This window comes from Lissotriton helveticus, chromosome 4_1 (assembly GCF_964261635.1).
Source record: "Lissotriton helveticus chromosome 4_1, aLisHel1.1, whole genome shotgun sequence".
Taxonomy (NCBI): Eukaryota; Metazoa; Chordata; class Amphibia; order Caudata; family Salamandridae; genus Lissotriton; species Lissotriton helveticus.
The window spans coordinates 1,944,971,920-1,945,260,277 of record NC_136063.1 but is presented as its reverse complement, the minus strand read 5'-3'; the positions used below and the strand labels follow the sequence as shown (position 1 = coordinate 1,945,260,277).

The 288,358-nt window shown below is 44.3% G+C and overlaps 1 protein-coding gene across 1 annotated transcript; it reads right to left on the bottom strand.

Moving 5' to 3' along the window:
- Nucleotides 1–159,717: 159,717 nt before the first annotated feature.
- Nucleotides 159,718–166,077, bottom strand: ZIC3 (Zic family zinc finger 3). Its single transcript, XM_078685958.1, has 3 exons — nucleotides 164,928–166,077; nucleotides 161,962–162,125; nucleotides 159,718–160,616 (listed from the first exon to the last, which is right to left on the bottom strand). The coding sequence occupies exons 1-3, from the start codon at nucleotides 165,931–165,933 to the stop codon at nucleotides 160,413–160,415; spliced, it is 1,374 nt and encodes a 457-aa protein (XP_078542084.1). The 5' UTR covers nucleotides 165,934–166,077; the 3' UTR covers nucleotides 159,718–160,412.
- Nucleotides 166,078–288,358: the final 122,281 nt, after the last annotated feature.

Sequence of the window (288,358 nt, the reverse complement as noted above, 5' to 3'; positions counted from 1 at the left end):
GCAAGGGACCCACGTCTGGGTATACCCTTCCCACATAGGGTGAACAGCAAAACAAACAAGATGATGGACGGAATGTTGCACAATGGCAAAACATTCACCCCCAGTCACAGATCTTGGTTTAATCCATCGTTATTTTGCTCACCAAGCCACCCCAGTTCAGACATGGCCATATGCAAATCAGTCTTGGCCCTGTGCCTCAAGGGAACAGTCGAGCCCGAACTTCCAAGCCATATCTTTCCTGGACCGGAATCAAGCATAGATTATGTTGGAATTATAGTCAACTGTACTGAGGATGACAAAGGAAACATTTGAGAGTTAGAATACAAACATCAACATCACTAAATATTCTCACAGACTTCAAACCATTCAGTTGATGAGTTCATGTTTTGAAAAAAGGAAAAACTGAATTTGAGGCTTACATGAAATACAGCTCATACACGATGGGTTTGTACTGAATTATGGATCTCAGATTAATGACAAGTATTAGTATCATGAATTAATACATTAACAAACACTTAAATCAAGTCATAAGTAATTCATATAAGTATAAGGTACGCATAACATTTTGTAAATGTGAACATTACACATTTAGAAACAGTACATTATTACATACATGCTATTAGGCACACATATTTAATATGTACAGTTCTCACATGACAAATAAACTACTACTCATAAGATTTCTTGTATTCATCAATATCACGTCATCAATTCATAAGATCAAAATCATTAATAATTGTTAATAATTCACATCTATTAAAGCAAACACAAATATACCATGACCTATTCTAGCAGCTGCATGCCTTTACGATGCAGTATATGAATCAAAGTTGCATTTGTCATTTTGCAAAACAATTTGAAGCTTAATCCACATTTGTCATCATATATCTAATGTGTTGTCAAAAAACCTTTTCTTTTTGTCGCAAATTTGTTAAATGAAATCTGTGCTCTATCGGGAAGACTTCCAGCCTTCAGACGTCCATAACATTTTATAAGGTCTATCTTTATCACACTCTATATTTGTGTGTCTCTTTTTTCTCTTTCTTTCTCCAATCCTTTCTGCCTCTCATCTTCCATTCTGTCCTCTTTCTTATTTCTCACATTCTCTTCTCACTCTTCTTCATTTTTATGTCACTAATTTAAAATTTCACAAATTAAATATACTTCTCTATGTGTTACATTCCCCCTGTCATTATCCCTCTATCGTTCTTTCTCCCCCATATGTTTTGTATTCTCATTCTCTCCAACTTTCTTCTCCTTTTGTTCTATGTACCTCTGTTCTCTACCACACTTTCTCTCTCCATATGTTCTCACTCTGTTACTCCCCACCTCTGTCTATCTCTCTATGTTTTATCTACTTTCTTCTCTCATTCTCACTCACTTGCTTTCTACCTTGTTTCTCTCACCTCTCGCTCCTTCTTTTTAGATCAAGCCTACCAGAAAGCGCAAGCTGTCAGGTTGCGCAGGTATGTTATGAGCATGATCAAGAGCATAGAAGGGGCTTGCACCCACATATTGCTTATTAATGGTTGGCTTTACCATCACTCTCATTTGCCTCCAATTAGATGACTTCACTTATTCATCTGGTATTTGTACATTCCCAGGACCGTTTCCAACTTACTTGTTTCTTTTCACTGCTAAAATTTAGGGAACTGCTTGTTTTCATTTGTCTTACACACTCAATCAGAGTGCATGTATTTCCAGTTGTCTCCCTAATGTCCCTCTATTCCGCCCTCCCCTTCTGAGATATACTTACTTTTGTGTGCTTCTAGCCCTGCTTGTCTTTGTCACCTGTATGCTACCCCCGGGCTCAATGTTCTCTCTTTCTCTCCTGTTCGATTTTCCCTGCTACCTCCCACACTCTCTGCACTGCTTCCCTCCACCCAAGTTGCTCCCCCCACCGGGGCCCCTTGTCTTGCTACTGCCCCACCATTTTGATATCCTTCACTTTAAAAAATAAACAGTTAAGCTTTTTTAAATGTGCCGATCCAACTCGTATTTATAACTTTAAAAAAACGAAATTGCCTGTGTCATTTTGTAGGCACACTGGCTTTTTTATTCTTCTGTAGCCATGCTGTACAGCATCACAAATGTAGTACAGCATCATTACAAATGATAGGCAAAGTTGATAGGTCCCAAAGTCGACGCCTATCAGCTTTGTCAATGCGTGTTCATGCCTGTAGCTTTACACTGGTCAGGGTGTGTTAAAGATGCATAGATAGCTCAACATAGGTATTCCATCACTTTTGAGACTTCAAGTTTTGACCTTCTTTAAAAATCAATGTAAAAAATGTGATAATTCCCGGAGGCACAGTGGATATGCTGTTCTACTGCAACATTGATCTCCTAGTATTGTCATTCAAAAATGGACAGTATAGATTTACTGTTCTTAACTTCACATCTATGCACCGTGCAGCATATATAGTGGCAGTATACATAGATGTGGGTTTAAAAATTGTAATTGTATTCTTAGCTACATATACTTACCTTGGTGTTCTTGTGGTAGTTGATATTCTAAAGTTGATCATTTTTGCAGGACAATACTTTGTACCTCAAAATTGTGGTACTCAGTTTTTGCTATTCTACCAGTTGCAATCTTAACACCCTTGAACTTGCCTTGTCAAAAATGTAGGTGAGTTGACCTTCTTTTTTTTAAATTGACCTGCATGTCCTCATGTGCAGCTACATAATGAGGACAATGGAACAGTCAGTGTGGATCTACTGTGTGCTGAAATTCCATCTCATTAATCTTCCAATTACAATTCCACAAGCATTGAGTGAGTCTGCACACATGTACGTGCAATCACAATAAAAAAGATAAACAGACAGGACCCACAGCCAGTTTCTTATTCCACGGCCACTGAAGCAGGCCGTGTACTGTCACCTGAATGGTTGTGGCAGTATGGATTCAAAGTTACTTAAGTGAAAGAGAAATTCTACCACGGAAGATGTAATGTGAGCTTTATCATCGATTCCTAAGCTAGTTCTTCTATGTTGTCCCAAACAAAATGGGTGCACCTTCAAAGCAGGCTACGTGGCAGTTTATTAACAACATGATGAATATGATGAAGGTGTTAATTTATTTTATTTATTTGTTTAATATTTATTTCAGATTCATGTATGTATTTTTTAGCATAGACATCTCCCATGGGCAGCAAACCGCTTTACAACATAGCAAGTTGCACAGCTACATTAAACAATATGAGGGTGCAAAACATAATTTTTAAAGGGAGATTGGAAAAGTGAACATCTCATGAAGATCAAAGTTTTGGTATCTTACTCTGAGGGAGGATTATTCAGGAGACTTTATCTTTGATGAGTAGTTCTTGGGCAATAGGTCGTAAAGAGAAACTTATTCAGGGTTGTTAGGGTTCACAACAGAAAAATTGATTAAACAGGAGTCTTTCAAATTTCTCCCTAAATGTGTTGTGGAACTGAATTGTTCTGATGGCTGACAGTATGGAGTGCTAGAGATTTGGTACACTTCCTGAGAAAGATCGTTTGAGTGTCTTGTTTTACCCACAGATCAGAAGTTGAAGCAGGCTTGTCTGAGCTTCAAAACAACAGTAGACTACCTGAGATGACTAGGGTTTTGTTTATTTAGTTGGGAGGTTCCGATGAAGGGATTTGTGAATGATAAACACCAGTTTCAGGGTGCTCCTAGCTTCAATCAGAAGGCATATCAGTGAGAATCGAATGGGACTTATGTGATTAATTTTTCTGGATCCCAAGATCAATCTGGCTGGCAATCTTTCATATGCACAAGGTGGATTTTTGAAATAGCAGCTGCCATAGCAAAATATTAATCAATAGGCCCTGGCAGTAAACTCCGGTCCTTTTCTGGAGTTTTCTACACTGAGTGCCCTGTGGAGCTCGAGGAGTGCAGAAAACGCCACTCCGAAGTAGAGCAGCACAGTTTTTTCCCCGCTCGAGCATGGTAAGTTCGCAAGTGCGAGATGCCACTCGGGTAGAAATTCTTCCCCAGCAGCAGGCAGACCAGCGTGAATGGCAGTTTGCACTGCACTCCGCCACTTGCGGAACTCCGCAGAGTTTTTTTGTCACTTTGCGGAATTCCACGTAGCGAAACTTCACAAACTATGCCCAGGCCTATTAATAAGTCCAGGATCTGAACCACTTTTTGAAGCCTTCTTTGGGTATAAAGTGTTTGCCATCCAGCAGTAGTCTAATCTGCTTTTGGACCATTCATCAGGGTGTTTATGCATAAATGGAGATTTATATTCTTGTAAAGAATAAAACCTAGTAATGTTGTGCATTCTGCGATGGAAGGTTGGCAATTTAGTATGCTAATGGAGTTCAGCAATGGTTGAGCTGGTATTGAGCACTAGGGAATGGAGGGAAGATCAGTAAGAATTCTGTTTTCAAGGGCTTTAGATTCAAGGGATGGTGTGACATTCAGAACTGTATTTTTTCAAGACCCGGTCTACTCTGAAGATATCATCAGATGATGATACTTTCCTATAATGTTCAGTATCTTTGCTTAGAATTGGTATCAAATACTGGGATTTTTAGAAGAGAGTACAATGGTTCCATGTATACATAGAAGAGGGTGGAAAGGAGAAGTGAACTTTGTGTATGCCCTGCTAAAGTGTGGAGAAGAAAAAGCAGGAGTGAGCCCTTTTTACACATGGGAAGCAATAGGTCAGGTATGAAGAGAACCAGTTGAGAACCATTCCTTTCACAACCATTCTCCCATCTTGGATTTTCAGGGAGCACGATTGTTTAGTATACTGAACGTCGCTGTGCGATTAAAGAGAGCAAAAAGACAGGAGTCCATTTTGCATCATTAATGATTTGAAACTTCACTGATTTGGGTTTCCAGGTGCCCCTAAAACATAACTGGTGACCAGGAAAGATGTAGTTTTCTGTGATGAATTGCTTGAGTGTTTTCTCAATATTGCCCTTCAGTTCTTTGGAGAGAAAGTGTAGGTTCAAAATTGTTCTGTAGTTCTTCAAATCTTCAGGGATGGCATCTGTTTTTCACAATTTGAGTGGCTTATCCCATCTTAAACACTGAACTGCTGATGCTTTTTCACCCCACGCTGAGCTCTTTTTTGGACTATTTGGGCTATTCTGCACTCATGTAATCATAATCTTTTTTTCACATATGGTATGCATGCCAAATTTTAATTCTTTTTTACCAACATCATGCGGATTTTAAAGGTACCCAGGGTTTATATATTCCCCTGTAGGGGACTGAGAAAATAGTCAAAATATAGCTATGAGAAAAAATGTTCTCTTCAAAAAAGTGTCCGTTTTTTTCCTATAATGACAAAAATTAAAGGCTTGCATTGTAAAATCACCCTGATTCCAGCTTTCACAAACATAAAGTGCTGTGCCCCAAAAATGTTTTACCACAGTTTGGGTAGTTTTCTAAGAGATAGCCCACTTTTACTCATTTGCGTACTTTCAAACTACTTCCAGTTTGTGATGGAAATAGGTGTGAAATCCCATGAGTGATTCCAGATACCTATACATTTCTGAAAAGTAAACACAATCTGAATATAGAATGGAGCCATTTGTGTAGATTCCTCAAGGTTTTCCCAAAGAAACTAACTGTTAAAATAATATGAATAAATGAGTAGGAAAAAACACCCTTTGAGACAACGTTTTTATCTGCAACTTCGTGTCAAAATGGCCAATTCACACCAGCAATACACCTGTACATTCACTAGACCCTTCTTGTCACATGGTTATATAGTGTTTGCAGGTTCCCCAAGAATCTGAGGTACGCAGAGCCAACAGCTGAGCTGCATCGTACAATGGTTTTTTTGTGCGTACCAATTATAGAGTAATTGATACTATAAAAAACTGGGGATGAAGAAAACCTATGAATTTCTGAAATGTACACCAGATGCTGAGATTAGGAGCAGTAGTTATTGGTACATCTCTGAATCTGTGGAGTACCCATAATAGCTTGTGATTCAGAGGGCATTTTAAAAAATGTCTTCTTTCTTTACAGAGAGGCTTACATTTGGATGGCACAAATGCAGAGAATTCCAATAGATAATAACAAATGTTTTACTATTCTGTCTTGCCATATGACTACTGATAAAAATGGCACCCCGCTTGTGTGGCTGGGCCTAGCACATGGGATCACAAAATACCCCGAAATGTGATATGGAGGCATTATATTTTACCCTGCAGAATCCATGCTTTTTACAACAAGAGTAGAATTTCTTTCACTGGTTAAAACTGGCAATGCCGCTCCTTCATTACTGAGCAGACCTAGCCTAACGTTTTCTGTTGTATGTAGGAGGGTGCCTTTATTCCAATTTATATGTTCTTGGTAAGTGAGGGGAACTTATATTTCCTCATTTGGAATATAGATATATGGTATTTAATTATCTGTGTAGGTGTAAAATAATTGGGTAACGCTATCTGCAGCTGGGAATGTAACCCAACAATAGAACACCTTTGTCCTAAATTCTTTGTGTGCCACAACCACGAAGGGAACATCTCCACCCCTGGATGTGAGACCATGGTGTAATATTTTCAGAGTATCCGCATGTCTGCAGTACTCTGCAATGTTTAATGCCCGAGAACCTTCCTCCCCGGACATAATAAGAAATTAATTACAGAGTTGGTGTGCACAGTTGTATATGCACAGTTGGAAGTAGATCCTTTTTGAGTTCAAGCTTGAACAGCCTACAGCTAATACATAGGGGCTACCTACTCAGTTGAGGAGGATTTTCCCTACCACCATGAATGTCTCGTGTTTGGAGGTAAGCAGGGGTCTCTGGGAAGGCACAATTGAACTACTTAGGCTATCCATTAAAAGAAACACCTTACCAACATTGGTGGAGCAATGTCATATAGTTTCCACCCTACGGCAGGCACTGTGCATTTGTGAACAGCATGACCTTTCGGGGGTGGCAGACTGATTCTATGCACCCCCTTAAGCTATGTTTCCCTTTAGGCCAGCTAGCTCACCGTACCAGCATAAGCACCCCTTAAACTGGACATATAGCAAATGGTTCTGTCAACCACTGAACATAATAACCCTGGCCCCCCAGGTATCGTGGTCACAGATCTAGAACCTTATACTCAGTCACTTGTGCTCTCTTATTCTCAGAAAATTTACAAGGAACCCACAGTGGGACATTGTCAATATTTATTGAACCAACATGATTTTTGTATGTGCTGCAATATTCATTACACAGATGCAGATGAAAGTTATTACAACTATCAGGACAGTGAACAGAATAAAAAGTTACACACTCCACCATTGTGCTAAGGCAATGTATATATGCAGGCATTTAAAACTATATAAAAATTTGGTGTACTCCTACAATGCCGTCTCTAACCTAACTGTTTAGGGTGTGTGTGTTCTCCCAAGAATCCCCGTACTGGATGATCCAACCCTGGTCACCCGAAGGGAAAGAATTGGAGACACCCTTTGCAGAGATATCAGCAAGGTACTCGCCCAAAGCTTCAGTATAAAGACCTTGCCAATGATAGGGAGGCGCTCCTCAAACAAATCCCTGAAATGCTTGTTTATTTATAAAGAAAGGCATCCTTGTCAGTCCTGGGAAAGCCACTATTGTTATGGTCCATAAATAACTGTATCGCCTCATGGATGAAAAATAGAATGACATTGGCAGAATGTGTGTCAAGGCCTTCTACATGGTGTTCAAGGAGTCATAATAATGGTCTTACGAAGTGGAATCTGTAAGTGAAGCAGTTTCAGAGAAACTAATCCAGCATTGTCACACATGCAAATGTGTGCAAAAGTTATTGTGTGAAAGGGAAGGCAATTTATGAAATGTGTTCATGGTGACAGATGGCATTGTTTCTACGTGGGCCCAAATAAGACACATGACAAGCTGTCAGGTAATACGCCCTTCAAGCCCTCCGGCGTCACTAATTGTCAGCCAAAAACTTTTGACAGATGGCGGGGCACTCTTACCCCATTATTATCCAGTAAGGTTTATATTTTATTCTTATCAAGGAAGACAAGAATAAACGTATTGAGGCCTATTCACAAACTGCATTTTGTAGTCTATATTATTAATAAACATATGGTTATTTAAATAGTTAAAAATATTAATAAACATATGGTAATGTTGAAAAATATTAAAATAGTACACATTTTTAGTTTAGGTATGAAAATATTTCAATAACCTTACTACACAAATTTTATAAAATATATTTAATTAACTTTTACTTTAATTAAATATATTTTCATTAATTGAAATTTACATTAACTTAATATTTCTGTAGCTTTCATTTACAAATTATTTTATTGACATTTTTATTAAAAATATTTGTAAATCTTTTTACACGTTTCATAAACGTATTTACTTTTATTTACTTTACCCTATACTTTACCCTGGGGCGAATCAGTCGCCTTATGTTAAAAAAAAAATCAGTGGACTGGGAAACTAAAAGTCTGTGTTTCTACAGCTTAGCTTTTCTTCTTTACAACTCAATGTGGGACATGCATTTTAAAAGGATTAAAGCCCTTGCAAGACACCTGGTAATCAAATGAGTGACTGTTCTGAATTATCTCACCCATTTCCAGATGAAACTCATCTCAACAGCAACTAATCACAGCCATGTTTATTTATTTATTTATTTATGAAACCTGTAATGCACGCAAATGCCCGAGGGCATCTCGGTGCTGTGGACGTGACAGTGGGGGGAGACGTTATTGATTAAATAACCAGGTTTTTATTTTTCTTCTGAATGCCACCAATGTTTGGCAGGATCTGATCACCAGGTCAAGGAAATTCCATAGGTTTGCTGTGGAGACAACAAAACGTTGATCGCCCCAAGAGGCGGTTTTGGTCCTTGGCACCGACAGTAGGTATGGGTTGGAAGAGCGTAGTGGCCTAATGGTGACATGAAAGGCTAAAGAGTTTAGGAGAAAGTGCGGTCCTAGATTCCGAGAAGCTTTGTAGGCGATGCACAGTGCCTTAAACTTTATTCGGTTCTTCACCGCAAGCCAGTGGTAGCTTTTAATTACATGGGCAATGGGTTTAAATTTTGGGGTACCTGACAGCATTCTGGCTGCGGCATTCCGCACTGATTGCAGTTTTTGAATGACTTTTTGTTGAGCGTTAATAAAGACCCCATTACAGTAGTCCAGAGAGGACATCACAAAAGCTGTGACCAGCGTTCTTCCTGAATTAGGAGGGAGGTATGGGAGGATCTTTTTAATGGTTTTGAGTTTGTAGAAAGAGTCGGAGACGGTTGCGTTTGTATGGGATGCAAAGGTCAGTTTATCGTCAAAGATAACTCCCAGGTTTCTAACCTTGGGGACGGGATTGGGTGGGGGACCGAGATCTAAGGGCCACCAGGAGCTTGACCAAATCGGTGAGAGCTTGCCGAAGATCATATCCTCCGTCTTATCAGAATTAAGTTTAAGGCAATTGTTGGCCATCCACTTACTGATGGCCAACATGCCATGCTGGAAGTTGGCTGCTATCCTTTCTCCATTGTTTTTTATCGCCAGTACCAGCTGGGTGTCATCTGCGTATGATGTTAGGCCCATCCCATGCGACTTGAAGACTCTGGCTAGATATTAAAAAGCGTCGGACTTAGGGATGAGCCTTGAGGAACACCGCGTGGTAACGTCATTTGGGCAGAGTCGAAATTGCCCAATGTGACCGTCAGGGTACGGCCGGAGAGAAAGGAGAGCAGCAGGTCTCTGGCTTTGTCCTGGATACCCATTGCAGTGACACGGTCGATCAGGATGTTATGATCGACCGTGTCAAATGCAGCCAACAGATCCAACAGAATGAGAACTGCCGTTCCTCCTTGATCAAGGATAGTTCTTATTTCATCAGAAGCCTTGATCACAGCAGTCTCAGTGCTATGGCTCTTGCGAAAACCAAATTGGTTATCGTCCAGTTGGTGATGGTCTTCAATATACTGGGAAATTTGGGTATTCATTAGTTTTTTTGACACTTTGGCCCCAAAAGGCAGACTAGCAACAGGCCTATAGTATTTAGTGTCCTCAGGGTCCAAACAGGACTTTTTTAGGAGGGGTTTGAGAAGGGTATTTTTCCAAATAATCGGATGGATATCAGTGTGAAACATTGAGTTGTAAATTTCTGTCAATACGGGGGCTATGATTTCAGAGACTGGGACAAGGACCGCAGGGGGGCACGGATCATTGGCTGAGCCAGATTTAATATCAGTCATGATGTTGATAACTTGAGGTGTGCTAACCTTTTGAAACTGCCCAAAGATGGGCTCAGGGTTGTCAGTGTATGAGAAAATAGGTGACCGATTTCTATGATCTGAAAAGTTGATGTAAATATTGTTCACTTTATCATAGAAATAGTCAGCTAGGGTGTTGCGGAATGCTTGCGAAGGTAAAGGGATAGTTTGCGATATTTGTTGTGAGAGTTTTGTTACTACTTGGAAGAGTTGTTTATTAGAGTTTTTTGCACGTTCGATCTGTGTGGAATAATATAAACTTTTATCTTGAATAATCATAGTTTTGTATTTCGTAAGTTCAATTTTATAAATAAGTTTCTCTTCAGTAGTATATGACTTTCTCCAGTGCCTTTCCTGGTTTCTGCATTTCTGCTTTTGGTCTCTAAGAGAATTGGTAAACCAAGGGGCAGATGGAGAACTTCGATTTTTAGATATCGATTTGGTGGGCACTAGCTTGGTCGTGGCGTTCGAAAGCCAATTTGTATATGCTATAGAGCTTATGTAAGGGTCATCTGGAACCTCAAATTGTGAGGAAGACAAAAGCTCCAAGAGCTTTTGACTATCCAGATTTTTCCAAGACTTGAACATGTTAGTGGCATTCGTAGCGGTGATTGCAGGCAGTGGAGTATTGAGAGGAATCTCAAATATTACCGCATGGTGGTCCGATCAGGCGAGGGGTAGGATTTCTTTTATCGAGATATTTTTGAAGTTGGAAAAAACACAGTCAAGGGTGTGACCCGCTTCATGAGTGCTCTTAGAGACTAGTTGAGTAAGACCCAATGATTCTAGATCTGATAATAGTGTTTTAGTGTCTTTGTCAGAAGAGTTTTCTAAGGGGAAATTGAAATCACGTAAGATGGTAGTGATGTTTTCAGTAGCTAATGACTCCACTGTGTCGTAAAAAGTGGTTAGAAATTGCGCCCTGCTGCCCGGTGGTCGGTAAAGTAAGATACCCTTAAGGCATTGCGAGGGACCCAGAGCAATAGAAAAATAAATCGCTTTGAATGTAGAGAGTGGGACTTGACATAAAGAGGTCGTAAGATTGCTACGGTAGATTATGGCTAGCCTACCCCCTGTTTTAATGGCTCTATCCTGTCTTAAGATGTTGTAGCCCTCTGGGACAGCCACTATCAAATCTGGCTCAGAAGAGGGATTGGTCCAAGTTTCAGTAACAAATAAAAGATCTAATTTGTGATTAGTGATTAGCTCTGCTATCTCCTCTTTGTGCTTGACGAGTGACCGGGCGTTAATAAGAGCAGCTACAATGTTGATAACTTTTTTATTCTTAGTGGGAGGGGGGGTGGTGGTTTCTATCCTCGAGTCAATGTCTACTTTAAAATGACAATGGGTGCAGAATTTGGTTAGTGAGTTGAGCACTCCGTCGAGTATGAACTGGGTGCATGAGCAGCTAACTGATGGGCGAAGTTGTAGTAGGGCCATGCTGGAGTAGCTTATCCTCGTGGCTGAGTGCTTTAGGCCAGGGGGTATGGCCCTGGGCCCGGTCCTGGCGCGGAAGGGCGCAGACGGGCTTGCCATTGGCGCGCCCGCTGCGCGCATCCACTGCGCGTGCGCTTTCTCTTGGCCCTAAGTAGTTTAGATGGTGCCAGAGACTGGAGCGCTGACTCCGGCATCCGCCGGAAGTGTTGCAAATCTCCCGGCTCAGCCCACCGAACAATCAGCACACGCCGTGTCGGACCGGGGCCACGGGAGGATTTGCCTGCAGTAAGGTAGGGGCAACCAGTAATAACGAGCAACGAGTGATGTATAAAAACAGTGATTCTGTGCAAAGTAAAAACCTTAGGCATGAAGCAGCTAGCGGCGTCTAGGAGGTATCAGGCTGCCGCGTCTAAGAAAAGAACACACACAACAATTTTCTGTTAATGCCTTCACTATATTGGTGAACATTTTTTTAGATTAGCCCCTTCGCTTGAGGAGGAATTTTTTGAGGAGATGGAGAGAGAGAGGGATTATAGGCAAAGGATCAACATCTTTGGCATGCCCAGTGATTCTCTCATTGCCAGATACCACTTCCCACCTGATGTGACCCTGGACATGATTTTTGACAAGGAAGCAGGGGCTGGATTCACCTACAGCCCAATCCTAGGCTATCCAAATCTATGTCAAAATAATGGCTGCACTCCATTTCATAGCCAATGGACCTTTTGAAAGGGTCTCCTCTGACAAGATTGGTATCTCACAGCCAAGCAAGTCCGAGACTTGCCTTAGGTGCTGAGGTGCATCAACAGAAGAGTGCACCAGTTTATTGACATACCACACTCACTGGCAGGAAGGCAAAGGATGGGAAGGTAATTCTATGCATTTGCCAACTACCCTCATCTGCTAGATGCTAATGACTTCATCCACATGGAAACTTTGCCACCTCATACACCTTTTACCCAATAGACACCTGTGGCTCTCCATCAGTATATAAGCTATCTGAGATTCCAGGGCTGCTTCACTTGTGTGTACGCTGCCTTTTCCTAGAGGCACATACAACAGTTTCATTGTGTGACAGTTGACACTTGCACATTGCTTGAATACTGGGGATTTTGGTGACACATGGCTTATTGGTAAGTAACATCTCACACTAGGCCTACATTTATATCAGGGGGTGGCATATCAAATATAACAATTCATCACTACAACACAATCCTCAAACATTACCTTGGCACACACTGCATGTAGGGAGGCATGGCATATTACAATTAGAAAAGACAAATTTCTTTTTTGCTGGGTATGCTCTCACCTGTTGGGCCTGCAATACGCACATATGCCCACAGGATGCGGAGAGTAGCTTGACCCAATGGTCAAGAGATGAAGAAGACATTTGATCCTCATAATCCTGAGGGACAAAAGGGAAGCACAAAATAATCCATCAATAATAGCCCTAACGGGCCTTGCACATACTTTTCTGAACTCTTAGTTAGAGAATTTCCTCTGACCCCTTCCTAAAACCCCACCTGAACCTAAAACAATTAAACCTAGCAAGATTTCTAGAAATGTTGCCACCATCTTGGGCACTGCTTAGATTTGAGTCATGACCATGCTGCTCTGAGACGCTTGTCATCCTAACATTTACTGGGGAAGGATCCTAATGGACTTGGATACTGCTCCAGTGCAACAAAAACTTGAAAGAGAACAAGAAGAGACACAGTGAAGACCAAGCATTACTGCAGTAATGCGCTGGTATATCTAAGAGCTAAAATCTCCGTCAAATCATGAAAACCCCGCCCTTCCAAGAGAGTAGACATTCTTCAGGAACATGGTATTCCCGAATTACTTCCCAGATGGGACAGATCAAGAACTAAGCTATTTCTGGGGCCAACAACTTTTGATTATCCTAGGCAAGGCTCAAGAACTTAGGAGACCTCGTGCCATACAGTCAGTGGGTCATACATGTAACAACCCATCTAGCTGTACCTGTAGCCCATCCATAATGATATGTAGGAGAACCTGCAAAATTTACTATGTTTATCAATCAGTGCCAGTTGCACCTTATGTGTAGACACACTTATATCCTAGACGAACAGTCAAAGGTTGTATTTGTGTTATCATCTCTCGGAAGCACAGCAACCTTTTGGTCAATTTTCCAGGTTGGATGAGATGACCCGATTCTTTGTGATTATCACACATAACTTTGGCACACACTGCATGTAGGTAGGCATGCCATAGTACAATTAGAAAAGACATATTTTATTTTGCTGGGCATGCTCTCACTTGGCGGGCCTACACCACACACATATGCCCACAAGATGCAGAGAGTAGCTCGACCAAATGGTCAAGTGATAAAGAAGACATTTGGGTCCCAAAATCCTGAGGGACAAAAGGGAAACACAACATAGTCAAACAATAATAGGCCTAGTGGGCCTTGCACATACTTTTCTGAGCCCTTAGATAGAAAGTTTCCTCTAATTGCTTCCTAAAATCCACCTAAACCCAAAACAATGTAACCCCGTAAGATTACAAGAGATTAGTGGCCATCTTGGGTGCTGCTTATTATTTGAGTCATGCCCATGCTGCAATTAGCCACTTGTCATCCTAACACTCACTGGGGAAGGATCCTTGTGGACATGGCTCCTGCTCCAATGCAGCAAAAACTTGAAAGAGAACAAGAAGAGACACGGTGAAGACCAACCATTAAGGCAGAAATGCGCTGGCGTATCTATACGCTAACATCTCTGACAAATCTCTGACAAACCCCCCGAGAGTAGACATTCTCCAGAAATAAGCTGTTCCGGAATGAGTTCTCAGATGGGGTGTATCAGGAACTAAGCCATTTCTGGAGCCAGCAACTTTTGATTTTTTTAGGCAAGGCTCTACATCTGAGGTGACCTCGTTCCGAGTGCTGCACAGTTGGTGAGTGATAAATGTAACTACTACTCTAGCTGTACTTTTAGCCCCTCCAGAGGGATTTTAAGGACAACTTGCCAAACTTCCCATGTTTATCAAAAAGTGTTAGTTGCACTTTATGTGTAGACGCGCTTATAGCTCAGACAGTCAGAGGTTGCATTTGGTATATCATATCTCGGAGGCACAGCAGCCTCGTGGTCAATTCTTCTGTTTGAGAGAGATTCTTTGTGATTATCACACATTTAAGGCAGAGATGAAAAAGCTATTTGACTACCATCCTTTCATGTAGTTGATGGACTCCGAACTGCTGAACCTAAAACTAGGTAGTAAAGATCTACTTCCTTATATTACAGCTTTTTATAGGCTAGTGGCAGAGTCAGAGTGACTCGAGACTAAGTGAAGTTTATTGTTTTACTGAAGACTCAAGGAAGAGTTGAAGGAATCTGAGCCAATGCAGATCAGGGGGAATCAGAGGACCACTCAAAAAAGAGGAAATACAGCATTGTAGAGATTTGAAATGTTGTCTTTACTGTGGTAAGGGCAGGTATTTCCTATGGAAGTGTTCTGTTTAACCCAAAAAGTCAGTCAAAGTAGTAGCCAGAACCAAATCTGAAATGGAAAACGAGGCAACTTGTGGGGTTTGGAAACTAGCCTTTTGTATGAGAGAAGTACAACAATCTCAAAAACCCTAGTGCAAAAAACAGTTCTGACCAGGAATTTTGATGCTTTTATGTTCAGGTGATGTTAGATTGGGATAAAAATAACACAGTGTCTGTTGGCATCCTTTGAGACTCCGGAGCCACTGGCAATTTCTTGGATATAGCTAATGCGATGCATAGAATATCTTTTTATTCCAAGGAACGCCCTGAGTTAGAGAGAAACATTAATGACATTGGATTGTTGTCTGGCCCAATTGTGCATGCGAGTGTGGAGTTAGTGTTAACTGTGCAAGGCGTTCATGTGGAAAGATTAGGTTCGACCTCATCAGAGCACACCAGTTTCAGGCCAGATTGGGAATTCCATGGCTACAGACTCACAATCCCTGCATAAAATGGAGTAAGCGTCAACTAACTTTACAGCTGAAATATTGTTTGGAACACTGTTGGAAAACCTGCAATCTAAGCAAGGAAGTGGTAGCACATGCCATTCAAAAGGATCTGGATCCTGCCCAAAAACTTCCACTACCTCATGGAAAATTATGGTGTTACAATCATGAACCATTATTCCTTACCATTGATCTTAACCCTTTTGAATCAGGTAAAAAATGCAGGAATCTTAACCAAATTTGATCTCTGGAGCCCGTACCATCTGGTGTGAGTCCGAGAGGGTGATGAGGAGGAGATGGCATTTCACACAAAATTTGGCCTTTACGAGTACCTTGTTATGCCTTTCGGGCTATGCAATGCCTCCACAGCCTTCCAGTATTTTAAAATGAGGTACTGCAGGAGATTTGGCATTCTTGTGTTGTTGTTTACATTGATGATATTCTCATCTATTCAAATCCCCTCCCTGAACATGATCAACTTGTCAAAAAGGTACTCCAAAATGGCGCATAAATCACCTCTTAACAAAGCTAGAAAAATGCACCATTCGCATGCAAGAGGTGAGGTTTTTATGATACCTTTTATCCACTGGAGGAATTGAAATGAGTCCCAAAAATGTCAGAGCAATTGTGCACTGAAATCTCCCCAGAATGATAAGGAAGTACAACGTTTTCTGGGATTCACTAACTTTTAACAGAGATTTATGAGTCTCCACCTTGGTGTCTCCCATCACTAAGCTACTGTGTAAAGGAGCTAAATTTCAGTGGGGGAAAGAGGCAGAACAAGTCATTTAATAGCTAAAAGAATTCTTTGTATAAGACCGCATATTGCGACGCCCAAACCCAACAAAACCATACATCATAGATGTGGATGCTTTTCAATTAGCAGTGCATGGGGTACTATCACAGAGAGATAACATGTACGGAGAGTTACATCCAGTAGTTTATTTTTCACACAAACTAAACCCAGCATAAGTGAACTATTTAGTGGGAGACCATGAGTTATTAGCGATTAAAAAGGCCTCTAAGGAATGGAGGCATTACCTTTCAGCCAGTTTACACACAGCCTCCATACTCATGGATCATATATAGCTGAAATTATTAGTATCAACTAGGGCTCTGCCCACCAGTCAATTGTGGTAGATGCCAATTTGTCTGATTATGACTCATTTTCAGCCAGGTCAGGGGCATGAGAAGGAGGATGCCCTTTCACACTATGGGCATAACCTTACTGAGAACATTTATGAAGCTTCATACATTATTACATCTTAACACTTTCCTAGGGCACTGATGTCTAGTACTGTCAAGTCAAGTCAAAAGATCTTTATTCGGATTATGATACTTCTATAAAAGTACATGTCAAAACACACAAAAGTAATGACACAAACATAGAAGATGAAACATAGACAGATAGCAGCCTACAAAGTTGCAAATTCATAACAATAAATAGCTTTGTCATGTAAGAAAAAGAGACCGCTAGTGCAAAATGTACAATGTGCAAAGGAGCTTAGTGCAAATTTCTCAATCAATAAACAGAGAAGCAATAACGCAGTCATGAAAGATAAAATGTAAACAGATAGCAGCCTGCAAAATTACAAATTCATAGCAATGGATAGCTTTATCATGTGCAAAAAGGCAACCGCTTGTGCAAAATGTGCAGTGTGCAAAGAAATGCATAGTGCAAATTTCTCAGTCAATGAGCAGAGAAGCACGAGACCGGACAGCTGCTTTAAGAAAGCAGCTCACTCTAAAAGTTGCTTCGTCCGTCTTTAACATCAATAAGTCTTTAAAAGCTAATTTAAAATCCATCAGAGCATTTTTCCTACAGTACGGTATTAGAAAGTGTTTAGTGTGCATTCCATAAAAACCACAGAAAAAGGTGAAGTGGAGCAAACTTTGTTTTCCACCAAGGTTACAGGGACAGCTTAGATTTTCCACGTGTTTATTAAAGCCTATCGGGAAGCAGAGTAGATTTATAATGCTTCCATCCCTGAACCGAAATAACAAGCTCCTATTCCACCTGCCTAACTTTATGCGGAGATAGCCCTGAGGCAAGGCATGAGGCTTGTCAGATGGCTCCATAAGGGAAAAATACCTTATTGTGGATGGCTTTGCCAAGTCACACCTTTCCCTCTCATTACAATAAAAATCATATAAAGCCCTTTTTATTGAATTCTTGTGCGTGCAGTCAATCAATTGGGGGGAGGTAAAAAGATGCCCCTGCCCCACGCTTAATAATTTATTTTATTTTATTTTTGGTTTTTGTATAGCGCATAGTCACCCTTGAGTATCCCAGCGCTGAAACCTCGAACTCCTAATGGGGGCACAGGAAAAAGGAAGAAAAAAAAAAAAAAAAAAAAAAAAAAAAAAAAAAAAAGGGTGGGTTTACGATTTACTTGGGGAACATCAATAGTTAGATTGCACAAGGAATTACTCAGTTCATTTATATACAAGATAAAAAGCAGGGGGGCCAAGACACAACCCTGTCTGACCCCCCTGCCGATTAAAATATCGTTAGAAACTTTGCCGTCATTGTTAATACAAACGCGGGCTTTCAAATTGCTATGAAGATGGGCCAAAAAATAAACTAAAGATTCATCTAAACCATAATTCAACAAGACTGACCATAAACGGGAGCGGTTTACAAAATCAAAAGCAGAACTTAAATCCATGAACCCAAAATATAAAGGGGATTTTTTAGCAATTGTGTATTTAGCCATAAGCAGGTTTAAATTTAGACACTGCTCAACCGTACCCACTTTACTTCTGAAACCTAGCTGGAACGAGTGTAAAATCGTATTTTCTTCCGCTCAGGTTCTGATTCTGTTAAAAAGGACCCTGCCTAGAACCTTTAGCGTATTATCGATTAAAGATATGGGGCGGTAGCAACCAGGGTCAAGTCTGTCACCTTTTTTGAAGATTGGCACAATGGTACTACTAGACCATGTTACCGGGACAGGAGTGTAAAATAAGTTATTAAAACATTGCATAACAAAGGTGCCCAAAAATCAGGTTCAGATTTGATTTGATCGATGCATAGACCATCGGGTCCGGGGGCTTTGTTCCCAGCATTTTCGATAATAGCATCCTCCACCTCCAACAACGTAATAATCAAGGGCCTAGCTGAAGAAACGGTTTCAGTGGGGTTGCCAGAAGCTTCATAGATCTTAGAGAAATGGTCAACCCACACCTCCCCTGGTATGTTACAATTTATAGGGGTAATATTAGAGCCTAATGATCTTAGGTTTTTTACCGCCCTCCAAAACCCGTCAACATCTCTTAAAGCTGCTGTGCGAACAAGGGACTCCCAGTGATCTTTTATTAACTCTTCAGATCTGATTCTTAAGGTGTATTTGTATCTAGATCTCAGAGTCCTTACCAGGGCCAGATTGCGCGGTCCAGCTGTAAGAGCGGCCCTAAGTTCCCGATTGGCTTTGGAGCATGAGGTGTCAAACCACCTTGGATTACTGTTGTTGTGGGCCAGGACAGGTTTGTAAATTTCCATTTTTATAGCTTTACAAAGTTCAACGAATGAGTTAACAATATCAGGCCCAGGGCTGTCTGTTGATAAGCAAACCGGGGCTAGCGTAGGGTTTTTTTTAATAACACGAGCTAAAACGCCCTGGTTGTCTATCCCCTTCCACACCACCCTTGGCCTGTCTGTCGATGCCGTAAGGTTTTTTGCCCCGATTTCTCCTATCTTCCCATGTTTTTTAATTGATTTAAGACAGATTAAGATTGGGTAATGGTCACTGTATACGGTTCTAACAACCTCTGATTTTAATAGAAGATCCCCGAGAAGAGAAGAAATAAATACATAGTCTATGGTGGTTGAACTCCCACGTCCAATATAGGTAGGAACGGGTACATTATCCATGCCAGTAACAATGTTCTCCATTACATCAGCTAGATCGCGTGTAGCTAGCAGATCTAGTAATTCATCTCCTCTTTTACAGGGTGGAGTTCTGGGGTGGATATGTGCATTAAAATCACCTCCTATGCAAATGCCATCAAACCTACCATATTTTTGTCCATCCACAACTTCATCAATGAAATTAAACAATCTTAGGAAGTTAGCGTTGGGGTGAGTTGTGAAATCGTTATTATAAAAGTTAATAAGACATAACTTTATCCTGCCAGTATATCTCAACGCCATGAAATTTTTGTCTGTAAGGGTTCGATTTTAGCTGCAGCGGTGATTTTAACCCAAATGGATAAACCCCCGCTGGGACGACCCATAGGCGGGGATGGTACAATCAAGTTATGGCAGCTGTATCCTTCAAGAAGCAGAGAACTCGTGCACCAAGTTTCCTGCATCATTAGGACATCAACATTCGATACCCAATGAGTCCAGGTCTTAATTTTCATTTTCGCGTTGAGACCTGCAATGTTCCAACTCAAGATAGAAAAATCGTCTGACAATATGGAGGAAATGTGACCCTGGGCACCTGTTGTGAAATCGGATAACGCCCAGGGCCCACTAGGTGAATTGGGTATTATTGCACTGGGACAGATTGACAAATTCTCTGCAGGATCATACATATTAATGTGCTCACTGACTACAATGTCAGGTGAAATAGCTAATGGTCAGTCCAGGCTACCTGTTTCAGCTAATGCAGTGTATCTATTGTGAAGTAGAAAAGGCGGTGAGGCTGGGCGAAATGGTCTTGGTGGAGGCCTATAGAAGTAACTCAAGGGGAGTGGAGTAATGACAGTGGATGGACCCGGGTAAATATTGTTGTTATTGAGTATGAATTTGACAGTGCCAGGGTGTCTAAAATTAACAACAATGCAGTCCCCATCGAAATATTTACATAAGGGGCCAACCCAGCTCACTCGGAGGGCAGACAAGATTTCATTTGAGATGTCATGGCCTACCCCCTTATGTTTGGTCAGCCAATCAATGCACTTATTGTGCAGCTGAACCCAGGACTCGCCTTGTCCATCCCTAAGTGGTGGTGTGCCTGCCAATACTAGAACATATGGGCAGGCATCAGGGGGTAGGTGGAGGGCGGGTTCCTGATGTTTTATGGGTCTGCTAACAACCGGTTGTCCCCTACCACCCTTGCTGCTACTGGAGGCCACAGATTTCGCAGTAGTTGTAGTGGGGCCCTCCTTCCGTGTGTTACTAACTGTAGTAGTGGTATAAAAAGTGCCAGCTGATGCAGAAGGGATGGGCTTAGCTTTTGTAGCAGATTGAATTTGCTCTACTGCGTCACATCTGGGTATGGTGTTAGGTGTTAGTGTGTTACTTATAGATTTAGGCCCACCCTTAGATGTTGAACTGCAGGTGATGATAGGCCCACCACACAAGATAGCCTTACTAGCGGACTCTAGGTCTTTCAAAAGACGATCACCCCTCATTTGATCAAGGCTAATCACTCCTTTCCTTTTTACATCTTCCTTTTTAACGAGATTTTCCAATTTATCAAGTCTTTTAAGAACAGTATTAAATTGTTTGATCAATTGACTTTCCAATTCTTTAAAAATAGTATCAACAATTGTCTCAATAAAGTTTCCATTAGGCTTAGGTTGGATGATACTTTCAGTTAAAAACTCCGTCTGTGTTCCCACTGAGTTATGGTCTTCTGTATGGGCAGTTGGGGGAACAACCACCTCTGCAAATTGCAAGCTTTCCTTATTAACTGGATCACCCCCAGATTTTTGGCGCTTCCCTCTGGTCCACATGGAGAAGTGTGGCTCACTGGTTAGAAGCGGCAGACCCTGAAGCAGAGGTCAGCCCGGGACCAGGGTTCAATTCCCGACGCGGCAGGGTCTTGGGTCAATGTCTGCGGACTCGATAATTCTCGCTTAGGTGCCTACGCTAATCATGGGTCCCACTCTGCAACTCTGGGCAATAGCTTGCTTAATCTCCACAATGGCCCCAGCAACGCCGGGGATGCCTGGCTTCACCTTGGGGTGCCCTCTCACAGGGAAAGTCAGGACGGGTTCCCCAGCGGTATACAGCGCCAGGACACCACGTAACGAGGTAACAGTGCGCTTTACAAGTATACATATATTACATATATAGGCTGTGGGGTTTTAGGTTTAAACCTATAATAACTGATAAAACCCCACTGAAAGAAAAATAGCCCTCACCGGTGAAAACATATAAACACTGAAAAAACACCTGCACAACCACAAACTAAATGCCATTCAAAGAAAGGAAAAAGAAAGTGAAAGAGTTATTTTGTTCTTACTGAAGGGATCAATACAATGTAACTTTGTTATACAAGCTAGCAGTAAGAAAGACTGGCTAACATTATTCTGCTTGAGTTTTGTTCTTTAGGGATGCCACTTAAATATTGTTTCTTCTTCCTTTTACTTTTTTCAGTTTTATGGCCTTTGGTCTAAAGATGCAGGGTTTAGTTTCACGTCTTAGGTTTAGTTTAATTATTTTATACACTGTACAGAATCAGGACATATCAAACTCACACTTGATATTTTGGCTGCATTTGATTCTTTCACTGATAGGTAAAATGGCTATTTTCATAAAAATCTTTCCTAATATGTGTCATCACATTTACCCACAGAGAATGGGTAAAACCCTTAATACATCAGACCATAGTTTCTAGTGGGTCAGTATTGATAGTAGGCGAATTGCCAACACCTCAGGCTTTAAACATTAATTGCAAGGTATAGCATCTGGGATAGTGGTGAAAACGTGACACCAGACTTTTGGAAAACATGGAACGCAGTGTCACTTGTTATGCTCTGCAAAAAATGTTCTGTCCAAGTTCAACAAAGATTGGAGTGGTATTGTTTGTATTTGTAGTGATTCAGCTACATATATAAAACATTTGTGTGATGACATGTCAAAATTGATACCCGAGCTGAAGTGATTCCCTGTAGAAGATCCTTGACACTTGTTAGATGGTATGCTGAAAGCATCTTTACAATCTTCAGAGTTAATGAGGGATGCTATTGACTTTTTAGTCCATTCTGGTGCACTGTTTTCTTATGCCCAGGAACTAAAACGCAAAAATTTATCATTTCGTGCTTTATGTGGCATCAAAGAAAGAGTCATCCCAACTGTGTCCCTTAGCTGCCGGTTCTCAGCCCAAGGTGCTATGAATGCTGAGAAGGCCTTTTCACAGAAGTTTACATGGGAAGGAAAGCACGAGCGCACATGACCAAAGACTCACTGAAGAAGTATTGTATGGTGTACTACAATAAGATTAATTTGCAAAAATCTCTTTGGACCTCATATACACTATACGTACACTGTCTATATACCATGTTCAAGCAAGCAATGATAAAAGCAAAACGTTCCATAAACACCGGAAAAACACTTTTTCTGTTGTTTTTAGTGGTGTGAAAATGTGTAACCACTGATAACAACTGTTTTTTAAAATATTGAAAACACTGAAAAAAAAACACCAGAATTTACCAAAAATAGAAACTGAAAACAGGACAGCCTATACATATATTACATACTCTGGGGGGTTGGTTGATTCTTATTACGGGTAGGTTGCTTCCTCTTATTTACAGTAAGTTTCAAGGGACCCCTTTTCCTTTTTCCGTCGACAGTCTTGTTGTTAGGGGACGGAGAAACAATAAGAGTCTGTACAACGGGGTCAGGCTGTGAGTCAATAATTGTAACTGAGCTACTACCCCCGGGCAGCGCTTCCAACGGAGTAGTCTGGATAGTAGGCTTCAAGATGGTAATTACTGGTGAGAGCGGAAAGATATTGATAGGGCTTACTTGTGATGACTGCCGATGACTGGTATTGCAGCCCAATGACACCTCCTTTCAGTATTTGCAATTTCGTTAGTGATCATGTTAAGGGCATTCTCCAATAAGCAATCAAAGGAAGAGGGCAAAGCAGAGGGGTCTACAGGAGCGGGCAATGTGGAGTTGATATTGCGTTTCCCCATGATAACTTTGTGACGTCTTAAGGGTGTGGCCCGCCCGACCTCTGATGTCCTCTGAGGGCCCGCCCTTTGCCTGGGCTTAGCCCGGCGTGTCCCGCGCGCGTCCTCGTGGGACGAGGAAGCACTCGTTGATTTATGCGCCTCCTAGCGCTGGCTAATGACGGGGGGTGGCGGCGTCCCAGGTGCAAGGCTGCTGGGGGTTGAAGTCTTGACCGGCGGAGCCAAACCCGGCCAGTCAGGAAGTAGATTGATGTCGTCGCCGCTCGGCGAAGCAAAGCCCGGCCGCCACCCACAGGCAAAAGATTGCTGGTACGCCTCAGCGGAGCCCAAGTCAGCTCGGCCGGCGTAGATTTCCCTTTAGGTCAGCCACTGACTTTATGACTCAGTTAGTACAGCACCAGGGAAAGAGTTAAGCCATGCAGATAGCTCAAGCACATCAAAGCCGGAAGGTGCAGGATCGAATATATATGCCAATGAAGCATTTATTTTTATTCACTGCACATCTTCAAACACAGGATCTGGAGTGATGTCATTCCAGTATTATGGTAGGACATCGAGAAGAATTTTTGGTGGCGATCCATTTCCACAGACACAGAGAACTTTGTAAATAACTGTACCATGTGTGCTCAGAGCAAAAGCCCTCATCAAGCGCCCACAGGGTATTCAATGCTGTTACCCATAACATCAAATCCAAGGCATACTATCTCCTTAGATTTTGCAGTAGATTTGCTAAAAACATTAACTGGGGATACCACTGTGTCAGTAACAGTGCGCCATTTGATAAAAATTTCACTCCCATGAGGGCCTTGCTCACATCCAAAAAAGTGGCCACTAGATTTCTTTATGCAAGGGTTAGGTTGTACGGACTTCCTTCAGTTCTTATCTCTGAATTCAGGGCACACTTTATTTCAAACTTCTGAAAGGCTCTTTGTGGACTTTTGGAAATGGATGCCCATCTGTCCTCTAGTCACCAGTCCCAAACGGATGGACAGGCGAAAAAGGTAAATCAATGTATGGAGCAGAATTTAGAGTGGCAATTGTTGCAAGAAGATCAAGATTGGGCTGATTATTTGCGGGTGGATGAATTTGCCTACAATAAAGCTGTAAATGTATCTATAGGATACTGTCAATTTTGTTGCAGCTTCTTCTACCACCCAAGAATGTTAGGAATCAACACTCTCTTTGTCACCAGTGCATTACTTTGTTGACTAGTTGTCACAGATCCACAAAAAGCATAAGTGAATTTAAAGGTTGCAGAGATGCAATACAAGACAGTAGCCAACAAACATTGGAGACCAAGTCCAGATTTTGAAGAAGGGCACCTAGTATGGTAGTCCACAAAAACATCTGCCTAAAAGGGCCAAAGAAGTTCCAGCCTTGATTTATTAGACCGTTCAAAATCACCAAGGAGGTGAATGAGGTAGCCATGAACCTAGACCTGCCCAAAACCTTATCTATACACACATTGTTCCATGTATCATTACTGAAACCAGTTTCACCAGAAATGAACTCTTCACCCAAGGCCTTGCCTGTGCTGATAAATGATGATACAGTAACAACAATATTAGACTCCAAGAGGGTGCTCAGTAACCTATATTATCTGGTAGACTCAAGAAGGTTTGACCCAGAGGATCCCACATGGGATCCAGCAGGGCATGTTCACGCACCCCAAATGCAGAAAACTTTCCATCACAAAAATCCACCTAAACCAAAACCTGTGGGAAGGACCCAAGGAGGGATATGCTGTCAGGTCTGAGATATGCATGTACACCCACAGGATGAAGAGAGTAGCTCGACCCAGTGGTCAAGTAATGAAGAAGACATTTGGGCCCCAAAATCCTGAGGGACAAAAGGTAAGCACAACATAGTCCCGTAATAACTGCCCTAATGGGTCTTGCATGAACTTTTCTGAGCCCTTATTTGGAGTGCTTCCTCTAACCACATCTTAAAACCCCACCGAAATCAAAAGAATGAAACCCTGTGAGATTTCATGAGATAAGAGGCCATATTGGGTATGGCTTACTATTTAAGCCACCCCCATGCTGCTCTGACCCACTTGCTGTCCTAACTCCCACCAAGGAAGAATCTTTGAGGACTTGGGTCCTGATTCAATGTGGCGAAAACCTGAAAAAGAACAAGAACAATACCAAGCATTGAGGCGGTAACGAGCTGATGTATTTATGCGCTAAAATCTGGGACAAACCTCTGAGAAATCCATGTTCACGAACTTACCTGGAATTCTTTGACCCAGCGTGCCAGCTTAGACCCTGCAAAATGAATGAGACATGTTACAATAGTATCGGAGTGCGTTGCTTGGCTATAGTTGATTACAATGTTTCATTGGATATTTGATTCTTATGAACTGACAAATACATGTCAGTTCAGAACTTGTTTAGAACTCGATAATTGAGTGCATGCACATGTCAATACCAGAAACACTGTTACCTATTATTTGGATGTTGCATATTAAATGTTTGTTTTATGGAGTCTATTTTATATTGCTTGAAATTTATGTTACTTGAAAGCCTGATCTAAAGTAATTGGAGAATCTTTGAGCAAAGGTGGCAGCAGACAAGTAACCACAATTATTCACCTTGAAAAAGCACATATTTACATGGGTACAGTTTGAAGAAGGTATTCAATGAACAACACTGCGAGAATTGAGATATGTTGGAGAACCAGTTTCTTAGTTACTTTCTTTGATTGCAAATGTAAAAATACCTGGGAATGTGTGGTAACATCTTATTTTTGTTCTTAAAGGTGTGTTTTCCGAAATTCCTTACTTGTGGAACCAACAAGTATAACACTTGAGTAAGTGGGAATACACATGTGCATGTACATTTCTCCAAAAAGGCAAGGGATAGGGTTAAACTATTCTCACAAATGTATTGATTGTTCAAGTTAATTCCACAGATGCTATCAAGGGACCACACGGTCTTAACTTTCTGAATATCAGACGACCTTCTGAGGAGATCTGTACCAGGTGTGGAAGCAGTGGAGGACCTCTTGCTCATCCAATTCATCATTCCCCTATTGGTTTTGGTCCTCCCCGGAATACCTGTATTTTCAGGAAGGTTAAACTTAGTGTCAGAGTTGGGACCTAGAAGCTCAGAATTCAACTCATCCCCACAGGAACATTCAGGTTAGTGCTTGACAGGATCTCACACTCTACTGACATCCTATCACAGTATCTCAGCAGGTACAATAGGGCACTAATAAGTAAATGAACAATATTTAATGACTCACATGTCTTGACTCTCCCGGAGGGCTCCTGGTGTAATTCTCAGAGATGATGTGGAATATGTTGCAGCCTATTGTATGTTACACAACATCGCTATCTGAAGAGGCTCACATATAGATATTTACCCCGACCTACGGCAATATCCGGGGACCCAGGATGGGGACCGCAATAGAGGCCACTTTATGTAGATGTCAGGCTCTTTTCTCTTGAGCTGCTAGTTTGGTTACTTAACTTATGTGGTTGGGCTGCCTCTTGTTAAGGATGAATGGTGGACGTCTAATATACTGTCCATACATTACATTCAGAGGCAACTCTGTTTACTTTGCATCATTTTTCTAAGATCCTGTGCTCAAGTGAAAAATAAGTTGACTTTATTAGTTTCCAAATATTGCATCACGTCTTCTGACCAATATTTAAATACCATATCTCATGTACAACACTCAGGGTTCAGGGCACACGTATATTAGCCTGCTTATATGGTATACCTCTTTAACATTTCTATGTCGTGGACTACATGTATGTAGTCTCTATCCCACGTGCAGTTTCTCTGCCCCTTGTGCTCACGTTCTACTCTTCACACAGCGAGGACACTCTGCACTCAGGGCGGATATCTCTGCCTACTGCAAATATACAAGAAATGATATACAGGAAAAGAAAGTCTGCCACTTTTATTTTATTCTCCATCATCCTGTCCTCCAAGTAGTATTCTCCTTCATCCTGCTGCTCGTTGCCACATTCCTGACCCTAACTTGACTGAGGGACTTGAAGAGAATGCCCTCACTTCTTGTTAATCAGAATTAAACATCATCATGACATGGGATGTAAACAAGTACACTGAACTTTATGGGGAACCAGAAACACTTCTGAGCAATAAAGATTTGGCAGGACATTACCCTACACTTTGGTACAGTGGTGATCAGATGGAAGTTATAACACAAATGCTGGGAGAACCTATGTGACTGTACCTTTATAAAGGCCCAGGACATTATAAGCTTGTTCCCTCAGCCACATATACAGCACTCCAGAGGTCCAGGAGCTCCGAGAGAAGGTCTCCAGGCAGCTAGAAAATGTAAGTGGGGTCATTACCGCCTTGGCTGCAGCAAATATGTCTCATCTGCTTCTTAAACCTCCTCGCGTCCTTTAGTCCCATTTCACAGTTAGTCTTACCTCACTGTACCCCCTGCTACGCTTCATGCTCTTTCTTTCTGTGGAGTAGCTGAAACCAGCCAACTTACAGCTGTGTCAGAGGAGGATTTGAACTTTACTATAAAAAATGAGTGTGACGATAGACAGTGACTTATGCCAGGTACCTGAGATGGGTGGGCAAATTCTCTGGCTTGGGGACTCTTGGTTTTGTACTCTTTATGAACTATGGAATTTGTTATTCTCCTTTGTATAGAGACTGGTTTTCTTGATGCTTCCTGGACTGTTTTAATTATTTTATGAACCCTATTCAAGTTAGAATTCCCCTATGAGTTAAGACTATATTTTCTTACCTTTTGGCCCCTTAGCAAGGATAGTTTTCCTTCAACCCCACAATATATTTCTTTGTTTTAAACAAATTATACCATTTAAATAAATCTTTTGAACTCAAACAAAAAACTCTTTCTTGCATTTACAAATCATACTGTATTATGCATTGTATGTCATCCGAGGGAAAAACTGTATGATTTAGAATATACTTCATAGAACAAAGTGCAATTTAAAAATGAGTTAGACTTTGAAAATGGGGAAGAGAATAACATAGATAGCATTAATGTGTGTGATAAGTTCAACATAATATATTCAACACAAAAGAAAAGTTAACAGGGGTTTGTTGTGTACAAAGTGTACATAGTATTGTATTTAAACAGTGAGAATAATAACTGAACACACTTATTGCAAGGGTTTTGTCTTGCTACTCCACCTACTGAATGCTGTTGTTTGTGTAACTTAAAAGTTACTCAAAAGTGTAGGAGTAAATTACACAAGGAAATCTACTGACAAGTGTAACGTACCTTTGTAAATAGCCCTAACTGAGTTAGCCTATGTCATAGACATTATTTTTTAAAAGAAATCTGATGCCTATTTATTAGGGGTGGGCAAACTGGTGGAGTTTCACTCTGTGGAGTTAGATGAATCTCGGCAAGATTCTCAGGAGTTCCACAATTGGGCATAAATGGGCATGTTACTCTGCTCGTGCTGATTTTTAGTGCTGGGAGCTTGTTCATGCTTACGCCACCACATGGCAGGCCAGAGAGCGCTGCATCGCAAGTTGGTTTTGCTGCAGCACAAGTAGATTTATTACTTGAACTACAGGTTTCTCACCGTGAACTGTTGTTACCGCTTGCATTAGGAAATCTCTCTGGGTGCCCTCCAGGAACCTGGAAATTACGCATGTAGGTGCCAATTCTCATTCGCGCTCACCAACTTACCGTTAGCGAGTAGTGAGAAAAAAACTCTGCTTTGCAGTGGTTGACAGAATTTGACCAGAATGCATCACGCGGAGCAGCCAAAATGCCATCTCCACAGGCGGAGCTGAATTGATCAACAATCTCTACTTTTTATAATACCATGAGCTCCTATTATGTAGTAGAGCCCATCCCGACATAATGTTGTGCTGAGGAAGAGGGAAAAGCCTGATGATGATGCATGGCATTAGATGTTGATGAGGGCTTCTTTCCAAAAAGAGAGTTCTCCTCTACATACCCCAAGTGGTCTCACTGTACCTTTTTTGTGTGATGATTGTTAATAACAGGAGAAAGGAATAGTGAGATTTATAGACTGAAGAGCTCTCTCCTTTTTGTGAATGAGAAGGACCCATCTATAGCATTGGATAAATGGGGTCATGGCAATTTCTCATTCTTGTGCTTCTTCAGGAGATCATGGGAAAGATTATCCAGTCTCAAGACCTGGATCAGGCACATTTCCAAATAATGCAGTTTCTTGCATTAGTGTTATTTTAATTGCTATAGATTCTATTGGTGGTGCCCATGAGATAGCAATTGCAAAAGTAGCAATTATTGAAACAGCAGCAGCAGGTTCACTTGTTGAAGATGATTCTTACACAACATCCTGATAATTACAGAGGGCCTGGTCACAAGTTGGCCAGTCCATTCACCGCAGTACCTGTGGTGGCAGTTCGACCACTGCTGCAGTATTACCACTGCAGAAGCTGAACCTCCACAGGACCGCTGCAACCGACACGGATCCAGGACACCACGGCTTCAACCAATGGTCAGAGGCAGAAATATGCTGGCAGTGCCACAGCGGCACCGCCGAGCATGTTTTGAGTTACCTCACCACCCTTCGTTCATGATGATGAGCCTGCCATGAAAAGGTTGGTAGTGAGGCAACGGCCCCATGCAGCCTCAGGGCCCAGGTGTGCATGCAGGAGGCACATGTAGTGCCCCCCTTGACTTGCACCCCCAGTTCCTGCACACGGTGGCATGTATGCCACAACATGCAGAAACGTGCAGGCGGCACTTTGAGAGCGGCGGTCTTCACGGTAGGCTCTTCTACGGACCTACCAGGCCACCGTAGTCAGACTGCCAAAGGACCACCTGCCAAACAAGGAATAAACTCCTTATATGGTAGGTGGTCGCACCACGGGTTTGGCAGTCCTACAGCGGATGGAGCATTGCACTATCGCAGTAGGACCTCCAAATTTGTAATCAGGCCCTTAAGGTGATTGGTATCGGGTTTAAAGTTGGAGACACAGCAGACTCATCAGTCCCCAGAACTGTGCCAATGATTTCAATGTGGCTGTATTCTTCTTGAAAGTAAATTCACAATAGGGAGGGGGGTGTACTGGACTAATCTGGAGGGACTTTGGCATCAGTGGGAATCCACTGAACAGAATCATCAAAATAAGGCATTTTGATTTGATCGATCAACACTTTTTTGTTCGGTCTTGGCACAATAAAGTGGAGGCAGAATTTCAGTCCACATGCCTGCTTGCCTCAAATTGTTGTTAATTACTTTTCGTTGGCCTAAGGACTCTGAGCACTTTACCACTGCTAAACATTGCTTAAGTGTATCTGCTCCCCTTCCCTAAAACATGGTTTGATTGACTTATCCACGATTGGCATATTTAATTCACCTGTAAGTCCCTAGTACAGTGCACTGCATGTGCCCAGCGCCTCTGAATTCAATGCTACTAGTGGAGCTACAGCACTGCTTGTGCCATCCACTAAAAACTGCTTTAACATGTCGCAGATCTGCCACTGTGGACCTGTGTGTGTAGCTTACACTGCCATATTGGCTTTCCATTTACTACCCCTCACCAAGCCTACACTCCCCTTTTACTACATATAAGTCATCCCTAAGGCAGGCCCTAGGTAGCCCATAGGCCAGGATGCTGTGGAATAAAAAGGTAGGACATGTGCGTTTAGGTTTTCCAATTCCTGGTGATGAAAAACTTCCATATTTGTTTTCCAATATTGAGAGGCCTACCTTTCTCATAGGTTAACTTTGGGGATTTCACATTACACTTAATTAGCTGTAATTCCTAACTAAGAGAAAATAGAGTAGTTATGTTTAGTACCTATGGAATATTAATTATAAATTCTCTTTAATGGAAAAGTTGGATTTAGCCATTTGGTGTCTCCTGCCTGTCTCTGATCACTGACTGGGCTGAGTGAAAGTTTACTTTGCATATTCCCTCTAGACAGACACACACAAGAGAAGGCTGGGTGTGACCTCATGCATCTTCCTGAGACGTAGGGAGAAATTAGCTGGACACAGCCTCACACTTACACTGAGTAGGCTGGACCCTGTCCACACACAAAGGGCTGCATACTACCCTGTAGTTAGTCTGGAGCCAGGGCAGGAACAAAGGGTCTCTGTGCACTTCAAAGAACTTTCTTTGGAATCACTCCCACTTCAAAGGCACAACTGGGTATAAGTACTGGACCTCTGACCCCCCAACTATGTACACTTCTGGAACCGAAACCACCTTGCCAAGAAGAACTGCTGTGCTACGGACTGCCACTCTGTTGGACTGCTGCTCTGGAAGACTGCTGCCTTGCTGCTCTCTCTCACTGAACCATCATCACTTGTCCCAGAATGACTTTCAATGGCTAGCTGACTAGTCTCCTGTTCTTAGAGGACTCAGGGACATCAAAGTATTCCAACCTGTGCCTTTGCCTGGTTCGTTGGAAGAGGACCCAGGCGCTTGCTCCAGCAGAACCAACACATCTCTGCTGCGAGAGCCGAAATAACTCATTGCAGTTCTTGCAGGAAAAGAACTAGTGCATTGTCATTGGATCTGCTGCAATGGAACCACTGCATTGCCATCACTGCAGAAGGACGATTGGCATATCTCTTCGACTGCATGGAGAAACCCGGCGCATCGGCTGCAGAACCAATGCATCTTTGAACTGACCTTTAGCCTTTGGATCCGGTGCATCAACATCGTTGCCTGGAGAAACCAATGCATTTCCTTGACTGTGGCAACAACACAGATGCATTGCTTGGCTACACTCTGCATCTCATTGTTTGCAACCAGCATTCAAATACTTTTGCTCAGTGGGGCCTGCGTGTGTCTTGCATACGGCCTGCACTCCATCATGGTCAGCCTGAACTCTTGACTTTTTCCAGGTCCAGCACAACCAATTCACCCTTTAGATGCTTACTGATACTAAGTGCTGTTTTTTCATTTGATCATTAAAAAAATTATCCCCTTTGAAGCTATTGGCCAAAGTGCTGCAGAGGGGCGATAGGCTCAGTGTGGTTTCAGAATATAGACTTAATCTATCAAAGACTCATATTTTGCTTAGTTATCATGCCAAATGCCCTATTCCTGGAATCAGCCCAGTGGCCACCTATCTTGGGGTTAAGATCTGAGCTAACATGGACCACATTGTAGGGCTTAAGTATGAGTCCCTCTTAAAGTCTAGTAGTATTAAAGCCTCCACTCACTTAATCTTGTTAGGGCTCTGGTCAACCCAACTTCCCCAATTTAGATGTGTTCTGGCTGAATCTCCATCCACAACAGCGTGTTTCCCGTCATGTAAGCGACTGACTGCTGTTGGCATGGCAGACTCCTCTGCTGGCTAAAATTACTCCATCGCCATCAGGGTGGTGGGATTGCACCAAGCCTATTTAGATTTCACAGCTGTGTGGCATTGATCTAGAGGCGAATTGCTGACAGAGTAATTCTGTTGTGGGACGCGTTCAACATTGTACTATTCCTGTGTCTTTTGGATGGATGCTAGCATCACACATCTAAAGTTTTGGCTAATTGTTTTCACCTGCATACAACACTTTAAAACACATTCCATTTCAGACCACAATCCTTTACCCTTCCACTGCAGCACAACATTGTCAAGCCGAACTTTTGCAAGTGACCTCAGTTTTTTTTGGCTTTCTCTGTTTCCTGCCCCTTTTTTCTTCCTTCATATTTTGTCTTGTGGGTCATAACATTTCTTTCATTATTTTTTGGATCATAGCAGGGAGGAGAAATTTCTGTTTTACAGTGGGAGAAGTATCAGTCATGTTGGGTGAAATTATTTGAGTAGAGCCACAAGTGTTTGGAGTACAAAATACAACTATAGCTCGGAAAAGGCAACTGTGGACCAGAACAGTTGACATTGTGAATGCTGTAGCAAACCACCTGAACACACCGAAGGAAATTAGGAAGAGGTGGAATGACCTGTGGGGAGAATGCATTCCCTGGCCTATAAGCATCACCTGGAGGCCCATAGGCCCCCCTTACAACTTTTTCCCTGAGAGGAGAAGGTCTTGCAAATCATACATCCTGAAGATTTGTAAGGAATCCCTGGAGATTGATAAGTTGTACTTTTGAATGTGTCACTAAGCCAAAATCTCGTTTTTGCTTTTAATTTAACTCTTGCTAATGCATTTGGTACCTTTTGAAAACAAAGAAACGTATATATATTTGCATGATTTTTCTGTGTCTTGTGTATTTGTTTGAATGTATTTTCTTGTATTTAAGATTACATGTTCCAATTCCTATTACATTTCACATGATTTTTTACACCAAATAACAGATTCCAAATATGTATTTTAAATTGTAAATGTCTGTTCTATTTTTACTGAATATTTACAATAGGTATGTTTAACCTACAATTTCGCAAGTGTTGTTAATGTGCAATTGAAATGACTACATTTACCATGATGCGTTGTTTTTGGTTTGTGAAAATACTGCAATGTTCTCTTGCTAATTTTCTCTTTTCCGTCATAATTTTTATATAAGTTAAAGTGTTATTTATTTATCAATCTCTTTTTCATTCTGTGGGAAAGCATGTTCTCCTGCCTGGTGGCTGATCAGGTAGGGGTGGCCCTCCCCATCACTACCCAGAGAAGTGAAACCTCTCAGGTCCCTAAGGCCTATGGAGACAAGAGTAACCTGTAGTATAAGGCCAAAAGAAATCCGGAGATCAAATGCAACAACCTACCATTACCACAAAGAAGCATGCAAAATGTTTTACCTGCTGTGTATTACAAGTATGGAACACGGTTCCAGGTATTTTAGGATGTGTTACTGAACTCATTGGTTTATAGGATATGTCATGTTAGGAGTTCTTTCCCTGAACTCTGTTGCTATTGTTTTTATCTTAAATGTTATTGAAGGTCCACGAATGGGGGCGGTAATGCCGCTATCTCTTCTTCAGCCGCAGTTTCTCCTTACACAGTTGCACTCCATGAGAGAGGGCTTTGTGATGTGGAGGCCAGGGCACTGCTCCGGTCCTCGGTGGGGTAATATCAGCACACAGCCAGAGTGCAAGTCAGTCAGGGCTGTTTGCATGTCTCCAAGCTGCAACCACGCCACACACACACCATCACTCCCATTACCCCATGGTGTAAGCACCAATCTCTCCATACTACTGTGCCTCCACCTGAAAACGGCATCCCAGCTACATAAAAAAAACAAGAGTACTGTTAATTTTAAATATATTTCTGCACCAGATGTGGGCCTTGCTCTTGGCACACAAAGTTAGGCCTCTGTTATCAACACCGCAATTCAAGTGTGTCTCTCCACCCTACTATGGTAGGAAGATCACATTACTCCCTGTCACTACGGACAACATGTTCTCAATTTGGCTGATGGGTTTATAAGGCACTGTAAAGTAGCTCATGAGACCATCGCTCTACCTTCAACAAGCCACTATATTTCAAAAAGGTGTTCTTAATGTGTTCCTTTTTGGTCCGGTCAGTGCCAGCTAATAGTTGTTGGCGGCATGTCTGCCCCCATGCCCTGCCACATCAAACTCTTTCTCCCTCCCATAAAAAACAAAACAAAAGGGTGCTGGGCCTGCAGCCAATGTCCTGGGGTGTTTTCACAACTCTTAATGGACATCAGCTGCTTGCACTGCTCGAACAATTTATACCTTGCCTGACAACCTCTCTGAGGGGTGCTGGAGGGTCTCTGCAGAGACGGCGCTCTCAGCTGCACTTGTTCAGCCGTTTCTGATTTCTTTTAGCAGCCCCTGTGCACTTCTGACTCAGATTTTAGAGGAGCACAGAGGTGGCAGGAGCATTTGTTTTGTAAGTATTTTCCCGTTTGTATTATATAAATACAGACAAAAACCAAAAAGGTTTCTGCCTATATTTATATGTAAAAATCAGTTTAAACAGAAATCTGGGAGCCTTATGTATAATCCATACTTTAACAATTCTAAATTTTTAAAATCCATAATAGGTGCAACACAAGTACAACCATCTGCCACTGACAATACCTCCACTCCAGGACATGAATAATCCGTCAGTTAGGACTCCACTCCTGCAACTCCGTATGATTATGGAGCTGCCTGGTCCAATTGGTCTGCCTGGACAGACCGCTCTATTGAGTCTCACTTAGCCCATACCTACATCTCCCGCCTCAGCTGTTACCATACCTTAGCCTATGGATACCTCCACTTTCTGTATCCAAACCAATATCATCTCAATCATGTGCCCCCCTGTCCTATTTGCTGTTGCTCCAACACCACCACCACCACCTTCAGTATGAAGCAGTTGCTGTGTCTCATCATTGAAAAAAGAGCTTCTTATAGCACACCACTAAAAGTTGGTCGTGACCTTACAAGAGATACTGTCACAGTGTTATGGAATGATCCTGTGGCCACAAACTGAAGTATTGCCATTCTGAATATTTCTGTAATTGATTTGGGATCCCTTTTGTGAGGCAGACAATCTGCCTCCAGCTGATGACATAAGCAAGAATAGTTTGACTATTTAATTTGAATTTGTTCATAATATCCAATCCTTCCATGTTGGCAATGTCTGGAAATGGTCTAAAAACACCAGGATGTCATCTCCTCACTCTCCCTTAGTTCACGTGTCTGTATTTAAAATAAAATAAAAGGTACATTTTTGCAAACATGTTTTTCAAACACAACACATTTCATCGGGCTTCAAAAAGAAATGTTTTTTAAACATATTTATACACAAAATTAAATGTTTTTATTTAAACTTTTTTGAAATGGCATTTTTTACATGTAAATTTTTGTGGAATGTGTTAATGATACATTTTTAAAATGTATTATTTACACATTCTTATATATTTTTTGTAATGTTGCTATCGAAGATTTTGCCTGTGGGGTCATCCTGAGCCTGGGACTCCATCTCCCAGGCCCCTCCATGTGGCACACACCAACTACACCACAACAAGCGCCTGGAGGCGCGTAAATTGAACCGGCGCCTCCCACAGCGCGGGGAACGCGCGGGCGTGTCCCGGCGAAGCCCGGGCCCGCCCTTGGCACGAGCTTCGCCTGGGCACGCCCGCGCAGTGGCAGGAAGAGGCTGGGCTGGGCACCCTCCCCTAACATTTGCACTCCATGCCCTGGACACCAGGTTCTGTCTATTACCCTATGTGGGAATATCCTTTTGAGTTTCGACTACCCTATTTGTAGAGTCTTGTGGCGTGGTACTAAGAAATACCTAATCAGCGACACCCCTACAAAGGGTTAATACTGTGCGGACACATCTTGGTTTGACTGTATAGTGGGTTAATTACAGAGTACCTGTAAATTTGCAAAATGGGGAGACGGGCTTGTGTGGAAAAGAAACAAGCAGTCCTCGTGTCAAAATCAAACCCTAAACCCACTTCTATAGATCGGATGCTAAAGAAAGCCCTGGGAGCTGTGGCCACAGAAATAGAAAGGACTGAGAGACGCCTATCTATAACTCCAAATTTAGATTTAGCGACACCGGTACATAGCCCTATTATAGATACAGGGGCTTCATCATTAGCGCTCTCCAACAACCGAAAAGTAGTTTTAGAGTCCACCACTAAGTCACCTGAGGTGGTTACCAAGAAGCAACCGGGCAGAAATAACAAAGCCAAACCCAAGCCTAAAGTAAAACCGCCCGTTAGGCGGAAAAAACAGCAAGATATTACCACAGAAGAAGGCCATATAGATGAATGAATGAATGAATGAATACTCTTTTCTATAGCGCATGGCTACCCTAAGGCATTCCAGCGCTGTTAGACCAGAGGACTGGTTGAAGACAATCAATGGAACAGAAGTGTCTTCAGTCGCTTCCTAAAGGCGAGATGGTTACTTTCAAGCCTGATGTTATCTGGGAGATTGTTCCAGCACTTGGCTACTAGAAAAGAGAGCTGGCGACCACCCATTCGGGCTCGCTTCACCCTTGGTACCACCAGTAAATTACGCTGATTAGATCTCGAGGATCTGAGAGATTGGTGTCGGCGAAACAGAGGATAAAGAATAGTGAGACCATAATTCCAGACGGACTTATGTGCCATGCACAGGGTTTTGAACGTGATTCTTTCATGAATCGGCAGCCAATGAAGATGTCGCAATGCGGCCTTCGCAGAGCTGTGTCTGGGTACGTTCATAAGCAGCCGAGCTGCGCAGTTCTGCACCGATTGCAAAGTTTGGATGGACCCTTCAGGGGCCTCACAATAGACAGCATTGGCATAGTCCAGCCGCGAGAGAATCAGCGACTGTACTAGCATGCGTCTGGCCTCAAACGGAAGAAAGGTCAAGACATTCCTGAGGACCCTAATCAGTCCATAACAGGTCGCAGCAACCTTCTTTGCCTGGACTTGGAATCCCAAAGAGGAGTCATGCCACACCCCCAGGCTCTTTAGCTGGTTCTTAGGGAGGGGTGGAGGACCAAGACAGTTTGGCCACCATGGGTCGAGGTTGATAGGGACTTTGTAGCCCAAAAGCATAATATCAGATTTTGACCCATTTAGTTTTAAAAATGAGGAGGTCAGCCACTCCAGCACTTTGGGGAGGCATGGGGTCAGATTGTTAATCCCTTGGTCTATGGCGTCATCCCTCGCTAGGGAGACGACCAACTGTGTATCATCGGCGTAGGAGAAAAGCTGCATTCCCCAGGGAAGCACCACCTCAGCCAATGGTCTCATGTAGATGTTAAACATGGTAGGACTGAGTGAGGATCCCTGGGGAACGCCGTGATACAGTTGAAGTTGGTTGGGTGACACCTCCTCTTCGAAGACGGAGAAAATCTCTCCGACAAGAAGGAATGGAGCCATTTGAGGGCCATTCCAGAGACCCCGGCGAGGCGGAGTCGGTGAAGTAGGAGGGGATGATTGACAGTATCGAAGGCTGCGCTGTGGTCCAGAAGGACCACCGCCGCGCAGCCTCCGGCATCCACGATACTCCTGGTCGCCTCTACCACCGCCACCAATGCGGGCTCCGTCCCCTGTTTGGCTCTGAATCCCGTCTGGGTGGGGTGGAGGGCTCCTGTAGTCTCTATAAACGAGGAAAGTACCTGATTGACATGTTTTTCGGCTATTTTGCTAAGTCCAGGTAGAAAGGAGATAGGCCTGTAGTTGGCTAAGTCTTCAGGGTCCAAATAAATTTTTTTTAGAAGGGCCTTGACTTTCGCCAACTTCCACGTAGGGGGCACTACTCCCGACTCCAAGGATGCATTAATGACCTGCATTATAACGGGACAAACAGTCCTCAACACCTGTTTAAGAGCAGCCATCCAGAGGGGAACCTGATTTAAGGTTAGCAAGGAGTCATTCCACAGTTGCCAGATCCAGCAACGGGAACGCATCAAGACGTCCGGAAACATCTAGGATAACCTCCTTGGCCATCCGCTCGCTCTCGTTGATGCTGGAAGACTGACCTATTGGAGCAAAACCAGAATAGATGTTAGTGACCTTAGCAGCAAAGAAGGAGGCCAAATCTTCACACCGTTTTAGGCGGTCGGGTGCGGCCCTGATGGCCTGGGGAGGAGTGACTAACTCTTAAAATATTTTGAAGATTTCCCTAGGCCTATTGGCCGCTTCCGAGATTTTTACCTGGAAGTACGTAGATTGTGTATTTTTCAGTTGGTTTTTATACAATCTAAGCACTGATCTATATTCCTCTTTAGCAGGGGTGGACCTCCTCAAGGCAGCCTCCCATTCCTCCGCTGATAGCCTCGACCATGTCCGGCTAAAGTTCACCATGTCTGGCCAAAATTTAGATGGCAATAATACAGGGGCGTCTATTGGCCATAATAATGATCAGCCTGGGTGGGTGTCATTATTGGTGACCAATCTACACATACAACTGAGGGCTATTTTTAAGGAGGAACCTAGGGCCAGATGTAGGTCGGTCGGTAACGGCCGAAAATCGGTATTTTCGGCCGTTACCTACCGGTAATTCAGAAATGGTATGTAGGGCCCTGAATTTTACAGAATCGGTAAATTTACCGATCGGTAAATTTACCGATTCTGTAAAATACCGAATCGGTATTTTTACCGATTCGATAAATGTGAGATGTAGGTGGGACTCTTCTGAGTCCCACAAGCCTTACAGAATCGGTATTTTACCATCAAATCCAATTTGATGGTAAAATACCGATTCCGGTGTGCATGCACATGTGTGCATGCACACCTCTGCCATATGACAGGCAGGCCTGCCCTTGGGGCATGTATGCCTGCCACATGGCACCCGAGCCTATTTTTGGGATGCCAGAGGGTGTCAAAGTGACACCCCCTGCACCCTTGCTAAAATCGGTAATTACCGATTCTGTAATTACAGAATCGGTATTGCCCATTGATTCCTATGGGCTTCACAGCCCATAGGAATCAATAGGAAATACCGAATCGGTATTTCCAGATTCGGTAAATACCGAATCTTAAAGATTCGGTATTTACATATCTGGAAATACCTACATCTCCCCCCTTCATATTTACCACTTCTTAAATACCGAATCAGTAAAATTCTGTATTTAAGAAGTGGTAAATAAGAATTACCTACATCGGGCCCTTAGTCCCCTAATAGAAACATAGATGGGCTATCAGCAAACTTGGACCAATGGCTAAAACTTAGAGAGATAACCGAGGCTACTGCTAGCTTAGATAATAGAATATGCCAGCAGGCTAATATGGATGAATATTTGGCAAACTCTGACCCAATAGCTAAGGAACAAGCCCCCCCACAATTCAGGCTAGTGTTCAACAGATTAGGAAGCAGAATGACTCTACACATCCCTCGGCACAAGCGAGCGTAGTGAACACCAGCCAGCCAATGCTTACAAAAAATAGGGAAGCACAGAAAACCCCGAGAAAGGATGTCCAAGGAATCCGATTAGCTCTGGACCACAGAAACAAAATTTATGTCCCACCAATTGTAAATTTACCACCTGCCTCAACCCACTATGTGGTGGTGCTCGCAGGGGCACCGGTTTTGAGGGAGGGTCTGTTGGAATCCCATCAAGAACTGAAGAATAAATGCGTTAACTGGCTAGCGAACAATAGCAACCAGGGGTATGAGATTGCAGATGAGATCCTAACAACCAGAAGGGTGGGTTGGATAGGCGAACGATGCAAAGACATACAAGGTGAATGCATAATAATGAATTTTAGAAACCCAGAGATAGCTCATAGCGTTTTAGCTATAGAGCATTGGAGGAACTCGGGCAGCATTTTACCACTTCATTTAAGTTATTTTTATCCTCCACACAGGCCTCATCAACTTATCCATCATCAGGGGATGGAAAGGAGACCTGTATTTAATAATTGTGTACCATTTAAACGAGGACCACAATGGATTACCCACCCTAGCTTTAACATCCCAACTGGAAACAGATTCAGCCCACTAGAAGGAGTGGACTGACTAAATGGAGTCCCCCTTCTCAATGAGAATAATCCTACCCTACACCTGCAGCAGCGGATCAAGGGAAGACGGGCACACCCCCGCAATAAGGATGGTCTAGCTAGTAGGAGCATGAGCGGCTTCACTAGCACTAGTAGCACCATCCCTAAAGGAGTTTGTGCCCAGTGGGAAAATTCTGAATATCACCCAACTACAGGGTCATCTGTGGAGGAAGATACTGGTCTGAGAATAACTCCAACAAAGTTGCCCATCTTAGTGTCGTCCAAAACCTTTCCACAAGACTGGCAGGTAACTCAGGTCCTGTCTTCGAGTGTGGCAGGTATTAATAATAAACTGGGTGACCCTGACTGGGTATCTTTTATCATGAGGTTTGCATGTTCCAGGAAACGTGGGCATGTGAGGAGGTAATTACCCATGGTTATACCACTTTTAGTATCCCAGCTATATCAGGCGGTGTAGGGAGACCGTCAGGAGGGCTCATGACCTGGATAGGTGTATCCCTAGGCTGTAAGGCTGTACAAATTGAAACAGGCTCTTTGGACATTTTATGTGTCCAATTGCAGTTCCCCTCCAAGCCTCCTGTTGCTCTAATCAATTTATATTCAAGGCCGACCCCTAGCGGTAAAGAGGCTAACACGGTAGAGGCGTTATCTACATTTTTAGACCTTTTAGACCCAAACCAAATGGTTATTGTTGGAGGTGACTTCAACTGTCAGTTTGAGCCTTTTGAGGGTCTGTCCCTTGAAAATATAGGTGAAGAGGATCTTTTTCTGGCAATTCCAGAATCCAGATGTCCAATAGTAAAAAATGGTCCCCCCTGGTAATTCAGATGAACTGCCTCATTTTAAAACACTCAATTAGAGCCTGTAATGGGAGATCACACTCTGACTCCTCAAATGGTTACACTTTCTTTAGTAAGAAACACGGGTTTCTATTAGATTACATTTTAATTGATTCAAATTCCTGGGACAGGATGATTGATTTTAAAATTATTACACGACTGGATAGTGATCATCATGCCCTAACAGTAGAATTAAAAGCGTTAAATCCCCAAAATACTTCCACAGCTATCTCTACTGACCCTAGGTTGATCATCTCAAACTGTAGGAGGAGAGTACGGTGGACACATTTTCTTCAATCACAGGATAAGATGAGTAATCTGTACGAATCCCTAATTCCTGTGTTTGAAAATGCGTCGGCCCTATACCAAAGTAGGGATGACCTAGATCTGGATGCGGTTGAGATGAACTATTGTAAACTAAGGGAGGTATCATTGGACTGCTTCTATCCTAACACGTCCCCTAGATTGGTTAGGCCACCAACCCATCCGTGGTACAACAGCCAATGTCATAAGGCCAAAAAGGCACTTGTAGTATCTACCAAATCTAAAAATTGCCCCTATATTAAAACTACAAGAAAGACATATAAAACCACGGTCCAAAAAGCTAAACAGCGGTGGGAAAGGGAAAACTGGGATTCCTTGAAAATGGCATTGGGGGATAGGGATATGAGGACGTTTTGGGGTATTGTAAATTCAGGTTCTTCTACCCCAAAATCCGCGGTCGAACCGAACCAGGATGAAGAGGTGTGGCAGGTGCACTTTGAAGCCCTCTATGCCGAGGAAAAGGAGCTTGAGGGAGTCCCAACTGCTTGTTGCTCTATGGAAATGGAAGGGGATGACACCGTAAGAAATAGAGAACAAGATGTATACTCAGGTAGTAGTTTAAGTATACCCATAACCCTAAAGGAGATTGAGGGCGCATTGTTAAAAATAGCACCGGGTAAAGCCCCAGGTTTGGATAAGATCCTCGGGGACCTATATAGGAGCAAACCAGCTATCTGGATTCCATATTTTTGTGTCCTTTTTAACGCCATAATGCAGGGCTTGAAGATACTCTCCAGCTGGCTGGGTGCGGAGATAATTCCGATTTTTAAAAAAGGTTCCCCACTCTTACCAACTAATTACAGACCTATTAGCTTAATAGACATATCCCAAAAATTATTTGCTGGCCAGGCTACAATCCCGGATGGAAGAAAATGAGGTAATGTCCCCCCTCCAGGCAGGATTCAGGGAAAAGCTATCAACCCTGGACCCAGTACTAAAACTACAGCTCTTGTACTGGAAGACTGTTTGCCTCCAGGGGGTAGTCTATACTTAATTTTTGTAGACCTGAGGTCGGCATTCGGCTTGGTGCCACGGGAAAAGCTATGGTCAGTTCTTAACGAGATGGGGGTCCCGGTGTATTTTATCCAACACCTCAAGAGATTGCATGAAGATAATTATGCACAAATAAGATTTGGAAGGGATGGGAAACTTACAGCTCCAATACCTGTCAAACGTGGTGTACGCCAGGGATGCGTCCTAGCGCCGACATTATTTAGCCTTTACATCAACGGGCTGGTCGATACCTTGGCAACAGAAAAATACCTCGATGCCCTTAAGTTAGCATCCCGCCGAATTTCAGCAATGATGTTTGCTGATGACACTCTTTTGGTATCTAAATCTCCCATGGGGATACAGAGGGTTTTGGGTAAATTCGAGCTGTTCTGTAAGGAAAGAGGCCTAGATATAAACTTACAGAAAACTAAATTTATGGCGTTTAACAGCCCCAAAAGCACTCGAACAAATCCTCTACTAAATGGGAAACCCCTGGAAAGAGTCTCATCCTTCACCTACTTAAGCCTCACCATTACTGAAAATTTGGATTGAGGGGCTCACATTACCAAGTCTATTTTAAAATTAGCGCAATCGTCAGGTGGCATAATGAAGGTCTTTAGTAGATCGAGCAAGAGAGCAGTCAGCCCAGCACTAGAAATCTATAAGGCCCAAGCCCGACGGGGCGCATTATATGGCGCCGAGTTATGGGGACATTTCAAACTAGATTCCCTATTAAAGGTAGAAAATCAATACCTCAGACAGCTTTTTAGACTACCAATGAGTACCCCACTGATCCCGTTGCAATTAGATACAGGTTTAATGACGATCGCAGATACATCTAGCTTTAGACCTTTGTTGTATTGGCGTCGCCTATGGTCTACTCCTGAATTGCTGTCATATAGGGAGGAGCTACTTGACGTTATGTCAGTCCAGGGTGCAGTTAAACTCTCTTGGTTTGCACACATTAAATCTTTACTGATTAACATGGGCTTGGGTGATTGTTGGGCTGATCCAGACCGTGCCTGCCTCCAAATCACAAGGAAGCAAATGAAGGTCCACTATGAAGAGTATAGAAGGTCACAACTCTATTCTTGCCCCAAGACGGGCACATTATCGCTAGCCTTTCTAGAAGTAAAAGATGTTGCCCGCTTTGAGCCAATATTGGATCTTATCATACCAGTGGAGGCAAGAAAGCTTTTTTTACAATTAAGGTTTGGGGTCCTTCCACTACGATGTCATACAGCAAAGTGGAGCAAGGACCAAAGGGTACAGTGTCCTGCATGTGATTTTCCAGGCGAAACAGTGTTACATGTCTTTTTTTAGCTGTCCCGGGTATCATAAAGCAAGGAAGCGCTGGTTGGTCCAGATCCGTAGGAATGTTGGTAGCAGGCACTGCCTCGAGGTATTCCGGATACTGAAATCTGATCTCACTATCCCGATTGTGTTTTCAGTCACCGGATTTCTGTTTTCCATGTGGTGTACCAGAAGGGCTCTACTGAAATTATCCAACAACGCTTAAGTCTTGCTACAAGGACTCAATGTATTGGGATAGTTTGGGACCGGTCGACCAAGAAGATACCCATTTTGAACATTCCTCACAGGGACTTTACCTGGAGGAATTGGTGGCAGCTAATGGTCTGACTTACCCAAAACCAACTGGGGGAGGCCTGGTGGTACCAACCTTCAAGGGTAATAGCACTGGGTCAACTATTGATTATATTTTTATTAGTGCCACATTACTTACCAGAGTAACGGGGTACATGGTATCCTGGTCCATATTTAGTGACCACAATCCTGTCTTATTGACCGTGATGGACGATTTAAAGAAACGGGGAAAGATCAATAGAAATGTAGGCACATTAGATTTATGGCCCACAGACCAAGCCCGAAGAATTAAATGGTGTCGGGTGGTACCCCAGGACTTTCACGCCAATTTGTTGGCCATGGTGGGCCACGAAATGTCCATTTGCATGAATGTATGTAATGGGGATGAGGTAGTCTTGACGGCCATGTAAAGGACAGGATATGGCTGGGGAGAGATAGTTCGACCATAGCTGTTCATTAGCTCACAGGAAGTTGCTGGCTGCTTTGAAACAAAACCCACCAGACAAGCTCACAATAGCTGCACTAAGGAAAACGTATAAACTGGCTCAAACAAAACGGAAAAAGGAAATCAGAAAGGAAGCATGGGAAGAATTACTATCAACTGATGTTATTAAAAATAGTTCCAAGTTCTGGGAAGTGGTAAATAAACCTTTCTTTCATGAGTCTCCTAATAGTCAGCTTGATTGTGGTAGCCAGGAGCAAATCTGGCATAACCACTTTAAATCAGTTTACGATGGGGATGACATCTGTGTCAATCCAGATTTTAAGATTGAGGCGTATTCCCTATCTCTCTCAGATTCGGAGGTGTCAGTGGCCATAAAACAGATGACGAGCAATAAGGTTCCGGGACCAGACGGCGTACCTGCCGACCTCTTTAAATCTGATATTAAGACATGGTCCAAAATACTGTGTAATGTTTTTAACAAGGCCTGCAAATCTGGCCTACCTAGCACATGGTCAAAATCTGTTATAGTGCTAATTTTTAAAAAAGGTAATAGAGGGGATCCCACTTGTTATCGTACGATATCCCTCATTGATACCGCAGTTAAGGTGCTCGGAAGGGTGGTGCTTAGCCAACTCACAGAATGGCTAGAAGAAACTAAAACCCTTTCAGATCTGTAATATGGGTTTAGGAAGGGTAGGGGCACGTCAGATCAATGCCTCAACCTAAACCTATTGATTGGGAAATACACAGTGGCCAAGAAGGGAGCACTCTTTCTGGCTTTTATGGACCTTTCCTCGGCCTTTGACTGAGTGAATAGGTTGAAACTGTGGGTCATGCTCCTGAAATTAGGAGTTGATAGTAATATTGTTTATTTCCTTGCAGACCTACATAGGGGTCTATCAGCCACCGTGTGTTATGATCAATTGGACAACTGTACTGGAGGAATACGTATTACAAACGGTGTCAGGCAGGGGTGCATTCTGGCCCCTTTATTATTTACCCTTTACATTAACAGTTTGGACTCTGCACTATGTGACTTGTGCAAAGATAACCCACGTGTTGGGCAACGCCTGATCCTGGCATTGCTCTACGCGGATGATGCCGCTCTTCTAACACAAACTGCAGTGGGCCTACAATCACTTTTAAATTCCTTTGCGGCCTTCATGAAATCACTGGACCTTAGTGTTAATTTCTCCAAATCCCATATAATAAAAATTGTCCCGAATACCACAAGCGATAAAACCTTTAATTGCGAGGCGAACGTATTGCCTAAGGTTTCTACCTTCCCGTATTTAGGGATTACAATTGACGATCAAGGCTCTTGGTTTCCACAAATTTTTAGCAAAAAGCAATGCCTTGGCGAGATCGACTTCTGCTGTTTTGGGATTTGCACGCAATTTAGGAGCAAGACCCATGCAAGCCCTTTTGAAAATATACGGTGCGAAATGCGTCTCCCTCACAATGTATGGCGCTGATATTTGGGGAATTAGGAATGTGAAAGCAATCCAGGCGGTGGAGGACAAGTTTCTTAGAAAAATGTTATGTGTCCCACAATCTACAGCTGGCTATATCATTCATCAAGAGTGTGGTGCTAGTTTTGTGGAGGATCAGATTACCATGGCACCCCTTTTAAAATGGATTTCGACCTGGCTGAACCCAGAACTGGGGCTAAATCAGGAAATCTTTAAAGATTGTTTAGCCCTTGACCATGGGAATCATATCCCGTGGCTCAGATATGTCTATAACATGACAGTGTTATTGGGTCGACCTGAGCTATACAATTCGCCCGAAAAACTGTAGAAGGTGGACATTAAATGGGTTAAGGATTCTTATCTTTTAATGGCCGCTACAGCCAGAGAGGGTAGGGAGCTGGTTAAGTCGACGTTAAGAGCCCATCAATTGCGGAAAACTACCCTGACCATCGAACCGTATCTGGTTATTGTTACAAACCCCAATCATCGTTTTTTACTGACCAGATTTAGGTTGAATCAAGTTTATTCGTTGTTCGCAGAGTTACCTGGTTGGAAGAGGGTGGAAGAACTGGGGGTTTGTTCATGCGATGACTCCTCCACTCAGGATACAATGCATTTTATTCTTTTCTGCAAGCACCTGACCGTCATCAGGAAGCGTTTCATCCTCCAAATCCTAGCTAATAAAGGCTTTCTTCAGGCCAAGCCTGCTCTTCTATATCTCCAGCTGTTATCAAATGTGTGGGAAATTGTTAATGTTGCTAGCTTCCTCACCGCGGCCGTAGGAATTATGAGAAAATTTAAGTTAAGTTTAATTGCCCCAAATGCACTTTAACTGAATTAAATGAATGTCTGCAACGTCTCAGTTTAGTAATAAGGTTTTATGAAATTTGCCCAACGTGAGTTTGAATATATTGCACTGTGTTTTACATTTTATGTAAATTGTTACCATTTTTAATCTGTAATCAACTATTTTATAATTTTTTGGTATAACATGATAGCATGCTTTTATGGTTTTAACACAAACCGAATAAAGTACTTTGACTGACTGACTGACTGACTGACTGATTGTTGGGCTGATCCAGACCGGGCCTGCCCCCAAATCACAAGGAAGCAAATGAAGGTCCACTATGAAGAGTATAGAAGGGCACAACTCTATTCTTGCCCCAAGACGGGCACATTATCTCTAGCCTTTCTAGAAGTAAAAGATGTTGCCCGCCTTGAGCCAATATTGGATCTTATCATACCAGTGGAGGCAAGAAAGCTTTTTTTACAATTTAGGTTTGGGGTCCTTCCGCTACGATGTCATATAGCAAAGTGGAGCAAGGACCAAAGGGTACAGTGTCCTGCATGTGATTTTCCAGACGAAACAGTGTTACATGTTTTTTTAGCTGTCCCGGGTATCATAAAGCAAGGAAGCGCTGGTTGGTCCAGATCTGTAGGAATGTTGGTAGCAGGCACTGCCTCGAGGTATTCCGGATACTGAAATCTGATCTCACTATCCTGATTGTGTTTTCAGTCACCGGATTTCTGTTTTCCATGTGGTGTACCAGAAGGGCTCTACTGAAATTATCCAACGACGCTTAGGTCTTGCTACAAGGACTCAATGTATTTTTAACAATCTAATATTACCCAGCCCATGATTAAGCTTATTATTGTTTTACGGTTCTAGTTCCTCTCATGGAATACTCTTGTTCCTAATCAAATTACTTATTTATTTATTGCATTATGCACTTTTTGATATGTAATTGTATACTTCGCCTACGCTCAGCACCCTAAATGATACTTTTTTACCCACTAGGCTTGAAGACTGTTGGTATGAATTCCCTGGTGAACCATGCCTTTTTAATGTTTTAAATCGATATCTGTAACCATTTGGGTTTAGAGCACACAGCACGTTGCATGAAGGAAATGAAAGCCACTGAGGGCATATACAGAGAGAGATCTGAAAGCAAAGTCAGTTCGGAGAGTGAAACAGTTTGTAAAGTAGGGGACAAGAGTAAAGAGATTAATCGCAGCAAGCCCAGTTCCACAGTGTGTTACAAATGTGGTAGCCCAAATCATTTGGCAAATAACTGGAAGTGTCCTGCAAGGAATGTACAGTGCAGGAAATGCAACAGGTGGGGGCATTATTCCAAAGTATGTAAAGCCACGGGCAGGGCTGTGCATGTCATTGAGGAGTCATCCCAGGAAGAGGAAAGGGAAAAATCATACATTTTTCAAGTGGGGGATGAGGAGGACAACAGTGATGAGGTTTACCCTAAATGTGATGTTTTACTTGATGGAGTGATGTTTAGCATGTATGCTGATTCGTGTTCCCCTTATACCTTAGTAGATAAGAAAGTGTTTGAAGATAAGTTTGCCAACCATCCTGTGAAATTGTTACCACCAGACATTAGTCCCAAGGGTTACAACAAAGGGAAGATATCCCTTGAAGGAATGGTGACCATGAGAATCTCATTCAAGGATAGACACACTGTAGGGAAGGTGTATGTATCCACGAAAGGCTCAACCCTATTAAGCTGGAAACATCAGAAGCAGTTAGGAATCATACTTGATCCAAACAACAAAGAGCAGGTGTTGTTAATTGACCAGGAAGGCATATCAGAGAATCTCACCCATGAATTCAAGGAAGTGTTCAGTGATGGATTGGGGGTATTTAAGAACTACATGCACAAGATTGTGCTAAAGGAAGGGGCGGTGCCGGTGGTGCACAAGACCAGGTCTATACCGTTACGCATGAGAGAGCCCCTCCAGCAGGAACTTCAGAGGCTAGTCAAGGAGGGAGTCATCACAGAAATTGAGAGTTCAGCCTGGTTGGCCCCGATTGTCATCATGGCCAAGGATAAAGGGAACAGCATAAGACTTTGTGTGGACCTGAGGGACCTTAACGCGAATATCCTTGTGGACAGGTTCCCTCTTCCTAGGATAGGGGAAATGCTAAGCACGATCAGGGGTGCCAAGTATTTTAGCGTGCTGGACCTATCCTCTGCCTATTACCAAATCAAACTTCACCCAGATTCCCAAATACTGACAGCGTTCACCACCCCATTTGGAAATTTTAAGTTCCAGAGAATGCCATTTGGATTGGCATCGGCGGCTGCTGCCTTTCAAAGAGTCATGCAACATGTGTTAAAAGACTGCAGGAACACTATCTGCTTCCAAGATGACATCCTGATTTTTGGAAGTGGAGAAGAAGAACACAATGAAATGGCTAGAAGGGTGTTGGGAAAGTTGAAAGAAGTGGGCTTCACCACGAAGCCTTCAAAATGCAAACTAGGAGTTAGCTCAGTGGATTACCTGGGACATACCCTGTCTGAAGATGGCATCAAACCCAAACATGATTTAGTGAAGGCAGTGGAGGATGCTCCCATTCCCAAGAGTAAAGAGGACATTCTATCTTTCCTAGGTCTGGCGGAATACATGGCCAAATTCATAAGGAATTTTGCAATGGTGTCACAACCATTAAGAGACTTGATAAAGAAGGACAGTGTTTTTGAATGGGGAAAAGAACAGGATGCGTCGATGAAGTGCATAAAGAAGGCCATCATTGAAGCCCCGTATGTAGGGAAGTTTGATCCCAATGGTGAAACCATCATCTCTACGGATGCCAGCAACAGAGGCATAGGGGCAACACTGGCACAGAGAGAAGGCAACCAGACAAACGTGATAGCCTTTGCTTCAAGAACTCTCACAGCATCTGAGAAGAATTACTCCACCATAGAGAAGGAGGCTCTAGCCGTCTATTGGGCCATCTGTCACTACAAGTTTTTCATTTGGGGTATTTCTTTTGAAGTACAGACCGACCATAAACCCTTGGTCTCACTGTTCACCAAGAAGGACATGGAAAGCATGACGCCTAGGATAGCTAAATGGGCAGTGGGTCTACAAGCTTACAACTTCAGAGTATCCTATATACCTGGGCAACAAAATAGAGTTGCTGACTTCCTATCAAGAGCACCTGCAGACGGAGAAGAGGTGGAGGAAACGAAGAGCGACTCAATCCTGGAAGTGCGTTTAGCGGCAGTGGAAAAGGCGTCATGGGAAACCCAGATGGAACAGGATGATGTAATGAAAAAGGTTAAGAGTTATATACTATCTGGATGGCCCAAGAAATGCAAAGACATGGAGACAGAGATCCAGCCATATTGGAACGTGAGGGAGGATCTTTCGGTGGAAGGGGACCTAATACTGAAATCAGGGAAAGTGGTCCCACCAGAAGCATTAAGAAGTAAAGTAGTGGAGTTGGCTCACGAGGGACATCTCGGCAGAAGTTTGTGCAAAGCCAGACTTCGTGCGGACTACTGGTTTCCTACCATGGACAGAGAAATGGAGGACAAGGTGCGTGACTGCTATGCATGCGCCCTGAGTGACAAATCCAAGATCACGAGGAGAGCACCGTTGTCACCAGTTGAAGTTCCGGAGGTGCCGTGGAGCAAGTTAGGCTTCGACATAGCGGGTCCAATCCATGGCAAAGGTCCCCAGGACAAGTACTTATTGGTCCTAGTAGACTACTTCTCAAGCTGGATAACCTGCAAGACAGTTCACAATGTGAGCACCAAAGCCATAGTTGATTTCTTGAAAGAGGTGTTCACCCAAGAAGGCATACCCTCAACATTGGTGACAGACAATGGCGTACAGCTAACCTCAGAAGAGATGAAGGGTTTCCTCAAAGACTGTTCGGTGACCCATGTTCGCACGCCGCTGTATTGCCCCAAAGCAAACGGAAAGGTGGAAAGAGTGAACCGTATGTTGAAGGAGTGCATACAATTGGCTAACCAAGTGGGGGAGAACATTGAGGAAGCTATAAGGGACATGTTGTGGGCATATCACACCACGCCGAAATCCACTACTGGATGCACACCCTTTGAGTTGCTGAGGGGAAGAAAAGCTGGCACAAAACTCACACCCAGTTGGATGGGGAGAAAACAAACCAAGGAGAACGATCACAAGGAGATCAAGAGGAGAATTGAAGACAATCAGCAGAAATACAAGGAATGGTATGATAAGAAGTGGGGAGTGAAGGAGAGAGAAGTTCAGGAAGGACAAGGTGTTTATGTAAAGAAACCAGAGAGACTGTGGAATGGTGGCAGCAAGTTTTATGCACCCAAGACCATCCAGCAGCGAAACAGAAACTCTGTGGTCGTGGATGATGGTAGCCTATGGAGTCATGATCGAGTGGTTCCAGCAGAGGTGGGAGAACCAAGGACAGTAATGAGAGGAGCAGGAGGTAAAGAAATCAGAGAAAACATCAGGCTAGACAGAAGGAGTGACAGGTGGAGGACCTCTCCTCAGTGGCACAAACAGTACATAATGAGATAGACACACACATTAAGTCATAGGATCACAGGAGCACCCATCCTTAGTTCCCCTGTTCCTAAATGTCAGTTTCCTTAAGGAGGATGATGTGTTGTAACTACTGTTAACCCTTATCTACTTCCTGTTCTCTCCATTTTCCTCCCCCCTCCCTCTTATCTCAAATTGGTACATTCCCCTGGTCTGCCAGGCGCTCGCTCTGGAATGTTGACAGAGCGAGCCGGCGTCCAGGTTGACAAGCTGACGGCATTACGAGTAGTACTTAATCTTAATACATATATATCTTGAACAAGACTCACGCTTCCTCTTCACTACAGTATGTTATACATGATTTTAAATGGTTGTACTTTTTTAGGTCATATTGACCGAAATAAAGTTTTTCTGAACTGAACTGATTTCTCAAAATTGTGGTACATCACTAGATACAAGCAAAAAGTCACAAAGCATTTTAGTTTTCTTTTTTTTATCCGTACTGGTCAACGCCTATCAAAATAAGACCATCTAGAAGCCCATTACAAAGAAGGTGCAGCCTCTTGGGGTCTACAATCGATGCAGCATTCCTTGCTGAAAGCGATGGGAGGACCTATGACACTGGACCAAAATATCAGCTGAAGCCCAGTCCTCCCAACATCCGAAGCATGTGTGACGCACACTGATACCCCCCCCCCCTCCCCATGGCCTGCGTACTTTCGGTGGCCTATCCACAGCATGATTGGAAATTTAGAGCCTAACACCAGCATCAAGAGGATATGTTTTTTTTTTTTAGTTTGTCATGTTAAATAACTATTTTGGGGTGTTATAAACAGACACTAGTGAGCATGTGAGCCCCAAAAACTAGAAATATAAGAATAAATGGCTACATTTTTTGTTAAAAACATATTACAAATATGTTTTTACCAAAAATATAATTCAATGTATGTTAAAAGCAACATATTTGCTTGATGTCTTACTCATTCACAAATGTGCATGTAAGCCTGTCGGTTTTTTGAAAAATGAATTTGAGAGGCAAACATAAAAAAAAGGAATATGAACACATTGGTGACAAAGTAACACACACCCAAAACATGATCTTCATGTCCTTAGTTATGTGCAGATGATAAATCACAAATTAATAAAAATAGAGTTTTGCAAATGGAATTTTCCATCACATATATGTTGAAGTATCCCATCTGGAAAACTACTAATCAGGCACAATATATGACTCATTAGGAGATCTTAGAAATGCATGAAGGTTAAATATTTTTCATATTGTGAATAGCAATTTTTTTATTCTAAAAACATATCTGAATTAGTCTCTCTAAAATGTATTGTAATGTTGTACCAATATTTACCTAAAATGAAAGCCAGTATATTTTTATACTTTTTTCTCAATGGTAAAACAAACTGAAAATAATGTAAACTATTTTGGAGTCAAATGTAACAATTTTTTCTCTCTTTAATAAAGTGGGTTAGAAATGTACCAAGCTCTATGTATTCACTTATGCTGTGGAAGTCATTTGAAAATGCCAACAAAACTGTTTTTGAATTTCTTCAACAGAATAAGTAAATGCATAGGGCGTGATACATTAATTAGCAAAAATTTGTTTTTAAACATTTGAAAAATAATTAAGTTACTTGAAGTAATTGTTACCATTGTGAAATGCCCAAACAAAAGAAACAGGTTTTCAGTTTATACACAAATTGATAAAACATTTCAGTAAATATTAACACACATTGATTCATAATTTCATTTTATAAAATAATAATGAATCAGCTATTTTTGCCTTGTTCACACTGTGTACAAAGGGATAATTCCTTCATATTGATTTTTGTGGCATAAGTTCACTTTTCAAAACAACCAATTAGAGCGATTCGGAGGTGTTAAACAGTTCCTGGAGAGATTTAAAAATGGTTCCGAAGAATGATCACCAATAAGATACAAGCATTAATGGGAACATACAAAACTGTGACCAAATGGTTTATGAAGATTTCCCCTACATGAATGACATATTGATAAAACTTAAACCAAAGTTTGAAAGCCTTGAAGCATATGAAATATGAAAATGTGGAAATATTTTGAGAGATTTACACAGATAAAATGTAATTATTGTATATGTCTTTACAGAATGTTCAGAATCAGGCAAATGGGACCATGGCCATGTAGCAGGAAGCAGATCGCCACTGTGCTTTGGTATGTAGGACCTCAGACACCGATGGACACAGAGGCACGAAGGTTGAGGGAAGTGGAATGAAAGCCACCAGCTCTTCATTATCCATGGAGGCCTCCACAAGTGACCAGTCCCTAGTGGTGGTGGACCCTAAAGGAACTGAACCACCATCATCCTTGTCCACCACCTAGAGACCCATCTCCACCATGCCTCTTACTCCCCAAGGTTGGCCAAACCCCACCTCCTAAAAAGGCTAGGGTATCCGTGGTCATTTTTATGTATTTATGTATTTATTTATTTATTTATTTAAAGGGTTTTATATAGTGCTGGCTGGACCCAGGAGTATCAGAGCGCTTTACAACATATTGAAGACAACAGAGTTTCAAACTGAGTAATAATACAAAAAGGTAATGAGGCAAGGCAATTAGCAAAATTTGGGGATAAAATACAAAAATAGTTAAACAAAAGACAAATACATATTAAGGTAGGTGGAAATGGATGAGAAAAACGAATTGCATAGTAAGGGCGGATAGAGGGGAGCGGGGGAGAGAAGGCAATACAGTGATAAGTGGTTTGATAAGGGGAGAGGTGATTGATGGAGGGTGGGTATGTTAGAGAAAAGGAAAAATAAAAGGTAAAAGGTGATATCTGGGAAGAGAGAAACAAAGGAAGAGCATGGGGATGGATAATGACCATGTCTGGAGAAAGAATCAAGAGTTAATAAACAGTGAAGCAATAAATTAAGTACCCCAGTATTTGTTGAGAAGGAGCAGCTTGAGGTCTTTTTTGAAGCAGTCATAGGAGGGGTTGCAACGTAAGTCTTTGGGAAGGGCATTCCAGATAGACGGAGCATTGCCAGAGAAAGAGCGAGAATGCGTTGATTTCTTATTTAGTAAAGGAGGGACCAGTACAAGTGCGTTAGTGCTCCTCAAAGTTCTAGAGCAACCTGCTTTGTGGAGTTTGTCCGAGAGGTAGGAAGGGGTATTTTGGTGGAGGGCTTTATGAGTGATGCAAGCAGTCTTGTAGGTAGATCTGCCTTCAATCGGGAGCCATTTCAGGTTTTTGAGAACAGGGGAGATGTGTTCAAAGCATTTGCAGTCAGAGATTAGCCTGGCTGCAAGATTAAGGATCGATTTGAGAGGGGCTAGGTGAATTTTAGGAGTTCCGTTAAGCAAGGTGTTACCGTATTCAATTTTGGACAGGACCAAAGATTGTACAACTGACTTAAAGTCATCAGCAGGAAAAATGGGTTTGATTTAAGATGGTGCAGAGTGAAGAGAGCACCTTTGGCTGAGTTTTTTATGTGGGGAGTAAGACTGAGGCTCTGGTCGATGCTGATGCCGAGGGACTTGCCCAAGTTTGAGATGTTGAGAGAGCAGTTAAGAGCATTAATGTCAAAGATCCAATTTTGGATAGGGAGCAGGTTGTTTTTAGGAGAGAATAGAATGATTTCTGGTTTTTTAGGATTTAGTTTTAGGTGGTTGTAATGGAACCACATTTGAATCTTAGTCAGAGTGTCATTTAGATGAAAGACGTCATCATGGGATTTGATTCTGTAATATAGTTGTGTATCGTCAGCATAGAGGTGGTAGCTGATTCCCATTTGTTTAAGAATAAGAGTAAGGGGTTCCATGAAAAGGTTGAATAGAGTGGGAGAGAGAATAGAGCCCTGGGGGACACCTAAGGTGATTGGCTGAGGTTCCGAGAGGCAGTTGCAGACTTTAATTTGTTGGGTTCTGTGTTGTAAATATGAGGTGAACCACTTGAGTACATCGCCACCCAGACCAAAACGTTTTTTTAGAGTATTGAGTAATGTTAAATGGTTGACGGTATCGAAGGCAGCAGAAAGGTCAAGTAGAATGAGAAGATTCACCCTTATCTAGGGAACCATGGATGTCGTCAATGATGTTGAGCATTGCAGTTTCAGCACTGCAGCCCTTTCTAAAGCCAGATTGTAAAGCGTCCAAGAGATTGAAGGTGTCAATATGTTTGTTCGATTGGAGCAGGGCACATTTTTCCAGGGCCTTAGATAGGAAAGGGAGGTTGGAGATAGGACGTAGATTGTTTAAGTCGGTTTGGTCTGCCATGACGTTTTTGATGATGGGAGTGATTTGGCCTAATTGAAGGGATAGAGGGACAGAGCCATTTGCAAGGGAAGAGTTGATAATAGATGTCCAATAGGGGGCGATGATGTTTTTTAATTCTTGTACCAGATAGGCCGGGAGGGAATCTTTGGTGTGCGAAGAGGGTTTGAGCTTGGTAATGATGTTGAGGACATCAAGTTCAGAAACTGGGCTGAAGTGGTTCCAGGAAGCCTTGTTTTTAAGTTCAGAGCCAGAGAGGAAAGGTTCGAAGGGGGTGACAGCGTGGATGGGTTGGGCAGGACCAGTCGGATTGGTGAGAGAGGAAGAGGACAAGAAGTTGAGGTTAGGGAGGGGAGGTAGATAATCTTGAGGGGGTGTAAGGGCGAAGGTTTGTTCAATCTTAGAAATTTTATCAGAAAAAAAGCTAGCAATTTCTTCACATCCTTCAGTCGTGGCCATTAGTCTAGGGGGGGGCTGAGGACGTCTGGGATTTGACAATGTTAAATAGTTCTCTGGGACGATTTCTGGCCCGGTCTAGTTGTGAACGGAAGAAGGAGGCTTTCGCATTAAAGATATGTTTTTTGTAGTTATCCCTTGAAGTTCTAAGGAGGATAAGATTAGAGTGGGAGGGCTGTTGTCTCCATGTGCGTTCAGTCTGTCTGAGAGCACGTCTCTCATAATTAAGGTCGGTATTGAACCAGGATCTGGAGGGTTTATTTTTTTGTAGTTTTAATTTTGCTGGGGCTAATTGATCAAGTGCTTTGCTAATTGAATTATAGTAGTGTTCAGTAAGATCGGTGGGACTTTGAGATGGAGGAGTGACCTGTAGAAAATCTTTTATTTTCGTCACAAGCTCGCCAGGGGGAATAGTGTGAAGGTTTCTGGATAACTTCTTTAGTTTCGTTCCGTTGGAGGGAGGGCACAAAGTTATTGATTGTGAAAAGAATGAAGTGGTGATCAGACCAATCAATGGGGGTAATGTGGGAGAGAGATGCCAGGTCCCTGCTAGTGATCATAGCGTTAAGGACGACACCTTTAGAGTGGGTTGGAGAATCACAGAGTTGTTTAAAATCATTGATGTCAAGTAAGTTATTGATGAAAGTAACCGAAGGGTTATTGCTTCTGTTAAAGTGGAGGTTGAAATCTCAGAGGAAGATGTTTTTAGAATTAGAGATAGATGACTGTATAAGAAGATCAGATAGCTCTTCAACGAAGGAGAGAGTTTTGCCAGGGGGGTGATAGATATTATGTAGGAAGATGGAAGGAGAACCCGGGACTATGGACCAAGGTATTCATAGGTAGTCGGATTGTTATGGTTTGAAGGGGAGAGTTGAAGTTCGAATTTATAAATTATGGCAAGGCCACCTCCAATTTTGCCAGGCCTGTCTTTTCTGAGAATGGAGTAACCAGGAGGGAAGAGCATGTCCAGGTTTGGTGTGGAGAGGGGATTGAGTCAGGTTTCAGTCAGAAAGGCGATATCAATGCATTCGCTGAGGATGGTTTCGGCGATTTCAGTAGCGTGACATGAGGCCTGACGACAGTTAACCAGCATGCCTTTGAGGGAATTGTGAACAATTGGCATAGTGGAGGAGAAGGGGTGGATACTAGTGAGTTGCTGAGGCGGTCTAGGTGAGACTGGGGAGGGTGAAATGCTACTAGTGCCCATGATCACTGGGATAGATGAATGGGAAGGAGAGGAATTCAAAGTGGGGGAGGTGTTGTGGGGGTAGTAATTTTTTAGGTCAAGGAGAGCGTTTGGGGGCGGAAGAGACGAGGGGAGAGGCGGATTAAAAGAGCTGAAAATGCTTTGGAGGTGTAGGAGGGGAGTTGTCACTGGGGGAATTATTCTCTTGGATAAAGGGTGCAGGGGGTATTTGCGAGGGGTCTAAGGGATAAGAGCAACAGGAATGGTTCCTAGAGGCGAGCGAGGTGACTTCATTCTTCAGTGAAGAGAGTTCTAAAACTATGGTTGAGAGATGAAGTTCAATATTGAGGAGTGTTTGGGTAAGCAGTGTTGTAGGAAAGTGGACTAGGAGATCTGTTGGAAGGCGTGAAAGATCCAGGTTATTAGCGGTAGAAGGACTGGGGTGAGGAAGAGGTGGGAAACCGGGCAGGGGGAGTAGAGTGATGCTACATTTTTTGAGGTGCAGGAGGAGATGTAGTGTGGGAGAGGGCATTCTGAGTAGTGAATGTGGTGTCATGGAGGAAAGACGGGTCTGGGAGGGGAGTTGGGATTTGTTAGCAAAGAGGAAAAGGGGTAGAAGGTGGCTAGGCGAGGAGATAGGAGGAGTTGGTGGAGCCATTGTGGGGACAAGGAAAGGTGTTACAAGAGAATGGGTAAGGGTTTGTGTGGCTGAAGGTAGAGTAGAGAGATTACCAAGTTGGGGTAGTTTAGGGGTAATATAAGGGGCATTAGTGATTCAGGAGAAGAGGGTGTCAGAGGGGGGAGACTATGGGAAATAAGGGGAGTAGTGGGAGAAGCAGGGGGTGAGGAAGCTATAGGAGTCGTGATGGAGGGCATCAGAGAGGTGGGGTATTCCTTTGAGGTTTGCACGATAGGGGATGGCATGGGAGGGGTAAGAGTGTTAAGGGGCACGACGGCATCATGCAGTTGGGAGGCTGGGCAATCGACGGAAAGTGCAGGAAGTAATTTTTGTGATAGGGAGCTAAAGTGGAGTTAAAAAATAGAGAGGTGGTGTTCGGAGCCTTGAATGAGGATATTTCCAGATTTGAAAATAGAGATGTCGATTTCTCCAGGAAAAGTGGGGGAAGGAGTGGTGGAAAGTTTATGACCGTAAGGAATTTTGCACGATGTCGTGACAGGAAGAAGTTGGAGAAAGATGCTTTTTCATTTGGAAGGTCTTTTAGTGAAGAAGATGTAGTTCGTTTTTATAATGGCGTTTTGGGTATGGTTGTTGTCAACGAATAGGGATTCGTGATGGCAGATAAGAAGTTTGTGTTTGAAGTTTCTCCTGCTGTTTTTGGAGAGGCTTGAGGGGTAAAGGATGGACCAAGAGTTAGGGCCATGTCTGCAGATGTGTGAGCCCGGTGTCAGGAGAGTATTGTTGAGGGGAGGCATGTTGAGTTCGCACTATAGATCAGAGAGGAGAGGGCAGTACACAGGTATTATATTAGGGGGTATGGGGGAGAGTAAAGCAGGGGATAGAAGTTGCAAAGAACGTGAGGAAAAGGGAGACGGAAGTGGGGAGAGTAGGACTGAAGGGGATAGAAGGATAAAAATCAGTAAAAGTGGAATAAATCAATGAGGATAAGGTAGGAGGGAGTGTAAGTGCCGTTAAAAGTCTAAAACAATATAGAATAACAAGTTTCAGAAATTACACATTTTGGTAAAAATATACCGTGGGGTAAAAACAATATAACTGTAAGTATATTCAGGATAAATAGTAGATAAGACCGTAAAAAGGCTAAAATGAGGAAGATTCCTAAGAATGCACACAAAAGCATTAATGAATAACAATTAGAGCTGTTCACACTAGAATTCAGACAGGATAGAAGCAATATCACAGTAAGTATATTCAGGATAAATAGTAAGATAAGAACGCATAAAGGCTAAATGAGGTAGGATTCCTGAAAATGTACTCAGAAGCATTAATGAATAACAATTCGAGCCGTTCACAATAAAAATTCAGACAGGATAGAAGAATCATACATTTAAGTAAAATAGAGTGGTAGAATGAGTAACATGGAGGAGATAGGTTAATAAGCTTGAAAGTAGATGTAGGTTCGGGGATAGAATTGCAAGGGTTAGGGGGCTATTGACCTCTTACACAGCATCTCTGTAGGTCAAACTGTGATTGTAAATGGCATCCAGGGCCTTAGTTGCCAAATGCAACAAATGGTTACATTTCTGGATGCCATTCATAGTTTAATGCCTGGCATGCAGAGATCACTTACAAAAATAGCCACCCCACTGACCACAATCTCCCAACCATCCCAACCTTGTGCCCTTAATCAGGCCCCTTCATCATCCCAAATCCCAGCCCTATCCCAAGCATACTCACTTCTTTGCAGGCACCCACTCAAACAGACACACATAAACATGTACACAAAAAGAAACACAAACAAACACCCACACAACATACACACACTATTGAAACTACTCCCACAGCCACCACAACTACCAACACACCTACAATCACCACAACCACCACCATACCCCCAAGCAATACAACCACAAGCCCACCCAGAGTACAACAACCACCACCACACCCACAAGCACCACAACCATCACGTACCCACAACTACTAGCACACCCACAGACACCACAACCATCACCACACCCAAAAACACCAGCACACCCAGCAGCACCAAACCACACCAACCACCTGAACAGCACAGTGATCCAAACCAACACACTCATACACATGCACACCTACATGCAAAACAACACACATCAAACTCAAACTCACACACTGACCAGAATACCAGACACCAGGCATACCACACACATCCAAACATACACAACATACACCAGGTCAAAATACATCAAAAACATACAGACACGTGCACCACAACCACACCAACCACCTCAACAGCACTTTTTACAATACAACCTGCATACACACAAGCACATCTACACAAAAAACAACACCCACCAAGGCCAAATACACACACACACACCTGAACACTAAACAGCTGCCAAGAAACACACATCAAAATATACACAACATAAACTAGACCCACATGCAACTACAAAACAAACAGACACACACACCTCACCCACTACAGCTCCCTCTACTTTACAACCCAATCCTCTCCACCCCTCATATCTGTACTCCTCCTCCTTACCTGTCCTTAACCCATTCAAACCTAAACCCACCCCTCCCAAAGAAATATCACTGAGGTGACTGCTCTATGCCCATTAGATGCCCATTCCTGAGGAGGTAACTCTTTGGCAGTCCGTTTAGGAGGTATGTTTTTTTGCAACAATCCCACAGGCTGTTGCTGTGTACCGTGTTTGTCTTCCCTTTATACATTTTCATGTAATGGTGGAGAGAAGTATCTAATCTATTAATAAAATATTTAATTTTTACAAAGGTTGTCCTGACATAGTAATTCATTTATAAGTCAGTAATTATTAACAATGTTCATAATGTAAATGTGAGATACATATTTGTACTTTTGACCGTGAAGACAAAATCTTTCTTAAATAACATATTTGTACAGTGCAAACATTAGTGATTAAAATGTGTCATGTACATAGAATTTTGGAGTAGTCACCAGGACAGGAAGTCCTAGCAATCAAGAACAGAGAAGAGTGAAGAAAAAGAAAAAATATTTTTTTTTCTTTTTCTTCACTCTTCTCCGTTCTTGATTGCTAGGACTTCCTGTCCTGGTGACTAATCCTTTCTTTGTTTATTGATATATTCTTTAGGGGCCTAAGGAGTAGGTACCTACAAAATACCCTTACTCTCCCTTTGGTATAAACATAGAATTTTGGTGCAAGCATTCATCATGATAATGGGCACTTAAAAAGGATGTTTTTTTCAAAAGTTTTAATACGTGTGTGTTTGTTTTAGCTCAATAACTGTTAAAAATAAACACATATGCAATTCACCTTAAAAAATTTGAGTAAATTAAAATTGTATAATATACAGAAAGTGCACTTAACATGGGGAAATGTGAAATTAATAAATATATAAGATGTTTTAAGTTTAGAACTGACATTGTTTTACATTTATTGAAAAACAAACATTTTGCCTTGTCTAGTGGAATTTCTACATTTTATTAATTTAAAATGTTTCCAATAATGTGTAATCAATATGTATATAATTTGATAGCTTACGAAAAATGATTAAATACAATGTGTGGATACATTTTGAATTTTGGATTAAGATACATTTTTGTGTAGGTGTCCATTATCATGAAGGCAGCCTGTACCAAATTTGGAAATTAAATAAAATTATACATGCATGTTACTTTGAATTTCTTAAATGACCACATTATACACATATGCATTACACATTAGTAAAATATTACTTGTAAGAGTTATTTAAAAATCCACGAGTCCTGAGCTAATGTAAACAGACAATTCAAAAGGTAACAAAGAAAAAAGAAGCCTACCTTCGATTCCGGTGACAACTTGGTTGATTTGCTATGTGGTCAAGTAGCAGCAGCACAGGCAGGACATTGACGATCAGATCCATGAGAGAAAAAGAAGTGGAAAAAAGAAAAAAGGTAAGTTTCTGCCTTATATCCCTTCAGTTGCATCAACTCAGTTGGGGAGGTTTACCTTCCACAGTTTTGTAGGCGGGAAGGCACATTGTGATTGGCCTGGCAGAAATACTGTGTTCTCATTGACAGACACTTTTGCCTATGATGACGTTAAAGTGGGTGGAAAAATCTGTCGGAGTCGGCGGCACTCAGAAGGACTCTCATCCATTAACCCACCGGCATATAAATAGAGTGGGCAGACCGCCTAGTAGGCAGACTGAGAATCCAATGGAGAAGCGATGGCAGGACCAGATCCGCCAAGATCTGAATCAGGCCCTTAGTCTGATAGGGTGGTGCAACATTTTTAAAATGAACGTACTCCCCAAATGTCTCTATTTCTTTCTGGCGATCCCACTGTGGGTCTCTGACTCATTCTTTGAGCAGCTTGCAGGGGTCATTGGTAGTTTCATCTTGAGGTACTGTAGTGTAGTTCCTATATTCCCAATAGGCTCTGCGCATTGGAACAATATATCCTATAAATTTGACGTAGGACTTATGTCTACTAGATCTCTATCGAATATATTAGACTTAATTGTGAGTACGCAGTTCCCAAAGAGTGCGGTGGGGAAGTAACCAAGCTGATGTAAGACAGTGCAGGGGGTGGGGGGATCCCCCTTTCGGAACTAAAACCCTCACACACCCAGCAAGCTAGGTGTCATGCTTCATCATATGGGTTCTGCTCCTCGTCAGACTGGCGCTGCAATGTCTGACGGGCTCCCAATGATGGGGCTCTTTGTCGGAGATCTTCTGTTCCTGCCAGTTGGTGCATGTGGTTGTGAGGGCCTAGGGGAAAGTTTAGACAAGAAGTGGGTGTAGGAATATTAAAAAAGGTTAGCAAGTCCACAGCGGGGAATTTAATGAAGTGGTATGCCACCTTATTAAAAAACAGTGAGTAGACACTAAAAAGGCTGGTGCTAGGATCCAGCAAAGTTCAGTCTACTTAGCGGTCGACATGTTTCATGCAAAAGTGCAATTCGTCAGGACCTAAGAGAAGTGAGTGCTACACTAGGAGGAAGGGGAATACTACCTTCCACCTTGGAATGCTAGGCAGGCCGGATGGTCCTGCTCAGTCTTAGTGGGACCTGTAAAGAAACCCAAAACAGAAATGGGAGGAATTACCATCAGTGTAATATAGTAACAGGTCATCACTGTTTGTTTACTAAATGCTGTCAACAGGGGAGGGGGAGGAGTAGCAAGGTGACTGCCGCACAGTGGATAAAGGGTTACAAACCATGGCAAAGCTCATGTAAGAGTATTAAGAGGCAATCAACGACAAAAGTAAAAGGGTCTCACCCTACTAAGACTGTGTTCCGGCTTCAGCGGTCTTCTCAGATGTGCTGGTACCCAATTGTAGGCACCTAAGGGATACGATGGGTAAAAAGGAAAACCACAGGGCGAAATTACTGAGTGGAGTATGGTATATCGTGACAGGACACGTGGTGTCGCACTCAGACCAGAGGTGGAGTAATTGTAACACCCAAGGCAACGGGCGCTGGGGACACCCATTGCTCGATGGTTAGTCCACCCCCAGTGGTGTGGAAAGGTAATGAGTATCAGGTGAGCGCGTGCGTCACCCAGTGCCTCCTGCCCACCCAGCAGAGCCCGGGGAACCCGGTCAAAACGGAGTGCACGGTGGCAATGGGGCGCCCGCACTCGGACCCAAGGGCTCAGGGACCAGGATCGACTATGCAAGAATCAAAGAGCAGGCGTGCACACAAACACACGGGAAGCCCGGTATGAACAAGAGCTGCTCCCTTGAGAGTAAGCTGCGAGTCAAAGACAGTAGTACATCATGCTTCACCATGGACCCCATAGGGGACGAGCTTACCTGTCCGTCAGTCGGACGCTAGCACAGCACCTACCCACACGGTGAGGAGAGGAAGACCGGAGCGGTTGTGGCAAAGGAGTTTGCCGGTTATAACCTATCGCGGTGTGATCTACTTCCTCACACGTGACAGAGGAAGTGGGCGTGTCCGTTTGTCGTGGCCGCGCATGTGCGCGATCGGGGGCGTGTCTCGTGGGGGCTCGGTGTATAGATGACTGTAATTTACCTGTCGAGGATTCTAACATCCCTTTCCTTGATCTTAGGATTTGGCTTAATGATGAGGGTCTGAACACCAACTTGCACAGAAAGGAGACGGACAGAAACAGTCTCCTCTTGTACAACAGCCATCACCCGAAATCTCTGAGAGACAACCTGCCTTTTGGGCAGTTCCTCCGAATCCGGAGGAACTGCTCATCTATGGATGATTTCAAGGAGATCCTCACCTGTGTGACCTCCTTCACTAAGACCTCCACACACCTCAAGAGGACTATTAACAAACACTGGGGTATCATTAACTCCAATGAGCTGGCCCTACCACGTCCCCGGTTTGCCTTTAAGCGCACTTCCAACCTTGAAGACCAATTGATACACACTAGACCAAGGCTTAAGAAAATGAGCATCCAGAGAACTGTCTGGGACCTCCCCCTAGTGACAGGTCACCACCCCTGTGGCGGGTGTTCTGTCTGCGGTCAAACCAGCTCTAGCAAGGAGACAAAACTATCTGACACATTTACTTGGCAACACAGGCGACACACTAATTGTAACTCCTCTAAATGCATTTACCTACTCACCTGCCCATGTGGGAAGAGATATGTGGGTATGACTATGAGACAAGTCAAGGTACGCATTACTGAACACAGAAGTAACATAAGGTGTCGGAAATCACACACAAAACTATACAATCACTGTCTAGAAATGAATCACACTGCAGACAGCCTACATTGGACAGTACTTGAATCACACCAGCAGATCACTGACCAGGCGCTCTTCAGAATAGAGCAGAGGTGGGTCCACCGTCTGGCCACTGACACTGACAGTCTTAACGACTCAATCCCCTGGAGTAGTCTCTGTAGGTCATGAACGATTCAAACCGGGTCCATGGTAGACTAATACCTCCTTGGCTAGCCTTGAAAATCCCTCTGGATAACACAATGTGTTCCCCCCCGTTCCCCCGTTCCCTCCTTCCCCCCACCCCAATTACACACCTTCCGTTACCCCTTAGGTGACTTAGTTATGTGTTGGTACCAGTATACCATGCAGATACCCCACCTTAGCGTGTGACTCTCTGTGACACTTACACTCTGAATGGGGTTACCTTTACATGCCATCGTGAGGAATTAGTGACCTGACATTCACGTGAAAAGGACTCCCTGTTGTCACTCTCCTGATCGAACATAACCATCACCCCCAAGACATCCTTAATGGGCTCTCACCACCGTGAGCCACGCTTTTAATTCATCTACTGTAGTCTGGAGATCCACACTTTAGCATGGTAATGGTGACAGGATAACATGGCCGCCGCCTCGACAGGTAAATACAGTCATCTATACACCGAGCCCCCACGAGACACGCCCCCGATCGCGCGCATGCGCGGCCACCGGCAGTTGGACACGCCCACTTCCTCCGTCACGTGTGAGGAAGTAGATCCCACCGTGAGAGGTTATAACCGGCAAACTCCTTTGCCACAACCGCTCCAGTCTTCCTCTCCTCACCGTGCAGGTAGGTGCTGTGCTAGCGTCCGACTGACGGACAGGTAAGCTCGTCCCCTATGGGGTCCCTGGTGAAGCATGATGTACTACTGTCTTACTCTCAGGGGATCAGCTCTTGTTCATACCGGGCTTCCCGTGTGTTTGTGTGCACGCCTGCTCTTTGGTTCTTGCATAGTTTATCCTGGTCCCTGACCCCTTGAGTCCAAGTGCGGGCGCCCCATTGCCACCGTGCCCTCCATTTTGACCGGATTTCCCGGGCTCTGCTGGGTGGGCAGGAGGCACTGGGTGACACACGCGCTCACCAGATACTCATTACCTTTCCACACCACTGGGGGTGGACTAACCTTCGAGCAATGGGTGTCCCCAGTGCCCGTTGCCTTGGGTGTTACAATGACTCCACCTCTGGTCTGAGTGCGACACCACGTGTCCTGTCACGATATACCATACTCCACTCAGTAATTTCGCCCTGTGGTTTTCCTTTTTACCCATCATATCCCTTAGGTGCCTACAATTGGGTACCAGCACATCTGAGAAGACCGTTGAAGCCGGAACACGGTCTTAGTAGGGAGAGACCCTTTTGCTTTTGTCGTTGATTGCCTCTTAATACTCTTACATGAGCTTCGCCATGGTTTGTAACCCTTTATCCACTCTGCGGCTGTCATCTTGCTACTCCTCCCCCTCCCCTGTTGACAGCATTTAGTAACCAAACATGACCTGTTACTATATTACACTGATGGTAATTCCTCCCATTTCTGTTTTTGGTTTCTTTACAGGTCCCACTAAGACTGAGCAGGACCATGCGGCCTGCCTAGCATTCCAAGGTGGAAGGTAGTATTCCCCTTCCTCTAGTGTAGCACTCTCTTCCCCTTAGGTCCTGACGAATTGCACTTTTGCATTAAACATGTCGACCGCTAAGTAGACTGAACTTTGCTGGATCCTAGTATCAGCCTGTTTAGTGTCTACTTACTGTTTTTAATAGGGTAGCATACCACATCATTAAATTCCCCGCTGTGGACTTGGTAACCTTTTTTAATATTCCTACACCCACTTCTTGTCTACACTTTCCCCTAGGCCCTCACACCCACATGCACATGCACCTACTGGCAGGAACAGAAGATCTCTGATAAAGAGCCCCATCATTGGGAGCCCGTCAGACATTGCAGCGCCAGTCTGACGAGGAGCAGAACCCATATGATAAAGCATGACACCTAGCCTGCTGGGTGTGTGACAGTTTTTGTTCCGAAAGGGGGATCCCCCCACCCCCTGCACTGTCTTACATCAGCTTGGTTACTTCCCCACCGCACTCTTTGGGAACTGCGTACTTCTTTTTGTTGTTTCATTATCAGGGCGCGTACGCTGGACGCTTCCATACATTGCCCATTCGATCCCTCTCAGTTTCTGTTTACTACTTAATTGTGAGTGCCAGCTAGCTCCGAGGTCACTAGAAACTGTCTCGAATGAACAAGAAGGGATTAGTTTCTGACAACCGCATAAACATGACAACTTTGTTTCCCCAAGAATAAAACTTATCTTCAGAGTTGTGGAAACAATAGATAGATGTTTAACTCAGTCAATCGTGCATGCTTCGTTTCATCAGAGGTGCAGAGAAATAGAGAGACGGTCTATCAATAAAAGGATTTATTGAACAGTCTTCTTTCTCAAGCAAGTAAAGTTAACTGCTACAATCGTAATACTGGTTGCAAAGTATAATGCGTACAGTAGGAAGAGTATTATAAAATAGTACTGTAAAACTATTGTATGGTTCCTAGACCATAGATAATAAATACATACATAAATAACAAAGGCTAAAAGTACACAACTGGTGCTTCTAAAATACGCCTACCCCAATGTACCTAACCTAAGTCTAGTACGAGGGAAGAAGTAAGTGAGGTGTAGCATAGGTTTAGTTTTTCTTTGCAAAGAATCTAACCAAGATTTCTCTTAGGGTCTAATCAGCTCCGTAACTTGGTTTTAGAATGAAGTAGGTCTGGTATCTCTGTCTCGGGACTCGATTTCCCAACACCCTGCGAGGGGAGCTTGGAAACACTGGAGCTGGATTCTCAGCAAGAGAAAGGACAGCTTCTCTGTCAGTGCGTCAGCTGGAGGGTCGGCTTCCTTCGGCACTTGTTGTAGCGAGCTGCGTCGGGCAAGTAGATAGTCAAGCTGCTCCGAACCACCGTGTGTTTGCTAGGGCAAGTGTAGGCATATTTATACCTTGAAGGTGCTTAGTTTGACGTAAAGTCGGACATAATGGCGTCACCAAAGAACCCCAAGGGAATGGTAGTTCTTTGAAAACGCCATGATTTCTAGGACAAATCAATATTCCAGTAAGGGGATGTCCCTGACTGCTGAAGCCAAGTTTTCCAAGAAATCGTGGTGGCTTTTTGGAACTAGTGGAAGTAGCCATGCCTGTATTTGGACTGGATGGTTTATGTCTAAATATGGGCAGGATGTCTATGCCTATATAAGGGCATTGTGAATTGTACCTATAAAAGGGCACAAATCGGTAAATTACGCTTGGATCCTAAAATGCTCCACAACAGTACAAGTGAGCCAAGTGGGCTATATGCAACATGAAACTACCGGTCAGTATAGTTGGCTTCCAACTTCCTCGCTTTAATCTACACTTCTGGGGAGCTTTTGGAGCCACTCCACTTTATTATGTTCGATATTACTAAATTCTAAGCATGTAAAACATAGCTAAAGCATGATGTGTTATAAATCCCTCCCAAAATACATAAAATGCAGTTGAAATGGCTGTACACAAAAGATTAGCATTTGTGCTGTACGCATTTTTAAAAAAGCATTATTTTCATTCAAAGCATGTAGTGTGTCATGGAAAATGCTTATCAGAATGAATCACAAAATTACATTTATGAAATGGCTCTTAAATACAGAAGAAAAAAGTCGAGACCATTCCATGACAGAATATACTGTTTAGGTTGTGGACAAGGTTAAATATTGTCTCTTGGAAGTGTTTCAAAGAAGTCTTGTTCTCTAAGAATAGTTCTACTTTAAGCAGATCACTCTATGCCAAAAAGGTCAATTTTGGAAAAAGTCAAATCATATAAAAAATAGAGTTCTTAAAGTTGGAAGTTTTGTTTTGAAAAGTGAAGGTCGAATACAGAGTCCCATAGAACGCTGTGTGCTAACTTCAAAAGTCATTGTCCTTGTTTGGAGAGAACAATACATCTTCTAAGCTGGAAAAAAATTGTCTACCAAGGTAGGTGAAAGTTGGACCACTTCATTAAGTAAACCAATAGCACAAAAATGTGAAGCATTGCTGTCAGCGTTAGTCGCATTAGCAATGTTTGTCGGAGATGAAGATGAAGGTGGTACCTGTGTGCCTGTCGATCCACGTATCTCACCGTCAGCCGATTGTGTCTTTGAGATCTCAATGAATGGCGTCATCAGGATTGGTAGCCGCTGGGGGCAACACGATGCATGGGCAGTTACCGAACCAAACAGGGTATCAACATCGGTTGTCAGTGCTGATGGAAGTGTTAGACAGACATCCTACACGCATTCTTCTCGACATAGCAGGCACAGTAGAACAGGTAAGATGCAATCTTGCCAGATTGGTCGGAATAATAGAAACCACGTGGTATTCACTTCTCTTAACCGAGCCAGGCCCAGGAACTGTATCATGTGCTCACGACACTTCATTGCCAGGAGTGTGTTCTGGACGGTAAAATGGCTGTCGTTGCTGCCCGGACTTGCCATATCGGAGCAGAAGGAACAAGAATAGTATTTCTGCTACGAGTCCCAAAATGAGAGGCAGGCCGCCGAACACAGAGTGCACGAAGTTTGGAAAAATGCCGAGGACTACTTCAAAAGGTGCTAACAGTCCCGAAAAAACTGTCTTAAATACATCTACAATACCACTAGTATCAGACATGTTCAAGATACGACCTAACATTTCTACGAAATGTATTGGATAGTTTGTGGATAAAAGGGGTTGTATCTCTGCAGAGGACCTTGCAACTTGTAGTTCATACGTCTCTTTGGACGAGGTCAGTGAACCGTTTTTTGTAAAAGAATGACTTTTATTCTGCTTAAAGTATCAATTCGAATAGAAGAGATGTTCAGTGAAGGCCATAGCGGCGACTCCCCATCTGTCTTAGCTTTTGGAAACAATACTTGCATACAACAAGTGACCCTGGCTGACACAGTTACAAGACAGTTCAAGTTCAAGTTCAAAAATTTGTATAGCGCACTACTCACCCAGAGGGTCTCAAGGCGCTTGAGGGAGGGGAGGTACTTTACTTATCGAATATCCAAGTTTTTAGTTGTTTTCTGAAGGAGAGGTGGTTCTGTGTAAGGCGGAGGTGGATGGGGAGAGAATTCCAGGTCTTGGCCGCTAAGTAGGAGAAAGATCTTCCCCCCAAGGTGGATCTTTGGATGCGTGGAATTGCGGCGAGGGCTTGATTGGACGATCGTAGTTGGCGGGAGGGGGTGTAAAAGGGTGTTGAGGTATTCGGGTCCTAGGTCGTAGAGGGCTTTGTGTGTGTGGGTGAGGAGACGGAACGTTATTCTTTTGTTGACGGTGAGCCAGTGGAGGTCTTTCAGGTGACCGGAAATGTGAGCTTGGCGGGGGATGTCTAGGATGAGTCTGGCTGAGGCGTTTTGGATGCGTTTGAGTTTTTTCTGCATTTTGGCTGTGGGTCCGGTGTAAAGGGTGTTTCCGTAGTCCAGTCGGCTTGTGACCAGCGCATGGGTGACCGTCTTTCTTGTTTCGGTGGGGATCCAATGGAAGATTTTTTTGAGCATACGTAGGATGTTGAAGCATGATGATGAGACGGTGTTGACTTGTCTGGTCATCGAGAGGGAGGAGTCCAGGATGAATCCAAGGTTACGTGCGTGTTCCGTTGGAATGGGTGCGTTTCCCAGGGCCGGTGGCCACCATGAGTCATCCCAGGTGGAGGGGGATGATCCTAAGATGAGGACTTCCGTTTTGTCCGAGTTCAGTTTTAAACGGCTGTTCTTCATCCACTCGGCTACTTCTTTCATCCCTTCATGTAGGTTGGTTTTGACAGTGTTTGGGTCTTTGGTGAGGGAGAGGATCAACTGGGTGTCGTCTGCGTAGGAGATGATGTTGAGGTTGTGTTGGCGCGCAATGGATGCGAGGGGACTCAAGTATACGTTGAAGAGGGTGGGACTGAGTGATGATCCTTGTGGTACGCCGCAGATGACTTCGGTGGCCTTTGATATGAAAGGGGGGAGGCGGACTCTCTGGGTTCTTCCGGCGAGGAACGAGATGATCCAGTCCAATGATTTTCCTTGTATTCCGATGTTGCCGAGGCGTTGTATAAGGTTGCTGTGACAGACTGTGTCGAAGGCTGCGGAGAGGTCAAGTAGGATGAGGGCAGCTGTTTCTCCATTGTCCAGTAGAGTTCGAATGTCGTCTGTTGCAGCGATAAGGGCGGTCTCGGTGCTGTGTTTGGCTGGGAAGCCGGACTGTGAAGGGTCGAGGGATTTGTTGGATTCGAGGAAGGCGGCGAGCTGACTGTTGACGGCTTTCTCAATGACTTTGGCAGGGAATGGGAGGAGCGAAATGGGGCGGTAGTTCTTAAGTTCAGTGGGGTCTGCTGTGGGTTTCTTCAGGAGGGCGCTGAGTTTGGCATGCTTCCAGCTTTCCGGGAAGGTGGCGGAGTTGAGGGAGCAGTTGATGACGTCTCGGAGATGGGGTGCGATAATGGAGTCTGCTTTGTTGAAAATGTGGTGGGAACATGGGTCGATTGGCGATCCTGAGTGGATGGAGTTCATCAGGCGGATGGTGTCTTCAGTGGTGAGTGGGTTCCAGGCGCAAAGGTTGTTGGAGGGGGTTATAAGTTCGGAGGTGGGTGGGGTGGACTGGTCTCCGGACTGGTCTCCAAAGCTGTTATGTATGTCAGCGATTTTGTTGTGGAAGAACGAGGCTAGAGAGTCGCAGAGGTCTTGGGAGGGAGTGATGTCGTTGGTGCCGGCGGTGGGGTTAGTAAACTCTTTGACGATATTGAATAGTTCCTTGCTGTTGTGGGCGTTGTTGTCGAGTCGATCCTTGAATGCTGATTTCTTGGTGGATCGGATCAGTTGGTGGTGTTTGCGGGTGGCGTTCTTGAAGGTAGCTAGGTTGTCAGTGGTTGGGTTTTTTCGCCAGGCTTTCTCGAGGGTGCGACAGATCTTCTTGGATTTCTTTAGGTCATCATTGAACCAGGGGGCTTTTTTGCTACTTTGCTTGATTTAATGGTTTTTCAAGGGTGCTAATTCGTCAGCGCTGTGGGTGATCCATTGTGTGAGGTTGGTGGCTGCTTAGTTTGGGTCCGATGATTTGGTAGGAGGGTTTTGGTAAAGCGATGTGAAGAGCTGGTCGGTGGTGATTTTGTTCCAGTTTCAGCGGGGAATTGGTTGTGGGTGGTTGTGGGTCGTAGTCTTTTTGTAGTAGAAGTGAACGCAGCTGTGGTCCGTCCAATGGAGAGCTGTGGTGTGATTGAAGGAGATGTGCTTGCTGGAGGTGAAGATTGGGTCGAGCGTGTGCCCGGCATAGTGGGTGGGGGTGTCAACAAGTTGTTTGAGTCTGAGATTGGCAAGGTTGTCCAGAAGGGTGATGGTGTTGCTGTCGTTGTTCTTTTCCAGGTGGAAGTTGAGGTCTCCCAGTAGAATGTAGTCCTTGGAGGGGAGGGCGTGTGGGCTGATGAAGTCAGTGATGTCTTCGCTGAATTGTGTGCGGGGTCCTGGTGGCCTGTAGTTTAGGGTGCCTCTGAGTGTGGTCTTGGGGTCGGTGTGGATCTGGAAGTGAAGGTGTTCGGCGGCTGTGAGGTTATCGTCGGAACTGGTCGTGATGCGGATGGTGTTCTTATGGACGATGGCGATGCCTCCTCCTGTTTGGTTGATGCGGTCCTTTCAGATGGTCTTGTAGCCGTCCGGGATGGCTATGGCGATGTCGGGTGCTGATGAGGCGTTCATCCAGGTTTCTGTAAGAAAGGCGACGTCCGGCGATGTGGTGTCGAGTAGGTTCCAAAGTTTAATGGCGTGTCTGTGGACCGAGCGGGTGTTGAGCAGGATGCACTTCAGGTGGTTAGTGTCAGAGCTCTGTTTGGAGTTTGTGGACTTGGTGTGGGTCCTGATGCAGTCGAACTTGCAGGAGTGGCAGGTGAAGGGTCCATGGGTGTGTCCTGGGGCGGCTTGGTAGCAGTCTGGGCGACGGCCGGTGTTGAGTGCTGAGAGGGTTGTGGCGTCGTACGTTATGCGGGTGGAGTGGATTTTGCGGGGGCCAGGGGGTTTGTCGCTGGGCGCGGTCCAGGCGCGGTCCAGGCGCGGACAGGCGTAGACTGGCTTACCTTTGGCGCGCCTTCGGCGCGCATAGGGCGTGTCCGCTGCGCGCAAGATCATCTGTCATAAGTGAATAGTGGAAGGGGGCGGAGCGAGGGAGGGCAGCTGGGAGGCGGGAGCGGGGTGGAGAGCCTGGCTGGGAGTCACAACAACAAAATGGCAGCAAAACAGAAGTGAAACAGGACGCGATTGGCACAAGCAGGGATATCGCAATGATGTGGGCAGAGGCACCGGCACAATCAGGCCCTAAATCAAATAATAAGCAAAGCGACCTTTGAGCTAAAGCGCTACGATTACAAACAAAGCGCTACAATAACCAATAGTCACAAATGGAGCAGTGAGAGCAGAGCACAATCAGGCACAAAATCAATTAGCAAGCAAAGCGACCTTTGAGCTAAAGCGCTACGATTACAAGCAAAGTGCTACGATTACAAACAGAGCAGTGAGAGCAGAGCAAAATAGCAGAGCAGGTATTGTCAGCAGTGACTGGTAAAGCGCTACGATACCAAGTCAGGAGGGAGCGTGGGAAGCGACCGCTTTTGCACGAGTCAGGACGGTCACAAGATAGGCTATTCGTGGCATCATTCCACAACAGCTGTGATCATTCAACATTATATAGCTCCCGTTAGAAAGCTGCCTAAAAATTGGATCTATCACTGCTGCTGGAGAGCCTTGCAGATGGCAGGATAAGTTGTTTGAAGAACCTTCACAGGCCCGTGTAAATTAATATCCTGACATAAGAGTATACCACTTAGTGCACTTTTGCATTGTGTACCACTAAGAAATACCTCCTTTCCCTCACTCCAACATCTGTGTGTGTATGGTAATTCCCAGGTTGACTTTATGTATTCCTTACCCAACATTTCATACACGGCAACTGGTATATGTTTCAAACAGTATTGAAAGTTGAAAATTGTGACAGGCAGAGTAATTATCCTGTGTATTATTCATTCTGTTGCAGGTTTTTCCGAAACAGTTAATGGTAATCTTTCCAGTTTTTCAATGCTCAGCACCATATAGTCTGCTCCTTTCTGTGCGAAGTTGATTTGTTTATCTGTAAGGTTAAATACAGAAAACAATGATGTGGTGTTGATTAGACGCCATGGCACCTATCCAGAACGAAGATTTTGTAATGTCCAGCCTAAAAGCATTATAGAACGTAATTGTGACTGTCCATGCTATAGCATGAGCAAGTCCTGTTCCATTATGTCAATGGCAGAGGATACTATGCTGTCCAAAGAATAAATTCTGGATGACAGGGTCGTTAACCCATTGTCAACTACAGAGAGTGCTTTCTCCAAATTAATACGATCAATTTCTCATATTCTTTCTACAATTTCTGCCTGTGTCTCTTTCCAAGCGTCATTATAAATGGCATATATACCTGCGTATATGAAAAGTTTATGACGTTGTTTTGCAGGAACTAGTAAGAAGTCCCTTAAATCAACGCCATCTTTAAGTAAAAATAAGTGTTTTTTAACCTCTGTGAGTGTAGATTTTTGTAGCCACTCAAGGCATAGTTTTCCTACACTGTATATTGTTACTATTCCTGGATGTTTTCTCTGGACATATCTTGGATCTGGCCTAGTTACTGTAAACCCTTGTGTCTTGTTCAGGAATCTATCTTGACAGTTATTCGTGTCTGTGGGCCAGATTAACCATTTTTTCCAATCAGGATCAGTTCTGTTTTTAAGTAAAATAGTTTTTACGTCGACCCCTCCTTCTGAAGTGTTTTTGCTATCAGCTGTAGGTGTAGGTAAAGGCGTTTTGTTCAAATCTTTTACTTTGGCTAGGCCAAGGCAGGATGTCTGTTGAACTGTGTCATTCAAAAACATTATTAGTTCAGGGATAATGCAGGCTCAAAATAAAGCTTCTATTCCCTGTACTTGCCAGTTTTTGTTTCTATGTTGTAACTCCAAAAGTCAAAACCTAACGAAGACAGCTGGGCATAAAAGGCTGCTGAATAAATTTGCTTTGTATTGGTTAACATACTTTTCATTCCTGTCTTATTAACATTTCTAAAGTAAAATGTTTCCGGATTTGTGGTATTAAAACCTGAGAAGTATGGACATTTTTCATAGAATGTTTTTGATCTACCTTTTGGTGTTGTTGGACAATGTTCCCATTGATTGAAAGTATAAACATTTCGAGGGTTTACAGATTTGTGCAAGTAATGATGACAATAGTGATTATAACAATACATTTGTGCATAATCTGATGAACCTTCTAAGTATTCATGTTTTTTTTAATTTAGCAGACATCTCTAAATCTGACATCATATTATTAACAGTCTCAAAGTCCCAATCATCAGAAAATGTGCTGGGTGAAACAAAGTCACTCAAGAAAACCTTAAATTGATGTGGAATCTTTAGCAGCTCTACCGGACCATCAATGTCATAATCAGGTCTATCCCATGCTATACCACCAAGTATAGGAACAGCTGTGATGTTTAATGATGTCAAGTCTCTTTGTTCACGATGAGATGATTTGTGTGGCTTCAGGAGCAAGTTGATGTTCTTCCTTGCTGTGTCCATTTTACTATATTTTCCATTTATCAGCATCCCAAAAGTAAATACCATGATTAGCCAAAGTAGGAGAAAAACTACGCCAAGCACAATCCAAAGTCCAACCCATGGTGAAACCAGATAAGTTTTTTTTCAAGTTGTTGAAAGAGTTCTGTTAGTTGATTTTTAAAAGTTTTATTTGCTGGCGTTGTTTCAGGCTCACTGGGATCCTCAGAAAACATATCAAAGTTGATGAAATAGCCAGAGGCAGTTCTGTCAATTGTTGGAATTGCATCAGGATTATTTGAAATCGCTGGGGCTACCGGATCCTTTGTCATATTAGTGTAGTCCGATGCTACATCATTGTAGACGGGAGTGTCTTGACGAACTGTAATTTGGGTTTCAAGAGGCACAAGTTCCATAGCTTTATTGCTTTGTCCTTTGTTCTGTGCTGCAGAGCCTTCAAATGTTACTAGTCTCTCAGTCTGAACCTCTTGGATTGTAGCACAATTTGGTCTTCTGCTACATCTTTGTAGTCCACTGGGCCTACTACTTATTATCAGCCACATGATGTGGTTTGACCAGGTCGATGGATACGAACCTGTTCTCTTTTCTTCCAGCAAGGGGAGGCAGTAACACTGTTCTTGATCCGTGGATTGCTAGTACAGGTACTGGTGTGCTGTAAGAAGGCCCAAATTCCTTCTTATCCGCTATCTTTTCTCTGACTAGATCCCCAATCTTTGGAATCCAGACAGGCCTTGCTGGGATGGGTGGTTCTCCTTCAGTGGTCGTTGACTTCTGTATTGTGTTGGTTTGACTTCTCCTTTTCTTGTTTAAGTCCTGCAAAACAGCCAAACGGTCTTTGATATCAAAGGGTTTGTGTTCCACCACTGAAGTGTGACGATCGAGGTCCTGGACAAGCATTCTAGTACCAAAAAGTATTTCATTTGGAGTGATTCCACCCATAGAATTTCTTGGCAGATTGTTTAAACTATGTTGGATACTTATTGGATGTTTGAACCCACCCGTCACCCGAGCCTAATACCCTAGCTGTTATAGATTGCTTTATGTCCCGGTTTTTTCTTTCCACTACAGAATTTCCCTCAGGATGGAATGGACTCGAATACCGCAATGCAACGCCCAAATTGGCCATGGCCTCCTTGTAAGCTTTGGAGCTAAACAGAGGACCCTGGTCAGAATGTAGCGTGCCGATTGCGTATGTCCCGAAGAAGGCTCGCAAATCTTTTATAACAGTTCGGGCGTCAGCCGACCGCTGAGGCTATATCCAAATGAATCTTAAGCAGGAATCCACTGCGACCATAATATATTTGTAGTTATCATCCCTCTGTAAGGGACCACAGTGGTCCAGGTAAACGCATGCTAATGGTTTATCTGAAGTTAAAAGGGGTGTCTGTGCTGGGTGTTTCACTGTTGAAACCTTTATTTTTTGACAGATTTCACATTCCAAAACTTAGGGGTCCATTAGGATGTCGGGCGGATTGCCTCCGCCAGGGTGGCGGTGGCCACCGCCACCCTGGCGGAGGCAATCCGCCCGACAAGCACTCTCGTTTTCCCCTCTGCCATATTAGGATGGCGGAGGGGACAGTGGCGGACGGAAAGACCGTCCGCAGCTTTACCGCCGCGGTCGCCTTGCGACCGCGGCGGTAATAGATTAATATGGTGGCGGTGTCCAATGGACACCGCCAGCCATATTACGATGGCACAAAGTAGAGGCCTTTACGCGGCGGCAATGCTGCCACGGAAAGGCAGGTGGAGATTGCTGCGGGGGCCCCCTGCAGGGCCCCCTGCAGGGCCCCCAGGTTTCCACCACTGTCGGGGGGCACATGGGGGGTACCGATGGTACCCCCCCATGTACATATGCAAAGCGGCAGGCACCGCGCGGTGCCTGCCGCTTTGCATCTTCAAATGCGTCAACATATGTTTTGCATGGTGGCGGGCGGTGCAGAGAGCACCACCCGCCACAATGTAACACATATAGGATGTGCCCGCCACTGTGGCGGGCACATCCTAATACCCACAACGGGACCCCCGCCCTTATGGCGGGCGGTCCCGATCTCCGTTAGGGTGGCGGGCGGACATCCTAATGGACCCCATAGTTTCTGATCTGTTCCTCATGCGCGGCCACGAGTATCTTTGTTTTAATAATGACACTGTGGCGGAAACACCTGCGTGTGCAGAGTTGAGCCCTTCATGTGCTGCTAAAATTAGTCCTAATCTATGTTCCATGTTTGGAATTACTCTATCCCCCACTCCAGGAATTTGAGCAAAAGGAACATTATTTACATCAGTTATATATGAGTATTTGAGTTGAAAGCCTTTTGGTAATGTTTTACCGCTGTTTTTGTTGGAAGCGGCGACAACCTGCATTATTTCGCTGTCTATTTTTGTTTTTGAATGAGTGATTGCAGCTACGGAAGCCGTTTGCACAGCTGCCTTCGCTGCTTAATCAGCCAATGAATTCCCTGCAACGTGAACGCCATCACGCTGATGACTCAGTCTATGGATCACGTGAGTCTTTTGTAGTTCTTTCTGTAATTGAACTACTTTTTCCCAAAGCAACTTATGCTTGATTGTACCACCTTTTGCATCTTTGAAACCGTTTTGAACCCAGTTCTGCAAGTATTCATTGTAAGACTGGACGCAGTAATACGAATCGCACACTATGAGTGTGAGGAATTAGCGATCGGTATTTTCAAGCGCCATCTTGAAAGCCTGTAGTTTAGCTCGCTGAGCTGTACAGTCTTCAAGAGATTGTGTTTTTGTGACCATTGGTCGGAATTTACCATCGTGCCAGCGGCCTTTAACAATCGCGCACGCAGCACTATAAGCTTGTTTACCCGCAATTGCGGGCTGTGCTGATCCGTCTGTATAAATTATACATTCGTACTGTTCCAGAGGCAGAATTTCAGTGGGCAGAGGACATTCTTGTTCATATTGTAAAAATTCTTGAGTTTTCAAGAGGGGGTCAAAATTGTATTCAATGTCTATTGCAGCAAGAGAATTAACCCATTGTATCCATCTTGGATGTAAAGCCTTAGCATTTGGAATGCTTGCTTTTGTGACTGCTTCTAAGGCAGGTACAGGAGTAACGACCATTATGCATTTACCGTGCGCCAGAGCTCTCTCTTTTGCTACTGCAGTTTGAACCGCTGTCAGAATTTTTTCTGTTGAAGTGAATTTCATTTCAGCTTGTGTGTACATGTGTGATTTGTAAGCAATTGGTACCTTTTCACCTTCATTAAAGGTTAAGTACGTAAATCTGCATCTTCCTGGGATTATTCTGATTACAAGATTGCGTACGTTTACGCGTGTCTGTAAATGTGATGTTGCTAACATGTCTGTTTGCACTGAACGCAACATTTCTGTGTGTTTTTGAGTCCAATTAGTAGTTTTGAAATCAGGTTTGATTAATTTGTAGAGAGGTTTAACTCTTTCTGCGTAGTTTAGAATGTAAGTTCTTCCGAAATTCAGGAAACCTAGAATTGACTGTAAGTTGTTCAGCGTTTTTGGAGGTTGGAGCAGCGCACACTTTTCTAAAAAGTTGGCTGCCAGGATTTTGCGTTCACTTGATAACTCGTATCCCATGAATAGGACGTTGAGGTGGGCAATTCTTGATTTTTTAAAGTTGAATTTGTACCCTTCAGAGGCGAAGCCAAGTATTATGGTGTTCACCCTGTTCAAGTGCCTGTCCAAATCATCGTCTGTTAGATAAATGTCATCGACATAAGATAATGCCTCATCACCATATGTTTGTAGTAACTCTGTTACTCTGGCTGAAAATAACCCTGAACTATTCTTGAATCCTTGGAGGAGACGACAGAAGTGACGCTGTGTCCCCATAATTGAGAAAGCAGTCAAGTTCCTGATTTCAGGTGCAATGTTTTGACAGAAGAAACCGTTAGAAATATCTAATTTAGTTTTATATTTTTTATGCACAATGTTATTCATTAGTGCTGCAATGTGTGCATTTTGTACTGCAAATGTTTTGCAACAAGAGTTTAAATGTCTGTAGTCCAAAACTAGACGATATGTATTGTCTGGTTTGGAAACAAGAAACAAAGGATTGTTCATTGACAAGGTGCATGTTTCAAACACCCCTTGGTATTCAAGTTGATCTAAGATTTCCTTGACCTGTTTTTTAGCTTCTTTCTTAACTGGATACTGCCTCGGTGCAGTTGGTTGAGTTTTTAACTGGATTTTTTTGGTGAGGAGAATTCTCATCCCATCCCACATTATTTTTATATAATGCTGGTGCCTGGGCTACAGCCCATTTCTTGGCATAGGTGTATTTTAAATGAATTGGAATATGATTGGAGAAGGCTGGCATAATAATGTCTTCGCCATGTGGACACTCCCTGACATATTTTGGTGGCCAGTCTTTTTCAGCTAGAAGAATGTCATAACTCTTATTATCCTAGTTATGTCCCCCTCCATCCGGAACGTTACTTCATATAACTTATGGGGTACACTTTCCCTGGTATCAACTTGAAAGTACTCATTCAAGACCACTGTCTCCAGATGATCCTTCAAGATCTTACGAGCTATGGTGACTTATCCTGCGCTATACAGCATTGTCTAGCCCCACTCCCCGTTCTTGAGTTGTGTCCTCAAGATCCTCGGCATGTCTGATTTGTAGACCTGCTACCTTCTTTTTTGTGAATTGGGTTTTCTTATTTTTTGGAATGTGTTGATCGTCTTTGGACTTCAAGCGTTCTTCCTTGTGTTCTGACCGTCCTCTTCTTTCCAATTTCTGTGAGGAAGTCTGAAAGGTACGAGAGGAACGTGTATCAGTATCTTGATATCTATCAGGTTTTCTCAAATTATCCCTATTCCTGAGGTTATACCTCTTTTCAGAGGGCTCCTTTTGAGGAGACCTTCCTCTGGACTGAGAATGCTTCTCATTAGAAGTTTGTTTAGTATTTTCCCACTTCTTTTTAGGAGGAGTGAGAGTATTTTTAATAAATACCTTTTCAGGATTTTCTGTTAGTTGGGGTTTTACTGGTTTCCCACCCAAACTATCTCTTCCTAGTTCTTCATAGGATTTTTCAATTATTCTGGCCAGTTCATATGGTTGCTCAGTTATATCAATTTCCCTTATTTTTTGGCGGATAACCACGGATGCTGCCTCACTTTTAATATAGAAGAAAAAGTCACCATTGTAATACACTGGAATTTCTTCCTTCCTTATTAAACTCAATAACTGTTAAAAACATGTGAATAGTGACTGTTGGTGAACAAAGTGAATAGTGAAACAAATTCAGTGACAATTATTTACAAATTTATACAATATTGTACACAGGTAGTGGGGGGGAAGCTGTATTTTAGGAGGTCAGAGTTCTGAGTGAATACTCCAAGGACACAGATGATTATTGCGCCTGTTCCCGGAGGTTTCTTGACCAATGAAAAGCGTCGACGTTTCGACCCTAAAGTGCCCCAGTTGGTAGTCACGGCGGGTCTTTATCAAGACAGGGGAGGGGGAAGGACAAAGGGATCTGGAGTCACAGGAGGTAGTTATCATAGCCTGGACGGAAGCCCGAAGGTCTATCCCTGGATCGGACTGGAAAACGCTGTCTCCGAGTACAACGAGCGCCGTCTGTCATTGAATGCAGCAGCTTCGGGCTTCCGTCCAGGCTGTGATAACTACCTCCTGTGACTCCAGATCCCCTTGTCCTTCCCCCTCCCCTGTCTTGATAAAGACCCGCCGTGACTACCAACTGGGGCACTTTAGGGTCGAAACGTCGACGCTTTTCATTGGTCAAGAAACCTCCGGGAACAGGCGCAATAATCATCTGTGTCCTTGGAGTATTCACTCAGAACTCTGACCTCCTAAAATACAGCTTCCCCCCCACTACCTGTGTACAATATTGTATACATTTGTAAATAATTGTCACTGAATTTGTTTCACTATTCACTTTGTTCACCAACAGTCACTATTCACATGTTTTTAACAGTTATTGAGTTTAATAAGGAATGAAGAAATTCCAGTGTATTATAATAGTGACTTTTTCTTACATAAAAATCTTGAACTAAATCTGTTCTCAGAGAGGTGTATTTGAATGTAATTAACTATCATTCTTTTGCATAATTTTATGAGCTAATATAGCCTTAACTTAAAGCAATTTGTTCAACCACCCGACAGAACCATTTCTTGTTTAACCACACATACCCAGGTTCTGAGGGACACAGGGTTACCCCTTTTTGTTAAATCACTTTTAATATAAGCTAAGATTATAGCTGAGACCTGTTTGAAATCTTTCAGTAATTTCATACCCAGATTTAAAGCAGGCTCTGCCCCGTATTCATTTTGAATCTGTTTCAGGATGTCTGGTATCACCGCCCTAGATGGAACACCATGTGTTTTTGTGTTTATTGCAGCAAAGACTGTACCCCAAGTGTAGCAGTCCTCCAGGTGTGATGCAATCCCCATTGGTAAACAGATTGTTAAAATCCTGTGTTTATCGTGAGCTGTACTGTCAGGAAATACTGCCTCTATTTGAGTAATTTTTTGAGCTATCCAGAATGGAATTTGTTCCCTTTTTGCAGGTAGTTTACCATTGACTGATTGTATAGTCTGTGGTGTAATTTTATTTGTGTCCCCCTGGTGGGGGTTTTCTTGTGGAATCCTTGTAGGAGGCTGGACTGTTAGAGTCTGCATGACATATTGAACCAATTGTCTATGTACTTTTATTAATTGAACTAATAGTTCTTCACTTGACATTTCTTCAATGGCAGGATGAGGTGTATAGGTGGCTAGCACCGGCCATGTTACTCCTGGTCTACCTAGCGGACCGAGCCTGGTAATGTGATTTTGATGTTGTAGGGTGCCTTTAAACCAGAGCTGATGCTCTTGGTAAGTTAGTGGAATTTCAATGTCCAAGAAAGGAACGTATTCCGTTGGATTATCCTCTACTTTGTAGAAGTGAAACACATGCGATAATGCATTTGCTTCAGGGAAGACTATCCATGAATAGAATACCTCTGTCTGCCGATATTCATGTGCCTCTATGACAAAAAATACCCCACCACCTATAGGTGATAGGCCATTCGTTATAAGCGGTATAGCGATGGTTTTCCTTACATTTTCTGTGATGATTATAGCATCTGCGGCAGTTTCTTGGAAACCTGTAATGTTTAAACCCGGTTCGGCTGCAGCCCCACCCGTCTCGTTTTCAGTTATTTTGTTGGCTGAAAGTTTTGCAGAGCAAGTTTCAAGGAAACAAAGATAAGGTGCACAATATTTTGGAACACTGTATCCTTCAACATTGAACAAACCAAAAACAAATACACAGGATTTTCGTCCTACTCAGTGATGGCGGATATTTTATCCATTTACCCACTCCAGACGTCTATTGGAGTATTTTACGGGAAAAAGGGGTCTCTGTGAAAAGCACAACTGAGTTGCTCTAGTATCTAGCGTTTTAAATTAGTGCCTTACCAAACGTTTTGGTGCCATGTAGTGTAGTTCCTATATTCCCAATAGGTTCTGCGCATTGGAATACCATATCCTATAGATTTAACTAGGACTTATGTCTACTAGGTCTCTATCGAATATATTAGACTTAATTGTAAGTGCCAGCTAGCTCAGAGGTCACTAGAAACTTTCTCGAATGAACAAGAAGGGATTAGTTTCTGACAACCGCATAAACATGACAACTTTGTTTCCCCAAGAATAAAACTAATCTTCAGAGTCGTGGAAACAATAGATAGATATTTTACTCAGTCAATCGTGCATGCTTCGTTTCATCACAGGTTAGGAGAAATAGAGAGACGGGCGTTTTCAATAAAAGGATTTATTGAAGAGTCTTCTTTCTCAAGCAAGTAAAGTGAACTGCTACAATCGTAATATGGGTTGCAAAGTATAATGTGTACAGTAAGAAGAGTATTATAAAATAATACTGTTAAACCATTGTATGGTTCCTAGACCATAGATAAATACATAAATATATAACAAAGGCTAAAAGTACTCAACTGTTGCTTCTAAAATACGCCTACCCCAATGTACCTAACCTAAGTCTAGTACGAGGGAAGAAGTAAGTGAGGTGTAGCATAGGTTTAGTTTTTCTTTGCAAAGAATCTAACCAAGATTTCTCTTAGGGTCTAATCAGCTCCGTACCTTGGTTTTAGAATGAAGGAGGTCTGGCATCTCTGTCTCGGGCTCGATTTCCCAACACCCCGCGAGGGGAGCTTGGAAACACTGGAGCTGGATTCTCAACGAGTGAAAGGACAGCTTCTCTGTCAGTGCGTCAGCTGGAGGGTCGGCTTCCTTTGGCACTTGCTGTAACGAGCTGTGTCGGGCAAGTAGATAGTCGAGCTGCTAAGAACCACCTTGTGTTTGCTAGGGCAAATATAGGCATAGTTATACCTTGAAGGTGCCTATTTGACGTAAAGTTGGACATAATGACGTCTCCAAATTACCCCAAGGGAATGGTAGTTCTTTGAAAACGCCATGATTTCTAGGACAAATCAATATTCAAGTATGGGGATGTCCCTGACTGCTGAAACCGAGTTTTCCAAGAAATCGTAGTGACTTTTTGGAACTAGTCGAAGTAGCCATGCCTGTATTTGGACTGGATGGGTTATGTCTAAATATGGGCAGGATTTCTATGCCTATATAAGGGCAATGTGAATTGTACCCATATATGGGCATGAATCGGTAAATTACGCTTGGATACTAAAATGCTCCACAACAGTACATGAAAGCCAAGTGGGCTATATGCAACATGAAACTACTGGATCCTAAAATCAGATACTAACCCGGTTTATGTTGTTGCAATATCGAAATTTCTCCTCCAACTTCCTCGCTTTAATCTATACTTCTGGGGAGCTTTTGGAGCACACATTAAGAATATGCTTAGGTACCATGACCCGGATTTCCTAACACTGGGTTAAGAATTGGCTTTGGGATAGAATTTCAGGATCTATCTCTGCATGCAGTCTGACTCAAATTATTTTGAACAGGTGAAGTTTAAGATCATTAAGGATATATATCGGATGTGGGGGAAATCTGAATTAAATATGCTGTGACACCTATACATCCATTTACACCATTGTGGGGTAATCCAGATTTTCCACCCATCTTTCATGATGCGGTTGCCAGCGGGTGGCTCGCTGCAGGCTTGAAAACATTAGGCCAGCTCCTCAATACATTTGGGCTTTGTGCCTTTTCTGCTCTTGAAGTACCCTTCAGCCTTTCACACAAGTCTTACATTTAGATGACATGGAGAATTCAGATATTTTGGAGTATTTCTTCACAACTCCATACTTGCTGTCCATTAGATTAATGTACAAACTCATGTGTGCTTACCGGGACGATGACCGGCCCCTGCTTATGTCAAAGTGGGCCGTCAGCTTGATTTGGCTACCTTGGTCAATGATATTACTGATGCATTTATATTGCAATTGCTTAGTTCTGTCAGTTAGTCTGAAAATGCAGCAAATTAATTCTGTTTGCATGTTGTATTACACTCCAGAAAAGATTAGTAAATCGTCCAGGAACCATCCCAATAATAAGACAAGCTGTCCCAAGTGTGGTACTTACTCCGCTGATATTGTTCACATGCTTGTTGCATGTCCCACGCTAAAAGCATCTAGGTAGTGATTGCGCAGCATCTTTCATGTCATCTGGGTTATGATGTACACTTCTTTAAGAAGATGTTATGCTGGCATATAAATGCACTATCAATTTTAAAACTTGTCAGTGGTTGCAATTGTGATTGTCAACACCTGAGCCTGCTGCAAGAGCCTGGCATGATCTCTACCCCTCTTCCATTTTAAAATTGTGGGCCATGTTCTTTTAAGTTCAAGAACTGGAAGTGGCCATGCTACGGGCTAAGGGGGCTAATCAGTGCAGGTGCCTTAAGTACATCTGGGCCTGCGTCTTCGATGATGTACATTATAAGTCCTATTTATTGTTTTGCTTTTCCTTTTCTTCGTCTTTTGGTTGGAAGCAACACAGCTATATTATCATATAGTATATTTTTGTCAGTATTCCTTTACCAGTTTTTCTGTTGAGCTTTGTGTTATCTCAAGCCATTGTAACAATAAAAAAAGTCTTTAAATATTCTTGATTTCTATTTATTGGATTTGTGTTGGTCTTGTTTTAGCTATAAACCCTAATCTATTTTTCTTAACTGGTATGGAGTATTTTTGTGGTGTATTCACTGCGTTGCTGTTTGATATGATGCACAAACCATAAAAAACAATTTCTAACAATGTGTGTGCCGTCTACCCTAAGAACTTGAACAAATGGTTTGGAAGACGGTCTAAAGACTTCCTTGTCAGGCATTTGTTCCTGAACTAGCTCTCCTACTCTGGGAAATTACCCATAAGAAGTTTTATCTTCAGTAGTAGCGGAGTCCTTTTGTTGGAGAGTGTCTCTCTGATTTCTTGACTATTCTGTAAGAAATCCACTCATAAAATTTCTGATATGGTGTTTGGCTATCTAATACTCCTTTAGACAAGGTACTAAGGGCTTAGTTTGGGGGATGGGTTCCTCCATCACAACCTGACAGATATCCTGTCAGTCTTATTCCAAATGCTTTAGGATATAATGCACTTGTAATAAGATGGATGGGGTAATCATCAAGTTGTGACAAAGTAACTAGTGCCCCAAACTCTAACTCAGGTACTTAGAGCCATAAAGGCTATGCAGCAATGTCAATCCTGTATCTAATACCCTAGTAGTCAAGGCATGCTAAAACATACCATTATCTTGCTTGACCATGTCATTCATGTCCAAATGGAAAGGGGGCGAGTATAGTAGTCATACTCTCAGAGCAGATATAACATCCAAGAACGCCTTAGTGGCAAATACAGGATCATTATCTGAATAAATGTATGAACTGCTCCCACTGAAAAGAGGCACTGCAAATATTTTATGACTGCTCAAGAAGTGGCAGTCTTTCTGGGTAAGCCCAAAGGAATGTAGAGCAGGAATTGTCAGCAACTAAATATTCATTCCTAGTGATTGACTATCTGTGGACAACTGATATGGTCGGGGAACAATTTGTCGGATATCGTAAGGGGAGTAGAGGATAGTTGTACTTCATGTGAAGGCCTTATCTACAGACAGTATACCACAATATGTGTGTTTTGCATTTGTAGGTAAATAGGGCCACTAGTGTTGTTACTGTATCATTCTGTATTATTGACACAGTAGCAAAGATGCCAGCAAAAGCACAAGCTATCCATTCATGAGTTCAAGTAATTAAATCTAATCTAACTCACTCATTAGGTTTAAGCCTATCCTTGATCCCATGTATAAGAACCATATAATCATTATCTGTGGCAAGGCTGTAAGGGTTATTGGATAGGAAACCCTCAGGATGCTATTCCATTCAATGATACTTCTACTGCCACTATAATGTCTGTATCTATCTTAATTTTAGATCAAGTTGCTCAGTTCCCTTTAGTGTGAATTCCTTCATTTGTTTGAACCATTGTGTGATGCACATGGACCAAAGGAATTGTATCCTATAAAACAGCTACCTTTCCCCTAGAGCTGCTTCGCTTTTATCTATTTGCCTTTTGTATCTCTGAACCAGTTGAAGTAACCCTACACACAGTATGCCGAATACAGTACAATAAGTGTGAGGACTGATGGGTCAGCCTTTTGAAGAGCAAGTAGTAGGACTTGTGTATCTGATATCTGTGAAGTGTAATCACCTAAAACGTGTGCACAGAGCACCTTGAAGTCACTGTTCTCCAAAATCCCATACGTGCAATAGGGAGGGAGGATTTATGGTCTATACCTGAAGAATCGTGCATAGCTACCACAAAGAAACTTTTAGCTATCGCTTTGAAAGAGCACAAATTGACAAGTATTTTACTGACAGTTAACCCCTCTAGTTTAACCTATGGGTTTCTGGATTTTAAAGCTCATTGTAAATCTGAGCTGGTGTTGGACTCAATACAACCGCCATTAGCGAGGAAATTGTTTTTGCAATTTATATATGAGACGCTCCCACTTTATGCGACAACGAATAAATGGACTGGCGCCACCCCTTGCCTGTGCCTTGGGTGCCTAGTGGAGGAAGAAACAGTAATCCATGTGTTGTTCTTCTGCGAGGCATACAAGCAGGCAAGGCTTAAGTGGGTTATTCAACTCTGCAGAAACCTGGGTATTAGGAACTACATAGAATGTTATAGGATCCTAAAATCAGATACTAACCCGGTTTATGTTGTTGCAATCTCGAAATTACTCTTTGCTATGTGGTGTAAACTGAGGTATTTAGTAAAGTAGCTTTACGATTGTATGCAATACCAGCTTTTACTTGTCACTTTGTGATATGTACTCTGTAATTATTATGCATCGGTATTTGTTGATTAAGTTATGTGAAAATAATAATACCTGCTAACTCGCTGCTATATATCGATCCTGGGTGTTCTAAAAACATTGAATATGAATTGCTTATTTTAATATCTTTTAGTTTAAATTATATTTTTAATTCACCTCTTAAATTCCCATAATGTTGTTTTTTTTCTTTATTATATCACTACTTCTCAATACGTGATCTTATATCCCTAAGATTATTATCCAGTGTATTTGATGTTTTTGATTTTTTCGCTTGATTCGATTTTTAATATGTTGTAAATTTACATGTGCTTTTATGGCTGTAACAGCCATAAAGTTTTTTGATGATGATTATGAAAATCCCATACACTACAGCAGAAGCAAATTACTGGTGAATGGATCGAGTACTGCAACCGGTCCTGGTGAGCGTGGGAGGAGTCCCGAGACAAGCAGCCGCAGCTGCGAGGACGCCCGGAGGCTGCGAGGAGGCTGGAAGCCGTGCCGGCCGGCCGGCTATCACCTCGCCCAGGATCATTTGGACGCCTTGGCCCCTCGTCCACGGCATCAGTGCCCCAGCATTGCCATCCCTACCTCCCTGCTGCTTACTACAGCCACGGCCCGACGCTGATGGCTGACGGCTGTTTCCTGCTTTCCTGACGGCTGCTGCTCGGCCGACCGCCCCCACCACCACCGCATTTCTGATTCTCCTGTGCACTCGCGGGTTGGCGGTCGGCGGGTTGGGTGGGTGTGCGGCTCCCCATGCCCATGGGGAGATGAGCAGACAGGCTTGGAGGCAGCGCAGCGAGGGGCATCGGCGCTGAGGAGCCAGAGGTGGCAGAGGTGAGGAGAAGGGGGGCACTTCTTCTGCACACCTCCAAGACAAGGGCAAAGAGGAAAGACTTTCGCTACAGCAGCTGGGCAGAAAGAAGTGCAGTGCTGTGCAGTGAGTTGCAAAGCACCTCACAGATACGTTGGAATTATCACCCTCGCCCAGCCCTGGGAGCCCAAAATAGCTGCTCTACATTATACTGCTTTATACTACTGAGGGAGCCCGGTCACGCCTTTGTGCTCAGAAATTCATCTCTTGTGCAGGTTAAGGCTAGTCCGGCTAGCAGGGGAGGAGACACAGAGCGCTTTCTTTTGCAGCAGGAGCCGCAAGGCGCTTTCTCCTGCGGTGGGAGCTGCCGGGTGCATTCCTTTGCGGCAGGAGCCGCTGAGTGCTTTCCTTCACTGCAGGTGCCGCTGGGCGCTCTTCTTTCGCGGCAGGATCCGCTGGGGGCTATCTCTTGCGGCAGGTGGTGCAGGGCGCGCTTTTTTTGCGGCGGTAGCCGCTGAGCGCCCTCTCTCGTGGCTGGCATCGCAGTGGGCTGGGGATATGGCCAGGGGGGTTGCCACGCGCCCCAAGGAGACGCGATAAGCGAGAGACGAGAGTGTGCAGACCAGCTGAATGCAAGCGCTACCTGACCCACTGCTGAACCCAGTCGCCTCACAGAAGATCGCGCGGAGTGAAAGCTACAAGGAGCACCCAGCCTTCACGGTAGCAGATTTAGACTACCCAGACAGAGGAATGACAAAAAGAAGTGACTCAAAAAGCAGCCAGCAATTAGAAAACGGCCATGCAAATTCAACAGATCAACCCAAAGCTCCACTCAGAACTTTACGGAGCTCAAAGCTCGCAGACCAAGAAAAAGTCCTGTTTGAAATCGCCATCAGGGGGACTCATCACACAATTTTTGGTTAAACTTACACCCAACCCAGAGAGTACTTCAGATATGCCTGTGCAACAAGGAGGCATAAGTAGCGATGGGACGGACAATAGCATAGGGAACCAGCTCTATCATAAGCTGCCAAACATACAAACACAATGCGAAAGCCCTGGACCCACAAGTTTAGAAAGACAACGCTCTCGCTCCTGCTCAGGGCTGGATCACACACCTGATTCAGCAAGAGACATCCCAGTACCAATCCGCCGGAAGACAGAGCAAGTTATAACTGCCCAAATACACTATCAGGATCAACAGATTCCTCTCTCCCTGGCGCTGAGGCCATCGTCACCAAATCCAGGCTCAGGCGCGTCAGAGAGGCGCCAAAATCTGGGCTGTTTATCCCCAATATTCCTCCAAAATTTAGAATCCAAAATACAAAGTACATTGGAGCTGACTCCAACTTTTTATAGAAGTTCCAACAAGGACCGACATACAACCTTCCTTACACTAAGTCCCCAAAGCCAAAAACATCAGGAGAGCAGTGCCATATTGGACCAAGGATCATCCTCTCTAGGAGAAACAGTGCAAAACATGGCCAGGTCCTTGCTCTGGCAATCAAAAAAGATGGAGTTACAAATGGATCTTCTAGCAACTATCGCGCTACGTTTAGCAGAGCTGAACAATAAAGTTGATTCCCTGGAGAAAAAGCTGAGTGACACCCCGATCAACAGCATAGGCACCTGCTTGTGCACTGCACTCATGGATACATGGGCAACACTGCCAGAAATTCTTAAAGGGGTGGTGGAAGCTCTAAAAACTCAAATTGGAATCCCAAGTGAAAAGGATAGTTGCAGTCCTGACTTAAAAATTGAAAACCAGTTAGGTACAGCAGGAGGAGGTAAATCGGGTGATTCAATAATAATCTTAGAAGCACACAACTCCACGACATCGAACAAAGTCTCAAGTAGTCCGGTCAGACGCAAATCCAACAGCAGCCACTCCTCATTGGAAAAACAATCAGAAGGCCTTAACCTCAACAAGACAAGTAAGGAGATTCCTTTTTCAAGGAGGGCCAAGAAAAAGCTCAAGAAACAGGAAAAAAAAGCTAAGACAGCAAAAAAAGTGCCCTCCTTTTACCAACCCTTTTCCAAAAATCACAATTTAATACCGAACCAAGACGCCTCTTTCCAATCTTTACAAAAAATCAGCCTTCAAACAATTTAATAGGCACAGCCTCACCCGTCCCGGGGAAGACGGATCTGAGGGGTAGCTACAAACAGCCATTCCCCCATACAGAGGGCGCACAAAGCCCACACGGCACGGCTGGCGGAGTCCAGCCTCCCCCGGAGTCAAACAACAAATTGAGGGAACACAGAAAACCAGAGATAGTATGCAAGGATCAAGCACCTGAGTCCGGTGTTAGCACAATCACAAGTCTCCTCGCCCCTGGGGGGCTGAAAATGAGCGACCAAGTAGATCTGCCACTTCAATGTTCAGCCCAGCAGCCGGCCTTAGGCAAACGGACCTACGGCACTAGAAGCAATGCACCCAGCAGCGAAGGAGAACTAAAGGATCAGGGCAAAGCAAATCAAATCAGTAAAACAACATACGAGGTGATTCTAACCCCCAGATACCACATCAAAGGTAACCACGACATTCTAAACAGGGGCAACTTACTCAGGCTATTCAAGCATATACCAACTCTTACGGAAATTCAATCAGTCGATTTAGTCTGGGTTAAATTCTTAAGTCTAACAAGCGACACCCACGGTGAATCAACCTCAATTGGACTGAGCAGACAGGCCCAAGCGGGGCTTACAACTGATGAAATAGCAATGATGGCCGCCTGGGGAATTGACATAGCATTTCCCATTCATGAGAAATACCCACACGTTCTAGCACTAAACTCCCCTATAAAGGAGGTTTACTCGGTGTTAAAAGGGACGACAGTTAATCAAACAGTGACCAGTGCGCCCATGGTCCCGAGACTCTACAAGGCCTACAAGATAATAAGCTCTGCAGAGCAAAGGGTAGTGCTCCACACGGACCTAAATCACATCGCAAGGCAAAACATGTCGATGTGCCCGGGGGACACGAGCCCTCGACGGCACATCTAACAAAGACAAGGGAGCCAGCTACCGGAATAAGTATCAAAAAAGGGGGAACAACACCCTACTGTCCATTTTATCATGGAATGTCGCAGGGTTGAAAAGAATGCTCAACTGTAAAGCAGCAAGCTTATATCTTCAAGAAAATGACATACTCTGCCTACAAGAGACATGGGCTACAGAACCCTTAATTCTTTCAGGGTTTTACGAGATTCACACCGCAGCATTAAAAAAAAATATCTTCGGGAGAGCAGCAGGTGGGCTTTCAATTTACATCAACCACAACCGTAAAATAGAGGTAAATTCAATAGAAACCAACTTAGTGAATCTCCAAGAAGTCCTGATCTCTGGCCTCAAATGTAATAATAACGCAATCCTTTTGATGATATTCAACTGCTACATAAACCCTGCCACAAAGCAAAAAAAAGCAAGCAATAAAATTAATATCCAAAAAAATGGATCACTTGATAAACAAACACGCATCTCACTTCCCAATCATTGCAGGGGATCTGAACATCAGGGGGCTAGACGACGACACGAGGTACACCTCTAGCATAACAGAATTGGCTCCCTTAGTTCAGCTGCTGACCGCACATAACATGGTTTCTACCCACGCCACCATGAAAGCAGTGGACCCACAATGGGGCCCCTTGCCCACCTTTAATAACAAGTCAACAATTGACTACATCTTCCTCGCAAAGAAACTTGCAACACTTTTTAAGGACTTTGAGGTGGGAGACAGGGAGGAAAGCGATCACAACCCACTGAGGGTCACATTAGATATAAATGGGAAAAACGCAAAACACCCCGGATCAGTGTTTTTTTTATCAAGGAAGAGCACCACACAGCATTGAACAGAATAAAGTGGTCCATAAAATCAAGTCCAGCGCTCATGGAGTGGGTTGTCCGCAAAGAGCAGTGCCAAACAACAGCTTCTCCCACGGAGCACTGGAAGGAACTTCTTCTGGAATTAAAATCGGTCCTAGGACAGGTTAGTGGGACCCTGGAAACCAAGTGCCTTCATCCGCAAACCCAGCTATTACAGCCAAACCCCAAGGACTTAGAGCAAATGAAATGGAACCTTTTGAAAGCCCTGAAGGCGAGAAGAAAAGGAGTGACAACTCATCTCAGCGCGGAAATAAAAGCCCTTCGACGAGAACACAGGAAAAAAATATGGGAAATTCGAACAAAAAAAAAATTGAGGCAGAGTGGTTAAAAATATTCCATATGCTCAAAGAAAATGGCCACGTCCGCTTCTGGAGACACATCAGACAATTAAGCCATACTGACCAAAGTAAAGAAAATGGCGTGGCAGCCACGGAATGGGTCAAGTACGCAAAACAACTGTACACAACAGAGCAGGCCATGAGGGTCACGCAAGAACAATTAAATCCATTAGATAACGAAGATGTGGTTGAGAGCTTGCCCATAAATACAAGAGAGATAATTAAGTTGATCAAGAAAATGAGGACAGACAGCGCACCGGGCCCCAGCGGTATCCCAGCGGCGGTGTTCAAAGAGGCACACGGATTCTGGGCAGAACAGCTAACCCCACTTTTCAAGCACGCCTTTGAAACGGCCTCCATTCCATCATCGTGGAAAGGCTAATTACTCTGCCCCATATACAAAAAGGGAGATCGCACAAAAACCAGAAAACTACCGGCTCGTGGCCTTGCTAGATATCGAAGCAAAGGCATTTGCCAGAGTGCTGCTGAAGGAATTAGAAAGCTGGGCGGAGGAGCATAACATCTTGCCTTTCTTTCAAACTGGATTTAGATCACAATGTTCCACAGTAGACAACATCATAGCCCTGGGATACCTGTCCAAACGTGCGACTCAGCCCGCTCAACCTCCCTTGTTTTGCTGCTTTGTGGACTATAGCGCAGCATTTGACCGCATAGACCGTGGCATACTATGGAGTAAACTCACCAACTGGGGCATTCCCGAAAAGTTGCTTAAGGCAATAAGGTCTCTACATGAAGGGACCTGGGTAAGGATTAAGACCAGCCAATCATCAATGACCAATAAGGTCCCAACAAATAACGGCCTCAAACAGGGTTGTGTTCTTGCACCACTTTTGTTTAACATCTACACATCCGACTTGGGCCAAGCATTGGAGGGGGCAAACTTAGTCATTCCAAAGCTGGGGAACAAACGGCTCCAAATACTTCAATATGCCGACGACCTTGTAATTTTGGACCACACCAGGATAGGCCTACAGAAAGCCCTAGATGCGCTAAACAGGTTTAAACAAAAGAACAAATTAGGAGAAGACTAAGATTCTCATCATTGGGAAGTATCATCGAAAGCACATAGCCAAATGGTGCCTGGGTGACCAGCAAATTAGAACTTGCAAAAACTATAATTACCTGGGCCTCAGGCTAACGGAGGGGGCTAAGACAACAGCTCATCTGAAGCATTTAAGAAGCAAAGGGGCAGGAATCATCTGCAGTCTGGGAAACCTCAATCGAAAATTACATTGCCCATCGACGGACCCAATCTTGAAAGTCTTAAAAGCAAAAATATTGCCCTCAGTCAATTATGGCCATTTAATTTTCCCCGGAGCCCTTACCAACTTCTATATGAGTTTTCAAATTGCTGCATACAAGAAAGTGCTGGGCATCCCATGACAGGCCAGGAGTGCTAGAGTAAGGCTGGAGCTGGGACTTACCCGACCCGACATCTCTTGCCTGGGAGACACAATAAAATATTACATCAGCACCCTCCGTGCACCAGCAATGGCTTTGAAAGCGCAAATTAAAGAAATCTTCGAAGAAAGCGGATCACCATGGCAAGCGCAACTGGCGGTAGCCAATCAATTGCTGGAAATAGAGGTGCAAAACCTGGCCAACACGAACATCTCAACTGCAGTATGGAAAAGAGCAGTAAACCGACAGGTAAAGCAAATATCATTTGCAAGAGACATCGCTAGACTGCATCATCACCCAAATCTCTCCGCACTGGATGCCTCTTACAAAGTGGGTAAAGCACAGCCCTACTTTGAACAAGCTCTTTCCGTTCAAACTCAAAAAAAGATCACTCACATGAGGCTTCTGGCACTACCTATAGTGGAGTTCAACCCAAGCTGGGCCCGTCCGGACAATTCAGTAGCATGCAGACTCTGTGACTACCACCAGGAATCCTGGTATCACTTGTTGTGTTGCTGCCCAAAGTTAGCCAGAGAGAGACAACGTTTGGTCATTCCAATTTGCAGAGCTCAGGGCCGCAACCGATGCTGCGAAATTTCGGACTTGTGTTTTACGTCTACAGCAAGTCAAACAGTAGCACGGCTGGGGAAATTTACAGACCTAATTCGTGCGGGACTGTCCGCAAACGCCGAGCTGCAAAAAGGAAACTGTAGGTCCGGACGGAGGAGAGAGGCGGATACACCTCCAATTTAAAAACATTTAATGCATTTTGTTTTTAAACTGCATAGTCAGAACATGACATTCTATGGAGGTTTTACGTTTAATTGACTGGAGGAAAAAGTCTAGGGAATACAACTTATGTTTCTTTTTTAAATAACTATTTTTATACAGTTAGTATATTGTAATGATTTTAAATAATTGAACAATAAAAGCTTTTTTCACTTACAGCAGAAGCCATGCAGTTTTTCTGTTTAGTGTTAATCACAGGTTTTGCAGAGCTCTTGGCATACATCAAGCATGTGTAGTCATGTATAGTAAAATATGTGGAGCTTGTAGAATGTTCTGTGTGCACTATAGACATTCTTGAGTCCTTAGAGTCAAATTGTACTTAAACTTTATGTCAGCCTTATTTTACATTGCAGCCTACTGCACCCAATGAAGTTTTAGAGCTGTCACATTGATCAAGTACAAATGTGAACAATAACCAATGAAGGTGAAAGCTACCTATAGGCAGCCCGAAGTACTAGGAACAACCTTAATTACAAAGTTCTCTATGTAGACTTGGATCTGTAAGTGCTTCATCTCTTACATGTCTGCTTGCAATCCAGGTAGATAGCTATGTATGTTTGCATACAATTCTTTTCAGAAAACTTGGTATAGTAAGTTTGTATTAGGACCCAACTCACTCTGCATTATGTAGCAAGTAAGCTCTTCCAAAATTCCCAACCCTATCAGGGCTTACGACTTCGTTAACGGTGGTAAAGTAGTACATTTATGTGGGAAATCAGGAGCCAATCCTTTACTTCACTGAATAATTCATATCTAAAAAAAATTCATGTTAATATATGTGATTTTAGATTTTTCTCTTTATTTTGTATTCATGCTGGGCTAAGAATGTCACTAACCTATCCAACCTACCTAATGTTCTCTCAGATCATCATCTGTAAAGTATATGATATCAGTGTTTTACTTCTAATATCTCCATTATTCTTGTAGCAAAGCCCAGGGCTGTTCTTGACCCCAAAGGCAATTTTGTATATCCACGGAAAAGGGAGCGATTAGATACTGCAAATCAGGTGCTATGTTTTGACATCAGTCCAGTCTTGTGAGCATTTTGCACCACATGTGTTTGTGTGTGTGCATTTCAATTTCTATAATTCAAAACAACTCTTAATGGCTTGTCTGCTTCAAAATGGGAAAAGGGGGAAGTTCATGGTTGAATGAAAAGGCGCTATTACACCTTAATACCGTAATTGGTCTAATGTAGCTTTTATTTTGTGCTTAGCTTCTGGCTTTAATGGGTACTGACCTGATCTAGAGGCTCCGTACATAATAGCATAGGAACCACACACCGTGCCTTCTAAACAATTTTGGAGCCTGCTTTATAGTCCATTTGCGGGAATATTCTCTTCTGGGATCTTCAGGCACCAAGGAGGAATACTTGAACTATCACCTCCTTAACTCAAAGTTAATCCCTTTTAAATGATGGAGGCCCGTCATCCTTTAGAAGAATGATGTAGTATGCAACTGACATATGGTGACAAGAATACTACTTTAATTTTGCACAATATATAACCTTTTATCTGTATTTCTACATCATAAACCCTATGTAACAACATTTTCAGCTGTGACCTTTTGCACATATTTGCATGCATGACAATGTTGGATTAGTTTTCACAGCTAACTATGCACAACATTGTCACAATGCCATGAGCATCATTTACAAGGTCTTGTTTTGCACTATGTACAAATGTCATCACTATCTTCATCCATGAGGCGCCAGGGCTATTAACATATCCAAAACATCGCTAATATATACGCACATCATAAGGTGGCGTTCTATTATAAAAGATAAGATTCCAATAGATTAGCAGGGGAGACACTTCTACTGACACCAAGGTCTGTGCATGCTGAGAAATCACCGCGCAGCAGTCAGACATCTCGTGAGGGGTGTCTGGTCCATGACCAAGACAGGGTCTTTTACTCTATCCCATCAGGTAATGGGGTTGGTTTGTCTCTTGGGGGATTCTTGGCTTTACACCTGCACATACTCTAGGTACACTCAGAGTAAGGTTCGCACAGAAGGAGTACACTTGATTACTGCCTTGTTTCATATGCCTGCATATATACATTGTTTCAGCACCATAGCAGAACTATATCTACTCTTTAAGCTTTTGGTGCTTGTAATTATGTTTATCTACTTCTGTCTACTAATCATTGCAGCACACATATTTTATGCAAGAATAATGTTGGTTCAATAAATATTATTGAAAACATCCCCCTGTGTATTCTCTGTATGAATGAGTACGAGTGACTGAGAGAAAAGTTCTGTACTGTTCCCACGTTACCTGAGGGGTCAGGGTTGCCATGTTCAGTGGTTGCCAGAAACTTTTCCCTCCCTGATTAGTTAGGGGGGACTTACGGTGTTACTGTGAGCTAGCTGGTCTATAGGCCAACATATTGTGCGGGGGTGTCCGGAATCAGTCTTGGCACCAAGCCCCTAGATTATGTTGTCGAAACAATGTGCTGATCCTCCTGATTATTAGGAACTACCCAACAGGTGAGGTGTAATTATTTTCACTGATGTGTCCAGAAGCTCCACCACCAAAGTTCATTCTGCAGACGTATGCTCATTTCTACCTCTTTTTGTTAATCTAGATACTCTCTTTTTCTTATGAGATTTTGAGTCTAGGCCATTCTCTTCCTTCTTCACGTTGAGCAAATCCTTGTGTGTCTAGTCTCTTTTACTTATCTTTCACTTGTCTAACGTACTCTCCCTTTCAGGGATTCTCCGTCTGTTTGCTCCTTTCTGTCTCTTTGTTCTCACAGAATCCAACAAAAAATGGGAGTAATACTGATACCAATCTGTTTTTAAAATTGTTATAATGGTCCCTCAAATTATATCCATCCCGCGTGGTTTTAAGTTTAAACTTCTGCTTCTTCTTAGTTTCTGATACAGCCTTTTCTTTATCCAAACTCTTAGACTAATTTTGTGTTTTTTATTGTTGTTTTGTGGGTTGGGAACATAATGTATCCTGCCCCGTGGATATGTATAGTTCTGAAATAATTTTAGGAAGCTCTTTACCATAATCTAGAAAAGGTATGGTGGCCAAATGCTGTCTCACTGCCAGCACTGGTGCTTGCACTTGAACATTAATCAAAGAGAATGTTCCAAAATTACTTGCCAATATCATCCCTAAATCAACACCCGGGACTGCTCAATGCTTATTCTGTATTTATTTTAAAACCTCAGGTAACATAGTGAATGAGTCTGTGGCATGCATAGTAAATGATCGCCAAGATTATTCCCCATGCGGTATACTCTTCTATGGGTGGTACCATGCCAAGTTTAGCACGCTTAGTTAGAATTCTATGTTTATCTTGGGGTGATGTGGGAGTAAAGACTGCTTCCAATTCATTGATTTGAGGAGCAATCCAAAACTGAATCTAAACTAGCTTTATGGCAATTTGCACATGATTGCACTGCTTGTCTGTGAACTAATTGCCTACATATGTGGATGTTGTCACTGTGCAGCACCTAGAACTAATGCGCCAGTCTCGGTAGTCTGTAACACATACAGTTAAAGTTGTCTATATACAGCCACTAACAGATTAAGGGGCATATTAACAAGGAACAGGGAAAGTTGACGATAAGGGCGCTTAGCGTTATTTTTTTTAACACCGACTATCGCTGAATAATATCGCCTGGTTATCGTGTTATTAACAACGCTAACCGCCTAGGCGATAAAAAATCCAGCGATAGCGGCATTTTGGGAGCCTATCGCTGGTAATGCAGCGATAAAACTACGAGGATAGGGATATCCTTGTTGATAGCCCATGGTGGATTTAGTCATCTAATCCACCTCCCATTGGATTACATGGCTAAGTCTGAAAATTAGCAGACGTAAAAAAGCAGCGTCAACCGTGGTTAGCGCTGCTTTTTTTGTCTCTAACAGGGTTAGCGTGAAGCTTGATAATAGGAGAAATGTGCACTTTGTTATTTGGCCAGCAGAGGGAGTAAAGTTTTATTCAAACAGTATTGTTAGATTTAAAGTTAGTGAGGCCTTTATCTGCAGTAGCCCAAAGTGTGGATTGAGCCTGTCTGTCTCCTAGGGGATTCTGAACACGAAGAGCAGCTACTCAGCCCCCACCACCAAGCCAGCAGACCATTGGCTATTCAGCTGCCAGGCAAGTCTGAGCCCTCCTCTCACACCTGCACAGGCCCCTTAAGGCCTTGCTGGTTGCACCCCAAATCATTCTCCTCCATCTTGTGAGTTGCAGCCTACCTGTGCCCCAGATTGCAGTAAGCAGAGTCCAGGAAGTGGTAAGGAGACAGACTAGTGCTGTCTCTTCCCAAAAGAAAAGTTGTTTAAAAAAGGATGTTTCCTTTCTGTGATTACTGTCTTTGCCTGTGGTTGTTACAGTTTAAAAGTGTAGTTTTGAACTGCCTGTGATTGCCTATTTTATCACCTGTTTTGTGTTTTAAACTTGTGGTTTTTCCCTGCCCATGATTGCTCCCATTTAACGTGTTGAATTGTGGGATTTGAAGTCCAACCTCTGTAGTTTATCCCTCTCATTCCTTGGTGAAAAATGTGTTTTCCCTCCAAATTTCTCCTTTGCTCTGTGCTAAGACCTGTATGTTAGAGAATGTATGTGGAGAAGTGTGGCTCAGGGGTTAGAGGCAGCAGACCCGGAAGCTGAGATCGGTCCTGGACCAGGGTTCAATTCCCTGCCTCGGCGGGGTCTAGGGCTAAAAATTCCACAGACTCGATAATTCTCGCCCTGGTGCCTCCTCGACTCATGGGTTCACACTCTGCGACTCTGGGCAACAGCTTGCTTAATCTCCACAACGGCCCCTCGCGGCGGGATGCCTGACTTTCACCTTGTGGATACCCTGCTATCTCACAGGGGAATACCAGGAAGGGTTCCCTAAGCAAGCGCCGGGACACCCACTGCGGGTAGCTGTGCGCTATATAAGCTCAACTACATTTACATTTACATTTAGAGCAGTGCACCCTCAGCCACCATTTTGTGTTCACAAGCCACTGAAACCAGCCCCCCCTGCCCCCTCCCAGCAACAGGGATATTCTACATCAGAGGGTGCTTCTATGAGCTGCTTAAACTGCGTTTACTGGGGCCTGTGCACTCGTTTTTTGGCCAGCAGAGGGAGAAAAGTTTTATTCAAACAGTATTGTTAGATTTCAAGTTTGTGAGGCCTTTACCTGCAGTAGTCCAAAGTGTGGATTGAGCCTGTCTGTCTCCGAGGAGATTCTGAACAGGAAAAGCAGCTCCCAAGCCCCAACCCCCAGGCGAGCAGACCATTGGCTATTCAGCTACCAGGCAAGTCTGAGCCCTCCTCTCATACCTGCCCAGGCCCCTTAAGGCCTTGCTGGGTGCACCCCAAATCAGTTCAAAAAACTTTATTTCGGTCATTACGACCGTAAAAAGTGCAGCAGTAAAAATAAACTTATACAGCAATAAAATTATTTCTTAATATCAAAATGGGGAAACACCAGTAGTTTTAAAGTCTTGATTTCCCTATAGAATAAAAAAACTGTATTAGGGGCAGGTAAATTATGCTATACAAATCCGGAGATGCATGATAATTGTGAATAAATAATTAAAACAACTATCATAAAAAGTAAAATCAGTAAATCATTGCCACATGCCCTGAAGCTCATTTAGTAATTTTTAGTAGGGCCCTACTTGTACACCACATAGAGAACAGACATTTAGAAACTGAAAACACAATCGGGGTACTGAGATCTGATTTTAAGATCCGAAATGCTTCCAGATGGTTCCTGGATCCAATGTTTCTACAGATCTGTGTCAGCCATCGCTTTCGCGCCTTACGGTAACTGGGGCAAGCAAAAAATACATGCAGGACTGTTTCGGCAGGGAAACCACAAGCGGGGCACCGTGCCTCGCCGTCCTTGCTCCATTTCACTGTGTAGGAGCGGAGTGGTAGGACCCCAAACCTAAATTGTAAAAAGATCTTCTTTGCCTCCACCGGTGAGATCATGTCCAGTATTGGCTCAAAGTGGGCCACGTCCTTGACTTCCAAGAAGGCCATGGAAAGTGTGCCCATCCTGGGACACGAATGAAGTTGTGAGCTTCTATATTCTAAATTAAGTTTTCTTGTGGTTTGGGGGCAAGCATGTTCTCGGTCCGTCCAACAATTGCCCAAGCCCAGATTGGTTAGTACGGACTTTATGTGGGCAAACCAAGTTAGTTTAGCTGGGCCCCTAGCTGACATAACCTCCGCTAGCTCCTCCCTACATGGCTCTAGTTCTGGAGTGGACCACAAGTGCCGCTAGTATAGAATTGGTCTGAGGCTCGATGTATCAGTTATCGACATTAGCCCTGAGTCTAATCGTATTGGGATCAGCGGAGTACTCATTGGGAGTCTATACAGCTGCCTCAGAAATTAATTTTCTACTTTAAGAAGGGCATCTAGTTTAGAGTGACCCCATAATTCAGCACCGTAAAGTACTCCCCCTCTAGCTTGGGCATTAAAAATTTCTAGGGCTGGACGAACAGCTCCCTTGCTTGATTTATTATATACTTTTAGTATGCCGCCGGTCGATTGGGCTAATTTTAATGTGCTCTTGGTGATATGTGCCTCCCATTTCATGTTTTCAGCAATGGTAAGACCCAGATAAATAAAAGATGACACTCTTTCCAGTGGTTTTCCATTTAGTTGAGGATTAGAACGAGAACTTTTTGGGCTGTTAAACACCATATATTTAGTTTTCTGTATATTGATATCTAACCCTCTTTCTTTACAAAAAAGTTTGAATTTGTCCAAAACCCTCTGGATCCCCATGGGGAATTTTGAGACCAGAAGAGTGTCGTCAGCGAACATCATTGCTGAAATATGACGGGACGCTAACTTCGGAGCATCTAGATCTTTTACCGTTGCCAGTTCATTAATTAGCCCATTTATGTAAAGACTGAATAGTGTCGGTGCTAAAACGCACCCCTGGCGACGATTAACGGGAATTGGGGCAGTAAGTTGGCCATCCTTCCCGAATCTGATTTGTGCGTAATTATCTTCATGCAATCTCCTGAGGAGATTGATGAGATATGTAGGGACCCCCATTTTAGAGAGTACTGACCATAGCTTTCCTCGTGGCACCAGGTCGAACGCGGACCTCAGGTCTACGAATATCAAGTATAAGCTTCCCCCCTGTAGGCAAACTGTCTTCCAGTATAGAAGCTGTAACCTTAGTACCTGGTCCGGAGTTGATATCTTTTCTCTGAACCCCGCTTGAAGAGGAGACAGGTCCCTGTTTTCTTCCATCCAGGTTTGTAGCCTGGCTAGTAAGACCCTAGCAAATAGTTTCTGGGCTATATCTATTAGACTTTTGGGTCTATAGTTTGTTGGCAATAGTGGAGACCCCTTTTTAAAGATGGGAATAATCTCCGCTCCCAGCCAGCTATGTGGAATCTTCATACCCTGGGTTATGGCATTAAAAAGACCAAAAAAATACGGGGACCAAATGGCTGGTTCACTCTTGTATAAGTCCCCGGGGATCTTATCCAGACATGGGGCTTTACCTGGAGCTATTTTTAGTAGGGCACCTTCGATCTCCTTAAAGGTTATAAGTGGGCAAGAGATTGTACCAGGGTCTGCATCACACTCCTGAATACTGTTTATACCCTCCTCAGATAGAATTCACTCTAAAAAAGGCCCAGCCCATGGTATTTCAGTACAAGATTTTTCATCTGTATAGAGGGTATGGAAGTGGACCTGCCATACCTCCTCCTTCAGGTTAGTTTTGATTGCTGTGGTGGAAGTGGGCGCACCTGTATTAACAATGTTCCAAAACATCCTCATGTCCCTGTCTCCCAAAGCCGTATTAAGTGAGTCCCAGTTCTCCCTTTCCCAAGTCTGTTTCGCCTTTTGGGTCATTTGATTATATGACTTCTTTAAGATATTAATAAGGGAATGGTTTTTGTTTTTGATAGATTCCAAAAGTGCCTTCTTGGCCCTATGGCATTCGCTGTTATACCATGGATGGCTGGGAGGCCTACTTGGTCTAGGGGGGACTTTCGGGAAAAAGAATGTCAATGATGCCTCCATTAATTTACTGTAGTTTATATTTACAGCTCCCAGATCTAAAACTGCATTACTTTGGTGCAAAGCTGACGCCTCTTCAAACACAGGAATGAGCGCTTCGTATAGATTGCTCATCCTGTCTTGTGACTGGAGGAAGTTAGTCCAACAAACTTTCCTCCTGCAGTTCGAGATAGTTAGACCAGGATTATTCGGGCCTTCTATGGAGGTTTTTTGTATACTACGAACCTTTATTTCCAGCACTAAAGTGTGATGGTCGCTGTCCGGTCATAAAATAATTTTAAAATCAATCATTCTATCCCAGGAGTTAGAATCTATCAGGATATAATCAAGTATAGACCCACGATTCTTACTATAAAAGGTATAATCAGTGGATGAATCTGAGCTTGATCTCCCGTTACATGCTCTTAAAGAAAATCTTAATACCAAGCAATTCAGCTGGATTGCTAGGGGGGACCAATTTTTAACTAATGGGCATCTGGATTCCGGGATTGCCAGGAAAAGGTCCTCGTCCCCGATATTGTCCAGGGATATGCCCTCAAGAGGTTCAAACTGGCAATTGAAGTCCCCGCCAACAATAATCACTTGGTTTGAGTCCATAGAACTTAAGAAATTAAACAGACTCTCTACCGTAGTAGATTCCTTACCTCTGGGAGTTGGTCTCGAATATATATTAATTAAAATAACGGGAGGATTATGTGGAAACTGCAATTGGATGCAAAGAATATCAATGGAGCCTGTTTCAATTTGTGCCACCTTACATCCCAGGTGGGTCCCTATCAAGGTCATGAGCCCACCAGACGGTCTCCCTACACTTCCTTTTGTCGCCGGGATACGAAAAGTAGCAAAACATGGATAGGTTGCCTCTTCACAGGCCCAAGTCTCTTGAAACATGCAAACCATATGTAGGTCTATAAAATCCCCCCAATCAGAATCGCCCAGTTTATTTTCAACACCTGCCACATTCCATGACAAGACCGTTGTTATTTGTCTGTCTTGTAGGGTGGGGGGTCTAGGTAGCATGATAAGAGGAGACACCGGCAAGGTGGTTAACAGACCAGTGATGACCTCTTCATGTGTGGGGGGCGAAGGGTCTAATTTTTCCTGCTGGACATCAACTCCTCTGGGGATAGTATCACTAATGATAGGGAAGCCGCTCATGCTTCTACTAGCAGAACCATCCCTTTAACGAGAGTGCACCCAATTATACTTAGACCCTTGATCCTGAAATGGAGGTAAGATACTCTCTTTATTGCATGGAGATGGTCTATTTAGTCAGACCACCCCGTCTAGTGGGCTAAATCTATTGCCTGTTGGGACATTAAAACAGAGATCTGTTGTCCATTGTTGATCTCGCGTAGTTAATCTGCTATGTGATGGTGGAAAACTCCTACCCCATCTCTGATCATAGTTTGGGTTATGAAATATATATGGGGGGGATAAAAGTAACTTAGATGGAGGGGTAAAATGTTACTCATGTTCCTCCCAAACTAATTTGCTAAAATACTATGTGCTGTGTGGGTATTCCTAAAATTAATTATTATGCATTCCCCTGAGATGTCCTTACTTCTATTACCTATCCAGCCTGTAGGAGAGTAGGGTCTGCAATCCTATGATCACCCAGATTTTTGCTTTTTGCTTCACTGGTTTACGACTTTCCCTGGCTGTGGGCCTGCTAATCAGACCCACAGCCTAGCTGTTCTCTCTATTCCAAATTGTACCCAGGTACTGAATTGGCACTGGGCCCTTTCCAAGTCCCTGTACCCAGGGCTGAGGTGTACCCAGAAGTCTCCCAGGGGCTGCAGCATGTATTATGCCACCCCTGGACTGACTAACCAAACAGACACAACTGGCTGCTTGACAGCTGGGGGCAAGGTGGTGTACTCACCCTTTGCTTTAGATATAGTATCCCTATATCTAAACCTAAATGGACACACAGATCTCCTATCAGTCACTCCTATGGCAGGCCTTAACAATCCTGAAGGCAGAGTGCTTGGAATCGTGTGAGATAGTGCTCTGGCATGAGCTGAGCCTGTCTGCGGCTTTCGGGATCCATCCCTTAGCCGTTTCCATGATATCGCATACCATATACTCTTAAGTGCATTATAATCCTCGCGGTTATATGCCAACTCTGATATCGCTTTATCAAAACATGTCGAGTAAGGTGTCATACGAATTGGAATACTAACCCCTCGCCAATTCTGGCGACGGGGTTAGCATTCCACCCTTCTAGAGGGACACAACATGTATGTAACCTGTAACCCCGGTTAAAGTCAGACATAGCCTTAGCTCCACAAAAGGGATGCTGCCACCGAGACACAAGTCTGCCCTCCTGCTGCTGGGAGTCCTCCCAGAGCAGGAGGCAAGGACAAAGGGTTTCCTGTCAGGGGCGGTGCCAGCACCGTCCCAGACAGGATTTTGTGTATCCTAGGTAGGCAGGGCTTTAGAGGAAGGTGACTGCAAGTGGCACCCCGGTGCTCACTGTGCATAGGCCGGCTGGAACCAGTTCCAGGGGCACTCCAGCCCCTGGCCTGGGGAAAGCCCGCCAAAGGGAGAGGGGTGTAACCACCCCCCTCCTGGTCCCACCCATAGGGCAGGACTTAGTCGCGTGCCAGCCCCCTTTTTCAGGATAAAGGTAGGAACTGGCCCCCTTCCAAATCAGATCATCTTTGAATCCTGAAACTACTTTCTGCAAGAAGGAACTCAAGACTCTTCTCAAGATTTCTCCCTTGTGACTAAGGAGTAGTCACCCTGCAGCAGCAGGCACCAACCAAGTATCGCGGTTTGTTGCCAGTCTCTCCTTCGGATCAAGACTGCTCCAGCACGACGAGAACCGGCTTCCCTGGCACCTCTGACCTCAACCTACATCATCAGCCCAGCTGTGATCCGTGGGTGCGACGAGACCTCGAGGGACCGGCCATCTTCAGAACTGCACGACGCTTGTCCAGCACGACTCCCGAGTGACCCTCGACTGAGTGCTTTGGGGTAAGAGAAGCCCCGACCCTGAGCAGCTCCAGCACCGAAGTTCAGCCCCCCTGCATCCACGAGATCTGCGTGGGGCCCTTCTGCTCTTTGCTGCCAACCGCGTTGTCCAGATCGCTTGCCCGTTGGTTAGTGACCCCTTCACGACGCTCCAGGACGACAACTACTGCTGGTCTGGTTGCTCCAGACTAGCCCTTGCTCCCCTCCAACAGAGGAGCACCCTGGACCCTCCTGGTCCACTCAAGACGCCATTTTAGGTCCACCGCGTGGGCCTTGCATTTGCCAAGACTTGTTGCCCAATCCTGGGTCCAGCGACGTCGACAGCAAGAACCTTCGTGGGACAGCTCGCACCTCCATCCTGGTCGCCGACAACGCCTCCTGGTCCGAGAGACTGCAGAGCCCAGCAGCGCCCACTCACCTGGCTGAGGTGACTTCGTCCGGTGCCATCCTGGTGCCCACTCAAATCACTGGCTAGTGATTCAGAACTTGGTCCCCTCTGCTTACAGGTTTCTTCTTCCCTGATCCAGGCTTGGATCACTCCGAACTTTCTTCACTGGTCGCCTGCCAGCAACTCTTTCTTCAGGCTCCTGGATCTTTAACGAGGGTTTCCGACGCAACTTCAACCCTATGCAGCCGCAGCCCCTGGGCTAGGTAACCTGAGTACTCCGGTGCTCCAGCATAGTCCAACACCCTAAGTGTTCGGATCCACTCTTGTTTTCGACCCACCTAGTCGGGTTCGCCCGAGAACAGTAACTTTGTGACTACTAGCCTCCATAGACTTTTTCCCGCCTTACGCGTGAGAGTTCCCACTCTGCACACGACGTCCACAGGCCTCCTGCAACTAATCTAAGTGTTTAGCATTGTAGGACTAGCGTTTCTAAAGTCTATGAGAATAGTTACTTACCTGCTAGTAGTTCGCATTCCACTTTTGTAATATATGGTTTTTCGTGCCCCTAGGGCATTTGTGTAAATTGTGCGACTTAAAGTATTTTCTTAAGAGTTTTGTTGTGTGCTTAGCTCCCTGACTCATAAAGAGTTCAGGGTAGTCTTGTTATAAATAAATAACTGTTTATTTTCATAACAACTTGTGTGGTGTCCTTTCACTTGGTGTTCAAGGGGTAATGTGATGGTAAAACAGCTGGCTTAACACGCCCTCTAGAGTCTTAGCCTTAGACTGCTCGTATCCATGCTACTAGGATAGCTGGTCTATAAGGTTGACTTACAACCAATCATCAAGAAGGGTTGTTTGGACTGATACAAAGTGCTCACTAGAATAGTGAACATTATATATCAGGCCAACTTCTCACATTGGTGAGCAGCGGTTGGGATTTGAGCTTGCTGTTGTTTTACCACACATATCCTAAGAATATCATTTGAAAGATCACATAAGTACTAAAGGTACATATAACTTAGCTTAGAATACTCTGAGTTCTACTGAACCAGCTGTTGTAGCTCCTAGGGCCTAGCACACACTAAACTACAACTCTAGCAAGGGATCAGTAGGCAAACAAATAGTGTAGGTAAGTGCACCACTTACACCTCACTAGAAAAGCATGTCTACCCATGGAGAGTCTTCAGAGACTCCCCTTGTGGTTATTGACCCTCCACAGGTCACTTCAAGATATGCAGCTCTCAGTTTCCAGGAGATGAGACAAGTGTGTACCTCCAGGAAACTGAAACAGGGGTCTAACCCCACCATTCCCTTTCTGATAGGTCTCTTAGAGACATATGATGCGAGAAAGATTTCTCAGCTAGATGGGAATATGCCAGCCTTAGAGGGTACCACTGGGGATCCAGACCTCCACCACACTGTAAATGCAGTTGAGGAGGAGGATCCTGAGGAACTCTCTGGGGATGAGGCAGACAAAGGTCTTGAGGTAGTCAGAAGGCTAACTAGGGCCAACATAGACTTGCTTGGGCTAGGATCTGGGGGACCCCCAGTACTGACCCTAAGTAGGCCTAACCTTGGAGTTAGGAGAGATAGATCTCTTTCTAGGGACTCCAATAGATCTCTGCACTCTAATGCCTCTTCTCAGAGGAGAAGGAACTCTCCCCAGAGGAGATTGACTTCCCCTCAGAGAATAGAGCATGAAGCCAGAATGAGACAGGCTGCTCTGAGGATTGAAAGGGAAGAACTTGCCCTGGCCAAAGAAAAGCTTGCATTTGCTAGAGAGCAGCAGATGAGTGGGTTAGCTCCCACTGGTGGCAGCAATCTCCCAAGAGATAGAGAGAAGGGTTTAGATACTAAACACCTGACAAAGATAGTGCCCCCCTTTAAACGAGGGGATGACATCCAGAAATGGATGGCTGCTTTGGAGAGAGCCTGCACTGTGCAGGGCATTCCCCAGAGTCAGTGGGCAGCTATACTGTGGCTCTCCTTTGATGGCAAAGGTAGAGATAAGCTCCTCACTACAAGAGTGGAGGATGCTAACAATTACCAGGTCCTGAATAATACACTGGTTGATGGGTTTGGTTTAACCACTGAGCAGTACAGGTTGCTGTTCAGAGACACCCAGAAAACTCAGTCTCAGGACTGGTCTGACTTTGTGGATAGTGCCACTAAGGCTTTGGAGGGCTGGTTGCTGGGTAGCAAGGTTACTGATTACGCAGGATTGTATAATCTGATGATGAGAGAACAAATTTTAAATAACTGTCAGAACCAGTTGTTGCACCAGCACCTTGTTGATTCAGATCTGACCTCTCCCCAAGAATTGGGAAAGAAGGCAGACAAATGGGTCAGAACAAGGATCAAGCAGAACCAGAACCAGAACCAGGGTGGTCAGAAGAAAGCAGACCAGAAGGGTAATACTAAGAGTGAACAAAATGACCAGAAGTCTTCAACAGGTCCCCAACAAACCAAAGAGGGTGGGGGTCAGGCTTCACAGCAGAAAAAGAAGACTCAAGAAGGCCAGTCAAAAAGGTGGTGCCAGTACTGTAAAAGTAAGTCTCACTGGTTTAGTGAGTGCACCAAAAGAGGAGGGCAAACCTCTACCACTACAGCCCCTAAGGCAACTGCACCCCCTAGTACAGTCAGTAGTGGTAGTGCACCTCCCAAGGGATTAGTTGGGTTAACCTTGGGAACTGAGGAGTCTGACAACTTAGTTGGCACACTCACTCAGGCTGTCCTTGTCTGTACAGGGGATATGGATATGTCCCCTGATGTAAGTCCCAATACTTTGGGCAAATACAGGCATTCACCTTTAATAAATGGCAAAATGGCTCAGGCCTATAGGGACACTTGTGCCAGTGTCACCATGGTGACACCTAACTTTGTGGACCCTGGACAGATCATGCCAGGTATAGATTTCCTGGTGACCAATGCCAGCAACGTCACTACCAGTCATAGTATGGCGATTGTTGCTTTCTCCTGGGGAGGGGTAAGTGGCCAAAAGAAAGTTGTGGTTAGTTCAGACCTCCCAGTGGATTGTTTGTTGGGCAATGATTTGGAGTCATCACTGTGGTCAGAAGTGGAGCAGAGGACTCACATGGAAATGTTAGGCTTGCCAGCACATGTGCTTGCTGTGACTAGGTCACAGGCCAGAAGATGCCCCACTGAACAGGTGCTGGATCCTGGAAGAATGGACCAGACACCTTCCAAGAAGAAGAGCAGTAGGGTTAAGGCTTTGCCTTCCCCCTTGCCCCAGGTTGAAGATCAAGTCTCTGAGGAGGCTGATCTGAGAGAGCTGAGGGAAACTGAGCCTAAAGAGCTTGAACTTGATCAAGTTAAGTTTCTGGGCTCAGGGGGACCCTCCAGAGAAGACCTGGGGAAGGCACAGTTAGACTGCCCTTCCCTTGAACCCCTCAGACAGCAGGCTGCTGCTGAGGCTGCAGGGAATGCCACAGGTGCCCATAGGGTATACTGGGAAGATGGACTCCTGTACTCTGAGTCAAGAGACCCCAAGCCTGGTGCAACCAGGAGGCTTGTCATCCCCTTGTCTCTGAGAGGTTTCCTTCTCACCTTGGCCCATGAGATTCCCCTTGCAGGTCACTTAGGCCAGACAAAGACTTGGGACAGGCTTGTCTCACACTTTCACTGGCCCCACATGAATGAGAATACCAAGGAGTTTTGTCGCTCCTGTGTCACTTGCCAAGCCAGTGGTAAGTCAGGTGGCACAACAAAGGCCCCCCTCATACCACTACCTGTGGTGGGGGTTCCCTTTGAAAGAGTGGGGATTGACATTGTTGGTCCAATGGAACCCCAGACAGCATCAGGGCACAAGTTTATACTGGTGGTGGTGGACCATGCCACCAGGTATCTTGAAGCTATTCCACTTAGGACCACTACAGCACCTGTAGTGGCAAGGGCCCTAGTTGGAGTGTTCTCCAGAGTGGGCTTCCCTAAGGAGGTTGTTTCTGACAGAGGTGCAAACTTCATGTCAGGATATCTGACTGCAATGTGGAAGGAATGTGGTGTTAACTACAAGTTCACCACACCCTATCATCCACAGTGCAATGAGCTTGTTGAGAGATTCAACAGGACCCTCAAAGGGATGATTCATGGACTACCTGAAAAGCTCAGGCGTAGATGGGATGTCCTGATACCCTGCCTCTTGTTTGCTTACAGGGAGGTCCCACAGAAGGGGGTTGGCTACAGCCCTTTTGAGCTTCTGTATGGGCATCCTGTAAGAGGACCCCTGTGTTTGGTGAAGGAAGGATGGGAGAGACCTCTCAAAAAGCCTGCAACCAGCATAGTGGACTATGTACTTGGTCTCCGCTCCAGGATGGCTGAATACATGGAGAAGGCAACTAAAAACCTAGAGGCCAGCCAAGAACTCCAAAAAGCTTGGCATGACCAGAAGGCTGTCCTGACTGTGTACCAGCCTGGACAGAAGGTGTGGGTACTGGAGCCAGTGGCCCCAGCAGCCCTCAAAGACAAATGGTCTGGCCCCCACACCATCATTGAGCAAAAGGGAGAGGTCACCTACCTGGTGGACCTTGGAACCCCCAGGAGCCCCCTCAGGGTGCTCCATGTGAACAGGCTCAAGGCATATGTCGACAGGAAGGACATGAGCTTGCTCATGGCCACAGATGAGGGACAGGAGGAAGAGAGTGACCCTCTCCCAGACCTGCTCACTCAGAATCCTGATGATGGATCAGTAGATGGTGTTGTCTTTTGTGGCAGCCTCTCTGAACATCAGCAACAGGATTGCAGACAAGTTCTGCAATCCTTCAGACATATGTTCTCTCTGACACCCAGTCAAACTGATTGGTGCACCCATGAAGTGGACACTGGAGACAGTCTGCCTGTCAAGAGTAAAATCTACAGACAGCCTGATCATGTCAGAGACTGCATCAAAACAGAAGTGCAGAAAATGTTGGAGTTGGGAGTCATTGAGCCCTCAGATAGCCCTTGGGCTAGCCCAGTAGTTCTAGTGCCAAAGCCTCACACCCAGGGTGGTAAGAGAGAGATGAGGTTTTGCGTAGACTACAGAGGCCTCAATGCAGTCACTAAGACTGATGCCCACCCAATACCAAGGGCAGATGAACTTATAGATAGATTGGCTTCTGCCAACTACTTAAGCACATTTGACCTGACAGCTGGGTATTGGCAAATCAGGTTAGCTGAGGAAGCCAGGCCCAAGACAGCATTTTCTACCCCTGGTGGACATTATCAGTTTGTGGTAATGCCCTTTGGGTTGAAGAATGCACCTGCCACCTTCCAAAGGCTGGTGAATCAAGTTCTCACTGGGATGGATGACTTCTGTGCAGCATATCTGGACGATATTGCTGTCTTTAGCTCCACCTGGGAGGATCACCTGGTCCACCTGAGGAAAGTGTTAGAGGCCCTGCAAAAGGCAGGCCTCACTATCAAGGCCACTAAGTGCCAGATAGGGCAGACACAGGTTGTATACCTGGGCCACCTTGTAGGTGGAGGCCAGGTTCAGCCACTGGAGAGTAAGATACAGGCCATCAAGGACTGGGGTCCTCCAATCACCCAGACTCAGGTTCGAGCTTTCTTGGGCCTGACTGGGTACTATAGGAAGTTTGTCAGAAATTATGGGTCCATAGTGACCCCCCTTAATGACCTGACAAGCAAGAAGATGCCAAAGAAAGTTCAGTGGACAGCAAGCTGTCAGAAAGCATTCGATGACCTAAAGCAGGCCATGTGCACAGCACCTATCCTAAAGAGTCCAGACTTCTCCAAACCATTCATTGTCCAAACAGATGCTTCTGAGTTGGGTGTGGGAGCTGTTCTATCTCAGCTGCATTTTGATGGCAACGACCAGCCAATTGCTTTCATTAGCAGAAGGCTGACCCCCAGAGAGAAAAATTGGTCAGCTATTGAGAGGGAGGCCTTTGCTGTGGTATGGGCCCTGAAGAAGTTGAGGTCCTACTTGTTTGTAACTCACTTCACAGTTCAGACCGACCATAAGCCCCTCTTATGGCTAAGTCAGATGAAGGGTGAAAACCCCAAACTACTTAGGTGGTCCATTTCCCTACAGGGGATGGATTTTACAGTGGAGCACAGACCTGGTACTGATCATGGCAATGCCGATGGGCTCTCCAGGTATTTCCACCTAGAGCAAGAAGACTCACCTGGTCAAGGTTAGTTTATTGTCCCAAAGTTTGAGGGGGGGTCATGTAGGAGAGTAGGGTCTGCAATCCTATGATCACCCAGATTTTTGCTTTTTGCTTCACTGGTTTACAACTTTCCCTGGCTGTTGGCCTGCTAATCAGACCCACAGCCTAGCTGTTCTCTCTATTCCAAATTGTACCCAGGTACTGAATTGGCACTGGGCCATTTCCAAGTCCCTGTACCCAGGGCTGAGGTGTACCCAGAAGTCTCCCAGGGGCTGCAGCATGTATTATGCCACCCCTGGACTGACTAACCAAACAGACACAACTGGCTGCTTGACAGCTGGGGGCAAGGTGGTGTACTCACCCTTTGCTTTAGATATAGTATCCCTATATCTAAACCTAAATGGACACACAGATCTCCTATCAGTCACTCCTATGGCAGGCCTTAACAATCCTGAAGGCAGAGTGCTTGGAATCGTGTGAGATAGTGCTCTGGCATGAGCTGAGCCTGTCTGCCGCTTTCGGGATCCATCCCTTAGCCGTTTCCATGATATCGCATACCATATACTCTTAAGTGCATTATAATCCTCGCGGTTATATGCCAACTCTGGTATCGCTTTATCAAAACATGCCGAGTAAGGTGTCATACGAATTGGAATACTAACCCCTCGCCAATTCTGGCGACGGGGTTAGCATTCCACCCTTCTAGAGGGACACGACATGTATGTAACCTGTAACCCCGGTTAAAGTCAGACATAGCCTTAGCTCCACAAAATGGATGCTGCCACGAGACACAAGTCTGCCCTCCTGCTGCTGGGAGTCCTCCCAGAGCAGGAGACAAGGACAAAGGGTTTCCTGTCAGGGGCGGTGCCAGCACCGTCCCAGACAGGATTTTGTGTATCCTAGGTAGGCAGGGCTTTAGAGGAAGGTGACTGCAAGTGGCACCCCGGTGCTCACTGTGCATAGGCCGGCTGGAACCAGTTCCAGGGGCACTCCAGCCCCTGGCCTGGGGAAAGCCCGCCAAAGGGAGAGGGGTGTAACCACCCCCCTCCTGGTCCCACCCATAGGGCAGGACTTAGTCGCGTGCCAGCCCCCTTTTTCAGGATAAAGGTAGGAACTGGCCCCCTTCCAAATCAGATCATCTTTGAATCCTGAAACTACTTTCTGCAAGAAGGAACTCAAGACTCTTCTCAAGATTTCTCCCTTGTGACTAAGGAGTAGTCACCCTGCAGCAGCAGGCACCAACCAAGTATCGCGGTTTGTTGCCAGTCTCTCCTTCGGATCAAGACTGCTCCAGCACCACGAGAACCGGCTTCCCTGGCACCTCTGACCTCAACCTACATCATCAGCCCAGCTGTGATCCGTGGGTGCGACGAGACCTCGAGGGACCGGCCATCTTCAGAACTGCACGACGCTTGTCCAGCACGACTCCCGAGTGACCCTCGACTGAGTGCTTTGGGGTAAGAGAAGCCCCGACCCTGAGCAGCTCCAGCACCGAAGTTCAGCCCCCCTGCATCCACGAGATCTGCGTGGGGCCCTTCTGCTCTTTGCTGCCAACCGCGTTGTCCAGGTCGCTTGCCCGTTGGTTAGTGACCCCTTCACGACGCTCCACGACAACAACTACTGCTGGTCTGGTTGCTCCAGACTAGCCCTTGCTCCCCTCCAACAGAGGAGCACCCTGGACCCTCCTGGTCCACTCAAGACGCCATTTTAGGTCCACCGCGTGGGCCTTGCATTTGCCAAGACTTGTTGCCCAATCCTGGGTCCAGTGACGTCGACAGCAAGAACCTTCGTGGGACAGCTCGCACCTCCATCCTGGTCGCCGACAACGCCTCCTGGTCCGAGAGACTGCAGAGCCCAGCAGCGCCTACTCACCTGGCTGAGGTGACTTCGTCCAGTGCCATCCTGGTGCCCACTCAAATCACTGGCTAGTGATTCAGAACTTGGTCCCCTCTGCTTACAGGTTTCTTCTTCCCTGATCCAGGCTTGGATCACTCCGAACTTTCTTCACTGGCCGCCTGCCAGCAACTCTTTCTTCAGGCTCCTGGATCTTCAACGAGGGTTTCCGACGCAACTTCATCCCTATGCAGCCGCAGCCCCTGGGCTAGGTAACCTGAGTACTCCGGTGCTCCAGCATAGTCCAACACCCTAAGTGTTCGGATCCACTCTTGTTTTCGACCCACCTAGTCGGGTTCGCCCGAGAACAGTAACTTTGTGACTACTAGCCTCCATAGACTTTTTCCCGCCTTACGCGTGAGAGTTCCCACTCTGCACACGACGTCCACAGGCCTCCTGCAACTAATCTAAGTGTTTAGCATTGTAGGACTAGCGTTTCTAAAGTCTATGAGAATAGTTACTTACCTGCTAGTAGTTCGCATTCCACTTTTGTAATATATGGTTTTTCGTGCCCCTAGGGCATTTGTGTAAATTGTGCGACTTAAAGTATTTTCTTAAGAGTTTTGTTGTGTGCTTAGCTCCCTGACTCATAAAGAGTTCAGGGTAGTCTTGTTATGAATAAATAACTGTTTATTTTCATAACAACTTGTGTGGTGTCCTTTCACTTGGTGTTCAAGGGGTAATGTGATGGTAAAACAGCTGGCTTAACACGCCCTCTAGAGTCTTAGCCTTAGACTGCTCGTATCCATGCTACTAGGATAGCTGGTCTATAAGGTTGACTTACAACCAATCATCAAGAAGGGTTGTTTGGACTGATACAAAGTGCTCACTAGAATAGTGAACATTATATATCAGGCCAACTTCTCACACAGCCCACTCTTCTGGTGGTTAGAATCTCTTCTGAGATTTCATACCCATGAGTGGTATTATTCACTAACCAATTGACACATTTGTTTTTCAGTTCTTGATGTCTTTCCAGCAGACTTTCTCTTATGGCCAGAACCCCGGCAAGCACCACAACATATTGGGATGAGGCCGGTAGGAGATTAATAGTTGGAGGTACAAAGGTTTTCAATTTAGGGAGCAGGGGTAAACCGTTTCCTTGAGCAACTAGTTTTGGGGGTTTCTGGACTTCCCCTTTATTTCCAAGCAATGGTTGTCTAACATTCATTGATCTTGCCTGTGCCACTGGGGGTACTGGGCCATTCAACCGCCTATCTTCGTGTACAATAGGCTGGATTGTGGTAGAGGGTAGGTCTATAGTGCTCCTAGGAGGGTCAGCCAGATGAGTGACCCCAGTGGTCTGAAGACAGTGACTGGTTCCTTTATCAGGAATAGCTGTATTTGACTCATTAATTTCTAAAAAATGATCCACCCTTGTGACTAGCCCCTCTATCCTATTCATTAAATTACTGAGCTCCTCCTTGATAATGACCCTTACTTGCATGTGCAGATTATTCACCAGTGTTGTTACCCATCCTGGCAGTTCGTTAGTATGATCAGTGATCGCCGCGTCGATATCAATTGGCCTAGGTCCTTCCGGGGAGATATGGGGTTGGGGTGGTATTTTCCTTCTAGCCTGGCATTTCACTTTAGGCATTGCTCTCGCTTTATTACTTCTGCCCGGTTGCTTCCTAATAGGTGCCTTTGGTGTATCTATACTAGACTCTAAATCTACAATTGGGGTAGTAGGAGAGTCTAATGGTGTAACCTCTATGTCTGTAGTGGAATTCTGGGTCAATATTTCTGTATCAAGATTTGGGGTAATGGATAGGCGTCTCGCTGTCCTCTCTATTTCTGGAGTGACTACACCCAGAGCTTTCGCCAACATCTGATCTATGGAGGTGGGTTTGTGTGTTGGTTTTGGCTCAGATGACACTTGTTTTTTACCTACACAGGCCCTTTTCCCCATTTTAGTTCTGCCTTTCTTGTATACAATTAAAAAATAAAAGAAAAGAAAACAAATAAGAAAACCCTCTGAATCGGTTACCCGAAGTATGGCCACACACTTGAGCTAGGTTACACAAACAATGGTGTGCCAAACACAGAAGTTAAAAACAGGCCTTTGTTTTAACAAAATCCCCTGTTTAAACAGTACCTTTTAGTCCAGGGTATAGAGGGCAGTTGTATGGGGGGGCCCAGCCCAGCCTCCTCCTGCCGCTGATGGCCATAGACAGCCCCGCCCTTGTCCCGGGCTTCTCCCGCGCGCATCCCGCGACGCGGGAGCTCTCCTTTGATTTTATGCGCCAGCGGGCGCGGGAACAGCGTCAGCAGCGTCCTGGCCGCAAATGTTACCGGGATATGTAGTCCCCCGGTCGGCAAACACAGCGAAGATGACCCGATCGTCTCCGCGGGGCTGTCCGAGTTCAGTGGCAGCAGGAGAATAGGAGCGTCGTCCTCTAGTAAGTGCCCCAGTCTTCTTTCGGCGTCCCCCGCTTCCCCGGAGCTCTCCTTTGATTTTATGCGCCAGCGGGCGCGGGAACAGCGTCAGCGGTGTCCTGGCCACAAGTGTTACTGGGATATGTAGTCCCCCGGTCGGCGAACACAGCGAAGATGACCCGATGGTCTCCGCGGGGCTGTCCGAGTTCAGTGGCAGCAGGAGAATAGGAGCGTCGTCCTCTAGTAAGTGCCCAGTCTCCTTTCAGCACCCCAAATCATTCTCCTCCATCTTGTGAGTTGCAGCCTACCTGTGCCCCAGACAGCAGTGAGCAGAGTCCAGGAAGTGGTAAGGAGACAGACTAGTCCTGTCTCTTCCCAAAATAAAAGTTGTTTAAAAAACGATTTTCCCTTTCTGTGATTACTGTCTTTGCCATTGGTTGTTACAGTTTAAAATTGCAGTTTTGACCTGCCTGTGATTGCCTATTTTATCACCTGCTTTGTGTTTTAATCTTGTGGTTTTTCGCTGCCCATGATTTTTACCATTTAACGTGTTGAATTGTGGGATTTGAATTCCAACCTCTGTAGTTTATACCTCTCATTCCTTGGTGACAAATCTGTTTACCCTCCAATTTTCTCCTTTGCTCTGTGCTAAGACCTGTATGTTAGAACAGTGCACCCCCAGCCACCATTTTGTGTTCACAAGCCAGTGAAACTAGTCCCCCTGTTCCCCCCCCCCAGCAACAGGCATATTCTACATCAGAGGGTGCTTCTGTGAGCTGTTTAAACTGTGTTTACTAGGGCCTGTGCACTTTGTTTTTTGGCCAGCAGAGGGAGTAACGTTTTATTCAAACAGTATTGTTAGGTTTCAAGTTAGTGAGGCCTTTACCTGCAGTAGTCCAAAGTGTGGATTGAGCCTGTCTGTCTCCTATGACATTCTGAACAGGAAAAGCAGCTCCCCAGCCCCCACCCCAGGCCAGCAGACCATTGGCTATTCAGCTACCAGGCAAGTCTGAGCCTTCCTTTCACACCTGCCCAGGCCCCTTAAGGCCTTGCTAGGTGCACCCCAAATCATTCTCCTCCGTCTTGTGAGTTGCAGCCTATCTGTGCCCCAGACAGCAGTGAGCAGAGTCCAGGAAGTGGTAAGGAGACAGACTAGTCCTGTCTCTTCCCAAAATAAAAGTTGTTTAAAAAACGATTTTCCCTTTCTGTGATTTATGTCTTTGCCTGTGGTGTTTACAGTTTAAAATTGTAGTTTTGGCCTGCCTGTGATTGCCTATTTTATAACCTGTTTTGTGTTTTAAACTTGTGTTTTTTCCCTGCCCGTGATTGCTCCCATTTAATGTATTGAATTGTGGGATTTGAAGTCCAACCTCTGTAGTTTATCCCTCTCATTCCTTGGTGACAAATCTGTTTCCCTTAAAATTCTTCCTTTGCTCTGTGCTAAGACCTGTATGTTAGAACAGTGCACCCTCAGCCACCATTTTGTGTTCACAAGCCAGTAAAACCAGCCCCCCCTCCCCCAGCAACAGGGATATTCTACATCAGAGGGTGCTTCTGTGAGCTGTTTAAACTGTGTTTACTAGGGCCTGTGCACTTCGTTTTTTTGCCAACAGAGGGAGTAAAGTTTTATTCAAACAGCATTGTTAGATTGCAAGTTAGTGAGGCCTTTACCTGCAGTAGTCCAAAGAGATTCTGAACAGGAAAAGCAACTTCCTACTCCCTGGCCAGCAAACCTTATCTCAGGTGTCTGGGACATTATATGGTCTGCTAGTGGTTGGTACATGTGTACACTAATTGGTGGGTGTATCTGGTTTATCTATTGTATTAGGGTTAATGTCCCCATTGGTTGGGTATTTGAAGGTTCTTATTGGTTTCTGAGTCTGTGATTCAATCATTGTAGGGGTAGGGCTAGGGTTAAGATTTATATTGGAAGTAGGGACTAGGGCTTTTTATGTTATTGGTTGTTGGGAGTAGGGTGGGACTAGGGCTAGGGTTAGACCTTTAATTGGAAGGAGCGACTAGGGCTTCTGGTGTGATTGGCTGCTCAACTAGTTTTGGGACTAAAAGTAGGGTTCGGCTTTGTATTGGAAGTAGGGACTAGGGCTACCTGTGACATTGGTTGCTTGGGCTTGGGTTGGCACTACTGGTAGGCCTAGGGCCTTTATTGGACGTAGAGATCAGGGTTTTTTAACTGATTGGGTACTTGGACTAGGGCTAAGATTGGCTGTAAGGTCCTGGTCTCGTATTGGTTCTAGATTGTAGGGCTAGTGTTGTGATTGGATAGTGTTAGGGCTAGGTTTCCCATTGGCTGAAGGGGTCACCTGATTACTAGGGCTATAAAAGACCAGGCTTAGGGCATCTCAGGCCGGGCGTCGAATCAAAAGGGCAGAGAGGACAAGGGCAGTTACCTGTTTGAGCCTGTTAAGGGCAGAGAGGACATGGGCAGTTACCTGTTTGAGCCTGTTAAGGGCAGAGAGGACAAGGTCAGTTACCTGTTTGAGCCTGTTCGAGACCAGTCGGGACTAGGGCCAGAAATGCTGCCCATTTTCCCGCTCAGCAATACCCAGCCCACACCATCCACATCCACAAACAGAGCAACAAACAGAGCAACAAACTCACACCAAAGGTACACCACGCACAACACTATGCACAGATTAATTTACCAGCATGCACCACAAACCCAACCAAACCACATCTACACACCCTACTATCCCAACTACCACACATATCCACCATCACCTACAAACTGTACACCACTCTATCCTATACCACTAACCAATACACTCATCACTAACACAACGCCAATCAACACCATACATAACTACATCCCATTCAGACACACTCACCCTGATGTAATTACACCTAACAGACCACCTTTTATCACTAACAAACATATAATCATCCTTCCATCATTTGTCCAACAAACCCCTCCCTTCTACCATAATAACACTAACGCACAACACACACACTGCACACCACCACACTTTGTAACTCCTGTAACAAACCAGTCTAAGATAAACACTCTCACCTCTACTTCATTTCCTCCTACACACAACATACACTCTACTCATAAACACATCACCACCCCCTCTACTTCACAACCTCCTCTCACAAACAATACTATACAACTAAATCCATTGCATAAAACATATACATCAGCACCCCTTTTCACTACTCCTCAAAAGCAAAACATATCACACACACCAGCACAACAAGATCTTCAAAGCGCAACACCTCATAATACTTACCATCACAAAATACAAACATATACCCACCTTTCAAACCATACAAAGGAACAAACTCTAATGCCAAGCTTTCACTCTTCCACCACACCAAACACAGATACAGCAATACAGCACCTCTCTTCTAACCGCCCCTCATCCATTGGACAATTTAGAACATTACTACATGACCCACATGCTGCACCACATCCCCTGACTCATACACCTTCCGCCTTAAACACACATAAAAAATATATGCAACATGCCACACCTCACAAATTTGCTTCCCCATGTCTACTTCACAACAATGTTACACCACAAAAGCAACACAGCACTCCAACTTACTCTCAAACACCATCTCCAACTCATACACATGCAGACCCATCAAATGCCTACTTAGTAACCCTGGGCATCCGAATCGGCTACGCCCACGGAGTAGGCGTAGTGTTGCCTTCTACGCATTTTGCGTAGACAGCGTAGCCGGCAACACTACGCCCACTCCGTGTGCGTAGTCGAGTCGGCCGCCACCCGCCTCCCTCCCGCCCTCCCCTACATACATTATTTAAGCAACTAACCTTAATAAAACAAATTTAAAGCACTTACCGTGTCCGGGGCTCGTCCGGGGCTCCCTCTTGAAAATAGCGTCGTCCTGGATACCAATACGCATGCGCGGCCGCCCGCGCATGCGCATTGGTATCCAGGACGACGCTATTTTCAAGAGGGAGCCCCGGACGAGCCCCGGACACGGTAAGTGCTTTAAAATTGTTTTCTTAAGGTTAGTTGCTTAAATAACGTATGTAGGGGAGAGCGGGAGGGAGGTGCGTAGTGGGGCTACGCGGAGTGCGGGAGTGGGCGTAGCTTCTCGCCCACTCCGCGTAGCTCCGCGGAGCCCCACTACGCCCACTACGCCCAGGGTTACTACTTAGCATGGTGGATGAGGAACACAATACAGAACAGCTACACAATTGCTATCCTAATACAGCTAATACCAGCACTAAAAACACACCTGCTACAAACCCACACAATACTGATCACTCTTCTACAAAACAAAGTCCTACTATCACCAAAGGCCACTCACTAAACTGTCTACTAATAAATGCTCGATTCCTCTCTAAAAACAAGCATCACATCTACGACCTTCTCATCGATGCAAAACCATACATACTATTCATAACTGAATCATGGTTGGGAGAGGATATGGCTCCAGTCCTGCATGAAGCCATTCCTCTTGGATATCAAATAATCACCCAAAATCGTATAGCCAAAAAAGAGGTGGTCTATCTGTTGCATTCAGGCAAACAATACATATCATTAAAATTGACAACATCTCCATAAAGAATTGTGAGGCTCTTCTAACTAGATGCAATCCTACACCGTCTTCCTCCTGTAACTTCCTTCTCCTTTACAGACCTCAATCTAGCAAGGCAACATTCCCAGAAGCACTTCTAGACACAGTCTCAAACCTGATAACAATACACTCCAACCTATGCGTTCTCGGTGACCTTAACATTTGGTTTGATAAACCCAATATGACCCATCCAAAAACAATAATCACCGGCCTAGACTCATTGAACCTGCATCAGATTGTCCACAATCCAACACACACCGCTGGACATATCCTATATGTAATTTTTGCTAATACTGAACTAGTTACCTTTCAAACTATAACTCCAGTCACATTGTCAGACCACCACTTGCTTGCTTTCCAACATAAAATAACGCTAAGCGACTCAGCTAAAACTACCTTACATCCATCCACCTATCGGCCATGGAACAAACTCAATTTGGAACACTTGGAAACACAACTAACATTCAGTACAAATCTGGCAACCATAAATTCTGTTCAAAATCTATATGAGTGGCTACAGGAAGCTTTCGACATCCTGATACCGCTCAAAACCACACAGCAGAACAAAAGAAAAAAGCGCCTTGGAGAAACATAGAAATAAAAGACATAAAACAACAATTTAGAAAGCTGCAACGTACCGTGCTCAAAACAAATGCCAAACAAGACAATTTTCACCTACAGAAAATTAACAGATTATACAAGTCGGCTATCAAAAAAGCTAAGAAAAGGTACTATTCAGACAGAATTCAAAACGCTAAATGTGCAAATAAAGAAATCTATAAAATACTCAATGAATTCCGCAAACTAAATTGTCTAGAAGGAACTCATCCTGTTACTCAAGATTTCACAGACAAACTGGCAAATCATTACACAGATAAAGCAGACACGTAGGACTCTTACTTAAAACAGAAACTAAGCACCAGCACTATCCCTTGTACAGAACAACAATCCAAGAATGTTCTAATCAAGCCTCTCCGTTCCTTCCAACACATCTCACACGATGAATTTATGGACCTGGTCAAAGCAAGCAGGCCTGCTGGCAGCCCTTATGACCCTGTCCGCCACAAACTTTCAAAACAATTCTTTTAACAACCTCTGCTGCCACTCCAGTAAAAAGAATAATCAACGATTCCTTAACTCCTGTAATATTTCCAGAAGAACTCAAAAAGTCATACATACGCCCTTTACTGAAGAAAACAAACTTGGACCCACTGAACCCTGATAACTACAGACCCGTTACAAATAGATCTTTCCTGTGCAAACTGATAGAAAGAGCAGTGTTCACCCAGATGTCACAATTCATTGAAGAGAATGACATACTTTCAGACTTCCAAACAGGATTCCGTCCGGGAAGAGGCACTGAATCTGCCCTCCTTGCCATCTGGGATGACCTAAAGAATACAGTTGACCGCAACGGGGTTGCTGCGCTACTTCTCTTGGATCTCTCAGCTGCCTTTGACACGGTTGACCATGACACTCTGAAACAAAGACTTTATGAAGCTGGCATAGAGGGAACTGCTCTAGACTGGATTGCGACCTACCTTCGAAACAGAACTAATGTCATCCATACCCCACCTTTCTCGTCCAAACCGTACTTCACAAAAACAGGAGTCCCTCAAGGTTCTATCATCTCGCCCATGCTTTTCAACATCTACATGAAGTCATTACCAGTACTCATGAATAAATTTCACCTCATGTGCTATAACTATGCAGATGACAAGCAAATACTCCTTCAACTAGAATGCCCCAAAGACATTGGAAAATCACCAATTTCCAGCTGTCTCGGAACCGTGGATCAGTGGATGACTTGGAGCTATCTCAAATTGAATGCTTCAAAAACTGAAATACTCATGTGTGGCAATTGGAAACATTACAACCCGCTTGCCGCATGGCCTGATGAACTGGGATCACTGCCTTAAGTATCAAAGGAAGTAAGAAACCTCTGAATGACCATGGACTCCAAGCTGTCGATGAATGCCCAAGTGGATAAACTAGCAAGATCAAGCGTTGCTACTATAAAAACGCTGCGACAAATTTTCCCTTATTTGGGATTTCCACACAAGGTCCAAGCTACCATCTCCCTTGTTCTGTCCAAACTCGATTACGCCAATAGCTTCTACCACGGCTCACCGTTAACGACCATGAAAAGACTACAACGGATTCAGAACTCAGCTGCCAGACTACTCTTGCATATCAAACCGCAAGACCACATCTCCCCTGCCTTGAAAGCCCTGCATTGGTTACCGGTTGCCAGAAGATCCACGTTCAAGCTGCTTTGTATCACCCACAAAGCAATACATGGAATAGGACACTCTTCATCAGGAATAAAATCACCAAACACATTCAACAAAGGAACCTCCGCTCTAAAGGAGCATCTAGCCTCAAAATCCCACCATACAAGAAAAAAAACATGGGTGGCACATCCTTCTCTGTTCAAGCAGCCAAACTATGGAACTCTTTAACCCCCAAAATAAGGTCCACCGACAACTACCGTATCTTCAGAAAACTACTCAAGATTTGGCTCTTCCCCACATAAGCACCATACGCAAACAGAAATGAACAGCGTATCCCTCTGTATGTAAGCATTTGTTTTCACTATAGATATGTACCTATATTTGTGTATTACTTTGTATAAACATGTAAAATAATATTATGTTGTTAAGAGAAAAAATAATAATAAATAAATAAAAATCATATTTGGTCTACCTGTACATACTTCCACTGTTCATCTATGTGCCTTCCATGTACTTGGATCTGTGTGTCTGTTACTTTTCTCTTGAAAAAGCATATCCAATGCACTGCCCTATTTCTCATCCTGTGCCTCTATCAATATCTTTAATCTACATATACTTACCTCCTTTCTGTATCTATATACTTTCAATGTACTTATGGATCTATATATTTATCACTTTCTTCTAATTTAGCATTTCCAATGCACTGCCCTATTTCTCAGCCTTTACTTTGCTCAATATATCTTCTAGCCCAACCTTCTGACTCATCTCAAACTTCTTTCTACTACTCCTTTCAATGCACTACCATATCTGTCATCCTATACATGTATCAATACATCCTCTACATCCACTTTCTCATTTATCCCAAACCCCATACCACTACTATGATCGCCAAAATAACCCTTTCTAGACTCTCTCCTACTCTATCCCTCCTTGCATCATCTGACACCTCTTTTTATTATACCGATCCCCTTAAACAAACCTTTTTAAACTCTCCCCTCTTACTCCTCCCCTCCAAAACTCCTTTTAACTCATCCAAAAGCCTCCTCCTACTGCTAAGACCTAAAAAAAAACTTTCACTCTTTTTTCCCTCCACTATCCTTTTCAATCAAAATTAACAGACTAACATGTTCACTTCTCAAATTCCATATTCAACTATACTAATATACTACCCAAATAGCTGAATAACATATCCACTACTCAAACTACTTCATATTTATACTATACTAATTTTCAACACTAATCCTTTATGGGTTCCGGAGTGGCGGCGCTACTCGACAGAAAAGCGCTTCAACACCCATCAGGGGTAACAAGTGCTATATGAATGCAAATCTTTCTTCCCCTTATATCCCTCTGCTATTCTTCTCACTCCAATATCCACCACTGAAATTACTTCATATTTCACCATATTAATTCACCACTAATCCTTTATAGGCTTCCTGAATAGCGTGTGTCAACAAGCGCTATACAAATACAAACCTTTGTCCTCCTCTATCCTCTGCTATCATTCCAAATTCAAATAACTGACTAACCTACCCACCACTTAAAATGTACTTGCATGTTTCACTATACTAATTCAACACTAATCCTCTATGGGTCCCGGAGTAGTGTGCTACTCGCCGAAAAAGTGCTTTGACACCTCGTGAGGGGTAGTAAGCGCTATATAAATGCAATTACAATACAATACAATACATGCCCAGTTAGTAATGACATCACCCATCATCTCAAACCTCTCTGGCTCAGTCTGCCACTTTAACCACACATTGACATCTTAAATGTCCTTGCCTGTGGCTGCTGTTTGTGCTGTGTCTGTCTCTGTGTTTGTGTCTTTTCCCCACTTCCACTGGCTCGGTTTGCTACCACCGAGGTCATATAGAGTTGGTGGAACTACTGTCACATTATCTTTGACAAACCATAGTCCATCCCTGTGAAGACATCATTAGACATGAACACACATTCTTGGTCCTGGAAAACAACACAAGCAGTAGCACTATGAAAATCATACATCTGCTTTAACCCCTTCCAGGCTGATGACGAGCTCAGCTCGTCATGAGCGTAACCTGCCGTGCGCTCATGACGAGCTGAGCTCGTCATGAACCGCGGGGTTTTTAAAATCGCCGCGCACAGCGGGAAAAGACGCCGCAGCGATGCGGTTAAGATCGTAAAATGTCTTCATATTGTTACCAATAACAGGCACAGATCTATATAGCTACTAACACCTTCAAAAGATAAAGCTATATTAACCCCTTCCACGCAGTGTTAATTCTGCCGCTGTGCGGGAGAATTAACGCGTGGGCGGGATTCGGACGGCCCCTGGCCATCATGCGCACACGCCCACTGTGACCCGTGACGGCCAGGGGCCGTCGTGAGCACCGAACGGGTTAAAAATAGTGATAAATATACTTACTTTAGGCGATCAATTGTGGTCTCTGGATTTTCACAAAAAAGACTAGAGGGGTTGCGAACAGCGACACTGGGATATCACTACCCCAAATAGGTTCAAGTAATGAATCTGGATGGACAACTAGTGTATGCTATTACCATTAATCTTTCAATTTAAGGAGCTTAACAAAGATATCTGAAAACTACAAAATATAGTAATAGAGTACAGGAAGGATTTTTCATACATACATCCCTTTTACTCATCCCAGTCGTCCTCTTACTTCTATGAGCACACAAAAAATTATTTTTTTTTTATAAATCATTCCCTCTTCTATCCCTTGACTATCTTTTTCAATCCAAAAAACAGACTAACATGTCCACCACTCAAATTAATTTCATATTTCACTATACTAATTCACTTCTAATCCTTTATGGGTTCTAGAGTAGCGTACTACTCGCAGAAGAAGCTGTTCAACACTTCATCAGGGGTAGCAAGCGCAATATAAATGCAAACCTTTTCCCTCTTCTAGCCCTCCACTATATCTCTCAATCCAAATAACTGACTAACATATCCACCACTCAAATTACTTTCATATTTTCACTATACTAATTCACCACTAAACCATTATGGATTCCAGAGTAGCGTCCTACTTGCCGAAAAACATTTCAACACCTTATCAGCAGTAGCAAGCGCTATATAAATTCAAACCTTTTCCCCTCTTCTATCCCTCCACTATTCTTCTTAATCCAAATATCTGACTAACATATCCACCACTCATATTACTTTGCTATTGTACTATATTAATTCACCAATAATCCTTCATGGGTTCCCGAGTAGCGTGCTATTCTCCGAAAAATCGCAACAACACGCCATCAGTAGTAGCAAGCTTTATATATATATGCAAACCTTTTTTCCCTCTGCTAATCCTCCACTATACTTCCTAATCTAAATAACTGACTAACATATCCACCACTCAAATTACTTTCATATTTCATTACACTAACTCACCACTAATCCTTTATGCGCTCCAGAGTAGCTTACTACTCACTTAAAAAAGGACTTTGACACTTCATCAGCTCTATATAAATGCAATTACAATACAATGTTCTCCAAGCATAGGTGCACACCACAGACTGTCCAGAAACACTACCAAATACGTCTTCTTTGGTGGAAAGATCATTGTCGCAGTCATACTGCTTTTAGATTATGATATGGTTGTGCTCGAATTACTGAATCTAAAAATATTTAGAATTGGCAATTTTTCTAACTTTTTAAATAATTTTTCTTTTCACTTCATCAAATATTCCCTTGCACAGCTATTCTTTCTATTTCCTTTTGTGAAAACTGTGGAAATGGTACATTTACCTCTTTTGTAAATCATGAATTACATATCCATGCATACACTATTTTACAGGAATAATTCAGACCTAAAACTTGTAAAATCTTCACATTTGGGACCGCTGTATTTTTAGTGATCTATGTTCAAAATATAAAGGATGGCATGCAGCCAATTTATGTCGAGTTTGCACAGGTACAATGCATATTTGAATCAAAATGTGCGCGAAAAAAGGCAGTACAAAAACAACATTTACAATGAATGTCCACCGTCAACACTATGAGGCCTATTCACAAAGGTGTTTAGGAGCACGTACAGAAGTACTTCCGCAGCTCTCTTTTGAATACACTTGCATGCTTTAATGAACTGCTACCAAAGAATCTAAAGTGCACAATTAGTAAACTTTTCCTAATGTAGACTTGGCTATTTCAGGGCTAATTCATAAAAACAGGTAAGAGCATGTAAAGGAGTACTACTTTGAGTTAAATAGAGTTAGGCAAGACAGCAATTTAACAGGGTGAGCAGAGCCCTGATAATGTATGCCATGTAAATCATACAACAAACATCATGCAAAACATGATAAAGTCTCTTCAAAATTTAAAAAAATGATATCTCTTTAATATGTGGAAGCTTTGACATTACTATGTCACATTTTAGCGCTGCACTGAAAAGTACTCAAACTAGCACTTAGAACCATTCCTGCCCCGCCCCCACTCTGGCGAAAGTGCTGTTAGTGAACATAGAGTCAAGATAGTTGCCATGTGAAACCCTCCTTTGTAGCCCAGATTGTTTTAGATAGAACAACTTTATAGACTTTTGAATCCAACACAATAGGCTTCTGTGAAGCTGATATGCTGAACTCTTATTTGAAGGTGCCTTCCCATGCAATTGTCAAGAAAAAGGAGGATCAGTAAAATATATTTGCCTAAGCTTAGCAGTTTGGTTAAGAGGGAAGCTGCAATTGATCAAGATGTTCTGGTTACAAATCAGCCACTTAATGGTTGTCTATTTGTCTCTACTTTTTACCTCCAAAGTTAATGCTTTGTTTTTACCGCTTTGTGCATGGAAGTAGAATGAGGGTGGCAGGCAATATAAAAGCATGGCGGGTTATGGGCTTGAAATTCCAACAGGACAAGTGAGCTGAGCCATAGCCAGGCGTCTGGTTTGAGCCTGGCTCCAGATTTCAGTGGCTTGCCCACATATACTTCCAGTATTGGGAAATTATTTTGTGAAACCGTCCCAATATTTGCATTGATCAACCAATGTATGAAGTACATTTTTGCACGTCAGTTTATGTAAGCATCTTTTTGCACTGCTAGCTCGGTAAATGGGCAGTGCAAATTGTGCTCCACTGGTGCAGTGTTCCATGATCTTGCCCTTAAAAAGTAGTTGCATTCTACAAAAAGGGTCTAGTTTAGGAAAAAGCACCAAATGTATGTACTTACTAAAAAAAATTGTGCTCATTCCTGGGTATTTGCTTGATGTAGACGAAAGATGAAATATGAAATTCCCACCCTTGTTGCAGAGAGAAAATGTAATGTAATGTAATGTAATGTAAATTGATACTTGTATAGCGCACTACTCACCCGCAAGGGTCTCAAGGCGCTTGTACGAATACCGCTGTGGAACCCATCCTGGCTTTCCCTGTGAGGTATCCACTCCTGGGCACCCCCAAGGTGGAGGCCAGGCATCCTTAGCGTTGTGGAGATTAAGCAAGCTATTGCCCAGAGTTGCAGAGTGGGACTCCATGATTGGAATAGGCACCGAGGCGAGAATTATCAGGTCCGTGGAATTTTTGAGCCCAAGACCCGCTGAGGCGGGGAATTGAACCCTGGTCCCGGGCTAGACCTCTGCATCAGGGTCTGCCGCTCTAACCATTGAGCCACACTTCTCCGAAGAAAAACCTCCACTATGGAGTTACATGTGATACCTGTCGTGAATACCCTTGCTACTGGCAGTTCACGGGACTGTGACCATGATTATAGTGCTCACACTATTTCAAGTACTAAAACTAATATATGCAGATGGTCACATCTATTTCCTATGAACTTGATTAAATGTGCAACTCTTTTCGAATTTCAGGAACGGTGTTTCATAAAATCTCAGGTATCAATTAATTTTGCAAATAATCTGACAACTTTCCTACAAAATGTCTTATGACGCTGAGGTGTCTCATTCCACATTCATTGATGAATAATTAGAAGCTATTGGTGGCTTGGTGCCTAAATTAGAAATTCTATTTTCATACTATTATTCTACCATTATGTGTTAGAACTTGTACAAATTAGTTTCTTTGTGGTGCTTCTAAAATTATGAATCTTGGTGTAAAATTCTCCCCTTGAAATGTAACTTCATGGACATTTTGTTTTTGTACTCCCCAGGCTTGAGGAGCTAGCATTGTCATCTTCCTCGAGCCTCATTGTGATACTGCAAAACAAATGCCAACAACGTCTCCTAACCCTTTGACAAATGTATGATCACAGATACGACAGTGTTGTGCTTTAAAAAACAACGTAAAGTATGGTGATACAGAAAAGATATCATAAACTAAGGGACATATTTATGAAAAAGTGGCGCAGTGCAGCAAGTCTCCTTGCATCCCTAGGAAAGGACAGGAATGTGCCATATTTAAGGCAATATGGCGCATTCCTGTCCTTTCCCATGCACTTCTGCATGATGGGCTGCCCAGTGCCAACGCAGTCACCCTTGCACCATGGTTCAAATGTACCTGCGTTGCATACAGGATTGTTTTTGTGTAGGAAGGAGCACCTTCCTGCACAAAAACAATCCTGAGAGGCTTTTTACTCTCTCTATGTGTGCTGCAATATGCAGCACATAAAGAAAAAGACAAAAGCTAGGAGAAATAAATATATTTTTCCTTTTTACACCTCTCCTGGGGAGGCGTATCTTTTTGGCGCATTCCTAGGTTTACCTGTTCTTGTAAATCAGGGAATGCATCAAAATCCATGGATGTTGCGAGAGAACACCCATGCAACACACATGAAAACGCCTCCCTGGCGCAGAGCAATGCAACAGAGGTATTTGCCCTGTGTTACATTACTCAAGATGTATGAAGCCACACAGGGCCATGCAAGGTGGCCTTGCATGGCTTCGTAAATCTCAATTTTCAACTGAGTCGCTCTTGCACCACGGTGCGTGTTGCAATTGCGACGCAAAGGGCTCATAAATATGCTCCTAAGTAACTGGGAGAATACATGTTAAAAAGCATAAATGTATTTAATATTAGGATGTCTGGAATTCACTAGGATTTTCCTGCATGAATCGTGTTGTGTGCAACAAGGACCTTGATATAGTATTACTGGTTGTTAAAAAAAAAGAGTAAAAAGCTTAGAAGTCCTTGCATTCAAACTTGAAAAGGCCTTATATTTATTTCATGTGGACTTAAAAAGGGGATTATTCTTTTAAAAATAAATGTAGGTGTTTTAGAAACACCTCAACTGGCTATTTTAGCAGTGTCACCTTCAATGCCACATTCATTAATGAGAGGGAGAGACAGATTTAAAGTCACCATCAGCCAAACCAACTATTTGCTGAATGTTTTATTGGGTAAATGTCAATTCATGTCTGAAAGCAGATCCACAAACACAGCATTGCCATAATTGTACCCAGCAAGCCAAGGTACACATAATTTCCAAATGTAAAAATACATATCGCGAAAATTCTTTCAGCCACCTTTGATATTATCCGAAAAAGTTAGTTGTCAAAATTAGAAATAAGATGCACACAGATCCTATTAAAAATTATATGATAAATAAAATACACACTTCACAGTAAGATATTAAGCAGCAAACATGGAGATCTTCTGTAAAACAATGTAAATATAAGAAATCAGAAATATTTTATAATCACATTTAGCCCCGAATACATTAACTATTTCTGGGTTGCTCTTGCCCACCAGCTACCAAGAACCGGTGGCTTTTCAACCTTGTTTTCTAAAATTAGATTTGTGGGGGATCAATTCAAAGCTCCCGTCTTTTTGAAAATCTACATTTCCCCTTCTGATTTATTTTATTATATTACTCTAATTTGTGTAGTGCTGACAACCACACATATAGTACTACAGCACATTTTCAATCTGGGAGCCCCTGCATTCACAAGTTAAAAGGCCATCAATTGGTGTTTGATTGTGTGAGGTTAGTAGGGGGTTTGTTATACCTTTGGTTTCAAATTGGTTTGTGTTGATTAGTGTGAAGATAAATTGCATTTGATACTAGGAGATCATTGTTGCATCTTAAGTGTAACAGTAAAAGCGCTTATTAATTTGTAAATATTGTTCAGTATTATGTTGTTGGTTATCATTTGTTTATCTGGAGTAAAGTGTTCACTATCATTGTGTTGTATATGTACATATATGCAGGATTTATATGAGCAATTTTACAGTGTATGTGGCATGTGGCAATGCTGCTGCAGCTGTTAATAAATGTCTTAGCAATGGTTGCCCTTCTTTTGACCTTGGTGCATTGAAATAAGGATGCCCGAGATGCTCGACATGCCTTATGGGGAGGAAAACACAAGACACCAGCTATTCAGAATGATTTCTGCTTAGTATCTCACCGTTCCATTAATTACATGGTGCTCTTGGGGAGTCTGGAAGGGTGGTAAAACAATGGTCAGTTTGAATATTTGTGTGGGATGTCAGAGTTGTGGATCCTGTTGGATTCAAGATGGCCAGATAGGAATTGCATTTAGTAGATATGATGTGAATAAAAAGTTAGGTTAAAGTCAGCATAAAGGAATCTTGTGAGCCGGTGAGGGATAGCAGTAAATGAAGAAATTGTCCAGAAAGAAAATATGACCATTAGGCAGAGATTGGACTGGATTGACAAGACTTATAGAAGGTAAGTCTGGACAACAAAGGGAGAAAACATACAAGGGGCATCACTAGACAACAGAATGTTGCAAAAACAGAAAATGGATTCTCAGTGTCATCCCAACTTAGCACATTACCATAATAGATGTGACACATTGTAAATGGAGCACCCATAATTAACTGGACACCTACTATCCAGCTGCACTTCTACCATCCAACTGCACTTCTACCATCCAGCTGTACTTCTACCATCCAGCTATACTGCTCAATGATACTCAATCATTCCCTCTTGGGACACTTCTTGAGTCCTGTTAGTGAGTGCTGCATTGAGGACTGAGATACTCAACTACGTGGTTTGTTGAACATTATGAGCAATGTAATGTTTAAAGTACACTGTTGGATGTTGTGTATGTGGCATGTTTTAGAAAAGTGTCATATGTGTCATGTGATGGCATAGTTCCATTCCAAAATGTGAGGACATTGTCCACTGTGTGCACTCAGGAATTTATCAATGGATCCATTTAATATATGACTTCCCTTCTTAAATTAACTGCGATGTATAGCTGATCACTTTTGCTAACATTAGTAATGTCCAATGTGTAAGACTAAATATCCTAAACTTATAAATATCAAACACAAGAAAAAAGGAAACTGAAGGGGCCCTGAATTTTCCTAATAGAGATCCATTTTTAGCTTATCAATGAGATCATTCTTGACTTGATTGCGGCCACTGACATGTGCACTCCTTTCTGCTTGCTAACCAGGAGTCCCTCTGCCACAGGCAATCCAACCACATTCCAACACTTTGTCCAGAAACAATATGATGATAATCAGTATTATTATTAGTAATATTATTGTTGCTGTTGTTGTTTTTTATTTGGTTTAATTGGTGATGTTATTATTGTTGCTGGTGGTATTGTTATAACAAGGTAATCGAATTTAACCAAAGCTTTTTCAAAACAACGTTGAACTTGCCAAGTTTTATGTGGATATATAAATGACACAATGAAATGGGGTAAAAAAAACAGCTTTTCTCTCAAAATACCATAGGAATCTTTTCTCTTCCCTTAATGATCAACAACAAGAGAGAGAGGGCTTAAGGACACTCCTATACCCCAGTTAAATTTTATCAAACAACAGAGGAGTGACTTCTCTAGAGACTTTATGTAGCCACCATATGAGAGCACAAGGTGAAAAAGGAAAAGTGAACGTGCAATGAAGAAAAACAAAATTATTTGTTTTTAAAACCCTCACTCACCCGTCTAGTGGGTGACATGCTTCATCATTGGGTTTTGTTCACCGGGCGTGCCGAATGCCTGCCCGGTGTGCTGCAACACCTGCAATTGCAGTGGAGCTGGTTTTAAGTAAAACAGTGCATAAAAATGTGATGTAAGTGCAAGTTAAAAGAGTGCGGATTCTGTCTGAAATTAAACTTTAATAGAGGTCAGAATGAGCACACCTTAAAAACAAATGTGGACAGATTTGACTTTAAATTTGAGTCAAAATGTCCCATAAATATCTCGAAAGGTCGACATGTTTCTGCTCATGATTAGCCAATTCGGCTGAGCTTTCTTCAGAACCGAGACTTTTAAGTGGTGGAGACACTGGGCGGTGTACGCACCCTAAGGCGCACCCTAACCTCAGTGTTTGAAAAGGAGAGATGGTTCAAAACTCACGATTTTTGTATCGGATCACCGTACAGTTTTCAGGTGTCCATAACCTGTGGAAAAATAGACAGGGAAAAAGAGTGGTACAAGCAAGGTTTTTAGAAAGCAGTGCATGGAATTATTTACATCCCAAGATTATTCATATTTTTGTTCTTTACCCAGGTTAAAATACACGTCACAATTGTAACCCTTTCGTGGGTCACAACAGCTGTCCTTTGAATTTTTCAGTATTATTTATGCAGGACAGATGTATTAACTTCATAAACAAGTGTATAGTTCATTACAGAAGGAAGGAGGGGATATTGACTGTGGCCCATTCCGCCCTTTTGCTCTATCCCTGTGTGCCCAACATGGGCTGAGTGGCGTCTGATAGTTTAGTCAGACTTTCCACAAATTAGGAGTTATCACAAACAACAAGTAAATGTGTGCAGTTATCGTAAAAACGTCTCGAAGACTCGAGGCGTATGTTAAAATGGTTAAAAAAAAACACCCAATGGAATTCATGGCGCAGCATATCTAAAATGAGATATTTACGTGAGAGCAGACTGTGCCTCACTTCATGGGACCGGTGGCGGGGGTTGCTTCACATCAGAGGGTACTGTCGGGAGACAAGAGAGGGAAAAAAACGCCATTACAAGATGCCATCCCGCTCTATTGGATTTTTTAACCTTTTTAACATACGCCTCGAGTCTTCGAGCCGTTTTTACGATAACTGCACACATTTACTTGTTGTTTGTGATAACTCCTAATTTGTGGAAAGTTTGACTAAACTATCAGACGCCACTCAGCTCATGTCGGGCACACAGGGATAGAGCGAAAGGGCGGAATGGGCCACAGTCATTATCCCCTCCTTCCTTCTGTAATGAACTATACACTCGTTTATGAAGTTAATACATCTGTCCTGCATAAAAAATACTGAAAAAGTCTAAGGACAGCTGTTGGGACCCACGAAAGGGTTACAATTGTGACGTGTATTTTAACCTGGGTAAAGAACAAAAATATGAATAATCTTGGGATGTAAATAATTGCATGCACTGCTTTCTAAAAACCTTGCTTGTACCACTCTTTTTCCCTGTCTATTTTTCCACAGGTTATGGACACCTGAAAACTGTAAGGTGATCCGATACAAAAATCGTGAGTTTTGAACCATCTCTCCTTTTCAAACACTGAGGTTAGGGTGCGCCTTAGGGTGCGTACACCGCCCAGTGTCTCCACCACTTAAAAGTCTCGGTCCTGAAGAAAGCTCAGCCGAATTGGCTAATCATGAGCAGAAACATGTCGACCTTTCGAGATATGTATGGGACATTTTGACTCAAATTTAAAGTCAAATCTGTCCACATTTGTTTTTAAGGTGTGCTCATTCTGACCTCTATTAAAGTTTAATTTCAGACAGAATCCGCACTCTTTTAACTTGCACTTACATCACATTTTTATGCACTGTTTCACTTAAAACCAGCTCCACTGCAATTGCAGGTGTTGCAGCACACCGGGCAGGCATTCGGCACGCCCGGTGAACAAAACCCAATGATGAAGCATGTCACCCACTAGACGGGTGAGTGAGGGTTTTAAAAACAAATAATTTTGTTTTTCTTCATTGCCCGTTCACTTTTCCTTTTTCACCTTCTGCTCTCATATGGTGGCTACATAAAGTCTCTAGAGAAGTCTCCTTTCTCTTCCCTACATTAAAAAAAGAAATTCAATTTCACCAAACTTAGCATGAAAGTGGAAGTTAAACTGTGCTCACAAAGTACCTTTGTTCAGTAGTGATTTTTAGAAAAATGTAATGAAGGCAGCTTAAAGAGTAAAAAGTCTGAGATGTCTAGACTATTACGTCACTGACAGTCTTTGATCCTGTATTTTCAGGCTGTCCAAAGTTGTAAACTTAAACAAGCATTTGCAATGCAATAGGTCTCGCATTTGTCAGATTTAGAGCTATTTGCATTGTAAATGACAATGTATTTTATCTTTGTGGTTTGGTTTTGAATATAGTGGATGTATGAACAGAGAGACTGTGGCCTCAAGTAAACAGTATGGCAGAGTGGTTTTTGCCCACAATAAAGAGGGCAGTGGAATGAGCCGGTTCCCTCTGCTCTTGGCGTCCTTAGGCATTTGGGACATGGTCACTAAAACACCTTGTTCCGAGTCCACTCCAGGGCTTTACTCGTTGATTGGGCACAAGGCCTGTTAACATCAGTTGCTTTCAGACAAAAAATGTGCACTGTAGCTGCCTTCACGGCGCACGAACATGCTCTGAACACATGCATTCTAAGAGTCATAGGCGTGGAGTAACCACGGTGAACCAGATATGTTATACTGCAGATCTGACAGTAACACGATGAGATGGTGGAGTTTGTTATGCAGCAGACCTACTATACTGATGGTGCATCAGCGCTTTGCCAAAGTATATAGGTAGAAGCGGTACACTGCAGGAATGCTACTGCAAAGTACAAGGGTTTTAGAAACATTATACTTCAAAGGCGCTAGAGCGAGGTGGAAGATGTTTTGTAAACCAGGAGTACTACTTTGCAGGTTCGGCTGCCCTACATTGGAACACAGAAGTAAAATGTGCTACAGAGAAGCAGTACAACCGAAGAGCTTTAGTAAATACAGAGAGCGCAGGACTTTCGGTATAGATGCTGCACTGAGAATAAAGCACAAAAGATTGAATGCTTCAAGAAGTACCACGTATATGATATGGAAAGTAGGTGCATGATATTGCAGTTGCACTAAAGAGACGCATGAGTGTTTATTAAGTCACGTAGGTGCTAAACAGAGAAGCGCTACAACCAGGGTGCACACACTCACCGACGCCGAGCCCCACTATGATGCACCCCGCCAGCAGCGCGTCCTTGCTGCTGGCGACTCCCATGACCACAGATCCAGCTGTGAAGAAGAAACTGGCCAGCAAGATGAAAGGGCGGTGGCCCAGTGCCCGTTGAGATACCCCCTGGCCAGTGCAGGCGCACCCACGGTACCAGACACCAGCATCTTCTCTGTCCTCTAAAAACTTTCCCAAAAGCGTTCTTGCCCCTGCTCCCCATCTGTGTACACTGAAGTTAGCTCTCTGGGAGGAAGGGGTGTGCAGTAAAGATGCAGCTTTCAGGGTGGCGATTGTTCCGAATGAACATGCTGGACTGGCGACTAAATGTAAGCTGTGCGTTGTCATGCTCGGAGCCTGTAAGACATTTCGTTTGAAAAAGTTTAGCTTCCATAAACTACACGTGCTGTGAAAGCTGTGTAACTGACGAATCTCTACTCTTTAAAATAAGAACCTGCAAAATAAAGGATATCTTGGAATTTTCCAGCTGTGACAAACAAATGTGAGCCTACAAAGGACACCGCCGTTGGCCTTTTGACGGATGTCACTAGACATATCGATGAATGTTTAAGAGGGCAGTACTAAGATGTTTAAGTGTTTTATGTGACTAACACGTTGTTACATTATTTAAAGGGACTCCCATGCTCCCAATCCCCTTTGTAATTCACTAAGGATTAATATTACCTGATGACCAATAATCCGAAGACTGTAAAATCCCACTTTCAATTATAGCGGGTGAAAGAAATTCCTAACTTAAAAGCGTGACCACACAGGCGAGCGCGATAAACCGTTTTGTTCCCCATCTGGGTGAATACGTATCTATTTGACACGTCCTGTACTCGTCAAGAAGACATGATTGGCCAAATAGATGCCTAGAAACAAACACTGCCTCGGCCACGAACTACTTCAGTTATTTAACCCATACCTTAATGGAACAAAGTGAATTTGTGTCAGTTTCTTTTTCTCTTTTGTCTATTAAGAAACTTTTTGGAGGAACCAATGTTTCTTTTGTCAATTTTCTCCAATTGTAGAAAGATTTACATCAGAAAAGAATTTCAAGCATCAGTGTGTATGTAGCTTATAGCGGCAAACTGGGGAACTGGGTTTGAGGCTTGACAGGAAGCTCAACATCGTGCCATTATTAAGAAAGAAAAAAACTAGTTGCTGGCTGTCGCTGCAGTGGGACTGCAAACATAAACAAGCAACGCTGGGTGGATAACGAATGAGAGGCATTTTAAAAGCAGGAGGCAGCTGCAAAACAGAGTGCGATCTGGGAGGATCGAGAGAGGAAATCTGAGGCCCGATACAGAGGAATACTGTGAGAACCGAGGGCTTCTCCAAAGTATAGGTGCCGGCAGAATACGGAGCATTGAACTATTGAACAGCTGCAGTGGATAATTTCAGGGTCTCGCAGCGCCACAGATAGCGAGTAGTGAAACCACTTGGGACAGCTAACCCTTGCAACACCCTGCAATGATGGCTGGCGTCCCTCCCATGCCGATGCGCTGCTGGGAAACACCAGAACAGGAGATTCCATGGACCGAGGGAGGCCGTCCGTGTGAAGAGAGCAAAGTATGAAAACGATTCGGGTCGCGGAGATATCTTGCCCCTTTCAATGATGCGATTGCTTGATAATAGGGCCTAGGAGGTGCGGAGAAGCGGGATCTCGCGGGGGTGACGCTGCCCGACCTTCAGCGGCACCACCGTGAATGTGCGGCCGGTCACCGGTTTAGGAGCATGCAGACTAGGTTGCCCAAGATCGCACAGGCAAATCTGTGTAAGGACAGCCCAGAAGGACGGCAGTGCGACGTTTAGCCCAGGCTGTGCAAGAGATGGGTGCACTGGAAGGTTAAACAGTGGCAGACGACTCTGATGGCGGTTTCTTGAGGCCTGCAAAACAGAGTGCGATCTGGCGGACAAAAACAGTAGTTAGGCGCTGCTGCTTCCGGACTAAACGGAAGTCAGCATTGCATCAACAGCCAATAAAAAAAATCTAACAAAATCGATGACAGACTTCAACTAATGGCAAGCAGCAACAAAAATAACATGGAGTTTCACCTAACATACTAATTACTTAATGCCTCATAGATTCAGCGCATGCGCTGCTCTATACGAGACCTAAAAATAAAGGCCCATCATTGGAAAAGAGATTGCTCTTCTCCCTTGGTCCTAAAGTTGGATTTGCAGATTTGAAGGCTCTAATTGACTGCCACAACAAACGTTTCAATTGATGTGGGGCTTGGTTCAATGAGACAAAGACAGCACCTAACTGATTGACTCGCTCTTTAACTGGAGGATATCTACAAGAAATTTCAAAATATTCCCAGAAAAACTATAACTCACTCCTCAACATGCAATTTTCTCATCAATAATTGTATTGTAAATGTTGCACTGATATTATCAATTATGTTATATTGATGTAATACGTGGGGTAATTAGCAGTGCATGGTAATGGTGCGAGTTATATATTATTTACCTTAGGGTACAAGTCAACATTACTTCAGATAACTATAACTGGTGAATTTCAGTGGTATTGTACATTTAAAATATTACATTGTTGTTCACATTCACACCTAACTATAACGTTACATTAATGTTTTTTTCAGTGAATTACTTTTCTTTTTTAACATAAAGTAATATTTTATTGTCATAATTAAAGCCAAACCGCCCCCTAACCTTTGGCTATGACTGGAGATGGTTGGTCACAGGGAACCAACTCCACGCCAAACACCTTGCTTGGCGTGAGGTTGACCTTTGGCCATGCACAGCATGCAGTTGGCTGCAGGTCCAGGCCTGTGGTCTGGCCCTGCATCCAACCCATTGGCACCGCCCCCACACCAAGCCACTTCGGGTACCGGGGACCCCATCCCCTGAGCCTTTGTATATTTTATTAAGGGAACTAGGACCCCATCCACTAGGGTCTTTTTTTAATTAACATGGGTGCACTGCCCCCAGCCAATAGTGGCCATGAGGCCCCCTTTCCTGAGTCACTACTGACCCCGGGGACATCATCCACTGGAGTCTTTATGGGGAAGCACACAGCCCTTCACTCCCCAAGCCAGTTGTGGGCCAGGACCCCAACCCTACGGCCAAAACATATATTTTTAAGAGACACGGTCTCGCATCCCCACTCGCTGAGCCACTATGGGCCGGGGGCCCCATCCATTTTTATAAAGGGGAGGGGCCATGCGCTACCATCACTGAGCTTATACTTACCCTGGAGATGCCTTCCACTGGTGACTGAGGTGCTACTGGGTGGGTGTCTCAGTACTTACCTGGGGTACCTTCCAAACAGTACTTTGTGATCATACATTTGGCAACAGTTCAGGCAATTGTTGCATAAGCAAAGTTGGGCAGTACATGTTAAGAACAATTATTACCTCACATAGACGTGGCTAGTTCTATTAAACAGTCTAATTATGTATTATAGACAGGGCCACTGGAATGATGAGAATTTGTGGCCACAATATTTTTCCCATTATATGGATTTCCAGCAGTTGACTCATTATCCACTGACTGCTGCATAATCTACAGATTTTAACAAAAAAATGTTTATAGCTGAAATTGATCAAACGTTACTAAAAAGGCAATAACATATGTTGCCACACAGTGGAATACCCTTGACAGAAAGTGGCTGGTCACTTTCCTGATGTTAATTGATATATTATTAAATTGGTACTAATGAGGCAAAACCTATACCCAGAAAATGTTAATGCGAGAAAGTGTTCAGCTAGTTTAGTGTAGTAAAACCCCTGTTCAACCAAAAGCCACAATCCCTGTCAGGGTGAACCACCAAAGTCACTAAATTAACCTGTGCTTAACCCTCTAGTAGCTTTGCACAAAAGCAGTCAGGCTTAACTTAGAGACAATGTGCACGGTATTTTTGTATTGCCCAAACTAATAAAGTGAAAACACAACACAAGAAAAATCCCACACCAATTTCAATTTAGAAAAATAGACTACATCAGAATAAATTATTTGATACCAAAACAACCAAAATCTAATCAGTAGAACCGGAGTTAAGGTGTTTTAAAGATTAAGGTTAAAAACTAGCACCTAAAAGATTAAAGCGCCAACCGCAGACATCTAGTCACTCGAGACCGGGTCAATATAATAAAATTTGGGCAACCCGATGGAGTGCGAGCCAAATACAAAAAGTGGATTGAGCCCAGTCAGCTTTTACCTTCAGACTTAGAAGAAAATTTGAAGGAAAATATTCTGAGATGGTAAAGTTCAGCGGGGCAACGCTGCAGGCACTGTCCACGGAGGGAGCGTCATTGTTGGGGAGCCACTGGATGGAGTCATAATGAAAATGTATACGTTTGGACTTCGGCACCATTATATCCTATGAGATCTATATTTTGGAAGACGAGGTCCAGGTGAGGGTTCACAACTTTCCTGGCTGGAGCATTTTCTGTCCCGGAGGCCAGACAACTAGCTCTTGAAGTCACTCTGGCATTCTGAATTCAATTAGTGGAACAGAGCTCAAACAGGGCATGCCTCTAAGGGTTCAAGGCAGCATCCAGGTAGCAAAGCAGTCCTTCCAGGTACTGAAAAACCAAGCATGCCACAACAGCAAATAGTCCTCTGAAAGTCCTTCTACAGGTCCAGAAAGTGAACTGAAGAGTGGATCTCTGGGTCCTACTTTTATACTTGGTGCCTTCTTTGTAGTTGAAGCTTCCAGAGAATTCCCGTTAAAGTTATTGGCGCTTCCTGCTTCCCCAACCCTGGCTTTAAGCTGGCTGCATGAACAATGCTGGAGTGACAATTCTTTTATGAGAAGGCAGAGCACAGCCTATTCAGTTGCAAGCGGGGCTATGCCCAGCTCCGCGCCCTGTCCTTTCAGTTGATGGCCCATCCAGGCACACCTAATCCCTCTATTTTGTAGTTGTTTAGGAGGAATAAGCAAAGTCCAACTTCCAATTACACCCAGTCAAGTGTCTCAATGATAGGTTCCACGCATCAAATACTTAGGGCACTTTCTAAAAGTGGGTTTTTGAAAATTGTAACCTAAAATCTGAGTTATCATTAAAGAGGATTTAAAATTTAAATTTTGCAGATACCAACCATAAAATGTTTACCTGTTGCCAATCAAAAGTTAGCATGTAATAAGGCAACCCAGTGATATCATATGGGACAGGTAGGCCTCACAGTTGTGAAGAACAAATGTAGGAGTTTTTCACTACCAGGACACATAAAATGTAAAACTACATGTCCAATTATTTAATTACAATGCACCCTGCCATATAGGCTACCTAGGGGCCACCTATGGGGTGACTTATATGCACTAAAATTTAAGTTTAGGGCTTGGCATGGGGAATATATTGGCAGTTCGAATTGGCAGTTTAACCTGCACTGCATTCAGGCTGCAATGGCATCCCTGGGATATGTTTTAAGAGGCTACTTAAGTGGGTGGTAGCCCACCAGTAGTAATTAATTTACAGGCTATGGGTGCATGGTATACCACTTTACTAAGGAATTATAAGTAAATTAAATATGCAATCAGGTGTAAACCAATTCTGCCATGTGTTAGAGAGTGAGCATAAGCACTTTAGCACTGGTTAGCAGTGGTAACATGCACAGAGTTGTCTGGCTAAAAAAATCAAATTCAGCAAAAATAGAATGAGTTAAGGCAAAATGTTTGGGTGTGACCCTGCAGAGAGGGGCAGGTTCAACACCCCGGTGGGACAGGTATGCCCATTCGTGGGTCCTGTGCTCTCCATGCCATTGGAGTCAAACTATCCTGGTTGATGAGGTGTGAAACCCTGAAACCGGTCCTAGGATGCTTGTTTCCAGTACAGGGAAGACCTGGTCTGGCAGTTCGAGCTGGACTGTTTTTCAATTGGGTGCAAAGTCAAGAATGATTTGCATATTGAATAATTTTGAACTGACAGTGGAACCTCCTCACTGCCATCACCTAACCTATTATCGCTCTCAAAATTATCCCTTTTATACATGCAAGGGTCCGTGAGCAAGGGAGCCTGCTGCTCGAGGTAGTTCCGCTGCTGCGACGATTCCCAGTGCTTTTCGCCGTTCGCAACCATCGGATTGCGGCCCTATTTTTTCCTGCCTTATTTGGCTTCTAGCGAAGAGCTGTTTGATGATGGGATGATTCCTTCACCTGGATATACTATTGGTCCAGCAGGGATGAGAAAGCTTTTTGACAAATATAAGTTCATCTTTCAATGTTTATTTTTTCCTAAATCTGAAGTCAGTACAAGAGTGAATACACAAGGATTGTTTGCCCTTGCTAGCAATGCAGCAAGGACTGGAACAGACAAATAAGGTTCTGCAGCCAGTGAGATAGTGTAGAAGAGCAGAAATGTCAGGATCTGCAGGCACTGCAAATATACCAAAATAAACTGTGATGCACACACTGTCCTTAAAAGACAACCAGATTAAAACGGTTTTGGAAAGAGACTCGGCTTTGAGGTCAGTGTAACGGGATCCATGTATATCGAAATAAAACAAAGGGTGCAATAATTCAAACATTAACTTTAAACACAGCTGTTGATACATTAATTTTGCTATACATAAGCATTGTAAATAAGAAATGTTAATATTACACAACTTGCTGTTACTCACTTTATAAACTTCAGATCAAGCAAAAGGTGAGATAGTGCTGTGTTCAAATGTTTCACCTGCAGTTCACACCAAATCTCAACAGCAGGATCAGTCTTCCTTTGGAATCTTGCAGGCTTCATAACTTTCACATGTGGTGCATGACATTTACGTAGTGCAAACAAAATACGGGAAGATATCATATAAAGTATACCAAATGCCCAGCGAATTGCAACGTTTCTCGGGAAAAAGTGTACTTTGAATAACTGTCACCAAAGATATGATTGAACCCAGTATTATGCACAGAAGAAAGCAAACAAACATCTCACTATCATGATTTATTGTAGTATTCTTTGCAGAAAAAAAAACAATCGGACATCTCACTAATATGATTTAATCTAGTATGCTGTGCTGGAAAAAAAACATACATCTATCTCACTATCATGATTTAATCTAGCATACTGTGCAGGGGAAAAAAACAGACATCTCACTATCATGATTTATTCTAGTATTCTGTAGAGAAAAAACAGACATCTCACTGTCATGATGTATTCTAGTATTCTGTACAGAAAAAACAGACATCTCACTGTCATGATGTATTCTAGTATTCTTTACAGAAAAAAACAGACATCTCACTATCATGATTTATTCTAGTATTCTGTACAGAAAAAAAACAAACAGACATCTCGCTATCAGTGGAGTGGACATCGGAAAAAAGTCCATTATTTCAGATCTGGCATGGCAGAAAAAATTGTATCTGACCTTCACATAATTGGTGGTGTGTTGCCTTATTCATTTTCTTTGATGTAATGCGAGCTTGACTAGCCTAGGTGAGCACCCACTGAGTGATATTAATACCTCTGTGGGGATAGGAAAGTGGTTATCCTGGGAATCTATTTCAGTTTTCCAGCGAAGGATACACGTGAGCGAGCACTTTCTGATAGGAGATTGTCTGGCAGTAGTTAGTAGAAAATCAGAGTGTGCAGAAACCGATAAAAAAACATGAATATTTGGCAATCCCAAATTAATTTAAATCAGTTTTTGTTACAAGACCAATATTTATATCAGATTTCACTAGTCAAATGAAGACTTGCTGTTTAGGTCTGGCTACAGACAGCTTTGGATGTATATATGACCTCATCTCATCTATTCCTCAACAAATAACAGTAAGAAGTACAACGCATGGGCTTTGGGATAGCACTTTTCAGCCTTTGGTCTTAAGTTATTTTTCATGGTTTGCGATTGCTTGGTTAGGCTGTCTATCAGAGCTATGACATTCCATCAAATAGTTTCATTGTTTTCCCATTATATTTTGGTGACAGGGCTCAAGTAGTATTTTTGTTAGACTAGAGCCAGTATCTGCTCTTTGATGTATTTCCTTTGCTGACACAATGGCATTTTAATTACTAGCTCAGGGCTTTTTTTGTTTAGGAAGTGATTGCTGCTTGAGTGCCCTATCCTGTTATAAAAGTGTTACTCACTCTCGGTTATTCATTTGTTTTACTTTAAGGTCAAAATAACTTGTTTGAGTAACAGCTTTTTTAATCACAATATAAATATTTGCACATGTATGCTTTCTTAAGAATGCAACACAAATACCAGTCCTTTGTCAAAAGTATGTTCTATTCAATATTTTGCTGTGTGTGCCTTTTAAATTCACAGCTTATAATACAACTTTCTTAATCATAACACTCTACTGAGGGTACAGAGTAATTCTGGTAACACATCCTGATTAGGTATGTTAAGGAGCTGTGCTTCCCACTTCCATATTATTAGAAACCCAGATGATTGTTCATTATGCGATTTTCTTTAGAGGACTATTGAAGTCAACCTACACAAATGCGATCAACTATTGCCAAACACCACTCTAAATGCCTAACAAAATGTCACACTTTTTTGCTTAGCTAATACTTGCTTTATACAGTGTTTGATACCTGTGTTTTTAAGTATTTTTTATGTGTTTCTAATTTTGCCAGGTAGAGGCAATTAGGCCGGGACAACTAAACATAGCACATGCATCAAACAGAGCACAGATTTACAAGACAGTTGGCTACTGATGGCTCCCAACAGCACTATCAACTAAAGACACTGAAAAAGATCCTGTGACCTACCATCCAATATGGTCATTTATGGTCCTACAGGAACTGATCTCAATGTTCAACCTTCAAATTAGACATTGAACCAAACACAGTCCTAATGATGGAAAAGAACATAGTAATTAAGACATGAGCCATGTGGCCACAGAGCTACATGGTCATGCGAATGGTGGATGTGTGCCATACCAATACAGATAACATTATATTACTCCAAGTGAGGAAGCAGTGATCGGAATACTAGGCTGTGCATCCCTTGGTACTCATTTACACATTTATGTATTCACCAAGCACCGCGTGACAGTATTTATGACCGTAACCAGTGATCCTCAAATGCCACGTATTGCAATAATTATTGCCTCTAAAATAGGCATTTACCAGTATTTATTCGGGCGGCATACAACATAAGGCAGCTTTCAGTATCCAAACGATGTATTGCAGCATTCAGTGGCCCCCAGCAGATGGTTTATTCCAGTGTTTGGTATAAACTCCACTGAGGATTGCAAGTGTTGCCTCGGGTAGCCTGCTCACCATCACGCATGATTTATACTATGCAGCACAACGTGTATTTACACTTTGTCTGGCCATGTGCTTTCAAAGACATATATAACAATATGTAAAATTGAGTGATTTTTTTTATTGTCTACTTTGAGGGATTCTGTCACTTGAGTCATTGTTTTAGCCTAACTAGGATAAAAGATTGCACTTTCCTCGGCAAAATATATTTATATTTGCTGGAAAAGTGATCTTTTTTCAGCACATATGGTGCTTTGTGCTGCTTTGGAACACTTAGCATCACATGGGCCTGCATGGATGTTTCTTGGGTATTTCCGCGCAAGCACCCATGATTCTGATGCAAAGCTCTATCTACTAAATATGTCAGGCTGGTCTTTCCATACAAAAATAATACACCCTGGAGGCAGATGCAAAGTGGGCAATATATATATATTTTTCCAAACAGTTCGCAAATAGGCAGGTTCACTGGAATTATGTGGCTGGGGAAGACCAATTTATGCAACAGGGTTGGCTGAATTATGCGGCATAAAAGACAAGTTATGCAGCATAATATAGCATAATTTATAATAGTATTACTTCATTTTGACATTTTTACACATTACAACACTTCCTGTGCAAAACGTTGCACCTTATCCAGTTTAACACCCAAATGCAGCAGTAGGCAATTGAAAGATAACCAGTCAACCTTTGTGAAGGTCCTTCCAGTACGTGGGGAGATGGGTCCAGAGAATTTTGTTTAACTTTTTAGCCTTTTGAGCTAGAAACATTCTTTTGTTAAAATCTGCAAATGTTGTAGTAGATGTTGGAATCTGTGCCTAATACAACACATTGAAAATGTTCGGGAAAATATCATGGCCACAGAGTTGCATATTTCTAGTGGCCCTAAACATACATGTAAAATTATGGAAATTGTGAAAGCATGCTTTAAGACATAGGAGTTAATCTTACAAGAAAACGTAACATATTATATGCATGATATTGAATATTAGAGAGATTAACATGAGCATGCATTTACACTATCCCAGGCATGTATTCTTCAGGTGCATAAAACATTTCGACTGGGATTGAAAAAGTTAGCAACCCCGGGGTGTCTTAGATGAAGGGAAGTTGCCGTGCAATCCACATTTAGTTACCACCAACTAAGCAATAATACACACACACACACATACAGGTGGTATACCCACATTAAACACTGTTATGATGGTAACTATAAGTTACCAATGTACACGAATAACAAAAATGTTGTTGTGCATTCATTACACCCGATACAAAGTAGAATGCATACAAATACTATGTTTTGTGCACTTAACATGTTATTCATTTACATCAGGGTCCCACAATATACATACACCAAGATAAGAATGCTGAGTATTACCTGCATATATTTCTGGTAATGGTATAGTAACTTAACAAACCCTTACTTGCTAGCACACATACCAGTACATTTGTAAACTACCAAATTGATAAGTGATTATATTGTGTCTGAAATTAAAGCTATTGCCGTATTCTGAGCATTCATTTGAGCCCATCGTAAACTGTTGCATTTCATTCGAATTGTCTCTAGCTCGCACTGTAACTATCCAGACTTCCCCTTTCTACTTTCGAAAGTAACACCGATATATGTTTGTCAATGAGAAGAGAAATCACAGAACTGTCTACCTTTTACACAATGGGCCAGTTTCATAAACCACCTATAGTCGGCGTGACTTACTCCAGTAAATTGAGGAGTAAGTAACCAGTAAGTACGAACCACTCCCACAAATATCAGTATGAATTTAACCCAATGTTTCTGACATTTTAACTATCATTAAAAAGCTATGGTTACCCGTATCTATCTATAGGCCTACAAATGGAATAAACATTGAGACAGACCTGCAGGAGTCCCCTGACCCAGACTATAGAAGTACCGAAACCTAAGCCAAATAACAGAACTAAACTACTACTGCTTCCTGAAAGTCCGCTCATTCCAGATCACTTTAAATAACTCAACTATGTCCTATTTGCACTTTATATAGATAAATTGCAAGTAACTGCACGTAGTTTGTAACCAAGAGATATGTTAGTCATAACACATTACGTTTTCTTAGTTTAAAATGCGAAAGCAGTAAGGCCAATGCATTTATGACTTTTATATCCTCATGATCTAAACGCAATTACATTAGAGTGATTCGAGACCAATAAGTGCATTGATATATAGTGAATTTACAGCAATCTATTGTTATTAGCTAATGTATACTGCTTTCGGGTGTAAATTACAAGCTAAAGATGAAAACTTTACAATCAGTTAGTGTAACCCTTGTTAGGGCTGAAGTAAACACAAACATTCTTCAAAGAAATGCCATTAGACAGATGGATCAGAAAATAATCAATAAAATGCAAGGGTTTTTTTTTTAACGGCTTTAATGTGTTTTTTCTTAATCTGTTGATATACCACACAAATTTTGCTTCAAAACGATTTTACTGTGTGTTTATTATTTATTTCATATTTGTTATTTCATGTTATGCTCACTGCCATTCATCTGAACTTGGACAGGCCTGCAGCTCCCTTCTCTTTTTTTTAACATGACCTAGCGCGCTTTGCTACCATACAATAGGCTTCATAAGACATCCTTTCTCCTCCAGTGGGGGCAGCAGGGCTCTATGTGCAGTGCCTGTCAGCTAGGACTGTCTGTGGGAAAGTGCATGGTCTGGGGCACTGCAAGTGGGAAGAAGCCTGGACTGTAATTCAGCAACTCCTTGTCCCTCCTAATCTGTGATCGGCTCTCTTTCTTGCTACACACTGTGCCAATAACACAACACACCTCTATAGGGCCCCACGGTGCATCCAAGGAGCTCACTAACAGTGGGAAACAGCAGATAAACCACACGAGTCAGACAGACAATGCAACATGGTAGGTTCTTCTTCTTAGAATGAGGTAAAAGTAGTTTTTACAGAGATTGTTTTATAAGCAGTCAACTTGTAATAATTGCTATATGTGTATAGTAATGATGTGATTAAACAAACAGGCATCGTCTGGACTTATCCCACATCCAAATGCGAGTCACCACTTTTCTGGGAAGAAGAAATATAGTATTTCAGCAAAGATATGTTGTGTATGGCTAAAAAACTGAAACTGTTGTGTACATCATTCACTGAAGGAAGTAAAGTATTCTTGAGATAAATGATAGTTATTATCTTCTCTTCGTCTAACACAGTACACACAACCTGAAGAGAGAGAGAGAGAGATTGTAAAACAGCTGAATGTGATTTGAACATGTCGCCAGTACCCCCAAGATGGCAATATGGGACCATATTAGACATGTTATCCTCTATGTATTTTTCATATTGTTTGTTCATTTGGGGAAAGTAGCTTGAAATAAATGTTTTCTTAGAAGTGCAGCTGGCACTGGTCACTAGCTGGAATTAGATTGTTTAGGGTTTGTTTACCATTCATGGATACATTACTGATAAAAAATGTGCAGCATCGAAGCCCTGTGGATTTATTCGATAATGTGGCTGCAGAGTTTGCCAGTTCGTATTTTGTCAGAAATCATAACCAATCACTTGACTATAACAGCTCCCAAATCTAAAACACAAGCAATAAATATATTTCTTGGTTTGATGTCCAAGCGTTGTGGAAATAGTGTTATGACCAAAGGATTATTTTTGCTGTATGAGCAGGATTTTGGAGTTTCACATGAAATATTATGATAAAGTAGAGTTAATTATGCCCATAAAAACAAGAGGGAATTCATTAGCAGACAATTTTATGAACAGTGATGTATATAGCACTTGGTACCCGGGCTATCCGAGTGCGTTTTTTACCCGATTGACCCGTGATTTTGACTGTGGTGGGTGTTGATACAGGTGAGTTATTCTTTCCATCGCTGTTGTTTATTGTTGACACTGAAAAGTTGTGATTTTAGTTTTGTGCAAAATTGAGCGAGGTTTGATAGGTCTTATTCTAGTTCAAAACACGGTGAAATGATCATCTAGGTGGTCACTAGCAGGGTACACTGGGCTGGTGCAGCAAGAAGCAAATGCTGCTGCTTTGTGGTGAGTGAGCCATGTGAATAGTTACTTTATTTGGCTGCCACAAGAACCGAGTGCCACCAATCCGGGAGCTGGTCCTTTATTCACAAGTTCAGACTTGCTGCCGTGCGTTCAGTGTCCCATAACTTTCCTTTGCAGTCCAGTATGTTTGGAAGGCAGATCTCGGGGCGGGTGAGGGGATTTGTGGGAAGGTGAGATGTGGTTGAGGTAGCCCTTGCATCTGCTTAGGTGTAGGGGTGCCCGTTCGGGTTATGTTCTCTGAATGTATGATATACTTGGTGCAGGAGCCAGCACCGCTGAGCAAACATTAGTACGTTACCGGTAGCCCATGTAGTGATAAGTAGAACAACTCTGTCTTCTTTAACAGAGAACCGAATAGTGTTTTGTTAAAGGTGTAGCACATTTTTATTAATTTAATTTGTGAAAGTCATCCGAAAATGTGTTTAAATGGGATTCGAGTACGTCGTACATAATTACAACTGGTCGTCAGGACTTGAATTTTAGAAATGGAAAAATTACTACACAAATATTATGCCAATAATATAATATTATTTTAGGTAATTTCCGCATATGCAAGAGTGGTGCATGTGTAAAACTAATCAGTGTATATGTTTGGGATTTTCCACACTGCAACCCTAGCAGGGAAGATCTAAGAACCATGAAACAGCTAAAAATAACTTTAGAATGTGAAAGGCTTTGGAACATGAGACACCCTGCTGGATGGGAGAACATTCGTTGAGGCTTCCACTCTTTAAATTGGTTGCGTTATAACTCTTCATCGAACAACCATAGACCATTCCTGGATTTACCAAGAACGCCTTACCATCCCTGCCGGGCAAGTGCAGCCTTTGGAGAAACCTCTCTGGCTTTAAAAATAAAAAATGCTGCAATATTACCTTGTCTAATGCAGGTTGCCATGGTTGCCGTGGTTGTGTAGCTACAACCCTACTTTGCAAGCAGCACTTCGAAATTACAATTGTATTGTTGACAGCTTATTTACTATATAATTTATTTTTTTGTACGCCACAGGAAAATTAAATGCGTTGCATTTCGCTCACTATTATGTTTTGTAGAATTCATTCAAATCAAGAGCTGAGCAACAATCCTATTTTTCATATTTGTTTCAATAATTTACAACTTAATTCAAAGTGAGGTGGTGGTACAGTGCCGCAAAGCCACCAAGCCTCATCACGTATGGGTGTAATGAGACTTTTTAGATAGCTGATTAAAATACTTGTGGGTGACTTCATAACCCTAACCACATCCACTACAAAGTGAGAGGCTGGAATATTGTTTCTTTGACTAAGCATACTGAATAAAAATGCTAAAGTATGGTGTCATTGCCCAAAGATGAACACTCCTGTCTTGACCTTTTTAGTGCTATTAGCTAGCAGAGTGGTACATGTATTGTCGGCCCCTTCTAGCCATGAATTTGTAACCTGCAAGTTACATAAATCACAGCATCATGAGGGTAAAGAAAACACCCAGAGAGAAGAAAACAACCCCTCTCTTCTTTCCCAATCCTGTGTCACCAACAATGACCAGTAATCCTGACTCCCGAAGGCCATTTCGTCTGGCAATGTCTGCTCTGGTGTGGGTCCGACACGCACATCACTCACCTGATGGCACTTTCAGGTCAATGAGGGTTGGAAATAACAAATCTCTGATGAGTGGTATATCTCAGCTTATTACACCCTCTTTGAGGATCCCTCTATACGCTCAGACCTATTTCAGCTTCATGGTTGTTTGTTTTGCTTGTACAATGCATGCTGATAATCCCATTTGCTGCTGGACTTTGGAGCATGGAATCAGCATAGATTTTAAAAAGAGGTTATATGTGTTAGTGCCAGACTGTTTGGTGCAGTTACCATGACTAGCCACTGTCAGTAAGCCAACCAGTACATGTCAAAGGGTGGGATTGTGCTTCCAGTGGTCAGGACCCTGTGCATCTGGAGTCAAGACTCTGCAGTTGTGATTACAGTAGCAGGGTCCAGTAGGCTTAGCAAGGCATACATGGCAGCCTAAATAGGCAGCAAACATGGGAGATAAGACATCAGACTAACATAACATAAATATTTTCACTAATTTAAATAAAAGATTGTTTAGGGTCAGGAACACTCCACCACGAGCCAAAGTGAATACTGGTGGGTCAAGGTGATCTCAGGCACATCCATTCTGTAGACAATTGTGTCTGTTCTGAGGGGCCTTGTTATTTTCACATGGGACCAGGGTCAGCACTTCCCTGTGAAGACCAGGGTTCTTCCTAACCAGGTAATGGGCCAAAAAAACATACAATGAATTTACTAATGATTGCTGCCATATGTTTATCAAATGCCATGTTATATTTTACATTGAGGGGTATTTAATTTAAGTTAATATATTCATATGTGTAGTTTATGCAAATCATTTTACACCACACTGAAACTGTTACAATCCTCCATAGTATTTAATGTATTGCCGTGGTAGGTGCATGCAGGGGTTTGCAAGTATTTATTTCATTCTGTTGAGTAGAGCAGTGGGCAGAAATAACATCACATACCTCTACAAATAACTTTCTCAATGGTGTTGTCCAATTACATTTACAGGTATTGGATGTTCTTAAATGTTGCACTGCTTGACAGACACTCGTAAAGGGGTCTTGGCATGCACTAGGGATCTGACACCTTTGAAGGGTATTAAAGTGCCACTAGAAAGACTTCTCAAAGCCACATTGCATCAGAGCAGAATTTCAACTGCAGTGTCATTTCAGGGCAGATGATTTGTTTCTTGCTATTGATTTCCAGCCACAGATTTCATGCTACCTCGAAAAAAACGCCCCCACAATATTAATAAAACCCTACATGAAAAATTGACCTTTAATTACATTTGTGTTTTCCCTCCTTTTTTCTTTAGAATGACCCTTTCCTTCTCTTTCACCTTCTGCATCCCTATTGAGTATTTTGGCATGACTGTCTACCTTAATATCTCTCTTTTTTTTAAAACCATATTCAGGCAACCGACCAATATAACTTTTCATTCCATCATCTATTTGCTTCTCACATGACTCATTAATGTACCACAAGGGAACTGGTGAAAATGCATGGAATGATTTTTTCTTGCTCCGGATACTCTGTGCCACCCTTTAATACAGTAGGGTTCATACTTCTTTCATTCCCTACTGTATTTCCCTTTTCATCTTTTCAGTTTTTTCCTACTTTTCTTGTACAATTTGCTGAGGGATGGTGTTTGTGTTAGCGCCAGGATGCTCTTGACTGAGCAGCACGTTAAAAGTGTCATGCTCTTTAAAAGTACCATATTAATTCTTTGAGCACAAGACTATTCCCAATCACCAATGGAGTAACCACTAAAATTGAGTCCCCAAGTAGCGTACTCCTCGCCGTAAAGTGCTTCTTTCAGGGGTAGTTACGCTACATAAATACAACTTCAATTCAATTCATATCTATTTCAATTCACGTAAACACACCCCACCAGAATCATCTGCTTTTATGCATATTATGGGACTGTGGAACTTTCACTGTTAGTCAGCATTTTCATTTTTGAAAGACTGGTTTCCGAAATAGAAGGACATCACAAAGGACCAAGCACACACAATGTTGGCAATTATCGACCTGGCTGAGTAGGAGACAGGCTACAGTCAGAAAGGGGGCCATCAATGGAATACTACATTTTTCCCATCTATCTTAGGCACAGCAAGGCACGATGCAATCTAAAGAAGACTGTGAGCCCCAAGAGTAGTGCCGCGAAACCCCTGCTGGTCGCTATTCACATGTGAGCAGTAACCACCAAACTGAGATGTGACCTGGACCTAAGCGTGATTTAACTAGAGCACTCACCTCCCCTGCATTGGATTGGGCAGACCAGAAAGGAGAAAAAATTGCATTTGTTTGTGTTTTCACACTCAAAACATGAATGCAGTTCATTGGATGGGCACAAATAAAATTACATTTCGAGTCACATGTTTTCCTAAACCAACTCTTCAACTTTCAGAAATATGAAAAATATAATGCATAATTAGAAACGTTTTTAGGGGAATTCGCTATAATCTGATGGAATCTATATTAAGTGGGATATGTTTCTAATATTTACCAGACAATCTGGTAACAGACAATAACATATTTTTAGAGATAAACGTAGCTTCATGGATAATCCCAGGGCAGCTAACATGCATCAGTAAAGTGCTCTGCTGATCCCCGGAGTTTGGTCTGCGCTATGTAACATTCATTAAAAAAAAAAACATGTTAAAAAACTAAATGTAATGGACCGTGGCACTACTTCCAATTGATCTCAATTTAGAATGGTGGATATGAAGGCTCTGAACTGAAACACAAATGAATTATAAAACAGATCCCCTGATCCATGGTCGATAATTTAGACAGTGGGCTGCATCGTGCTCCTCTTAAGATAAAGCCCTATTAGCATACAGTGCATATACAAAACAGGGCACAATTATATAAGCAAAAACCCTAAGAATGTTGGGGGGGCGTGGCATGAACGTTGAAGCATATTTTAAAACGATAACTGAGTTATACGAATTTTATGAATAGGATCTTTTTGTAGTGCTCATACCGGAGTAAATCGGAGAACCACCCCACCAACAAATTTAGTATTCTGTCTAAGGAAAAATGTTAGTGAGTACAAACAGAAATTATTGCGTGCCCCTGAGCGTCTTTTAAAAGTTGTCAAGAGCATCCTGAAAACGTAACTGCCAGCAGTTTTAGCCGTGACTCCCACCACAAAGTGTGGTTTCCCAGTTGTAAAGCTTCCAAGCCGCCATTTTAAGGACGCGAGCAGCTGTGCGCATGCTCGGTGCAGCGAGGGCCGCCTACATGTCACGAATTGGTGTTGTTTCTGCGTCTGGTGGATGGAAAATGGCTGCAGGTGATCGCAAATGTGGCATATTCCTATTCCCAAAGGAGCGTCCTGTTGCATTTAAGGAGAAGAAAATGTGACTTACCAGTCCGAAATCTCCGTTACTTTCTTCAGCAAGCAATTGGCCCTTTTCTTCTGATCTGAGTGACTGGGCAAGAGGCTGTCTCGTTGTGGTTAGCAGCAAGACCAGGGTGTTGAAACTAAAGTTGGCTCTACCCCTTCGAGACTGTTAAGCATAAAATTAGGTGGTGTCATTTGTCAAAAATATCAATGAAGAAAACAGACTTTACACTTTGATGTCTTGTCAGTGCTTATAAATTTCAAAAGGTCCTGTTTGCCAAATAAAACAAAAGCCACAAAACAGTGGAAAAAGTAGACGCCAATTAATCCTCAGACGTCCCGAAAAGCATAATAGACATGACGACCATGACAGCCACCGTTAAAAATGTGACACGGTTATGTTCCCATCTGTTAGGAAAAAAACATGGTTTGCAGTGGTACAGAAAATGTTTCGAAACGTGTAGCTATTCAAACTGTGCAGAAATAATAAAACATTCCCAAAGATTTTATAGAGTTACACCAAAAAAAATTGAGCACAGCTGGGTTTTGAATTCTTTGAGTAAATAAAGTAAAAACGTGCATTGGTATCACTTACAGTATTTGCAGAGAAAGTTCAAGTTCCCGTAGGTCAGATCTCAGCATTCCTCCACGGAAGTCTTGCCTCCCTCGGGAGACATTATCAAACATCCACTCCAAAAAAGATATATATCACGGCAATGTCAATGTGAAAGCATGTTTAACGAGCTCAGCTTGTTTCTGCTTCTACCACTTCCACGCCTGCGTGATGTGTTTGTGTGTGCTGAATGCCTCGACAGCCCAGCCTGGGCTCTCCCACAACAGATCTCACACAAGGCTGGGGGCTGTACTTAACATGCTGAAGTGTGGTCTTAAAACATTTAAGACAAGCAGAAACTGTCCCAGTAAAAGAAAACTTTCCTTTTCCTTTAGAAAAGCACAAAACATCACAAGCTGAAAGTGTCAGTGTTTCTATGGAACTGAAAATGCATTGACTATTTTACAGCATCATCGAACTGTGAGTGGAGGTGTCTAATGTCCAATAAGTTTCTTCTTCTCATATATACTTTGGATTTAAGTGTTAATTAAATAAATGTGGCATAAGAACACGTGTTATTTTTGTAAACTTGGGTGACTGGGCTAATACATGCAAATTCATGAATTTGCTCCTGCGGTGCAGAGGTCAAAGTCGAGTTTATAACTACAGGGTAGGAGATTTGAGATTAGAGCAACACTATTGGAAACGGCTTACTCCTTTAGCAGTCAGGAGGCCGCTTTATTGTGCTTTTACCTTGCTACAGATTTTACCCCACGAATCCTGGTTTACTTTAAATATCTGCTGGTAAAACAAGTACGCAGAAAATAAGATCCTATTTATAACCCTAGTGTTCACCCTTCAGGGTTCATTGTCCTTCCCTGTACCCAACAATGGCAATAAATAACATATTACACTCTGTTCATGTAAATACGGGCATGTGCAATGAGACTGTGATCTGGTTCTGCTTAAATACCTGTTTTATAACTAATGCACCTGGTCAAACTGCACGGCATATACTAGATATGCAAATGCAAAGTGAGTGACAGGCCGTTTGGCATCATTGTTCAGGGAGGAGAGGGATTCTATGACCCACACGAGGCTATCCCTTTCCAACTCCAACACTGGGCATAGATAGACAGACAGACAGACAGACAGACAGACAGACAGACAGACAGACAGACAGACAGACAGACAGACAGACAGACAGACAGACAGACAGACAGACAGACAGACAGACAGACAGACAGATAGATAGATAGATAGATAGATAGATAGATAGATAGATAGATAGATAGATAGATAGATAGATAGATAGATAGACAGACAGACAGACAGACAGACAGACAGATCAGTCCTTATGTTGTCCACTGGATCCTATGTAAAGCGCTCTGACACCTTCGGGTAAAGTTCGTTATCTCACGTGCCTGCCCTCTCTTAGAGTATTTCCAGTCCTTTCCCTTCCCTATGTATATAGAGATAGCTCTAATCACTAGTATATGCTGTAGACCGTTGTGCTCTCCACCATTCCTATGTGGCTCTTAGAGTTTATCCAGTCATATCCCTTCCCTATGTATATAGAGATAACTCTAACGACTAGTCCCCTATATGACTGTTAGAGTATATCCATGTGTATCCCCTCCCTATGTTGATAGAGATATTACTAGTATAGGCCTAGAATATATCCATTTGTGTATCTTCCTTGTGTACGCATGTAATTCTAAGTCCGTATGTTTTCAACTGGTTCTTATGTAAGTCAAAAATATGCAAATCTGTTCTTCCGAATGTAACCATCAGTTCTTATGGTTGAAACTGGGTCCTATGTAAAGACAGACAGACAGACAGACAGACAGACAGACAGACAGACAGACAGACAGACAGACAGATAGATTCCGTACCATAGTAGAGCCTGACCTTCCATGTTCACCCACGTAAAGATGGTGTGAGATTGTCTGCACTTTCTCTGTACCTAATAACAGTGTTCATATCAAATATAAAACCACTGTGACATAACCATGTGCAGAGTGATAAGCTACTTGCTGTCGTTGTTGGGAGAAGGACAGCACGGTGCACTCGAGGCTTCTCTTAGGAGTCACTGCCATGCAATATACACAGAAGAATGCTAATAAAAACATTTTACACTAACACACACATAGACAGCGCTTCTATTGTGTTAAATAGTGGGTGAAAGAAAAGTCTGAAAATATTGGCGTCACCGACCAGCCACTTACAAATCCTTTCAAATATTTAAATTCATTTCCCCCACATTTACTAAGAAATGGAATGCTGCACACCACAAAAAGTAAGAGATGAAAGTAGCTGCAGCACCGGGCTTTCTTCCTCGAAGCACACTCACCAGTGCACCAGGCGTGTTCCACTGAGCTCACATCAGCGTGTGCAGCGCTTCTGTGAGGGAGTGTGGGGTTTATGGTGTTTTATGGGCCGAACGCCTCTGAGACAGCTGTGGAAGGGAGGAGTAGTCTGCTGTGACCCTAACCAAAGGAGCTGGTGACAAGAGAGAAAGTTATGGGGTAAACTGCGGCTGTGGGGGCGCAGGCTCTCCGCCTCAAGCTCAGGGCACTTCAGCCGGGTCTTGCTTCAGCTAGAGTCACCCGTGCAGAACAGCAGGCGTGACCACAGCTCTTCAGGCCTCTCGAGTCACCTTCTAGGAATGTAAATACACCGACTCCAGGCTCATAGTCAGTGCCACGGTCTGAGTCTTCGCCTTGGGACCCCTCACCCAGCGCCGCTATAAGTGAACCACACCTTACCACAAGAAACGGCACTGTATGTGATGCAGTGATGTACACAATCCTTTCAGATAGGCAGGATGCAATTAAACATTAGATACAAATAATTATCATTGATAAACATGCACCATTGATCAAAATGTATAGTGCTATAAACAAATTGGCTTTTTGGTCTTCTTAAAAAAATACTTATAATGTGTGGCAAATATTTCAATTAGGGGTAGAAATACCTGCCCGTATTTTTTATCAAACAATAGCCATATACTAGCCCTGCTGGGAACTTTTGGGGCTCTGATGGGGGTGGAGTATAGCAACTAAAGTGCGTCCGCAGGGATAACAGACAACCACTTGCCTGCATTTCAAAACATTGTAAAATATTCACAAATGCTTTAGTGCTTGGGACACTGACATGTTCTGATCAATTGTAACATTCCAGTGTGAGGCTACATATAACCAGAAGGCAGCTTTATATCACACCCAGTGCTTTGAGGGTGGTGATGCACAAAAACAGGCGTGCCACTCGCATTGCCCCCCATCCCCAGGTGAAATAGTGAACCTGATGCATTATATGTCAGCAACATTAAACAGTGAAATATTGCACGGCCCCAACAATGCTATGTCCCTGCATCTGGAAAGAAAGAGACGGTGATACTCTGGTCATGGGTACTTGGCATGTGCTCCATAATTCCTCTTTCCATGTGTCATATATATATTAGATTAATAGCAGACATGTGTCACTGATACCAGGACAGCCTAGGGTGGCTACAGTGGATATATTAGATGAATACAGCAATGCTGGTAGTAGTGGGGCTAAGATTCCACTTGTATTGACTTTATGAGGATGAAAGGTTGTCTGGCCCTATGGCCCTGGAGGTGAGTGCCAGCAGATGTCAACAAGAACTGATAGATTAACAGAGCCAGTGTCCCAAATGATATGCAGTGAATCGACCAGGTCGTTGCAAGCCTTAATGTGTTTATGCAGAGAAGCAAACACTTGTGATGTTATTAGTAGGCACCCTATGTGGGTGTTGTGTCTATCCCTTTAGGTAGCCAGGATCTTAAAGTACGGCAAGCCTAGAAAATGTTGGCTAACAGGTCATGGGGTGCAAGACTGTTTGGAAATATGTGGCCCTAGGGGCTGTCACAGGTCCCTGTGGGGCAGGTGTGCCCCGAGCCCTTCCTGGGGCCTCCAAACATATCAAAGGTGTCCCATTCCACACAAGGCCAATTAATATGAGACTCAGGGGCCCTTCCGCACACTCTGCCAAGGGGCCCCATCGTTTTACTTGACACCACTGTATTCCCCACACACTCCGAATCTCAATATAGTATTTGTAATGATTGAAACCTGCTTTTTAATGGTGTAACATGTATGCAGCCTACAGTTGACAATGGGGCTGTCTGTGTCTGTACCAAAGACCTAGGTGGTAACAGAGCTGACCTCTGTGCCATTTTGTGCCACAGCCACGGTTCAACCCCTCACCCTGTGCCACACTCCTCTGCGTCCTACAAAAAGAATCAGCAAGTCAACGGTTCGGTTTTGTTCCTTCAAAACAATAAACTTTTAATGCTAAAGCAGTTATAACCAAAAGCTGTACAGAGTTTTTTGTTAGAAAACAAAATTTTCCATAAATATTGTTCAGTTCCCGGCACTTGTTATCAATAATTAAATTACAAACGATAAATATGGCATCATGGATATGTATTTACAAAAGTTATTACAAAAGGCAACTGTATACTAAACGGCCACAATCTGTGTAGTTACAACACGCCCCCACCCTGAAAAAATAGCGAAGAGCTCGGGGCTCGCCAGACAGAGTACATTCACGGTGTGATGCTTTGTAAGGTTCAAGACATTACAGAACTTTGGCACGGTTTAAGACTGTGAGAGATCGACAACCACCCCTAAGGCGAAGGAAAGGCTCCCGGTCACTGAAACACACCACCCGGAAAGCCTCCGAACTTCTGTTTGCGGAAAAAACGGGACGACAGCGTTAAAATGAAATCGGGGGGAGGGAGGGAAAGATGGCAATGCCGATGCCAAAAAAAGCGTGTTTTCTAATCCTGAGAAAGGGGACGTTAGTCCGGAGTGTGGACGCCTCCAGTTTCCTCCCGGTTCGCCTGGCAGGTCCCAGGCGCAGCCCTATGTGGTTTCGGAGAGGTCCGCCTGGTCCGGGGCGCGGCCCGCAGGCGCCCGGCAGTTCATTTGGTCCAGTGCGCACAGTCCTGCGGCGGCGCCGGCCTCACACGTACCACTCGTTGAAGTTGGGCGGCAGCAGCGCCGGGTTGTGGCCCAGGCCCCCGCCGCCGCTGCCCTGCTGCTGGGCCGCTCCGGAGCTGCTCTTCGTCGTCTCCTCGCTGCTCGCAGACACCAGGGCGGGGGGAGTGGAAGATTCATAGCCCGAGCTGGCAGCCGGAGACGAATCGGACCCTTGAGATTCGTGAACCTGAAATTAACACGAATAACACAACACGTTAGTTTTCAACTCCCTCGTCGGAGGCATAATAGATTCGTTTAGTAATAATACTTTTTTTTTTTTTTTAAATCCCAAGAGTTTAAACAAAAATGCAAACACAACCTTTTTTTTCTTGGGAGGGGTGGGGGTCATATTGACAAAATGTAGTTGGTTCAGAAACAGAGAAGGTGACATTAAACGCACAAGTTATTGGATATCACGCGGGAAATTCTATTTAAGAGGTTCCTCCAACCAGCCCTCAGGTAAGCTTTTCGGGTCTGCCAGTTTGAGTGAATGTTCAAGGTCAAGGCCTTGTTCGTCTATTCAAACAGTGGCCAGAGTAATCGCCCAGTGCCCCTGAAACCACATTTTAAACGGATCGACTTGGCACAATAAAACCACGCTCCCTGTCCAGTGTACAAAAATATCGCGAGGACCAAATGACGCACTAAGTCTTTTGCACCCTCGGACAAGAACAAAACTCGACACACACAAGCTGCTTTTTGGTTGCACTTCTTAATTGCAGTGTAGGCCGAAGACCCAAATCATGCAAACTTACGACTGCCAAAAATAAAACACAAGAAGAACACTATATTGGGACTATTTTTCGCTGTTTTTTAGGGGGTGGGTGGGGTAAAAAGCTGTTGCTCCGATCTATAGACTTTCGGGTATTCAAAAACGAAGAAAACAACGGCAAACTATTGTATTACACATGTATATATTATACAGGCCATATACTATATTTAACATTTATACATTATACAGACCCCATCCCTTTTTAACACTCCTACATTTTACGGACCCTATAAAATATATTTAGAGCTCATAACTCACCGTGGGTGTTCATGGTCCAAGGAAGAAATGCACCGATTTTAAACAAGGGGAGCATACTTATTATGTATTTTTATTCGTTAAAAAAATTCGGAATGTTTAAGAATACTGTAGGCCTGCAAAAAAAGTGTGTTGGTTCATATGTCTTTCTTATTACAATAAAAAAGAGTGCGATGTCTGTGCTCCTGGGCAAAATTTATTGCGGGGCAAACGCTTACTAAACTCTGCCTAAGCAGACCAGGGCAGTAGACCAGTCTCCCATCGAACCAGGACCCAATAACCCCAGTTAGGGGGTCTCTACTAGATGCGAGTGATTACCGGTTGCTTTTACACCACCGCCGCGAATAAGTCGTGAGTTTTAGGGCTCAGCACAGAGTCCTAGACCCCATGAACACGCCCGCCGAGGGCACAGGGCGTGTTTTATGGTCTCGTGCGTGCCCTCCCCCAGTAAACAGATCGGATCCGATTATTATTGAACAGTATAACAGACATCTGTCGCCCTTACCTTCATGTGCTTCCGCAGGGAGCTGGGGTGCGTGTAGGACTTGTCGCACACTTTGCAGATGTACGGCTTGTCTGACGTGTGCACGTGCATGTGCTTCTTCCGGTCGCTGCTGTTCGCGAACCTCCGGTCGCAGCCGTCGAACTCGCACTTGAAGGGCTTCTCACCTGCGGGTTAAAAAAGTGGAAAGGCCGTCAGTGTCTGGGTGAGAAAAGGGCGATCAGATACATCCTGGACAGGGGTGGGGTAAGAACCGGGGAAAGGGCAGGGAAAATCTGCCTGGCCAGAGGGTGGGGGGAGGGCACGAACAGAGGCATGGGTGGACGGTGCCAGGTTGAAGAGGATTTTGGGAAGAAAAGGAAAGGAAAAGTGTCAGAGCCTGGATGAAGCGAAGTTGGGGGAAGAACAGAGGAAAATATGTGTCAATGTCTGTGTGGAGAGAAGGCTGTGGGTAAGAAGAGAGGAAAGACCGTCAGTGAGTGAGGAAAGGAGAGTCAGAGCCCACCTCAAGGAGGGTGGGGTAACAAGAGAGGAAAGGGCAGCTAGAGTCTGCCTGGGCAGGGGGTGGAGGCAAGAACGAAGGGAAGGGCAGATGGTGCCAGGTTGAAGGAGAGGGAGGGGTGTGGGTAAGAACAGAGGAAAATGTAACATGTCTGGGTGAAGAGGAGGTTGGTATATAAGAACAGAGAAACGTGTCAATGTCTGGGTGAAAAGATGGCTGTGGGTAAGAACAGAGGGAAGGCTGGTCAGTGTGTGGGTGAGGAGGATTGTAAATAGAGGAGACTGTGTAGTAAAAATGAAGAAAGGGTGGGTAACGCTCGAACAAACAGAGGGAAGGGCAGTATGTGTCAAGAAGATGTCGAGGCTAGTGATCAGAAATGTAGCAGTGTGGACATAGTGAATACAGGGCGGGGAGCTTTTAACAATATGAGGAATGGCCGGTGAACTTGGCGCAGAGAATGCCCCGTATCAGAAATGAGGAAAAGCCAGAGTAAGTAAGGGGGGGGGGGGGGGGCTGCGACACAGAAATGAAAGGGCACTCATTGTGAAAGTGAAGAGGAGGCAGCTGAACTGAAATAAGAGCGGGACCAGGCAGTGCCACCTTAGGGAGACAGAGGGACTGAAATAAGGGCAGGGCCAGTGTTGTGAGGAGACTGTGGGGCTGAAATAAGGAGCATGGCCAGTGTGAGAGGAAACCACGGGGGTGAAATAAGGAGCAGGACCAGTGTGAGAAGAAACCACGGGGATGAAATAAGGAGCAGGGGCAGTGTGAGAGGAAACCACGGGGATGAAATGTAGTAGAGAGAACCAGTGTGAGAGGCGAGCACGGGGCTGAAATAAGGAGCAGGGCCAGTGTGAGAAGAGACAGCGGGGCGCGCCTGGCGAAGACAGACCGTGGGCAGTAGGCCCCCTTCGGTTTCGGCGCCCTTCCCGTATTGGGCCTAGACCGAAAAGTTTTTGCCCCATTCAAGGGCAACGCAATGAGAAATAAATCAGGTTAGAAGGGGGCATTTCCCCGGCCTTTGGAGTTTAAGCGACAACACCTCGGTGAGGTAATAGGAAAAGGCGGCGACAAAGGGCCGATTGTCGTCTTACAGTTAAATTAAATCTGCCCTTTGTCTGGCCTCCAAAGCGCCGCTTTCAGATGCAACGGTTCTGCTAAGTGAAGTGTCGGAGGCACGGCCAGGCGCGCCTTTCCAAAGGAACGGGGCATTAATTCACGGTGCCAAAGACAGGTTTAAGACGCCCTACACAAGACTGGGAAACGTGCTCTTGTCCAAACTTTTTTTTCCACTTTCGACCCTCTTGTAAAGAGCTGAACTGAACACAGAATTCCAAATAAAAATACTACCACAAAAGTATCACTGATTTAATTAGGAGACGTGCCAATCAAGTCTGTAAAAGAACGGAAGTCGGCGAAAATTAGATTTAATTAGCATGTGTATAGTTCGCTTAACAGAATGTATGCAAAGAGCTAACTCGTTTGCAAGCAATCCACACCCGCTCAGACGATTCTGATGGGCCCATCAAGACGGAAATGGGTCTCAACTCGAGAACAATTGCAGCTGATGTGCCTGCTGTCCAGACAGAGCCAACATCCTCTCCAGCGAGGGTGCCAGGGCGGGCTTAAAATTAATGCAAAGTCCATACACAGCAGGTCTCAGTCGAGCGAAACTCGCCCCGAAGACCGACAATGAAACACACCTCCAATCAAACTGCAAGGCAACGCACATACAACGCAGCAGCAAAAACAGGCCGAACGCGAACCGGCATATTAATTTCAGTAATGCAAAATGTGTACACAGTGTTTGCTTTCAGCCTCGCTGTTCGCATGCACGAGCGAAAAATGAGGGACAACTGGCATGGCTTATCGTTAAATATGGATTAAAAAACAAACATAAAATAGGACCTATATTAAAATCGACTGGATAATATCCTTAATCGGATAATACGGAGCATATGCATTAATTTTGTATTCGAAATAAACTAACGGAAAACAAAAGTAAAACATAAGCAATCTGCTTCAGCTTGTTCCGATTGTTTGCAGAGCGAGACTAGTGTGCCCTCGAATAGCAAACATGCACGGAGCCACTTACAGCCTCTTAGGAGAGCTCTGCCAAAGCGCGTGCCGTCGAAGCCGCACAAGCGCCCCCATTAAAATCCCCTGTCCCAAACGCACAAAAAAAGTAGAGTTCGAAAAACCAATTCCAGGCTCTAAAAAGCTACTTCCAACCCCATTAAAACCGGGAGCTTTGAAATCTCCCTTCTATTTTCCGTCTTTCCGAGAACCGTCTCCAATCAATCTTTTCCAAACTCACCCGCCAGCCTCGCTGAGCCTCCTGGGACCCCTGAGACTCATGTCCGTGGTCACCCTTTCCCCAGCAGATATTCCCCTCCACCTTGGGTCACCCACTAGGACACCGCCCACCCCACGCGGAGCTGCCCGCGCCCCTCACAGATTCTCTTACCCGTGTGCGTCCGTTTGTGGATCTTGAGGTTCTCGGAGCGGGCGAAGATCTTGCCACAGCCGGGGAAGGGGCAGGGGAAGGGCTTCTCGCCCGTGTGCACCCGGATGTGGTTGACCAGCTTGTACTTGGCCTTGAAGGACTTGCCGGCCCGCGGGCACTCCTCCCAGTAGCAGATGTGGTTGTTCTGCTCGGGGCCGCCGACGTGCTCCATGGTCATGTGCGTGACCAGCTCGTGCATGCTGCCGAAAGTCCGCTCGCAGGCCTTCTTGGGCCGGTTCTGCTCCTCGACCCACTTGCAGGACAGCTCCTGCTTGATGGGCTGCCGCATGTACCTGAAGAAGGCGCCGGGCCCGTGGTGGTGATGGTGCGCGGCCATGTTCATGCCCATGTTCATGTGGTTGTAGTTGTGGAACTGGGCGGCGTACGGGTCCGCCCGCGGGCTGGGCACGGCTCGGTAGGGGTCCGGCCGCCCGAACAAGTCCCCCGCCCGCAAGCCCAGGTGCATCTGTCCGTGGCCCGCGGCCGAGGCGCCCAGTCCGGCCCCGGGGCTCTGCTCGTGCAGCCCCGCCGGGAACAGCAGGTGACCCGGAGGCTCGGCCATGCCCCCCGCGGGTCCGTGGTGGTGGTGCGAGCCGGCGAAGAGCCCGTGGTGCTGCGGGGCGGCCGCCTCGGCTGCCCGGCTGCGGAAGAGAAAGTCCCGCGGGGAGTTGTAGGCTGCGGCGCCGCCGCCCCCGTAGGCGGAGGGCGAGGCGGACACCTGCGGGCCCGGGTGGTGGTGATGGTGGTGGCCCAGCGCGTAGCCCGCCGCAGCCTGCGGGGTGAAGGCGGAGCTCTGGCCCGGGGACAGTTCGTGGTGGCCCGGGCTCAGCTTGAAGGAGGAGTCTGCGAAGGGGTTCAGACCGCCCATGCCCGGGTGCTCTGCCCCGGAGCGCTCGTGGTGCCGTGGGGCCCCGAAGCCCCCCAGGGCGCCGGGGAACTGCGACCCCCCGTCCAGTAGCATGGCCATGGAGCAGCACAGCGAGGCTGCCAATCCAGGTCCGGCGCAGCGGGAGAGAGGCGCCCCCCGCAGACCAGGCACAAACAATCCGCGGGGCTGGGGGTCTGAGCAGGGTCCGGCGAGGTACGAGCTGCAGCCTCCGCTCCGACGGGATCAGGTCCAGGCTCTGCTAGAGTCAATCACTCACTCCCCACACATAAACCCGCTCCGGGGGCGGCCCGCAGCCGGCCAATGGCAGGCGCGGCTCGCGCAGCGTCACGTGACGCCTCCCGCAGACACCTATTTGCCCCCATAACTCTTGATTGACAGGCACCGCCGCTCAAAATGGCCGCGCGGTTCTGGAGAGCCGCCTGTGATTGGTGGACCGGCCTACCCCCTATCAGGTAAGGTTAAAGGGTGTGGGAAGGGGGAGGGATGGTTCCCAAATATTTTTGTTTACTTGAAAATCCGTTCCCTAGCTGTTTGCCTTTGTAGATCATGCACATTTGGCTTTTTGTTAGCTTTTATACCCCTACTTGGGGGTACCGTGTTTATTTGGTTTAAAATGTAAAAGCAAATAATTCGAAATACAAATCTTTATACATCGCATTAAATTGCAATTTCTCAAAGATGCCGTTAAAGGGACGCTGAATAAAATCAGATATTTAAAAGAACATTTTTTTAACATTGCTCACTTTCTTGATTTTTTTGCGCTTGGTGTTGATTTCTTTCAGTGTCTCCTAAACGCCGGGTTCACTGTTATGTTAGTCTACCGACTTCAAACATTGAATGGAACACATTTTCCGTGCGCTGTTTTCTGGCGACAAAAAGTTCTTCCTATGCAATACGCTTATTATTTTCTCAAATCACTTTATAATTAACGAGAATTGAATAGGCGGTGTAAAATATAGATGTTTTGAAATGTATGAGCGATCTTTGAAAATGACAGCTATGCTGAAAAATCAAAGCATCTATATATCGATACAGAGATTATGCAGCGTATCCATGTAAGCATACCATAACATGTATGATAAACGGGTGTATTAATACACGCGCATATAGACTTTTAACCTTTGAGCAGGTCTAGTTTTCTAATTATTTAACGTAAGATTGCTGCTAATATTCTATTCAGAGTTTTTTCAACAACCAATTCGTCCACACAGGATAACACCGGTTTCGGCTGCATAGTGTTTTTTTTTTGTCTTTTCTTTTTTTTTTTTTTGTCTTTTTTTGGGGGGCAATATAGTCATGCTCTACCACAACTATGCAAAACCTTCATTGAAATAAACAAAAAGTGAACTATACAATTTTGCATTTTTTTTATTTCCGGAAATACATTTCCCTTTTGAAATTGCCGAGCCAGGAGTGATGGCCGGTTTCATAAATCCAATCATGTTCCCTCGGGAGAGGCATTTGCAAAGAACTCTGGGGAGCAAGCGCGGCAAGAAAAGACGAGAAGAAAGATGGCTGGGATTGTAATATCCTGAGATCTGCCCGGGCCCCGAAAGTCTGCCCATTGAGTGCTACTTTTCAAACGCTGCCGCCTGCTCTCTGCAGGAAACCCCAAATCTGATGAAGTTCACAGGCGAGGCATTGAGGGCAGCTCTCTCATGCAGCGCTTTATAACTCCTCTCTTTTCACCCCGTCCCCCAATCAGCCCTGCACGGCGGCCTCGGGCTTCTTTAGTTCCCACTTTTTGCCAAAAGCCACCTCCTTGCCAGCCCCTTCACCGGTAACACAATCTGACATGAAAACCTATCAGCCGCACCGGCCCGAACCATCTCAAAGTTCGAGGTGAGTCTGCGCTCGTCGGCGACGCTTGCAAAGCCCCGGCTGCCCGCGTCATATGCTCCTGGTTAAGTACATGTTTGTCACAGCGGATCTCACTAAAAAGCAACCCCAGGAATGTCTGCGCCTGGCTCGCGCAGCCTTTGTCCGGGAGACGGTGGCCGCGAGCAGCGCTTGTGTCTTTTCATCTGGTTTGGGCGCTTTTTCCTTTCCTATAAATCTGCATGGGAACCGGGCCCGGTTCATGGGATGGGAGCGAGTGAAGTCGGGCTTTGATGTCTCCTCGGAGGAATGTAGGGCACCCAGACACCCTCCCAGGCTGAGGGGGGGAGGGGGCAGAGAAAGCTGCGAAGGTTTGTGGCAGCCTTCTTGCCTTTTCATGGAGCACGACGGAGTTTGGCCAAAGTACCCTCGTCCTAGACTTTATTGGCTAATAACACTGATGTACCATTACGATGCTGCTCGGGGCAGTACCTGTGTCTGTCTGTTCTTAGGTTTGTGGAGCGCCTAATAACGTCATTAATTACTCCAAGCACGTGTTCCGTTGTCTCCGTGACAAAAAGACATAATTCAATTAGCCCATCAAGTGAGAATTCTGTTGTGAGGGGTCCCTGATGTTGCCGACCCAGGGCCAAGCGGGGCGGGTGACCTTTGCTTTGCAGAGGGGCCGGGCGTACCCTGTCTCACATTGTTTGGGGTGCTTGAGGCAGTGTAAAACAACTTCTGGGGAGCACAATGCAGAGTCATGTTTGGGACCAGACAGTGTGCGTTTGGCTGAGGGGACGTTTTGCTTTCTTTTCCTGTGTGCTCTAGGAAGGGGGTGGGGTTGGCCTAGCTAGCCCAGATGTGTGAAGTTGTGGGCTGTAAAAATAAACAGCCCCTGGAAATGAAAGTGAAGTTCACAGAGTAACCTTTTAGCCAAATGGTGAAACTTTATAGCAAACCTTTCAACATGTTGCACCCAGGGTGCCAAATGCTGGCCTCGCCAGCTAAGAGATTGGAGGGAGTGGGGGTGGAGGGTTATCCCCGGCATGCACGGGGTGCTGAACTGAAAAGTAGCCTTTTAATGTGGAGGAAGTGTGTGTTTTTGAACGCATTCAGCAGTGGCGGCTTTAAATAAGAGTTGAGCCTGACAGAGGTGAATTTATTGCCGAGACTAGGAAATGTTCCCGCTCATGCCTTGCTACAGGTTGCATGAAGATCAAACCACAATAAATCACAAACGCGCTGCGCTAACAGGCTGATGTTTTGTGTCTTAGAAGAATATGTAGAAGTTCAGAGAAAAATGTTTGATGGACCCAGAATATATGCCTCGTGTCAGGATTATTTGAGACAAAATACTGAGCATTACATTGAAACAGGGAATGAAGGCGTGGGGGCCTAGCTGGAGACCGCAATCTGAATGTATTTTTCAAGTAACGGTTTAAGAGTTTCATGTCAAATGGGAAGTCATCTGTGGGGTATAGTTATTGGTACAAGGAACACAGTCGCGTGGTTCGGTACATCTGATACTGACACCGCTTTTGTCGTGTGTTTCGATATGTGCTAAAAACTTTGGATGAAAATCCATCTTTCTATGGCAACCTTGACAACATTGGGACATGGTGGGTATTGGTTCAGCAGCCTTTTCAAGGGCAATATTTGGTTAATGTTTACAGAATGTGTAGCTGTATGCTTTGATTGCTTTTAGAAGCTTTACGAGGATCCTTTTTAAATGATGATGTGGACAATATTGGGAGGTGGAGGGGGTGCTGAATCACAATGTCCCATATTTTACAGAATAGTGTATTGCAGATGCAACCGAATGCCTTCCTGTTTGGGGATGTGGTAGCCCAGGGCCACGTGCACTCAGCCACCTCTTTGCAGACCTGTGCCTGCTGTACTCATGCTGGTGGTTTGTGTCTGTCTGGTTCACTACCGACAACTATCAGATGTATGAAAACACTCCACATTTGTGGACTTTGAAGAAGGATTTCCTGCAGCAGGAAAAGGGAGAATTGCATTTGCCTTTTGACTTTCTTTGCTGTGCGGTAAACCTTTCTTTTTGGGGAGCTCGGATAAAAAAACATTGAGAAACACCCAAAATGAAGGCTAAATAATAATAAAAAAAGTGTCCACTCTTCCTAACAGTGAAAGTCTAGTTACTTGCGCGCACGTTGTCTCACTTTTGCCAAGTTATGATTAGAAGCAATAGAACAGCGTTCTCGCGCTTGAGAGCTGAATGTATTTAGCTACAGAAAGCTACAATCTACGGCCTCATGTGTACGGAGTTTTTTTTTATTAAATAACATCAGAAATAGATCTAGATTCGAAATATCAACGCCTTCTGAACAATTACTTGGTCGTCCGTGCTTCAGAATTTTTTATTTTCTACTAGGTGTGTTACTTTGTGTGTTCGGGTGCGTGTGTCCTATGAGTGCAGTGTGGCCCCCGTACCTGTTGGCGCAGCGCAAGTCTGCGCACAGGCGCTTGCGCTGGCTCCCCGGCGCAGGCGGCTCGCTTTGCGGTCCGCCCTTCCTTCCGTGAGCAGTAGTTGCTGAGCGGCCGCCCCTTCCTGGCGTCCTCCGTGATCAGAAGCACATTGCGACGGCGCAGTCATTAAACTGGGAGCTGGAACGGGCCAGACGTTTTCATCGGCGCTGTCAGTCAGCGCCGGTAAATCACGGGCGCACTTGAACTTGGAAGCAATGGGCTGAGTACGGGGATCTCGGGCCCTGATCTGGTTACCCCTGCCCTACTGGGGCAACCCTGTCCCTGTACTGGAAGTCCGGCATAGATTCTGGTTCGTAACCTGGAACCAGCCGCCACAAACACACACAAATACACACCACAGGCCCAGGCTGGCTGTCCTTTGCTACTTCACAGGACAGCGAACTGAGCCTGTCTTTCCCAGACTCTCTGCCCGGTGCCAGGGGCAGCATGCCCCACACTGCACCAAAAGCAAACCACGCAGTGTTTACGAATCCGAAGCTCGCACTGTGGAGACCAGAAGCGGCCTCGCTGCCCAGGTAGGCATGGGAAGAGCTATTTGACGGGTATCGTGCTGCTCCGCGAGCCGGGCCTTTCATGTCAGGGCAGGGCTAACAGGCTTCTCGCACGCTCATTGGCATTATTTACAGGCCTGGAGCTGGACGCGTGGACATTGGAAGGGCACCCACTACACCATGCGTCTTGGCATGCCCTACTACAGCGGCGAAAGGGTGCCCCGTGACCAGGCCTGTTTCCTACCCATCTGTAGTGCAGCAACGGGCAATTAAGTTCACACTCCGAGGAGTTCACAATGCACACTCTCCGGACGGGAAAGAGTGGCGTGGACATGAACGCTCCCTCGGTGACACGGAGCGCCCGCCAAGAGCTGCCTCAGAGACAGCAGGCTGCCTTCGAAGGCAGGCCAATACCAAGGACAGGGCGAGGAGAGGCGGCAGGGCAGGCTTCACATTGCAGAGAGGCACACACTGCGCACCCACATCTCGGCACTGGACTGCCCCCCCAGCCCTGTGAGACCGACCCGACCTGTGCGCCTCAGGACGGCGTCCGAGCTTTAGAGGGACACCACTGGAGAGCGAGGGTTGGCCTGCACATACCCGTTGTCTGTCTTTGGATTTAGAAACGCAAGGAGGAGGACGACGACTTTGGGCGCAATAAAAATGTTTTCTCTTTTCAGATTGGCAGGGTTGGGACTGTGGGGTCAGCCCCAGTACAACCAGTGCGGTTGAAAACCATGGTCCCAGCAACGCCCAGACTCTGGCCAGGACTATGGAACAGTCTCGGAACAAAATATTGCAAATATCTGTGGCGGCTGAGGAAACGTGGCGAGAAGGCCAAGGAAATTCACATAAACCGGGCAAGCAGCCGAGGAGCACACGTTAGACAAGAATACAGATGTGTTTGCTTTAATAATCTTTCTCTCGAAAGGGCCGCAGTCTGCCTGTGTAAGGCCCTCTCTGAAAACACACAGCAACAGCCCCGAGCTGCGTTTACCTGTTTATGGCCCATTCCCCAAGTCCAATATTCATCGTGCTGGCCTTTCAGCGCAAGGTCACCTCGAGGACATATTTTTTTTGCTTTAATAGTAATCAGAAAAGAAGTCACCGAAAATGACATCTTACTTTTTCACATCAATATATAATTCGAATGACGATGAAAGTATTCGAATATGTAAATATACACATTTCTCGCCTTCTACGGAAGACGCAAGTGAAAATTCTGATGTATCTGTAACGGTATACACCACAGACCATATTGCAAACATTCTGCTCCCGTGTGGACCTTCCGGTACGTATGCTACATGTGCTAAGTGGAATGGGCCAAAGCGAATAAGCTGCCCACATTACAGGAAAAAATTAATTGCAAAAAAAATATGAAACGAAATGTAACTTGTATTGCTCTTTAAAAAAATGAAAAGAACCTCGGCAGTTCTAAATAAAGACACCATATTTACGAATAACCCCTTTGAAAACAAAGCAACATGATTTGCACTAATTTTAGACTTATATCTTAATAAACTCTGTTTTTCTTTGATGTCATAGCATATTTCATGTTTGAAAGTGGAGAAAGGGTATTTTATCAACAGTAACAACAACTAGTGAGTGTACAATTATGCACTGCACCGCAGGCCTTTCTAACAGTTAATACAGTGCTTTCACCCCACGCAAGAACCTGGGCAACATGTTAGCAAATGTCCCCACCAGGGTCAAATCAGATCATGCTATATTTACCTTTATGCAAATGCCATTTGCGCAGTTCCCTATTACACACTTAGAGAGTCAGGTACAACATGCATTTGAACTGTTGTTTGCACTATTGCAAATTTACTGTAATGTTGCACCGCGGCTTGCATGGATAATTTGTAACCGGCGCCGGTACTGCCTGTCCCCTCGACGTCTTAGCGTAAGGATAGAAAAACAAGTTAAATATTGGAAAATAAACATTGAAAAAATAAACGTGCATAGATTTTCCTGGCAGCCAAGGCAACATATTTCAGAGAGAAATAACCTGCTGAGGAAAGAATCATTTCATACGGTCAGTTCAGTTTCATTGTTAAATATTTCACGCCTCGAATTTCTTTAAGGAAGTCCACAAATGGAAACTAAATAAACATCATTGAAGCTGGGCGTGCAGCCGCGCTCAGGCTGGCGGGAGTCTCCCAGCCGTGTCAGGGCGACCCCTCTGCAGACAGACTGGCGTGTTCCAAATACCTATTTTAATTATCGAAACATTTCCAGAGCCTCTCCTGCTGAAAGGGAAAGTAGCAAATATCTCAATCAGAGAGGAGTTGACCTGTGACCCGTAGGGTGGTTTTATTGTCTTCCTTCCATTGTGGGGTGCACAGTTTATTGACACTTTCTGCGTGACTGTGCCCTGAGGAGCAACCAGAGGCAGCGAACTACTTGAAGGCATGCGGTCGAGGCAGGGAACAGGCGCCAAGCGCCTCTTCTGTGCATCGGCGAGCGGAGGCCGCCCTCAGAAGATACTGTGCTTGGGAGAGCGGGGGCAGCCCTCGAAAGATACCGTCTGAGCCTGTGAGAGCGGGGCCGCCCTCAGAAGATACTGTGCTTGGGAGAGCGGGGGCAGCCCTCGGAAGATACTGTGCTTGGGAGAGCGGGGTCCGCCCTCAGAAGATACTGTGCTTGGGAGAGCGGGGGCTGCCCTCAGAAGATACTGTGCTTGGGAGAGTGGGGGCAGCCCTCACGAGATACTGTGTTTGGGAGAGCGAGGCTGCCCTCAGAAGATACTGTGCTTGGGAGAGCGGGGCCGCCCTCAGTAGATACTGTGTTTGGGAGAGCTGGGGCAGCCCTCAGAAGATACCGTCTGAGCCTGTGAGAGCGGGGGCAGCCCTCTAGAAGATACTGTGGTTGGGAGAGCGGGGGCTGCCCTCAGAAGATACTGTGCTTGGGAGAGCGAGGGCAGCCCTCGGAAGATACTGTGCTTGGGAGAGCGGGGCCGCCCTCAGAAGATACTGTGCTTGGGAGAGCGGGGTCAGCCCTCAGAAGATACTGTGCTTGGGAGAGCGGGGGCTGCCCTCAGAAGATACTGTGCTTAGGAGAGCGGGGCTGCCCTCAGAAGAAACTGTGCTTGGGAGAGCAGGGGCAGCCCTCAGAAGACACTGTGCTTGGGAGAGCGGGGCCGCCCCCAAAAGATACTGTGCTTGGGAGAGCTAAGGCAGCCCTCAGAAGATACCGTCTGAGCCTGTGAGAGCAGGGGCAACCCTCAGAAGATACTGTGCTTGGTTGAGCGGGGACCGCCCTCAGAAGATACTGTGCTTGGGAGAGCTGGGGCAGCCCTCAGAAGATACCGTCTGAGCCTGTGAGAGCGGGGGCAACCCTCAGAAGATACTGTGCTTGTTAGAGCGGGGGCCACCCTCAGAAGATACTGTGCTTGGGAGAGCAGGGGCAGCCCTCAGAAGATACTGTGCTTGGGAGAGCGGGGGCAGCCCTCAGAAGATACAGTGCTTGGGAGAGCGGGGTCCGCCCTCAGAAGATACTGTGCTTGGGAGAGCGGGGGCTGCCCTCAGAAGATACTGTGCTTGGGAGAGCGGGGGCAGCCCTCGGAAATTACTGTGCTTGGGAGAGCGGGGCCTCCCTCAGAAGATACTGTGCTTGGGAGAGCGGGGCCTCCCTCAGAAGATACTGTGCTTGTGAGAGTGGGGGCAGCCCTCACGAGATACTGTGTTTGGGAGAGCGGGGCTGCCCTCAGAAGATACTGTGCTTGGGAGAGCGGGGCCGCCCTCAGTAGATACTGTGCTTGGGAGAGCTGGGGCAGCCCTCAGAAGATACCGTCTGATCCTGTGAGAGCGGGGGCAGCCCTCTAGAAGATACTGTGGTTGGGAGAGCGGGGGCTGCCCTCAGAAGATACTGTGCTTGGGAGAGCGAGGGCAGCCCTCGGAAGATACTGTGCTTGGGAAAGCGGGGCCGCCCTCAGAAGATACTGTGCTTGGGAGAGCGGGGTCAGCCCTCAGAAGATACTGTGCTTGGGAGAGCGGGGGTCGCCCTCAGAAGATACTGTGCTTAGGAGAGCGGGGCCGCCTTCAGAAGAAACTGTGCTTGGGAGAGCAGGGGCAGCCCTCAGAAGACACTGTGCTTGGGAGAGCGGGGCCGCCCCCAAAAGATACTGTGCTTGGGAGAGCTGGGGCAGCCCTCAGAAGATACCGTCTGAGCCTGTGAGAGCAGGGGCAGCCCTCAGAAGATACTCTGCTTGGTTGAGCGGGGACCGCCCTCAGAAGATACTGTGCTTGGGAGAGCTGGGGCAGCCCTCAGAAGATACCGTCTGAGCCTGTGAGAGCGGGGGCAACCCTCAGAAGATACTGTGCTTGTTAGAGCGGGGGCCGCCCTCAGAAGATACTGTGCTTGGGAGAGCAGGGGCAGCCCTCAGAAGATACTGTGCTTGGGAGAGCGGGGGCAGCCCTCAGAAGATACGCCTGAGCCTGTGAGAGCGGGGGCAGCCCTCAGAAGATACTGTGCTTGGGAGAGCGGGGGCCGCCACCAGAAGATACTGTGCTTGAGAGAGCGGGGGCAGCCCTCAGAAGATACCGTCTGAGCCTGTGAGAGCGGGGGCAGCCCTCAGAAGATACTGTGCTTGGGAGAGCAGGTGCCGCCATCAGAATATACTGTGCTTGGGAGAGCAGGAGCAGGCCTCAGAAGATACCGTCTGAGCCTGTGAGAGCGGGGGAAGCCCTCAGAAGATACTGTGCTTGGGAGAGCGGGGGCCGCCCACAGAAGATACTGTGCTTGGGAGAGCGGGGCCGCCCTCAGAAGATACTGTGCTTGGGAGAGCGGGGCTGCCCTCACAAGACACTGTGCTTGGGAGAGCAGGGGCAGCCCTCAGAAGATACCGTCTGAGCCTGTGAGAGCAGGGGCAGCCCTCAGAAGATACTGTGCTTGGGAGAGCGGGAGCCACCCTCAGAAGATACTGTGCTTGGGAGAGTGGGGGCAGCCCTCGGAAGTTACTGTGCTTGGGAGAGTGGGGGCCGCCCTCAGAAGATTCTGTGCTTGGGAGAGCAGGAGCAGCCCTCAGTAGATACTGTGCTTGGGAGAGCGGGCCGCCCTCAGTAGATACTGTGCTTGGGAGAGCGGGAGTAGCCCTCAGAAGATACCGTCTGAGCCTGTGAGAGCGGGGGAAGCCCTCAGAAGATACTGTGCTTGGGAGAGCGGGGGCCGCCCTCAGAAGATACTGTGCTTGGGAGAGCGGGGCAGCCCTCAGAAGATACTGTGCTTGGGAGAGTCGGGCTACCCTCAGAAGATACTGTGCTTGGGAGAGCGGGGCCGCCCTCAGTAGATACTGTGCTTTGGAGAGCGGGGGCAGCCCTCAGAAGATACCGTCTGAGCCTGTGAGAGCAGGGGCAGCCCTCAGAAGATACTGTGCTTGGGAGAGTGGGGGCCGCCCTCAGAAGATACTGTGCTTGGGAGAGCAGGGGCCGCCCTCAGAAGATACTGTGCTTGGGAGAGCGGGGGCAGCCCTCAGAAGATACCGTCTGAGCCTGTGAGAACGGAGGCAGCCCTCAGAAGATACTGTACTTGGGAGAGCGGGGGATAGCCCTCAGAAGACACTGTGCTTGGGAGAGCGGGGGCAGCCCTCAGAAGATAATGTGCTTTGGAGAGTGGGGGCAGCCCTCGGAAGTTACTGTGCTTGGGAGAGTGGGGGCCTCCCTCAGAAGATTCTGTGCTTGGGAGAGCAGGGGCAGCCCTCAGTAGATACTGTGCTTGGGAGAGCGGGCCGCCCTCAGTAGATACTGTGCTTGGGAGAGCGGGGGTAGCCCTCAGAAGATACCGTCTGAGCCTGTGAGAGCGGGGGCAGCCCTCAGAAGATACTGTGCTTGGGAGAGCGGGGGCCGCCCTCAGAAGATACTGTGCTTGGGAGAGCGGGGCAGCCCTCAGAAGATACTGTGCTTGGGAGAGCCGGGCCACCCTCAGAAGATACTGTGCTTGGGAGAGCGGGGCCGCCCTCAATAGATACTGTGCTTGGGAGAGCGGGGGCAGCCCTCAGAAGATACCGTCTGAGCCTGTGAGAGCAGGGGCAGCCCTCAGAAGATACTGTGCATGGGAGAGTGGGGGACGCCCTCAGAAGATACTGTGCTTGGGAGAGCAGGGGCAGCCCTCAGAAGATACTGTGCTTGGGAGAGCGGGGGCAGCCCTCAGAAGATACCGTCTGAGCCTGTGAGAACGGAGGCAGCCCTCAGAAGATACTGTACTTGGGAGAGCGGGGGATAGCCCTCAGAAGACACTGTGCTTGGGAGAGCGGGGGCAGCCCTCAGAAGATAATGTGCTTGGGAGAGCAGGGGCAGCTCTCAGAAGATACTGTGCTTGGGAGAGCCGGGGCAAGCCTCAGAAGATACTGTATGAGCCTGGGAGGGGGGAGGAAGCCATCAGAAGATACTGTGCTTGAGAGAGTGGGGGCAGGTCTCAGAAGATACTGTCTGAGCCTGGGAGAGCTGGGGCAACCATCAGAAGATACTGCCTGAGCCTTGGTGAGCAATGGCAGCCCTCAGAAGATACTGTCTGAGCCTTTGGAAGCGGGGGCAGCCCTCAGAAGATACTGTCTGAGCCTGGGAGAGTGGGGGCAGCCCTCAGAAGATACTGGGCTTGGTAGAGCGGGGCAGCCCTCAGAAGATACTATGCTTAGGATAGCGGGGCCAGCCCTCAAGATAAGGGGAAGCCGTCAGAAGATACTGTCTGAGCCTGGGAGAGCCGGGGCAGCCCTCAGACATACTACCTGAGACTGGGAAAGCAGGGGCAGCCCTCAGAAGAGACTGTCTGAGCCTGGGGGAGCGGGGGCAGCCCTCGGAAGATACTGTGATTGGGAGAGTGGGGGCAGCCCTCAGAAGATACTGAGCCTGGTTGAGCGGGTGAAACTCTGGGAAGATACTGAGCCTGATAGAGTGTGGCAGAGTGAAGACGATTATGAGCTTGGGAAAATGTGTAAGCCTTTAAAAGGCACTGTGCCTAGTAGATTGGGGCAGAGCGGAGAGGATACTGAGCTTGGCAGAGTGCATACGCCTTCAAAAATGACCACACATGGCAGAGTGGGGGAAAACCTCAGAAGATACAGTACCTGGGGGAACGGGGCCAGCTCCCAAAATATAGTGTGCATGGGAGAGACGGAGCATCACTCCTCAGAAGACACTGTGCCTGGGAGAGCAGTGGAAGTCCTCAGAAGATATTGAGTTTGGAAGAGCGGGAAGCCCTCAGAAGATACTCTGCCTGAGAGAGTCCTCAGAAGATACTGTGCTTGGGAGAGCAGGAAGCCTTCAGAAGATATTGCACTTGGGAAAGTGGGGTAGCCCTCAGAAGATACTGAGCTTGAAAGAGTGGGAAGCCTTCAGAAGATACTATGCCAAGGAGATCAGTGGGGCCCTCAGAAGATGTTGTGCCTGGATGACTGGTGGAGACATCAGAAGATACTGTGCCTAGGAGAACAGGAGAGCATCGGAAGACCTCAGAAGATATTTCCCCTTTGAGAGCAACCCCCACCAGATATTGTCCCTTTAAGGAAAGTCCTGTGCTCTCAATGCCACTGGAATCAAGCTTTCCTGGCTGCTGAGGGCTGAAAGGCCTAAACCGGTCCTAGGATGCTTGTTTCCAGTCCAGGGAGGACCTAGCTTGGCAGTTCGGGTTGGACTGTTCCCATGGGGCACAGGGTCAAGACTGATTTGCATATAGGTGGGTTCAAACTGGAATGGCATGGTGACCAAAAAAACAATGGGTTTAGGCCCAGATCTCTGTACTGTGGTGAATGTAAGACATTGTCCTTTATTCTGTCCATCAACTGTTTTTGCATTTGTCACCCCGAGTGGGAAGGGTATGCTCAGACGTGAGTCCCATGCTCTTCATGCCACTGGAATCAAGCTATCCTGGCTGATGAGGGCTGAAACCCCGAAACCGGTCCTAGGATGCTTGTTTCCAGTCCAGGGAGGACCTGGCTTGGCAGTACGGACTGGACTGTTCCCATGGGGCACAGGGTCCAGACTGATGTGCATATGGCTGGGTTCAAACTGGAATGGCATGGTGAGCAAAAAAACGATGGATTTAGGCCCAGATCTCTGCATTGGAGTGAATATATGACATTGTTCTGCATTCTGTCCATCAACTGTTGTTTTCGGAAAGTTAAACTCTGCCATGTCCTGTTCCAAACCCAGCTGTGAAAGTAGGAGGGTTATTTGTGGGACTAGCCACCCCATCATGTAAACAAATCCTACCTACAGAAATATCAACTGAAAGATATCCCAGCGTTAGGGAGAGAGGAATCCCCTTCACAGAGACCTATGACGTCTTGAAGTGAAAGTCAGAAATCCCTGGAAGCCACGAAGCTGATCTACCTGCTTTTGACCAAGAGGTGGAAGATGAGGACTATATGCGAGACAGGCAAGAAAGCCCAAGTGGCAGTGGGTATGAAAAAATACAACCTTGCTCTGCTTGGCATCAGCAAACCAGATGAACACAGTCTTACAGGAAAACTGGCTCCAGAAGGAATGCTTCTGTGTTCTGGACATGAGGAATAAAATGCTACATACATTCAGGGAGGAACATTGGTGCTAAGGCCAGAAGTTAACAGAGCTCTGATTGTATGGGAAACTCATGGTCTCAGAATTATCATGGCAACCTTCCTCACAAACAAAAAGATGATCAACATGAATGTTACCCAGTGCTATGCACCTACAAATGACAGCAAAAAAGAGGAAAAATAATACTTTTACAACAGACTCCAGTTCATCCTGGAGAAATTCCTTGAGAGACACATCACCATACTGATGAGGGACCTCAATGCCAAGATTGAATGACAATAAGTATGAGGAAGTCATGGACAAACATGGCCTTGGTGACATGAACAAGAATGGCGAATGGCTCACAGATCTCTGTGCCTTGAACAGTCTGGTGATAGGCAGTAGAGTATTATCACACAAAAAATACACAAAGCAATGTGTGTGTCACCAGACCATTCAACAGAGACTTAGATTGACCATGTCTGCATTGCCAAGAAGTTCCAGAGGCCCCATCAGGATTTGAGAGTGATGAGAGGAGTGGATGTGGGGTCAGACCATCACCTTTTCATGACCAGGCTAAAGCTGTAGTAAGCATGTATGGAACCAACAGAACAATACCAGCGATATGACACACCCTCTTCAAAGATATCCAGAGTGAATAGTCACCCTCAGTAATATGTTTCAAGTCCTGCAAGATCTAGAGGACAACAGATACCCAGTAGTAAGCCAGAGGGAGAAGATCAAAGAAACAGTGATATCAACCTGCCAGGAGGTATTGGGTCCCTCGAAACACCAGCATAAACAATGGATATCCACTGAGACTCTGTGCCAAATCCGAAAAAGAAAGGAAAAGTAAGCTGCAGTCAACACTAGCCAAACAAGAGCATAAAAATAAAATTTCAAAGGGAATACACTAAAACCAACAAGTAAGCAATTGAGAAGCTTAAGAGCAGACAAGCATAAATTCATCAATGGTCTTGCCACAGAAGTCCAAGAAGCAGTGAGCCATGGAAACTTGAAAGTACCCTATGACATAACAAGGAAACTTTCCCGCAGATACCGCAAGCCAGAAAGACAAAGCTGGAAATCCAATCATGGGTAATGAAGGGCAACAATAAATATGAGTAGAGAACTTTCAAGAACTACTGAACTAGCCTGTGTCATAGTCTCCACCCGACATAAAGCCAGCTGACAAGGACTTGCCAAACACCTACAGCAGACTAACCAAGGAAAAATATGACACTCCATCAATCATCTGGACAGTGTGAAGGCAGCAGGACCTGAGAACATTCCTGCAGAGCCACTAAAGGCAGACATTGAAACATCAGTAGACATGCTCTATCCCATGTTTGGAAGGATATGGGAAGCGGATAATGTGCCATCAGATTGGATGGAAGGATATCTGATCAAGATCCCCAAGAAAGGTGACCCGAGTAACTATGCAAACTACAGAGGGATAACTCTTCAATCAACCTCAGGCAAAGTGTTCATCAGTCATCCTGAACAGAATGAACTAAAAAGTTGAAGCTCAGTTATGAGACCGGCTAGCTGGCTTCCACACAGATAGAACCTGCACAAACTACATTGCAACACTGCACATTATAATTGAGCAGCAAATGGAATGGAGCTCCCCCTCTATGTCAACTTCATCAACCATGAGAAGGCATTCAACAACGTGGACAGAGAGACCATCTGGAAACTCCTATGCCACAACTGTGTACCAGATAAGTCCATATGAATCATCAGAAACTCTTACAAGGGAATGACCTGAAAAATAGTCCATGAAGGATAACTCACGGAAGTGAGGACTGGAGTCTGCCAGGGTTATTTGCTCTCACTATTTCTCTTCCTGCTGGCCATTGATTGGATCATGAATACATCCTCAGCAAGTGTAAGAAATGGGATCCAGTGAATACCTTGGATGCAGTTCGACGACCTGGACTTTGCAGAAGACCTGGCCCTACTTTCCTATACCCATCTGCAGATGCAAGAGAAGACCAACAAAGTGGCAGCCACAATAGCACAACTTGGCCTCAAAATCCACAGGGGACAAACAAAGATCCTTAAGGCTAACATGGCTAGCCCAACCACAGTTACTCTTGCAGGCGATGCACTGGAAGAGGTTATGGCCTTTGTTCAAGAAAGAAATTCCTAGGCACTGATTGGTCTTCAGAAAGGAATAAGACCATAAATCTCAAGTGATGACAATTGACTCAATGTACTACTAGTCACAATAAAAAAATACATTTTATTTATATAGAGAAATATAAGATAACTACAGCAAATATAATTCTGTATAAATAGACATGTATTGTACAAAGGACAACACAAAAAAACAAACAATAGAATTCAGACCTAACATGTGTTATAACAATATCACATACAGCCAGCACAACTGTATATATCCTTAAGGTACTTGATATGTAGAGGTCTGAATAATCAAACAATGAATTAATGACTTCACAACATATACAAAGTTCAATAAGACAATAACAATATAATAAATACAAAGGTCAATGATACACTAAGGTGGCTTATAAATTAATTCAGTGATAGTTCTTCAAAATATCTACATGCGTCTCGGCAAACATGGCACCTTCATCAGGAAAGTCACATGAAAAATAATGCCAATACCAGGCAAATTGCAGTTAGTTGAGACACATCTAGATAGACCCAGAAAAAGCGTACACCTATTTGATCCGATTCGGTAACTTATCTATATGATGATAAAACATAATCATAGGTCTGGATGTGCACCCAATCAGTGAAAGAAACTACAAAGGATTTGTCAATATCTTTTCTGTAAGTACCGAATATTTAGGATGAGGAGTCCGAAAAAAACATTCCTATTCAGTATTAGTGGAGACAAAGATGATCTTCATTAGATGGCAGAATTTAGAAACTCCAACGGACTGAGGACCTCCATGAGATCATTCTCTCCGAAGGATATTTCAGGAGACTTGAATGACTTGGGAATAACCTGCAAAATAGTCTGTGGAGGACAATACCTGGAAGCATTTGAAGTGAGGACCGGAGTCGTCCAGGGTTATTTGCTCTCACTTTTTCTCTTCCTGCTGGCCATTGAATGGATCATGAATACATCCACAGCCAGGGAAAGAAATGGTATCAAGTGAATACCTTGGATGCAGCTCGACGACCAACAAAGTGGCAGCCACAATGGCACAACTTGGCTCCAACATCCACAGGGGAAAAACAAAGATCATGAAGGCTAACATGGCCAGCACAACTGCAGTTACTCTTGTAGGTGATGCACTGAAAGAGGTTGAGGCATTTATATACCTGGGCAGTGTCACAAGTAAGCAGGGCATCACAGATGCTGATGTCAAAATTTGTAAAGCAAGGGATGCCTTCCTTTAGCTAAAGAAGATTTGTAGCTCAAGAAACCTAACACTGCAAACCAAGATCGATTTAAAATTGGTCCTTCTGTATGGGTTAGAAACTTGGGGGCATATTACCAAGCAATAGCGATAATTATCGCTATTGCTTGGTTAGAGACAAAATTTTACCGCTGAGCTGCAGCGATTTTTATCGCAGATAAACCTTGGTATTACCAAGGTTTATCGCAAATGCGATAAAAAACGGCCGCAATGCATGAATATCGCTGAAAAATCAGCGATATTCAGGCATTATCGAGCTAATGCTCTTAGCCATGTTATCCACCTCCCATTGGATAACATGGCTAAGAACTGCTGAGGGCAGGTGTTAGCTTTTGGAGATATTCGCGCTTTGCGCGAATATCTCCAAAAGTTGGTAATAGGAGATAGCGATGTTAGCGACTGTTTCCAGTCGCTAACATCTTGGCACGCCCACTTTGCATGTCATTAGTGATAAATATCACTGACATGCAAAGTGGGGCCCAAGATGGTCGCAATCTCCTACTAGCTGTCGCTAACTGGTGTTAGCGACAGCTAGGTAATAGGGAGATCATTTTATCTCCGCTTTCTTGGCTTTTAAAGCCAAAAAAGCGGAGCTAAACCCCCTTGATAATATGCCCCTTGGTGAGCAATAGTGACCACCAAACTACAGACCTTCATTACACATGTTTGAGGCAAATCCTCCAAATCCGCTGGGCAAACATCACCAGCAACAATACCCTTTGGCAGCATACTTTCCAACTCCCTGCTCATAAACAAATCACGAAAAGATGCTGGATGAGTCACGCCTTCCTCAAACCTGCATGAAACACCACTAGGCAATCCCTCACCTGGAACCCTTAAGGGAAAAGGAAGAGAGGAAGGCCAAGAAACACCTGTCATCAATGCTGACTGCAAGGAGATGGGTTACACCTGGATTCAGATTGAAAGAAAAGCCATGGACAGCAATGGCTGCAGAGTCCTGGTTAAAGGCCTATACCCCACGAGGGGTAGCAAGCATAAGTAAGTAAGTAAGAAGGGAAGTAACCCTCTCAGATATTGAACACCGAGTGCAGGGCTGGTCCTCATAGATATTCTGTTTGCGAGAGTATGTTCATCCCTCTGAAGAGGCTACACCATCTTGAGAACTAAGGCATACTGTCAGGATTCCTGCCACAGCTCACCTCTCTTGACTATCACAATATACCGCCATGACTCATATCATTCCTCCCAACACTTATGAATGAACAAACGCCTTGTAACCTGCCTTTTAAGCATATTACAGGCTGTTGGTAAAGCTATCTGCAGCTGGTGTTCCCAGGTTTGTTTGAAAATGTTTAATAACTTTTACAATTTTTTTTACCATGCATATACAAGATTGGAAACATCCAGAAAATCCACCAGAATAAGCATTAAGCACCCGGCATTGATGACCTCAATGTGAATCTTCCGGAAGCCAACATTCATCAAATTTATTCCCTGCACCTTTTTGTTGCTATGAGCAATTAGAATGCAACCTTTGTGAACATTCTAAAACACTTTCTGGAAGGTAGCCTCATCAACAGCGTCAGATTTGTAACGTGGGCACTCGGGCAATGCCCGAGGGGCCGGTGTACGAGTTCCAGCTGGGCTGCTTTTTTGAGCAGCCTGGGGGGCCGAGTTGGGCGGTTCCTGTGTTGTTCAATGCTGCCAGCAGCCCAGCGGGTACCTGAGTGGATGTAGATGGGCATCCATTACCTCCCTCTTATCAACGGCAGAGGTGTCACTCCCTTTCTCCCGCTGGGTCGGCCCATTAATATATGCATATTGAGCGGGAGCAGGGGGCCTGAGCAAAAGTGGCCTCACTTGTTTTCAGGTGTGTTTAACCAGGGTAAACTAATCTGTGCACCCCCCCTTTTTAATAACATTTTGCAGAAACAGTGTTTTGCGGAAAGGCAATATGCAAATGGGCACTTTTTTTGTGTGCCCGGGCCAATTTTTAAACCCAATCCAACCCTGCTCATCAAATTAATCATCTGCACCTGTTCTTTGCTATAAGCAATTAGAAAGCGACCTTTGAGAACATTCTAATGCACCTTCTAGAATGATCTGCACCTGTTTCTTGTTACAAAGAATTAGAATGTGACCTTTACGAGCATTCTAAAGCAGTCTTATTTAAAGACCATCCACACTCCTTCCCTTCACATAGCCTCTTTGCCTGCCACTTACCTGTTTCCCGGCTTCCTGGACTGTGTCTTGCCAGCACTCTTTATCCTCCAGCTTTGACCTCACTACAAAGAATGTCCTGCATTAGTCTCACACCCAGATGGAAAAAATAACAAGAAAAAAGGAGAGACGCATTAACAGACTTGATTTGACTATGCGCTGAGCTCAGTCACAACATTGTGATGCACACAAATGTAACCAGTGTTTTTGTTCAACTTGTACATACTGTTGGCAGGGCACTGCCAGAGAGGACATGGGTGAATCTAATCCCGTCTAAATCTGCTTGTGGGTTTGATGATAATATCATACTCACTACAGTTTTGAAAATCTTGATAAAGGAGCCTCTATGGACAGTCTAAATGAAAACAAAACAACAACAAAACTAAAGGGTGGTTGAGATTTGAAAAGCTTTTGTGAGGTGATACCTTAAGAAATAGAGTTAATACTAGACTAAAGCCTTATTATTTGTTTCCTTTTAGGTACCATATCTGCCAGCACCATTCACCAGACTGGTGTGAAGGCATCCTACAGTGTTGCTGTTGAGTAGGTGAGCCACAGCATCTTTGACACTATACGCTCTCTCCATCGTTACCCCCTCACCCCTGGGATGTGCCACTGGAGTAGTGTCTCCTCCTGTAAACCAAGGGCAAATCTAGAGAGAATTTGGAAACTAGCTTTGCTGCAACATTGTAATTATCTGCGATCCAAGTAGGTAGCTTCTGACATACCTTTGTACATACTGTAAACAGGAGAGCTAGGTGCAGCTCATTGCAGATACTTCACACAAGAAAGCAGGATACAAACCTGTACAGATAACTGTCCTCCAGAGAAATTGCACCTGGGACTGGAAAGCAGGGCTGCCATATGTATATACTGCACATGAGACCAGGGGATAGACCTTCAGAGATGCTGTTCCTGGGAAAAGAGAGGCATACCTCAGATTTTTCCGAACATGAGACAGCAATGTGTAGTTTATTTATGAAATTGAAAATACAGCTATACTACGCAGGTATGTGCCTGAGAACTGATTGAGACTGGAAGAGAAGTGTTAACCTCCCTTAGGTGCTGCTTGAGAGACAAGGGGCAGCCCTGGGTAAAATTGTGCCTGATACCGAGACCAGGCCTGGGAAACCAGGGACAACCCTGTGTAAATAAGGTGCCTGAAGCCTGGGACCATGATCAGGCATGTGAAACCAGGGGCAGGCCTGTGTAAATACTGTCCCTGACATCAAGATCAGCCCTGGGAAACCAGGGCAGCCCACACAGATTGGGCTCCTGAGAGCTAGCTGTTCTTAACAGATACTCTGCCTGACAGCAGGGACACTCTTCCACTTATCTACCACTTGAATAAATGGGAAGCCATTTGCAGGTACTGTACCTGAAAGCAGTCAGATGTTTCCACATATAGATTTGCATTGGAAAGCAAATCAGCCCATCACAAATACTGCAGAGGGATACCAGCCCCTATCAATGGCCCTTTCTGTCACTGGTCGTATACAGAAAGAGAACATTGGCTGCTCTTTATCTCTAAGATTAGATCAGCCCTCTGCATATACTATATAGTACTCCTCAGTTTATGGCAGCCCCCCTCACATGCTGTGCCTGGGAGAGGAAGACTAGGAGTTCCCTAAAGTCTCAGTGAGATTCCGAACAATTCCACAAGTGGCAGAATTCCAGTCTGTCACACTCCTCAAGCTGCTTTTTCACCAGGAGCTTGTCTTACTCTCAGCATCAATGGTACTACACTGTGCATCAGCAGGCGCTGCTTCTTTCTGCCACTCAAGTATATTTTCTACTCGAGTGGCAGCTTTTGCACCATAAACAGCAACGTTCTAAATGCGAGCCGAAGTGACCTGCCAGTGGTGAGATTTCTCCCTGGGAAGCAGACTAGAGCTTGTTTAGTCACACTCACCAACTTAACGTTGGTGAGCTGCACATGAGAAAAGCTCTGCCATTCAGACGTTGATGGAGTATTTGCCAAATGCCACACTCCAAGCAGAGTATAGAGTGGCAAAACTTTGCCCATCCCTAAACAAGGCAACCTTTCAAAAATACTTCACCTAATAGTAGGGACAACGCCATATCTAGAAAAGCATTGGCCGCCCTCTGCAGATACTGCACCTGAGTGCTGGGCTGTCCTCCACAGACTCTGTGCCTTAGAACAGAGACAGACATCCAAAGATACTGTGCCTGAGAACAGAGACAGACATCCGGGAATACTGTGCCTGAGAGCAGGAACAGATCTCCACAGATACTGTGCCTGAGAGCAGCAACAGATCTCCACAGGTACTGTGCCTGCATGAGAAGGGTTCAACCCAATTCAAATACTGCACCTGACAGCAGGGTTTAACGCTCTGCAGACACTGCACCTGGGAGAGCATCCGTAAACTATCTGCGCATACTGTGCCTGGAAGAGCAGCATTCAACCCTCTACAGATAACTGCGCATGGGGAACTAGGGTTCAACCCTCTATAGATACTACACCTGAGTGGAAGGGTTCAACCCAATGCAAGTACCACACCTGAGAGCAGGGTTTAACTCTCTGTAGATACTGCACCTGGAAGAGCATTCGTAAACCATCTGCGCCTACTGTGCCTGGGAGAGAAGCATTCAGCCCTCTGCAGATGCTACACCTGGGAGAGCGGTGTTTAACCCTGTGCAGATACTGCACCCGGGGAAGCAGGGGTTAACAACCAGCAAATACTGCACATGGGTGAGCAGGCTTCAACCCACTGTACCTACTGCATCGGGGAGAGCAGGGTACAACACTCTTCACATACTGTGCCTGAGAGCAGAGCTCAACTCATTGCATATACTACACTTGGGAGAGGAGGGTTACATTCTGTGCAGATAATGTGCCATGGGAGAAGAGAGGCATCCCTATGCACATACTGTGCACGGTGAACCAGGGTACAACCTGTCTTGGAGAGTCTGGGAGGGCAGGTTTCAACCATGTGGAAATACTGCACCTGAGAGAATGGTTGAGCTCTCTGTAAATAACGCACCTGGGAGAGCAGGCTTCAACTTTCTGCCGATGCTGTGCTTGGGAGAGCAGGGTTCAACCCTCTGCAGATAGTGAACCTGGGAGAGCAGGGTTCAACCCTCTGCACATAATGTGTCTAGGAGAGCAGGGTTCAACCCTCTGCATATTGCAAGCGGGGGAGCAGCGTTCAACCCTGTGCAGGTACTGCACCTGGAAGAGCAGGGTGCAACCCTTTTCAGATACTGTGCCATGTGAGAAGATTATGCACATGGGGAACCAGGGCTTAACCTTCTGCAGATACGGAGTCTGGGAGAGCAGATTTCAACCCTGTGCAAATACTACACCTGAGAGCATGGTTGAGCTCCCTGCAAATACTGCACTCATGTGAGCAGGGTTCAAACCCCTGCAGATATTGCGTCTGGGAGAGCAGGATTCAACCCTGTATAAATACTGCATCTGGGAGAGCAGTGTTCAACCCTGTGCAAATACTGCATCTTGGAGTGCAGGATTCTAATCTCTGCACTAAGGAGAGAATGGTTCAACCCACTGCACATACTGCATCTGGGAGAGCAGGGCTTAACCCTCTGCAGATACTGTGCATGGGAGAACAGGGTGTCTTCCTCTGCAGATACTGAGGTTGGGAGAGCAACATTCAAACCTGTGCAGATACTGCACCCGGGGAAGCAGGTTTCAACCTTCTGCACATACTGTACCTGGAAAAACAAGGTTAAACCCTGTGCAGATACTCTGCCTAGGAGAGCAGTGTTCAACTCTATGCAGAGTCTGCACCTGGGTGAGCAGAATTCAATCTTTTGCAGATACTGCCCCTGGGAGAGCAGCGTTCAGCTCTGCGGATGCGGCACCTGAGAGCAGGAGCATTGTTGTGTCTGAAAGAGCAGGTACAACCCTCCACAGATGCTGCATGTATGTATATGGGGGGCCCTCTGCATATGCTGTGGCTGAAAACTGGCATACCTCCACATATACTGGATCTGGGAGAGTGGGAGCACCTTCAGAAGATACTGTTCTCTGGAGAGTGGCGTGTAGCCCTCCCCGGCACAATATTTGGGGGAGCATTACAGCCCTCCACAATTCAGTCACCTACATGCCTGGAAAGTAAGGACAGCCTTCTGCAGATGTTGCACTTGAAAGCTGGGTACCTCTTTCTCTCTGGTAAAACACTGCACTTGGGAAAACAGGGGCAGCTTCAACTAATACTGCAGCTGGAAGTGCAGGCAGAGCCCCCTACAAAAACTGTGCCTGAGAGCAAAGGAAGTACTGCCACTCAATGGGCGGGGTCGAATCATCCACAGATACTTACTTGAATGTATGCATACATGTCTGTTTGTGGTATTTGTATATCACAAATCAAACCTACAGGCTGCAGAAGGCTGTACAAGGTCAAAGACAAGCATAACGTCAACCAGTGATAATAAATGTAGCTTAATTGGTGACTTTTAACATATTGTGATGTAGTGTTTTTTAAATAGGTTGGTCCTCAATTCTTTCCTGAATTGAAGCAGTATTGGGGGCAGTCCTAATCAACACAAAGATGTTGTTCCACATCCTGGGTGCATAGACTGCATAGATGGAACATGTTTACTGCCTGTTTTTTTTTCTTTTTTTATACTTCTTAGTCTGAAAGTGTTTTTGATGCTGGTGTGCCAAAAATCACCAGCGATAGTGCCCCTATTTGCAAGATAAGTGATGAAGCTGGTTTTAAAGGTGGTGCTGGCTGATAAACTGAGCCAATGGAATTTTTGGGGAAATTGGGTTACTGGTTGATTGTGGTGTGACTCCTGGTCAAGCAGCAGCCACAGTCCTAGTCAGGGTGAAGCACAAGCAAACCCCAAATTAACATATACTCAACTTTCTGGTAGCTTGGAATAGAGAACTCAGGCTTAACTTAGAGGCAATGTGTGAAGTATTTGTGCAACACTTTAAATAGTAGAACAGTGGCACTACCGCACACAAATAATCCCTCACCAGGTTAGAAAAATAGAGCTTAATCAAAAAATACATTCAAGGCAAAAATGACAAAAATCCAATTAATAGAACAAAAGATGTAGAATTTAATTTTTTTTAGAGAAAGCAGCGCCAAAAGCGTGAAGAGCCAACTGTGGCTATCTGGTCACGCCAGAGCAGGACAAAGTCACTAGTTCAGGCTAACCACAATGGAGCATGGGATGGCTAGAGAGACCCAGTTAGTCTCGCTGGACAGAGTACCTTGAATCCTGGTTTGTGGGGTATAGCGTGGATCCATGTCGAAGATGCGGCATGCGACTGAGGTGATGTGTTGGTTCAGAGATGTGATGAGGCTGAGGTGTGAAGTCCTGTTGCGTCGGTGTCAAGGATCCTGTCAACGGGCTTGTGATGTGAAGTCTGGCATGGGGATGCTGTGCGCAGCCAGGGCATGCATCGGTTCTGAAGAGCTGCGAGACTGCAATGCAGAGTCCATCATGTTGAGGCTGCCTTTGATGAGAGATGCAAGTGCCTGCACCAAGGATGCATTGCGCAGTGGTGGTTCTGAAGGTGATGTGAACATTTGCACAGGTTCAATCCAAGCAAAGGTGCATTGGTTCTGCGCAGTGAAGGAGATGCATCAATTCCACTGGATGCACAGAGGCTGGCAAAGCACCTTAGGCCCACTTCCAAGGATCCAGGACAGGGATTGCACCACTTGGCAGTGTAGACTCACAGATGGCAGAGTCCAAATTTGTTGGAAGCCTGTTATGTCCCTGAGGCTAAAGTTCAGGAGGCCAGCTAATTAGCCCTTGGAGTCAATTAGCCTTTGGAGTCACTCTGGGTTCTGGGTTCAAGTGATGCAGGTCCAGTCATTCTCGCCCAGGTAAGAGGGCAGCAGGTCATTACAGTAGAGCAGTAGTCCGGTAGAGCAGCATTCCTTGTAGCAGCACAGCGGTCCTTCTTCCTGGCAGAGTATCCACAGATCTACAAGTGTTCGGTGAGGCTCATGACTTTATCTTACCTTGGAGGATTTATTAAACCAGAGGTTCTGGTCCAATGCCTTTCCTGACCATAGCAGACCCAAGCAGGCAATGATATTGTCTGTGTCTGCCCTTAGTTGGGGGCTCTGGGGTGATAGGACGCCATGAAGAATCAATTGAAGTAGGGAGGAGGCAGGAAATGATGTCACTTCCTGTGCAGATGGACAATGGGAAATGCAGCCGTCACTTCCTGTGCATATGGATGATGGGAAATTAAGGGCGGCCCTCCATAAACACTGTGCCTAGGAACATGGGAGTATGCCTCCACAAAAACTGCACCAGAGACACCAGGGACAGCCCTATGCACATGCTACACTGTGGAGATTGGTTGTGGTCCTCTGTTAATACTGTGCCTGGGAGCACTGGACTAAAACCTCTGCAGTTTCTGCATCTGGTAGAACACATAGTACTCTGCAAAAATAGCACCAGAGAGACGGGGCATTATTGTGCTTGGAAGAAGAGCACAGCCATACCCTTGCAGATACTTCAAAATTAAAAACAACAACTGAGCCAATTGTCTGCAGTTACTGGGCTTGGAAGAGCAGAGCTCATTCTGCAGATACTAAGGAGCAGACAACAAACCTTCACAGACAATGTGTCTGATATAGCCCATACTTCTGTGTCTACTGCAGCGGGAGAGCAGAGCACAACCCTCCGAAAAGACTCCTTCTAAGAGAATACAGGTCATCCTTCTGTGACTTCTGCACCTGGGAGAGCAAATATGATCCTTCAGCAGATGTTTACCTAAGAGAGAAAAGTTAATCCTTCATTATACACTGCACCTGAGAGAGCAGTGCACAGCCCTCCACAGACATTAAAGTGTAGAGCTAATCTTCTGTATATACTACACCAGGGAGAGCAGAGCGCAGCACTCCACAGACAATGAAGTGCAGAGCTCATCCATCAGGATATACTGCACTAGAGAGGGCAGTGCGCAGCCCTCCACAGATATTGAAGAGCAGCGCTCATCCATCAGTATGTACTGCACCCGCGAGAGCATAGCGCTGCCCTCCACAGACACAGGAGAGCAGAGCTCATCCTTCTATATAAACTGCACCAGGGAGAGCAGAGCGCAGCCCTCCACAGACACTGAAGAGCAGAGCTCATCCTTCTGTGTGTACTGCACCAGGGAGAGCAGAGCGCAGCCCTCCACAGACACTGAAGTGCAGATCTCATACATCAGTATATACTGCACCCACGAGAGCATAGCGCTGCCCTCCACAGACACTGAAGTGCAGAGCTCATCCTTCTGTATATACTGCACCAGGGAGAGCAGAGCGAAGCCCTCCACAGACACAGGAGAGCAGAGCTCATCCTTCTGTGTATACTGCACCAGGGAGAGCAGGGCACAGCCCTCCACAGACACTGAAGTGCAGATCTCATCCTTCTGTGTATAGTGCACAAGGGAGAGCAGGGCAGAGCCCTCCACAGACACAGGAGAGCAGAGCTCATCCTCCTGTATATACTGCACCAGGGAGAGCAGAGCGCAGCCCTCCACAGACACTAAAGAGCAGAGCTCATCCATTAGTATATACTGCACCCGCGAGAGCACAGCGCTGCCCTCCACAGACACTGAAGAGCAGAGCTCATCCATCAGTATATACTGCACCCGCGTGAGCAGAGCGCAGCCTTCCACAGACACAGGAAAGCAGAGCTCATCCTTCTGTACATACTGCACCCGCAAGAGCAGAGCGCAGCCCTCCACAGACACTGAAGTGCAGATCTCATCTATCAGTATGTACTGCACAAGGGAGAGCAGAGTGCAGCCCTCCACAGACACAGGAGATCAGAGCTCATACTTCTGTACATACTGCTCCCAGGAGAGCAGAGCGCAGCCCTCCACCGACTCTGAAAAGTAGAGCTCATCCTTCTGTAAATACTGCACCAGGGAGAGCAGAGTGAAGCCCTCCACACACACTGAAGTGCAGAGCTCATCCTTCTGTATATACTGCACCAGGGAGAGCAGGGCACAGCCCTCCACAGACACTGAAGTGCAGAGCTCATCCTTCTGTACATACTGCACCAGGGAGAGCAGGGCACAGCCCTCCACAGACACTGAAGTGCAGAGCTCATCCTTCTGTATATACTGCACCAGGGAGAGCAGGGCACAGCCCTCAACAGACACTGAAGTGCAGAGCTTATCCTTCTGTGTATACTGCACCAGGGAGAGCAGGGCACAGCCCTCCACAGACACTGAAGTGCAGAGCTCATCCATCTGTACATACTGCACCAGGGAGAGCAGGGCACAGCCCTCCACAGACACTGAAGAGCAGAGCTCATCCTTCTGTACATACTGCACCAGGGAGGGCAGAGCGCAGCCCTCCACAGACACTGAAGTCTAGAGCTCACCCTTTTGTATATACTCCCCCAGGGAGAGCAGAGCGCAGCCCTCCACAGACACTGAAGTGCAGATCTCACCCTTCTGTATACACTGCACCAGCTAGAGCAGAGCGCAGCCCTCCACAGACACTGAAGAGCAGAGCTCATCCTTCTGTATATACTACACCCGCTAGAGCAGAGCGCAGCCCTCCACAGACACTGAAGTGCAGAGCTCATCCATCAGTATATACTGCACCCGTGAGAGCAGAGTGCAGACCTCCACAGACACAGGAGAGCAGAGCTCATCCTTCTGTATATACTGCACCAGGGAGAGCAGAGCGCATCCCTCCACAAACACTGAAGTGCAGATCTCATCCATCAGTATATACTGCACCCGCGAGAGCATAGCGCTGCCCTCCACTGCCACTGAAGTGCAGAGCTCATCCTTCTGTATATACTGCACCAGGGAGAGCAGAGCGCAGCCCTCCACAGACACTGAAGTGCAGATCTCATCCATCAGTATGTACTGCACCCGCGAGAGCAAAGCGCTGCCCTCCACAGACACAGGAGAGCAGAGCTCATCCTTCTATATAAACTGCACCAGGGAGAGCAGAGCGCAGCCCTCCACAGACACTGAAGAGCAGAGCTCATCCTTCTGTGTATACTGCACCAGGGAGAGCAGAGCGCAGCCCTCCACAGACACTGAAGTGCAGATCTCATCCATCAGTATATACTGCACCCGCGAGAGCATAGCGCTGCCCTCCACAGACACTGAAGTGCAGAGCTCATCCTTCTGTATATACTGCACCAGGGAGAGCAGAGCGCAGCCCTCCACAGACACTGAAGTGCAGAGCTCATCCTTCTGTTTATACTGCACCAGGAAGTGCAGAGTGCAGCCCTCAACAGACACTGAAGTGCAGAGCTAACCCTTCTGTATATACTCCACCGGCTAGAGCAGAGCGCAGCCCTCCACAGACACTGAAGAGCATAGCTCATCCTTCTGTATATACTGCACCCGCTAGAGCAGAGCACAGCCCTCCACAGACATCGAAGTGCAGAGCTCATCCATCAGTATGTACTGCACCCGTGAGAGCAGAGCGCAGTCCTCCACAGATACAGGAGAACAGAGCTCATCCTTCTATATTTACTGCACCAGGGAGAGCAGAGCGCAGCCCTCCACAGACACAGGAGAGCAGAGCTCATCCTTCTATATATACTGCACCAGGGAGAGCAGAGCGCAGCCCTCCACAGACACTGAAGAGCAGAGCTCATCCTTCTATTTATACTGCACCAGGGAGAGCAGAGCGCAGCCCTCCACAGACATTAAAGAGTAGAGCTCATCTTCTGTATATACTGCACGAGGGAGAGCAGAGCGCAGCCCTCCACAGACACTGAAGTGCAGAGCTCACCCGTCTGTACATACTGCACCAGGGAGAGCAGAGCGCAGCCCTCCACAGACACTGAAGTGCAGAGCTCATCCTTCTGTGTGTACTGCACCAGGGAGAGCAGAGCGCAGCCCTCCACAGACACTGAAGTGCAGAGCTCATCCTTCTGTACATACTGCACCAGGGAGAGCAGAGCGCAGCCCTCCACAGACACTGAAGAGCAGAGCTCATCCTTCTATATATACTGCACCAGGGAGAGCAGAGCGCAGCCCTCCACAGACACTGAAGTGCAGAGCTCATCCTTCTGTGTGTACTGCACCAGGGAGAGCAGAGCGCAGCCCTCCACAGACACTGAAGAGCAGAGCTCACCCTTTTGTATATACTGCATCAGGGAGAGCAGAGCGCAGCCCTCAACAGACACTGAAGTGCAGAGCTCATCCTTCTGTATATACTGCACCAGGGAGAGCAGATCGCAGCCCTCCACAGACACTGAAGAGCAGATCTCATCCATCAGTATATACTGCACCCGCGAGAGCATAGCGCTGCCCTCCACAGACACTGAAGTGCAGATCTCATCCATCAGTATATACTGCACCCGCGAGAGCAAAGCGCTGCCTTCCACAGACACAGGAGAGCAGAGCTCATCCTTCTGTACATACTGCACCCGCAAGAGCAGAGCGCAGCCCTCCACAGACACTGAAGTGCAGATCTCATCTATCAGTATGTACTGCACAAGGGAGAGCAGAGTGCGGCCCTACACTGACACAGGAGATCAGAGCTCATCCTTCTGTACATACAGCTCCCAGGGGAGCAGGGCGCGGCTCTCCACCGACTCTGAAAAGTAGAGCTCATCCTCCTGTAAATACTGCACCAGGGCGAGCAGAGCGCAGCCCTCCACAGACACTGAAGTGTAGAGCTCATCCTTCTGTACATACTGCACCAGGGAGAGCAGAGCGCAGCCCTCCACAGACACTGAAGTGCAGAGCTCATCCTTCTGTATATACTATACCAGGGAGAGCAGGGCACAGCCCTCCACAGACACTGAAGTGCAGAGCTCACCGTTCTGTATATACTGCATCAGGGAGAGCAGGGCGCAGCCCTCAACAGACACTGAACTGCAGAGCTCACCATTCTGTACATACTGCACCAGGGAGAGCAGAGTGCAGCCCTCAAAAGACACTGAAGTGCAGAGCTCATCCTTCTGTACATACTGCACCAGGGAGAGCAGAGTGCAGCCCTCAACAGACACTGAAGTGCAGACCTCATCATCTGTACATACTCCACCAGGGAGAGCAGAGCGCAGCCCTCCACAGACACTGAAGTGCAGAGCTCATCCTTCTGTATATACTGCACCAGGGAGGGCAGAGAGCAGCCCTCAACAGACACTGAAGTTCAGACCTCATCATCTGTACATACTGCACCAGGGAGAGCAGAGGGCAGCCCTCCACAGACACTGAAGAGCAGAGCTCACCCTTCTGTACATACTGCACCAGGGAGGGCAGAGTGCAGCCCTCCACAGACACTGAAGTCTAGAGCTCACCCTTCTGTATATACTGCACCAGGGAGAGCAGAGCGCATTCCTACACAATTACTGAAGTGCAGATCTTATCCATCAGTATATACTGCACCCGCGAGAGCATAGCGCTGCCCTCCACAGACACTGAAGTGCAGAGCTCACCCTTCTGTATATACTGCACCAGGGAGAGCAGAGCGCAGCCCTCCACAGACACTGAAGTGCAGATCTCATCCATCAGTATGTACTGCACCCGCGAGAGCAGAGCACAGCCCTCCACAGACACTGAGACTAGATCTCATCCATCAGTATGTAGTGCACCTGCTAGAGCAGAGCGCAGCCCTCCACAGACACTGAAGAGCAGAGCTCATCCTTCTGTATATACTGCACCAGGAAGTGCAGAGTGCAGCCCTCAACAGACACTGAAGTGCAGAGCTCACCCTTCTGTATATACTGCACCTGCTAGAGCAGAGCGCAGCCCTCCACAGACACTGAAGAGCAGAGCTCACCCTTCTGTATATACTGCACCCGCTAGAGCAGAGCACAGCCCTCCACAGACACTGAAGTGCAGAGCTCATCCATCAGTATGTACTGCACCTGTGAGAGCAGAGCGCAGCCCTCCACAGACACAGGAGAGCAGAGCTCGTCCTTCTCTATAAACTGCACTAGGGAGAGCAGAGCGCAGCCCTCCACAGACACAGGAGAGCATAGCTCATCCTTCTATATAAACTGCACCCGCTAGAGCAGAGTGCAGCCCTCCACAGACACAGGAGATCAGAGCTCATCCATCAGTATGTACTGCACCAGTGAGAGCAGAGCGCAGCCCTCCACAGACACAGGAGAGCAGAGCTCATCCTTCTCCTTCTATATAAACTGAACCAGGGAGAGCATAGCGCTGCCCTCCACAGACACTGAAGTGCAGAGCTCATCCTTCTCCTTCTATATAAACTGAACCAGGGAGAGCAGAGCGAAGCCCTCCACAGACACTGAAGTGCAGAGCTCATCCTTCTGTATATACTGCACCCGCGAGAGCAGAGCGCAGCCCTCCACAGACACTGAAGACTAGATCTCATCCATCAGTATGTAGTGCACCAGGGAGAGCAGAGCGCAGCCCTCCACAGACACTGAAGTGCAGAGCTCATCCTTCTGTTTATACTGCACCAGGGAGTGCAGAGTGCAGCCCTCAACAGACACTGAAGTGCAGAGCTCACCCTTCTGTATATACTGCACCCGCTAGAGCAGAGCGCAGCCCTCTACAGACACTGAAGAGCATAGCTCATCCTTCTGTATATACTGCATCCGCTAGACCAGAGCACAGCCCTCCACAGACACTGAAGAGCAGAGCTCATCCTTTTATATATACTGCACCAGGGAGAGCAGAGCGCAGCCCTCCACAGACATTGAAGTGCAGAGCTCATCCTTCTGTGTATACTGCACCAGGGAGAGCAGGGCACAGCCCTCCACAGACACTGAAGTGCAGAGCTCACCCTTCTGTATATACTGCACCAGGGAGAGCAGAGCGCAGCCCTCCACAGACACTGAAGAGCAGAGCTCACCCTTTTGTATATACTGCACCAGGGAGAGCAGAGCGCAGCCCTCCACAGACACTGAAGTGCAGAGCTCACCCTTCTGTATATACTGCACCAGGGAGAGTAGAGCGCAGCCCTCCACAGACACTGAAGTGCAGAGCTCACCCTTCTGTATATACTGCACCAGGGAGAGCAGAGCGCAGCCCTCCACAGACACTGAAGTGCAGAGCTCATCCTTCTGTGTATACTGCAGCAGGGAGAGCAGGGCACAGCCCTCAACAGACACTGAAGTGCAGAGCTTATCCTTCTGTGTATACTGCACCAGGGAGAGCAGGGCACAGCCCTCCACAGACACTGAAGTGCAGAGCTCACCCGCCTGTACATACTGCACCAGGGAGAGCAGAGCGCAGCCCTCCACAGACACTGAAGTGCAGAGCTCATCCTTCTGTGTGTACTGCACCAGGGAGAGCAGAGCGCAGCCCTCCACAGACACTGAAGTGCAGAGCTCATCCTTCTGTGTATACTGCACCAGGGAGAGCAGGGCACAGCCCTCCACAGACACTGAAGTGCAGAGCTCATCCATCTGTGTATAGTGCACCAGGGAGATCAGAGCGCAGCCCTCCACAGACACTGAAGAGCAGAGCTCATCCTTTTATATGTACTGCACCAGGGAGAGCAGGGCAGAGCCCTCCACAGACACAGGAGAGCAGAGCTCATCCTCCTGTATATACTGCAAACGGAGTGGCTTGTGTCCTAAACGCTAACATACTACAAGAAGATTGGGTCCAGCATTTAGAGCAAAACCAAGGGAACAAATCTCAAGTAAGGATTTTAGATTATCCCAATTACCAACAAAACGAAAACGTAGAAGCAGACCAAGACTTTGGCGACAACTGGATCACGCCACCTCAAGTACAGATGATCTTTAAAGAAATTGAGGACAAAAGGTGCGCCAGGCCCAAACGGTTTGCCAAATGGGCTTTTTAAACTTGACCAACCATTTTTGACTGAATATCTCACCCCCTTGTATAACAACGCTTTTCAAACAGGAAGTATACCTCCATCATGGAGAGGGAGCATCTTGCATCCAATTTTCAAGGCAGGTGCTCGATCAGACCCAGCAAACTATAGGTTGATCGCCCTCATCGATGTAGAGGCCAAAACATACGCAGCAAACCTCCTGAGAGCATTGGAAGACTGGGTGAGCTCGAGCAAGATTCTTCCAATCACCCAGACGGGGTTTAGGCCTGGAACTAACACATCATGTAATTTGCTCGCACTAAATCTTCTTGTTGACAGAGCCAAGGAAAAGTCAACAAAATTGTACACCTGCTTTGTAGACCTAAAAGGGGCGTTCGACACAGTCCCAAGGGAGATCCTATGGCAGAAGATGGCTAACTGGGGCATACCATCGAAGTTGTTGCGGGCCATCATAAACCTATACACATCCACCTGGGTCAAGATAAAATTAGGCAATGGTGAGAGAACAACAGCGAAAATCCCCACTTACATCGGCCTCAAGCAGGGATGCATCTTCACCATGGACCTCGACAAGTGTATTTCGGCGACACATAGTGACCCCCCAAAGTTAGCTAACCTCAAAATAAGGAGCATGCAGTATGCAGACGACATCGTACTCTGTAGCCAGAACCCCCTGGGACTGCAACGTTCCATCACCAGTTTGCACAAATACATCATTGAGCACAGGTTGCTAATTAACTGCAAAAAAACGAAGATCGTCTGTTTCGCATCACGGACAGAGCGGCAACCTTTTAAGTGGCACATCGCAGGCAACCTTATAGAGCAAAGCCCCTCCTACAAGTATTTGGGAGTAGTGGTCAACTTAAGGTGGACACTATAAGATCACTTATTACACAGAAAAGCTCAGTCCAACAAATTACGGTTTGCACTAAACCTATTAAAAACAAAATTTAATTGCCCATCCAACTCACACCTGCTGAAGGTGATTGCGGCAAAGTTTTTACCATCCCTAATGTACGGTTCAGACTTATTCAGAGGCAAAGATGCAAACTTACGGAACTTACAACAGTCAGAGTTGTTTAAATACACCTTCCAGATCCCGAACTTCGTTTCACAAGCGCAAGTACGGCTGGAATTTGGGTTATTAAATCAGCATCTAGTCAGACAAGTGGCCATACTAAAAATGTGCTGGGAATTAAGAGCTGCACAAGAGGACACGTTGATGAGTCTCTGTTGGATCGAAATAAACAAGCAATCAAAATTAAAAAATGCATGGAAAACAGTACTTGAAGAAGCATCGGCAAAGCTCAAAATGCAAGAGGCATGGAACACCTGCCACACCTTCGCGGCCTTCAAAAAAGTAGCTAACAGCGCGGCAAAACACTATTCCTGGATTGTAGACAAAGCCGAATTAGCAAAGAAAAAACACGGCTGGATGGTACTAGCCACATACGAGAGATGCGCCCCACAACCATATCTAGTCAACTATATAACACCATCCGTCCAAAAAATACTTCTAGGAATACGGCTGGGAACTTACATTTCAAAAGACCAGATCCCTGCATGGAAGCAAACATGGCCGTCATCTCTATGCAGACTCTGTGGCCAAACAGAAGAAACTTTGATCCATATATTGTGTATTTGCCCTTCCCTGACCAACCTGTGGCGCTATTATCTATTACACATATTTCGTTCATTTCAAATCAGAACATGTCGACCTGCGGTCATGTTAGCATTGAATAGCCAACAGCTGCAGACAGCTTGCAGAGCCACCAGATTTCTCCAGAAAGCGAGCCTCCTAATATTGAAAAGTGAAAAAATGGCGACGAACAGCACAACCCCAAAGGCCTGAAGCGCAACAAAAGTTTCAGAACACTGCCAATGTAAATTAGTTTTTTTAAAGAAAAAGGACATCACTGAAAGTAGATGTATTTTATTTAATGCCAGTTTGAACATTTTTCTTTTCCTTTCTTCTTAACAAAATTGTAAATGTTTTAATTAACCATACACAATAACATTTTACTTACTTACTTACTGCACCAGGGAGAGCAGAGGACAGTGCTCCAAAGACAATTTAAATCAGAGCTCGTCCTTCCATGGACACTTTGCCTGGGAGAGTGGCGGATGTCCCTGGGAGAGCAGAACAAAGCGCTGCACAGATACTGCCTGAAACTAAACTCGGACAAGACGGAGGTCCTCATCCTGGGCTCCTCGCCCTCCGCCTGGGACGACTCCTGGTGGCCCCCCGCCCTGGGTACCGCACCCAAACCGACGGACCACGCACGCAACCTGGGCTTCATCCTGGACTCCTCCCTCTCCATGACCAGGCAAGTCAACAACGTCTCCTCGGCGTGCTTCAACATCCTGCGCATGCTACGGAAGATCTTCTGGTGGATCCCCACCGAGACCAGGAAGACCGTCACCCAGGCCCTCGTCACCAGCCGGCTGGACTACGGCAACGCCCTCTACGCCGGGACCACCGCCAAACTCCAGAAGAGACTCCAGCGGATCCAGAACGCCTCAGCCAGACTCATCCTCGACCTCCCACGAACCAGCCACATCTCCGGACATCTGAGAGACCTTCACTGGCTCCCCGTCAACAAAAGAATCACGTTCCGCCTCCTCACCCACGCACACAAAGCCCTACACAACCAAGGCCCGAGCTACCTCAACAGCCGAATCAACTTCCACGCTCCCAAACGCCACCTCCGATCAGCCAACCTCGCCCTCGCCGCTGTCCCCTGCATCCGAAGAGCGACATCAGGAGGAAGGTCCTTCTCCTACCTGGCCGCCAAGACCTGGAACTCCCTCCCGACCGACCTGCGCCTGACCCAAGACCACCTCTCCTTCAGGAAGAAGCTGAAGACCTGGCTATTCGAGCAGTAGCGGCACCCCCCCCCCCCCAGCGCCTTGAGACCCTTCGGGTAGGTAGCGCGCTCTATAAGTGTCATTGATTGATTGATTGATTGATTGATACTGGAGAGCAGAGTTCATCCTTCCATGGACACTTCGTCTGGGAGAGCAGAGGGGGTGCTTGGGAGAGCAGAGGGAGTGCTTGGGAGAGCAGAGGGTGTCCCTGGGAGAGCAGAACACAGCGCTCCGCGGATACAGTAGATCAGAGTTCATCCTTCCATAGACACTTCGCCTGGGAGAGGAGAGTATGTCCTGCGTAGAGCACAGCAACAACCCTCCACAGATACTGTGCCATGAAGAAAATGGGCAGGCCTTCACTGATACTGCACCTGGGGGGCAGATAGCAGCCTTCCACAGACACTACCTACGCCTGAGAGCAGAGCACAGCCTCGCAGACACTGCCCCCAGGAGAAAAAAGCACAGAGCGCCTGGAGGAGCAAAGCCAAGTCGTCCACAGAGCCTGCGCTTTAGAGCAGACAGCCCTCTGCAGACACTGCATATCTGCCCTAAGCGTGGAAGGGTATACTCAGACATGAGTCCCTTGCTCATTGCACCATCAGGATTCAAGCAAGCCGGGCCGAAGATGGCTGTAATGCCAGAAACCGGTCCCCGGAAGCTTGTTTCCTTCCCAGTGTAAGAATTGGCTTTTGTAGTTTGGTTTGCCCTGTTCCCATCATGCACTGGGACAGGAACAGACTAATTTGCATACAGCCAGGTTCTGAAACTGGGATGGTGCAATGAGCTAAAAAACGGTGTTGGATCTAGCCCTGATCTCTTGACTGGGTGAGAGTATTCTGCTTAATTCAGAGACTCTGTCCCTCACCACCCCTTGTTGTAAATAGACACTGCATATCTGAGCAGAGCGCCGTCCTCCGTAGATACTGCACCAGGCCGAGCATAACCCCAGCACGAGGCCAGTCCCTGCAGATGTTGCGCATGTGGGAGCAGAAGCAGCCCTCGCAAAGCTTGCTGCTGAGTGAGCATTGGTAGCCGCCGCAAATACTGCTCCATAGATAATAGGGCCCTGGCGGTGGAGCAAGCACAGCCCTCCTCATGTATTGCAGCAGGTGTGACAGCAAAGCCAGAAGCTGCGCCCTGGGAGCGCGAGGACAGTTCTATGCAGACACCAGGCAGATTTACAAACCCTTGCGCAACTTTTGCGTCACTTTTAACAAGGTAAAAGTGACGCAAAAGTGGCGCAAGGGGCTTGTAAATCTATCCTACCGTTCCTAGAAGAATTGTTGCAGCCTATGGCTGAGATAACAGGGATAGGCCCCTGCATAGACCGCCCCTGTGAGAGCAGGTGACAGCCCTCGGTAGATCAGCTATCAATTTATATCGCTCTTGCGAGAGCAGGGACAGCTCTCGGTTTATAGCGCTCCTGTGAGAACAGGGACAGCTGAGCTCTCGGTTTATACCGCTCCTGTGAAATTAGAAACAACCCTCAAAATGTACTGCCCATGTGAGTGCAGGGCCAGCTCACGGTGTATCCTGCTCCTGTGAGAGCAGGCACAGCTCTCGGGATATACCGCTCCTGTGAGAGCAGGGGCACCCCTCGGGATATACTGCTCCTGTGAGAACAAGGACAGCTCTCGGTTTAAACCGCTCCTGTGAGCTCAGGGACAGCTCTCGGGATATACCGCTCCTGTGAGCGCAGGGACAGCTCTCGGTTTATACCCCTCCTGTGAGCGCAGGGACACCCCTTGGGATATACCGCTCCTGTGAGCGCAGGGACAGCTCTCAGTTTAAATCAATGCTCATATAAGAGCAGGGGCAGCTCTCGGCATATACCGCTCCAGTGAGAGCAGGGCCAGCTCTCCCTTTATACCGCTCCTGTGAGAGCAGGACAGGTCTCAGGATATACCGCTCCTGTGAGGGCAGGGACAGCTCTCTCTTTATACCGCTCCTGTGAGAGCAGGGACAGCTCTCGGGATATACCGCTCCTGTGAGACAGTGACAGCGATCCGTTAATACCGATCTTGTGAGAGCAAGGACAGGTCTCGGGATATACCGCTCCTGTGAGCGCAGGGACAGCTCTCAGTTTAAATGCTCATATGAGAGCAGGGACAGCTCTCGGGATATACCGCTCCTGTGAGAGCAGGGCCAGCTCTCCCTTTATACCGCTCCTGTGAGAGCATGACAGGTCTCGGGATATACCTATCCTGTGAGGGCAGGGACAGCTCTCGCTTTATGCCGCTCCTGTGAGCGCAGGGACAGCTTTCGGGATATACCGCTCCTGTGAGAGCAGGGACAGCTCTCCGTTAATACCGATCTTGTGAGAGCAAGGACAGGTCTCGGGATATACCGCTCCTGTGAAAGCAGGGGCACCCCTCGGGATATACCCCTCCTGTGAGCGCAGGGACAGCTCTCGGTTTATACCGCTCCTGTGAGGGCAGGGACAGCTCTCGCTTTATACCGCTCCTGTGAGAGCAGGGACAGCTCTCGGGATATACCGCTCCTGTGAGACAGTGACAACGATCCGTTAATACCGATCTTGTGAGAGCAAGGACAGGTCTCGGGATATACCGCTCCTGTGAGCGCAGGGACAGCTCTCAGTTTAAATGCTCATATGAGAGCAGGGACAGCTCTCGGGATATACCGCTCCTGTGAGAGCAGGGCCAGCTCTCCCTTTATACCGCTCCTGTGAGAGCAGGACAGGTCTCGGGATATACCGCTCCCGTGAAAGCAGGGACAGCTCTCGCTTTATGCCGCTCCTGTGAGAGCAGGACAGGTCTCGGGATATACCGCTCCTGTGAAAGCAGGGGCACCCCTCGGGATATACCGATCCTGTGAGAGCAAGGACAGCTCTCGGTTTATACCCCTCCTGTGAGTGCAGGGACAGCTCTCGGGATATACCGCTCCTGTGAGAGCAGGGGCACCCCTCGGGATATACCGCTCCTGTGAGAGCAGGGCCAGCTCTCGGTTTATACCCCTCCTGTGAGTGCAGGGACAACTCTCGGGATATACCCCTCCTGTGAGTGCAGGGACAGCTCTCGGGATATACCGCTCCTGTGAGAGCAGGGGCACCCCTCGGGATATACCGCTCCTGTGAGCGCAGGGCCAGCTCTCGGTTTATACCCCTCCTGTGAGCGCAGGGACAGCTCTCGGTTTATACCCCTCCTGTGAGCGCAGGGACAGCTCTCGGTTTATACCCCTCCTGTGAGAGCAGGGCCAGCTCTCGGGATATACCCCTCCTGTGAGCACAGGGCCAGCTCTCGTTTTATCATGCTCCTGTGAGCGCAGGGACAGCTTTCGGTTTTTAGCTCATATGAGAGCAGGGACATCCCTGGGCACCCCCTGCCCTGGAGAGAGCAGGGAAGCCTTCGGCATCCTCTGCCGCTGAGAGAGCCGGGGCAGCCTCTGGTGGTATTGAACCTGTGAAGCAGGGTCGGCAGGCGCTGCCCACAAAAGAGATGATACCCTCTGCTTCTATTCCACCTGGGCAACACAAGCAGCAGGCAGTGCGCGCGAGGGTCTGCGGCAGCACGCGCTGAACTGCGGGAGCAGGGACAGAAGGCACTATCTCTAAGACAGCAAAGACAGACTCCGGACACACCGCGCGAGATCACAGACTTCAAGAGCGCACGGAACTAATATCAGTTCATGCTAAATAGATGTAGTCTGCAGGAGAGGCGGGCGGACGGGGAAGTAGATAGGAAAACAGACAGACAGAAAGACAGACACACATAGGCAGGCAGGTAGCTCTTTACTACAACTCAGTATATTCTTCGCGGGCACTGTTTGTTTTGAACAATTTCAAGATACAGTAGCTGAAAGCTGAATTTCCCTCTAGTTTCGAGACATCTCCCCATGATTTACATCTTGAACGGTGGTCGCCCACTCTATGCCCACGGCACCGCGCGCACTCCTCGTGTTCATCACAGTATTCTTTCACTACGGCACAGCCATTTGCAAGATTCTAGGCAGTGAATTCTCTTCAGAGTCGCCTTTCTGTCATTCATTTCAGCCATTTCCCCCATGTTTGGAATGCACCTCCCGTTCCCAATAGAGTTTCAAGAGACACAGTGGGCTGCTAGATAAGGTGTGACATGATAACTTCTAAGCGCTGCCATCCAGCATGTCATTGTATTGTTTGTCAGACAAGAGCTGCTTTTTCATGAGGGCATGCTTTCGGCTTCAAAGACTAGTATTAAAGGGTGGTGTTTGTGAAATTATGTCTTCGATTTTTTATTAGATGCTTCCCTCGAGCTATCGCCCGTATATTGGAGCTGTATTCGATTTGCATCTGGACCAAACACAGATTGATGTGTTTTTATATAGCGCTCCATGCACCCCTGCCTTTTTTAAGCGCTATAAATAAACCGTGTTTATGAGCCATTTTAACGCTGCTTGATTTGGCGAAAAGTCTATGCTTACCTTTTACAAATTCGTGCCTTTTGAATCGTTTCCATGACCGAGCGAGCTTCAGCCCGCCGAACCATCTTGCTGGCATGCACAGGCAGTTCAAAATACCGGTTTTAGTTTGTTAATAAAAAATAAAAAAACGAGAACACAGTCTCGTGGATGATACACATTTTTGGTCCAACGTTTGCTAGTGGATATTAAATTTCAGGGCGCCCAGCTGTTTACACAGATGCTTCTATTTTATTAAATTGTTCTGTAAAAATTTGAATTCAAATATCTTAACAGTTGATTAACACACCGACCCATAAAGGCCAGGAGTAATCATTGCACATTTGTTTTTATTCTATTTTCCCCTGTTGATCATTTTATTTAAATGCATGAATTGGTTGTCTTTTTAGCTCAAACGAATTCGTCAATGGGTTTTCCTGGCGCTTGAGCCTAATCAAATATTCAGAGCTGGATAACCTCGGAGCCCCTCAATCTACCTTCTGCCCCACACATTATTGTGGCTAAAGTCCGTCCCATCCCTCACCCTGAACTAAAAAATATGGTTAAGGTTTCCTTGATCTTTATTTCGAGTTTATGGTTTTTTTTGGGTATGAGGTCGAGGTTTTCATAAATTGGCAAAAACAAAGATTCGCGCTGGAGCTGCTCACACTGTACACAATGACTGCCCACCGTCTCTGTTTTTCTGAGTATTTAGCCTCAATGCATTCATAATTTCTTCTTCGCTTTACCATATTTTTTACCAGGGCCAGACTGGTCGTAGTTGGCATTGGGCGTTTTTCCCAGGGAGGCTCGATAGTTGGGGGCGGTTTTGCAGCAGTGGGAGCTGGTTTTGCAGTCATGCTGCAAAATCACCCGTGCCCCCCCAGCCCCCCCACCACTCCAGTAACAAAAGCAGCAGTGATTCACAGTTGTATGCCCCTTCTGCCCCCCAGAGAGTACCTAATAAAATCCGTTTTGAGGTATGTACGACACTCTACATTGGGTTCATTTTATATCAATATTTTCCCTGTAAAGATGTAGCTCCGTGCGAGCCGCCATTTTACACTGGAATTGCTGAGCCATTGTCTTATTGTGTCCCACAGGGTGGGGTTTCCGCCCTGTGGTACTGCCTGGATTTACTCGAGGCTGACGAGGAACCAACAGGTGCTCTTGGAAAGGCAACTCAACTCTAAGTCATAGGGCTGCACACTTAGCATGGGTCGGATCGCCACCTCACCGGAAGTCCCGAGACGGCAGAGTAGAGGTTGTGCTTTTTTGGCTACTTCCGGCTCTTGCGCAGTACCAAATGATTAGGCCATAATAACACACTTTCCACAGTTATCAGGACTGCTCTTACAATACCGCCGCTCTGGCATTATACCGGTCGGCAGCTGGCTTTGTTGGCTGCGTTCAGAGCAGGATGGCCTGCCGCGACCCACCCATGCCCCAATGGCCCATATTAATTGCGCCTCCTGCAGGGTAGAGTTGATTTGGCAATTTCTGCCAGGGCTTGTTTTCATTTCGGGTCCGACTGACCCATTTTATGATTGATTGGGATGTAACGTAGAATAAAGCCAATTTATAGCAGTCTAGCCTGAATAATTAAGTTTTACTACAGTTCTTATTTTATACGAAGAACCGCGCATTCTAAACCGAATCACAGAATACGATTTCTGAAGAGATCAAAACATGACATTCAGGACATCAATCAATCAACCACTCAATCGAGGGTTTGTTGAAGCGCGACTACTCACCCGTAAGGGTCCAATCAGCTCTACCAAGTTACTTTTGCAAAGGAACTTTCAAGTGTTCTGTGCGTCAATCTATGTGCATATATTTGAGCATCAGCAGACTGCATCCATAATACATAGGCGCTGGAAGCAGGGGTGCGAGGGATGCTACAGCACCCTCCTACAATGACCATGCAGGAGTTCAGAAGGTTAATGAGCAATAAAGACACCCTTGAATTTGGTTTTAATCTTTTCGAAGAGGTCAAATGTTAACCTCTGTCCTCTGACAAATTGCTGCTTATTGTTTTAAAATGGAAACTGGTGTTTACTTTTCTGTCTCTAACTGCAAACTTGGAGGATTTTGTAATGTGAAGTGTGTCACTATCTTGCTGAGTGTGAAAGGAAATGGCGTAAGATGTATATTTTTTCTAACACACAACAAAACTTCAACTGTTCCCATACTGCAAAATACTTTAGCAGTCAGGGAATCAAAAATTACGTACTTTCTTTTGTAATTTTAATGTTGGATGGAAACAAATAATTTAATGGGATCAAAACAAATCCAGACACTTTAGTTGGAGATGCACACATGACAATATTCACAGAAACCCGGTTTCCACACATAATCTTTTTTTTGCCTGTATAGTTTGATCAGTATAACTCCATGTCTGTGTAGATTTAGTCGCCATTTTAATGGAAAATGCATCGATTGTAAATAAGTGTGCTGACAGACCATATTTTAGTAATATATTTGTGACAGTGAACTCCAAAATGCACTACTGGCTATTTATCACACCCTTACCACCTGTGCTTCATTTGTGAAAAGTGAAAGTGCCAGGGCCCTTCTCTGGATACCACTGCATCTCGCTCCCCCCGCCCCATTGCCCCTGCCAGTGCTGTCAATGACAGACCCAATACAACATCTAACCACTACACTCATACAAGTGTAACACTTCAGACTATTCCAAACCCAAAAAGGTATAAGAACGGGTTTGGTGCAGGTCATGTTTAATGTATAGTTACTGATTCACAAAAGTTGTTGTGCTCATCTCAAAATAAGACAACAGCGCCACCATGTGGCAGACTGTCATAAGAGCTGGTCCTGAAAATTAAGTGCCGGTGCCCAGCACCGGAAACCACTGACTCAAATTAAACACTGCCACTCTCCTACTGAATAGGCGTCAATCACTTGCTAAATTAGTTTGTGTGATGCATGCATTTTGGACAGACCCTATGACTTCAGTGACGTAACACAGATGGCAGCACCTCACCTCTGAAAATTGTTATAGCACCACTGGTGTAATATTTTTATCATTAAAACCCAACCACCTTGGCAACAAATTAAATCAAGAATGAAATACTGTTTCATTTTTAAAACTACTGTCTAAGACAGGTCATGACTTTAGTGGCAGAATATTTTCTAGAATTAATGTCAGTTTTAAAATGAAACATATCATGTAAAAATGCATCCATAAAAAAAATCCTAAATACCTAAAAAAGTACATAGTGCAATACAAAATGCATAAACCAACATTCATATTTAAAAAATGCAAATGTATACACCGTGGACTTATTAAATTAAGTAGGAAACTTTTATTCAGGTTTATCTCAAAGTGATTTGGTGGCCTAAGCATTTATACATTTTTTCCTACCCATCCATTTTATTAATGAAGATAAAACAGCCAATGCACTGCTCAAAGCTGGGCCTCAAATCACAACTCCTTGAAACTCACACTACCTTTCAATGTCAAAGGAACTCCTGTGACCATCAACTGTGTCTTGCAGAACACTACAGGACATATGACCGCCTAGTTATTCAAATCTTTAACTACGTAGAAGTTTTGCGAACTATCTCATTTTTTCTCATTTAGTAATTTGCATTGTTTAATGGAAAAGAGATTGAGGGAGCGACAGTGTTCAGGTGAAATTATAAGGTTCACAAAGTGAATTCCAACAAATGTTCTTTATTCAGTCTTTGTTCAACAGAGATGATAATGTTCAATCAATGATACATCTTCATTCAATCACGAATCAATACATTGTCAGTACAGCCGACGCGTTTCGTCCAAAGGTGGACATCATCAGGGCTGTAATTATCAAGAAAATAACATAAAAAAGAATTAATAACAGGTATTTTAGGAACATGATACTACCAATATTAACTAAACAAAAAAAACCTTTTTTGTCAACAGTTTTACATTTTCAGGACACCTGCCTATTTGACAATCTACTCAGAATCCAGCAATATCAATTAAAAACATTTCTGTTATATTCACAAAACGTAATGTATCCACTCCCATCAACTCAATAACTAAAAAGGATTTGACAATTAAAAGAAAAAGTGCGAGGCCTACCTCCTGTGAGAATGTACAAAAGATCTTGATTCTGAATTCCACAATTATGTTTCCCACTGTAGTAATATCCTAATGATAAAATGAATAGCATTGGAATACAGCTCTAATCCTTGAGTTTTAATAGATGAACATTCCAAATCCTATTGTAACAGTCCGTATTAAGACATCACTAACAAGTAGAGTACACACCTATAATCTTCAAAATAATTTATATCTGAATGATACTATTTCTAAACAACTACATGTATACCCCTACCATATATTCTCTGATAGGTCCTTACAAAAATACCAAGGAAACATAGAGCACCAAAACCCAAATTTACTAAGCACCTTATTATTGCAATATTTATTCAGAAATGAGTTTCTTACCTCAAGAAAATTTATCTACTGGCCCAATCTTAGCCTGAAATTCCCCTTCTTTATCTTTCCCAGATAATAATGCTTAGTCGTTGTAGTCACTGTGAAATTAAGGGGAGGTATTTATAAAAAACGGGCTGATCAGTTAGTTGAAGAAAGCCTAACACTAAACTTATGAATACTAAGAGTTATTCTACTCGAGGATCAACAACTGGTCATTATTGGAAGAGAAGGCTGAGAAGTTATCTAAATACATATGCAAGACATCTATCCGTTTTTGTGAATGTAAATGTAAATGTAAATGTGCTGGATTTGTAAAGCGCACGGCTGCCCGTGAGCGTCCCGGCGCTTGCTTAGGGAACCCGTCCTGGTATTCCCATGTGAGAAACCCCGGCAGGGTGTCCACAAGGTGAAAGCCAGGCATCCCGCCGCGAGGGGCCGTAGTGAATACCAACTCCACAACCCTACTGCAACATATTAATACTGCACCTCACCTTATATCAAAGTATTCCACAAGTGCCGTCCCTAAACAGAGATAAACACAAAATATACAAAAAATAGTATTTAGAAGATCATGTCTGAACTCTAGATTCTTAAACATTCAACTTAAAGACCCACCATCTAATTCTACCAAGAGACCCTCGCCTCTACGCCCTCCATTTTACCTGGTAACAATATCAGTAGTTTCGTGACATGGGGAGTCTCGGCAGGCAACGTCTGGCGTCTTCCATCCACAGCGTGCAAATGCTCAATTTCACACGTCCCCATTTAAACCCAATGCTAGCCAATCAAAGCAGCCCTCCTGACTTGTTTCTTAAACGCAATTCCCGCCAGCTTGAGTCTCCTACCCGGTCCGCCCTGCATATTCTGTTACAAGCTCAAACGATAGTTCTCACTTACGTCCGCTACTCAAAATAAGGGAAATGGATGCCATGCATATCTACATATCCGGTTGCATGGATCTCTAATGTTTTGTTTCCGTTTCCGGAATCGTCCTCACCAATCAAAATGAGTATTGATATCCTTTCCGGTCTACCATACTAAGTCACCGGGAAATACTGATCTTCGGAGAAAATGCCGACCAGCCATATTAACAAAACTAAATCCATCCAACTTAAACACATATCCGGTAACGTGGATGTTGAATGTTTATTACAGTTTACATGATGTTATCAGCCAGTTCAAGTACGTTACATAATCCTGAAGGATTTAAGTGTTTAAACTGTTTCTTTCCGTTTCCGGACCCGTCCTACCCAATCAAAGAAAGTCGCAATGTCCTATTATGGGTGACCAATCAAGATGGATAGCGCGCTGTAGATTGGTTAAACGGGGGCTAAATACGGAAAATGAATTTCATCACTTTTTATAATTATGTGTTTGACCCTCTGTATAAGTGTTCGTAGTGATACAACACTTTTTCTTGTAGCAATTGCAGTTGTATTATTGTTCTGACGTGATTGTATATTTGAGTCATTGTTGGAAGGGAAGGTTTATTCAAGTATGGATATTGTTTGATATGCTATGGAGTGATATATATTATAATAATGATAGGTACTAGGAGTTGAGCTACTATTTATTAAATATGGATATTTATTCAAGTATGATTAAGAATCAGGTACGGTAATTTGCCCGCTATAAAGGATTAGGATTTTTTCCATTCATAGCTCTCTGGTGTGAAACAGATATATATTGCAAGATGGTACACAGGTTTTTCGTTCGTAATTTGCCGTTAAGAATTGACAGAGTATGGGTGGTACTGGAGTATTTTATATAATTTAGGGCAGAGTTATTAAGGAGATATGGAAATCCTTTTCGATAATTCAATGTTTTTGGTTGGGCAGATAAAATTATGGAAACGATAATAAACAGTCAAGATCCACGTAACCGGATATGTACTTACGATTGATATAATTATTTATTGTTAATATGGCTTGTATGTATCAACTCCGTAGTTTAGTAATTCTTAGCGTTTTTGATTGGTCACCCATAATAGGACATTGCGACTTTCTTTGATTGGGTAGGACGGGTCCGGAAACGGAAAGAAACAGTTTAAACACTTAAATCCTTCAGGATTATGTAACGTACTTGAACTGGCTGATAACATCATGTAAACTGTAATAAACATTCAACATCCACGTTACCGGATATGTGTTTAAGTTGGATGGATTTAGTTTTGTTAATATGGCTGGTCGGCATTTTCTCCGAAGATCAGTATTTCCCGGTGACTTAGTATGGTAGACCGGAAAGGATATCAATACTCATTTTGATTGGTGAGGACGATTCCGGAAACGGAAACAAAACATTAGAGATCCATGCAACCGGATATGTAGATATGCATGGCATCCATTTCCCTTATTTTGAGTAGCGGACGTAAGTGAGAACTATCGTTTGAGCTTGTAACAGAATATGCAGGGCGGACCGGGTAGGAGACTCAAGCTGGCGGGAATTGCGTTTAAGAAACAAGTCAGGAGGGCTGCTTTGATTGGCTAGCATTGGGTTTAAATGGGGACGTGTGAAATTGAGCATTTGCACGCTGTGGATGGAAGACGCCAGACGTTGCCTGCCGAGACTCCCCATGTCACGAAACTACTGATATTGTTACCAGGTAAAATGGAGGGCGTAGAGGCGAGGGTCTCTTGGTAGAATTAGATGGTGGGTCTTTAAGTTGAATGTTTAAGAATCTAGAGTTCAGACATGATCTTCTAAATACTATTTTTTGTATATTTTGTGTTTATCTCTGTTTAGGGACGGCACTTGTGGAATACTTTGATATAAGGTGAGGTGCAGTATTAATATGTTGCAGTAGGGTTGTGGAGTTGGTATTCACAAAAACGGATAGATGTCTTGCATATGTATTTAGATAACTTCTCAGCCTTCTCTTCCAATAATGACCAGTTGTTGATCCTCGAGTAGAATAACTCTTAGTATTCATAAGTTTAGTGTTAGGCTTTCTTCAACTAACTGATCAGCCCGTTTTTTATAAATACCTCCCCTTAATTTCACAGTGACTACAACGACTAAGCATTATTATCTGGGAAAGATAAAGAAGGGGAATTTCAGGCTAAGATTGGGCCAGTAGATACATTTTCTTGAGGTAAGAAACTCATTTCTGAATAAATATTGCAATAATAAGGTGCTTAGTAAATTTGGGTTTTGGTGCTCTATGTTTCCTTGGTATTTTTGTAAGGACCTATCAGAGAATATATGGTAGGGGTATACATGTAGTTGTTTAGAAATAGTATCATTCAGATATAAATTATTTTGAAGATTATAGGTGTGTACTCTACTTGTTAGTGATGTCTTAATACGGACTGTTACAATAGGATTTGGAATGTTCATCTATTAAAACTCAAGGATTAGAGCTGTATTCCAATGCTATTCATTTTATCATTAGGATATTACTACAGTGGGAAACATAATTGTGGAATTCAGAATCAAGATCTTTTGTACATTCTCACAGGAGGTAGGCCTCGCACTTTTTCTTTTAATTGTCAAATCCTTTTTAGTTATTGAGTTGATGGGAGTGGATACATTACGTTTTGTGAATATAACAGAAATGTTTTTAATTGATATTGCTGGATTCTGAGTAGATTGTCAAATAGGCAGGTGTCCTGAAAATGTAAAACTGTTGACAAAAAAGGTTTTTTTTGTTTAGTTAATATTGGTAGTATCATGTTCCTAAAATACCTGTTATTAATTCTTTTTTATGTTATTTTCTTGATAATTACAGCCCTGATGATGTCCACCTTTGGACGAAACGCGTCGGCTGTACTGACAATGTATTGATTCGTGATTGAATGAAGATGTATCATTGATTGAACATTATCATCTCTGTTGAACAAAGACTGAATAAAGAACATTTGTTGGAATTCACTTTGTGAACCTTATAATTTCACCTGAACACTGTCGCTCCCTCAATCTCTTTTGTATTCAAGTTTGGACTTTACTGGATCGTTTCGGTGGATCCATTTGAGGTATTGAGCTGACATCATCTGGAAACTATTTTGACGAGCACTAATTGTATGAATTTAGTTTTTGTCGGTGCCCAATTTTGTACCCTCACCGTTTTCTCATTTGTGTATGCATTGTTTAATGGGCTAAGTTTGGCTTCACCGGTACTAGGCTTCTCTGCACATTGCAAGATAATTTCCAAAACTAATCAGACCCTGCTACGGTACATAATATTTGCAGGCTTTTTCTCTGCAAGATTACCTTTGCAAAGTTGTGAGCTAAATTGTCACCAACGCCATCATTTTCACTCAAATGTTAAGAAAGCAAAAACATTGGAAATTCATGAAGCTGCTTTAGACCCTCACAGAAGTTGTGAAACTCTGCACCTTTCCACCATCATCCTGCAACCAAGCTGGTTTCTGCTTTAAAGTTTATATTTGGTTATATCCTATTTCAGGTTAAATACCCATCAAATAACACATAAAACGAGTCTTCTTAGGATCATTAGCCCGGCGTGACTGAGTATAAAGCCATGGTTTCAACACTTTCCAGACAGAATGCAGATTTCGCGGCCTCCTGAGCATCAGACAGCCAGTTCCAGAAGCCTGCATTCGGATGTCTTAGCACACATCCTGTTTCCATTATAGACCTGGTATATCTGCTAGGTGCATAGTGTTGAACTTTTCTTCTCAGGCAGACAATGGTGCTATTTCATACAAAAATGTCGTATGCAATTCAGAATGATTTTAAAATTACCCTATTCCTCGCTGATAAGTAGTGGGGAGATGAGAGCGCCTGGATTATGATGTCTCTTTTACCAAAAATTAAATGTGCTGCTGTAATCTGGAATAGCAGCAAGCAGAATAGTTTATTCACTGTGGCCTATAGGTAGATATCATTTCTATAACCCAGTCAGGAGTTTATGAACGCACTGGTTGACCTAATGAGATGATTCGGTGTTAGGAAAGGAATAACGTGCCAAGTGCAAGGATACAAAAGCAGTTTTTCGAAATTTGGATAATCTGAGAATTAAGAGAAAATCAGTCTCCAATATTATTCCAATATTTCCTAATGCTTTTTAACAGAGAAAGGGATGGCCCTATCGTGTCCGCTCAGAGGATGGCTGCCGAAAGAGAAGAACCTTGTATAGTCAGCAGTATCTCTGTCTTAGTTTTATTAAGATTAAAAGAATAGTGGCATTCCCTATGTAACCATGGCAATGCTGGACTGTGACACAAGGGCCATGATACCCAACCGAGCCATTCAGGCTCTGCATATCACGTTTACGCTACATAAAAAAAAAAAAAAAACTTCTTTCAAAGCTACACAGTAAGGTGACAGACGGCTGCAATTTATAATCAGGACCACTAGAATGGTGTGATTTTGCGACCGCAGCTTTTTTCGAATAATTATAGATATGCTGTAATTGTCAAATCCAACATCTGAGTATAATCTGCAGATTAAAAAAAAAATGTTTCTAGCTCAAACGGATCAAACGTTACTAAAAGGGTACAACATATGTTTGTTCACAATGGAAGACCCGTATCGAAACTAGTAATGTTTTAGTTGCTTATTTCCAATTTTAGTTACTAAAGTATTACTCATGGGGTGCAATACTCTCCTAAACAGCATTACCATGTGTAAAAATGATAAAAGAATGAAGTAATACTATCAAAAAATGTGCCACATCATGCAACATAATTTATAATTTTTTGCCACATAAAATACTCAACACTGCCATATAATTTGGTGCCACCCTGTTGCATAATTCCAGTGAACCTGAGTGTAATCAAATAGCATGGATAACAACGTGCATCTGTGAGGCACGCTCTAGGGAACTGAACTAGTACAGATTTGTAAAGTTTTAATAAAACTAAACATGACCAGCAAATAAAGGCGCAACCCAGACAAAGGCAACATCTCCAATAATAAACAGAGGGGCCTATTATCAAGCACAAAGTTAAAATTATCGCCCCTTTGCGCCAGAAAACTGCTGCTAAAGCTGCGATAATGGGCTTGATAATATGCCCTTGAAAATTCCAATACAAGCCCATGTTGACACGAGAACATGGGCTTCTATTGGAATTCACAAGGGCATATTATCAAGCCCATTATCGCAGTTTTTACCGGCAGTTTTCTGCCGCTAAAGCGGCGATAATTTTAACGCCGTTTCTTGATAATATGCCACTAGGTATGGTCATCCCAAGGAGGAGAGGAAGCTCAAAGGTTTCAAAGCTGCCAAATGACCAATAAAATCAGTCCATATCCACCTTCAACCTCAGGTCATCCAGTGCAATAAGTACCTGTTTCCCGTATTTATACCAGGTCAAACACCTTTGGTAAATTCTAAACAACTTAATTAAGCCTCCTACTGCCTGTAGTTGCTTATCTGTAACACGTTCCTGCAGGTTGGCTGACATGAATTGAACGAAAAATGTCCCAGAATTTTGGGATCAAAATTGAATTATTTAATGTGCCATTTAAAATACCGTTTGGAAGAGTATAATTTGAAAATTTGTGTAAGATATCAGAGGGACTACTATACAGTTGTTTTGGAACTGAATCCAGATAAACATTGTGGGGGTGGAGGAATGTACCACATTCTTGAGTGGCTGTCCCAAAGTGGCTTTGTAGCAAAAGTATGCCATTTTAGGTCCCAGCTCCCTGACATCTTTTAGCTGTCTGTAATTAAAAGTTGATTGTGCACCTTACTAAAAACATGCAGCGGCTTAGAGCCTGCCCATTGCTTATTTTGGTTGGCGTTAATGCCAGTCTCACTACCTTGCTTCTTATTCTGTTACTTGCCTTCCTCTAGGTGTGTCTATCAGTCCCCTGGAGCATAACCTCTTCACCATCCTTTTTATATTGACATGTAGGGAACTACTTTTTTGTTTTACATTACGCACTCCACAAAAGCTAATGTGTTTCCTTGCTTTTTCTCATTTGTTGGTACTCCCCACTCTCAAATACCTGCTCATTGCTTCCCCTTAACCTGCCCCCTCAACCTACTTCTCCTTCGGTTCCTTACTCCTTATAGTACTTATTTTGTTCTTTTGCGAGGGCACACCACCTGAAATGTGCTGTTGGTCCACTACGCATTGCTTAAAGTGCTTTGGTGTGCCTCAGTTGCTCCCTTGTCCCATTGTCTCCAGTCCCCTTTGCTTTCTCCATCACCCATCAACCGGCTGTCCCAGCCACCAAAATATATTTGTATATTTTTTTGGTTGGCCCTGTAGCCACATTTTCTACCAGGCCTTTCGTATAAATAAAATGTCTTGTTTTTATTTACTGATGTAAGTGTCATATACCATCGTAGAATGGATAATAAAAAGAAATTATAACGGTGCCCACATAGTTCTGTAGGCATGCACAGGCGTTGTGATGCATGTGCACGCATACGCAATGACACATGCATGAGCTTAGAGACCAATGAGGCCGGCAGCAGTGGCCACTACACTCCATATTTCTCTCCGTTGTTGCATGTGAAAAAAAGCACTTAAAATTTTGGCTATGCTTCACAGCAGAGCCAGTTAGTCAACACAGCAAGACCTATTGGATTTGCCAATGTTTTTAGGGCGAGCCTGGGCAGCACATGCGCTACTCCGAGGCATGCAGTAGTGAAGTATGGCTTTGAAGCCCCGCCCACTCTCCACCCATATTTTTAATTGGCTTGTGTCATTGTCCTTCGTAAACGCTGGCTTCTGAGTGGTTATTTGGCTTGTCAGTCCCTCCTTAGTACCAGTTTGTCTGCATTTGTTACCTCAAATAAAATAAAATCAAATCAGGTGTTTGTTAAGCGCGAATTCTCACCCGTAAGGGTCTCAAGGTGCAGAGGGTGTAGGGGGGGGTTCGCAGGTTCCAGTCCATCAAGGAGGGGGTCTGTCGAAGAGCCAGGTTTTGTGGTATCTTACGAATATGGGGAGCGATGTTATTTGTCTGAGGTGGGGCGGAAGGTCGTTCCAGGCTCTGGCTGCGTGGAAGGAAAAGGAGTGGCCTCCCGATCTGGTCTTTCTGGTGCGGGGGACCACGGCGTAGGAGAGTTGGGCTGATCGTAGGGTCCTTTGGGGTGCGTGGGATTTGAGTCGACTGTTCAGGTATGCTGGTCTGGTGTCGTGGAGGGCCTTGTGAGCATGGTTTAGCATCTTGAAGGTGACTCTAGCTTCGATGGGGAGTCAGTGGAGTGTGTGCAGATGCTGGGAGATGTGGCAGTGGCTTGTCAGGTTGAGGACCAGTCTTGCGGCGGCGTTTTGGATGCTCTGTAGCTTGTGGGTGAGGTTTTTGTTTATTTCGGCATAGAGTGCGTTGTCGTAGTCAAGCCTGCTGGTGACCAGGGTGTGAGTGAAGTTCTTTCTGTGTTCGAGGGGGATCAATTTGAAGGTCTTACATAGGAGGCGGAGGGTGTGGAAGCAGGAGGACGAGACAAAGTTGATCTGGCGGTCCACCGACTGGACTGGACATTTTACTAGTATTGCTCGATGGTCTGCTTTAAAGGTCTATGAGCACTATTTTATGTAATGCTCTTCCCCTATTCCACCCACTAACTCGCAGCACGCAACCCACTTTTATTTACATTTTTTCTAATGGCTGTCCATTTTAATTATAGCCCACGTGAATTTATTTATTTATTTTAGCAGCACGGTCCGCATTTAGGGGCTGTGCTTATTTATTTAATTTGTTAACTAGCGCCCATGCGGCACTTTCACATTTATGAAGGCTGTGCCCCTTTCTTTACACAAACTGCTTCTAAAGAGAGGTACATGGCCGACATTAAAGTGAAAGTGCAGCATACACGCTTTTACCCAAAAAAACTCATCTGTTTGTCAACTAGTCAAAACAGTTGCTTTTTTTCTGACAAAGCCCCTATGCTGCGGTTTCCCTTTAATGTCGGACACACCCCTTTCTTTAGATGTGGCATGTCTAGAGAAAGGGGTGCGGCCTACATAAAAGTGAAAGCTCCGCATGGGAGCTAGTAAAACAAATATTTGCAATGCAATCGGTATCGCATTTGCGAGAGTTATGGTATTGCATTGCCAATAGCTTAAACTCTTGTTAATAAAAGACCTATTGCAATGCAAATGCTTGTTTATTTTTGCCCTAATTCCAGTGCTCTGGGGCAGCAATTTTCCTCATTGTGACTGTAGTACATGTCTTCATTTAGTTATTCCTAGAATAATGAAGGAAATATCCACAAAGCTACTAATATGTTATTACTGCAATCTTAAACAACACTGGTAGAGAGGATAGTTCTTAGCCAAACCTAAATAATCCTTTTGAAATATTTGTAGTCAAATGATTATGTCTTTGTAATAGGTTACTTTTCCAATTTTTTGATCCAAATTATATATTCACATATGCCTCGGATATTCTTGCCAAAGTACAGATCATAGGTTCTTTCCATTGGTCATATAGATAACTAGTTTTGTATTTAAGAAAATCTTGTTCGAAGAGAACTATCTTTTATTGAGATTTTTGTGTTTTGTTTTACAGAGTTTTATATGGCGCGAACTTGACCCGAATCAGGTATCAGAGCGCTTTACATAGCACCAGTTGCATTAGATGTGTACACATTCATTTTTGTTAGGCATGGGGATATTAAATGATTTAGCGTCATTGCCGAGACTCCAAGACAGTTCCCCAGATTTGAGGTTGACCGCCCTAGCCATTAAGCCAACTCCTCTCCCCAATGACTATGTTTTGATTTTTGGGTTCAACTTTACCCGGTATTGGTTTTAGACTATTGGAAAAGCTTCCCAATCTCACAGACATATCATGCAAGATAACAGCATGTTGCATTTCATTCATCATATTGTAGGGTCACTATAATGGGGCACTGTCACGGTTTGCCACTGGTATGCCAGATGGTATATTTCATCTAGTTATGCCTGAATGAAATATATTAAATAATATGTGATTGCATGTTGTTGCAGGCGGCGACAGTGGAATTACATGGCGTTGGATGAGCTCACCCTTCCCACTGCCTCAGTTTAGCCGCGGCCCGTGAGGGAGTTGCGGTGGGGCAGGCAGGCGGGGCGGGGGAGAGGTAGGGTGGGGGGTTATAAACACCAGAATCTGAATGATTGCAGGTAAGTAAATAATTAAATTAATAAAACAAATTTCGTTCCGTGCCCTGCATCACATTTTGCGATGCAGGGCGGGCTACGAAATTCGTTTTTATTAATTTAAATATTTACTTACCTGCAATCACCCAGATTCTGGTGTTTATCACCCCCACCCTGCCTCTCCCCCGCCCCGCCTGCCTGCCCCACCGCTACTCCTTCCACGGGCCGTGGCTGCCTCAGTTCAGTGCCTGGGTTGCCACCACAAGCTACTTCCGGTGCTTAAATTGTAAAATAATAAGTTTCAAGACTCTGACCAGGAGGCCACTGCAGCTTGCATCACCCATTGCCCCTGTCTTTGCTGTGACAACAACCACTAACCATCTCTCTCGCCTGCAAGCTTGACTGTTCAGATTTTCCAGTTACTGTCGTGTTGTGCAGCCTCCAGGAAGTACAGGACACAATGGTTGGTGGTAAGTCTTCTTTATTTGTTCATCGCTCTGCATACATATTCTCTGACCTCTTGCCCCGAGGTCCAGCTCTGAAATGTCCTTGTCTCTTCCTGTCCCCTCCCCTAACCGGAAGTGGTGTCCGGTGTCCTTTGGCCTCTGCCCTTTGCCCTAGGGTCCTAGTGTCCCTGGCATGACATCTCCCCCTTTGTTGCAAACAAAACATTTCGTGTGACACTGCCTGTCGTCATAGAGGGAGAAACAGATATATATATATATATATTCACTGAAAAAACCATAGGTTATAGACCATATATAGTTAGGAATTAGCATTTAAAAAACCTTATTTTACTCACACAAAACCATTGAAATTCCATATATAGTTAGTTGCACTAACTATATATCGCGCACCCGCAATCCACTGCTGATCATGTCACATATTACATCATTCATGACATGGTCAGTGACATCACTGATGACATCACTGATGACATCTCAAATGACATCACTGATGATATCTCTTTTGACATCAATGGTCACATCAATGATGATATCATTAATGTGACAATACAATGCATCTCCTCACACTTTAATATAACCTCTGTTACACCCAGTGTTAAATACAGAGTATAATTTTTGAAACCATTGACACACCAATACTAGTTACTACATACGTACTCACTGATTCCTACGTCTACACACACATTCACTCATTCACCCATACAATCATTCATACATACAATCACTCATCTTTACAACACTATCATATGCACTCATACACCTATACAGACACTCAGACTCTGCCACTCATCCATGGAGTTACTCACACACCTAGTCAGTCCTGTAAAGAATCAATCACACTTCCATTTTCTTGTCTATACAGTTAAACATAGAGCACCTTACATTTTCAAACATATACTAACACATACTTACTTTCTTATACAATCATTGATACAAGTACACATTGTTCTGCACAGAGTCACACACCTCCCAGCCAGCCACACACACACTCAGTCTCCCATACAAATACTTGGACAATCAATCAATAACCCATATAGTTAATCATATAGCTACTGATCAACACATGCAGCAGTTTACAGAACAACAGACATAATGATGCACAAATTAAGACAGTTTAGTCACTAACCCATGCACTCAGTGAGACACATTTAATCACTCACTCATACATTCAGTCATGCACCTACTAAATCCTTCGTCCAGACACTTATACATCTACTCATTCTTCAATATGTAAAACATATTTAAACTTTACAGAAACACACAGTCACTGGATGATGTCATCAGTGATCTCATCAGTGATGTCATTTGAGATGTCATCAGTGATGTCATCAGTGATGTCACTGACCATGTCATGAATGATGTAATATGTGACATGATCAGCAGTGGATTGCGGGTGCGCGATATATAGTTAGTGCAACTAACTATATATGGAATTTCAATGGTTTTGTGTGAGTAAAATAAGGTTTTTTAAATGCTAATTCCTAACTATATATGGTCTATAACCTATGGTTTTTTCAGTGAATTTTCAAGGTTTTGTAAATGCTAATTCCTAACTATATATGGTCTATAACCTATGGTTTTTTCAGTGAATTTCAATGGTTTTTTAATAGCAAATATCATAAGCTGTCGAATGTCAAGTACGTGGTAAGTGAAAACATTTTCGTGTTTATGCACACTGATCTGCTTTGAATGGTGCCCCCCCCCCTCATTTCTATTAGGAGTACTCTCTCTTTGCACATAGTGAAGGGTAGTTAACGCAGGCCTTTGCCCCCGTTGTAATACGTCGTGCCTGCTTCTCTCTCCATTTGATTGATTGTTATCCAAGTATTTACTGTTTTAGAATTGGTTCTCTTTGGTTCATTCTCTATTTACAAACAAACACAGAGTCGCAATACTCTGTTTAGTCTTCGCAGATAACGAAAAATCGTGTAAAAAAAAAAGAAAAGGAATCGAGCAAAATCAGTAGGCCACTAATGGGATCTCTTTTTGACCTCGCTAAAATAGAAACATTAAGAACAACCCCTCATGATAAATACAAAACTAGTGAGATGAACTGAACTCCACACAATGATGGCTGCAAAACAGCTTGGCTCCGCCACCCACCCCGCCCAAAATAACGATAAAGAGCGGCTGCCATGATTGGTTGCGGAATGGCCACGACGGAGCTACGAAATGGTGCTGCTCTCATGCTAACCCCAGCTTCAGTCTGAATATTCAGAAACACTGTAGACTACCAATTCGATCAGTTCCGGTAGCGCCCCAATGTAACCCGGTAGAGAAGAACTAGCCCTCCCCTCTTTGACTGATGGTTCTTGTTGCCTGTCCCTTCTGTTGTCATTTAACAGAACTATTTAGCCTGCTGAAAGGGGTTGTGTTCCAACCGCTGGTTGGTGGAGACATTTTGACTATATTCTGGACCTGCGTTGTCGCATAATGCGTCATATGACGCGCCGCGTTAGCGCATCAGGAAGTCATCCGGGGCGCGCAGCGCGTAACGTAAGCATAACAAGTCATGTGACTTGTTAATAAAACTTTTCATTGGTTCATTTTACTTTTCTTATTCTAATGATGAAAGGCTTGGGCATATGACCTAAAAATTACGCTTTTTATTACTTCCGAACATTATTTTTTCTTAAATATATGTTATAATGTTCCAGGCTAATGTACTTTCCCGGAAAATTTACAACTGTCCTGCAAGTAAAATATATTCTTTTTTCGAGAAAAAGAGCGTTTCTTCGTCCCATGACGGAGCCGTTGAGCAAAAGAGGGTCGACCTGCTGTCTTAGTCGCCGATACGCCTGAATATGAGATTCTTATCGATCACTTTATGTTGCAGGAGTAGAAAACACAACAGCCCTTGACCATTTATCTTTACTGCGTTCCTTCGAATTATACCTTTTACCCTTCATGTAATTGGTCTGCTTTATTTCACTTGCCTTTTACTGATTCTAAAACAGGGACTATTATTAAAAACTTTACCAATGTATATACTACTACCATGTTTTCTTTTAAAAACCTTTATTGTGAAAATTTCATTATACAAATACGAGCCTATAACCACGTGGGCCGGCCACGGAGCAAACTGTAATCGTATATGATGAGTAGACATTTACACTGTAGAGGAACGTAACGGGCGGGCCATTAGGTTGCCAGAACTAAGGTGTCTAACAGTTACGGAATCGGTGGACGTACATTTTATAATTAAAATACGACAGGGCCAGTTACAATAAAATTATCTAGATATACATTTGCGGGCAAGTACCATCGGTGACGTTAATTCGAACTTTCAATAGTACAGTAATCAATAACACATCAGAACTTAATATCAATAGGGATGTCGAAATATTCAATCAATTCTCGTCCCCGCCCGCCATGTGCTTCAAAACTGCATACGTATCTCGTGATTTCAAGGTTCTGCAACCAGTACACAACAAGGAGTTACGAGTCCCATTTATTCCGGCGCCATTTTGGGCGAGGACGGGCAGGTCCAGGATATAGTCAAAATGTCTCTACCAACCATCGACTATGATGATGTTCATATGCTGTATTTATTAGAGTAACACTCATCTGTCCACATGAAATTAATTTGCCACAATCTAAACATGTCATTTTAATCTTTCCAAAGTTCTTCTAAATATTTGGGACCGTTTCCCTTGCCTCTGATGCTGTCAGTGCCACTTCTTTGATGAATGTACTAGCAGGTCAAGGGTTCTCCTCCAAATCTCTCTTTTATGCAGCACTATAATTAATTGGTGCCACCTCTCCATATGACGATGCATGGTATAGTTACCATAACTATATATTTTTTCGGTTCCTCTGGAGAGTTCATCGTGGCAGATGAAGCGTGTAACGTACCGGGCATTTACCTTTTTTTGCATGTACAGGAAAGGAAAAAAAAAATCGAGCGTCCGAGTTCTAAGGTGTCCCAGGGCCATTTTAGTGGACCAGGCCCAAATCCAAAGAACAGGCCGCCATTTTGAGAGTCCTGTTGCAGCCGCCTGTCGCTGTAGCATCAAGAGCAGCCGAAACTCAGCTGAATGGCAACTGAAACGGTAAAGGGGCGCCCCACTACAGCAGACGAGCCTCCACCTAGGAAGGCCCGTTCACGCCGCCTCCCCCCCCCCCTTCGGGCACCCCACGCCGTTATTCGGAGCAGTATTGTAGGATGGCCACACCAGTGCGGCAACTTGCTAGACATCACCTCGGTGGTAACCGAATCTCAACGCCTTGTGGTGTCTTCTATTCAGAAAACATTGTTATGCTGCCTTCGACCTATTCGCCGCAAGTGCGCACACAACTCAACTGCATAGCTTCCTAGACACCACCTCGGTGCCATCCGGATCTTGGAATCTCAGCGCCTTTTGGTGTCTTCTCTTCAGAAAATATTGTTGCGCTGCCTTTGGCCCCATTCGCACATCGGTCCGCTACTGACGCCATCTCACAGGCTAATGGGGCGCCCCACGCCGACTTTCAGCATTGTAGGATGACCACACCAGTACAGCAACTTGCTAGACATCACCTCGGTGCCATCCGGATCTCGGCGCCCCACTGCAGATGAAGTGCCTCTCAACTATGAAACCACCACGGTGACATCCGGATCTTGGCGCGTTGTGCTGCCTTCGGCCTATTCGCACATCGGTCCGCTACTGACGCCATCTCACAGGCTAATGGGGCGCCCCACGCCGACTTTCAGCATTGTAGGATGACCACACCAGTACAGCAACTTGCTAGACATCACCTCGGTGCCATCCGGATCCTGGCATCTCAACGCCTAGTGGTATCTTCCATACAGAAAATATTGTTGCGCTGCCTTTGACCCCATTCGCACATCGGTCCGCAACTTAGACATCACCTCGGTGCCATCCGGATCTTGGCATCTCAGCGCCTTGTGGTGTCAGTCAGAAAATATTGTTGCGCTGCCTTTGGCCCCATTCGCACATCAGTCCGCTACTGACACCATTTCACAGGCCAACAGGGCGCCCCACGCCGACTTTTACCATTGTAGGATGGCCACACCAGTGCCACAACTTGCTAGACACCACCTCGGTACCATCCGGATCTTGGCATCTCAGCGCCTTGTGGTGTCTTCTATTCCGAAAATATTGTTGCGCTGCCTCTGGCCCCATTCGCACATCGGTCCGCTACTGCCGCCATCTCACAGGCCAACGGGGCGCCCCACGCCGACTTTCAACATTGTAGGATGGCCACACCAGTGCGGCAACTTACTAGACACCACCTCGGTGCCATCCGGATCTTGGCGCGTTGTGCTGCCTTCGGCCTATTCGCACATCGGTCCGCTACTGACGCAAACTCACAGGCCAACGGGGCGCCCCACGCCGACTTTCAGCATTGTAGGATGGCCACACCAGTGCTGCAACTTGCTGGACACCACCTCGGTGCCATCCGGATCTTGGCGCGTTGTATTGCCTTCGGCCTATTCGCACATCGGTCCGCTACTGACGCCGCCTCACGTGCCAACGTATTTTCTCCGCATTTTATACCCTATGCCGCATAACAGGTCATGTGACTTGTTTATAAAACTTTTCATTGGTTCATTTTACTTTTGGTTTCCTAATGATGGAAGGCTTGATCATATGACCTAAAAACAACACTTTTCATTGGATGAAAACTTTTTTTTTTTCCCAAACGATGAAAGCCCCACCTTGTTTCTGGATGTTTCAGACTGAAGCTGGCTTCAGCATGAGAGCACCACCATCTCGTAGCTCCGTCGTGGTCATTCCGCGAGCAATCATGGCAACCGCTCCCCACCAGAAGCCTACAGGAGTCGGGGGCCCCCAAAACTTTTGATAAATCCTCAAGGCGGAGGGAACGCTTTCGAGAATGGGGTCCAAGACCTAGCAGACAAGCGTCCGATTTCCAAGGTGTCCCAGGGCCATTTCAGTGGACCAGGCCCAAAAAGGAAACAGCCTGCCGCCATTTTGAGAGTCCTGTGACAGCCGCCTATCACTGCACCGCAAGAGTGGGCGCAACTCAGTTGAATTGCGGCTTTTGACACAGTGGACCAAAAACGGACCGAATGGCAACTGAAACGGTAAAGGGGCGCCCCACTACAACAGATGACACTCCACCTGGAGAGGCCCGTTCACGCCGCCTCCCCCGGGGCGCCCCACGCCGTTATTCGGAGCAGCATTGTAGGATACCAAAACCAGTGCGGCAACTTACTGGACATCACCTTGGTGCCATCGTTCTGCTGCCTTGGAACTATTCGCACAACAGTTTGCTACTGATGACCCACCCCCCGCGACGCCCCACGCCAGAAATCTGGACGTTGTGCTGCGTTGGGACTATTCGCACAGCTGACCGCTACTTCGTTGTTTTTCCCTAAAAATGTTTATATGTTATTACTGTTTTTGTTTTCTTGTATATATTTATAAGTTATTAAAGTTTTATAATCTTACTACTTTGTTGGAGTGCTATATATTTTTAATGTGACACATAATTGTAAAAACTTTGATGCACAAAGAGTCATCCCTGGAATCTTCCGCTTCAGGCTCGGTCCCCTCCCCAATCACAATACAGGATGGTTTTCAGATAATAGGAACGCGTCTGCTGTGACGGATCTCATCGAGTGTGGGCCTTGATCTACTATAACTCCTTTGAAGAGGGGTGATTCTTTACAGCTGGGGCCATAAACTACATCTGCAGGGCTAGCTGATACCCTAGGACCGGCCTGGACAATCGGACACAGAGGAAAAGGAGTGTCAGAGGGTGCGGTAGTGAATAGGGCGAAAGGGAGGTGTCGGGCGGGCACAGGGTGTGATTCTCAGGGAAGAGCAGCGCAGATGGGGGGTGGTTTATTACCCATGCATAAGACAGAGAGCGGGGGTGACCACTGCCTGGGGGAGATGCTTGCGAGGGTGGGGAGTCATGCTAAGGATCGACAGCGTGCACAGAGTGGGTCTGGTCAAGGCATCTAAAATGACTGCCGTGCACGACAAAAGTGTGGCATTTGAAAAAAGGCAAGATGGCGCAGACAATGTTTTTCAACACTTCCTGATTTCCTTCGAATCGAACGTTAACAGACGTTGGGGCATATTACCAAAGTTAAGCGATATTTATCCCTAACGATGCTTAGCAACGATTTTTTTACCGCTAAGCATCGTCAGAAATTATCGCAGATAAACCTTGCTATTATCAAGGTTTATCGCAAATACGATAAAAAACGACCGCAATGCATTAATATCGCTGAAAACTCAGCGATATTCATGCATTACCGAGCTAATGCTCTTAGCCATGTTATCCACCTCCCATTGGATAACATGCCTTAGAACTGCTCAGGGCAGGTGCTAGCTTTTGGAGATATTCGCGCTTATCGCGAATATTTCCAAAAGTTGATAATAGGAGATAGCGATGTTAGCGACTGTTTCCAGTCGCTAACATCTTGGCATGCCCACTTTGCATGTCATTAGTGATAAATATCACTGACATGCAAAGTGGGGCCCAAGATGGTCGCTATCTCCTACTAGCGGTCGCTAACTGGTGTTAGCAACAGCTAGGTAATACAGAGATAATTTTATCTCCTCGAAGCGGAGCGCTGTTACAGATATATATCTTTTTTTGAACGTTAATTTCTCAAAATCCACTGAAGCACATATATTGAGACCTAGCAAAGGCACATCGAGCTACCAGTCCCTACAATTTTGCCAAGTTTCGTGCAAATCCATTCAGCCGTTCGATTATTATTATTATTTTTTTTTTTGCCCCGCGGGGCCCTTTTAAAACCTCCACATCAAACCTAGGGGGTCAGGGAGGATCTACTATGCCCCCTTATGGTCATTTGCCCCTTCGCTTTGGCCTCCTCTTGTCTCTCGATCCTACCGAGAGACAAGATGGCGGCCGCTACGGACTGTTTGGAATGTTTACAGACGCCGGAGAACCAATCAGCTTCGCTTCACAAAGCTCCGTAACGCGTAAAGTCCGCGAACCGGAGCGCTGCCTGGTCCGCTGTTACAGATATATATCTTTTTTTGAACGTTAATTTCTCAAAATCCACTGGAGCACATATATTGAGACCTAGCAAAGGCACATCGGGCTACCAGTCCCTACAATTTTGCCAAGTTTCGTGCAAATCCATTCAGCCGTTCGGGCTAAAAGTGAGGCCAACCGCCCTATGGAAAACTCAATGTTAAAAACACGTTTTGGGACCCCCCTTTTTTCTCGGCCCCCCCTTGACGAACCCCCCCCAAATTTTCACGGGCTGCTCAGAAACAAAATGTTCCATTTTCCTGAAACTTTCAGCCAATTCCGTCCACAAACGCCAAAGTTATTAGACATAGAATTTTCAAAAATCCCATAGAGAAAAAATCCTAACTATATATACCTACTGGCGACCGCCAGTAGGTAATATATATATATATATATATATATATATATATATATATATATATATATATGTACATTGACTCTTTTTTATTTCCATTTGTGGTTGCCTTAAAGTCCTATCTCAAGGACACTACTCATCTTCTGAACTTGTTGGGGGATTTTGTTTGGCAAACAGGATACTGTATGATGGTGATGGATATCACTAGTATTGCACACACTGATGGGTTGAGAGCGATTCAAAGTTGTTTAGAAAAACGAGAAATTGGGTATTTTGAACATAATAAGATGCTCATGGAATTTCTAACTTTCAGCCTGAATAACAATATATTTGTCTTTAATGGACAGTTATACAGACAAATGTCAGGTGTGGCTATGGGCTCCTGCTCCTCCCCCAGCTACGCAAATTTGTGCGTTGGTTGGTGGGAGGAGCAGATAGCCTGGAACAACAGCAATGCTATTTGGAATCAAAAGATCAAAGCGTGGCATCGGTATATTGACGACCTGTTTATTATCTTTGAAGGGTCAATTGCTGAGGCCACTGAATATGTCGATGTACTTAACAATAACAATGTGAATTTAAGATTCAGTGGAGAAATCAGTGAGTCAAGTGTCAACTATCTGGATCTTACTGTATATGTAGAAGGAGGGCAATTACAGACCAAACTGTTTCTGAAGATCACGGCCGGTAATTGCACATTACATGCCACCAGTAACCACCCCAAAAAACTGATTGAAAGTATCCCCTACGGGGAACTTTTGAGGTTAAAAAGAAATAACACCACAGAAAGAGAATTTCAGGAATCGGCGAAACTCTGCTTAGATCGGTTCAGAGTTCGTGGATACAAAGAGGGAGTCCTAAAAAAAGCACTGAATAAAGCTAACAAACGCCCTAGATCAGAACTGTTAAAATCTACACAGAGTAAGGGTGAGGATCAGGGAACCTTTAGACTGATCACTACTTATTCAGAGAACTCGGAACAAATCAGGAAAATACTCAAAAAGAATTGGAGTATCTTACTAACTGATAATATCATTAGAGAAGATTTTCCCTCTAATCCGTTAGTAACGTACCGAAAAGCCAGAGCCTTAAAAGATGACTTAGTACATAGTCACCACATGGTCAAAACAGATGGTTCGAACAAAATACCCCTTAAAGGGTTTTATCCATGTGGTCGATGCAAGGCCTGTAAAATCAGCAAAAAGACCCTCACGTATGTTATCGCAGGTCTGAAATTCCCAAAGAAAATAACCAAGTTTATGACATGTACTACACCTTATGCTATTTACTGTTTGGTGTGTCCTTGCGGACTCAGGTACATCGGTAGTACCATTAACCTCGTTAAATTGCGGATATTGGAGCACATGCGTGCTATCAATAACACCGATGAATCTTACCCCGTGGCCAGACATTTCAACAAACTACATGGGCACAACAGGGATCTGCTGGCCTATTTTTGTCTGGATAGTGTTCCACCACTCCCACGGGGAGGAGATCGTCTACAGAAATTACGACGACTTGAGTCACGCTACATTATAGATCTTCACAGTAAGAGCCCGGCGGGGCTCAATACACATGAGGAACTCGCAGTTCATTTGGGATACTAAGGATTTAATGTAACGGAGAGATTTTGTTAATTTATGATTGATAGTGTATAAATCTTTTTCTCGACTCAATGAAAACTATGCTTTTATGGAACTGTTAATTTGAATAGACACATTATACTCTTCACACTGCATGACATGTAACTGGTTGTGCCCATCTGTGGGCTTGAATGAAATATATGGAGACTTAGCCCATTCAGGGCTTTATTGAAACATTGTATATATTGTAAATATGCAATTTTTGTAGTTGGATAAGTTTAATTTGACTATTCCTAACACACAATACTTTAAACATAAGGTTTGAAATGTATATACTTTCTTTTCTTATGGGGATTCGACATTCAAAGATGGCGATATATTTGCTGTTTTGTTTTGTCCTCCTTTGATGTTCATGCCACGCATACTGTGACGAAAGCAATGTGATTTAAAAGTAATGGCGGCGCGTTCGTATCTTGCAATTGACAATTGTCTGTGCTGGGTAGCCAATAAAATATTGTTGGTATTGTTACCCCCCCTGAGAGTGCTATTTCTTGTTCTATACGAACGTGGAGAAATTTGGAAGCAGTAATATATATATATATATATATATATATATATATATATATATATATATATATATATATATATATAGAGAGAGAGAGATGGTGAGAAAAGTCTTCACAGGCCTCCGTCTCTTTACATCTCCTCAATCAGTCTTTTTGTCTTTTTGCATTCTCTTCTCGGTCGTTGTCTTCTGTAGTCTATTGGTGCATTCTCCTCTTGTGTGTCCTCCTTTAGCTCATGTGTCGGCAACTCTTCTTCCTTTGTTTTCAGTTCTCTGAAGTGCGAGCTAATTCTGGTGATGTGGTTTTGTCCTGCTGACACAGTTATCACTGGCCCTTTCACTTCTGTCACCGTCAACGGGTCTCTTGAGAATGTGCTGTCTGATTTCCGTAGTTGCCTTTGCCCTACTTCCACGGTGTCCCCTTCTTTTATTTTTGTGTTTGTAGCGTGTCTCCGCTGATCAGCATACACCTTCATTTTTGTTTTATCTTCTTTATCTTTCGCAGCTATGTCTCTTTGTTCCACGCTTTCCACCTCTTTCACTTGTGGCAACCTCGTTCTGCTGGATCGCCCCAACACCAGTTCGGCTGGGCATTTTCCTGTGGAGCTGTAAGGAGTGTTTAGATAGTCTCTCAGTACCTGGCATAGTGCTTGTCCAATTGAGATCTGCGTTAGCTTAGCTCTCTGTATTGCCTTTTTGATTGTCCCCATGAACCGTTCGGCCATTCCGTTGGCTTGTGGCCACAGAGGAGTTATTCTTCGATGGTGAATCCCGAGTTATCCCATGAATCTTTTGAATTCCTCACCGGAAAATGGTGGGTCATTGTCTGTCTTCAGTGTCTGTGGTGAACCCCATGCTGCGAATATGTCATCCAGGACTGGCAGCGTTGCAGTTGCCGAGGTTGAAGCTACTTGTCTTACTATTGGGAACCTGGAGAATTCATCTATGATTACCAACAGGTAGTTTCCTGTCTCCAGGGGCCCATAGAAGTCAGCCGCCAGCTCTGTCCACACTGCTTTTGGAAGTTCGGACATTTGCAGTGGCTCCGGATTTGATGGGGGCCCTGTTATTTGGCAGATGTGACAGTGCATCACAGTTTCTTCTACCATGCTCTCTAGTCCCGGGAACCACACCTTTTCTCGTAGCATTTTCTTGGTCGCTACTATCCCTCGATGTGACTCGTGTGCTAGTTCTACTGTCCTTCTCCTCAGTGTTCGGGCATCACTATTCGGGTGCCTCTCATTACTATTCCATTCTCGCTTTCTGAGAGCTCTTCATTGATCTTTTTAAACGCTAGCAGTTCGTCTTATATCACTCCTTCTTCCCAACTGCTGTTGTTGTTCACGTGCCTCCACCTTTGTTGCTTGGTCACTTTCATTATTGCTTGCATGGTGAGGTCTTGTTTTGTCTCCCGTTCTAGCTCCTCCATCCTTATTGTTGCCGGTGTGTTGTGTTTGAGTGCGAAATTTAGATATTCCTCTGCCAAGGTGGTCGCTTGCGACGCTTGTGGTAGGGGGTGTCTTGATACGTAGTCAGCCGGATTGTTTTCCTTCCCTGGCTTATGTATTATTTTGAAATTGTAGTCCATTAGCCATATCCCCCACCTCTCAATCCGGGGTGGTATTTTTGCATTTGGGTTTCCGTATATTGTAATCAGTGCTTGGTGGTCCGTTATTATTGTGTAAGCTTTTCCGTAGATGAACATGTGATAGTGTTCACACGCCCATACTACCGCCAAGCTCTCTTTTTCTGGCTGGGAGTATCCTTTTTCTATGTCTGATAGGCTTTTGCTCCCATAAGCTACTACTCTTCTCGGGGAGTCTTTTCCTGGTTGGTGTTGTGCCAATATCGCCCCTAGTCCCACTGGGCTGGCATCTACCGTCAGTTCAGTGCACAGCCTTGGATCAAAATACGCTAGGTGATCTACTGCTGTCACAGCGTGTCTGATCTCTTCAACGCTTTGCTGCATTCTTCAGTCCATGTGAAACTCTGGCCCTGCTTTGTCAATTCTCTCAACGGTGCGCTCACAGTGGCAAAGTCTTGGATGTATCTTGCACAATAACTGGGAAGGCCGAGGAACGATCTCACTTCCGCCACGTCACTAGGTTTGTTTTGCTTTTTCTAATGTTTTCACTTTGCTGCGATCTGGCCGCATGCCTTTCTTTGAGAAGATGTGGCCAAAAAAGACTAGTTCATCCCGCTCCAGTTCACATTTTGCCTCATTCAGTGTCAGACCCGCTTGCTCTAGGTGAGAGCATACATCACGTAATGCCTTGTCGCGTTTATACCTGAAGAGACCTAGGTATGTGGAAAACGTTATGCATCGAGACTGAGGATCGAGCTCTAACTGGTGATATCCCTTACATAAGTCTAGTTTAGAGAAACAATAATAACAAAAACGATCGAGTTGGGGCCCAAGGGAGTTTAGAGACCAAGCTTTAACACGTTCCCTACTGTCACATTCCTACACACAAGTATCAACGGGTCTAAACAAGAAAAAATACGCTACAGTGATAAAGACACCCGACATAGACACTTGATCTATTCTGTACTTCAAGGTTAATCCCCAGACCCCCAAAGTGGTCGGTGAAGGATACCCATCAGTCACCACACGGAACCACCCTTAATCATTTGGGATTCCTTTTTTGACCAAAAAGTGGAGCCCCTGCCCTTCACAGATGGGGACAAGATGGTAAAAGCCCTCACCTGCTCAGACAGGCCTCAGTATAGTCTTACTACTCTATGTTAGAGTTCATAGATGGAACAGAGTGACTGATGTTGCAGTGCAAAAAAATATATGTAAGTGGAATGAAAAGTGCGTTAAATTTGAACGAGGGAGTACTAAAGAGTTTTATTCTGGTGTTACTCACTCCTCCAACATTAAAAATGGTCAATGACAGTTCGCTAAGATAACTGTCTAGGAGTAATGAGAGGTCAACATGTTTCAGCAAATCTTCTGGAGAGATGTGTCCTTGTTTTCTTCAGGACCTATATGACTGTTGCTACTGCACAAAATGTGAAAACGACAAATAAAATGTGATTCCGGATTAATTAAGAAATCAAAAAGAGACAAGCTTAGAGATCACCTGAGTTCTCTAGGGGTCCACGCCATGTCTTGTTTCGTAAACTGTGTGTGTCACTAAAAGCACAAAAGAAGAATATCAAATGAAAATGTAGATGAACTATCACAGCGTATATAAACAAAACTGAATGTCAGTGAACATAGACAATAGCATTCTATACCTGGCAAGTATACATCAAACACTCGCTACAGGAGTGTATTATTATCTCCGTATTGGACATATATTTATATTCCAAATAGGGGAAAAAATACATCTTACCAGTTTTGTAAGAAGTAAAGACCTCCCCCCACCTGGCTACGGCTCTGGAGATGAGTGAAGCACTGCTCTAAAAAGGGGGCAATGCAAACACAAATATGAAAACAGGCTCCCTCCCTTCCAAAGGGCTAAAACACTTAGTGCCAAGAAATAAACCACATAGCACAGAACAACATTGTAGATGTGCTCTGTGTGAAAACCGAAATTAACAAGAAATAGCGTGTTAGAATAGGCTAAAAACACGCTAGAAACATGGCCCACATGTGTAGGGCAAACCATGCAGAGAGAAGACAGTGGCCGAATCTGACCCTATCCGTAGGAATACCAGGTATAGAGTGCTAGCTGTAACATGAGAAAGCACAGCGCTATAAGTAAATATGAGCGGGTCTAAATGTGCCTGAGAATGAATAACAGGTTGAAGAGATACTGAAGGAGTGCTCACCTGCCCGTTGGTACTTCTCCGTCGGCATCCAAGTCGACTGGGGAGGTACCGGAACTGGCGAGCATCCCAAGAATATAACCCGGCATACCATTGGCGGGAATGATCAGATGGGTATCAAGTAGCGCATCTGATTGGCTAGCACTAATCTCACTCGCTATACGCTCTCGTTTGTCGTGCCGGCGAATCACAACAGCCCCGACTTAACAAAAGCTTGAAGAGGAAGCACGATCACGGCCGATCGTAAACACTAGCGTTAACACTAGCGATGCTGGTACTGCCTCAGTTTGTGAAAAATACTGAGCCTCCAAAAATACTGAGCCTCCAAAATAAAAGGTACCGAGCCTCCAAAGAAAGGGGGGTTCCGAGCCTTCAATATGAAGTCCCAACAAGTGTCAATAAGTGTATATTAAAAGAACGTTGTCAATCTGTGCAAGCTCCACGCAAGGTGGATAATCCCTTTCATCTCATCCAAAGATTGAGGCGACTAACAGGTATGTGCAAGGGGCTTACTCCTATCCTACTGCTATAGTGATACAATAAAACTCCCAGGTAACCAGTTTCTGGGGAAAAAAAGAGAAGAAAAGAAGGAGAAAGAAGGTGGTTACCCCTGACACAATCAATGATGACATGGAGACAGGTGTATACATTGACAAATATACTCATGCCCTGATATATCAGTTGATGCTAGAGTACCACGGTCCCAAGATGATGCTGATAATATCACAGGGCAGACCATGGTATTTCATCGTTTAAACCCACCCGATTAGTGCCCAATTTAAAGACCCATTTCTGCTCTTTCAATAAGATGTATTTGGTCACATCTGTAACATGGGTCGGGATAAAGGGTTGCTCGAGGACTGTCCACTGGAAGGCTGTTGAGGGAAGACGTGCCTCCAAAAAATGGTTGTTCAATTTGGTGGCCTGCCTTTTGCACCTTATAGTGCTTTTGTGTTCGGATATCCTGACCCTGATTTTGCGGGTCGTCATCCCCACATACTTAAGCCCACAAGGACAAGTAATGAGATAGATACATTTATCACTATTGCAAGTAGTGAATCTGGTCTAGTCGTTCTTATGTCTATCTCAACAGATTTTTTAGTTTGAGGGCAGGACTGGCATGAGCTGCAAGGGTGGTGGCCTGTCACTGGAGGAAGATCCCATAGAGAGCCTAGAGCCCTAGGCCTCTCTTCGCGCAGTCTGGTGTGGACGAGTTGGTCCCTAAGATTGGGACCCCTCTTAAATGAGAACAGGGGGGTCTGGATTGATGCATGCCCGGAGTTCAAAATAGGCCAATGTCTCCTGACCACTTTCTGTATTTTGTTAGAAAGGGTTCCAAAAGTGGTAACGAATGTTAGTCTCTCCAGCTGTGGTTTTGGTGTAGATGGTTCCAAAAGTGCAAGACGGTTGTTATTCTTAGCGCATTTAAGAGAGCGCTGCACCAGTTTAGGTGGGTACTTCCGGGAGCATAGTTGGTCACGCAGTGTTGCAGAGTGTGTCTTGAAAGCCGTAGAATTAGAGCAATTCCTCTGCACTCTAAGGAACTGCCCAAAAGGCAGATTCTCCCTTAGTGACTTGGGATGGTGACTGTCAAAACAAAGCAGGGAGTTCTTGGACATCGGTTTCCTGTAAAGTTCTGACTGGAGGCCCTCAGGAGTTGCCACAATCATCAGGTCTAAAAAGGCCAGTTTATCTCTGCCTACTTCCACTGTAAAGTGAAGAAAAAGCATTTCTGTTGTTCAACCAGTTCAGAAATTCATAGCATCTCTCGCTAGACCCTCGCCACACCACCAGGACGTCATCGATATACCTCTTCCTTAGCTTAATAGAGCTAAGGAAGGGATTTGAGATGGTCAAAATTTGCTCCTCTTCAAATGAGTGAACGTAAAGATTTGCTAAACTAGGAGCAAAATGCTCCCCATGCTGGTACTTGATGTCTGAAATTACACGGTGTCCTCAAATCTAAAAAAGTTATGTTTCATTGCTAGGGTGGCGCAGGCCATAATGAAATGAACTGGAGTGATGCTCTCAAGGTTCTTTGTTTTTAATAAAGAGCAGTTCACTTCTAAAGTTTCATCCTGTGGTATAGATGTATATAGCGACTCAACGTCGAATGAAACAAGAAGGTCAGTGGTCATATCAAAATCAATTTCAGGTAATAGGCGCAACACGTCAGTGGTATCCTTTAAATAAGTGGGCATCTCCTGTACCATAGGGCAAAGGAAATGATCAACGAAGGTTGACAGCGGCTCAAGGATCGACCCAATGCCCGAAATTATTGGGCGACCTGGAGGTAGTCTCTGCTTCATATGTACCTTCAGCAGGACATAGAAATAAGGAGTTACAGGATGTTCCGTGCAGAGGAAGACAGCTTCCTGCGGCATAAGCCAGCCTTCAGTCAGAGCTTCTTCGGTCATAGATCGAATAGTTTTCTTGAGATCTTCTGTAGGATCAGTCTCCAGAGGGCGATAGGACTTCTCATCGCTCAATTGAGGTAGGCACTCCATGCGGTACGTGCTAGTGTCTAACAAGACAATAGCACCCCTTTATCCACTGGTTTTATGGTAAGCTCATTATCAGCCGATAAGGATCTGAGGGCCATATGTATCAACAAACTATTTTGCATTTCCTAAATAGCGATATTTAGGAAATCGCTATTTTGGAAATGCAAAATGGTATGTATGAAAAACATCGCTTTTTTAGCAATTCCTTAAGCTTCCTTATTTGAGAATTCGCATTTTGCGAATTCGCAATTAAGGAATAATTTCCAATGCATTCCTGTGGGCCAGGAGGCCCATAGGAATGAATGCAAAATAATTCTCAAATTGTGAATTCGCATTTTGCTAATCGCAATTTGAGAATTATTGCAAGGGTGCAGGGGTGTCTCAAAGACACCCTGCTGCACCCCTGAAATGTACATGTGTGTGCATATGGCGCACATACATGCCCTATGGGCATGTGTGTGCATCACATGCCACCTTTAAAAATGCCAATTTGTGCATTTTTGGAAGAATTCGCAAGTTACCATCAACTACAAGTTGGTGGTAATTTGCGAATTCTTAACCCCAATTCGCAAGCCAAAAATGCTACATACATAGCATTTAAGGAATCGCAAAAGTTCGATTCCCTAAATGCTATGGAAAAATAAGGAATCGCACAAGTTTGAAATTCCTTATTTTGGGAATGTTTCATACATCCCAAAACATGCAAGAAGGCCGTTTGTGATTCGCAACGGCCGAAATTCGTTGCGAATCACAAACGGCTTGATACATATGGCCCTTAGTGCCAGCTGTTCTACTTTAGGGAAATTACAGAAAGCGCCCTCATCATGGGCGAACAGGCCATCAATCTCCTTCTCAATGGCTTGTTCAAAAGCGAGTACCTTGGGTGGCATGGTATGGGTAGGTGGATTAAAAGTGGACTTCTTCTTAAGTCCTGTGTTACTATCCCTTGTGCCAATGTCCTCTGTACTCTGTTTGTCTGCAAAAAAGAAGTGTAATCTGACTTTCTGTAAGAATTTTGCCAACTCAATGTGTGTATCAAAAGGATCGTTCCTATGCGTGGGAACAAAGCCCAAGCCTCTATTGAGTGCCTTCTCTTCGGTTGGAGTCAGAATGTGTGAGCTTAGATTGATCACGAGCCCGATTCCGTGCTGGTCTGAGCTTGTTCCTTGTTCTTGGTTGACGTGCTCCTGAGGTTCCTCGTGGATGTTGATGGTGGACTGTAATGTACCTGTGGCTGTTGGCCTCTCATCCGTCCTCTGGACCGTCCGCGGCCAAATCCTAAAAAAGGCTGGCCGCCAGAGTTGCCAGGGAATTGTGGCGGAAAAGGACCCATGTGTTGTGGGTAAGGGCCCATCTGTTGAGGTCCTATCTGAGGAGGAAAACTGGGGCCACCAAAGTGCCATGGATTCGGTGGCCACCATTGCTGCATCTGGTTGTGTTGGTTCCCTCTCTAGTTACTGCAGTGATTTCTCTTTCCGCGGCCTCTTCCTTGAGGATTTAGGTTAGTAGAGCCGGTGTCGCTCCCGGACGAGTTATCGTCAGAGCTCGATGTGCCATACGTAGAACCCATTCTGCGTTCATTGGTGTTAAAATCAGGTGGAACAAAGGAATCACTTGTGCTTTCTCATTCTACAGCTAGCGTTCTATGCCTGGTATTCCTACGGATAGGGTCAGGTTCGGCCACTGTCTTCTCTCTGCATGGTTTGCCCTACACATGTGGGCCATGTTTCTAGCATGTTTTTAGCGTATTCTAACATGCTATTTCTTGTGAATTTCGGTTTTCACACAGAGCACATCTACAATGTTGTTCTGTGCTATGTGGTTTATTTCTTGGCACTAAGTGTTTAAGCCCTTTGGAAGGCAGGGAATGTGTTTTCATATTTGTGTTTGCTTTGCCCCCTTTTTAGAGCCGTGCCTCACTCATCTCCTGACCCGCAGCCAGGTGGGGTGAGGTCTTTACTTCTTACAAAACTGGTAAGAAGTATTTTTTCCCCTATTTGGAATATAAATATATGTCCAATACGGAGATAATATTACACTTCTGTAGCGAGTGTTTGATGTATACTTGCTAGGTACAGAATGCTATTGTCTATGTTCACTGACCTTCAGTTTTGTTTATATACGCTGTGATAGTTCATCTACATCGTCATTTGATATTCTCCTTTTGTGCTTTTAGTGACACACACAGTTTACGAGACAAGACATGGCGTGGACACCTAGAGAACTCAGGTGATCTCTAAGCTTGTCTCTTTTTGATTTCTTAATTAATCACGGAATCACATTTTATTTGTCTTTTTCACATTTTGTGCAGTAGCAACAGTCATATAGGTCCTGAAGAAAGCAAGGACACATCTGTCCAGAATATTTGCTGAAACATGTTGACCTCTCATTACACCTAGACAGTTATCTTAGCGAACTGTCATTGACCATTTTTAATGTTGGAGGAGTGAGTAACACCAGAATAAAACTCTTTAGTACTCCCTCATCCAATTTTAACACACTTTTCATTCCACGTACAAATTTTTTTTGCACTGCGACATCAGTCATGCTGTTCCATCTATGAACTCTAACACAGAGTAGTAAGACCATACTGAGGCCTGTCTGAGCAGGTGAGGGCTTTTACCATCTTATCCCCATCTGCGAAGGGCAGGGGCTCCACTTTTTGGTCAAAAAAGGAATCCCAAATGATGAAGGGTGGTTCCGTGTGGTGACTGATGGGTATCCTTCACCAACCAATTTGGGGGTCTGGGGGATTAACCTTGAAGTACAGAATAGATCTAGTGTCTATGTCGGGTGCCTTTATCACTGTAGCATATTTTTTCTAGTTTAGAGAAATGCCTTGTGCCTGTTAGACAGCTGATCATATCATCCAGATGCGGTCCGGGTTGTCTCTCACGGTCAATTGCTTTGTTTGGCAGCTTCATGTCGACACAGATTCTTATTTTTGACATGTCTTTCTTTGGTACTGCCACTATCGGTGACACCCAAGGCGTTGGTCCTTCTGCTGGCTCTATTATGTCTTGCTTCAGTAGTGCTTCAAGCTCCTCCTCTACTTGCGGCTGCAGGTATATTGGCACTCTCCAATGATGTTTCGCTATTGGCTTCACTGTTTCATCAATGTGTAGCGTTATTTGCCGTCCTTTTAACTTCCCTAGTCCTTGCAGTAGCTTGGGGTATTCCTTCAAGATGCTTCTTTTCTCTGACATGTTGTACGTAATTTCAAGGAGACCCATCATCTGGGCTGTGATGTTGCTCAGTAGGCATGGTGCTAGAATGTCCCTTTTCAGCACGTGAATTTCTTCTTTTGTCTTTTGATCTTTGTATGTTAGTTCCTCTGTAAATTTTCCCATGTTTGTTATGGGTGTCCGGGGCCCCCAGGTGAATACTTTAACTCGGGACGGTCTCAGTGTTGGTTTTACTTGAATTTTTTCATATTCCGACACACACATGATGTTACATGTTGCGCCGCTGTCTAGGACAAATTTTGCTTTGTGTGATCCTACACTTAGGGTCACAGACTCTGTCTTTTTCATTTTGTTTTTGTCCACGAGACAGATCCTTTCTTCTTTGTCACCCTCATCAGAGTGTTCGACAATGGCGTCCGACATGAGGTAGAGTCTTTCTGCCTTTTCTTCTGGCTCTTCTTCACCTGACTCTAGTGAGGAGCTCCTTGTTCCTCTTTTGACATGTCTGACATGCCTACTTGGCGGCATTCGTGGTCTTTCCGCTCTTCCTCTGTCATTCCTGAAGTGCAGTCCTTGACATGCACTGGCAAAGTGGTTTCTTTCATTGCATTTCCTGCATGTCTGTCCAAATGCTGGGCATGGGCCTCTATGTGGAAATTCAAGTCTGCACCTGTAGCATCTTCCTTCCTGTTGTTTCTTTGGTATCTGTTCATTTCTGTCTTTCTTCTAGCCGCCTGTGCGGTTGTTGTTTGTTATACGATGTGCTTGTTCCACTCGTTTATCTTTTCCTCGCTCCATCTCCTTTGCGTGTGCTGTCGCTCTTGCCTCTGCTCTTGCTAGTGATAAGATATTTTCTAGTGAGATTGGTTCCTTTCGAATTCTCGCACGGAACTCCGTGTCACGGCAGCCCTCAATGATACGCAGTCTGATTGCTTGTTCATTATCAAGTTTATCGAATTCACAGTGAGTTACGAGCTTTCGCAGTCTTGTTGCAAAATCATCGGTCTCTTGAAATGCAATCGTGAAGGTGTATCACTCAAAATCCACATTCCTCTGCGGGTCAAATTTGCTTTTTAGTTTGTCGTAGGTGGCAGTCTCCTCTTCTGGTAGTGTCACTAATAGATCTTCAGTATCGTCACCTATTAAGTTTAGAAATAAACCTAGTTTTTTCGCTTCAGTCACGTCGGTGGCTTCCATATATCTCTCAAAACACCTGACCCATTTCTCCCATCGTATGCCTACTTGTGGATCAGATAAGTTGAATGGTAGCGGTCTTCGATATTGTGCACTTTGTCTTTCCACTTTTGGGTCTGCCATCCTTTTGCCTTTGCTTGTGCTTTATTTTTTTCTTTGGTGATTGGGAGAAGATTAATAGTAGTATGAGTGTGAATTGGTATGATTGAGCAAGTGTGACTGGTAGTTCATGTGTATATATCAGGGTTATGTTTTGTATTATGTAACTCTCTAAACTAAGTTTTTTGATATGATGCAATGCACTTTTTATAAATTAATTTTGTACTATCAATTATGTCACTGATATATATGGAAGAAATGATCTAAAATCCAAAAAAAAGAAAAAAATATATTTTTGATACACGACAGAAAAAAATAAAAACAAATAAAATTGTAAAATGAAAATCATGGATTGTGTTGTACCTATATGGATTAGAAGGCTAATGAAATAATTTGATGAGACTGATCACATGATAAAGTAAATAGTGACCACGGGGGAATCTCTCATATGTTGTGGTGCGAGCACCAGAACCACTGGCTCAAATTAAGCACTGGCTACTTCCAGTCCAGGGTGAGCCGTCCAGAAACACAGCCGCAGGCACGATGACGTCAGTGCTGAGCTGAACCACAGTAGGTTTAATAAGGTACAAAGGTCAAGCGACCTTGACCTGGGCCTATCGTTCCTTCCTCTGATCCAGCCCGGCTCTGTCGTGTGTGCTTCTTCCACCTCCGTGATGCGAGCCAAAGAGGTGCGAGAGCAACACCTATACACCCTGTAGTACGAATGCTTTCCGAAGTCTTATCTAGTAAATTTGTGGCGAAGAAGTGCACTCTCATTTTCATTTAGAAATGTCAGTGTATGTAATTTTGTTTTTCTGGGTCGTACTTATGGGGTGGTGGGATATAAACTCTCTTCACTGAACCTTTGCCAAAAGTACTCCTAACTACCATTTTTGCCACATACGTAGGGACTATCTGGGGGAGTTTCGACTATGTTTTCTTCCTGCAGTGGGGTTGGCGAGATCAGGTTATGGTGGGCCACAGGGCTTTACTGAGAGGGACCTTGGAATATCTGGAGGTCGAGGGAGGATAAGAGCAGGCCTTGTGTCCAGTCAGTCAGTTGCACTGGACTATTCTCCCAAAATAGCGGGCACAGGTGGTTTCACCTGTGCTGAAGGTGAAAGGGGTGTAATCGCACAAATCTATCCTTAATGCCCTGGAGTGGTTCTTGAAGACTGCCGTACAACAAAGCTATTATAAATACCTGAGAGTCTTTTGCAATAATCATTAAAGGTAAAAAGAAGAACGATCCATCTTAAGCCCATCTCAGTGGAGTTATTATGTTGGTATGGCTGGCTTAGAGGAGAGGTTGAGGAAATACTGGGCGAAGTGGCGTAACACAAAATTATGCCCCCCCTGCAGAATTTGATGAGGGCCGTCTGAGTCTTCCATATCTGATGGGCCTTGCGCTGAATAGGGTGCCCCTGACGATTTGTTGCCCCCCTAAAGGATAGGGGACCCCTTATCCTGCAGGGACTACAGGGGCCTGTGTTATGCCCTTGATTGGGTGCTTCCCTAGCCTACGAGAGTTAGACAGAAAGTCACCCATTCATATAAATGTTAATGGGTTCACATGGCGTAATCAAGGAGCAGATGGGGGAAAAGTATTGGGTACATAGTTAATTTTATTGGTCAGAAATTAAGAACTGGTTTAGTGAACTACACACTGCACTCCCATGACTATTGCAGCTCCATCAATGTGCCCCACGATACACTCACAGTACTCCAGCTATTCCCCTGCTGAAACCACACACAGCCCTTCATAAGCATACCAAAGCTATCCTGCAACCCCCTTCTGCCATGAACTTCAGTGTCACCTCAATACCAACTCATCCGTTGTATCTACATACAGTTATCTCAAAGCAATTTAATCCTCCCCAACTGAAGCACTCTGACTACTACAGCACTGGACAAAACACCTTCACCAGTACACTAAGAACTGGCCTGAAGAAAACCTACTATGCAGCCCTGATTTTACAAAGCTCTATCAATGAAAAACAATCCTTTCTAACACTGGAGTCCACATTCAGAGCTACCAATGAATAAAATGTGCATCCCGACATGGGCGGTAATGGGATTAGAAGCAGGCATAGGCGGCGACAAGGCACCAGGGTAATCACCAGTTCACTTCTGGGTATCTAAGTAAGGAAATTGAAGTGTAACAAGAAAGTGGTGGGGCGTCGGGGATTTTAGTACGAGGGATGACTGGGGGCTGGGGTTTTGAAAACCCCACACAGAGATCAGTTGGCGTCATCCTTCATGCTACTTCAAGCTCACAAGCCGTGACTGGCCACCACTCCCCTGCTCCTGCGCAGACTTGACCCTTCCATCATTCCTGTGCTTCTGAGGGTTTATTTAATGGATTAGGGTAATGGACGGCATACAATGGATGCTATATGCATAGGGTGTGGTATCCAGTAGTAAATAGCAGTGGTTTTCTGGTTTGGGTTGATAGGCTTTTGATTGGAATGGATACAGGTTAACACCATTTGCATACCATGTCAAAATCCATATTTACTGGAAAGATTTTGCCCTAGTTGTTGCCTTCGGAGGGGTCATGGTACCAAGGTACTGATACATGACTAGTTAAGTTCTACAAAGTGTGCTCCACCTATAACCAATGGGGCGGGACAAGGGTCCAGTTTCTGGCTCAGTTTTCCAGGCACATCTTTGAAAAGGGTCTCCTGGGTTTCTTAAGGTACATTTGGTATGGGTGGGGTTGGGGGTAGGTGGGAATTGGATGCTCATAACATCTGAGCCCCTGATTTGTTATATTCAGCATCTTGGAATCGGGAGGGGCAGGATGTGGGTTGAATAATGTTTGCGGAATTGTGTGAGAGGAATGGTTGAGGGGGTTCTAAGGAAGGCAGTTATAGAGAGATTTCTTTTGCTGGCTGTGATCGTTGACTACTTCTTATATATATATTAATAAACGTACCTCTGAACCATTGTACCGGGTACCTTGTTCTTACATATTGGCAACATATTGACAACGAGGATGCAAAGAACATCCTCCAGAAACTCAATTATCATTTATGACTTCATCCCACTTTGTAAAGTAATTTACGAAGATGATGACAAAAGCTTCTTTCTTGGGAACCGTACAAAGGGAACTCAAGAAAGAAGCTTTTGCTATCGTCTCAGTTGATTACTTTTCAAAGTGGCCTGAAGTTAAAGTGACTAAAATAATAACTTCAGACATTATCATTGAGTTTTTGGCAAGGTGGTTTTTGCAGATAAGGGTTAACGTAAGAGTTGGTTTCTGACAATTGGCCTCAATTTATTAGTAATGCATTTGAAGACTATGTTATGTTATGTTATAAGCACTTTTATAGCGCACAGCTGCCCCAGCAAAGGGGCGTCCCGGCGCTTTGGACAGGCAAAAGACATAACACAAAAGACATCAGAGAGTCAGATAGTAGAAGGGCAGAATACTAAAATGCAGAAGGAAACAGATGGTTTTAATGGCCCTCCTGAAATCCAACAGGTCGTCCAATGCACGAATTTGGAATGGAAGTGAATTCCATAGCTTAGCAGCTAAAACTCAAAAGCACGGCAGAGCTTAAACCGCGGGACCACAACCAGGTTTTGACCCAGAGACCTCAATGAACGAGATGGTACATAAGAAATAAGAAGGTTCTCAAGGATCTGAGGGGAAGACAGTTTAAGGATCTCAAAAGACAGACATAAAGTCTTAAAATCAATCCGTTGTGCCATAGGCAACCAGTGTAGTGTCCGGATAGTTTCTTTCGCGGAACAAAACCTCGGTAGACCCACCAAGGCTCTAGCAGCAGCGTTTTGAACACGCTGCAGCCGCGTGACTTCCACCTGATTGGCCCCCAACAGGAGCGAGCTGGCGTAATCGAGCCGTGATAAAATAGTAGCCTGCAAAATCAGCTGCCTGGTAGGGGCATCGAAAAACTTCAAGATGGGCCTGAGCCCTCGCAGAATTCCGAAACAAGTAGCTGCCACTTTTTTGTGTGACTGCAAAAACTAAGGGCAGAGTCTAGCCAGACACCCAGATTTTTAACCTCCGAAACCGGGGTTGGAGTAACACCTAGCTCTGGAGGCCACCACTCGTCGCCCCATAGGCTGCTCTGTTTGCCCACGATCAAAACCTCTGTCTTCTTAGCATTGAGCTGAAGACAGTTAGCTGTCATCCAGCCCGCTACTGCCAAGAGGCCGTCCCGGAACTTGGGGTCCTCAAGGTCGGACCTCCCACTCAGTGTCACCGCCAGCTGCGTATCGTCAGCATAAGAGACCATATTCATGTCCCAAAGCTAGACGACCGCAGCCAGCGGCTGCACATACAGATTAAACAAAGTGGGACTCAGTGCCGACCCCTGAGGCACTCCCTGTTCGAGCGGATAGGATTTAGACTCAAAGGGCGGGATTGCTACCCTAAATGACCGATCTTGACTACTTGTCAAGAGGTGATATAAAACATTAAAAAACTGCAAACTTTCATCCCCAAGCCAATGGTCAGACTGAGAGATTTAACTGTGTCATTAGGGAGTTCTACCAGTTGACCTGTAAGGGTGGTTTGTCTTGTAAGAAAGGTTTGCAAGATACACTATTGTCATACCATAGAATGCTGAATTATGTTACAGGTTGCTTACCTTTTTTAATTACTTCATGGCAGGAAACCAGGAACCAAGTTCGCTCAATTGTGGTTAAATGATTGTGGTAGACATTCTGCTGTCTGTATTGATTATAAGAAAATTGGGGAGCACGTGAAAGCTTATCAAGAAAAAATTAGGAAAGTTATGAATAAGAATAGAGGGAAACGTTCTTGTGTTAAGATTTGCCCTGGTGACTTGGATCATGTCAGGAAGTCGATAGTATTGGGAAAAGAATTACCCAAATGGTCGGATCCCATCAAGTTTGTGGAAGTTTATGAGAGAGCGGTGAAGTTACAAAGAGGAAACATTTGGAATATGAGCAGGGTTTCTGTTGGTAGAAGTTTCCTTTTGTGCTGGTTTGGGTGATATGGAGCAGCTTCCTAAGAAGGTGCATGAAAGTAATGTGTTTATGGAGGAGCCACTGTGTGATAATGTTGTGGTGGTGAGTGAATCTGAAAGTGATCAAAACAATGAAATGCAGTCAAAGGGAGTTGAAGACAGATTAAGAAGAAGACCAAGAACTTGAGGCCTCGTTATGATAGTGATAGTGGCGGTCGGTCAGCCGACAGGCCGTTGGTGGCAGTCTGACTACCAACAGCCCTTCAGTCCGACCACTGTAATGTGATACTGGCAGTTAGACCCACAGCTTATACTTATGATATACTTATGACAGACAATTCCCATGCCAACCATCATATAAACCATTAACCACGAAGAACATTTATCCAGAGCTCATTAAAGTGACATAGGAATATAATAACTTCACTATCCAGGGGGATCTGTGACCCTTAGTTGATGTAAAAGGTGGTAAAAAGCTGTCCAGCAATTCTATTGTGATACGCATCTTATACCATGGTCCCTTAGGTTAAGTTAGAACGTGTTTTGATAGGACCAGAGCAGCATATAATCCAGAAGTGTCAGGTTATTTCAGGCCATTTCAGTGATGCCTGTTCTTCACTTCAGGGTGGCAACCAAGCACATAAATGACATTCCTTGCTCAGAAAAGCACATTTTCAATGTACACACTGACCACATAATCACATCTTTGGTGAGAAAATTGTTTGTGTGATACCACTGAACAACAAAGAGAAAGACGAGCATCAGTCCCCGATGCACAAGTACATGCACAAGAAAAATACAAGCAACCACATCAGTCAACACATCTATGTTCTCTTTCTGTAAATCTGTGTTCAAACCAGAACAATGGAATCGCCCAATGTCACAAATTAATTTGGGTCTATTAGCCCTCAGTTTGAATTGAATACTTCACTAACTCGAGACCTGTTGCTGTTATCAGTGAGTTTGTTATTGGGATTGGTTAGCAATAGCATCCTAACACAATCAATCTACAATGTTTCAAGAGGATGGCGCCCATCTTCAAGGCAGATTTTCCTAAAAAGAAGAGCACAATAATAAACAAAGAGCCCTGTATTTAAATGCTTAACTGGGCACCAAGGCATTGTGGCACTTTTAGTCAGAATAAATGCTAAGCATCAAACAAATAAGAACACGATTAGGAGAGCATCATATGTCTACCAACTTGGCAGGTGCTGAAAGAAGGTCTCTTGAAATACTTATGAAAGACAATATCATTAGCGTGCTCACTTTCTCTATGCATTTATTCAAAATGTACTCGAACTCCAATTCTAAATGTATTCGTAATGTCAGGCACTAGACAGGACTTCCCTGCACATATGGTACAAGCTTTGACTAGTTTACCTAGCAACAAGATACTTTAAGTAGCCATTCAAGCAACATGTGGTGTGCACGGGCAAGACTGTGCGACCTGCAGGCATTGGTATAGGAAATGAACAGGCTTAGGATTTGTGTTACATCTTAACCAGTAAATTTCCATAGGCACCTCATTAAAATCTGAGAAAATATAACCCATGCCTGTAGACTGTGTAATCTACTTCTCAGCTTCTTTTTTTTCCCCTCATTTGCCTCCAACGCCAGCTAACTTGAGATCAGAAGGTCGCCACTGTTGCTCAGTTAAGAGAAGTAAGCCATAGGGTAATCTTTTCCCCCCTTCGTCCCATGCCTACCAGTAGCATACCGACTACCTTCCAGTTGCTGACCTCCTGCTGTTAATGAGAGGATGGTCATGCTCTCTTCAGGTTTTTTTAAAACCGAAGACTAATGCCAGTGGCTTACCTTGATTGAAACAAACTGCCCAAAAGGTAATAGCACAGTCCAGCACAGTCTGACAGCTCCACTGAGGCTTAATCATAGGACAAAAAAGCATGATGTTTATGTAGTTTCACAAAAGTCAAAAAGCAAAGAAAGAAGACTACTCAGACTGAGGTCCAATTTAACAAACAGTTCCAGATGGCTCTCTTCTTAGAATCCTTCAATCTAGCCAAATCTGTTTTAGAAGTTTTATATAAGGCGGATAACCAGTTTGAGTATGTGGGGGGTGTAGTCTTAACCCATCTCTTACATATTTCCCGTCTGGCTAATAATATAGCAAAGAATAGAAAACCTCTATGAAAGCCAGTGATGTGACTTAATACGTCAAAAATGATGAACTTAAGGGAAATTTGTATTGGATGAACCAAAATAGATGTTAAAGAGTCTCCAACTCCTTCCCAAAATTTCAAAAGAGGTGGGCAAGCCCAAAGCATATGCACATCCGGGACACTTTCCAAATTAAATTTTTTACATCTTGCAGGTGGGCCTTTAGACATTTTAGAAAGCCTCGCCGGGGAAAGGTAAGCCCTGTGTGTAGTGAAGTAATGGTTCCTCCTCAGCCAAGCTGGCTTAATGACTGAGAAGAGAATGTTATAAGAGGTCTGCCACAATTCCCCCCATTCTGTCTCTGGGATGGATTCCTCCCATAACTCCTCGGCTAACTTAAAATCACCGTCGATGGCTTCTTCAATAGTTCAATAAAAAAAAGAAATCTCTTTCTTCCCTGCAAGCTTGTTAATCAGATATCCTTCCAGAAAATTCCCCCGCCCTAAAAACTTTTCAGATTCTGGGACCAACTTTTTAGCTGCAAATATTTGAACCTTGACATACCCTCCTCCAGCTTATCATTTAGCGAGTCCAAGATAAAAGTGATCCATCTGCCGCTCGATCTCCCCCTGATAACCCCGCTGTTTTAAGAGGGACTGCCAACAGATCTGTAAGGCAGCTAGGGGTTCCAGGGCTGTCCCACAGAGGAGCTAGCCTTGAGTAATATTCAAGACCCATTCGTTTTTTAATCCTGGCCCAAATTTGAGCTTCACCACCTAGGACATTCAGTCTTACCTTCTTAAAGAATTTTTTGTCCCCATACTTAAACAAAAAGCCTTCATGTGGAAGCCCCGATTTTTTTAACATAGCTATAAACATTTTACCTCTCCCTTAGGAATTTAACAGCATTCTGGAGTGTGTTAGCAATGTTCTCATGGTGGATTAAAACATTGGGATTTTAGTTCACCCCAACCTACAGCGTGCCGGCACCAAACCAAAAACAGTAACCAATGAGCATCAGCTAAATTGCGAGGCAAATGATTTTTTTCTTCTTTTACCCTCTTCCCCCACACCCGTGCTACCCCACCCTCTCCTGACACCCATCCACACCACCCTGGTGAATACTACCCCCATTTACCTGGACAAGTCCAGATTCTGCCTGCTGGCATGCTCTGATCTGCTCCAATTTATTTTTACCTATTTCCGAAGCTGTATCCATAAATTCCTAACTTAAGTTACATACAAAGTTACATACAAAGAAAGGCCTGGTCAGTTTTAGTAAATGAGCCTACGTGCATAAAAAGGGGCTGGGATAGTTATTTTAGTATTTCTAGGAGCTCGTCCACTTCCTGCACTGTTTTTACAAAATACATTTTATTGTTGAACATCATTTTTAGTTGCGCTGGGAATTTTAATTGGACAGTTGCCCCTAGTTTCTTAAAATCTTCCATTCCTTTCCCCAGCTCCCACTGTCTATCTAAAGTAGTACGTGAGAGGTCTGATCTGATTTCAAAAGAAAAAGAAGAGCCTCTCGGTTTCAAGGATTTCAGTTTAAGGACAGCTGTTAATATTTTCTCTTTCAGGGAAAAGGTCAAAAAATTAATTAAGATTCTCCTTCTGAAAGGATCTCTATGAATTCTTTGGATGTCCCTCCTCAATTCATCTTCCGAATCTTCAATCTGTATTGTATTTTTAATAAGGGAGACAATAAAAGATTTAAGATCCTCGCCCTCTTTCCCTTCTGGAATATTTAAAAGCTGCAGGTTATTACGCCTGGAGTTGTTCTCCAACAGTTCAACTCTATCTCAAAGGGCGTCCTCCTCTTTTTTAAGCGTAGAAATATCCGCTTTAACTACTCCCAGGTCATCTTTAAGAACTTCCACCGAATTCTCGAAAGCCACTGTCCTCAAACTTAAATTGTCCAGTTTTTTCTCCAGTGATTCACAAAAAAGTCAAATCTCTCCCTGGTTTGATTCTGAAACCGTGAACCCTTTTTTAATGTCTGTGGACATTGTAAAAAAGAGTGTTTCCAGAGAACTTCCCGTAGTTCCTGAAGTTCCCGAAGTTCCCGGAGTGCCACTACAAACATCCAGTACTCTCTCCACCACTGTATCTGACTCACCACTGTCTTTTACTGGCTTCCCCATGCATACTGCTATTGGCATATTGTAATCTGTAGTAACCACATTTTCAGACTCCTTTAATGGGTTAACCCGTTTGGCTTGTAACTCGGTTTGCTACACTGCTAAGGGTCTGAAGAGGGGCAAGAGTTAGACGAGGGGTCAGATCTGGGATTCAGCTCGGGGACCGAGGACGGGGGCAAGGGAAGACCTGAATCCATACCAGAAGGCGAGGGCAGTTTTACTGATCCAGCCGGCTCAGAAAACTCCCTAAGTGCTTCTCCCTTTTTCACTATGTCTAACACTTGCGGGAGAACTTTAAAATAGGATCTTAGCGAAGGGGTTATTCTGATTTTAGCATCTGCTGGTATGCCCTTCTTCTCAGGATTTTTAATGCCCTTCGCTTTCTATTCCCGATAAGGCGGGCTCTTTTTTCCACATCCTCCCTCAGAAAAATAATCTTTTTTATCCGGAAGTGCTTTGTTTGTGCCTTTATTCCCCTCAGTACCCTCCTGAGTTTTAAGCCCTTGAGCCCCAATATCTTGCACTACCCCCCGCTTCCTGCCCTTCTTAGCCAATTTATTTTTCAGTGTTTTAGAACTCCTGGTGACTTTCCCTGCTTCTCTGCCTTTGGCCTCCTGTGCGTCTCTAATGGGGAGGGTAGGCAGGGAGGACAACGTTGGTAGCGTAAGCAGAGTGTGCTTGACTGTTCCAGAGTTCCTCCTCGGACTTATATTCCTCAAACAATATGGTGGAGAGGACTTACCAGGCTTAGGGACACCCCGGGGCCCCAGTACCTCAGTAACTGGTTGCTCCTCTTCAATAACAGTCGAGCTTTGCCCCCTTCCTTCTGCAGCAGCTTCTTTCCCTACCGCTGTCGTCTCTCTCTCCAGTGTGAGCACTGCTACGGGAGCCGCGCTCCCTGTGCTGTCCCTGCCCACCGCTCTCCCGGAAACGCTTCAAGCAAGGCTGCCGTGGAGGGGACTGCACGCTGTGAAACCCCAGCCTCGCCTCAGCTCCAAAGCAGCCCAGAAGCAGTGCGGGAGATCCGGAGGATAATACGCAGGCATCCCAGGTAGGAGGATTATACGTAGTGAAACGCCGCTAGGCACGAGCTGACCATTCCCCGTATTTTTGGTACAGCATCGTTAGTTCAATGATGAAGCAGAAGAGCTGCCTGGCGCAGACACGCAACCACTCAGCTCACGGCCGCCATGTTCTCCTTGAACGAATCCTCTACTACTCAGCTTCTTGCATGATTTTTTTCCTGTCTTTTTTTTAGCAGATATGACACACGAAATTTCAATTGAACAGCTCGATGGTTGTGCCTCATTAAGGAGCTGATTGACTGATTAACTGGTTTCCCAATTTAATTACCATCTATTCGGATTTGTTTTGGTGTAAATATGTTAAGTAGTTTTTGAGAAACTAAGTTTCAAATTATTTGTATATCCGTCCACAGACACGCCGTGGAACTCTGGAACCTGCTCGACACTACATCACCAGACGTCGCCTTCCTCACGGAAACATGGATGAACGCCTCCTCAGTGCCCGACATTGCCATCGCCATCCCGGACAGATACAAGATCACCCGGAGGGACCGCATCAACCAGACTGGAGGAGGCATCGCCATCGTACACAAGAACACCATCTGCATCACGACCAACTCCGACGACACCCTCACAACCACCGAACACCTGCACTTCCAGATACACACCGACCCCAAGACCACACTCAGAGGCACCCTTATCTACAGACCCCCAGGACCTCGCAAACAATTCAGCGAAGACATCGCAGACTTCATCAGCCCGCACGCCCTCCCCTCCGCTGACTACATCCTCCTAGGGGACCTCAACTTCCACTTGGAGAACAACAAGGACAGCAATACCACCACCCTGCTGGACAACCTCGCCAACCTCGAACTCAAGCAACTGGTGAACACCCCCACCCACTACGCCAGCCACACGCTTGACCCACTCTTCTCCTTCAGCAAGCACATCTCCTTCAGCCACTCCACGGGACTTCACTGGACAGACCACAGCTGCGTCCACTTCAGCTTCAGAAGGACCACGACTCACCACCACCCGCAACAGATTCCTCGCAGGAGCTGGAACAAGATCACCATCGACCAGCTCACCACCTCCCTTAGCCAGAACCCTCGAACCAGCTCAACGGACCCCAAAGAAGCAGCCACCAACCTCATACAGTGGATCACCAACTGCACAGAGGACCTCGCACCACTGAAGACCCCTCCCAGCAGACCCGGCAGCAAGAAAGCCTCTTGGTTCAGCGACAAACTCAAGAACTCCAAGAAGAACTGCCGTACCCTCGAGAAAGCCTGGCGCAACGACCCGACTACAGACAACATTACTGCCCTCAAGCACGCCACCCGCAAACACCACCAGCTGATCCGCACCACCAAGAAGACAGCATTCATGGAACGACTAGACAACAACGCCCACAACAGCAAGAAACTCTTCAACATTGTCAAAGAGCTATCCAACCCCAGCGCTGGAAACAACGACATCATTCCCTCGCAAGACCTCTGCGACTCACTCGCCTCGTTCTTTTACAGCAAGATCGCAGACATACACAACAGCTTTGGCGCACAGACCACGCACCCTACCACCGAACCAACGCCCCCCACCACCACCCTACGTGCCTGGACCCCGGTCAGCACCGAAGACACCATCCGCACGATGAACACCATCCACTCCGGATCACCAACCGACCCATGCCCCCACCACGTCTTCAACAAGGCCGACTCCATCATCGCACCCCAACTCCGGGACATCATTAACACCTCCTTCAACACCGCCACCTTCCCGGAGAGCTGGAAGCACGCCGAGCTCTGCGCCCTCCTGAAGAAACCATCAGCGGACCCCACCGACCTCAAGAACTACCGCCCTATCTCGCTCCTCCCTTTTCCTGCCAAAGTCATCGAGAAGACCGTCAACAGACAGCTCGCCACCTTCCTCGAGATGAACGGATCCCTCGACCACTCGCAGTCCGGCTTCCGAGCCAACCACAGCACCGAGACCGCCCTCATCGCAGCCACTGACGACATCCGATCCCTGCTTGACAACGGGGAAACAGCAGCCCTCATCCTCCTGGACCTCTCCACAGCGTTCGATACTGTCTGCCATCGCACCCTAGTGCAGCGCCTCAGCAACATCGGAATCCAAGAGAAGGCACTGGAGTGGATCATCTCATTCCTCGCCAGAAGAACCCAGAGAGTCCGCCTCCCCCCGTTCAGATCCGAGGCCACCGAAGTCATCTGCGGCGTACCACAAGGATCATCACTCAGCCCCACCCTCTTCAACGTCTACATGAGCCCCCTCTCAGCCATCGCACGCCAACACAACCTCAACATCATCTCCTATGCCGACGACACCCAGCTGATCCTCTCCCTCACCAACGACCCCGCCACCGCTAGAACCAACCTACACGAAGGGATGAAAGACGTAGCCGAGTGGATGATGAACAGCCGCCTGAAACTGAACTCAGACAAGACGGAAGTCCTCATTCTGGGTTCATCGCCCTCCGCCTGGGACGACTCCTGGTGGCCCCCTGCCCTGGGCACCACTCCCAAGCCAACGGACCACGCACGTAACCAGGGCTTCATCCTGGACTCCTCCCTCTCGATGACCAGACAAGTCAACGCCGTCTCATCTTCGTGCTTCAACACGGACATCCCCCGACACAGCCACATCTCCGGACACCTGAGAGACCTGCACTGGCTCCCCGACAGCAAGAGGATCACGTTCAGACTACTCACCCACACACACAAGGCCCTCCACAACCTGGGCCCCAGGTACCTCAACAACCGCCTGACCTTCTACACTCCCACCCGCCAGCTACGATCGACCAGCCTCGCCCTCGCCGCCGTTCCACGCATCCGCAGAGCCACCACCGAAGGAAGATCCTTCTCCTACCTGGCAGCCAAGACATGGAACTCCCTCCCCATCCACCTCTGACTGACCCAAGACCACCTCTCCTTCAGGAAGCAACTCAAGACCTGGCTCTTCGAGCAGTAGCAGACCCCCCTCCCCCAGCGCCTTGAGACCCTCCGGGTGAGTAGCGCGCTTTACAAATGTTATGATTGATTGATTGTTGGGTTTGCCGGAAGTTCATAAGCGTCCCACAATCATGCAACTTCAAATTACAGAGCAATGTTACTCATCCAGGGAGGGGCTTTTTTCCCACGGACCATCACTGAACCACTGTAGCTCATGCTGTGATTGCCTGGCCACAACATGAGGAGAAATGTTGCAGCTGCCATTTCAGAACACGGGCGGGGACTAGGGGCCAGATGTAGGAGAGCAAATACCGGTCGGTAACGGCCGATTTCGGCCGTTACCGACCGGTATTTGGTGTTTGGCATGTATGGGGCTTGAGATTTACAGAATCTGTAAATTCACCGATTCTGTAAATTTACCGAATCGGTAAAATACAGAATCCGTAAATTTACAGATTCTGTAAATCCAGATGTAGGTGGCACCTCAAAGAGGGCCACAGGCCCTTAAGAGTCGGTATTTTACCACACAATCCTATTGTGTGGTAAAATACCGAATTCAGGTGTGCATGCACATCTGTGCATGCACACCTGTGCAATGTGACACACAGACTTGCCCTTAGGGCATGTACGTGTGCCACATGTCACACAAGCCTGTACTAGGGGTGCTAGAGGGTGTCAAAGTGAAACCCCCTGCACCCTTGTAGGATTCGGTATTTACCGATTCTGTAAATACAGAATCGGTATTTCCCATTGATTCCAATGGGCTTCAAAGCCCATAGGAATCAATGGGAGATACCGATTCTGTATTTACAGAATCGGTAAATACCGAATGTTACAGATTCGGTCATTCTGAATTTAAAATTACCTACATCTGCCTCCTTCCTATTTACCTACTCTTAAATACCGAATCGGTAAAATTCGGTATTTAAGAGTAGGTAAATCGGAATTACCTACATCTAGCCCTAAGTCTCCATGTCCTGAAAATGAAAGAAATATCGTACCAGAGTTCAGGTTTAGGGTATTGAAACCCCCTAGACATTGTGAGGGGTGGGATCCCACAGGGAACACCCCCCAGTTCCAAATAAAAAAATTAATTGGGAGCTGTGATTCCTTTGGTGTCCTGCTGGAGACAGCGAGGGTTCCTAAACTCCCGCTGTGTGACAATCTATCTCTGCACAAGGCCAAAGGTTGTGCATGGTGGGGAGTTGGCTTCCCTCAGGAGGTTGGGCACAGGGTCTGATTTGAGACCAGGTCCTGCAACTAACCTCATGCTGCTCACAGTCAAAGGCTAGGCGTGACAGGGGTTGGCTGCCCTCAGGGATTGAAGGAAGGGACTGGCAGCAGGCCAGGCATTGTGGCCAACTTCATACCACCGGTGACCGCACGCCATGCCAAGAGAGGGGTGGCAACTTTCAGGGGGTTGGGCACAGGCGCTGACCTAAAATTTACCAGTTTGTGTCATTTCAAGTAACTGTAACTCATTCCCCCGCCATGTACTGCTTATGTCTCACTCATTACAACATTCATGATGTTCTATAACATCATTGAAAACATCACTGATGGCAACTGAAATTACATCATTGATGAGGACACTGTGCATGCAAATAATATAGGCAATGAGATTAATAATCCTTCTAAAATTTCTGAATACAATATCTGAGAATTTTCACCAGACAGATATTCTTAGAAGTCAATAAACAGCCAATGTTCAATACATCAAAATCACTTACAGCCATTCTTGAAAAAAATGTATTTGCAATTGATCTACTTTTTTTGCAAAATAACTGCAAATGTTTGACGAATAATGTGCTGTGTTAGTGAAGTCAGTACGCATTAGACAGTCATTCTTGGACTCCCACAACGTTTACCACCAGGACATTACAGAACATTTAAATAATACACACTGATCAAGGTTGGGCGTGCGCAATTAAAAACTAAAGCAAACACAATGAACCTTTGAATTACTCAGTGACTGGAGTGTGGATGTTGCTACCCCTTGAAAGATGTTTACTATACATGCTTTTTGGAGACATCTGACTTATGAAAAAACAGACTGTAATATCAATGCATCTAGCCATTTGATGCAAAGTACTAGGTAGCCATGTGATGGACAACTTATGGAGGAAACAAGTGCCTAGGTGAGTGTGAAGTAATTTGGCCGGTTCAAAAAGAGCATGTCAATATAGAGGATAGTGGTACAAACTAACTGGATTCAAAATTCCCACTGAATAACCTCAACAGAAGTGTTACGTAAGAGACCATGGGATTTTCTCAATCCGGCTCCCTACAATAAACTCACTGGGTCTTTTGAAGATAGGAATCATATCAGCACACCCTGAGTTAACAAAGAGGTTGTTTTAGCATGATAGTCATCAATTAGCTGTATCACCAATTGCCCCTGAATGTGCAAAATAATTAAAGTAAACTGTTAATGATAGCCTTTTCATTGTTTTTCTTAGTAGAAGTCAACAATTTTCAATTAAGATCTTTATCAACATAAACACCTAAATAGTTGTAAGTATTTGTTACCACCAACTAGTATGCTCCAAAGGATCATTTCCTCCTCTAAGTCGCATTGACAGCTTTTGTTAATCATCATTGAATTAATCTGTGAACAATTTGACAGAACAGTCAACATTTATTAGAGAACAATGTCTGTACCGTCACTCAGTTACTAACATCTGCTTAATTGAATACTTTGATCTCTACATCTTTAAAACTAGGAGAAAATACATGTGAGGTAGACAGAGCTATGACCAGATTTGAATGATAAATGTTAAATAAGACCACTGCGAGTACACACCCTGGCAAGTCTGGCATATACCAGCACAACAAAATATATTTTGGGGGTTAGGTTCTGATATTACAAGTGGGAAAAATACCCAGGTAGGTTGCCAACATTTAAAAAAAGGTTGTTATTGAAACCAAGTAAGTAAAGCTTTTGTCATAGTAGTATAAATATGTGCTTTATTATCATTAGATGCAAGAGGTATTTGAGTAATTGAATAAACACTGTTGTATATTAAAGGAACATAGGTGTTCTGAAACAATTGTTTGAAGAAAGCAGTCAACATATCATACCAATGTGACACGCTGGTCCAGCTTTTAAAATATTTTGTACTGTCTTACTGTTCTGGAATTCCTTTTTTTCCCCTGAATCCCAGGAGTAAGCCAAGAGGGAATTTAAGACAGTGCCTAAAAAATGCCTTAAAAAAGTGCCTAAAAAATGAAAGTGTGTCCTCATGTAACGTAACTGGTGCTATGTAAAGCGCTCTGATAACTGATTCGGTTCGGTTCTAGTTCGCGCTATATAAAACTCCGAAAAAAAAAAAAGAGTAAGTCAGGGGTACTACAAGAGTAGAACACTCCTACTCACTGCAAAATCTTTCTGAAACGGGCGCACTGCATCAATTTTCCAGCTAATTTAAGTATGTATGATTGTGTCCTTCGTTGCACACATCTCTTTTTGGCTACATTTAATGATTTCTGAAGTCAAGGCTTCCAATTCTCTCGTTCACCCCTCTCAACAGTCCTTATATGCACTGATGCAAAGGTATCTGCTTTCTGAAATGTCTTCTCCCATGCCCCCTAAACACGTTTGCACACATGTAACATGTTCTTGATGCTTTCATTCATCGAGAATAAGAATCACTGTTTGACTGAGTGACATACTGGGAGGCTACTATGACATTACTTACTCTTTGGATGACTCCTGCTCAGCCAAACCTGAAATATAGCCGAGGAGCTCTGAAAATGAATCATTATTTCAGGTTCTGTTCATGTCTGACACTGTGGATCTGGTTAACTAGCCCAAATCACTCTTCCTCCACTTTCTTTCTGCCTGGTAATGCAACCCTCACCTCAACTGTTCATCCTTCACCCAGTGGTGTAAATATACGTGAAAGATTGTGACATAACCCATTCAATGCAAATCTTTAAATTTGTATCAAATCCAAATGCTTAAGTTTAAATCTGAAAATGAGTTACTTCAAGTTAACTTAAATTGCTTTATTTTCCTTCTGACTTCAATTTAACCCGTTTACATTTCAAGTGCACAATAATACACAGCAATAATTGGTCATTTCTATTGGACTACACCTTTGTGAATTTGTAATGTAACATAAAAAAATTATGGAATTCATTTTTTCTAAACAAAGTAAGTGTTTGTAGATTAGGTTTTAGTCATTTTTGCAAAGACAAATTAGAGCTTCAGACCCCATGGTTTTCCGAGAGACTGAAAATGCTTAGGCAGGTCTGCCGACAGCAGGAAACAAAATGGCGGATGGACTCTTCTAGAGTAGAAAGGGACTTGCATAAACTCCTGTTAAGGGAATATAAGGAAGCTATCAGAGAGGAAAAGTTCTCCTATTTTTCAGCAATGATGGACTCTACCAGATCCTCTAGGGAACTTTTTACCATGATTAACTCCCTCCTAGTCCCCTCGACCAGTGCCAGCACTGAGGTCTCCCGGGATTTCTGTGACAAAATGGCAGGTTTTTTCTATGCCAAAATTAAGGACATTTATTCTTCCTTGGAGAACTCAAATTTGGTGGGTGTTAAAACAACTCACCCTTCTGACCCTGAGTTAGTACCACTGGTGGACTGCCACTTGCACTCTTTTCCGCCTTTTCTTCAAGAAGACACTGAGTTGCTGTTAAGTGGGATTAGATCTGGCTCCCCCCTTGAACCCTGTCCTCTTAAGATTTTGAAACTGGGAAGTGAGGCTGTTGCATCTCCTGTGACTGCTATCCTCAATACCGCCATTTCCGCTGGCCAATTTCCCACCGCAGTCACACTGCGGTGGTAAAACCTCTGCTTAAGAAGGCCTCTCATGATCCGACCAAACCAAAAATCTATCGGCCCATTTCCCTGTTGCCTGGTCCAGCTAAGATCTTGGAAAAAAATCTTAATTGCCATCTCAGTTCCTACATGGAGGGATTCAAATTGCTCGATGGCTTGCAGCATGTTTTCAGGTGTCGGAGTCGGCACTAATCTTTGTCTATAACAGAATTCGGCAACAGGTGGATGCTGGTCACACTACTCTGCTGATCCTGACTGCAGCCTTCGATACGATTTCTCAAAGTAGACTGATTGGTAGGCTCCGGGAAATTGGGATAGAGGATTCTGCACTTAATTTGCTACCATCCTTCCTCACAGATCGCTCACAAATAGTTAAGATGGGCAAATTTTTGTCTGCCCCCAAACAATTGTTTTGTGGAGTACCCCAGGGATCCTAATTGAGTCCTACTCTCTTTAATATCTATGTAGCCCCGCTCGCCCCTGTGGCTAGGTCTTTTGGCCTAGAAGTCCTTTCCTACGCTGATGACACTCAGATTTTGATTTCCACCATGGAGATTGTCTCAGCTTCAGCAAGAAAATTTCAAAAACTGTATGCGGGCCGTGGCTGCATGGATGGTTGAGAACTATCTTAGACTCAATGGAGATAAAACGGAGGTCTTAATCTTCGGAGACAAGTTGGATATCTGGTAAGAGGCCTTGTGGCCTGTTTCTCTCGGATCTTGCCCCTCGCCCTGTCTTAGTGCCAAGAATTTAGGCATCATTGTAGACTTCTCTTAGTCTCTGAGGTCACAAATAAACAGAACTGTTTCGACCTGTTTTGGGATGATACAGACTCTTAGGAAGATCTTCCGTTTTCTTTCCCTTCCAGCTTGGAAACAGGCAGTGGTGGCACTTGTGGTATCCAGGCTGGATTACTGCAATGCCCTGTATTTAGACATAAACAAGGGACTCCTGCATCAACTCCAATTGGTGCAGAATGCAGCCGCCACGCTGGTGATTGGGCTCCCTAAATTTCATGCAATCTCAGCCACCATCAGAAGCTTCCATTGGCTCCTGCTTGGGAGGAGAATTGTGTTCAAGGCCTTATGCTCGGTACATAAGGCCATCCATAATAGGGGTTCTGAAGGCATTAACAAAATGTTTCACAGATACATTCCTGGCAAGAACCTGAGATCTGCTAGCAAGAATCGGGTAATAGTTCCCAGGTTCAGTAAAGTCTGGTGGGGGGCGAGGGCATTCTCGCTGATAGGGGCCAACCTTTGGAATCTGCTTCCTCGCCCAATTTCCACTCTGGAAACACATTCTTCATTTGTAAATCATGGAAGACCTGGCTTTTCACCTGTTCTAACTGTCACCTGCCATAATCTTTTAGGTCTGCAACTCTTAACATCTGATATATTGATCTCTGTCCGCAGCGCCTTGATGCCCCTGGGATAAGTCCAAGATTTACAAGTCTTATACTCACTCACTCACTCACTTAAGAGTAACAGTGTCTAAGGCAACATAAACTGTTAATATAATATTACTTTTAATTTGCATGCATAGTTAAAGAGAAAAAACATAAAGCATATCTTTTGATTTTGAATTATTCTTTTATGGTTTTCAACTAATCTCAGTGACTGGTAGCCTGACATTATGTTAAAGAACCTCAGAGAAAACAGAATTTAGTGTCTAAACAGTGTAGCATGTTTTTATAGGACTAGTGCAATAAATCGTTCAATCTCCTCTATACAGTGGCTCTTGCATTGCCTATGAGCCCCACAAGTTACCATGTCAATGCAAATCCTTAAGTAAGATTTACAAAGTAAGCATTGGTCTTTTGTGTGACTTTTCTAGGCTTGTGTGGCTCAAGCTTTGTGTTGTGCCACTTTCATTAAATATATTTTAATGTATGCAATATAGGTGTTACCACATAAAACGATTGCAATTCCAATGTAATAATAATTTCATACGTCACACAGGCTCAGCTAGTGTAGAACATTGCTGAATTTGACCAGAAACCGATGTCATTTGAGATGTCATCAATGATGTCAAGAGTGATGTCATTGACCATGTCATGAGTGATGTAATATCTGACGTCATCAGCAGTGGATTGCGGGCGTGCGAGTTATAGTTAGCTGAACTAACTATAACGGGGGAATTTCAATGGTTTTGTATGCGTGACATGTCCAGCTAACCTATGTTTTTTTCAGTGAATTTCATAGGTTTGTAAATGCCATTTTTTAAATGTATTAATTGTTATATTTATTTTTTTGATACTGATTTACATTTTTTATAATAATTATTTTTAGCTTTTAAAAAAAAATACATTACATATTTGTAATGTAAAGTAATAAAAAATTAATTAAAAAAAATATATATATATTTTTTCAATATATTAAAAATAATTGTTATATTTTTTTGCATTTTTTGTGGTAAACGTACCATACGCGTACCATCCTCGCACTATCCTTTGTATCTATAATCGTACTGTACGCGTAAACGCTCATACGTTACAAATACGTTTTGACGTTTCGCGTTGCATCGGCGCTTCCGCGTCCGCGATGTACGTTTGTACGGCGCACCGTACGCTTACTGCACGAAAGTTTCTTAATGTTTAAAAAGACATATCTATGTATTTAATGTAAATAGTAAGGAAAGACATTCTGTGAGATAATCATGAAAATAATCTTTATTTACTTTTAATAAGCGTATATTACTTTTAAATGCAATTACGCAAATCGCAGGGTACGTCGTATGTACTCGCATCGTAAGCACACCCTACGTGACTTCATAACAAGAGATTTGATTGGTTCATAATACTTCCAATTCTAACTGTTGAAGGACCCCACTCATTTTAATCATCCTTCTTTGACTTTCACTGAAGAACCATCTCTTTTCTGAAGCTTCTGTGTTTTTGAAGACATCTTTAATATGGCTGCCGCCAGGATGAAGATACATCTGAACACTCTTCAGAAGAATTTGTTGGTGAGGATGCAGAGCCAAAAAGGAAGGAAGCTCTGATCCTGAAATCTTTTACAATTCCAGGCAGAGAAAAGAAAGTGAATGCAGCCAAGGTCACCTGCAAGGTGTGTCGGACAATGATTTCTACAGGTGATCCGAATAAAAACTATTCATTTGGAACCGCTAGCATGGTACGACATGTGAAGACTCTTCATCCCTGCAAATATGCGAGAGCTGCATGCGACAGGCTGCGGGAAGACCTTCCACCAGATGTAGCCAGCACTTCCACAGCACCATCTAGTCCGCATCCCGACATCTGCCCCGATTTTGCAGACCTCATTATTTCATATTTCATTTATTATACATAAATATGTTACAAGTCTATCCTTCCCTCTGCACTGCTGGTGAAACTGCCTGGGTGAATTTGTAAGTGTAAGTGTTTTAATGCAGTGAATGGATTAGTACATACCACTGAGTGGGTCACTACAACAGTGCAATAGCAGTGCTTGATGAAAGTGTAAGGATACAGACTGCGGAATTAAAGATGTGAAAGACAAGTGAGCAGGTAGATACAAGACTGCAAGCATACTGCATAGGGGTTTGAAGCAGTTCAAGTCCTAAGGCCTATTTTGCTGCATGAGTATTTGGGTACTGACTAAATGATGACAGTTCTGCAAGGAGAGTGTCTGACTGAATTTGTAAGTGCTTCCGTTTTAGCACAGTGAATAGATAATCACATACTGCTGAATGGCTCACTACAATACATAAACAGCAGTGACAGAGTGTTTGGTGGAAGTTTAAGGATACAGACTGGGGAATTGAAGGTATAAAAGACAAGTTTGCCGGTTCATAGAAGACTGCATGCATAGTATATAGGTGTTTGAAGCAGTCCATCCCCTAAGGCCTACTTTGCTGCATGAGTACTTGAATACTGACTGAATGATTACAGTTCTGCAAGGAGAGTGCCTGACTGAATTTATAAGTGCTTCACTTTTAGTGCAGTGAATGGATTAGAACAAACTGCTGAATCAGTCACTACAACAGTGCAACACCAGTGGCAGACTGCTTGGTGGAAGTGTAAGGATATATACTCAGGAATTGAAGGTATAAAAGACAAGTGTGCAGGTACATACAAGACTACATGCATAGCGCATAGCTCATAGGGGTTTAAAGCATTTCATGCCCTAAGGCCTACTTCGCTGCATGAATACTTGGGTACTCACTGAACAATTACAGTTCTGCAAGGTCAGTGCCTGACTGAATTTATAAGTGCTTGAGTTTTAGTGCAGTGAATGGATTACAATAAACTGCTGAATGGGTCACTAGAACAGTGCAACATTAGTGACAGAGTGCTTGGGGGAAGTGTAAGGATACAGACTAGGGAATGGAAGGTATAAGAGACAAGTGTGCAGGTAGATACAAGAATGCATGCATGGTGCATAGGGGTTTGAAACAGTTCATGCCCTAAGGCCTACTTTGCTGGATGAGTACTTGGGTACTGACTGAATGATCAGAGTACTGTAAGTAGAGTGTCTAAGTGAATATATAAGTACTTGAGTTTTAGTGAAGTAAATGGATTAGTTCATACTGCAGAATTGGTCACTACAACAGTGCAACAACAGTGACAGAGTGCTTGGTGGAAGTGTAAGGATACAGAGTAGGGAATTGAACGTATAAAAGACAAGTGTACAGGTAGATAAAAGACTACAAGCATAGTACATAGCGCTTTGAAGCAGTTCATGCCCTAAGGCCTACTTTGCTGCATGAGTACTTGGGTACTGACTGAATGATTTCAGTTCTGCAAGGACAGTGCCTGACTGAACTTATAAGTGCTTCAGCTTTAGCACAGTGAATAGATAAGCACATACTGCTGAATGGTTCACTACAATACTGAAACAGCAGTGACAGAGTGTTTGGTGGAAGTGGAAGGATACAGACTGGGGAATTGAATGTATAAAAGACAAGTTTGTAGGTGCATAGAAGACTGCATGCATAGTATATAGGGGTTTGAAGTAGTCCATGCCCTAAGGCCTACTTTTCTGCATGAGTACTTGGGTACTGACTGAATGATTACAGTTCTGCAAGGAGAGTGCCTGACTGAATGTATAACTACTTCAGTTTTAGCACAGTGCATAGATAAGCACATACTGCCGAATAGCTCACTACAATACTGAAATAGCAGTGACAGAGTGTTTAGTATAAGTGTAAGGATACAGACTGGGGAATTGAAGGTATAAAAGACAAGTGTGCGGGTAGATACAAGACTTGATGCATAGGGATTTCAAGCACTGCATGCCCTGAGACTTACTTTGCATACTTTGAATCTGTTTACTGTTTGAAATCTTTATTTCGACCAATAAGATCATAAAAGATATACATACATTGCAATCACAAAAATGTATACAATGGCTCAAAAGTGTAGTTTTAAAATTGATCTTTGCGGTCTAAATCAAATTGTCTAAAATCAGTTACCATCTAAAATAAAAAAAAAACATAATTAAGAATCCGCATCCAATTTAAGAAAGCGTGAACGTGCCAGCCACATTGCCATTAAATACTTCGCCATTGCAAACACTATCTGTGGGGAAAGATCAGTCTTCAGGATTCTATATGCAGATAAAAAGTTTCTAAAACCCATGTTTTTAAGAAGGGGAATAAGCCAGTATTTCCTGATTTTTTGATAAGGCTCACAGAAAAATACTACATGTAATTTGTTTTCTTGGGGGTGCGCACATGTTGGGCAACACTCAGTGGTCGGGGGGGAAGACCATGAACTTGTAAATGACCTTAAAGGTAGGGTGCCATACCTCCACTGCAAAAAGAGTTTCCTGGCGGGGGCTGGAGACATACCATCCAAAACACATTCAAACAAGTAATGGTCTTTGTTTTGGATAAATGAATTTGTCAAAGAGCCCACCCGCGTCTCATTCACGGCGGCAGTCAGCTTTAGATTGTAATAAGCCTTTGATAGTTCTTTCCGTGAGATCTTGATGCTTGCTTTTGCCGGGTCAGTCCAAAGTTCAGGTAAGCCAAGGCTCTCAAGCGACCTTTTTATATAGGTTAACCATGGAATAGAGCTAGCGTTTGGTGTATTTAAGAACTCCTGTAGCTCAGTCCTGTATTTCATTAAATCTATGCTGCTCCAGAGTCGTCGCCAGAACGTTAATGGCTTGAGTCCCAGTTCATCTGCAATCGACCTGATGTCTAAATCAAGTCTCAAAGGAAGCAGTGGAGTACTTGTGGGTAGGGCTGCCAACTGCCTGATAAATTTATTTTCTGTGGACATTAGTTTTTGTGCAGTGGTATGGCCCCACAGTTCTGCCCCGTATGTGACTGCCCCCCGAGCCTGTGCTTTGTAAATTTGGATGATTGGGCCAAGTGGGCGATATGTAAAGTTCTTAACCATCCTTGAGATGCCGCCCGCTAACTGCACAAGTTTCATATTGGCTTTGGTCTTGTGTGTTTCCCAGGTCATTTTCTCGTTTAGGGTTACCCCCAGGTACTCAAACGTTGAGACCCTCTCTAAGCGGACTGAACCAAGCATGGGGTTGGGACGTGTTGAGGGAGTCAGGTTTAAGATCATATATTTTGTTTTTAGTGCGTTGATCTCGAGTCTCCTTTCCGTACAAATTTCAAGGAAACCATCCAATACCCTTTGGATTCTAATGGGGGTTTTCGATAGCAGCAGGGTATCGTCCGCAAACATAATAGCGGGGACCCTGCTGCCATCTAGTTTAGGAGCATCAGTATCTGCAATCCTGGACAGGTGGGCGATTACCCCGTTCACAAAGAGGCAGAACAGGGTCAGTGCAAGCACACAGCCCTGTCTTACCCCTCTGTCAACGGGGAATCTGTCTGTAAGGTCCCCGTTCCTGTCACACCTGACACGTGCAAAGTTATTGTGATGTAGTTTAATTAAGATGGATAGGATTTCTACTGGGACACCCACATCTGCCAAAACACTCCATAGTTTTGGTCTTGGGACCAAATCGAAGGCGGCTCGCAAGTCCACAAACACAGTGTACAAGCTGCCGCCCTCGATTAAGGCAGTCCTCCAGTAAATAAGATTTAGACGGAATATTTGGTCTGTTGTGGATATCACCCTTCTAAAACCTGCCTGATATGGGCTCAGAATAGCACATTCCTCCAACCAGCTCTGGAGGCGGTCTAGTATAAGCCTCCCAAAAAGCTGCTGGGACACGTCTATGAGGCTGATGGGCCTGTAATTGGCTGGGAGCAGAGGCGAGCCCTTCTTAAATATAGGAACAACCTCCGCTCCCAGCCAAGTACTAGGCACATCCATGCCCCCCAGAACTGCATTAAATAGTAGCAGTAGGTAGGGGGCCCATACATCCGGTTCCTGTTTAAACAGATCACCTGGAAGACCATCCAAGCCTGGCGCTTTGCCCAGTGGTAGGCCCGCAATCGCATCTCTGACCTCCTTTTCTGTAAAAAGGTCCCCCTCTGAATAGTTTGTGAGTGATGGGGGCGGGTAACATTTTACCCCATTTTCCTCTGTGTAAAGGGACTGGAAGTGTTCATGCCAGACACTTGGTGCAATATTTGGCTCTATTGCTGGTACTAGATCTGCAGACCCCATATTAACAATGCGCCAGAACTTCCAGGAGTCCCTAATGGCCAGTGAACTAGAGAGTTCCTCCCATTTATTCTGGTCCCATTCCATCTTGGCACTATTGACCATTTTCTTGTATGCCCGCATTCTGGTCTGTATTTCTAGTCTACTTTTGCCCTCTCTAATAGAAGAGAGAAGATCCCCCTTTGCTTTGCGACATGTGGCATTGTACCATGTGGAACGGTGGTGACCAGCACCTCTAATATGGATCTTGGAGAAGAGATCTGTCGCCAAGGTCCTAACAAGTTCCTCATGTAACAGCCACAGTGTTTTGTGGGTTTTCCTTGAGGTCGGTTCCCCACTGAGGAGTCCAACCTTTTCTAGTGTTGGAATTATTCTCGTATAGAGGCTAGATAGTTTTTGCCTGTTGATAGCCAATTTTTCCCACCTCACTCTCTTTCTATTGTTCTCGAGAAGTAGGTTTGGGTTTGAATTTACCACTACCAGAGCGTGGTCCCTGCCCTCCTTGACGGGAGCAGCTTAGTCCAATTTCAGGGAGTTGTGGTCACTTTCTAGTCTGACCAACACCCTAAAATCAATAATGTGCTGCCACGAGGACAGTTGGACCAGGACGTAGTCTATTCTTATCTCCCTACCGACTCTATTAAAGGTAAATTTACTGGGGTTGTCAGATTTAGTGCGACCATTGCACGCCCTAAGTCCATATTTAAGGGTTAGGGCGGTAATCTGTAGAGCAAGTGGGGTCCATGCTCTAGGTGGGGGGGCTACCGTTGGGGGGCCTAACCATCTAACATCCTCTTCTAGTGAACAGCCATCCAGGAGGCCAGCCAGAGGCTCGAAGTGTGAGTTGAAATCCCCTCCTACCATGATTGGGATCCCCGTGGGTAGTTCATTGAGGAAAGCTGAAAGTTCCTCAATGGTGGTGGATTCTCGTGCTGTGTTTACTGGTCTAGAGTAAACATTTATCAGGACGAGTCTGCGGGAATTTGTCCAATTTAGCTGCACAGCTAAAATATCTTCTGTGGTCAGCGGAAGTCGGGAGGCCTGACATCCCAGATGGGTTGCCACCCATATTGCAAGGCCACCAGAAGGGCGTCCCTTACCCCCCCATTTCGTCAAGGTATAAAATGCAGCAAAGCCCAGGGGAGAGTACTCTTCCCTCGCCCAGGTTTCTTGGAAGAGACAGATGTCTTTGGAGTCAATAAATGAAATCCAATTTGGTTGATCCCACTTGTTTCCCAGGCCAGCCACATTCCATGAAAGAATTTTCAGGAAGGGCGGCCTGTGGTTTACAAATGGAGGGGATGCAGATGTTACTGGAGGGGGAGCATGATCATTTAAATTTGGCTTGGGCAATGTTGGTGTACTCATAACTCCCCGTATTACTCCTACTTCCCTATGACTATTAGGGTGGTTGGTGGGGGTCTCAGTTGGTTCATTTATATGGTTCATTTTTCCATTCTGGCTGGTCTCTATCATTACCTTTTTCCCAGGGCTACAGGGTGTGATGGTTCCAGTAATACCCTCCCTATGGCACTGATGGTACTCCTTGCCATGAGACCTCACCTGTCAATCCACCATTTCTAGTTCACTATATCTATTAAAAGTGGGGAAGTAGATTGGATGGTGGACTCTAGGGCGATATTCTCTTCTGTTTCTTCCCCCCCGGCCGCCTCCCTTCCCATGATATGTTTCCCACCCCTCTTCCTCCAGAATTGTTGTGAGGATAGGTTGTTGTTGGATTCTGGGGTGGTTAAAGTTTGTTCTCCCACTACGATCCCACCCTACCCCCCTCTCAGGGGTGGTGCCCCATCTCTCCCACTCCCCTTCATAATTCAGTGGTGGATAGAAGAAAGAAAGGGGTAGGGACTTGATGTTACTCCCCTGGTCATCCAGGTGCCATCCATAGATATAGGCAACAGTCTTGGGATCTCTAAAATTTATCAGAACACAATCCCCATCGATGGTTTTCTTTGAGCTGCCTACCCATGGGACCCTTCTAACCATCAGGACATCACTAATAATACCCTGGGGTAAAGGTCTATATGCAGATAACCAGCTTACCACCTTGATCTTAAGGGAAGCTGTTGATTCTCTAAAGGTGGTTATCAACTCCGGGACCCCTGCTAGAATTACTGTGTAGGGGCTAGCCTCCGGAGGTAAATGCACAGCTCTGGACTTTTTGGTAGTCCTAGATGGCTCGAGTGTTGGTGATCTTGGTTTTTGTGAGTCATTAGGAACTTGCGCATTGTCCTTGATGTTATTGGGGTTAGGCTGTGGTGGGAGGTGCGTTGGTTGTTGGTTCGTAGGAGTATTAGGATTGTGTATCTTGGCTTTGGTTAGACTTTTCGTGGTTGGAGGAGGAATGGATTTTGGCTTTTGTGCCACAGGAACTACCCTGTTGTCTTTCCCAGGGTTTCTCGAAAGTTCCATTTTGTTCTTTATCTCTATGCCCCCTCTGCCACCCCCGCTATCAGGTTTTAGACTGTCAGCCAATTTGACAGTCGATTTTTCTATAGATACCAGCCTGGCTTCCATCTTAATTAGCCGTGCTTCTAGAGGACTTAGTAGGGTTCTAATGAGAGCGCCTATGTCTGCTAGTGTAATATCCTCACTAGAGGTGTCAAGGGGGTGCTCTATTGCCTTTGCGAGCAGTACATCAGGAGATGTTATCTCTGTTGTATCAGTGGGCTTGGTTTTGGTACTGGTTAGGCCAGGTCTATTAGGTTCGGGGGTGGGATTTAGTTTGGGAGTTTTAGTCTTCCTTTTCCCTTTGTTTTGGATGTCTGTTTTCCTTTTGGGAATAGCCCCTTCCTTTGCCCCCTGCAAAAAGTTATCGGCTATACCTTTGTCAATGGTTACCTCTGGAACAAGGGCTACGGCAGTTAATGGTGCGGGGTGAGATTGAGTCAGTGGCAGATTTAACATGCTCATATCCACATATTCGCTGAGGTCCTTTGCAATACTAAATGAAGTCGTATTTGATATATCTGGGATCACAGGAGAATCGAGAACACCAACTATTTCGTTATTGGATTCGACATTGTCAATAGTTGGTATGTGACTGTCTCTGTTGGCAGGGGACCTTGCATGTGCCAGGGGTCCCATGGAAGATCTCCTTGCCCAATCTAGCTCTTGGGAGATGCGCCTCTCTAGGACCGTAATTTCGTCAATCAATTGTGAGCCGGCCTTAGCAAAATAGTTTTCCAACGTACCTTTAGCAGCTCCCGCTGCCGCCAAAGTACTTTTGCTCCGGGTTTCCCTTGTGGTCATTCTGGAGCGGGATTTGGTACAATCTTTGAAGGAAAGGTAACCAGGTGCTCAATTGGGCCAGGGCAAGAGAGATGGCCCGGTCCCGGCCTATGCCGTCCTCGAACGGCCTCAAACGGCCCGCCCTTTGCCCGGGCTTCGCCCCGTGCTCCGTCCCGCGCGCGTCCCGTGTCGCGGAATGAGCTGAGTAGTTTTGTACCTCCAAGGCGAGTGGGCGTAGCCGCTGCGGGAAGCGGCTGCAGGTGTGTCCTGTCCCTGCCTCGCAGTCCCGCAGTGGTGCAAGCAGGGAGAGCGGCACGCCCATGAAGCGGGAGCCGCGCCTGGTGAAATCCGAAGGTGAAGTTCAAATGGAAAGCAGTAATCCGCCCAGTTATTCAGCTGTGAGTGGCACCCGCGAAGCGGGTGCCGCGAAAGTTATAAGCAGGCAGGAGGGCATAGCCGCTGCGGGAAGAGGCTGCAGGTGTGTCCTGTCCCTGCCTCGCAGTCCCGCAGCGGTGCAAGCAGGGAGAGCGGCACGCCCGTGAAGCGGGAGCCGTGCCTGGTGAAATCCGAAGGTGAAGTTCAAATGGAAAGCAGTAATCCGCCCGGCTATTCAGCTGTGAGTGGCACCCGCAAAGCGGGTGCCGCGAAAGTTATAAGCAGGCAGGAGGGTGTAGCCGCTGCGGGAAGAGGCTGCAGGTGTGTCCTGTCCCTGCCTCGCAGTCCCGCAGCGGTGCAAGCAGGGAGAGCGGCACTCCCGTGAAAGCGGGAGCCGCGCCTGGTGAAATCTGAAGGTGAAGTTCAAATGGAAAGCAGTAATCCGCCCGGTTATTCAGCTGTGAGTGGCACCCGCGAAGCGGGTGCCGCGAAAGTTATAAGCAGGCAGGAGGGTGTAGCCGCTGCCGGAAGAGGCTGCAGGTGTGTCCTGTCCCTGCCTCGCAGTCCCGCAGCGGTGCAAGCAGGGAGAGCGGCACGCCCGTGAAGCGGGAGCCGCGCCTGGTGAAATCCGAAGGTGAAGTTTAAATGGAAAGCAGTAATCCGCCCGGTTATTCAGCTGTGAGTGGCATACTTTGAATCAATAGAATATTGTAAAGAGTGTGACATTTTTTATGTTGAGCAATTTGGTCTCTTTTAATCCTGAAACTCCCTGGTCTCTACTAGCCAAGCATGTCTTTCTATTCAATACCATACTGGTGCGTTGCAGAAAGCTGTTCTGAAGACATGTCCCATTTTATACATCTCTGCAATAAAACTCTGTGGCACTTTTTCAATATATCTGCAAAGATAGTAGGTCCCCAGGGACACTCAGTACTTTCTGATATATCTTTAAAAGATACAAACCATCTTTGCACAGATATGTAATCCGTCCATCTCTTGTTTCTTCAGCTATATAGGAGCACAACACATTCACCATTTTTTATAGTTACTTATAGTTCCCTTAAAAATAATAAATAATAAAAAAAGTATATATTATAAAATTAGCATCTGTGGAAGACAAGAAAAAATACAGTTACAATATATATTTTACAACTCAGAATAATTTGTAAAACATTTCATTTGCCTTTTTTGCTATTCTCAGAATATATTGAATTTCACTAGAAACAGTGAGTTCAATTGTACTCATCACATAACAGCGGGCAAAGAAAAGACAATCAAAAAGATCATCTTAAAAAACCCATTCAACATTCTCAATAACAATCTAAAAAATAGAAATAAAACATATGTTAAATGTTTTTTCTAAGAGCAATATCTTACGTAAATATGAGACATCTCGAACAATCATAAAATAAAACATTATTATTAATTTTCATACACTGTAAATAATGTTATTTACAAATATGTGCTGACAAAATATACAACATAAAGTCCTTAATTGTTTTAGATACTTTTCCTCATTGCCAAATAGTATGCATCAAATCCTTTGTTTGAAAGTTGTCCATTAGTAATCCTGTGCGTCTGCCACCCAGCCTTCTGATCCGAAACCACCGACATCATCTGCGGCGTCCCCCAGGGCTCATCTCTCTGCCCAACGCTATTCAACATCTACATGGAGTAGTGTGGCTCACTGGTTAGAGGCGGCAGACCCGGGAGCAGAAGTCGGCCAGGGACCAGGGTTCAATTCCCGACGCGGCAGGGTCGTGGACTTGGGTCAGCGGACTCGATAATTCTCACTTCGGTGCTTACTCTAATCAGGGGTTCCACTCGGCAACTCTGGGCATTAGCTTGCCTAATCTCCACAACGGCCCCATCAATTCCGGGGATGCCTGGCTCCACCTTGGGGACTCCCAGCAGGGACCATCCCACAGGGAAAGCCAGGACGGGTTCCCCAGAGTTATACAGCGCCAGGAAACCTATGGACAGGTAGCAGTGCGCTTTACAAGCTCAAATAAATTTACATTTACATGGCCACCCTAATACAAGTGGCCCGCCATCACGACCTCAACATCATCTCCTACGCCAACGACACCCAGCTCATCCTCTCCCTCACCAAGGAGCTACACACCGTCAAAACCAACCTCCACGAGGGAATGAAGGACATCGCCGACTGCATAAGGAGCAGCTGTCTGAAGCTGACCTCGGACAAGACGGAGGTACTCATCCTCGAACCCACCCCCTCAGCCTGGGACGACTCCTGGTGACCGACTACACTGGGAACAGTACCAATGCCCACCGACCATGCACACAACCTATGATTCATCCTCAACTCCTCCCTCTCCATGTGTTACCAAGTCAACGCTGTCTCCTCCTACTGCTACAACACCCTCCGCATGCTCCGCAGGATTTACAAGTGGATCCCGACCGAAAGGAGAAGAACAGTGATACAGGCCCTCGTTAGCAGCAGACTGGACTATAGCAACACACTCTATGAAGGAATCCAAGCCAAACACCTACAACGAATCCAAACAGCTCTGCCTGACTGATCGTCAATGTCCCCTGCCACAGCCACATCACCCCCACCTGAGAGACCTACACTGGCTCCATGTCGACAAGAGGATCACCTTCAAGCTCCTCACCCATGCTCACAAATCCCTCCACAACACCAGACCAGCCTACCTTAAACAGCAGTAATCCTGAAAGGCCACATTTTGTTCCTAAAACTAATGCTTTAAGAATATTAGGTAAGAATTTGGTAATTCTCTAAGCAAACGTTGTATAAAAACCAATTGACTATCATTGCAATGTATCCAATTGACTATCATTGCAATGTATCCAACCTTTATCACATTTTAAATAAGCAGAATAATGTCCAGATGTTGTAGAAGGACCATCATGAAACATAATTGCTACAGCTACAAACGTTCTTCCTGATATTGATACGTGAGTAGCTATAAAATTTGAAATTAAAGTTTCCAATTTTCTTCCTTCAGCTGTACAACGTTGCATCATTAAAATCATATACTGTCCATATCTTTGTATAAATAATCTTGATGACATTTCTGATTTAAATTGGCTACACTCCATGTTTTGACTTGCTCCTCTAACTAGGTTGTTAAAAGAAACTGATTCACAGTCTGGTAAAGTCAAATAAATGAATCTTTCCATGTCTATGTTAGTGCTACATGTAAACAAAAATTTTTCACAATAATGTTCCCATTTATAAGAACGGCCAAAAAGATTTTCAATATCTATACCTTCATTTTCTAATACAACAAGCATATACATTAAAAATTCCTGACAATCTTGCTGAATATTCTGTGTAAATTGAGTACAACCACAACATATGTCCAATAGACTTTGGATTTCAGAAACAGTTTGTATTTCACTTTTATCACTATGACATTTTTCATAAACAGAATACAACAACAAACAAAATCTTTTTTCCCGATTTTCAACAATTTGCTGTTGCAAACTTTCAAGAAAAAAACATTAACAACTACATTAGCATAGCAGTTGACACCAGAACTATTTTCAAATTCATAACCAACAATCTCTTCAACAGTGTCCTTTTTCTTTTTGCTTGCAATCACAACTTTATCTTGTTTATTTTCTTTCTCTATACCTTCACTACAGATATTCTCATATCTTCTTTTTTTACCTACTACACGCTTTTCAAATACTGGATATTGACATAAATTGGGACCATAGTCTCCTCTTAACCTATTAAACTCTTTCACACAATTTGCATCTGCACTAATTTTTCTCTCATCAAAATCAATCAAGTACAATCCAGATAAAGTTATAACCTGAGTCAAAGCAACATATGCCATACCCTCTTTAAACACGGTACTTCCAATATTCATGAAAGCACTATCTACACTTAAACCTTGAGATTTATGAATGGTCACTGCATACGCCAAAGAAACAGGAAACTGTTTTCTGCGAACATATAAATCTTTTACAAGCAAAAACCGAGCTGAACAACGACTGAATTGTTGTACTTCTTCAATTTGATCAAATTTGATTTTCAAAAATGTAATACCATCTCTATTTGGATAATTAACGAAATCAACAACTTTACCCATTGCTCCATTTACTAAACCTTTTTCCACATTCAAATTAGGTCGTAAAATTACCTGACAGTTTATACATGCATATAGATTCTTTTCTAAACCAGCAGTTTTAGATATCGATTTCTCTAAAGAATCCAATTTTGTCTTCAACTTTTCTGTCAAAATAATAGTGATTCCTTCACGCTCTATTTTATCAATAGCTTCCAATTTTATAATTTCTTCATTTTCCAACTTTAACATTTATTCATTAAATATAGAACATTCACGTAGTGTTGGCATTAGGCAGATTAAAAATTTGTTTTCTGCAATTCTCATATTTATTTTCTCAGGAACAATATTTTCATTTGGAAATAAATTGGAAAGTAAGCGTCTCTGTAAAGCTTGTTTGACATGTTCAGCCACTTTTCCTATTCTTATATCTTGAAGAATAGTTCCATAATCAACATCACTTGCCTGTCGCATATTTGTAATAAGTTCCTTATATTCAAAATATGACCAAATGTTAACATTTCCAATGCTACCCAAAGACTTTCTCGTATCTTCATGTGCAAATGTTTTAAATACTGGTTGTCCTTTTACAAGAGTAAGTTGTAGTAGATCTCCAAAAACTATGACGTGTTTTCCTCCAAATAACACGTCGTACTCTGTTTTAAGAATTTGCTGCATTCTTAAATGCACAAAGGCAAGCATTAAGGTTGATACCATGCTTACCTCATCAATAATGAGAAGTTTCATTTTCTTTAAGACTCTTGAAACTTCACAACAAGCTTCTCCAGATTGCTTGTGGTATTCCAATTTGTTTTCATGCTCTACTGGTAGCATTAGTAAACGATGTAAAGTAATTCCTTTAATATTGTGAGCTGCCAACCCAGTTGGAGCAGTGACAACACAAGACAAATTCAACTCAGTTCTTTTCTGTAGAAAAGTTGTAATTACTTTAATTAAAAACGTTTTCCTGTTCCAGCTTGTCCACTCACGTACATTTGGATAGGTTGAAATGAGGTGCATGAGCACTCTTTCTTTTCATGAAGTAATCCATGGTTATCTGTTCTCTGATTGCTCATATATTTGTTTTTGCTCAACATTTAGTTGTTCTTCCAAGTTTCCTAAGTTTGTTACATCTTCTTGAGATTGATAAATTGCTGTTTCCACCTCATCCATGGCAATTGCTGCTTCATTTTGAACAATGGGTTCTCCTAGTGAATCCTGACTCAATGGAGCAGAAGTTCGACTGTCTTGAGAACTGTCTCTAGTAATCTCAGCTGCAATTGTAGCTTCTTGCTCAATTTCGTCGTTCAACATTTTCACATAATTAGCAAAAACAGGACATTCTATAGTATCTTTAGTAGCGTTGAAAGAATCTTCATAGCTCTGAAAATCTCCAAGTAATTCTAATTCTGAATGCCACGGCTTGAAGACTTGCAAAAGAGCTAAATAGTAAAATTCCCTTTTGTCAGGAGTATCGCAACTCAGTTTTCGATGATTAATCAAATGTCCTTTTCTTTGTTTCACCAAACATCCTTCACAATCAATCACAGCATATATTCCATTACTGATGTTTTCTGTAATATTCCGTTTAAAAGTATAGTTTTGCAGCACTTCATACAGACAAATGTTCTCAAGATGATGACTTCTATTTGGATAATATGTATCCAACATATGTGTTTTCACAATATCTGTACTTTCTGGCTCTTTTTCAGCTAAATATTCAATTTCTTGTACAGAATTAAGTATTCGATTTCATGTTGCAGCAAGACCTAGACTCATCCAAATGATTCTTCTAGATTTGGAGTATAGACTTGCAGATGATAAGCGATCTGAGCATTCATACACTCCGATTTCTCGATGAGATAACATCTTCAAACTGTAACTGTATAATTTCTTACTTAGCATCTTCTCGTGGGAAATCTCTTCCCACATTTCCTTCAATTCCGTCTTTTCTGATTTTGTTATGTACGATGTTAAATATCGAGCAACAGCAATGGAATTGTCTGCAACGTATTGAATATCCATGTTAGCATTCCACATGGACAAAATAACTGGGTTGTAGTCATTTATGTATTTTGACTTCTCAAATTATAGGTGTTCTTTGGAGATTTGCTTCTGATGGTATGTCTCATAGCTGACATAAAACTGTTTACTCTTCCTTTGGATATTACAGGACATGGAAAACCAAAATGACATTTGGTATAAAACTTTTCCTTTGACTTGTGCGTTCGACAACAGTATTTCCCACAACGATGGCTTTGGAATCGTAAGACTTGTTGTCTTAAGTTCTTTTCTTCTGTGCTTTTGATTATAGCATATGTAGCATATTCTTCAATAGAAGACAACACAGTATCATCCGAATCTGTTCCGAATTTGGGAGCATCTTTGATCCATATTAGCATATGTATGTGAGGAGCCCCTCTTAATTGATACTCCTTTCTCCAAAAGAAAGCCACAACCTCTCCAAGAGGATGATTTTTTTTATTGGTGATAAAAGACATCATAGCTTCAAATCTATGATTGAAATATCTGCATACATTAACTGGATCCAAAGAGCACAATTCTCCAGGTGTCTTGTATTCAATATTTACTATATTTGGTTTTGCCTCATGAAGAAATTCAAGTAAATCATCCCAACCATATTCAGCACAGCTTAGAGTAAGGAACCATGTAGGAGTTCCTAAGTTCCTTAGCATACATTTAAGTTCTCCATGACGATGGTAACAGTACTCATTAGCACCACGCTGACATGCCATGAGATTAATCAGCTGAGATTCAAAAACATTATCTTTCTGGTGTACTTTATCCATAAATTCCTTTGCTGAAACATTTTGCAGATGTACACCTGTTTTCAATATATGGTTGACTGCATAAGAAAGTCCAGACAAGTCACTCTCAAACAAAAGATGAAACAAATACGAAATACATTATCGAAATCTTCGATCTTCTGCATACAATCTTGATGTCCGGTATTCAGATGCAGGAATCTGCACAGGTGGTTTATCATATCATCCTCCTTTTCCTGTTGGAAACAACTGAGGGAAACAATAAGCTTCCAAGCTTTCTTCCCATATACTCATGGGACTTCCCTTTGCTTCTTTCATTTGGAATAACTCAATAGTATTCCCCATCACTTCCTTTGAATGAAGTGGATGAACACTGTAATGTTCATTAATTTCTTCAATTCTGGATATGTCCACTTTTTCAATTTGTCCAGTTGACGAGTCAGTATCTACTTCTACAGTTATTTCTTCTTCTTCCACATACACATTTTTAGAGTACTGATTATTTTTTACCAGATACAACTTTGCCTTTTTCACTTTCCTAACATCCACTAATTCTTGCAAGATTTTCTTACTCTTAGTAGGAACGCCATTAACCAGAAAAACTAGAGGTTCATCTTCCACAGTTTTTTACACCAATTGTTTCAATATTTTTCTTTAAATCTAGAGGTAAATATACAAGTCTTCCCTTTAATCCTCTCTGTAAATCTGAAGGAGGCAATTTCCTTGTCTTAGGCTCCATACGAACAATAGCCTGAAAAGGACGCACACATTGAATAAGAATAGACTCATAGGTATTTAAATCCATCAGTTCAGAAGGAATATTTACCAACTCAGATTATTATGCACAGCTCTCGCAGGCATTTTGTTCTCGTCTAATTTGTTATTCTAATATTTACAAATACGTTGATTACAACCCAAATCAAAACAATTCTCTACCAACAAATAAGTTGCAAATTCCTTCCACTTATTATTATTTTCTCTTTCACTTTTTAAATACAGATCAACAGTCCTGCTCTGATTTTTATAATGAGTTCGTCGACAACAAATACAAGAATAATTTGGCCTTTCACCTGAAATCAACTTAAACTTCGTAATTTCTTGCTCAAAATTTTCTGTACTAGAATGTTGTACATTCTCTTCCACATTTTCTTCTATTAATGTATCAGTTTATGCACTGTCTTCCTCAGGACCAAAGTAATTAGCCTCAATTTCTTCACAAACATTCATTACATCTGATACAGATCCACGCAAAGGAGCATTGTTCAACTTTTTTAACATTACTACTGGACTTTATGCATAATACAATGTCCTCACTAATTTCCTCATTTGAGTATGATGTACTGCTAATATCCTGAAATGGTGAAAAACACTTCAACATACTTTTTTAGAAAGACAAGCCAGAGAATCACCTTGCAAACCAGTATTTTCTCTCACTCTGCAAGGGTCTAGTCCTTGCAACATCTTAATCTTTTGTTTAACACTTTTCTTAGTATAGTCACGTAAGAAATTGCATAAAAAATCAATAGATTCCTATCGTACACTACAAATACTACTGCAATTCCAAGTGTACACTTAAGGTTCAGGACGTCTCCCTAAAACTTCATCAACTAACACCTCTTCTGCATTTCTGGGAACAATTTTCTCTTTCTCAATAGGACAACCATTTCTAACCTCATAAGCTCGACCACTGGTGTCAACTGCATGCAACAAATCATTACTCTGAAGATAACGCTCTTCATCAAAAAAAGGCTCAGAACTCGAACTGTGTTTCCATTCACCCAAAAAAACTTCAGAGAATTTAGTTCTGTTAATTAGTCTTCTCCACTTACTTTTGACCTTCATTAAATGGATTGGTTTATCTAGTGATCGAATTCTATTGATTACTAAAATAAATAATTTTTCTTTAATTCAAAAGCCTTCTCAACAATACTTTCAATATATTTCCTCTTCTTGTAAAATGCTGATTTGCTTTTACATTTCTTCATATCCTTCATTAAGTTTAAAACAACTCTATTGTCAAACATTCTTTTTCTAATTTCCTGAAATTGATGCTTCCACCTTTTGCTATACATTGTTTCTTTAGAACATGATTTCCCATCATTTGAGTTTTTTGACTTGTTTTTCTTTTTTGTTGCAGATACAGTGTTTTTATTTTTCACATTCTGCATACTACTCCTAGTGTTTGATTTTTTTTTTTAAATCCTTACTTCTCTTACCAGGAGATTTTTTTTTTCACCACATACTGTTGATCATGTAACTCTTGTGGATGACTTCTCTTGAAATAATAATCTTTATTACGTTTTTTCTTCTTTTCACTTTTTCTAGGCATGATGAATTTCTCTCAGTGTTGATAAATAGAATCTGTTATAACAAATATATATAATGTTATAAAAATAAATCTATAACATATGCTATTCTATTACTAAACACATACAATCTACAATGACTAACTATAAAAAACAAATGTGTAACTGATAACAGAAGTGCATACATACTGCATATGGGTTTCAAGAACTACATCTGAAAGAAGAGTACCTCAATAAATTTATAAAATGGTTGGATTTTGGAACAGTGAATGGATTAGTACATGGTGCTCAATACATCACTAGGACAGTACAAGGTGAGACACAGAGTATTTGTTGCAATATCATGGTAGCTAACTGGGTAATTGAAGGTATGAAAGACAAACGTGCACATGGATAGAAGAGTGTATGCATACAGCATACAGGTTTGAAGTTGTCCTTGTCCTGAGGCCTACTTCGCTACAAGAGTACTTAGGTACTGAATGACTAATTGCAGTACTGTAAGGAGAGTGTCTGAGTGAATCTATAAGTGTTTGAGTTCTAGTACACTGAATAATCAGTACATACCGCTACATGGGTCACTACAACAGTGCAAGAGCAATGACAGAATGTTTACAGGAAGTGTAAGGATACAGACTGGGGAACTGAAGGTGTGAAAGACAAGTGTGAACGTACATACAAAACTACATGCATAGTGCATAGGGATTTAAAGCACTTCATGCCCTAAGGCCTACTTTGATGCATGAGTTCTTGAATACTGACTGAATGATTAAACTTCTGCAAGGAGAGTGCCCTGACTAAATTTATAAATGCTTGAGTTTTAGCACAGTGAATAGATAAGCATATACTGCTGAATAGGTCCCTACAATAGTGCAACAGCTGTGACAGAGTGCTTGGTGAAAGTGTAAGGATACAGAGTGGAGAACTGAAGATGTGAAACACAAGTGTGCAGGGAGATTAAAGACTGCATTCATAGTGCATAGGAATTTGAAGCAGTCCATACCCTAAGGCCTACTATATATCTAACTACTGCATTTTACTGTACTACCCTAACTCATTTTGCAAATACATAAGCAATTTGCTGCACTATTTACACCAATATTACACCAAAAAAGTGACACAATACAACCACAAAGTGGCGCAAGGGGCTTGTAAATCTGCCCCAGACGGTCTACAGCAGTGTATATATACTGACTGGGGAATTGTAGATTTGCAACACAAGTCTCATTCTAGACAAGCAACACTATTAATTACTCTTGAAGGGCTAATATGACTGCACACATTCCAGAAATATAAATACTGCATTTTACTGTACAACCATGAGTCATTTTCCAAATACAAAAGCAATAACTGGTTTCTAATTCTATGAAAACTAAAAAAAAGGATAGATTTTTAAGCAGTTACGTGGCTGCAAACACAAAACCTACAAAAATGCTTCTCTCAGAATAATTCGTAAATGCACACTGTCGCACAGTGTTATTCTATACAAAAAATATTAGACCTTGCATTTTACCAAAACACATTTACTACTCTAGAAACTGTGGATTAATAATACTACTCCACACATGTTTTCATCGCAAACATTCACATCGCCGTCTTTACATCGCACACACATTCACAAAGCACGCTGACACAACGCAACCCATTACTTCGCTCCTCCATTAAAATGCATACAAAACACAACCAGTACGCACACAAACACCCCGCATACTTTAACATCACATTTTTTCCCCCGAAATAACACACACTACACCCCCTACGTCCGTCCCCTAAAACCGTACTCCAAACTCAGAAACAGCAGCTTCACTATAGGCACAGAAAAGCTAAAAGATAGGAGTGTATATGATTATATGAATACTTCATTTTTCTTATAAACTGATAAAGAGGGACTTATCCCGCACAGTGAAAATATTTGAATATGCATTAAGATAGCCAATGCGTCATCCCTACATCCATCCAATGCCTCATCTATACATCCATCCTTCATCCATCCACCCTTGCATCCTTCCATCCATCCTTCATCCATCCACCCTTTCATCCTTCAATCCATACATACATTCTTCATCCATCCACCCTTTCATCCATCCATCCATCTATCATTCATCCACCCACCCTTTCACACATCACACATCCATCCTTCTTCCATCCACCCTTTCATCCTTCCATCCATACTTCGATACTTCATCCATACACCCTTTCATCCTTCCATCCATACATACATCCTTCATCTATCCACCCTTTCATCCATCATTCATCCACCCACCCTTTCACACATCCATCATCCTACATCCATACACCCTTGTAACCTTCCATCCATCCATCCTTCATTCATCCAACCTTTCATCCTTCCATCCTTACATACATTCTTCATCCATCCACCCGTTCATCCTTCCATCCATACATCCATACATCTATCCTTCACCCATCCACCCTTCCATCCATCCATCCATCCATCCATCCATCCATCCATCCATCCATCCATCCATCCATCCATCTATCCATCCATCCATCATTCATCCATCCATCATTCATCCACGCTGCATCTGTCATCTGTACACTTCCGTATCCAGCATCATCTATCATTCTCATGCTCTTGCTGTCACGCGTTGTAATGTGGCTCCAAAGAAAGATATTAAGACACTGCTGAGAAGAGTGAAAGGAGCAGCTAGGCTATGCTTCAACTGCCACCAATCGGGCCACTACACCACCGACGTGTAACAACATTAACTACACACTATACCCAGCAAAGCACATGGGTGCATAGCCCAAAATACTTAGGAAATGTAACCCTATACACTAACAAAAACCTTACACCAAAGAAAACAAACCAGACCATTTAAACCCGATTCAGCCAGAATATGCAGTGTGCTGTATGACACATGTAAGTTAGAAACACTATGCCCAATAAAGCACATGGGTGCATAACCAGCCAGAAAATGCAGGATGCTGAATGACCCTTCAACTAGAAAAGTAACTGCACACATTCTACATTTTTTACTACTGCATTTTACTGTACAAAGGTGACTTACCAAACACATTACCATACCAAATGTTTTTATCACAATGGTTATCGAAATGCAGACAAACACATAATGTCAATCAACACAACTAAACTACTCCTTGCAATTTAGAACGATAAACACATTACTCTTATCAAAAAGATGCACCACATGCATTCCCTTACAAGTTAACAACTCACCTTTCAAATTGATTTGTACATTAAGAAGAATGTCAATCACACAGCAGATATTCTTATACAAAATCTCTATACTTCACTGTTCTTAAGAAAACCAAAAAATGGCAAGATTTCCCTCTCATACTACTCACATATACATGTAAATAGAAATGACATTTCTTCACACATTAATTCAAAAGCAAACACACATTTCTATTGGTTGAATTTTTGAACCCTAACCAACTGACATAACTTTCAACTCTACCCCCATTCTGCCTTCCGCCTGTTACCATAGAACTACTTAACTGAGCACACAGGTCAAAAGTTCATCACACAATGTTACTAATCCAAACAGCAAGTATGCTTCACTTTTCAACATACCAGCTTATCTTATGTAATGTACCTTTCAATCAGTTTTTGCTAACCAATAAGAAACATGCTTTTAAAAAACAGAAACATGCACCCTAATTTTCAGTGTAGAATATTCTCAAACAACCAATCATTTCTTATCTTTTTTCAAAGCTGCATCTTATCCACCATTTTAGAACAATCTTAGTTTTCAAACTGCCATTTCATTTTCAGAGACCATCTGACTGCATCCAGACCTCTCTTTAACATGCTTAGAGTGTGGATTGTAGGACACAGCTATATTTTTTGGAGCCAAAGGTACACAGAACAGAAAGGAATTCACAAAGACCTAGGTTTACCAAATGTAGACATTAAATGGATTGGACAGAGAGGGTTAAAATGGCAGCAATTAATGCCATTGGTTGAATCCTTTTTACATCTCCAAAACCCTGACCTCATAATTGTGCACTGTGGTGGCAATGACCTAGGCACTTTGACTGGGGTAGGCCTGGAAATGCTTATGAAGGACACCTTTGGAGAATTGATCGCACTTTTCTACCAAACTGCCTTTGTCCATTCTAATATATGCCAAAGGCAGAAATGGAACTGGTCTATCCAATATTGTCCACAGATTGAACAAGCTAGAAAACATGTGAATAAATCTGTTTCTGCTTTTCTAAGAGACTATAGAATGGGGTCCATTTACCACAACAATCTGCGTTTCAATATGCGTGGCATCCATAGGAGAGATCGTGTACATTTTACAGATGAAGGGAACAGAGTCTTCCTCTTGAACTTTAGACTCTGCATCGGTACTTATTTGTAGGTACTAAAATCTCTCAGTAAACACAAGGGCTCTTTTTAGAGCCACCCAACATCTAAACACAAAAACTTGATAGATATCTGAAAAATATTTTTCTCTGTGTTGCTTGCATGTTCGTACGGGACGCCTTGCAAACCAGGTAGCATACAGGGTACGTGTGCACACCAGAGGTTCTCAAGGCCACCACAAGCCTCAAGGAGGGGGTCGCGCAGCCCCCTCCCAACATTTAAAAGACCCGAGGGGTGGTGGTCCCTAGGTCTGGGGAGTCCGTCATGGACTCCCCAATTTAAACATTTTGTGCCCCCGGGATGGCGGTCTGTGGGGGGGCCGTGACCCCCCGCATACATAATGTCAAAGCCTTGGGTGGTGGCGGTTCCCAGGGAGTGGGGGCCCCTCTACGCTCCCCATTATTATAAAAAAAGAAGCCCCTGGGGTGGCGGTCCCTGGGGCAGGGGGCCCCTCTGAGCCCCCCATTATAAATAAATACATTGCCCCCAGGATTTGGCCCCCCCGGAGGCTAATTAATAATAAAGCGGGCTTCGATTTTTTTCTTTTTCACGGGGTACGCATACATTATGTGATTACTCTACAATAACCGGATGTGCATGCAACTCCGACACTTGAAGCATTCATTTCCACAATCAAGTTGCACAGTGTACCTGAATGAGAACATACCGAACGTAAATTAGCTGCCATTCATGTGCCAAAAACTACAACTTAAACTTTTCACAGCCCTATATTACAACAACTAAAACACTCCACTGAATGTACAAAAAACATTCATAATCGCAGAATTACGTCATGTCACCCGAATCACATGATTTTTCATATAGCTCACAACGTGACCACGCCCATAGCTCCGGAATCATGCTTCAAAGCCTTGCGCAGCACTAGTGTACGTCAGGCCAGCCCACTCCGCTTACGCTACCAGGAAAACACAACAGTACATGGCCCAGATTTCCATTGTAGTGATTTCTTAGTTCCAGGTCTAGTTGTCAGAACGGCACACACACTCCCTCATGGCTGGTATACACCCACACCAGACCCATCCAGCACATGCGTGACAACACACGTGACCCTACCTATAAAAAAGACGGGGCGCACGTGCTCTATGCCATTTTAGAGTTGCTTCCATCCACACCACTGTGATGCTCTGTCTTAGTACTTCGGACGCCTCATGTAGGCCCAAACTGCCGAACAAGGGGGCCCACTACCACGTGCCTGGCCTCTTTGGTCACTGAGTTAGTAGTACCCGAAGCACTGAACGGGTGAAGAACCTGCAATGATGATGAAGGGAGCACGAGTATGTCATTACCCATACGGATATGAAGACTCGGCACCATATGTCAAATTTCTTGGTGGCAGATCGGGAGTACATGATGTAGAAGGTGTCCTGTCGACGAAAAGATGAGCATTGAGGCATGGGTGCGCATCGGAGGGAGTCGAAGGGCTGTACCAGACTGAATACAAAAAACCAACGCAGCGATTTAGACAAAGGTAGTCCTATATAGTGTATCAAATTACATGTATATATATTTTTTTCAATAGCAGGAACATTTTTATTATCACTCAAACGTCCGGAATATAAACTATACAAATAGTTATTTTAAATGTGAGAAGGAACGTGTGCGAAAGGGCGCTGTTATTCAATTTCACGTTAAGATAGTGACAATTACCAATCATAACATATTTCTTTTACTATCTTTTAGATGTAGAGCTTCAGGGTGCATTATGTCCCAACACGTAGTGTAAAACACACTGGTGACAAAAAGTTGAGCTGCGAGTATTCTTTTCAGTCAATCTCTCACTTCCTCTCTCCTTTGATTAAAAAATTACACACAATGTTAACTTCTTTTTTATCTTACAGGTTGTATTTCACAAATTGGCGTCACCCCCCCAAAAAAACCTACAAAGCTCTACATTCGTGTATTCTCCGATGATGGGTGGCCATTGTAACAACGTCTGAAAAGACTGCTTCGACACGTAGTGCACCCTCTTTGAATCAAGCCAATGGCACAAGGTGAGCAGTCAAGCTTGTTTCTGAAACAACGACAAGTTATATGTCAAAGGAGAGAGTGGATAGTGTGCACCAGACGCGCAATACCCATTGGGCTCACAACGCTTCAGCCCCCCCCGTCGTGTGCGTCAGCACGGGCGGAGACAGCTTCGCCGACTGGCGAGCATCTAATTGCAGCCGCAGCCGAGTACTTAACAGGTCTTTAAAAGACTATTTACTTGTAAATGAGGCTTTTGTTGTGTGTTCACCCCTTCTTACAGCCACTCTGTCTATGGTTGGAAATATTAGCCCCTCCCAAATATTTTTCAGCCCCCCCCCAAAATTTGCCTCTAGTTGCCCACCTGGTGTGCAGCAGCTTCACTGCGTAGAAATATACAATTACCTCCGGGCAGTGAGAATAGATAGGTTACAACAGTCTGAAGAACTGATCTACAAGCTTCATACGTCACTTTTGTGTCACTTTTAACATGGGAAAAGTGGTGCAAGGAGCTTGTAAATCTGCCTCTGACTTCTCAAGAAAAACACTCACCTCCAGACTCTGCGAGTCAATGGGGTGCAACAATCTAGGTAAGCAATATTGACAACTTGCCGTGGTGCAGTGGGAGTGCATGGGATAAAATACTTTGGAAGAAAAACAGCGCACAGACACTTCCTTACAGTGGAACTTGTTGTAATATAGTATCCTGAGTGTACAAAAAAATAAAGAAAAAAAACTGGAGGGTGCACTCTGAAGCAGCATGTGCATGGACACACAACGGAGGCAGAAGGTGAGCTACGAGTATTTTCTCCAGTATTAAATGCTCCATCTATAACTTTCTCTCTCCCACGTTTTAATGCCGGATTTTCTCTCTGTCTCTTTCTGACTCTCTCTCACATCGTTTCTCTTTGTCTTTTAAAATAATGGACGCTGCTGTCCACTCTGCCGTGTAGAAACAAAGCTGAATTCAAGTGGTAAATTCTGCTGGTCACAGTGTTTACACAAGGTAAGCAGAGTGGCCTAGATATACAATGTCTCCAATTAAATGCATTAGAAATAAAAGAACTTATTTTCAATCCTGTTGCCCCACTTTTGCGTCACTAACGCAGTAGGCACTTTCATACAGACACCGCTTCAACGCGGGCTTATTACACAATTAGAATGTACCAGACTCACTGTCCTCGTAAAATCCTAGTGTTACCTTGACTTGTAATGTTTGACCTCATTTAGTCACATTGATCTAGTTTTAAACACTAATTTTCTTTTCTGTTTTGCAGATTACCTACCATACGCCTATTCGAGTCCACAGCACATTTTGTTTATTATATTGTTTTATTAAAGTTATGTTTCTAGTTCTTTATTGTATTGTTATCTTTAACTTACGTTTCCAGTTATTCATTGTTTTAATAAAAGTTAATTTTAAAAAACTATATACGTCTTTCTTTTTTGGGAGGGTAGCGGACCCCAATAAAAATAATGTTTACAATTTGAAGTACTATGGTAACACGCTTTAAACTATTTGAAGGTAGAGTTGAAACGTACTGGCTCTACAAGACAGAAAGGAAAGCAAACTAAAACAAAACACCGTGTACCAGATTTACAACCCCCTTGCGCCACTTTTGCGTCCAGGACCCCCCTACAAAATCAAAGTGTGTGGGCCTCAATGACACCCCTCAAACCCCAGGAACAACTACCCCCCGGAGATTTGTGTATTGTGGGAGGCAGGCTACTTGACCCTCCACCTGGTGCCCTTGAGACCCCTGGACACCACCACGTCGACAACCGGATCCTGCA

What these genes read in the sequence shown, in the direction of transcription:
- ZIC3 (XM_078685958.1), bottom strand. Translation starts at nt 165,933, where the DNA reads ATGGCCATGCTACTGGACGGGGGGTCGCAGTTCCCCGGCGCCCTGGGG. An exon ending in CCACAAACGGACGCACACGG is followed by an intron (nt 162,126 to 164,927) that starts GTAAGAGAATCT and finishes TTTAACCCGCAG; the next exon opens with GTGAGAAGCCCTTCAAGTGC. An exon ending in CCCTGCGGAAGCACATGAAG is followed by an intron (nt 160,617 to 161,961) that starts GTAAGGGCGACA and finishes TGTTAATTTCAG; the next exon opens with GTTCACGAATCTCAAGGGTC.